A 274,605-nucleotide genomic window follows, 5' to 3' on the forward strand; every position below is an offset into this window, starting at 1 on the left:
GTGATTTTTACTGCAGGATGTAACTCCTGTTCTTTCAATATATATCTGATAAAGAGAAGTGTTTGTGGGAAGCTATTAATGTTAGCATTATGCAAGCACAGTGTTTACACACAGTGACTGCACTATAATTAACAATCACACTGTAAATTAATTAAAAAATACCTAGAAGGTAAAGCAGAGTGTTATGAAACTCACCTACACAACGAACAAGTTCGACCAGTCTATCCTTAAAATGACGCTGTGCAGACTTAGAGAGGTTATACAACCAGCTCTTAGAAATCACCACCAACGTTTTTTAAAAAGTTTCTGAAAATGAAAAAAAGGATTTTCACACGCTGGATGAACAAAACATCTGGTCTAACCTGCATTTTAAACCTGTCGTGCCCTGTGAGAAGAGCAGACACTGTGTCAAAGGGAAAGTAAGTAAAAGGTATTCAGTAGTAATAAAAACATTTCCAGCATGTATGCAAATAAAAGATTTTTCATCAGTCATATAAATTCTTGTGTAAGCCAGAGGCACAGACTGATGCACGGGTATCCTCTAGCACAGTATCTTCAGGTTTAACCCCTGGGTTGTTGCAAAGATCCTTTCTTTCTTACAGAGATAATAAAGATTTTGCAGAGCAGCTTTATTTCTTTATTATTTTCCTCTTTGTTGCTGACAATTATTGTTCAGTATAAGCCTTTTTATAGAGACATGATTCCACAACAAGGCTGGACTTGTTGACCTAATCCAAAGCTTGCTGGTTTGAGTTCTGTTTTTCTATTTGATGCTTGTCTAAGCTAGAATACAGCACTTTTTCCACTCTTAGTCACCAAAGATCCTAATGCACAACCATTCATTCAGTGCTTTTCATACTAATCTACCCCACAGTGCTTTTTTAAATCGCTCACTGTCTTCGCCTGTAACCACCTGTATTCAACCTCCTCAAATGTTTCTATTATTGTAGTTGCCCCCTCTGCCAGTAGATGTGTCCATGCTCATTAGCCAGATAACTGAAAATACATATCCTGACTATGCTCAACTTGGACCCCGATGAATGACTCTCATGCATCAATAGATTAACAAATCTAGGCTACGCCTAAAGTCAGGCAGCAATTCCAGTGATACACAAGTCTGTATTTATAGTGCCAGGCAGTAGCCAGGTGAACATGGTAGCTGCAGGACTTTATCTACTTAAACACCTAAAAAGCAGCAGTTTTGCTGGAGGCAAGGAGATCAGATATGTAAACTTTGAACAACAGATTGAAAAAAATACATTTCCAGTCTGTTGAAGTGAGGCACAGCAGTCTTTGTTTGCTGGATCAAAAAGTATTATTTATTCCTCATACAAGACTGACGATCAGTCTGTGGCAGCTACAACCTGGAACAGCTTACCACTACAGCTATGTTTTGTTAACTCTGTGACCTTTTTAGAAAAGCAGGTGAAAGCTTTTCTGCTTAACCAGGCCTTCTGTTCAGATTGTTTTCTGGTTTATTGTGGGTTTTTGCTATTATTTGTATCCATAATGAATGTCTTTTCTAAATGTGTTTTTTGTAAGGTGCTTTGTGACTGTATGCCTGTAAGAGGTGCTCTATAAAAAAATCGTTATTTACTTGACTGTTGATAAGATAAGAGTGCGGAAAGATCAGAACAGGGAACAGATGGGCGAAACGGAGACACATCAAACGCACCTCACTCCAAGCTGATCCAGAGCAACAATCAGGCAGGAGTCAGAAAAATGAAGCTTGCCTTTCATACAACCCCAATTCCAAAAGATATTGGTTGTTGTGTGAAAGTGTGTGTGAAAAAAAAAACTCAATACAATGATTTGCAAATCTCATAAACTCACATTTTCAAAATAGAACACAGAAAAAATGTTGAATGTTTAAACCAATAAAATTTTAAATTTGATGGCAGCACCAAATGTAACAGTAATCATCTAAGATCTGTTCTGCAAAAAATTCATTTGCCCTTCTGCAAACGCTGAAGATCAAAAGCACAACAGGTTTAGGGGTGTAAGCAGAGGTGAGGTGCCCACGAGAAAAACGCTTGTAGTTGCTTTATGTTCATGCCCTTTTGCAGCTGAGTTTTGAGCTTTTTTAAGAACCGTTTGGAGCTCAGAATCCACAAAAAGGAAATATCTGAGTTGAACACGTGAATACAGAGGGTTTCACTTCTTTGTTGAAGCGCCGGGGTCAGCAAGTTCAGCAGGCTGAGGGATTAGAGAACTAGTGTGTGTGTTCTGCACGTAGCAAACGTATGTGCGTGTGTGTGTGTGTGACCTGTTGAAGTCAGCTCATTGACAAAGAATCACAAAGTCAAACAACAGAGGGAATATTTGTTTATGTGTCCGTGGGTGTTCCTCTACATTTCTTTTTAATAATCAGTTTAAGTACTGAGGAGTGGTACTGTGGTCTTTGAATGCTCAGGTTGCGTTCACAAGAGCCTTAACTCTCCACATAGCAACCCCATGCCTTTATTTGCTTGAACACTGGGGGCTCTGGAAAAAAACAGGTTGAACCAGGCTTTACATTTTCTGTTATGTAATGTGCTACATTACCCATTCAAGTGCTTGCATGTACACATCCTTAGGTATTATGGTATTTGGCAGGTAAAGATCGGTTAGTGAAATTACCCAACTTGGAAGAAATCCCAGCTGGTTTGTACTCTGCGCTCTGGCAGTAGACACATGTGATCATGTGATCTGTTCTGGTGCTTCTGTAGCTCTGAGGGTCTTTGAGGATTTTGAAATGACCGTACAATGAAATAAGATAATACAAGTAACGTTTATGGGAAAAGTCCTTTGTCATAGTAGATGAAATAACAACATCTGCACCAGCATCAGAATTAGTAGCAATAGCAACAGTAAAAATAATATTTTAACTTGTCACAGCAGGAAAAACACAGGTGAGGGTAATAATGGCAGAGCTGGGTTTATTGGTAAACTCATGGAATAAACCAGGTAGATGTGGATATGTAGGGCTTGTAGAAAGGGCATGAAATTTCTGGTGTAGGAGTTTTTATCTTTCAGTTTTTTGGTCCACTTCTAGTCTGAATGCTCCTGGCTTGGTTTTCTTTTCCAGCCCAGGATATTATTGTTTGTACATACACCATGCTTAGACCTTGCATTAGTGCAAATCCATTTCCTCAGCCAATGCTGATTCCAGCTCTCGTACATACTCGCTTTCCAGCCAGTGCTTCAACAAGATGCTCGAAATATCAGTGTCCTTGAGTTTAAACTAATTTATTGTGTTCATAAATACTGTGCATGGGTGGGGCAGACGGGAAATAGGGTTAATATCTATTCACAGTAATAGGGGTGTTTATCTGTCCCTTAGCAACACTGTTGGCTTATTGACCAGATTTGGAGCAACAAGGAAAATGAGAGGAGATAAAAGAGCCGACTGGGCTGAGCTTCAAAAGAAGCAAAACACAAGAGAAATCCAAGCCCTGAACATTCATTTTGTTAATCTGTGTTGATCCATCCCCTCATTAAGACCTGCAGAGTCACCATTACATGTTCAGTCCTGTTGGACATTTGAACTTACCTCAGACTTTGGCTCAGTCCTCTGCAATCTAATGTTTTAAATTAATTGCTCCAATTTTGATTCTTTTGCCTAAGAAAAATATTCATTGACCCTAAAGCTCTTTACCAACATTAAGCAACTGTTACCTGCCAAAGCAAATGCCAGGTTTCTGCTTTGGTTTTGTTTTCGTTTTTATTATTGTAGTTTTCTCCTTCATGTTTCATAGTTTTTGCTCTTTTCAGTGTTTCCGTTTTCGTGTCTTTGATTTAGCAATATTCTGTTTTATTTTATTTTCATTCTCTTTAGATTAATACCTTTTTCCTCCTTTCTGATTGTTTGACCATGCACTCATTGGTTCTACCCGTTCTCAGGTAGTTTCCTGTGTATAGTATACAGTAGTTTTTTCATTTGCTGTCTTCTGTATTGTAACCCTCCTGTTGGCAGTCTTGTTTATGAATTCCAGTTTCAGTTACACTGGCCTTCTGTTTTGTGTTTTTTTTTGTATGTAAATCTGCTTCTGATCTCTGCGTTTTGGTAGCCAATGCATTTTCTTATCATGTAATGGTTCATTTATTATTAACTCTAATAATAATATTTTGCTGTATTTTATAGACATGCAGTAAATCTGTATTCTGTTGGATTCTGTAATTCTGCAATCCTGCTTATTTTTCTCCAGGCGAGAGTTCGTGAGCCACATGAACTCCAAATACCCTCCAATATGATCTCAACGAGCTACACGAGGAAAAGTAGTTAAAGAAACACGTTAGAGCATAAAGAGGTAGAAGTAGATTATGAAAAATTGTTTTTCCATTGCGTTTTTCCACATTTAGTCAGACCAGTGTCCATAACTGCTGCTGCTGCAGGCTGTAAAACACAATGGTGATTTAGACTTCTTGCTCAGACAAAAGTATTCATTTATACAAACACTTTCTTGACATCAATTCTTCTTGCTTCCTGCTACAAAAGACAGTAAAAAGTCCAAAACTAATGACCTCCCCCTGCTTCTACAGAGCCAAGAAGTGGGCCTGAGTAAAGCACGAACTATTGGACTAGTTTGCTCTGTGAGCCTTAGTTTGACAACCCTTCTGGAAATGACACAAGTAAAATATTCTGCTTGAGCAGAAATTTTCCGTACTAAGTACACTTGCTTAGTTTTTATTCTGGAATCCCTGACATTAACTGTTTGTTTTTTTCTTTTTAACCATTGTGTGAACTTTCAAGATGAATCCTGCAAAAATACTGCGCTTCAAAACCACCACATAATCCAGAGGAGCCCAGAGATGCTCACAAACCTCCCTCCCTATTTTCAGTGTTTGGAAAAAACCTGTTGCACCACTGAAAAAGGTGGGAAAGCTTAGTGTTAGCCTGACAGCTCGACCAGAGAAAATAAAAAAGCAGCTATAAAGACAGCTGTAAAAACTATGATAGTTTTTGTTTTTCTAACTCAGTAGCTACCTAAAAACAAATGAACCAGATTGGAGATAATAGTATTTCAGATTAAGTACAGATAAAAACAGATATGAGTGTTGCAACATTGGTCATTGCCCTCAATGCAGAGAGTAAAAGATCATTTAAAAGTAGAAAGGATGAGGAGGATCTCCAGTATATTAGTGGGGTTATAAGGACCACAAAAACACTCAAGTTGTTGCATAAAGACTTCATCAAATGATGGATTTTGTTTAATTTTTGCCCCTTTTAAAAAAAAAATAATTGAAAAAATGCAAACCTCACATCTAAGTTTGCAGTTGTAATCAATAGCTGACACACTGTTGAAACAATCAATCCAAACAAATTCACATGAACACTGAACTGAAGTGTTGGCTTTCACGAAAAAATCTTTAATGAGTAGCAGGCCCTTCAGTGGAAAAATCTAAGAAAATAGCCTTTTAATGATTAACACTATTAGAGTGGGGAAACTAATGCGAGCAAAAGAAACAAGGGTAAAAAAAAAGTGCACTTTAGACTCTGAAATGTTAATGTGTTAATCAGATAAGCACAGAGTACTGTGAGAAAGGTCAAACCCAAGAATGGACGAAAGATAAAAAGGGAAAGGAGGAAAGGAAAGTTTGGAAAATTTGGTTTAAAATCAGCAAGAAAGTATTAATGAGTTAGGACGTGAGCAGTTTAAAATATCCAAGGAAATCGTTTTTTTACTCACAAAGAAAAACAAAGAGACTCAGAATGACCAAAGACAGGACAGAAGAGACTGCAAAGTGATTCAAAGCAACAATAAACTGCTTGTGCTGATGACAACAAGTCTCACAACTTTTCTAGATTACTTAGATTAAACACAGTAAGATTAGTTTTCACCTTCTCATCTCGTCTCCAAAAAGGCAAACACTTTGTTTAAAAAGCTGTTTGATGGAGTATTGGTTATATTAAGAGATGTGAAATCTCATAAATCTCTCTTATCTTCCACATACAGAGGCACCTGGCCAGCGTCATTAGAGACTCTAGGCTGCTTAAATTCACTGAAACAGAGATAGCTGACAAAAATATGCATCTCCATCCACTGAATCACAGTCTACAGACTGTAACCAGGTGAGGATTACACTGGAGCGCTGGTTTTCCTTCATGATGCCCTGCAACTGGAATAGCTACAAAAATATACAGAAATATTACCTGTGATGTCAGATTACTGCGTATGCACTGCATGGGAGGGGTTTTAGTACACAACCATATGAAAATACATTTTTGGATAATTTAGTAAGAACTCCTTTGCATGCATTTATGTACATTAAAGGTATGCAAACTTTAGGCTGCGAGGGAGAGTTGCAGGGGGATGTGTGCAGTAAAAGATGTGCAGTACTGATGTTGCGTCCTGTGACACAGAGGTCACGTGAAAATTATCAGGTTTTTAAGTTATCTTCAGTATCGCAACAATTCGCTAATTGTTAGCTAGCATACCACTGGACGTATAAACCGGAGCTGCTAATAGATAAGCAGGCATGCTTTTCGGGGAAAATACATTTTTAAAAATCAGGTTCATGTTAAACTTCCTGTTAAATATGCAACAGAATTGCAATTCCCAAACTGGAGCTTATCATCAAAATTTATTCACTCATTCTTATAGGAAACTTTTGTAAACGTTAATTCAGCATTGCTGCATATACATGTGCATCAAATGCTCTCTGTGTACAATTACTTTTAAGACAGAGAGCAACTTTAATATACTGAAGTAGGAAACGGGACTCATGGCATGACAGTTTAAGATAATATATTTATTTAAAATGAACAATAGTACTGTCCTTCTACCAACAACATGTACACACAGACCTATGTGTGCATGTCATGGGTAACAGAATCCTTTAGAACTTAATTATAAGTTACAATAGTTTTTTTGTGCCTGAAATAGTTAATCTGTCTAACAGAATTTTTTCAGTTACTTAATTACACATCAGCCATTCTAGTGAAAGTCTGACCAGTTTTCTGAAGTTACAAATATTCAGAGTCTCTTATTTTTCTGGTTTCTTTCTTCCAGTTATAGATCAGTATTTCTGTCATTTATTACCGTTTTTCCACTGAATCAATGATCCCAATTTTGAACCAATCCCAAACATTTCCAATAAAAAATAACCAGTAGTAGTTCCCAAAAAATAAAATAAAAAATCAGGTCCAAAAACTCAGGTTCACTGCCAGTGTTTTGGCACTGCAGCAAACAATAATGGCTAAACTCACATGGAGCCTGTGGAGTCTGGCTAGTGATTTTCATTCCACGTAAGTTACCCCAACTGTCCCTAAAAAACACATTAAAATGTTTGGTTCTCAAACCTGCTGAAATGTAGGCCAGCTCTCATGAGTCACCAAGGCCGAACTGGCTCCACACCTTTAAAAGAAAACAGAAAAAGTTAAACCTATGTGTGTTCTTCATAACTTCTTCTAACACTGAAAACACACATTAAGGCTACTGTAACTTTCTGTAATTAGATCTGTTTTCCTCTAATACTAATCTCACATAACACACCAAACAGGCTAGAGCACACTATTTTGTCACTGAAACCATCTCCCATACAAAGGAGAAAAACAAGTTATTTTTTCTACTTATGAAATAGTGATAGCTTAGCTTGATAATCAGACTCACTTCCACGTTGGGTCACTTCATTCAGCTTGTTTAAAAATCACTGAACAAAATCAGATGACTCACAGGTGTCAGGGCTTGAAAAGGCCCATCCTGTTTTTTGATTAAACGGCAATAATCCTTTCTGTCATCGTTGTATTTTTACTCAGTTGTATATAGTATTTGTATTTGTATTCTATTTTTATCTTATTGTATATTTATTTTATTTTATTCTACTGTATATAGTATTTTATTTTATTCTATTCTGTACAGTTGTGTACTGTATTTATTCTTATTGTATTCTAATTTTTGCCTCATAACTTTTGCACTGTCCACTTCCTGCTGTGACAAAACAAATTTCCCACGTGTGGGACTAATAAAGGTTATCTTATCTTATCTTATCTTATCTTATCTTATCTTATCTTATCTTATCTTATCTTATCTTATCTTATCTTATCTTATTAATCAGACAAGTAACTGATGTTGATTACAACATAAACATGCACAAAGCACCTTCTTAGAAAAAGGGATTCAACCATTTTAAGAAACCTGAAGCATTAAAGCAAATCACGCAACCCTTTCTGCAGACGTCAACCACTGCATTTCAGGAAGTGATTCAGCACAACGCTGAATAATTATTATATAACTCATCTCCACCTGCATAACTGTGGTCAGATCAACTTTTGAATTGGCAAGCTGCAAGTTCTGATATGCTTGATGGGCTGGTGGAGCCAGTTTAGTTGTTCTGCAAACTTTAAGGTGAATGCTTGCTGCCAGGGCTTCTAAACTTTGAAAGATGTTATCTAAAAGGATCCCTGTCCTCTTTTAATGTCACACATTTAAATGTCTCATGCAAATATTTCTAAAGAACCAAGATCGATAGTTCAAACTGTTGCACAAGTTACTGGGAAGTGTAGCTGCTATGTCAACATCAAACATCAGACTTGTTCCCCTCAGCCAAGAGGAAGATGGTCGTTGGAAGATGGACAGTGTTAAGTTTGTGAGAAGGTTTGTTGCCAAGCACGTGGACAAAGAGTGCTGTTTCTGCCCCTACAGCAAAGAACTACATCCACACCAATCAGTCAGCCTCTCTGCACAAAGAAAAAATTAATACATAAGCTAATTTATATAATAGTTTAATCCAATTTTCAACAAACTCCTCTGTCAATAAGAGGGTATGAACCAGACTGAGGCTGGACTGAAGAGAGAGGGAGGGGAAAGGGGTCTTACAGGGTCAGGGGTCAGTTTAGCCTGCAGTCTGAGTAACTCCATTTGATCTACAATTTGATCGCCCATATACCTAAAAACAACTCACCTGGCTGAGCAGTCAGTCTGTGTACTAAAGGCTGCAGTCCTTCTCCAGTGTTCTTTCCATCTCACTCTTTCCCCACTTTCTGAACATGTCCCATGTAATAAAGAAAAAGATGCCCAAAAATATTATATAATTAAAAAAAATATTAATAACATTCCTCACACAGACCAGGCCTCAGACAAGTGAGCTGTCCCAGTTTTACAGCTCAGTCTTTTATTATACAAAGGCCATGTCCAGATGAAACCTGATCAGTTTACAGAAGTAAAAAATAATACATTCTCTTTGTAAAGTATAATATGTTTTTTCACTTTAATTTCATGTTTAATTAAAAATAGCAGAAGGAAACATGATTAGTGATAATACATTTCAACAGATGGTGTGTTTCAGAGAACAAAACTTCTGCAGTGTTTGATTTAACGTTTTTTTCACCAGTCTGAGAAAGACTGCATGAACAAAATTGTTAATAATTAGGTTTATCACAGTAAAATTGCAAAGAATTTGGTCATTTTTACCGCAGCACATAATATCATTAAAATACTTAGAGAATCCAGCGAAATCTCAAAGTGGTGAAAACAAGCACTGAGTGCTATGACCTCCAGTCTCTGCAGCAACGACTAATGTGATTATGTGGTTGAAATCACTGCATAAGTTCAGGAACTCTTTTGAAAATCATTGCTAGTGAACAAATAAATAATAGGAATAAAAATTAACCATGTAAAGAAAAACGCAGATATATACAGAATCCATAAATGTTGTTGTCTGGGTTAAAAAACGTGACTTTTTAAAAGTACCTTTTAATGCAGGATGGGTGAATCTTAATGCACTGCTGGTCCATACGGCAGACATCTTCACAACCTAAAGCTTACCACATTTTATTATCTGTTTTACTCTAAACAAAACCATCATTTACAAGATAAACTTCACAGTGATTAGAGGAAGACTTTAAAAAGAGCATTTAAAATCATAAACCCATCAAGAAAGTGTTTACTGGTTTCATAAATAAACTGAGAAGTTGGGTAATTTTCTCATAGATGTCTCATAGAAGACACTTACAAATGTGGATTGCACAACACTGGACATTATATTTCTTCATTTCCATTTAATACTTGTACAGCTGCTGTTATTGTTCTATATTTCTTCATGCATTCTTATATATTTCTATACTGTGTATTGTGTATTTTGTTGTACAGTTATTTTATTTTCAACTTTAATTTTTATATTTTATTTTATTCCATCCTGGTTAAATTTACCCTTTTTAATTTTCATATTTATTTCCTATTCTATTCATAGTCTTTTTTTTTTTCTTTAGGTCACGAGCAGTTGTCTAAGCATTTCACTGCATATCGTACTATGTATGACTGTATATGTGATAAATAAAATTTGAATTTGAATTTGAGATGTCTGTGTGTTGAGATGTGGTTTTGCATGTAATTTCCAGGAAAAGCCTTGAATAAAAAGCGTTTAATGAAGCAGTCAGTAGAAAATGGTTAATTGCATATATGGAAACTGTTAAAGTGAACCTGAGAATCCTCTGACATCTTACATCATGGCCATCTCGTGTGTGAGAAACCGTCACATCCGTGTAAAAAGTCTTACGTTGCATTTCTCATGTGTTGCTGTTTTCTTTGGTCTGTGTGAAGCTCATTCGGTGTCTGAGCATCACTGTACCTCGCTGTGTCTCCGTCTGTCCCTGGGAAAACGGCAGAGGAGGAATGCTTTGTGTACTTTTAACCCTTCACAGGCCCCTTTGTCTCGCTCTGAGCTGTTCATCCTCTGCCTGTGATCTCTGCTCTTTAAAGCAGATCCGGGTGACGTCAGCTCTCAAATGCCCGCTGACAGACAATAGAAGGCATCCTGGAGAGGATTACGCAGTGACTCACAGAGGATCGCTCGGTTACCAAAAGGCTTCTTTAAACTCACACCGCATTGCTTTTCACGGCACGGCCAGTGAGAGCTGTTTATTTGAAACCTGAATTATTTTTATGAATGGTAACAAAAATAACAGGTGTGTTGTAGATAAACTGAACAATGAAAAATATTCAAATACTCTCATGAGACATGTCAGTGAATGCAAGTCACCGTAAGTAAATGAGCTGGTCTAACGCTTCTCAGTGACTGTGCAAGTATCGTTCCTGGGAGGGTTTCGAATTCTATTTCACTGGAGACCATGCTTTGTAATGAAAATCCCATCAGGGACCAAATATACTGATTATTAACAGTTCAGTTTAATTAAGCAAAATACTTTTTGATTACAGTTGCACAAGCGGGCTATCCTGCAGCCAAGTCAAGCCTGAAGATAACATGATGACACACTGCACAACCCCACCAAAAATCTCATAAACTTGTATTTTCTCCACAATAGAACACAGAAAGCATATCAAATGTGTAAACTGAGAAAAATGTATCATTTTAAGAAAAATATCATTTTGAATTTGAACACATCTCAAACAGTTGGGGTCAAAAAGTAGCACAGCCATTATAGCACTGTGTAACATCCCACCTTCTTTTACCAACAGTCCCTAACCGTCTGGGAACTGAGGAGACTGTTTACTGGACTTCAGGGAGAAGGATGCTGTCCCCTTCTTGTCTGATACATTATTGCTCAAAAGTCCAGCAGTTGTCATATTTTTCATTTCATTGTGTCCCAAATGTTTTCCGTTAATGAAGAGTCTGGTCTGCAGACAGCTCAGTTCAGCTCCTGGATTCTTCTACTACAAAGCCATGTTGTTGTAATAAATGCTTGACGTTGTCTAGCTGAAATATGCAAAGCCTTTCCTGAGAAAGATGTTATCTGACTGGGAGCATTTTTCAGCATTGATGGTGCCAGTTCTATAAGCACTGGTCTACCCCCATACCATGCAGGCTTTTGACCATGAGCCAGACGGTCCCTCTCCTCTTTAGCCCGGAGGATATGGTGTCCAGGTTTCCCTGTTTCAAATTAACCTAATTAGCTGGAAAATTTTCCTCCAGCTGCTTTTATAAACCAACACCTACTTTTTCAGCCCAACTTGTTGGCCCGACGTGTTGCTGCCATTAGATTCATAATGAGCTATTATTATTTTTTCTTTAAATGGCAAAATGTCTTAATTTAGATATTTCATGTGTTTCCATTTTCTACACTCTGTTTTTATTTAATTTTACATTAGAATTGCAGGTGTAGTTGAAAGCCATGTAGCTTACCTGTAACACACAGCCCAGCCTTTTGCACAAAACTGGCTGCATATAAAAAAAGGAAACTTGGCTTTCGCTTTGAGATTTGGCTCAAATAAACTTATGGTGCAGTTGTAGCATTCCTTCCTTATCTGTGCCTCCATGTTTATGCTGCTATGTGGATACACACATCATAATGACCAAGCAAATTCTGTTCTTTGAAATTATAAATCATCTTTGGATCTTTACACTCTGTTAAGACACAGACTGCTCGGTCTCAGCAGAAAATATTTGCCTTCAGTATTTTTGTTTTGTTTTTGAGCATGGGTGCTGCAGAAGGTGTGGCAGTCTGTGTATTGGGCATGTGCACAAGACACGTGTTGCTGTGCCTGCTATATTTACACCTACACATGCAAATGTTTTTGAGAAAGTAAAGACATTGTAAGTTTGACATGTGAGTTAGTGTAGAGAAAAAGCAAATCATTTATACATTTGTTTCATGTTACACACACCAACACATAAAACTAAAGGTATTTTTTTACCATCCATCCATCCATCCATCCATCCATCTTCATCCGCTTTATCCGAGGCCGGGTCGCGGGGGCAACAGCCTAAGCAAAGAGGCCCAGACCTCCCTCTCCCCAGCCACCTCCTCCAGCTTATCCGGGGGAATACCAAGGCGTTCCCAGGCCAGCCGAGAGATATAATCTCTCCAGCGTGTCCTGGGTCTGCCCCGGGGCCTCCTCCCGGTGGGACATGCCTGGAACACCTCACCCAGGAGGCGCCCAGGGGGCATCCTTGTCAGATGCCCGAACCACCTCAGCTGGCTCCTTTCGATGTGGAGCAGCAGCTGCTCTACTCTGAGCCCCTCCCGGATGGCCGAACTTCTCACCCTATCTCTAAGGGAGAGGCCAGCCACCCTTCGGAGGAAGCTCATTTCTGCCGCTTGTATCCGCGATCTCGTTCTTTCGGTCACTACCCACAGCTCGTGGCCATAGGTGAGGGTAGGGACGTAGATCGACCGGTAAATTGAGAGCTTCGCTTTTACACTCAGCTCCCTCTTCACCACGACGGACCGGTGCAGCGTCCGCATTACTGCAGCTGCAGCCCCAATCCGTCTGTCGATCTCCGGCTCCCTTCTCCCATCACTCGCGAACAAGACCCCGAGATACTTGAACTCCTCCACTTGGGGCAGGAACTCATCCCCGACCCGGAGTGGGCACTCCACCCTTTTCCGGCTGAGAACCATGGCCTCAGATTTGGAGGTGCTGATCCTCATTCCCGCTGCTTCACACTCGGCTGCGAACCGTTCCAGTGCGAGCTGGAGGCCCTCACCCGATGAAGCCAACAGAACCACATCATCTGCAAAAATCAGAGATGAGATTCTGAGGCCACCAAAGCGAAAGCCCTCCGCCACTTGGCTGCGCCTAGAAATCCTGTCCATAAAAATTATGAACAGAACCGGAGACAAAGGGCAGCCCTGGCGCGGAGCCCATCACCCACCGGGAACGAGTCCGACTTATTGCCGGCAATGCGAACCAAGCTCTTGCAACGGTTGTATAGGGATCGAATGGCCCGTAGCAATGGGCCAGACACCCCATATTCCCGCAACACCTCCCACAGGACACCCCGAGGGACACGGTCGAATGCCTTCTCCAAGTCCACAAAACACATGTAGACTGGTTGGGCAAACTCCCATGCACCCTCAAGTATCCTGGAGAGGATAAAGAGCTGGTCCAGTGTTCCGCGACCAGGACGAAAATCGCATTGTTCCTCCTGTATCCGAGGTTCGACTAACGGACGAACTCTCCTTTCCAGCACCCTGGCATAGACTTTCCCAGGGAGGCTGAGGAGTGTGATCCCCCCTTTCTTAAAGATGGGGACCACCACCCCGGTCTGCCAGTCCACAGGTACTGCCCCTGATCTCCACGCAACATCGCAGAGGCGTGTCAACCAGGACAGCCCTACAACGTCCAGAGCCTTCAGGAACTCGGGGCGGACCTCATCAACACCAGGGGCTCTGCCACCAAGGAGTTGTTTAACTGCCTCAGTGACCTCGCCCCCGGAAATTGGCGGGTTATTCCCCTCATCCCCAGACTCTGCTTCCTCCTCGGAAGACGTGTCAGTGGGATTAAGGAGGTCCTCGAAGTATTCCTTCCACCGCCTGACAATTTTCTCAGTCGACGTCAGCAGCGCTCCGCCAGCACTATACACAGTGCAGGTAGAGCACCGCTTTCCCCTCCTGAGACGTCTGACGGTTTGCCAGAATCTCTTCGAGGCAGTCCGAAAGTCTTTTTCCATGGCCTCTCCGAACTCCTCCCACACCCGAGTTTTTGCTTCAGCCACTGCCCGAGCCGCATTCCGCTTGGCCTGTCGATACCTGTCGGCTGCCTCCGGAGTCCCACAGGCTAACCAAGCCCGATAGGACTCCTTCTTCAGCCTGGTGGCTCCCTTCACCTCTGGTGTCCACCATTTGGTTCAGGGATTACCACCACGGCAGGCACCAACCAACTTGTGGCCGCAGCTCAATGCAGCAGCTTCGGCAATGGAGACGCTGAACATGGTCCATTCGGACTCAATGTCCCCAGTCTCCCTCGGAATGCTGTTGAAGCTCTGCCGGAGGTGTGCGTTGAAGATCTCGCGGACTGGGGCCTCTGCTAGACGTTCCCAGCACACCCTCACTACGCGTTTAGGTGCACCAGGTCTGTCCAGCGTCCTCCCCCGCCACCTGATCCAACTCACCACCAGGTGGTGATCAGTTGACAGCTCAGCCCCTCTCTTTACCCGAGTGTCCAGAACATATGGTCGCAGGTCTGCTGATACGATTACAAAATCGATCATCGACCTACGGCCTAGAGCGTCCTGGTGCCACGTGCACTTATGGACACTCTTATGTTCGAACAGGGTGTTCGTTATGGCCAAACTGTGATTAGCACAGAAGTCCAATAACAGAGCACCGCTCGGGTTCAGATCAGGGAGGCCGTTCCTCCCAATCACGCCCCTCCAGGTCTCGCTGTCGTTACCCACGTGAGCATTGAAGTCTCCCAGCAGGACAACAGAGTCTCCAGGTGGAGCACCCTTCAGCACCCCCCCCCCCCTCCCCCAGGGACTCTAAGAAGGCTGGGTACTCTGAACTGCCACTCGGCGCATAAGCGCAGATGACAGTCAGGACCCGTTCCCCGACCCTAAGGCGCAGGGAACAAACCCTCTCGTCCACCGGGAAAAACCCCAACGTACCGGCAGCAAGCCGAGGGGATATTAGGATACCCACCCCAGCCCGCCGCCTCTCACCAGGGCAGCTCCAGACTGAGACAGAGTCCAGCCCCTCTCCAGGAGACAGGTTCCAGAGCCCAAGCCATGTGTAGAGGTGAGCCCGACTATATCTAGCCGGTACCTCTCAACCTCATGCACTAACTCAGGCTCCTTCCCCACCAGAGAGGTGACATTCCATGTCCCTATTGCCAGTCTTGGCAGCCGGGGGTCAGTCCGCCAGGGCCTCCGCTCCTGGCCGCCACCCGACACACAATGCACCCGACCCCTATGGCGCCTCCTGCGGGTGGTGGGCCTGCGGGAGGATGGGCCCATGTCTCCTCTTCGGGCTGTGCCCGGCCGGGCCCCATGGACTAAGGCCCGGCCACCAGACGCTCGCCCTCGGGCACCCTCCCCGGGCCTGGCTCCAGGGCGGGGCCCCGGTAACCCTATCCCGGGCAGGGTAAACTGTTCCCTCGGTGTCCTTTTCATAAGGGTCTTATGAATCGCTCTTTGTCTGGTCCCTCACCCAGGGCCAATTTGCCATGGGAGACCCTACCAGGGGGCAAAAGCCCCCAGACAACATAGCCCCTGGGATCCCTGTGACACACAAACCCCTCCACCACGATAAGGTAGCGATTCAAGGAGGGGTATATTTTTTACCAGCAAATATATTATTGTGTGGCATGAAATAGACCAGTGAGATCAAAAAATAAAGCAGTTATTGGAATTACTCAACTTTTTTCTTTTTAACATTTTCCTTTATGTAAAGCTGGCAAATGAAAGGAAAACCTGAACCATTCACTTCTACGGTGATTAGCTCTGTTATGCTGTGGTTCCAAATCTTTTTATCTAAACATGATGTAAAACCACATCTGCATTTGCCATTGTGTAATTTGTGGCTTTTCTAAGTGATCATTTCACAAGAACAGTAGTCTGATGATTCCCTACGAGGAGGTAAAAGCGGAGACGAAGAACATCTTTTTAGCTGGAAACGCACTCTTTGAACAGAAGAGGCAGGCACCTGCAGAAGCTGGTTGGGGGGAGAGAGAGAGACTACAAACAATAAACAGGACAAAAGACAAACTAAAGGAGAGAGAAGACAAAAGTTAATGACACGCAACACATGAAAATAGAGGACTGAAGGAGAAGTGCTTGCTGCATCTTGGGAAGTCCCCCTATAGCCTGAAACTAACTAAGGGAGGATTCAGCATCATATGATCCAGCTCTAACTAGACCAAAGCTTTGTCAAATATCAAAGTTTGAAGTCTGATCTGAGGGCAAGGTTTTTTTATTTGGATAATGTGGTGAAGTCTACTATAACCTTCTGAGGTTTCATGGTTAATGTCCCCAACCTTAAGCCCAGGGGCGTGTCTAGAGGGGTGCATTAGGTGGCACCATCCTCATTTGAAATAGTTCTCTCCCATCCCTCTTCAATGCCATTAGACCAGCGGTCCCCAACCTTTTTTGCGCCACGGACCAGTTTATGCCCGACAATATTTTCACAGACCGGCCTTTAAGGTGTCGCGGATAAATACAACAAAATAAAACTAGTACCGGTACTGAAAAAAGAAGATTTATTCATAACACACGTGAAAAGACCCAGAAAAACCGAGTTGACGATAAAAACGATAAGAAAATAACGCTAAAAACTGATAAAAACCCTGAAAACCATACATTTCACACCTGAGCCTCAACTCTCGCAGCCCGGTACCAAACGACTCACGGACCGGTACCGGGCCAAGGCCCGGGGGTTGGGGACCGCTGCATTAGACCACGCTACTGTTAATCTTACAATGCTCAAAACAATTAAGTGAGAGCATGATGAGGACAATTATAAATTAATACAGAAGGAATGTAAATAGACCCATAATAGACCCATTTCTGTAGTATACTTACATATCTATACTATTGCTAATATATATTGTAATATATCTATATCACTAAAGCACTTCTGGATGGATGCAAACTGCATTTCGTTGCCCTGTACCTGTGCATGTGCAATGACAATAAAGTTGAATTCTATTCTATTCTATTCTATTCTAAATTACTGTACTTTTGTAAAGCACTCAAATAAGTGCTTTACAAAAGTACAGGAAAAGTACAGCAAATGAATTGGATGCTGTGTTGTCTAATGTTTGCACGTTGTAGGTATTTCCCCACTTTGTTGTGATCTGTATTTGAGTCTTACTCAAAAAACTAATGTATTATACATATTACACAGAACACTTTAATAATAAGTAATGCAGTGCATTATTTAATTACTCCCAGTAGAAAGTATTTTGTTAAACCACTTGTTACTTTACTTTCGCTGTAAAATGACCTGAAAACCACCGTCTCATAATTACCAATTAACAATATAAACCTGAGGCTACACACCGACAGAAATCCCTATCCTAACATATGGTCTCTTTCTTTGTATTAACCTTTGAACACAAAGCCGAAAACACAAAGCAAAGATGAAACACAAAGCAAAGCGACTTCAAAACGGTCGTCATGGTGATGAACTGGTAGAAACGGAGGCTGGAGTCTGACTGCTCATGAGTTTGTTCACAGTTGAAGTTCAGGGTCTGGCTGCTGAGTTGGGGTCGGCATTCAGCTTTAACATCACTCTGGGTTCTTGGCTAACCCAGCGTTAGCATGCTGTCCGAGCAAGTGTTTGCAAAGAGCTGAAGTTGTGTTAACAGTATGATATAGTTGTTTCTGTCCTGGATGAAGTTTCCACTTTGCCATTGCACTCTCATCCTTTTGTGCAATAAAATATAAATAAAATGCCCATATCCACTCGGCAGACTGCTCCACTGTTTTCCTTCTCCAGCATATCAGCTGAAATCAGCTGATTGTAACTCAAGTGCAAGTGGAACAAATAGGCAAGCAGACTAACTAAAATGTGTTTTTTCAGTAAATTTGTTCCATTGTAAATTTGTCTTCTCACACAATTTTACTTAAAGGACTTTTACCTGCACTGTGGTGTAAAAATAACAATGAAAAAGGCTCAACTTAGAAGTAATTTTGAAAAGGTTTTTCCTTTAATTATTTATCTCAGGATAATGTTGGTGAAATTCCTGGAATGATTAGTACATCTATGAGTGACATTGAAAGTGTGTGATCATGTATAAGTTGTATAGTTTTAATGTTTTATTTAGGAACAGAATGGTGTGTATGTGTAAGTTTGGTGATGGAGTCTTTATTATGAATGAATGATGAATTTTTATGAATTATTATGTCTATTTTTTTTATGTTTTAGGACAACAGATGGAAATTAGCCCTTGGCTATAATCTGGTATGTTTACATTCATGTAATTTTTTTTACATTTATGTTCATTAACGTACACTGTCCTAAATAAATAAATTAAATTAAATACTGAAGGAAAAACATAAACCAGCTTATTTTATGTTGTTGGTTGCATATAAATGAATACAAAGTTGTTCTAGCTGATCAGCTTTGTCCTGACGACACATTTTTATCCTCATGGGAATGATGTGTTTCAGGATTCCCCTCTCCGTGGAGCATGTGCGCTGAATGAGGAAGAAAATTAAGTTAATCGTGTCCTACGACCTTTACCATCACCTGTACGGGATTTGGTATTAACATGTTATGTCAAGTGAAGTGAAGTGCACAGACCTGCTCTGATTGTTCTGGTGACACTTTTTCTTCTTAGTTTGCCATCTTTGTTTTTATGAAATAGCTGAACTCAAACATTTGGAGCACTTGGTGATCTGTTCTGTTAGGAAGGGTTCACAATAAATGGTTTCATGTCACTAACAGTCCTGTTCGTGTTTAAAATAGAAACCCAAGAAGGCAAAATAACTTATTTGCATGGCTGTGCCTGGCTTCAAACCTATAGCTTGTTGTCTGATTATGAGGTCTGGGTGTTTTGGAGATGCTTCTCTGTCGAAGCTTTCATCTCATATTGACTTTTAAAGACTTTGTTTAACTGATTCTGAAGTCCTGTGTTTTGCCTGCTTGTGTTAAAACCCCGTTGAACATGATGACCATCACAGTCACTCTTCTGAGTAAGACTTTGTGGGGAAAGTAAAAGCCAAACAAGAAAAATCAATATTAAGATTTAAAAATAGGTCGATTTTCTGTCCGCTCTCATCACATTGGTTGTTATGATAACGATTATAAGGAAAAAGTGGATTTTTTTGTGGTGATTAAAAAAACAGATTCTGTCAAAAATTGAAAGTTACACAAGGACAACCCTACTGCAGGTGTGCTACTGTTAATTTGCACGAGGATCTGTTAAAGCTTGCATAACAGTCTGACTAAAAAAACAACAATCTTGCATGACACAAAGTCATCTAACGTGTTTTGGGATGTATAGCTGTTATTCCATACCAATCACTGCAGAACGTGGAAGGGAAATAGCCACACGCACATCTGAATTCGCTTCAATTTTAGCTCTAATGTGTTACAAAACATATAAAATCGTGCTTTGGGTTCTCAAACGTTAATTTCCAACCAATATTATATATGAATGTAGAAGGAAAAGTGGCCCACAAATGTACAATCTCAGAACGATTTTTTTTTTTTTTTTTTTTTTTACAAATGTATATCAAATAAATAGAAATAGAGGAAATGTGACTCCCTAATAATAAAAATATCTCAGAAACATCAGCTAGACATGAGACCTTTCAGGTTATTAAACTGTCATTATGCAGTGCTCTGTTTCAAGGGCACCTGGTGCTCTTAGAGGGGGAAGAAACAGAGGAGTGGCCACTCTGTTTGCATTTCCAGGAAACTCAAACGCCACATGATGAAATCTGTTTTTTCGGAATAAAACAGTCTTAGCAGAAAAGTTAACGCGACGTCGCTTTAACAGCAGGGTAAACAACAAAAATACACAACCACGACTAAACTTTACCAGCTGTGAATGAAGTGTGGTGTAACGTATGGCAGCCATATTGGAGGAACTCCAGTGTGAGTCAGCCATGAAAGCTTATAGTCTTTTTAGACAGAAGTGTGTGAGAGGTGTGTCTCTTACTACTTTTATTTACTCTATATGTGTACATGGATTTGCTTTATCTTTATGTAATTAAAGTTTAGCTGATTCTGATGATTTAAATAAATCTGAATGCTCAGGGATTATATAACTGTTCCAGTGCTTTGTAGTGATGTTCAGCATGTTGGTTTTGCAGTCATCAGCTTCTTCACAAGCATCAGGGAAGTTCAAATTTTAGGTAAAACAGTCGTTAGGTCTTGTGAAACGGGAACACATCAAATGTGGATCCTGCAAACAGCTAAACATGGGAACAAAGGTTTTCTCATCAGTATGCGACATTTAAATGCTAGTTTTTCATGATACCATTGTTTAAAGAATTATAAGGATGCTTCTGACAGGACAGAGATCAAAGTATATTATATTTAACTAACAAAAATGAAAATAAAAACTAATTAACTTACTGAAACAATCATGTACGCTTACGAAACTGAAATAAAAAAATTTCAAGGAAACATCTTTAGCTTTAGTTTAAGAAAATTATATAAGGTTATAGAAGAAGCTACCAATAACTCGGAAAAAGTGAAAACTGGAGTTAAACTGAGATTCTCTAAATAATAAACTTAAACAAGCAGATCCACACTGCAAAACGACTATAAATACTGTAAGATTTTTTTTAAAGTCAAAATTTATAATAATCCAGAAGCAGATCTAAATTTGGCCTTTTTTCTCTCTTTTTTATTTATACAGAGACAATGACTATGTTATGCTGTAATAATAAAATAAGAAATGTGTCTTTTCTTTATTTCTTTTCTGTTTTCTTGTGCATTTATTTCTTAGTTATACAGACACGAGGACTGGCGTTTGTTTTAACAATAACGAAAGAAAATCCAGTCCATCCTGTCGTCGTCTCTCTCCATCTCGCAATATAGACGATTTTTGCTTCGCTTTATGCTGACGACGTAGCAGCGTAAAGATGGCGGCGTTCAGGGGGTAAAGCCGGGGCAGCGTCTAGGAAAGAGGCGTGATTCTTATTGGTCGACGGGGGAGGGGCCATCTGCACTGTTACATTAAACGAGTGAACGTGCTGCACGACGCAGGAGTTTGAGGCTCGCGTTGAACACGTGCGGGGGGGAAAAGAGAAGGCGGCTATAAAAGAAGGGGGCAGAGCCGCGACATGACAGACTGAGAGAAGAGAAGAAGCAGCAGAAACAGAAGACAGACGTGAAACCCTCGTGTCTCCTGAAAGGCTCAAACAGCACGCGGGGGACACAGAGCCTCACCTCCGGCGCGAATCAGTGAGTAGCCCGAGGCCACCATCTTTCTTCTTTATCCATTCATTTAGGTGAGCATCCATTGTGGCGTGAGTCATTGTCCTGAGTTCGTGGAGCGGTTAGATGGTGAGGGCAGGCTCCTGTCAGCCGGAGCTGGGAGCTGTGAGTCACGTAGCTGACCGGCAGGGGAGGGGCGTGGGTGGTCACGACCGGACCGAGCGGGTGCAAGTGCAACGTGGGGAGAGACGTTTCTAGGGTTTTCCTTAAGAATGCAGAGCAGATAACATCTGTAGCGCTCATGCAGACGTGCTGCACAAAAAATGGATTTTTACTGGAAAAAAGTATTTGTTCCCTTTATCTGAGTGTCCGTCATAATCCTGGAAAAGTTTCATCATCCAAAAGTACTCTCAATGCTGAATCATATACATTCACGTGGTACAGCATGCGTGGTTAACTTTAGATAAATACAGAATGATACGTTTATAGATTAATTTTTTAAAAGCACATTTGCTTCCTATACACAGCTATATATAAATACATATATATTAGTACAATTAAAAGTAGAAAATATTTCATTAAGTTTAATATATAAATTATTTTAGGGATACTAAAGATTATCACACCATAGCTAAACAGTATTTTTATAGGAAAAGTATATTTTTATAAGTTTACATTTTGTAACACAATAGCTGGTGAATGATTTGTTTTGGTACTTTGGGTTTTGCACATAGTTTTATAGTTGTTAATGTCAATAACTGCTTCACTGTGCTGAAACAATAGAAACAGCTTTAGAATTCAGTTGCATGTTTATCTTGAGGTGGAGTCGGTGGGTGGTGGTTTTGCTAAAACAGTGATGGCTGAGAGTTCACAGGAAACTGACAGGAAGTTCAGAGGGCTGTCGGGACACCCAGTGCCAAAATCCCTAGAAGGAAACTGAGTAACACAGGGAAAAGAGTTTAGTTTATACAGACAGGTGACAAAATTAAAGAGGGCTTTAATTTATGCTCTGTCATAAAGGTACTGCTACTGTGATGTTCTCATATTGCACCTGGTTAAATTTGACAAACAGGTCAGTGTATGTACAGTAAATTCTGACTGCAGACATTTGAACCCCACTCTTGGATATTTTATGATAATGACACCAAATAGATTGTATCAGGCACACAGCACTGGCTGTCAGCACACAGAAATCCCACCCACCTATTGTTTTAGCCTTTTGTTCATGAGGGGGAGCTAGTCAGAAGACAGCTGGCTGAAAAGGATCAAGAAGTGTGAATACTTATGTGTTTAGTGTTTTAGTTTCCAATACTGCACAGGAACCGATTTGGTTCTCCCTACACTTTGCAGACTGCAGCAGGCGTCTAGGCAGACATAACTGAAATCTCATTAGCCGTCTGGCAGGTGCATATGGCGGATTAGCTGGCCAGATGCTGGAAGCTTTAAGGTAGACGTATGCACAGGTGCCATATTGAGCATTTCTCAAGTATTTTCCACAGGTAGAAACAGATTCATGTAGGGCGTTGCATAAAATCAAGGGGCTCAGATTGAGAGCCTGTATTAAAATAGCAGCAGCAGTTGGATAAGAGTTTAGATAAGCCTTTGCTATATTTGCAGCCTGATGAGTAGAGAATCTGATCCAGTGTCATAGAGATTCAAGCTTCACAGGGGCACAAAAGAGGAGAAACTCACCAACGCTTTGTTTTTCCCCCCTGTTTTTGTAACTGCTTTGCTTGCACCATTCATCAGAAACGTAAAGCAAAGACGACTTTGCCTGACCGTTGTTTAAAATCAGAAATGGTGCCTCAGTTTCACCCCCGAAGGGCCATCAGTTATTTAAAATATGTCTTTAAATAAGTGGGAGGTTTTCTGCTTTTTAAGTTAATGTTTCGATTTGCTGATTTGAGTCTTTTGCATGAGCAAAACATTTGATTATGTAATGGTGAGCAGCTGATTTAGGACAAGTCTTAACAGGAAGTTGCACCCTGTAGTTTCGAAATAATATGAGGGCTTTCATGGCTCCATATTGTTGTGGCTCTGCACACTGCACACACATACCTGCAGTTGACATAAGTCGAGACACAACTGCTGTGTCATTGTTATAGCTGTGTGGTTACTGAGTTAATTATATACGCCACCTGTGGCGGGACAAACTTTCCTTTGCAGTAAATGAGTCTTACTGCAAGTGTAACAAAAAATGCTTTAACATAAGCTTACGCTCTGTGTTGAAAAGCCTGTTTGGCAGGTAGACATAGGGAGATAGAGGTAGTGATAAAACATATCTGGTTTACAGTATTTGAATATTTGTCGGTATCAGCTGACAAAAAAACATAAGTCTTACCGTAAAGGAAATACACAACCTGGAAGTGTAGTTGCTTCATTACTTTTTTAAGTATGCCTCTTCTCAGAGAAGGACTGAAAGTAAAACATCAAAACAGGTTCAACATTTAATTTTATTAAGGATTTCGATGACAGTAAAGGTGAATGGAAACCTCCTTTTGGGGGAAAATATAATAATTAAATCAAGGTGTAAAACCGAGGTCCTGTTTTAGGTTAAAAGCACTTCTTACTTGTAACACCACCACGTCTCCAGCTTCTTAAAGCAGTATTTGTAGTCTAACTTAGGACCTTTATGTCTCACTGGCCAATATTGCTTTGGCCAGTGCTTTGATACCAAACGACCTCTTATTACACCTGGAATGGGAATACCGAAATGAACTTGTATAACATGTAAGTCTGAAACATCCAATATAAAAATGGGTGTTTGGCACAATGACTAATGAAAAAAAAAAAGACTATACTGTCAGGTATCACGGGTCATGAATGATGACTGCTATGACTGGTCAGTTGTGTTTTATCCAGTTGACGCAGTTAGAGTTTATGACTTTTATAACTGTAATATGACCCAGAGATCACTGCAGGTGTGCTGAAGTTAAGCAAACATGCACAGTACCTCATGGCAGACTCATTAGTTTTCTTTTTATATTTAGATTACAATTTAAATGAGTGTTTAATTTGAAAATAAGAGTAACTCTTTACTCTGATAAACTATAGTAATTTGGAAGTACCATACACAGAAGTTGGTACATCTCATTAAGTTTGCTTTTTTTTTTTTTTTTTTTGAGATAACAACTTGGCATAACTGTTATATTTGGTACATTTAATGCTGTAGCTAAAGTCCTCTTTTTTGTAAGCATAAACACTGAAAATAAAGTGTTTAATGACGTCTGTGCTGCACATTAGTCACATTTCCCTGGAAAACACTTTTGGCATTTTGTGCCAAAGAAATTAAGGAAGCGTAATTATCCCCGCAGGTCAATCCCAGGGGGAAACACAGCTACTAGGCTTCATTTATTCATGGACTGTATGTGTGTGCAGCCCGCCTTCACTGGGCTCTCTGCCACCGTTTGGGCTGGATTATGTAACCCTCTATCTTTCTCGCAGCTACTTTTCTTTTTCACGCTGATTCTGGTTCAGTCAATCCTCTTTTTTTTCTTTGCCCCTTTTCAGTGCTTTGCTTATCTTGACCTTGTGTTTTTTGTTTTGAGTCATCCTCTTTTTCCCTCCATGTCCTGCAGTAACTTTCTTTTCCCCTGTGTAAGCATGACTTAGCAGATTATGTAAAGGGGCAGGTCTGTGCAAATGAGTAACGTCATACCTTAGCTGACATCATGAGCTATATTACAGTTGTCTGTCTATCTGTCTAGAGTGTCTGCAAAGGGGTAAATGCATTACACTCTTGCACCACGCTTCATAATTTACTTATTGGGCATTCAGTTAAGTTTTAATGAGTTGGGTTAGAGACAAACAGAGTTTCTATGTGGAAAATGACTTGCTCCCATTTCCGTGATGAATAACTATATTTGCAAAGATTTCCTGGTCATTGCATCACAGGGGTGGGAAAAAGTAACTGCACACTGTTTTGGTACAAATAAAGGCACCGTTACACCAGCGGCACTCCTCTGTGGCTGCTGAAACTGCAGTTCATGCAAGGTGTTTGGTGCTTTTTTGTTGTTGTTTTTTGTTTATTTTAATGGAAAAAGCCTCCATCCTGTCACCAGTGCATTAAAGATTTGAAATATTTCTTAAAGATAGAAAACAGGGACCCTTTGAGTGAGACCTTTATTAGAGCTGCTTGATGAGCAGTGAGCTCCTTCTAATGAGGATGTATTGGAGACCATTTCTTTTACCACCATCTTTTTTTTTTTTCATTCATTCTGCTAATTTTGTTTAATTTTAGACTATATAGGCCTATATTTTGTGACCGGTGGAAAAGGGAGTTAAATTTGTCACTTTTTCTTGTGGAATAATTTTTCTAAACACTGAGATTCCAGCAGACTTGATGTTTATTTTAAACCACACTGAGAGGCATGTACCCAGTAAACACAGGGGCGATACGAAGTAAGACGTTCCTCCCTGAATATCAGTTCCTCGGTCGTTCATTTCTACGCTTCGTCCTCCTTGTCGTGGTCATGATAACAGCTGAAGGACACAAGATTTTCTCATTTAATGGAACTCCAAATATTTTTGTTTTTTACCTCCAAATATTTCCTTTTTTTTGTTTTTTCATGGTCACATTTTTGTGTCAGGCTGATCACAAAACACTCAGTTTGAGCCTTTCTCAGTGTCAGACCTGCAAGGCCAAAATAATCAACATCGTCTCATGCTGATAGTCTTTCCTGGAAGTCCTCAAAATAAATTATATCATTCGTTTGTTTGTATCACCTGAAACGGCCAGTCAGAGCTTTAATGAAACAACTTGTAATCGCCAAACTCACATTTTCCCTTTTTAATCGTGTGAGCTCCAGAGGTTGCCTCACTCGTCATGAATACAATCAGACTAAATGGCGCTTGGCTTGTGGTCCTTTAGTACATAAACTGTGCAAAAAATCCTCAGCAAGGTCTCCTTTCAGAAAAAAAAGAAAAAGATGAAAGTGTGAATTGTTTCTTCATTTCAAACAGATTTTTATTTTAGCATTTGAGGCCTTTGGTTCCTTTAATAAATAAAGTTAGAAACAAAGCAAACACATTGATGCACATTAAAATGAGTGAAAGTGCCTAAAGATTAGCTTTGTGTTTAGAAAATTCCAAGCAAATAAAAGACTCTCCAAGGCCAAATTTGTTGATCTAATCCACAACAGTTAAACTTAACAGGGGAAAAGAGGCGCGCTGCATGTTGTGGGGGTAAAATATGATGTGAGTACAGGTCGTGTGCCCTCAGGCTTTTAAGCATCTTGTGATCGGAGTGAGTTATTACATTTGATTTAATGCCTTTTCACCCTGGGTTAATGTCTAAACTTACAGTGGATGTGTTTTAGTTGTAAAACTGATTCTCGCACTTGACCTACTGCTGTGTGTAACAGATCTAGTTCCTCTACAGCCGACCTTGATGTACTGAGTTGACCTCAATGTCTTGACTTGTTTGTAAACTCAGGAATAGTAAAGTACAGCTTCAAACTTGCAGGTTTGAAAAAAATTAAATCAGAGAGTAAACAAGGAAGAAATTAGCGTCTTCACATGAAGTCTCTCTAGAGACTGTCTTCCTGTGTGGTTTATGGTGTATGTGGCAGCGTCATATCTCTATCTACGCCATCTCGAGCTACGATGTCAAACTGAGGCTCTGCAGGGGAAGTGTGTGCATGTGTGTGCCACAGGTCACATGAAAATGAACTCGACTCACCATTGTTAATGCTGACTGGACTCAACAATCATTAACTGTGTTGAACTACTTTCTCAGTCTTGTATAAAAATGTCTTTTCTCCTCTTTGCAGTTGAAATGGACCTTCATGACAAAGAAATTCTCCCTGGAGACATCTTGCCTGTGGTGATCATTGGTAAGAAAACACACATGAAGAACTGCAGTTTTAATTGTTCGGTTACAAACCTCAAAGGAGCAGTCATTAGCTTTGTTTAGGGGTGTGCTCGATTAAGTTATTACAGCAGTTACTAATGAAGTTCACACCCTAAACATTAGCCAGTAGCTTTGAAATAAACCTGACAAACATTAAATTGGATCGTTGTGATGGAGCTCAGAGGGAACTGCATGAGAAGAAATATACTTCTGAAAGTGAGTTGTGCCAGTTTTGCTTTGTCTGCATTTCTATGGTCTTTTGCATGACTCTGGGATTCCACTTTATAGCCTAATAGTTAGCCAAGGTATTAATTGGTTATAGGCTAAATATGGCTTAGATTTTAAGAGATGAACTCGCCAACAGCGGGAAGCAGATGTTGCAGAAAAGTGAGGCAAACAATGCAATACTTTAAAAGAAACCCACTGTGGTTTTCCTCATTTTCAGTTATAAATGCAAACGCTGGCTTTCTTATGGGTTTTTTTTCTACTGTTGGTTCAGGTGAACACTCCTGCAGCATTACAGCTCACTAATGGAAAAGAAGAGCTTTACTGTCCATGAATCAGTGATGAATCCAGATTAATGATTCACAGAAAAAAAATCAGAGTGAATCCTCGCATCAGCAAAGGCTGTTGTGTTAAAAAAAAAAAGGTTCAGTTGGATTACTTAGAGAGCTGAAAGTGGGATAACCTGACTGTGCAACTGTTGTACGTGGTTTTGCTGAATCACTGGCCTCTTGTATGTGCTGTATCCAAACCCCCTGAATCATGCAGTACACTGACTTTAATGTCCCCCTTTCATTGACAGGTTTTGTTTTTGTTTTTTGCAATGTTTCTGTTGGAAGTTAAATTGAGTTATTCAAATTTTCTTTTTCTTTTTTTTTCTGATCTGTGTTCAGCTGTGCGGTAAAATTGGTAATAACCAAACTGCATTTTTTCTGAATGTATAACCAATCACCACCTTACCTCTCATTTATTTTCAGGTAATGGCCCCTCAGGCATCTGCCTGTCCTACCTGTTATCAGGTTACACCCCTTACCTGTCACCTGAGGCATCACATCCAAATCCCCTGCTGCACAGCAAGCTGGCAGAGCAGCCTCACCTGTCGCTGCTGGAGCAGGTAAACGTCTTTCTTTTCTCGGTGAAGTTGTGAAGTTGCATTAGTGCAGTGTGAACAGAGCCTCACAGATGCTCCCTTTGTAGGACTTGGAGTACCTGTGCGAGGGGCTGGAAGGGCGGTCGTCCAACCCCGTAGCGGTGCTCTTTGATTCATTGTTGCTGCCAGACAGCGACTTCGGATTCGACCACACCTCTCCGCTGGAATGGCGATACGAGCCAGAGCGTGCCATTCCCCACCTGGTGCTGGGGAAGGGACCACCTGGAGGAGCCTGGCATGTAAGTTACAGAATAGGTTTTAAAGGCTAACCCATTCTGTTTTGTGTAAGCAGAAGGATAAACAGTCGTCTGTTTAGTCCTTATCATCATAAAATGTTATTTTATAAGATGGCCTGAATTCGATCGTAAAGTAGATATGTTTAGCAAACACATAAAAAAAATGTTTTGCCAGCTGCTTATTTACACACAGAAGTTGATGTGCACGCGATAGAAGGCAAACAGGATTTGAATAACAAAAGTGTTAACAATGTGTGTGCTGTGTGCAGGCAATGGAGGGCTCCATGCTGACGCTGAGCCTGGCTAACTGGATGGAGCTTCCCGGGCTGAAGCTGAAGGACTGGATGAGAGACAAACGCAGGTCTGCTCATAATAAAACCGCCACTTTGTGTACAGAGCGTGTACGACGTGTTGTTTAAACACTCAACAGGGTTCATGAAGTTTTCAACCGTAATAAAGCTCCTGGCAGAGAGGCTTGTGTACAAAAAGATGTCTCCACAGTGGACAAATACTATCTGATTACCTTTATTAATAACAAATCTTGACCACCCGGGCTTATGTTTACGAGCTGAGAACCTAAAGCTAAATGGGGTTTGAGTTTCAATGATGGAGCTGCTCTTGTAGTTAGCTTATACTTGGATTTAATCCCCACAGCCCTGATTATTAAGACTAGACTCAAGCTGTCATTGCAGTGAGGCTGCTAAGAACAAGAATGACTTTTAGGAGATGTATTGGTCATATAAATGAAAATAAATTGATAATGTAATGAAAATTGATGAAATTAAGACTTGGAGGCCTAAATTAATAAGTTTTTTACCACAAAGAAAATACAGTTACAGTACTCTTCTGAGTAAGCTGAGCAGAGAAATAAAAGAACAAAGCCATTGATCTTCATGCGTCACACTCTTTAATTTGTTTTTCAAATGACTCAGCCCAGCTGGACCCACTTGATTTACATAAAATAGCAATTTGTGACCATAGCAGCAGAACAGTGGTCTTTAATTTCTGTGCGCCACACTCAGACTTGTGTTTCAATATCGCCCCAACAACTCTTTCATTTACAGATTTTTTTTTTTTAATCAAAACTTCGTTAGTAAATATCTTCTTTCTGATCCCTAATACTCGTCTTCATGTCCTGTGTCTGTAAACAAATACGTGTTTAACCTGTATCCAAATGTATTTTCGTGTTTCTTTCACAACAGAAATGTGCGAAATGACCGTGCTACACCAGCAGAGATCGCCTCCTACTACCAGCACTACGTTTCCCAGATGTCCCTGGAGCAGAACTTTGCCTGTGGGACTTTAGCCACCTCTGTGACCAGGCAGCCTATCAGCCAGGAGGGGTCGCCGCCCTGCTGGAGAGTGACAGGACTGCAGCGGAGAGAGGGGGAAGAGCTTGGAGGTACAGTGAATGAAACTCTCTTGATCACTGTTAAGATTTGTTGTGTTATAAAGTGTTAAAGCACATTGCCAGCTGAATATTAGGATTCTAGGACCGCACTAAAGTAGTTTTGCTTGATTCACTGCTCAAAATCATATTAATATGGACTTCATGCAGCCTCTCAGTAAAGCCGATTTTCACCTATTGATTCTTCTCTCCTACTTTTAGATGGTTCCACGCTTTCAGAGGAGGTACCTTTCTCCGTGTTAGCACGCAATGTGGTGTTGGCGACGGGCACGCATGACATCCCGGCCAGACTCGGTGCACAGGGCGAGTCCCTGCCCTTCGTGTGCCACTCATTCTGGGATCTAGAGGCAGCCATCGCTCGCGGTGAGCTCGACCAGTCGTCAGACCCAGTTCTGGTGGTGGGGGCAGGACTTACGGCAGCCGACGCAGTACTTGCCACCCACCATCTCAACACCCCTGTCTACCACGCCTTCAGACGCTCAGTCAACGACCCAGAGCTCATCTTCAACCAGCTGCCTAAACTGCTCTACCCAGAGTACCACAAGGTGAGGAGAGCAGAGCCACTCAATTTCCTGACTGATCGTCATGGCAGCTGAACCGGGTCGTCTAGGATTTTAATCGCCTAACCTCTGTTCTGTACTTTGTCCTCCAGGTTCACCAGATGATGACTCAACAGCATCAACGCAATAATTCACAACAGGACCATACGCAGAATCTTCATCGTTCCAACCCTTCTTCTTCTTCCTCCTCTCTCCCCCGGTACCCGGGTTACCTGAGCTTCCCGCGCCACAGGGTTGTCGAGTTCAGACCTGACCGAAAGTGCGTTCTAGAGTCAGACGCTGGCGAGCGGACGGTGGTTCAGGTCTCTAAGGCTCTGGTTCTGATTGGCGCCCACCCCAATCTTTCCTTTCTAGACAATAACGGGCGCTCGCTTGGCATGAACCCTGAGGAGCCCATCTCATGCCGGAGGAACCCAATTGAGGTGGACCCGTTTACAAACAGGGTGATTGCTGCGAACGGGCCAGGCATGTACGCCATGGGGCCGCTTGTAGGAGAGAACTTTGTCAGATTCTTAAAAGGAGGAGCGCTGGCTATCGCGAGTGACCTCACCAAGAGACAGAAGGAAGAGGCAGAAAAAGGAGAAGGCGAGCTAAGCATAGACAGACTAATGGACAGATGTGTGGACAGACAGACTCGGGCAGATCCAGAGGTTTGCCTTGTGGATGTGTAGCAGATTTTTATTTATTTTTTTAAACTGAAGAAAACCAACCAATCACCACAAATCTGTGATGTCACAGAGGAATCCACACTCAAACGCCATAGGTCAGGTCATTGTCGCCCATTAGTTGCCTATGAAACGGGCAGCAAGTGAGCTCTGACTGCACTCGCACTGGTTTGAAGACTTCTGATTTTCTTAGGTAAAGAAAAGCCTCCAGATGTGAGGCAGTTAGAACAGCTGCACTGTTTCCACCAGAGTCAGATGGCATTTGTAAGTAGGCGAGATGGAGAGATGAGTCAAAGGATGCAGTGGAGGACAGACAAGGGGTCTGTTTGTGTTGTCCCCATCAAATTGTATAGGTAGATATCACTACGTCAACATAAATTTTATTTATAAATAAAAAATTTTTTTACATTTAGTTAAAAAAGAGGAACCAGTCAAATGTTTTCCTATCACCACCTAGTGGTCAAATCATGCAAATGATCTCCAATTGCTCCTTTAAATTAGACCCATTCTATTAATTTCATCTCAATAGTCATTTTTGGATTTATTTGTATATGCTCTTATTACATGAAATGCCCGTTTCAGGACACCTGCCGGCCAGATACTAGGAGCATAATTCCATATTCAGGTTTACACCTTACCTTGATTATTTTGTTTTAGTAATTGTAATTCAGTATAAGCACCAATGTACCCTGCGGCAGAATAACCAGTCATTACCTTTGCATGTCTGCGAGGACACAAACTGACGTGAAGAAGCAGAAAGGCAGACTTGAGCGAGGCAGAGAGTTTATTAAAGACTGACTGGGGACAAACTTGAGTGACGTGGTCCTGACAGCTCGAGTTTCTGGACACTCTGAGAGCCTTATTCACTACAGTAACCACCTGATTAAACTTTAATCAGCCAGCAGCACCATATGTGACCAAACCGACACGTGTCGTCTCATCCTCAGCCTTTTCTACAGTGAGGATAATGAACATGTTTCCATAGCTAATAATTTATTCTGTTATTGCCACTGTCCTATTTAATTTTGTAACACTAACAATATTGTTTGTATATTGAGTTTTGCTGTTTTCTGAACCCGCCAACCTCTCGTTTTTCTATGTAAAGCTGTAACTGTACCCATCTGTGTATCTTTTTACATCCTAAAGTATAAAAATATTTTCTACTTTATACAAAAACAGAACAACTCAGAATATTTTTGTAATTTCTGTCGGTGATGACATTTAATCTGAAGCTTTGACAACATTCGATTTTGGCTTCACTGTGAGTGAGAACTATTTTAAGCCCTATTTGTATTGAAGTAGTACAACAGTGAATGTCATTTACACATTAATCTACCAACATGTGGATTTCTTCAGTGCACTTTAAAATGTTTTCACCACACAAAGTCTGATCTGCTTAATCAGGATGCAACAGCTCACCTGTGCATTTTTGTTAATACATTTTTTTTTTTCTAAAGACTTTTTTTTTTTCTTTTCAGTATTACTTCCACTGCAAATAAGGTTTAATGTAATGAGATTGTAGTTTATGTATATATAGATGGCCGGTAGTTTCCATGTCTTCCTCACATTGACTGTTCAAAAGAAATTTTCCATGCATCAAAAAGCTAACTATATGCAGTAAAGATGTTTTGGTTTTTTTTGTTTTGTTTTTTTTATACTAATATTTGTTGAAGCTGTAAATTTCTTAAATTTATTTAACCCTCCGAGTTAATCTTTGGCAATCACAAGTACCTGAAACACTGTTTTCAGGCCTTGCTATCTGAATGTAAATTTTGGTTTTGCACATTGTGATTAGCTTGGTACCAAGCGAGGCTCCAAACCAACACACATTCTAAAAAGCATACAGGCTCTGTTTCCCAGACAAGGATAAAGTCTGGTCTCAAAGAAAAAACTTTACAGAGGAATTATTCTTGGAATTGTTCCATTTGTTTAGGATCAGGATTAATTAATGTCTGTAAAGTGGTGGGTGGGTTAGACCTCACGGGGTTATCCAGGAAAGAAAGCTTTTGAAATTCAGAATATATTTTACAGGAGTGTTCTTAGCGTGTCAAGATCCACATAACCATTGGCCCTGCACAGGCTGCGTATATTTTCCTATTGGCTGTGCGCTAACCTTACTCCCTCAGACAGATGCATGTCGAGGCTAAACAGCTGTCTGCAAACACTGAGGAGTCCACCTGCAGAAAAGCTAAAATACTAAAGAAAGAATAAAACATTTACCATCGACTTAAAGAGCTCGGATTTTTTTTTTTAGTTTGATGCACTGTACAGACAGTCTGATTTAAACTTGTCACTTAACATGTAAAAAAAAAATGCCACAAATATGCAATTCAACTTCAGATTGAAAGTAGTAAAGAGGAAATCGTGTTTCTTCTTTAGGTGACTATGTTTAGCTGCAAACTGACTGGCACTGATTTTGTTTTCATGGGTTATAAAATAACGCCTGTTATACCATCGCTGTAGTCTTTTGCATTTAGATTGAGCTTCTTATTAGTATATGTACTAACATTTCTTTAAAAAAAAACAAAAAAAAAAACTAGAGTTTCTTTGCTAAGCGCTTAAAATTTAAACAAGAAATGACAAAACCAGAGTTAGTGGTGCAATATTGTAGTTTAAATGGTACAAAGATTTCTGGATCCAGATAACATCTTTTATCAATAAATTAAATTACTATATATATATTTAAGGTCATAAGTTTACAGAGCACAACGTAACATCTATACATCTGTGCGTTTACGACTGCTTCTGAAAAGTTGCGAAGAGATGATAAGTTTGATTTTTTTTTAATGCAAAAACTTAATTTGGTGTTGTGTATTTGGTCAGTTTACTAATGTATTTATTGGCTAAATATTTCTACAGAGTTGGTGTTGTCACCATCAATTAGGTATTTTTGACTTGTATACTGAACTGTGATCTATATGAGCCAGCAGTGCCTTAAGACTCATTATTCATGGCTTAGTATTTTGTTTCATAGCAGAGTAAAAACATCTTTTCTAATGCAGTAAAATCACATGGTTGTCTTTAGATGTTATTTTTAAATCACAAAATTGTGTGATTTATAGATCGATAACTTTCATCTGTGTAAAACTTCAATTTTTTTCCACATTGTATTTGTGCCATGGTTTTTATTAAACAGCAGATTTTATGAAAATGTGTTTGTCCCGCTCTTTGGACCTTCCTTGCTTTTTTGTCTTTTTAAACTTGGAAAAAATACATATCTGCAAATAATTTCGCATCAGATCTTTATGATTATGCATACAAATTATTGTCATTTCACTGCAACAGTAGTTCATTACATCTTACATTTTATCACAGATGGCAAAAGTACAGACTTCCTTTACTTTAGTACAAGTACCTGTGTTTATAAATACTCTAGTAACAGCTGAAATACTGTAGCAGCTGTTTTTCTCAAGTAAAAGTGAAATACAGGCTCTGAAATGTACTCGCAGGAAAGAAAAAAGTACTTCTTTGAAGGACAATTCTGCTAACCATTCTTGTAAAAGATAACTGAACCATGCACTATATTAATATAATATAAAACAATATTAGTACATGAGGACGCAAATGCTACTCCAGTCTAAATTCTAATTCTCATGAAAGCTTGAATCTGTTATGTAGGACACATGCAGTGAAAGAGAGTTTTAAAAAATAACAATTTTCTGTTCCTTACATTGTAGATGGTGAATTCACCTCCACACCTAAACAGGAAAATTAGTACAATCGGGAGTTACAGTGGGATTTAGCAGGTAATGATCGAAACAGTTTAGTTGCTCAGCACACGGAAAACAATCACAACTCACAGTAATTTTCTACTGTGAGCTTCGGTAGATTTTCTTAGTGTACATGCAGCGATCAGCTGACCTGCTGTCTTGACTGACGTCCATCCCCTACACTGTTTACACTATCTTTATGCTAGACAGTATACAGTTGGTATAGAGATGAAATTTAGCTAATTAGTCCAAGCATCGTCAACCTAAATGCAATTTGCTACACTTGATGTAACCTAAATCTAAATGAAACCATGAGCACCACAACCACCTTGCATCAGTCCAACACAGTGCTTTACTGTGAATTCGCCACAGTACTGCAAACTAACCTGTTTATTTTGGACAAAACTACCCAGTATTTGAATAAACTAAGTTTGTATAGCTTTGTTTATTTTGCTGGAGATTTCACAAAATGAAAATACATAATTTATCATAACACATATAAAATCCAATAAGTAATTAAAATTATGACATTACATGTAAAATTTAAATCTACAGTTTATCATGTGTCACTGATAAAATTAAAAAGTTGTCAGAAAAATAAAAACTAAGATAAAGTACAGATACCTAAAAATTCTACTTTTAGAGACATATGATGCCACTTCACACTGACTCAAGTCTCAAGTTAGTTTTTTTTTTAAGTTGAAGATGCTACAAAATTAAAGAGTCTTGAAAGTGCGTTGTTAGCTGTTTGCTCAAACTCTCAATATGATTGCACTGGCAAGCACAGCAACATGAAAAGGCCTGAGGACAACTGCAGAAGATGATCACATAATTTTTTCCATGGTTAAGAAAAACAAACTTCACAATCTATAAATACCTTCATGAATGTAGAGGAGGGTTTACATCAAGGCGCAAACCACTGGTTACACTCAAGAAGAAGAAGGCCGGAAATGTAAAAGAGATTGCGCAGTTGCGGAAAAGCAGTTATAGACTTCTGACAGTCACTGACAACAAGAGCTGTTTCAAAAGCAGCCCATGTTCAAGGCGTTGGTTTGTCTAATTATATTTTGAGCTTGTGAAATGGGGGTCTTTGTATAAAAATCTATGTAATTCCTACACAAAGACTTTTTTTCATTAACTTCATTGAGTTAAATTTGAAAATCTGGACTTCAATCACATACTGATTGAAAAAAAAAATTTCGTGGTGCACAGAGGCAAAAAAAAAAATCATGATACATTATATGAACTCATCTTGGTGGATAGAGGCTAAAATAATCCACGGAAGATGATGCTGTCTCTTTAACTGATATCTTCAATACTATAAACAAATTTAAAGTGATGTAGCACCTCTGACGTATGAGCGCGCTCCACGTGTTTCCTGACTTACGTTACTAAAAAGAGGAAGCAGATCTTTTTCAACTGAGGGGAAACTTCAAACTCTGTAAAAAAAAATTCAATATTATTCACCAGAAGACAAAACCCACAGAAGGAGAAGAGATTTGGGATTACTTCACCTCGTTTACGTGAGTTTTTAGAGCCCTAAAAATGTGGAAGTACCTTCTATAGATTAGTAAGTTTCTAACTTCCTGTTTGTGTGGTTTGTTAACAGCGTCAGTCACAGATAAAATGTCGTCTGGAATCCAAGAAGAGCTGTCCTGCCCCGTTTGTCGAGACATATTCAGAGACCCTGTTGTTCTGTCGTGCAGCCACAGCTTTTGTAGAAACTGCCTGAAAAGATGGTGGAGAAAGAAAGAAATACGCCAGTGTCCTGTTTGTAAGAGTGCATCTAAAAAGAAAAACCCACCCTGTAACCTGGTGTTAAAGAACCTGTGTGAGAACTTCTTGCTGGAGACAAATCAGAGTGCTTCAGCAGAGTCCGAGTCGCTCTGCGGTCTGCACTCGGAGAAACTCAAACTCTTCTGTCTGGACCATCAGGAGCCAGCGTGTCTCATCTGCAGAGACTCAAAAACTCACAGCAACCACAGATTCAGACCCATCGATGAGGCTGCGCAGGATCACAGAAAGGAGCTCCAGATCTCACTGAAACCCTTACAGGACAAACTGAAGGCCTTTGAACGAGTTAAAGGAAACTTTGTTCAAACAGCAGAACACATTAAGGTTCAGGCCTTTCACGCAAAGAGGCAGATCAAGGAGCAGTTTAAGAAGCTTCACCAGTTTCTGCAAGAGGAAGAGGAGGCCAGGATCACTGCTCTGAGAGAGGAAGAGGAGGAGAAGAGTGCGAGTATGAGTGAAATGATTGCAGCTCTGAGCAGAGAGATAGCAAGTCTCTCAGAAACAATCAGAGCCACAGAGGAGGAGCTGAGAGCACGAGACATTGCTTTCCTGCAGAACTACAAGGCTGCAGTGAGCAGAGTCCAGCAGTGCCCCCAGCTGGATGATCCACAGCTGGTGTCAGGAGCTCTGATAGATGTGGCCAAACACCTGGGCAACCTGACCTACAACGTCTGGAACAAGATGAAGAAAATGGTCTCCTACTCCCCTGTGATCCTGGATCCAAACACAGCTGAATCACACCTCTCCATATCTGAAGATCTGACCAGTGTGAGCCTTGGAGAGAGGCAGCAGCTTCCTGACAATCCAGAGAGGTTTGATGGCTATCCGATCGTCCTGGGCTCAGAGTGTTTCGACTCAGGGACTCACAGCTGGGATGTTGAAGTTGGAGACAGTCCAAACTGGCTAGTTGGTGTGGCTGAAGAATCAACTAAAAGAAAGGGACAAACAGACTTTAAGTGTCGATTGTGGGCTGTGTGGTTCAGTAAGGGTAGTTATTTCATACGTTCCCCACTAGATTCGTCCTCCTTTCATCCAAAGAAAAAGCTCCAGAGGATCCGAGTTTGCCTGGACTGGAAAAGCGGGAAGCTGTCATTCTCTGATCCTGACATCAACATTTACACCTTCACACACACTTTCACTCAGAAACTTTTTCCATTTGTTTACACCAAGAACGAACTGCCATTGAAGATATTACCACGAGTGTCTCATGACAGTGCAGACTCTGATAGTGAAGGAGATCACGATCAAGGTGGTGAAACAGTTAATGGCATTCTTGATGACGACGATGATGTTATTCATGATGTTGATGATGATGATGATGATGATGATGACTGACACTATAGCCACATACCAATGTTTTCCCTTCAAGTGTAAAAAAAACCCTAAAACCTATAAAATACTAGGTTGGTTGCAAACTGCAAAAACTGCGCAAAGCAGTTCTTTCCTGCTAATTAAAGCTGATAAACAACAAACTAAAAAGAAATACTAGCTCAACAAAATTGGACCATAAAATCCATAAAACAAATGATATTTTGTTCTGCACTGAAAATGATCTGATAGCTAATTCTATTAAAATGCTAAAAAGGCACTAAGAGCACAGAGTAGTTAGGTCCAGTTCAATTAGTCAAGCACAGAGGGATTGGCTGCAGCTGTCAGTGAAAGTGGCCACAGCGATAAAGAAAGGTAAGTACAACAGAATAAAAAGGAACACAGGATTACACAGCCCTATTTTATGGTGCATACACAAACTTGTATAACACCTTAGTGTCATACAGAGACTGTGATAGAAAGATCACTTAGACACTATAAGTACAAACAAAAGGTTGTATTATGAGGTTGTGACTGTCAAAAACACTGGCTGCAACACATGAAGTAGACTATTTTTTATCAAACTAACAATATTTGCAGCTGTTTGTTATCTTCTAAACGGTAAATATATTTCATTTTGAATTCATTTTTTCTCTGGTTACTCTGTTGCATTTTAACTGAGTATTGAGAAGAGCTTTTGTCTGGTAGAAGGTAAATGATTGAACTGATTTGCAGTAATTCTCATCGACCACTAGGTGGAGACAAACACAAAGTGAACTTAAAGAGGTGAACACGGATAAATCAGTGGACCCTTTGACCCAAAGGAACACTGAACCCCTTTGATGAAGCAGGTTTGACTCGGTGTAAACAATTCAGTGTTGTACATTTGGCCTCAGAGTTTTTGAAGATGTAAATGTTTCAAATGTCAAAAAATGATCTTTTTTAGCTCTTAAGGTAAAACCCCCAAATTCAACATTTAGTTGAAATGTGTAAATAAATCCATACAGACTTTCAAAGTACAAAGTAATCTTGTCTGATAATATTACATTTGGGGCTGCAATAGAAAATAAAACTGCCTTTTATTCAAAAAGCTGAAAGTATGAATCATGTTCACATGATGAGTCCCTAAAAGACTAAATATGCAACAAATCTCTTTTATTAAAAAATGACCTCACAGCTGAATAATTAAAACATTTTTGTTGGTTTTTCTTCTTTTTTCTTGTTTTAATACTCATTTTGTTACTCTGATTGTTACAAGTATTTTGAGCCATCCTACCTGAGAACATTAAGATCAGTGAATTGATTGTATTACACTGAATGTCTGTGTAACAGGGTCATAAATCACATTGTTATAATTACACAAAATGTGTTCTAAACCCCCAGACCGTTCCTTTTATACCTGACTTTTAGGACCTCCAAGCCTGTAGTTATGTTCATTATCAGTTAGAGCCCCTCCTCATCCTTTTCTTCTTCTGGCCGCCCTCCTGCCACGGGGTGAATGGACTCTGGTTTTCCCCCAGGAGCACCCTCCAACCGACTGCCTGTCCTGCCCGCCTACACCAGCCTCGTTCACGTGTGTTTGGGGTGGGGGGTCGGACCACCAGGTGGCTCCACTCACACCCAAGGTTAAGGGAAGTGATGGGGTGGAGGTTTGGCGCTTTTTGTATACGGAGTTCTAGTGAAGCCGTTAATAAAGTTGGAGTGAGACATATTGAGGCCTCTCCTGTAGTCTTTACATACCTCCACAATCTTTAATTTAATAAGACAGCTGTTGTTATTGTTGAGTTTATTTTTTGTCTGTTTCCATGTCTGAACTACTGTACTGCTGAAAAAGCTTTAAAATGGGAATAGTTTAGGAGCACTTTAAAACAGGTCACACCTTTGTCTCCGCCCACCTGACTACGCTCTTTCAGCTATGGGTAAAAAAACAAAACAAAAAAGGAAGCCTGGGCGTTCTTCCTCTGAGAAAAACAAAAGCGTTGTCTGGGTGAGAAATTTATCTCAAGGTTAAAATCAAAACAGAGAAAGGAAAACAAGGCGAAACTAGTATAGTTAAGGTAAGAGTTCATTTGTTCCCTTCTAAGGAGACGAAATATTATGTTTATAACACAAACCAAAAGTGAAAGTAAACCTGGCCGCCTTCCTGTTATACAATTCTGTTCGGTGCATTTTCAGCTTCTCTCTGAGAAAAGATGTCTTTCCAGTCCGAGGAGGATCTTTCCTGTCCCGTCTGCCATAACATCTTTAGGGATCCTGTTTTCCTGTCATGCAGCCACAGCTTCTGCAAGACTTGTTTGAAGAACTGCTGGGCACAGAAGCTGGAACAGCAGTGCCCAGTCTGTAAGAAAATGTCAGAGCAGAGTGACCCACCCTGTAACTTGGTCCTAAAGAACCTCGCTGAGGCCTACTTAAAAAAGAAAAATCAGAGCGCTTCGGCAGGGTCTGAGGTTTTGTGCTGTCTGCACTTTGAGAAACTCAAACTCTTTTGTCTGGACCATCAGGAGCCAGCCTGTGTCATCTGTCGTGATTCGAGAGCACACGTCGACCACAAGTTCTGGCCCATCGATGAGGCCGCGCAGGATCACAAGGAAGAGCTTCAGAAATCCCTAAAACCATTACAGGACAAACTGAAGGTCTTACGAAAAGCGAAGGGAAACTTTGATATAACAGAGCAACACATTAAGACCCAGGCTCAACAAACAGAGAAGCAGATCAAGGAGCAGTTTAAGAAGTTTCACCAGTTTCTAGATGAGGAAGAGAAGACCAGGCTGGCTGTTCTGAATATAGAAGAGCAAGAGAAGAGTCAGCAGATGAAGGAGAAGATTGCTGCTCTGAGCAGAGAGATGGCAGCTCTTTCGGCCACAATCAGAGCTGCAGAGGAGGAGCTGAAAGCTGAAAACGTCGCTTTTCTGCAGGACTACAAGGGTACAATGAACATGGTCCAGCTGTACCCCCAGCTGGATGACCCACAGCTGGTCTCAGAAGCTCTGATAGATGTGGCCAAACACCTGGGCAACCTGGGTTACAACATCTGGAACAAGATGAAGAAGATGGTCTCCTACTCTCCTGTGATTCTGGACCCAAACTCTGCCCAGCCAAATCTCCTCATCTCTGAAGATCTGACCGGTGTGAGCGTCAGTGAGAAACGGCAGCTTCCCGACAATCCAGAGAGGTTTGACTTCTACCCGATTGCTATGGCCTCCGAGGGCTTTTATTCAGGCACTCACAGCTGGGATGTTGAAGTTGGAAACAGCACAGACTGGAAAGTCGGTGTGTTAGCAGAGTCTGTCAAAAGGAAGGGAGAGCCGCAATCTGGATTATGGAGGCTAGGGTTTTATAAAGGTGAATACACCGTGCGCTCCCTGCCAGAGTCTTCCATCGTTCTTTTTTTAAAGGCGGTCAAGAAGGTCAGAGTTCAGCTGGACTGGAACAGGGGGAAGGTGTCATTCTCTGATCCTGACACCAAAACACAAATACACACCTTCACACACACTTTCACTGAGAAGATGTTTCCATACGTAAGTAATCTGAGTAAAATCCCACTGAAGATGTTGCCCGCATCAGTGAAGTAGAGTGGTAGTTTATAGCCATGAAGCCAGAAGTGGTGGAAATAAACACACAAATTGCATGACAACTAGTTAGAGAGCTCACATGATAAAACTATCCTTGTTTAAAATAAATAAATACACTTCACAGTTATGACACATTTATCTCATATTAATACTATTTAACTGTAGAGAAATGATTCAGCTTAGTCTAATGGGGCAGTTTGTTTATATAGATTTGGGGTACAAATCCTTTTCAGAGGACGGTGTTTTATAGCTTTATAACCATATGTAAGGTGGCTTTTAAATCCTGTGATACCAACTGTTACAACCTAAAAAACCTTGGGGCGACTGATTGTAACGAGTCTCAACTGAAATTGAATTTCAGTCCAATATGATGAATCCTTCTTTTGTGTTGTTTATGAGACACTTTGGTAATCATACAAAAGAGAAGTGATAATCTCAGCTTTAATGCTTGAATGTATAAAATGATGTGTTTGTGTAAGTAACAGATTATCTGGCATTTATGTGGATTGCTCCAGTTAAACAGTTTTCATTTTAGGAGGTCAACAGATATGTTATCTACTAAATGTATGAGGTCTGTCTGTTTTTATGTTTGAATTCAGTTATCCAATATGTGGCTACTAAAATACTTTACACTATAGCGAGTCAGCTCTTTATTTCTCTTATGTTGAAATGTTTTCCCAACAATGCATTTCGTTTTCATTTCCTTCTGAATGTTTCTTTCCATTTCAGTTCCTGTTAGTTCCAGGTGTTGTCATTTGAGTGCAGCTTGTATTTGTTTTGGTTTCCTGCACTGTAATATGGATGATTTATCAGGGGAAAACTGATGATGTAATAGGTTTTATAACACAAGTTATCATGTAGACATCCTATTCTCAATAAACATTTGCACCAATACCTGCTCGGTTGGTTTTGTTGACAAACTGGATTAAGTGGGACTAAACCTGAAAAACTTAGCTGGATATTTTATTTAGTTTTCTTCAAGTTAGTTATTCTGTTCCATCCAGTAACATCAAATCACATCTCCGTGACTACAGGACCAGAGGTTTGTGTTATCACTGTTATCTTTAATGTGCTGATTGGTTGGTAATTTAATGTTAATTTTCCCTATGATAAATGGTAAATGGCCTGTATTTGTATAGCGCTTTACTAGTCCCTAAGGACCCCAAAGCGCTTTACACAACCACTCATCCACCCAATCACACACACATTGATGATGGCAAGCTACATTGTAGCCACAGCCACCCTGGGGCGCACTGACAGAGGCGAGGCTGCCGGACACTGGTGCCACCGGGCCCTCTGACCACCACCAGTAGGCAACGGGTGAAGTGTCTCGCCCAAGGACACAACGACCGAGACTGTCCAAGCCGGGGCTCGAACTGACAACCTTCCGATTACAAGGCGACCTCCCAACTCTTGAGCCACGATCGCCCCATGTTCTCGCTAACATGTGAAACATAGTTAAAAATACTGGAATGATTGATGGAGTCATTCTAGTGCCTGTCACCAGGCATGGGAAACTTAAACCTGCTATTCTAAGTCTTTTATAAATCACAGGAGACGGCCATGTCGCCGATCATGCCACGCTCGGTCGGATTGCAATCATTCATCAGCAAAGACACTTCCACGGGTTAACCACTTAGTGAACCATTTCCACAAAAGCTAGGTATGACAGCATGAAACAAGAGATGTTCTCCTTTTTTAGTATCACTTCACTGTTCTCAAACCCAAATCTTAATCTTCAAAATGCACATGAAGGATGGAAAACATTCATGATTTTGTTGTATCCTTGTTTTGGGTGGAAGTGGATATTTGAAGAACTTTGTTCTCAGCAGAGTTATTACAGTTTTGTATTTTCTAATTGGCTTTTATTTGAATTCCATCCAAAAAAAAATTAATTCAGTTTGATTTTTGGTTTGTTTTCTGAGTGGATCTGCTTAGTTATATTATTTGAAAATATTTATAGTTTAATTTTTTTTTTTATGGTTACAGTATTAATTTTGGTCCAAACAAACTCAAAAAACAGTGGGTAAACTGACCCCAGGCCATGAAACAAGGACCACAAACAAAAGTAATGAAAGAGAAAAAAAATTCTGACAAACGTAAACATTTCCACAATGGCATACAGCAGCAAATCCAGTGAATTCAGCAACTAGCCAAAAAAGACAAAACAGCAAAACCCATAAATGTCCATGACAGGAACACTGACAACTGACCTTGTGCTTATTAAACTAGCACAAAACGATGCCTTCAAAGAGGACTTACAAATATTGAGTCATTTGTCAAGGGACAAATTTTGTTGGGGTAAACAATGTACTGTACCAGATGGTAAACTCAGTGAAATATTCAGTCTGTCTGAATGTTTGTTCCTTGATCTCATATATGTCTGCAGATCTACTGATTGCTATAAAACACAGTTTTATAGGTAATTAATGTTATGTCATTTATTTTATTTTTTTAAAAACCCATACACTTACCACCTTGCCTCCATGATTTCAGATGATTTCAGAGGCCTAGAGCCATATTACCTCAAACAGTTTACCTCTGTCCCCCCACCCCACACTTCAACCAGGAAAATTTGTCCCAAAAGATCTGCATGCTGGGAAAACGTGGCACAGAGTTCAGTATGTCAGAGGAAGTCGGGAGGAGATGGACTAATGAATATCTGTCAAACATCACCCATAGACACTTGTTTCCAGAGTACCAGTGTGTGAGTGTGAAGCAGTGTGATGATCTTTCCATAAACTGCACAGGAAACACATTCATTGCTCTAAATCAAATGTTAAACTCTAAAATGCACTGGATGGATGAAGATCATTTTGTAGGAGATTTCTTTAGAGATTTTCTTTATTTGGGATTCGATATTTAAAGAACAAGATGCAAGAAAACATTTGGCAAGCGTGACATGTTTGTATTACAGAGGCTTGAGCACAAGTAGGATAAAATGTACAACAACAGAATTAACAGATTGTAGCTAAATACTTAAAAAAAACCTCATAAAACCTCTTTTGAAAATACCCTCTCTAGACTCTGTTGGATAATTTTAGAACCATTTCCAAACTCAATGTACTGTATCCATAAATTAAACGCTGGATGCCATAGAACTTCCTGCAGCTAAATGGGCAAAAGACAGAATAATCATGACTGGTTCTGATGCGTCCAACACACTCACAGCAACACTTATTAATGGCTACCTATCAATTTCTAAAATAGATTTTATTTGATGTTGCTGTCCAATCTGGGCTCATGCCACTGTATATTTCAAATGTCCTCACATCGTACGAGCAGGTCGTAACCTGAGGTCCTCAGCCGAGGCTCTGCTATCCCACAATCCTGTCTTTGGAACAGTATCTCTTTCAGGCTTTTCCTGTGCCTCCACACCTCCACTGAGCATTTGTTGTCTTTCATAATTATTTAAATTATCTTGTCTCAGTGATCATTTTAAATGTAATTTATTTTTTATATTAGCTTTAATTGGCTGATTTTTCATTCTCTTTATTACTCATTTGTATCTCCTTTTACTTTTGTCTCTTGTAACTTTCTTTAGAAAGATGCCTTATAAAGTTATTATCATTTTTTAAAAATTCAACCATTTCCCATTTTTAATAACATTCATATAGCAATATAATCTTTAATGATTAGTCTCATAACTACATTAGCTAATTGATTTAATTGTGTTACTAATGGGAATAATTTAAGTCTTTCTAAAGTAAAAGTCAGACTATTCCCTTTAGCAGTTAATCACTTCTGGCTTTAGCGGGCTTCATGGCCATTGCGGACTTTGCAGATCTTGCTGCAGTCCATATAACCCAACAATGTGCGACAAATGAGGGCTGTGTTCTTCCAACGGTGCTGCCACTGAAATGGGATACAAAAACATCTCCTCACCAAAAGCCAAAGTGGGATGCATGTCAGGACCTGGGGGAGGACACATTATAAATAAATCAAATTGGTAAAAAGATGAGATGCTTGATGTCAGACTGTGTCACATACCACTCAATGCGGACATGCTGGCAGCACCAGCTGATGTGGCATGGACTCTGTAGGGTGATGCTGGGATGTCATCACCTCCATATTTTATAATGATGGTGTACCAGCCGTCACGGTTGGGGACGTATGATACCCGGTATGTACCGTCCCCGTTGTCATGGATGCTGGCCTGCTTATCTTTACCACCCTGGTCCTGAAGAGGAAGGAATGGAAGTTAAAGTGATATCTGTTTTACCGTATGTATATAAGTGTGTCTGATACAGACCACGACGAGCACGCTCAGTTCACCCTGGCCAGCATCTTTAGCGTCAATGTTAAACTCAGCGGGAAATGTGGCAGAGACACTGCTAGTCAGCCCAGGGCCGCTGGCTCGTACTTTGCTGGCATCGTAAGTGGACAGAATCCAAAACCTGAAGAGACCAAAAGATCAGAGACAATCAGCACAGACTCTGATTCTCAGGGCACAACAGTATGAACCACAGCAGCAACCAGATATGAAAATGCCCAGATATTTTAGCTACAACCATCTGACCAGTTTATGCCAACTGGCAAGAGATATTTCTTTACTGGTGTCCGTTTAAATCCAGAATATTATTTAAAATCCATCTCCTCACATACACGGTCCCAAATAATCAGTGTTCATCTTACCTTAAAGACCTGATAGTACCATATCACCCCATTAGAGTACTTTACTCTCACATCGCAGGCTTACTTGTTGTTCCCAGAATAATATAAGTAGAGTTGGAGGCAGACCCTTCAGCTTTCAGGCACCACCTCTGTGGAGCCAGCTCTCAGATTGGACTGGGTAAACAGAAACCCTCTCTACTTTTAAGATTGGGCATAAAACTTTGTTTTTGGCAAAGCTTATGGTTAGGGTGTGATCAGGTGACCCTGAATCCTCCCTTAGTTACGCTCCAATAGGTCTACGTGTTTCTTCTTCACTCACCTTGTGTTTATACCCCGCTCTACATCTAATCATTAGTTATTATTAATCTCTGGCTCTCTCCCACAGCATGTCTTTTGTCCCGTCTTCCTCCCCTTACCCATACCCAGTCACACCAGATGGCTGCCCCTCCCTGAGCCTGGTTCTGCAGGAAGGTTCTTCCTGTTAAGAGGGTTTTACCTTTGCACTGTCGCCTTCATTTGATCGTTGAATAGACAAATCAGAAGCACAACCTCTAAATTAGTTATTCATTATCACACACAAAAAGATTCTGATGCTGAACTTTTTACTGTCTAATTTTGAAAGGTGCTGAATAAAAAAAAGAAAGTGAATTTTAACCCACCTCAAAATAAAATGTACAAAGAAGAAAAGACAGGACTATGTACTTCATCCAATACTAAAAAAGGCCCAAAACGTAGATCATCAGATGGCCCACATCAGATTAAACCCAGTGAGAATTAAGTCATCAAAGCAGGTAATAATAGTATCCTAACACTATCAGTCATTTGTATTTTTCTCCTAAATCCCAAACCCAGTAGATTTTTTGTTAGTATTCTCAGGAATATTGACCTTACTGGAGTCCACCACACCCTTTAGTGGGAATTCCTGTAGACAGAAAAATTGGATACCTTTCTGGCTTGTCAGGAGACTGGTGCCTCTCACTGGTCAGATCTTCGGAGACGGAGCGTTCTGGATGACCAGCGTTTGGAGTCCCAGGAGCGTAAAAAACCACCCCCTTCATCTTGTTCCAGATGTTGTAAGTCAGGTTTCCCAGGTGCTTAGCCATATCTATAAGAGCTTCTGAGACCAGCGGTGGATCATCCGTTGAGGAATACTGCTCGACACTTTTCAGTGTAGCGCTGTAGTTCTGCAGGAATGAGACATCTTCAGCTCTCAGCACTTCCTCTGCAGCTCCTATTGTTTGTAAAAGAGATGGCATCTCTCTGCTCAAAGCCGCAGTCTTCTCCTTCATCTTCTGACTCTTCTCTTGCTCTTCCTTCTTCAAAGCGGTGAGCCTGACCTTCTCTTCCTCGTGTAGAAACTGGTGAAACTTCTTAAACTGCTCCTTGATTTGTTTCTCTGTGTGTTGATCTTGGAATTTTATGCGTTGCTGTGTTATATCAAAGTTTTCTTGCACTTTTTGTAAGACCTTCAGTTTGTCCTGTAATGGTTCCAGAGATTTCTGAAGCACTTTCTTGTGATCCTGCACAGCCTCATCAATGGGTTTGAACTTGTGGTCGACGTGTGCTCTCGAATCACGACAGATGACACAGGCTGGCTCCTGATGGTCCAGACAAAAGAGTTTGAGTTTCTCAAAGTGCAGACTGCACAAAACCTCAGACTCCACTGAAGCACTCTGATCTCTCTCCTGCAAGTAGGCCTCAGCGTGGTTCTTTAGGACCAAGTTACAGGGTGGGTCACTCTGTTCAGATATATTCTTACAGACTGGGCACTGCTGTTCCAGCTTCTGTGCCCACCAGTCCTTCAGACACATCTTGCAGAAGCTGTGGCTGCATGACAGGAAAATGGGATCCCTAAAGATATCATGGCAGACGGGGCAGGAAAGATCCTCCTCGGACTGGAAAGACATCTTTTCTCAGAGAGAAGCTGAAAACACAGGTTTTCCTTGTCGTCGTCTCTGTGTCGGTCTTCGGTCTTTAAGCTGAAGCTTCTCTCGCACTGCTTGTGCTTTTCTCAGAGGAAGAAGAAATTTCTGGTTTGGATAACCAGCTACAGATTGCAGTTTAACGAGAACAAAGGTGCGTTTTGTTAACCAACAACTGCGAAAAATATTTAGATGGTAGATGTGTCACTTATTTAATGTTTAACAGTGATTGCGAGGTACTGTCAGTTGATCAGAGCTCGTTAATAGTACATCCAATGTGGGAGAAAGTTAGAAAACTAAAACTTGACATTCCTGGCAGTGCGTTTGCTTCAAACTTGTTCATGATGCCTTTAACACAGCTGTTATTTTTTTTCCACAAATATTGCTTTAGCAGTTTGAGACGATCCTTAGGCACAATAGAACTGTGGTTGCCATGTAAGTAACAACAATCACTGCATAAGATGTGTTACACAAATTGTCAAACAATATAAAGGCAGAAACATGCTTCAATTATTTCCTAATAAAGAACCAAGATTTCTGAAATGTGTATAGTTAATTACCTTTGCCATCAAGTGAAGGTGGGTGGGTCTTTTTTTAATATTAAGGCCCCCCCACTATCACATCAAACATTAGCTCCAACAGGCACAGATGGGTTTTTAATAGAAGAGGGAAATAAAAACACCACTCACCAAGCAATTTCCATAATACCCGAAACAATGAGATTTTCTGCTCTTACCTTTAAAGTACAATAATGTGCTTCTTGTAAACTAAGTCTTTACCTTTAAATGGCACTGGATAGATGAAGGTCATTATGCAGGGATTTCTTTAGCTCTGGGTGGAAAGGATATTTTAAAGTACGTACTTAATTTGTGATTGGTCCAAAAATACTAAAATATATTTTTCAGCTATTTTTTGTGACAGCATGTGACATATTGAGGAAAGAGGATCCCGTTTATGAAAAATTAGTGGATTATGGGATATTGACAGAGTACAATCAGAGAATTTATGCTACAATGAGGAATTAATAGGTGCGTCGATAAAATTTAAACTTAAAACCCAATGTAAATAATAGATTTTTCTCTTGCTCCTCTATTCATTTCTAATCCTGCCCACTCTGGTCACTCCAGCACAAATCATGGCACCATAATCCTGCTATACAAAATGAGGCACACCAACATTTGGCACTAAAGACAGTTGTAAAAACTCCTGCCTGCCAAATAAAAGGCAGCTTTCCACTTGCATTGTGTGCCAATCCAATAAAACTGGAAGACAGCTGGAGACATGACATCAATGAAATGAAACACTTAACTCTGACATTCTAACTGTTCTTTATTTTAATTATCAAATGTACATCATATCTCAGGGTTTAGTTTCACATTAAAACACCAATTCCCCAATACAAAATGAGAAGTTTCCCCTTAAACCCCACAAACAAAAGAACCCCACAACTTTCATCTCTTAAGTATCAAAAGTAGCAGTGATAAGGCAACATTAAATTCATGTAGATTTTTAGATTTACACAAAAACTAAAGTTCTGGCCTTTAATTTTCCATCTTAGATCTGTTTTCAATCAAAACTGAGTCAGATCTGCTCGTATGAAAATACAAGAAGAAACAAGCGAGAAGACAGGAGGACATCTAAACTCCAGCACATAATTAAGTAGTCTGTTGAACAGTGCAGGAAACAGTAAGGCATCTTAAACAATCATTGACTCGTTATGGCAACCTTTAGTACACGTGGGACTCTGGCAGCTAGTTTAGGCGCAAGAAACATTAAACATCAGTAGTTGGCGTACAGTTTGACAGTTTAGTTTGTCTTGGAGTAAATTAATGACACGGACAACACAAAAAAAACAACTCAAAGACAAATCCAGTTCTCCTTTTTTGAGATGATCACTTTTCTTTTTTCCATCACAGTGGTTCAGTAATTTTGTTGAGGAAAGGTTCTGCACAGACGTGGTGATAACTGCTCGTTCCCAGCTAAACCAGTAGCATATTCTCTTCATCGTGCATTTAAACTATAGGAAACCTCATGTCAAGGTGAAATTCCAGTTATGCATATATCTTTTTGCACATAGGTATTTAAAAGCTTCGGATCTACTCGTTTCACTTCAAACTTAACATATTCAGTTCAATACCAGCTGATGTGCAGGTGCATTAACTACCTGTGTAAAACCAGCAAACGTTAATTCACGAATCTAGGATAAAAATTCAAGTGCAAAATGAGCCAATTGAAAATTGCAGGGCAGTTTTAAAATCGACAGATTTTAGATCTTTTAACCTTCAGTCAGTTCAATCTAGTAAACTAGAGTACATCTACCATTCCCCTTCAATGATTCACTACCAGAAAAGTGTCTAAGAGTTCAAAGTCTCTACTCAGTGGTGCATTTATTTTCTCTAATGTTTTTTTTTTTTTTAATTCTGACATTGTTCTATATCAAGGAGAAACATTTCAAAATGTAAATGAGTTGCTTCAGAAAATCCTCAAAAATCATCTGATTTGAGCTGAAAACAAAGTTAGCAGAGAAAACGTTGCTCAGCAGCTTGTTCACTGGACAGTTATTTGTAGTGCAGCTAATGTGTCTTAACTCAAATGGGGATGCAAAATGGTGCCGGAGGAGAGACGGAAAGTTTCTTGGCTCATCAGGGGACGGCGACGTGGAAGGGGGAGCCCGGGATGTGGTCCTCACCCCACTTGACCACCAGGATGTAGTTGCCCCGTTCCTTCAGCACGTAGCTGACGTTGTACTGCAGGTTGCCCATGTGTTTGACCAGCACCTCATCACAGGGGACCTGTGGGCCGTGCACACCCACCAAAAGCATGTTCTTACCTGGGAGGAGGTAGAAGAACATGTATGATAGCAAATTAATCTTTAAATATGTGACTTTTCATCTTTGTGAGTTTTAACCTGTGCACTGAAAGGAAATACTTAAGTTATTCTCTTAAAAGATGGCTTCTACACGCAGTTCCTCCGTACCTGCTTTGCTGCAGTCGACAGTGAAGTTGCTCCTCTGGCCCACAAAACCCTTGCTCAGGCCAGCTCCTCGGCTCACCACCTTGCTGGCATCGGAGTCACCCAGCCTGGGCATGGCGCTCTGCGTGAAGCTGCTGGATGCCCGAATTGCCGGATCCAGTGTCAGGGTTGATGTCTCGCTGGCGTTTGTTACATTCACAAGGCGAGGACCTGAAAGGCAGGAAAAAAGTTTAACTTTACCATGTGGTGCAGGCAGATTCAACAGCCATTTCTTGTTATGAACCACTGCCAGAGAGGTTATGTGAAGTCTGCAGTTTTCGATCCAGCAGTTTATATTGCTTTAAAACCAGAATTTGGGCTTGGATGAACTTGAAAAGTGATCCAAATCTGAATCACGGAACATTTGTAACCAGCTTTAACTAAGAGCAGCATTTTACCTGTGACTTTGGCCTTGAAGGGACTCCCAGTGATGTGGTTTGGGCCTCCATATTTAATGCTGATCAGGTAGTTTCCAGGTGCCATGGGAGTGTACTGCACCTTGTAGCCTTCGGGAACCTCCTGACAGTCCATCTTTACTTTTGACGGGCCCTCGATGGTCACAGCCAAGGACCCGGGGCCTGCCTTAGTGTTGTTAATGATGAACTCTGACTGGGTACCTGCAAGATTTAAGAAGTGATGTTTTGTTGAACAACTCCAAGCTGGTAAAACCGAGCAGTGGATAAATCACACTGAACTTTGCTCAACTTTATGCTCTAAACAGGCTCACAGCAGTTATGAAGTGAAAAATTTAAGGCTGCAGCAGGTAAAACAGTTACTCACCTGTTGTTCCTCTCTCCAGTCCTGATCCGTATGCTGAAACCAAACCAGGCTCTCCAGTCTGTCCTGGTTCCCCGACTCGGACCTGGAAAGGACTTCCCGGGATGTGAGAGCCATTGAATTTGACATCAATGGTGTGGACGCCATTCTCCCTGGGGATGAACCGGATAGCGTACTTGTCTAGAAGACAGTACAGAAGGGTCTGTTAGCTGCAGCGATTTCATAGTATGTGCCTTTGTTCTTATTGAAGTTTCCATAAATCCTCTGGAAATCACCTTTACAATTAAAAAAAATAAACAACAACAAAAAACCAACAAAAAACAAACAAAAAACCAACAAAAACAGGCACGCACACACACACCTCTTTCCAGCTCTGTGACGACACACTTCTCCAGAGCTCCAGAGGGACTGTGGACTTTGGCATCCATCTTGCCTTTGGCTCCATTTAGACGCACCGCAAAGGATGCTGGGTGATTCACCTTCAGACCAGACTCCTGTCGGTTTCGCACAAAGTCAGTGTACAGGACGGACATTTGACGAACAGGAAAAACATCTTAAACACACACACACACTCTGGTTTTTGAAGATCAGAGTGCTAAAGACAAATAACTTCAGTGCATATCCTCTGCTCTACTCTTACCTGAGCTCCACTTAGTGCAACTCCAGCAGACAGACTCAGAAGGGTTAGACTGTCAGTAGATTAGTCTTATTGTTTCTAATGTCTCTGTAAAGCACTTTGAATCACCTTGTTGTTGAATTGTGCTATACAAATAAACTTGCCTTGCCTTATTATGAGGAAAAAATGTCATAAAGCTGATCTACTTTTTGGTTTAAAGTGTTTCCATCTCCTTGGTCTTACAGCAGTGATTCATTATTCTCATTAAGAACCGAGATCTTTATCTTCTGTCTGAACTGCAAGAGCCAAAATGAACAAACATAAATAATGCAGACTCAGAGCAGAAGAATGTCTCAAGCGAAAGACAAAAACAAACTACAGTCTCTAAGAAGACACAAGGAAGTCTGTCTGCTGCAGCTGGGACACCCAGGAGCTGATGAAACGGATGATTGTACTGTTAAAAGCCTTTAAATGAAACACAAGAGAAACACCAACAGTTCCACACCAGACAAAGCGAGGGATGACCAGAGCCAGGCAAAACTGCACGGACGACTTCCTGACCACAGGTACCCAAACTCAGCCACTCGAAAGAGCTTTTTACTTTACTTTACATAATAAATCTAGTACAAACCTGTGAAACAGTGGCCACCCTTAAGATAAAATGCACATAAAACTCAATTTATAAAAGAAATTTCTTCATCGTCTACATGATAAAGTCCTTCAACCCAACAAGCATCTGGAAGCTTTGCTGGGATGTCTGCCATTCAAACCCCAATTACCATGTTTATACTGTAGTATCTAAAAGTCCACACCTGACAAACCCACACCTGTATTATAATTACATTAAATACTAAAAACTGAACACTTTCAAACAATTAATAAGAGATAAACTAAAATGAGTAAACCCACTCAAGACACCAAGTGAACCTAAAGCGGACTGAACCCTTTTTTTAGTCAAAGTGGAAACTGTATGCGTTTGCCTGGCTGCGGTCATATCCATGAGAGCAGTTGCATAAAGAACTTTAGTTTAACTTGAGTATCTGTGCAGCTGTTGAGGATCGACTGACTCGGGCTGTTTAAGATGTCGCTTTGAATCCAATTTAAAATCAATGATTAACAGCCCAAACCATTCGAGTCCTTGCTTTGGTAATGAAGTCACATTTTTATGCAACTGCCTCATCAGCACCCTTTAATCAAGCAGGGCAGGCTGGGTGTGGAGGTGTCTCCTCGTGCCTCACCTGAAGACCTGCAACAGAGAGGCGACGGGCGTCGTTCACTGGAGCGACAACAGGAACCAGGTAGGGGCTGTCGGGTATGTGCTGGTCGTTAAACTTCACCGAAACCTCATAATCACCTGGAAAAGGAGGCGGGAAGAAGGAAACTCAGTCTAACACATCAGCAAACAGCCAGCAGGTAAAGCGTGAGCGTGTGTGAATCATCTACCAGGCTCCTGAGCGACATAAGAAATGCCGCAGGATCCGTCCTTGCGGTCATCGAAGGAGATCTCAGCCCTGCTGGGTCCCTCCACGGCAACCGACAGACCACCAGCTCCTGCCTCTCTCGTCCAGATCGTGAATTCAGCTGGTGAAAAGATACAAGAAAACTGAAAATTCACAAGGCACAGATCCTTCTCCATCAGTCCACATTTTAAAAGTACTTGTGTAAAAACCAATGTAGCACTGTGTGAACCTTTTTTTGACAACAGTGTTGCCTGTGGCACAGAGGAACAGGATGAGTTTCTTTAATTTTGACATTTAATGGACAGACTTTTGGATTCGGTGTTCTGTGCGTACCTGGCTCTCCTGCCAGTGCTCCCTCCAGTCCTGGACCTCCGGCCCTCACCTTGCCAGCCCCGCCCTCACCCAGCGGCCCCACAGTGAACTGGAAGGGGCTGCCTGGCACGTGCACGCCCCTGTACTTGACGCTCACGCTGTGCACGCCCATCTCAGTGGGCACGAAGCGCACACAGTAGGAGTCGTTACCCGTGGCCACGAGCTCTGCTGGCTGACTGGCTCCAGAGGGGGAGGTGACCTCAGCAGTGACGTCCTGCATGTCGATCGCTGAGAAGAGAGGAAGGAGACATTTATACATTTACATTTGTTGACTGATTCACCACATGATCATTCATGAGTTCGTCATTTTATTTGTTATTCAGATCAAATTAAAGCTGAAACATACTAGAACCGGTTGCTGTGACCGTAAGGACAGGCATGGCAAATGAGAAAAGGAAAAGGGAGGTTTAAGGAAATTTAACTCAAATTAAACTGTGCTACGACCTCCAAGAGACATAATCAGAAGTAACACAAGGTCCTTCATACAGTGAACAACTGCGAGGTTGCTTGCACAGTGCAAACTTTACCATCCAGTTCACAACTTACTGATCAAATGCAACCGTGCAAGTTACCCAAGAACACCTACCTTGAGGGTCACAAGGGTTGCTTTTATACATCTTTAACCAGTTGTCTTTATCAATATCATAACACAAAAATAAAAACTAAACTAAAGTTCCCCTAATCTTATATTGGTGCTGCTGTAGGTAGGAGCAGCCAAGCACTCCCTTGTTGCGTGTGTGATGCAGAAAAATTACTCTGTATCAAAACAAACTGATAAAAGATGAAGTGGAATCTTTCATGCCCACTTAAAAAAAAAATAAAGCAGTTAAAGCTAGTTTTACAACGCACCCTCCACCCTAGCACTGCGTCCCAAATAGGGGGCATCAACAACCCAAACACCCCTCACTGCTCTGGCTCCCCCTGCCAGCACCAGACCGGAGAGGCCAGAGACTAGCCGGACACAGCCAGGAGACAGGTTCTGATTCCGGGTAGTAGCAGAGGATTGAGTCATGGGAACGCTGGATCTTCCAGACCACCAGAGAGAGCAGTAGGAGCGGTAGGTGGTGTGAGAAAGGAGCTGCCGAGACAGGACGAGGAGGAACCAGCTCACTGGAGGAAAAAGATGAGGAAGAGAGCATACAGAGGAAGGGAAAGGATTGAGGGGTAGGAGAAGGGAACAAGGCAGTAGAGGAGGAAACGAGGAGAAGCTGAGGAGAAGGAGAGACATGATTGACAAGAGAGAAGAAAAAAAGTAAAAGATCGATGAAAGATAAAAGGCAGACAGGAAATAAGATGAGTGAAAAGTTCTCATAGAAAGGGAATGATAGAACAGGGAAATAAGAAAAGTTAAATGTCAAAGAGACTACAGACTACAGAGCAGCAGCGAGGAAAACTGGGAAAAGCTGGAGTTTCAGACAGAGAGCAGCTCTGATCTACTTAGAGAGACGGCCCAAAACAAAAAAAAATCCATTTGGTTCTATTTTTCCTGAAGTTTGTGTTACACACACGCAACATCATGAACATAGTCACCAAACGTCTGTGTACCTGGTATCTTTAGGCTGAGGTCGCACACACTCCCGACACTGGCGACAGACGCCGCCTTCTGTCGTCTGGTGATGCTCTCCCGAATACGACCCTCACCCGTCACCCTCACTGTGAACGGACTTCCTGTTGACGCCACACGTTCGTTAAGTTGCACGCTTCATTAGAACACTGAACAAACTGTTTTTCAGCTACTTTTGCTCCTCTCTACCTGGCACGTGCTCCTCAGCGAAGCGGATTGAGACGATGTAGTTTCCAGGTTCGGTCGGACAGTAAGTGACTCTACAGGTCCCGTCCTCCATGTCCCCTGTTTGGATGTCTACTTTACTGGGACCTTCAATGGACAGAGCCAGACCGCCATAACCTGGAAACAGATCGCCATCATTGGCATTGATGTCATTATTATTAGTGCTTCAAAGGAAGAATTTTGAGTTTATATTAGAAAATAAATGCATTGTTTAGAACAGGCTGACACTGACCAGCCTCCCGCGTGTCGACTATAAAGCTCGAGTTGCTGAAGGTGGTTCCCTGGACGAGGCCGTCACCGTGAGCTTTGACTCGACTGGCGTCGCCAATCTCAGACTGGACGACCATGATGGTGATGGGACTGTTGGCGACATGACGACCATTCTTCAGGATGCTGACCTGGTGCTCGCCCACTTCCCGGGGGATGAAGGAGATACCTGTGAGGAGGAGAAAAGAGTTGAAGGTGAGAGGAGCAATTTCGGTAAATGTTGTACTCATTTGTTTCAAATGTGCCTTTGTGGATCTTACCGATGTGGTTGTTGGCCATCCTCTTCAGCAAGCAGGGCTCGTCACGTCCAGAGGGCGACCTGATGCTGGCGCTGAGCAGGCTGAGGTCCGTCTCATTGATGTCCAGAGAGAAATCTGCAGCCGAGCCCAGTTTGACCTGAGAGCGCCGCTGGTTGTCCTCTGAAAGACGAACAGAAGTAAGAAGGTAAAGTGTTAGATGACAAAATATAGCAAACCCAGTGTAGACTACAGTGGCTAAATTATTGAGACGAGAACTGTAAAAACCCATTTCTTTAATGTTTAAAAAAAAAATCTGATTTCATGTCTACATCAGTAGCAAAATAATCACTTGTTTAAACAAGCTCAACTTTTTTTAAACAAGTGAGCTAACAAGCTACACTGGTAGACAATTTACAGTACTAATATTGTGCATTGGTGCCTGACCGGTAATCCTGGCAGTGAACGGGCTGCCAGCAATGTGCTCGTCATTGTATTTGACCAGGATGTTGTAGTCTCCTGGCAGCGTGGGCAGGTAGCTGACAGTGCAGGTCCCGTCTTTGTTGTCCACACAGCTGATCTCTGCTTTGGACGGACCCTCGATAGCCAGGTCCAGACCTCCTGGAGAGAGAGACGGGCTTGGTCAGCGAGACTGAACTGAGTCAAAACAGACTGTTAAATAATGAAAAATAAAATGTATAACCCGTACCTTCAGAGGCGTCCTCTGTGAAGACTGTGAAGGTAGCCAACTTGTTGGCGACACCATAACTCAGACCAGGACCGTAAGCTGTGACGTTGGGACTGCTGGCGTGATTCACATAGAACTGAAGGGGAGATTCTGCAACACAGAGTGAACCTAATTACAGCAAACTAAGTTTGCAGTAGTAGTAGTAATAATACTGTGAAATTCATGAGCCCTCAGTAAACCCAACCAGCCACTTCAGAACTCAATTCATACACCCCACCAAGATTTATCCTGACAAACCGAGGCCCCTGTGAGGAGCAAGCTCAGTAGTTATCACTATAAGGGTTCTAATCATGGTGCTAATGTCACATGAGTGTATGTGTTTACCTGGGATGTGTGTGCCGTTGTATTTGATGTGCATCTCGTGCAGACCGGCCTCAGTAGGAGAGTACTGCACTGTGACCGTCCCATCCAGGTTGTCTGTGATTAGAGGCTGAGCGGATTTACCTGAAGGCATCAACACCTCACCTGTAAGAGAAGTTTCTTGATTAGCCATTTTTATAATGGAAGAGTCAGACTGTCCATTTATTGGTCAGTGTCTTAAACTCTGATCCCCTTTAACATATTAGTTTGTACAGACTGTCATTTCTAATAACTAAACTGATTATATTAACCCATGAATGTCTCATCCACATTTCAATTTACTGGTTACTCACATCTGTCGATTCACACAAAAAAAATAATATACTGCTGCAGGTGGCAGAGTATGCAGGTTTTGTACCGCAGAGAAACCCAGAAAGCTGAAAATGTGTCCTCAGCCTCTGCTGATCTGAATAAATTGCATTTCTTGTGTTTAATCACTTACCGTGTGCAGTGAAGTTTTAAATAACTTGTGAAAATTTTTCTAGAATTGCTGGTGCTTTTTTTGTTATGATAAAACCTTGTGTCTCTCAACACCTCAAATAAGCACAAATTCACTGAGACCATCCATCCCTTTCTTCCTTACCGGTGATTTCTCCCTTCCTGAGTGCGAAAGGAATCACCATGTCGAAAGGTCTGAAGCCACTGCCGTTAACGCTCGTACCATCTAGCTGGTAGCTTTCAGACTTCACCTGAATACAAGACAGGCACAAAGACAGACTTTAGCATGTCAGTGAGGGGGGAAAAAAATAAAATAAAATGTTCTCAGCAACCTGAAATGCAAGCATGCTGCCTCCAAGCCCCGCCCACACAAGGGCATCCTGAAAAGGAGTTGTGCAATGAAGGAAGGATGAGGAAGGAAGAGGTGGATGACTGTGATGATGGGGTGACTGATGCAGCCACAGTGATGAAGAGTGCACCAAGAAAGAAGAGGAGCAAAGGTTACCACCACAACACCTTTGTGCAATGCATCTCGCACACAGATGGTGGTTTGTGAACGATGGCATGGAGGAAAGAAAGTGTTTGAGTGAATACACTAAGGAGTGCAGTGAGAGAGAAGTTAAGTGTTCAACCAGCAGCCATTCACCCGCAACAGAGAGGGTGTGTGGGAATATAAAGTGTGTTCTATAAATACTGTCCTCCAAACAGTGAAAAAGACGACCTAAACCACACACTGCAGCACAGCCTTAACCAACCCTGGGGCCTGTACTACAAGGCAGGTTCAACATTCCCAGGATTTCTCTCTTATCTGGTTCAAGCCATCCTGACAGAGTGATCAGACTAAGCGGTCACATGAAAATGGACAGGTCTTAAGAATAAAGCCTATTCCAAAGGATGAAAGCTCTCAGCTGTCAACAGATTTATCAGTATCAACTATAATTACAATTGTATATTATCTTGCATCATAAAAGGAACATGGTGATCATTTTTAGTAGAAAAAGTCATGACGTGTGGGTTAACTGAGTGAGTGGATATCCAGTTTCATGTGACCGCTGATCCAATATGAGGCTAAAGGAATCCAGATAATAGAAAGATCCCTGCTTGAATAACTTAGTACAGCGCTCAGGTGAGCTGAAGAACATTGCAATATCTGTGTCTATAAGCTTACTGACAGACCTGCACCTCCAAAGAGCTTCTAAAACATCTGATTTCTTTTGCAGCTCACTCGAATAAAGACTAGAGTCAGTGATTATGCCCAAACTGGTAAGATGTAACCCTCCCCATTACCATTATTATTCAAATCATGAACCAATTAATGTTTCTAACCCCAGTTTAAGGCCAATTGTTCTGCTGCAGAATAAAGTTGGAATCAGATGTCTCCAAAGGACACTAACGATCTGCTGAAGGGCTTAAAAACATGTGTAAGTGTGTGTAATGGGGTACCCATGGCTTGAAGCCAGCCCCAGGGGGAGCGGCCCGTTGCTGTAGAGATGTCTGCCCTTTCATCATGGGTACCTCATCAGTAGCCTGGTGACATGACAGTAAGGATTAACACATCTCACACACATGTGGGAGTCTCTTTACACAAAGTCCATAGTTATGTTTGGAGTGGAAAGCAAACACCTGCGATCACCACCAGCAGTTTCCATTAATGGCTAGAAACATCTTACGTGTTCTGTCCTTAACATTAAGAAATTACATCAAGTTCTCATATTTCCACCCACTTATCAGGCTGGAATAAACTTTTTAGGAATATAAGAGAAGAATAGCATCAATTTCCTATATTCCAGACTGCTCTAAACACCATCTGATATGATGTCAGATATCCCTGATATGGTCTGGGCAGGCTCTGGCTGTAAGCACAAAAGCCAACCCATTTTTTTTAAATCCACTTAAAATGTAGTCTTCACATCTGATCACATCAGAGTTCAAGAAATACCATTTATCTGTCTGTGCAGCCTAAAGACAGCTGCTTTGTTAAGACTGAAATACGCATCAGTTCAAATAAAATTTCTTCCACTGTGACATGACTTTGTGGAGAAAATGATCCCTCCCACACAAACAAGGAAAGACGATGAAAGGCCCAATACAACGAGCAGGAAAATTAAAGAAACAAAACAAACAGTCAAACTAAGATGAGGTTAATCAGTGTACAAGGACATGTTTGATACTCTGGATGACCGCGACATCTGCTTTCAAAGTGTTTGTCTAATATGCGTTCTCTTCTCACCGTGACTTTGAAGGGACTGCGTGGGATGTTTTCCCCTCCAAAGCGGACGTAGATGACGTAGTTGCCAGGAGCTGGCGCAGTGTAGAAGATGTCAAAGGTGCCATCTTCATTCTCCAGCACCTCGGCCTCCACCTCTGTGCCATCGGGCTGAACCACCACACAGCTCACTTTCCCTTTACCAGCACCCTTTGCATTCACCACCAGACTCAGCTCCTCACCAATGGCCACAGTGGGACCCACGCCCGAACCTGGGAGAAGTACACGTTGTGAATTAATCAGACTCCTACAAATAAATGAGATTCCTTCTGTCAGACTCCGATCACATACCGGTCACGGTGCACTTGCTGGCATCACCAGTTGCTGTGGCACGGACTCTGTAAGGTGATGCTGGGATGTCATCGCCACCATATTTTATAACGATGGTGTACCGGCCAGCACGGTCAGGGATGTATGATACCCGGTATGTACCATCACCGTTGTCATGGATCCTGGGCTGCTTAGGTTTGCCATCCTGGTCCTGAAGAGGAAGGAAGTGAATAACAATCTGTGTGGGGTCGACTTTAGTGTGTGTATGCTTATGTGTGTGATACTGACCGTGATGAGCACGCTCAGTTGGCCTTGGCCAGCATCTTTAGCGTCGATATTGAACTCAACGGGGAAGCTGGCGGGGACGCCGCTGGTCAGCCCGGGGCCGCTGGCTCGTACTTTGCTGGCATCGTGAGTGGGCAGAACCCGAAACTTGAAGGGACTGAAAGATCAGAGACAGTAAAGACTGATCAACGGTATGAACCACAACAGCAAGCAGATATCAAAGGGACAAAAATTACCAGCGATAGAGTAATACAGTGTTCACCTCTGGCTGTTAGAGTGAATCGACTCAAAAGGTCTGCTTTGCATGCATTTTTTTCTGGATAATCAGTCACTGTAGTTTCATATAATCTTAAATTTAGCTTAAGTCCATCATTTGAGGTGTCAGCAGTTCAATTAAAACAAACCAGAACAAATCAAATGTATACATTTTCACAAAGTTGCCCAACTCCTTCTGCTGCTGTACTGCTACAGCTGTGTACCTGTGTGGGACGTCCTCCTCAGCATATTTTACAGCCACCGAGTACGGTCCCTCCACAGACGGCGTGTAGGACACTGTGTGAGTCCCGTCTCCATTATCAGTCACTTCTGCAGGCTCTGCAATGCCTTTGGGAGCAGCGACTGCCACAGCCAGGGGCGCCACGCCGGCCTTCCTGCAGTCCACTGTGAAGGATTGCGGGATATTGGCCCTGACTCCTGACGCCACTCCAGGACCAGAAACTTTGACCTTACTAGAGTCCACCACATCCTTAACTGGGACCTTAAATGGACTCCCTAAGTACAGAAAAATAAATTAGGTGTAAACACAACTAGCAAGACTCGTAGCAGAGCGTGCTGTTTGACACTTTAATGTTTGTAGCACATGCAGCAGAGACATCACAGACATGTAGACAGATGTGCAGAGTGAAGCCACCTCTTAATAAATGCTAATAAAATGCACTCCTAGATACTGGATAACTGTCTGACAACATGTCTGTGAATCACTCCACAAATGCAAAGTTACAGAGATAACAGTGCTGCAGTATCTGCTGAATGACTCTGCAGAAACAAAGTCATCGCATAAAAGTTGTCAAACAAAGAAACATGAGAACTTTTCAGACCACAGTCGAAGAAATTTAAAACTGACATCTTTAAAACATTAAGCCAAAACCCTCAACATGTCTTCAAACAACCAATAACAGCATTTTTGTAATGTCAACTAAACATTAACTGCACCTTTTATCATTAGCATCTGTTTATAGGTACAAATGAGAGAAAAGGCAACAAAGTGTTATTAAAGTGACATTAAAGATCTTTAAGAGATGAACGCATGTGAAACAGCTTAGTGAAGCTGTGCTAAATTAGTTTATTCCTGTTTTTCATGTTGATGAGAACCATTCCTCCTCCATTCATGAGCCTTCTCACATTACCAGAATTAAGTCTGATTAAATTCTTCTCTCTTTCTGTTGTCAACAAATCTCAGAAAACTGACCCAAACCATCTGGAGCCAGTTCCTGTTTATCTATGCCACAGAGCTCCACTGTGGTCCAGAAATACTGATCTTTCCACCCTATTTTAACCAACTCACACACAAAAGACTCAAATGTGATTAACTTGCAGTTGAAAATTGTCTCAAACAAATGAAATGCCTTCTCCATTCACTCCTTATCCAACTTTGAGTTGCAAGGGCAGCAGTCTAAGCTAAAGGTCTTAAGATGAAATACACTCAAAGAAAGTTGTTTTATAAACTACAAGGGTTGTTAAACTCAAACTCTTCAGGATGCTGAGGTGTTCCCTAAACTAGCTCAGAGAAATAATCTTTCCAGCGTGTTCTGTGTCCAGCGTGGACATGCCTGAAACACCTCACCTGGTTTACTCTGAACTGTTTCTGAATGCTTGTCTTTCCATTTTTAAAAGGTAGGGTTTTTCCTGCACGCTTTACAGGTTTAACCATCCCCTGTGCTACAGTTTATTATGCTAGTAAGGGAACCAAATTAATAAAAAAAAAAAAAAAGATCATCTCACCAGGGATGTGTTCTCCTCCATAGGTGATGTTGACGTCGTAGTTTCCTGGTGTGAAGGGAATGTACTCCACACTGCAGCTGCCATCTTTGTTGTCTGTGCAAGACATCTTAGACTCTGATGGACCCTCCACAGTGATGCCAAGGCCACCAATACCTGCCCCTCTGAAGGAACACCACATCCAAATTATTTGTACTTTAATTATCTACCAAAATGTTCAAATGTTTGCAGATGATACAGGATGATTTACATGATTTGATTGCCAATTTTGTCATTTGCGCACAACATTTGTGCGCAAATGACAGAATGTTTACCTTTTTTGTTTGTATTGGCTTAAAAAAAAAAGAAAAGAAAAAGAAAAAAAGACTGAAACAAAAAGGCATAATGCCTCGTCACACATGGTGCATTTAAAAATATAACCAAAGAGTCTTAAATTAAATATTCCCTGTAAAAGTGTAGTTTCAGTTTTCTGTCAGTTAACTATAATCTTTACTGACTCATACAGTTATCTACTTTATTGCTCCTTATTTATAAGGATATATGTGCATACTTTATTGCCCAGCAGTACCTGGTGAAGATGTTGAAGTTGTTGGGCTGGTCAGTCAGGCCTTGTTCCAGCCCGGGGCCAGTAGCCACCACCCTGCTCGGGTCACATCCCTCTGACACAGAAACCCTGAATGGGCTATTGGGAACTGGAGTGTCATCATACAGAACCTGGACGCTGTGGACGCCTAAAATAAAGATTGACACAAATGAAACGGACTTCACAACAAAAAGGTTTTATGTTGAGCAGTTCAGTTCTGACTGGATGCGTTACCATTTTCAAAAGGAGTGTACTCGACACAGTAGGTGCCATCGGCCTTGTCTGTAACCACACAGTCTGTCAGAGCTCCGGACGGGTTCTTGACCGCCGCCTTTATGTGGTCGCCACCCCGCCGGGTCAGAGAACGAGCATCCACTGTGAACTCTGTGGTGGCTTCTCTGAAAACAGCTGGAGGGAGGGAAACAGAGGAAGGCGTGTTTTAAGCAGAACTCTGACTGGGCACAAGAGGTTTTTTGATCATCACCAAACTTACTCAGGCTGTCAAGTCATCTCTACCTGTTGACTTATGAAGGAGTTTTATCAAGTTGGAAATTACCCCGATATCACAAAGGGATTTAAAAACTATACTACATAAAATACACACAGTCCCTCAACACAAAATTCTTCAATTCACAAAAAATGAAGAGAAGCATTGAATATTAACACTTCAAAGTTCAGCACAATAGTGGAGTCTCTCAATTAAACCCAGTCTGACATAAGCCATTTTATCTCCTCCCCCTGTAAGGCCACCCTATTTAAAAAACTGTTTTGTGATTGGCTGCCCCTCAATTAAACATAAGCAGGTGGGTGGAGCTTATGTACTCTCAGCCGTGTGCTTGGGATGATCATATTAGGTTCATTAACCACTGTAGCGAATGCTATTAAGTTGTATAATTCACTTTCTATGACTTCTAACTTGTATAATATTCAACTGTGCAGGATAATGCAAAGCAAAAGAAACCAAACAGGAAAAAATAAACAGTACTGCTCAACTTGAACACCACTCATTTAATTATTCTTCCTAAACTGGATTTGTATCAAACTAAATATATACTGTACCTTGTCCCTCCACTCCAGGTCCAAACACTTTGACTTTGGAGGTGTCCACAGCAGGGTCCGCCATCACCTTAGCAGGGAAACCAGGGACCGTCTTTCCTCCATACTTCAGCAGCAGGGTGTACATGCCAGAAGTCAGAGGGATGTAGGTCACCGTGTAGGTCCCGTCTTTGTTATCCACAATCTCAGTCTTCGCTTTTGCACCTGGAATATGAAATTAGAATTTGTGCTACATGGAGAACCACCAAAATTTTTTGCTTTAAAACAGAAAACCTGGAGTTTAAACATACAAAATCTCACCAATGAACATGTCTGTTGACAAAGCCAAACGACAGCTTTCCAGCCATATTTCATGATATTAAATAAGCTCTACACTTACCCCCTGGTGAGGCATGTTAAAGAAGCAAAGGGGACGAAATGGAAACTTTCTTCACTTGAAATAACTGATCATCAAGTATTCTTTTAAGTCTCTAAATCCCAATTTTCATAAACAGTGAATAATGGCTGGCTCTGCCTTTATTTGAATACAGCTTTTTAAATGTGCTTTTGAACATGTATAACTTTTATATGACTGAATTAAATAGTTACCTGAGCCCAGGCCTGAACCAGTAGGGCTGCTTGGGGGTGAATCTAGCGCAGCCTCCAGGCTGAGTTCACCCGGTCCAGCTTGAGAGCAGTCCACATTTACAACACTGGTTTCCCCAACCTGAAGAGACAGTAACATGGATCAGACTTTATGACTTTCAGGACAGGAGAGTATTTTAAAGGATGAGTCAGACTCTAAAGCAGACACAGGACAGGATGAGATGAGATTAAGGAACTTAAAAAGCAGCACAACTTTCGAACAATGAAAAACTGAACTTGTGCCTATTGCATGAATAAATTCTGAGGAACTTGAAAATTTCTTCCTGGCTGCATTTCAGCAGAGTCCACCACATACATATTGGCTGACCGGGTGTCTCAGTTCATGTGGGACACCCTTTTTCATTCCCTAGTTAGTCACACATTTTGACTGGCACTACTTTTCAGAAGTCACCACTTCACACACACACCTTCCCTAAACAGAGGAATGAATCCACTGGCTGTAAGAAAAGCAGGAAAGGCTGCCATCATGGATCAAGTGCAGGTCAATTTGTCACATTTCTCGCTGCTTGTAACACACCCAGTGGAGGAAATTACACCATACAGTCAAAAGCTATGAAGATTTTTTGCGCAATATGACGGAAACTCCCACTAAGACTGGAAAATGCTGCTACAACAAAGACTGGAACATATTACTGGGTGAAGTGGGGAGGAGGAGGTGGTTCTGCATTCCTACTGAAACCCAGAGATCACCACATAAAAGAGCAGCTAACTTTACAAATTTAAGATTAACGAGCCAAAATTCTGAGCTGCAGAGAAATTCAGAAGCAGTGTTGTAGCAGCATATTTGTTGCACTCATCCAGATTTCACTCCCCCTGCAGACTCACCTTGGCTCTCTTCAGGCCCGATCCTGAGGCAACCACCTTGGAGGAGTCAAAGGGCATCTGGATGTCAGCTCTGAATGGCGATCCGGGGATGTGGACATTCTCAAACAGGATGTTAACCAGGTAGTCTCCAGGCTCTGTGGGCAGGTAGGAGACTGAGCAGGTCCCATCGCCATTATCTGAACATTCGATCTTGGCCTCGGTCGGCCCCTCCACCGTCAGCCCCAGACCTCCAGTGCCGGCACCTTTGGTGTCGATTGTGAACTCAGCCAGGTTCCCCACTAAGCCTCCCTTCAGACCAGGACCGAAGGCTTTCACCTAAAACAAGATGTAACGCATTATTAATCATAGAGGTGTCTAACATGTTAAAACAGACCAAGTAAAATTGTCAGCTTACAGAACAAACTGATATTACCTTGCTGGGGTCTGGAGGCAGGTGGGCCTCCACAGGAAAGGGGCTTCCTGGGATGGGGTGTCCATCATAAGACACGTTAACAGCATACACTCCCTCCTTTGTGGGGGTGTAACGGACCAAACTGACATCTGCTTTACCGGGCTGAGGCTCAACTTTACAAGGTACTGCCTGCTGACTGGGACTCAGCTAACACCACATATGCAGAAAGAAAACAGATTTTCCAGAATTTAAAATTTTTGGAAAAAGTATTTTCCTTATCCAACCTTAATAAAAAGACCGACTCTTACTAACAGTTATATTTTTCCCCACACAGGTCAATATGAGGTTTCTCTGACACTCACCAGTTCTACCACCAGGTGACCTTGACCTCCAGCACCCTTTGTGTCCACCATGAACTGCTGTTCCTGGTTAACCTCCACTCCTGAAAGACATTAGTCACTTATAAGTGGCTGCTCCTGAAGTACCTAGAAACTTTCTGTTAACACCAAAACTGGTTTCAGGCCCTCTAAGGTATGGAGGCCTATCTCCCCCCACCACTTCCCCTGACAGACGCCCTCAGACATCAGTGCATTGGTGGTTCTTTGTGTCCGGGGGTGGGCGCCCGGGTACACACCGGCTCACTCCTTGGTGGCTGCTTATGGCCTGGAGCCTGGGGCTCGCTCGGGCCACTTCGGGGGGTGGGGTGCCCTCGGCCTCTCGGCCCGGGGCTCGGTCACTCTGGCACAGCTGGCTGCCGGCGGAGCTCACGGGCACATCACTGCAACTCCCCCTGGCTTCTGCTCCGCGGCTGCTGAGTGAGCCCTCATCTGGGACTCTCCTCAGCTCTTTCTGGGACAGTGGCGCGGCTGCCCCTCTGTTGGTCTTCCTTGGTCTCTTGTGTTCTGGGGGCCTCTGGATGTCTGGAGTCTTGCTCTCCTCCATACCTGCTTCATGCCCTGGAGGACGGGGCTGTGGCCGCCCACACCCTCTAGCAGATCATTACATGAAGGAACCTTTTAAATACAAGCGCGCTCATGCTCACAGGTGTACACACGGGTGCTCACACACACAAACGACACCCTTTTTGGCTCCCAGCTCAAAGCACACTGTGCGCTGTCGATCTTACATGCTGCACAATAATGTTTAATATTTACCGTTATATTCCCATACATCATTGCGATGTTGTTTATTGTATTGCTCTTCTTTTTTCTTCTGCTCATTTTCTTTTTTCATTCTCAACAGGTGATCGATATATGTATTTTTTGTCTGCTTATTTTGTTGGTTTTTGTTTTTTGCCCTTCATCCCCGTCCCTCTTCTCCGCTGTTTTTCTTCCCCTCTTTCTTTCCCCAGTCAAGTCTGTCCCGTATTCAGCAAGTGAAAATAAAATAAACAATAAAAGGTGAATCAAATAGACCATTACGGCAAGGCTGGGATGGTCCATTTGGTAAAGTAAATCCGTTGGGCATCTTTCTTTGCCTTTAGACAATAATTCTGATGGCAAAAGAGCCAAACGGCCAAAAAACAAAAAAACAAAAAAACAAACAGATGACTGATAGAACGGGAGCTCAACATCCAGATCACTCTTGTACAATTTCTGTTGACTGTCACTGTAACTTTAATTACAGTCAAACATTTGTACAATGCTTAACTTTGATTTCATCTCCGATGAAAAGTACTCATCAATTCTCATTAGACCCTGGAAGCAAAAACAAAAGAAAAACAAAACACAAAACCAAACGACTCATGTACCAGAAATGGGAAGGAACCATCCTGAAGTTCCTTGCATGTTATAAAAGAACCAACAGCAAATCTGCAGATATTCTTTTTTTGCAGAAGCATAAGCAGTCATTTGTTATGCTTTACTGCTCATGTCAGAAAAACAAAATCTTGTATTTATTTTTAAGATATAACTTGTGTTCTTTCTTTGCCAGAGAACTTTTCTAAACAGTTGAGGAAGTTAACAGAAGAGGAAGTCAGCTTACTTCCATCCATGTTATCCACAGTGACTTTGCTGAGGTCCAGTGGTGCAGCGACTCCAACTGTGAAGGGGCTCTTGGCAATGGGGTCGCCTCCAAACTTCACCACGATTGTCATCTCCCCCTGCAAAGAAACTGATCATTTACTCTGGAACAAACACTAAAAGCACTATGTTCATTTACCATCATGACTCTGGGCAGTTTGCAAGATCTGTGACACTCTGACATGACGAACTTTAAGTGTTAAGTGCCAAAATATAAAAAGCACTAGAAATAATCTGATGTACCTGTTGTGCAGGTGTGTACTTGACAGTCTGAGAGTAGTCGTAGTTATCGATGATGTCAAAGTCTTTCACGGGAGAGGAGAAGGTAACGTCCAGCGGTGCTTTACCTGCTCCTTTAGTCAACACGGTGAAATGAGTCGGTTTTCCGCTCTCCACACCTGGACAGAATAAGAGAAGGGGTTACTTGTAATAATGCTCTCTGTATACTGTCACAGTCTCGCCTACAAATAGCAGATCATATCAAGGACTAACCTTTGATTTAAAAGACTGGGCTCAATGACAGATTTTTGTTTAAGACCTATTCTAATAAATTTAATGTCCCATTAAATCCACTCTCTCACCAGTGCGAGCCAGTCCAGGACCTTCTGCTTTGACCTTTGATGCATCATGTGAAGGATCGACTTTGACACTGAAGGGGCTCTGAGGAACTTCCTGTGTGAAGTAACCAGAATAAAATCACAGTAAGACCTTTTTTTCTTAAAAGTGGACATTCTATAGCATAGCTTATGGAGCGAAAAGAGAAAAGCCCAAAAGGTAAACACATTTATTGGCACGTCATATTTAACGCAGAAAAATCGATGCATTTCTTCATACAAGCCTTAAATCATGAGGTCAAACAGATTTTAAAAGACACTCGCTCTTTTCTATGTTGTGTTTCACCAACATCAGACTTCTCCTGTAGAAAAAAGTGAGCTATTTCACAAGTGGTATACAAGTAGGAATCAGAGCAGGTTTAGCAACTTAGAAATGATGAAAACATTAAAATAGAAAGATGTCTTTTTGGCACTCATTAATTCATCAAATCTGACTTCAAGCTGACTTAAAACACTAGGGGAAAAATTTGTATTTTATCAATTGATAGAAATTATCTATACTTTGCAGGCAGTTTATGGAGTAAATCATGCTCTGCATTCCACACTCATCTAAATGTGATCACTTCTGACTCCAGACTGTGGACAGCGAGCACTCAGACCAGAGGGCGATCCTTTCAGGAGTGTGTTTGTACCTTGTCAGTGAACAGGACTTTAATGGTGAGCCTTCCAGCAGCAGGAGGGATGTATTTGACTGTGAACGTGTCGTTGGCGTTGGGAATGATATCAAAATCCACGTCAGCCTCTTTGTCGCTGATCATGTTGGCGTCACACTTAATCCCAACGCCGACATCACCTGAACAAACACAGTTGACCATAACCATATCGTGAACATACAGTTATGACTCAGACTCCAAATAATCTCATTTCTTGGCCGATGATCGTTTCAGTGTATACACCGGCTGCCACAAGGTGGCGCTGCCTGCTTCAGTTTCTGCTCCTCAGTCAATCGTCTCTTCTCAGAAACACTTCACACCTCCGGGATGGTGCATTGCCAAAAACTCTAATATAAACAATAAGCCACCTGTGCAACACAATCGGCACTCCCTGCAGCACAAGACCCGAGCTATCAATCACAACAGAGGAATTCAGAGTATGAGAGATAAGAAAAGGACAAGAAACCATGTCAGACAACAGAAACTGCCCACCCCTGAAGGGAAACCACTGATAACCTGAAACCACTCCTGAGAAACCCCTCAGAAACCCTTTTTCTTTCTATACAGAGTGTTAGCAGATGACCTTCACAATTCTCTCTTGTCCCAAAGAAAAAGCTCAAATTACCCCACTGCACATACTGTAATGTTTAAGAATTTAATTCTAGAAGATTAAAACAAATGCAGTTTTTATGTGCGCACACACACACACACACACTTTAATATGAGCATCACCACTGTGGCAAAGTTGTGTGTTTTTGGTGGGGGGGGGGGGGGGGGGATTCATAAAAGAAGCGTTTCCTGTCATGAAAATGACATGGAAGAAGAAAAATAAATAAATCTACATAAGTGTTACTTTCTCCAGTTTGAACATACTGATACTATAATTTGAAAATAAATAAATTCTAGTAGCATTTGCAAATAATTCTTTTAGCCTTTTAGAGCAGTTTACTTTTTTGCCCCCAGGCTGAATTGAATTTCAACAGCTCTTTTGGCACAGAGCAGAGTAAAAAAAAAAAACAAACACATTGTTTGTAACATGTGCATTCACTTTAAAATGAATGTAGCCTTTGAATGATACTACAGTAATATACCCTACACCCCGACCCCCCCTCTCTTTCCTCTGGTATGTCATGGCAATGATCTCAAGGCAGAAACATCCCAACAGGAAATTCATCCATCTGACCCTTCCTGAGTAGTAACACAGGATCATGCTTCATCACCCGCATGCACCGGCCTAAACATGCTCCCCACCACATTAAAAGAATATATGCACACTCAAACCTGAACGTGTGCTTTGTCTCTATTCATTAATGCAGTGACAAATACTAGTCGTCCTCAGACTTGTTTGAAGTGCAAGTTTAGATAAGAGTTCATAAGATGCAGCAGAATGGAAATGAATGTAGGAGTGGGTACCCTCTGATGATGAAATCAGAGGGAAAAAAAAAGGAGACGGCTACTCTCTCGAACGTCACAGAACAGTCAGCGCAACTTGTTCATGGAAGTAGTTTTTCTGCTTCAAATCTTTTCCAGTAGATTCATTTTAGAATATCCAAATCTGAAGTCTGGTGTTGAACCGGCATATTGGTATCAAAACCGGTTGTGATACTTTGTTAGCTTTTAATAAACTGCTGCTTGGACTGACACTGAAACAGAACACACCTTGCTTACTCCTAACACTCAAACCCCAAAGTTTGTGAAACAACTTGACCAAATACAAAGCACAAAATTACAATTCCCTCTCTCTCTCTCCCCCCCCAACTCTGGGTCTAAATTAGAAGCTATTATCTTGGTTAATGGCCACATCAGGCATATCTACTCTGTGACACCACAGAAGTACAAGTGGATCCACCACTGTTTAAGGTTATACATGTTAATGTCCCAGCCAAAGAAAAGCACATCCCCTTTAAGCAAGTTCTTTTGAAGTGTGATAAAACAGTCAGGATTTCCTGTCTAAATGATTCTTAGTGTGTTCGAGTTACCATCTCCAGCTCCTGAACAGTCCACAGTGAAGTGTGTGGGCTCGTTGGCCTTCAGTCCACTCCTCTCCACTCCGGGACCAAACACCTTCACCATGTTGGGGTGGCTGCCTTTACCCACATTTACCTACGGGCACCAACAGGAAGTGACATCACTTATTTCAATCTCCTTAAGGATGTGAGGCAGTCAAATTTTGTAGAAATAAAATAAAATTAAGACGACAATGAATGCTATAATACAGAGAACCACAAGGCTCCAAACTAGATGCACAGCTTTTCATTTTTTAAATTTATTCTTAGCATATTTACTGCAACACATTTCAACATCACGTTTATTAATGCTGGCTTCACACAGCTATAACTTAAGAGGAAAGCAGGTGAGGAGGATTCAATGTTTCCAAAAAGCATCTGAAAGGTGTAGCAATAAACCAGGGTGGTGGCATTAAACAGTGAATTCTCTACAGGCAGATCACATCTACAATGTACACAGTTGTGCAATTTTACTCTAACAGTAAAGAGCATTTCTAATAAAACTAAAAACTGATAATAAAAAGACACTGAATGAAAAGTGAAACACAGTAAATTGCCTAAGTGCAGGTTAACAACTTCACAGGTGCAGAAAACTAACTGCTGGGACTTCAATATGAATTTCTGGCATTTAAAAAGGGGGAAAAGTCCAACTAATAAATGCCATAAATTTACTTCATGATCATCAACTTGATCCCATATGAAACTCTAGTGTCTTGATGTGATATTAAAATTTTACCACCATCATAAAAACTTTTGTTTTTTAAGAAACAAAGTCTTAAATGTCCTTTGTGCCATTTAGATAACATCTCCAGTGCAAGACTGTACAATAATTATTCCACATCACAGCTACAGTTACTGGGTCCGATTCAGGATTCTGACTTTGTTTTGCCTGGTCTTTGGTCACTTCCCCCTTTCCCTGCATTTGCATGTAGCGTTTAGATTTTGTTGTACTTTGTTTTGCTTTAAACAAGAAATCAGTGAACGAGTGAAAGAAAGAAACTGAATGAGCAAAGCCTAAGAAAAAGAAATGAACCAAACACAGAACAACATTTAAATAAAATGTTCATTTATTTTGAAATCAACTTCCACTTGTGGCAATTAAAGTGTTTAAGTGCTTTGTTGTTTTAGTACAGACTGAAATTAAAGTTGGTTTCAGTAAACACGTTAGTTACAGATTTACTGGGAATATTTTAAAACAAAAATGCAAGCACAGAAATCTCAAATGAGGCGCCAACGGAGGGGAAAAAAAACAATTCTGCAAACTTCTAAAAGCTGATTTAAAGGATTTTAAGTCACTACAGATGTTTAAAAAAGGAAATCTACTCATTCTATATAATAAAAGTAGAAATCAGTGCAATGAGTGCAAACAGTTTCTGCAACTTGTGTTTAAGCTGATGAGTGCTCTTTTCAGACTTGTTTTTAAAGCCCAACCCAAGCAGACTGTCAAAGGGTGTAGAGGTTGATTTATTCTGCAACTACTCCAGAGGATTAGTCACAAAAGAAGCCGGGAGATAAACGATACGCGCTCTGACACACAGCAGGCGGCGGTAAACCGTTCGGCTTAGGGAGCGACAGACACCATGTCCACTCACTAGTGGGTAAATTAGACAGCATAAAAAGAGCTGCTAACATGGTGTGGACTTTATGTCGCAGTAAACACTGGAATCAAACTGCTTTAGTCATCCGAGAGAAATTCTAAAAATAACTGCCCAAATAAGTTCCCAGAGGGATTCAGAGATGGACTTTGCACCTTAGATACAATGTATGTATGGAAGCTGCCTAAGTGAGCTCATTTTGACACAAAAGAATCAACTTTCTGCTTCAGTTTCTGGCTTTTAAACAGATTCTTTACTCCCTCGTCTGTAGCTCACCAGCACAGCAGTGGACAGTTTACACTGAGCCAGATTTGAACCATGAACCTCTTTCCCATGCTGGATTCTTTTCCTACACATTTGATTAAAAAGGTGTCACTGCTGTAGGCTCCCAGCAGTGCTGAGAGCTGGGTGCGTCTGTTTGCATTTTATCCACCCAAAGTATCTTCACTGAAATTCGAGAAAGGCGCAGTCAGAACGAGGAAGCCTGCACGCAAGTCGCTGCAGCTCAGAACAAGCCTGCTGAACAATCAGTGACTAAGACATCACAAGGTGTCCATCGGCTGAAGTGATTTATGGACCACCGTGAACACTACAGAAATCAGTCAGGTTGTTGCAAAAGCTTCTGAAAGTCTAGTCTAGCCCTAAACACTTTGAAAGGATAACAGACGTGCAACAAGCTGAATGTCTTTGCCTGCTCTTCATGCTTGCTGGGATCTTCATGAATCTCAGACTCTACGGCAGTTTCTCATGGGACTTGTGTGTAATGTATGTGGAACTAAACTTGTATCAAAGAGAAAGAGCCGATAAACTGCTTCAAAACAAACAGCAGCAACTCAAACAATGATTTCAAAAAGTAAAATAAAAGGTTTACAGACTGGTTAGTAAACATGAATGGAAAAAGAAAACCTTTTCACTCTCAGTTTTGCCCTTATACTCAAAATCATGGGTCAATTGTATCTGTGTTCAGAATGTATGTTTGATGTGGATGACTTTCACACGTCAGCAACTTTACACTGAAAGTGTGTGTTGATCTCATTAAATACACATGGAATGAAAAGGTTTTCCCTGAACATGAACACATTTAACAGGAGGGAAAAACAACAAACATGCTGTTAAAAACTCACTTATCTGAACCTCTCTGGCTTTGCAGAGTATAAATGTGAACTCTAAAGAATGCTGTCATTCTTTAGAGTTCATTATTTTGAGTCTTATAATTTCTGGTAAACTGAGGCTAAATCCAAAATCTTTTAAACCAGCTACACCGGAAGGCTTTGACACGTTTATACCAATGATGGGAGTTGCTTTTGCATGATCTCTCCTACATTTTTAGTTTGTCAAAAATGAAAAGAAAAAACATTTTTCTTTCAATTTTCTGACAGGAAACCACTTTTGTGACTAAGACATTAGTATTTTGCTAATCCAATCCCATTAAGGGTTTTAAAAAAGGATCCACCCCCTTGAAGAAGTCTACTTTTAAATGATAACCAAACATTAGAAATGTAGTTAAATCTTAAGTGCATGTACTTAAAAAGGCTGAATGTAGTCCTGAAAGCGATGTCATCATGAGGCTGCTGCTCACTTCATGCCCAAAATCAAAATCTGAGATGCCAAAAAGCAGCCCTCGTTTCTGTGACATCATTAATACTTACAGTAAAGAGTTTGTTTTTTCTTTAAATCAAAACTGGAGCTTTATCTGTAACCCGAAGAATAAAGTTTGGCTCACAAAACTGATAGTTATTGGTATATAGCACCACAGGGGTCATTACATTGTAGACTATTTAGTGAGCACTGCCTAAAAAGTTTGAGCAAATTCAGTTTAGGATTCTTCTTAAGGGTTATGACCCATGAATCTAGCTGGTTTATATGGTGAGTACTAACATTTTGGAGATGATGACTGCTGATACGTCAAAGCTGGTTTGTAGCTGGGATCAGAAAGGTTCAGGTGAGTGATTTTCAGGTGGGACTCAAACCCAAAAAGTGTTACACAAAAAAAATAAAAATGCATGGACAGTGGTTACAGTGCAGAAGACTGGTTACATCAAGAGTCTACATAACAAGTTTTAAGATTAGGGGTTTTAAGTGATAATGTGAAGGACAAACAGCTGTTACAGTGACAACATTACTATGACGGAGTTCATTAGAACAGTGTAAACTAAAACATTTGAAAAATCAAAAACATTTCAGCTTCTAAATTTTTGATCAGACACGAGATATTGATTCCTTCCTCTAACAACCATCTGTTGATGATTGTGACGCTTTACAGATACACGCTGAGAGAAAGGTTTGCTTCCTTGACGAAGAAAACAAACTCACTAACCCAAACTACAGATATCCTCCCACGTCCAACTGAACACATTTATGAAGGTATATTGAATACCAGATACTTGAATGTAAATGTAATGAGCAATCTACTGAGTTACAGGCTTATCCATGCATCTCAGTTTACCATTTCTTCATGTGAAGTGTTTAATTCTCATAATATTTAAAGTTTTTCTTAAATTTTTTGTTGTACGATGAACCTCTGTGCACCTAAACTAAGAGGTGTACCTCTCCTCGATAGATGTAGTTATGATAATCAGAGGCCTCTTAGTTTTGCAGCTCTCATCTGTACTTTTTACCTTCAGCTCTGACTGAACAACTTCTACTCTCTCTGTCTTAATTAAATGCTCCGACTGAACAACCTTGATGCTTTCTGCCATGGCAAGATGCTCAGATTTGGGCAGGGAATTATCATTTCCTGTAGTAACGGGGTTCTGTGATTGGCTGCTTACCCTGAAGGGGCTTTTGGGGATGCTGACTCCCGCCCAGGACACAGCCACGGTGTGCTTGAGAGAGGAGGTGGGTGTGTAGGAGCAGCTATACAGTCCATCACCTTTGCTCCTCATCTTGACCTCCACAGGAAGCCCCTCTGCGTCCTGACAAACAAACAGGAAGTCAGTTAATCAATAGGACAAAGATGGGTACAAAAAAAAAATATTTGAATGAATTAAATGGTATCGTTTTCTCTTGTTATAATGGGAAATCTGATTAAAGTTTCTTTAATTGAAGGATTTGTTATGAAACCATAGGTAACATGAACATAGTTCAATCACATGACAGACAACAGCACCAGGAACTAAGCAGGCAGACAAACTTGACAACCACATCAAGCAAAAGCACATTTCATCCATTTGTTCATTCATTTCCTGGCAGTCTATTCAGCAGGGCTAAGCAGACTCCCACCACCATCTTCAGGGTGACACTGAAGCAGACCCAAAGCAGCAAGTCTTCCCTGGGTCTGATCTCAGGGTTTCACACTTAAAACACCACCACATTGAATTAACAGCTTCAAAAACTGGGTCACCCCATGGCTAAGCAGTTTGAGTGGCAAATGGTCAAAAATGTCTTAACATTTAACTGCACTCACACACTTTGCATGCAACCTGTGAACTTTGATTTAGTTCATCTACATGTAGCTCATAAACCAACATGAACTTCACCATATGATCAAACTATGAGGAACTGGATGCAAAAACGAATTCCACACGTTTATTCCCACAGTCATGTTTGGAAACTTTCTTACAGTAATTAAAAAATATAACTTAAAGGTGAACAAATATTAAGCTAATCTTTGTTTATAATGGTAGGCATTATTACAACACACACACACACACACACACACACACACACACAAAAGTTTGGGGCAGGATTTCTGCTTCTGACCTGAGCTGTGATGTTCAGAGGTCCTTTCCCAGCATGCTCAGCGTTCACAGTGAACTCGGCAGGCTGATTGACGACACAGCCGCTCTTCTCAAGCCCCGGCCCGTAAGCCTGGACCTGCAAACGCAAAACAAAAGTCATTCCCCAACTTAAGTGTTCATTGTTCAATTAAAAACACCTGAACATGTGCTCGTGTTTGTTCAGAGTCTCATTGACCTTATCTGGGAAGCTAGTGTTGTTATCAGGGATGATCAAGGCCATGAAGGGGCTGTGTTCGATGTCCTCTTCATCACAGGTCACATGGACGGCATACTCGCCAGGTTCTGTTGGCCAGTAACGAACGTCACATGACCCATCATTTTGGTCCTCGCACTCGATTTTGGCCTGTGAAGGTCCCTCGATGGCAAAACCTGAAGACACAGCAGGTTAGATTAAGTTAGTGAGGGTGTAAAGAACTGCAGGTTGGATACATTCAGTGGTAACATTTCAGGCTCAAAATTGCAACCAGTACTGAAGTGGCAACATCCATCTTTTATATGTAGCGTATGATTTTTAACCCCTTCACTTGTTTTCAAAGCCCAATCCCCCTTTGGGAGAAGGTTTATGGATGTAGTGAAGGAAATTATGATTGGTGAAAAGATTTGATGTCTTCTGCTGGTTCAGCAGCAGCTTGATAAATACAGGTGAACCTGAACCAGGTGTGATCACTCACCCAACACTCCCACATCGGTGCCAATGGACTCCACTACAAAGGTGGCAGGTTTACCCACAATGCCTCCTTCCAAACCTGGACCCCAGGCCCTGATCTGCTGAGGCCCCGCCTCCTGACCAACTGTTACTTCAAATGGACTGGAGAGGGGGAAAAAATAAAAATCAGATCACACAGTCTGCTGCTGTTTTGGTAATGTCACAACATATGCATAAAAACAGCATGGTGTGTGTGTGTGTGTGCGTGCGTCTAAATACCGCTACACAGTTTGAAATCACCCAAAAGACTGTCAACAAACAAGCCAACCACAGTGCCCCACAGGACTGAAACCCAACACTGCAGTTACAGTGTGTGTGCACAGAGTCTGCTGTTCATGTCTGTTGCTCTCCAAATAAAACTGCCTGTGCGGATTTACAGTTTTTCCCCTTTAAATGTTCCACTTTCCCAGTTTTGTCTTAGCCTTTTGAAACTTATGCCCACCAATGGCACAAACCATGACTATGCTTACTGGGCCAAAGAGGTCACTACAAAAAAAACAAAAAAAAACAATGTACCTCTACATACTTTTGAGCATCAATCTTAAAGGGCAGGCAGACATCACTTCAGTAGAAAATTCCAAAATTTGGAAGTCTTAAACTGAAATAATGAATAAAAGCACTGCAGTACAGAGGCATTACGTGAAGGCTGAGGTCACCGGACTACCTATGCCTGGGAGTTTTGCCTCTCGGCTCATCCATCTTCTCCACATCTGGACTTACAGACACTGGTGAGATTCAAGATCAGCTATAGTTTATATTCCTTATTTAAAGGAGTTTCTTCCTCTGAGCTTAGTTTAGCGAGCTAATGGTGAGTGCCGGATGAAACAAAACAGAAACCTGTTAAAGGGGTTCTCAACTCCCCTGCCCCAAAGATGTGAAGGCTGAGGGAAATTTCTGACCTGTGACCTGTGAAGAGGTCTAGATTTTAAGACTGAACTACACACAGTTCAGTTTTATCCCTCAGATTCATGTACATCTTCTGATATATGTTCTTTGCTTCTCAGAAACCCTACACCATTACTAATATTCACACAAGGAAAGAGGGAAGAAAAAAGAAAGAAAAGCAATCTGCTTCACAGAAAGGTGACAAAAAGAAAACGAGGTCTTGAACATGAGGTCTCCTGAGGCCCCAGGAGACCCAGTCATTCAGATCAGATGAGGTAATGTGCTGAGGTAATGCCGTGAAACACGCAGCATACAAGCTCACCTCTTTGGGATGTGCTGACCTCCCCAGGTGATGGAGACGATGTATTTCCCAGGACTGCTGGGGTGATACTCGTAGGAGAACACCCCATCCTGACTGGAGAGCTGCTTCACTGGCTCCTCGACGCCCTCTGAAACCACACACAGATAATGTGATATGTCTGCACATCGTGGAACGGGACAAACTTGTGTGCTGTAATATGAGGCTATATAAATAAAACCGAGTGAGTAACAAGCTTTTAAATCACAGTTGAAATAGCAATGTGACATTTTGGAAAACAAACATCCAGAAACATACAATAGAAACTGAGCCGGTGGATACAACATGAAGCCTGGAAGTTATTTGTCTCTAAAGTCACAGACAAAAAAAAAGAGAAAAAAAAAAGAGAAAAAAGTAGATCTATGTGGTGTAATGAGGACTGCAGTACTCTACAAACTGAGGCCTGATTCAAACATTATACTGTTTTCTATCATTCCAATCTTGATTTGACAGTAAATTACAACACGTCATCTCATCTGGTTCTTATGTGTGATTAAGACCAGACTACCAGCACTCAGAGTTCATCCTCCAACAGAGAAAGCATGAAAGTCCTGACCACACCAGGGGGCTTCATGGTGTGAAGTCACTAAACAGAAAATGGACAAAAACTGCAGTGTCTGTATGAAACTGGGCCAATGAGATTCTGAAGGTGGCTCTTTGTTATTAGGTCTGAGCTTATTTCACTTCTCTTAAAAGCTTCTAAGATATTAACCGCACTCACTCGGTCCTTTGACTGTCACTTTCAGTTCTCCACTGCCAGCGTTCCTGGTGTCCACCTTGATATCACCGACCTGTTTGACCCTCAAACCTGACGGCTGGAGACCTCGACCTGTCGCCCTGCACGCTCCCGGCATGCAGGCTGCCAGTGAAGGAGACAGCACAAGTAAACAGGTGATGACTCTTTCATTTAAAGGATTTAAGCTGTGCAATAGATAAATGGGAAAAACAATGTACTCACCGGGGCCCACGTCCACACTGAAGGGGCTCTTGGGGATTCCAACGCCTCCGAAGGTGATTGTGATTGTGTGCGGGCCACCCTGCGTGGGTCGGTAAGTGCAGCGGTACACGCTGTCGCCTTTATCCTCCATCATCACCTCCACAGTGTTCTGCCGGCCCTGAGGATCTTTGATCATGGCTGTCACGTCTCCTGTACCGGCACCTACAGTGACGATTTTTTAATATCAATGTTGATTCTCCATAAAAACACCACCTCTGTATGTAGAAACATTTTAAAGAGTGATTTTTCTTCTTGTGTCCGACTGCTCTTACCTGCAGTGTAGATGTCAAAGTAAGTTGGTTTGTTGGCGATGTTGCCCACAGGTTCGACTCCCGGGCCTTTCACTGTGACTTTGGAAGCATCTCCAAGCGCTTTATCCACATTCACCTCAAAGGGACTTTTGGGAATCTCTTGGCCCGCAAACAACACAGTGACCTAGAACAATTTAAAAGTAAATATCTAGATTCTGCTTTAAAAAAAAAAATATTCATAATAACAATAACAATAACAACAATAACAACAATATCATAAATAACAATATAATAAATAACAATATCATAATAACTATAATAAATAACAATATCATAATAACAATAATAAATAACAATATCATAATAACAATAAATAACAATATCATAATAACAATAAATAACAATATCATAAAAACAATAATAAATAACAATATCATAAAAACAATAATAAATAACAATATCATAAAAACAACTCGTGTAATTTTAAAACTTTTCATTACACAGCAATGAGAAAAAACCTGGCATTAATTAATTTTTCCAATAAATCCAAATTAAAAAACTATTTTTACTGGTACTGCATTTTCCAATTAAATTGAATACAACTGTATAAATATGTATAAATTTTCTTTAAAGGTTAATTTCTTAATAAGAAATACATCGAACCACAAATCTTCACTACAGTAAAAAAAAGTCCATGTATTTCTGGACTTCTTCACTCAGAGTCGTAGAATAGAAAAACTTGACGTGGTGAAAATTAACACTTTCTAGGTAGGTGACAGTGTTTTCTAATTCCAAAGGTTTGACTAATACACTGCTTTTATCTGCTGGTCGTTTTTCTGTTGTTGAAACATAAGCAAATTAGCGTATTACACAAGTTATAATTCCTAATTAAACATCTGCTGAGAGGAACAATAACCTTTAGGTTTTGTTTTTTTAAATAAATACTTGCCCCACGATACACAGAAAGTGGGTTTCTTCTGTCCTGATTCAATTATAATAACGTGTTCACAGTCAAAACAAAGCCTACCTGGTGGGCTCCCATGACCTGAGGAATGTAGGTGACACTGTACGTCTTCTTGCCCTCGTTAAGCTCCGCATTCAGCTGATCGACACAAATGCAAGTGGATGTCATGCAAGTTTAAGGTAGTTAAAAGGGGGACCAATTAAAAGGAAGTAAGAGTATACACACAGGTCCATGAGTTTAGCGTTTGTGAAGTTAAACAGCTATAAACACAATTTCACTATTTTTTTTCCCTTAAACTTTGGCTCTCTGGGTTGCCCAGCACAGTCCAAGAACAAAAATGCATATCCATAAAGCAAAATATGTTTATGCCTGTCATTAGATGCTACTCTATAATGCGGAGGTGGATTTTACCTCCTCTCTTGTGCCGTCTGGATGATCCAGGTAGACTGTGACCTGCCCCTGACCCGCGCTGAATGTGTCCACTGTGAAGACAGCAGGTCGCAGCACTCTGTTCCCTGTGGGCTCGATACCTGCAGAGGACGACGGTCAATTCAGGAACTTTAGAGATCAACAAGCGGCACATTTAATCCCAATCAAAACCTTCTGCACACATATTTGAACCACAAACACACAGGATGGATTTACAGTGACATGAGTGATTAAGGGTTCTTCTATGTGCACCGTTTGATTTACAGAGTCCAGCATCAGATTCCATAATGAGTGGGTGTACATTTACTAATCTGGACGTACTGTGTTTTAATTGAATTTCACATTGTCACAAACGGGTCTCCGTACTTTTCCCTTTCAAATTGTCCTTATTAACATGCTCTCGCTAGTTCATCTCTGACCACAGATTAAAAGCTCAGCTGAAAGCATTCAAATACTGCAATTTTCAAATTCTAGACAAGAATCCTGTGAGGGAGCAGCTGCTGCAGCACACAGACTGCTCCTGACATAATTATTCATTTTATTATTTTATAAATATTTAAATCTTTTGTCCTTTTGTTTTTCTAGCACAAGCCGTCAGTCTGTAGCTGCTGTGGGCGTGTTGGTGTCTGTGTTGCCTTGTTATTAATTTCCTGGTATTTCCTCCTCACTTACAGTCCAAGTTAAAGAACAAATGTTGACCTCACCACCTTGTGTTTGTGTGGATCAGATGTGAGTGCAGCCCATTGTTTAGATTATAGCTGCTTGTTTCCTCGCAGCGTGTCAAGTGCTCAAACACAGTGAGAAAAACAAATTACTGAATCGGTAACCAGATGAACTCGAGTGTTTTCAGAAGTGTTAAAATCTTTATTTTGTGTTGCAAGTTTGTGCGCGTACCCGGTCCGTATGCGCGGGCCTTCTTGGGGTTGAGTTTGGGTTTGAGTGGAGCTCCGGGCTTCAGTTTGGCTTTGGGGAACTGGGACAGGTAGGTCATCACCGACTGTTCGTCCGCACTGGGGTCGATGATTTCCTCTGGAGCGATCACCTGCAATCGCACAAACCGTTTACAGCTGGTCCAAAATAAATAAACCCGACTGTCCCTAGAAGTCAGAACTTGGCTCTCAGTGTGAAGGCAGCTTTCCCTGAGCACTCTGATTTGGTAAACAGGAAAGCAGAGTCTGAGAGTGTGTGTTTATTTCTACCACCACACATCTCACATTAACATCTCCTGTTCTGTTTAGTTCTTGAGGATGTCATTCACATGTGGTTATCTGATGATGACCAACAGGATTTGTTTGTTTTTTCCCTGCTCAGACACAAGACTGCCATTAAAAGCTGAGAAACTCTGCGCCATCTTCATAATTATGGCAATTTAACTGAAATTTGATATTTCCTATCGCAAGATAAACTGATACACATAACTCTGACAGATTGCCATTTCCACGTTAATCTGCAGTCATCTCTACATGATATGGTAGCTTCAGGATACGATCTTTTACCAAGTAATCAGTCAGAATCTGAAACTGCGCAGCAACCACACAGGCAGTCAAACTAGATACAAAGGAAAAAGCTAATAGACGAACATGTGATAGTCGAACGAGATTTTGACAAGGCGATAATCTGTTGTTGGTTTCACATTTCCTTCCAATTACGAACCATTTATGCACCAGAGCAGTAATGAGATCCAATGCTGGCGCTGCATGAGGAGATGTCACTTTTTTTTAGCCAAAATTTATTGAGCTGGCTTCATTTCAGGCATCTCTACAGATGAGTTCAGTTCATTCACACCAAACTGGGAAAGCCATTTCATTTTGCGCCAGGCCTTGTTCATGAGGGCATTGTCATGTGGAAACAGGAAGTTGGGGGGGGGGGGGGGGGGGGCTTTACTGCACCAAGGTTTGATGCATGCTGTTAAAAATATAATGAAGCATTAATATTTCCTTTCATTGGAACCAAGAGTCACTATCCTGGAAAATGGAGCTCATTGTTTGGAGCGTGTGTGTAAACAGGGTGTACACACAGTGTATGCTGAATAAACACACACACACACACACACACACAACCAATGGTGGATGCATAAATTAAACATGGGCAATGTTTCAAGTAATGACATCAGTGTGTAGAAGTAACCTCTGTCAAAACCTCAAGTTTCATGCTGTTTTTTTTCTACTCTTGGATCTGTAAGATGTCATGAGGAAGAGGCAGACACCTGCAGCCAATCAGAAGAAGAGCACCAACATAGGACACGTAAAGATTATTTTGGACAGAATGATTCAAAGCTATTCTAGTAGCTTTAAAACAGATTAAGGAAAACTCAGCAGTTTTAGTGAGGAGTCAAGTTCATGGAAAACAATTCGGACTTGTTTATGGGGAAAATGTCCCAATGTTTAAAGTATGAAGCCTGAACTTTTGGTTCACAGGGGTTACTTTTACACCCCTTGCATCATAATTTGAAACGCTGGTCTAATGGGGTTTGCTCACATTAAATATGCGACTACTTCATCTATCGAAATGCAAACAGACTACTTTGGTCTGATATTCTGGCTCAGTCGCTTCAGACACAGAAGCATTAGTGATGACTTCAGGTGGAAATGTGGATGTGAATGAACTCTGACGCCGTGAGTCTTTGGGTTTTCGTTTACTCTCTAAAGAAGACTTCTGTTTGAGTGTCAGCTGACTGGAGGTGAAACAGGAAACACGTCAAGCATCAACCATTTTCTTTCCTTAAGATTAAAAATGAGGCTGCAGAGAGAAAAGTATTTTGTTATCCTCAAACAAACATCTAAAGCACCAAGTACCCACTTCCAAAAAGATGAAGACACTTTCCTAATCACTTCCTGTGAAGTTTCTTCATTACAGAAATGTTACAGCTGTTAAACTCTAGGCTTGCATTGCCTCAACCTCAGACAAGCTTGTGTTGAAAAATGAAAAAGCTTCCTGTGTTGCAGCAAAAATCAGGAAAATAATAATCTGATCATGTTCTTGACCTCTGACCTCTGGCAGCAGCTCACAGAACAGCAGATTCTGCCTTAATTGGGCTGCGTGACACAAAATGCATGGCGTTGTAAGAACTGCAGCCATTGTGATCTGCTTGTTTACACTAAAAGCCTCTCTTGCATTCCTCACACTTGGATGCTAAAGCAAGCAAAGCGTTTGACTTGAAAAGCCAACTAAAGCTAGAAAACAAAGTAACAGTGAGTGTCTGAGGTGGAGACAAAAATTCTGGCACTAAATGACGTCACCTGAATGCTTTAAAGGTTAATTTAAAGGTCAGAGCAGTGACGGCAAACAATGGAGGGAAAACCAACCTGCGGGATGCCCAGCCAGTCATCAGCCAGCTGCATGGCTTCGGTGGCATTCTCCACTGGTCTGACTGGATCCCAGGTCTCCCAGTCTGGACACAGGCCTGCAAACAACAGAAACAAAACAATTAGTTTACAAAGAGTTGGGCTTGTATTAGCAACACTTACATGTTGTACACAATAAGATAAAACTCATTATTCTTTGTTTAAAAAGTAATCTAAAAGACAGTGTTTATAATTCTGATGTTTTCAGTTTGGCATTTTTAGGAATCTCATACATAAACATGGAGCCTGGCTTTCACTTCGATTTCACACACAGGGTAATTAAAAATACCAGTGTGGTTAAACTCCAAAGGAAACACACCCATGCTGTGAGAAAGCCGCTCTTACAGGCTTGCTGCATGCCAAATAGTTCCAGCTTCACCCAAAAATGCCATCTGACGATACAGTGTAATTAATTTTTGCTAATGAAGTTTGTTACGGTAAACTTCCTGCACAGCCTGGAACAACAAGGCGTACCTGGTGCACAGCTGTCCACCAGTGCTCCCAGTACTTTGCCGTCCCTCCAGTCCTGGCTGAAGTTGGTGATTGGTAGATCGGGGACTTTGTGTTGGATCCAGCCCAGCAGACGCTGCTTGGGTGTCTTTGACTCTGCCTGAATACAAAAGCACATTGCAGTTAGAAAGCTCCTGAAGAAGATAGCTTTCCATTTACAGCCACAAAAACAAGTGATTTTTAAAAACCAAACCACGAGCTGGACGTTACCTCTTCATCCTCGCCTTCCCAGACTGGCATGGAGATGGAGTAGTGTAGGATCAGAGTCCAGACCAGACCCAGGATCAGTTTCAGGTTCCCATCTACAATGGCTTTAGAGTCTGAAAGAAACAGGCAGACCTCAGGTCAGATTCAGATCAGTTATTTGCCCCCCTCCTTTAAGATGTCACCAAGCACCACAATCCCATAAAAAGGTTCATCTCCGTCCGTCACATCCCTCCGTTTGTCCTTTTATTAAATGTTTATTGGCTCATTTTTCCCCCCTTTAGTGAGGTTTCGTGATTGGTACAGTTTGTTAGCAGGATTACAAAGTTATGGATGCAATTACGAGAAGAAGTTACCACAGTGAGGCTTGGATGGACTTAAAATTAACTGGAGAGGAAACAAATCATGATCCAGGAATTTCTGTAAGGATAATTTAACACCGTAAGCCAGGACACATTTAATCCCATCTTCACACAAATATCACATCTGGGTCCAGATCCAGATCCTACTGTCGTTAACCTCCAACTACCAACATTCATATTTACAACGTGTCCCACTTTCCTCTGCTGCCACACAGGACTGGATATTTCACGCTGCAGAATTCATTTCACAGAACTGTGCAACACTGAGCTTAGTTGCAGATCTGAAGTGCAAGCCAGCAACAAACCTGCTCCTGACTTTGTGGCTGTAAACCTTTTTAGCTCACAGTCTGAACAAAGCGCTGCTGGGTAACATTTCACATCAACCAGACCTTACTGTACCAGCTGGTACCACACAGCAACATGAGTTCATCTTCAGCTGCTGCACACAGAGTTCAGACCACAGCAGATAAAATCATTTTATTCAGAGTCTCTCATAACAGCAGCAAGTTGTTAAAGCAAGCGTGTGATATTTAAATGAAGGTTATATTTAAGTAAAAGGAACATGTTGGAGAAGACATGTTTATAATGGTGTATACATTTATAGTTAAAGCAAATGTAACTAGAAAAGATTGCATTTCCTGCGAAAATGCAGTGTGGATGCCTTAACGGCTGAAGATATCTGCTGAAAAAAGCTGAAAAAGTTGAAAAAAAAAAAAAAAAAGATGCCCTGAGCAGGATTCGAACCTGGCCCTCCTGATCAAAGGGTAGCTATTTAGCTCACTGAGCCAAACACTTTCTCACAAAGAAAAGGTGGAGAGATTGACAATTGTGCTAGCAGAATTTGGGCAAAAAAAAAGGGGTGAAAATTCTGCTGAAAAGAGTTCCATCAGCAGAATTTCTGCTGAAAAGAGGTGAATGAGCAGAATTCTGCTGAAAAGAGTTTTTTTCTGAAAACAGCAGAAAAAACTGAAAATTTTGCTGAAAAGAGTTGAATGAGCAGAATTCTGCTGAAAAGAGGTTTTTGCTGAAAAAGAGCTGATAAAGTTTGGATTTGTGCTGAAAAGGGGTTAAAAAAACTGAAAATTTTGCTGAAAAGGGGTGAATAAAATGAAATTTGTGTTGAAAAGAGTTTTAAAAAAGTTTAACTGTTAAGTGAAAGAAATGTTGCCATAAGCTGGATTTGAACCCAGGCCTCCCAGTCTGAGAACGGATGCTTATCTCACTGAGGTAAAGCACAGCTCAGCCCATCATTCAAAATCAGTGACCACATTGATAATGTGTTCCATTCATTTCAATGGTCAAAAGTCATAACACACATCATCAGAAATAGCAGAATTTTTTAAAGTTTAAACATAGCATTTCTGCTAAAACTTAGTATTTATACTAAATAATATTTTTTTCCTGCCAAATCATAGCATTTGTGCTGGAACACAGAAAGTTCCACCAAATCATACAATTTGTACTAAAACATTATTTATGATTTAGCAGAAACATTGGGACTTGGTAGAAATACTATGATTTACATGAAATACTTTGACTTAGCAGAAGTACTACAATCTAGGAAAAAAGTACTAAAGCATAGCAGAAATTCTATCATTGAGCAGAATTACTAGGATTTAGAAGAAATACTAAGATTTGGCACAAACACTGATGTGGCTCAAGAACCTTTATTGTGCAGTTATACTATGATTTGGAAGAAATACTATACTTTGGCACAAATACTATGATTTGGAAGAAATACTATGTTTTAGCACAAATACTATGATTTGGCTCAAATACTATAACTATCCTCGGTCAGAAGGAGAGGCTGACATCCAGGGATTAGATTACCACAGGTGGAGTTTATTGCGGTCAGATGGATGGTACAGGGAGGTATGGCATACAGTAGGAGGATGTGGAGAGGTGATATGGTGTGGTTTCTATGATTAAGAACAGGGTATGCATTACAACATGCATACAGATTAAAGATTAAGAAAACTGGTAACAAATTCCTCCACTACAAATCAGTCTGATGCCACTTTTTACAGGGTTCCCGTTTACTAAGGCACTACCCAAAAGGCGCCACAAGAGGGCACTCCAACACAAGAGATGACCTATTTACACTGATGCACTTAGTAAACAGCCCCTACTTAGCCACTACATAATACAGTGATATTACAGTATACAAATTCACACGAATACTATGATTTGGCAGAAATACTATGACTGAGTAGTAATACTATAACATAACAGATTTCCTAAAAAAAAAACTATGAAATTGCATTAATTCTATGACTTGGCAGAGATACTACGTTTTAGCACAAATACTATAACAACGCAGAAATACTATGACTTAGTAGTAATACTATAACATAACAGTTCAATGTTCTTGCACAAATACCACAATATGGCAGAAATACTATGTTTTAGCAAAAATACTGTGATTTGGTGTAAATACTACGATTTGGCACACATACTATATTCCGCAGATACACTATAACATAACAGATATTCTACGACTTAGTAGTAATACTATAACATAACAGAATTATTAATTGGGCACAAATACCACGATTTGGCAAAAATACTATGATTGGGTACAAATACTATGATTTGGCAATAATACTGCATTTTAACACAACTACTGAGATTTGATTGAAATACTATGATTTAGAAGAAATACTATTACTCCATACAAATATGATGCTTTGGGACAAATACTATGTTTTGGTTCCAATACTATGATGTTCAACAAATACTATGATTTGGCACAAGTACTATGATTTAGTACAAATACTATGATTTGGCAGAAATACTATGCCTTAGTAGTAATACTATGACATAAAAGATATACTATGGTTTTGCAGACATACTATGATTTTGCACAAATACCATGATTTGGCACAAATGCTATGATTTAGCAGAAATACTATGATTGGGTACAAATACTATGATTTGGCAATAATACTGCGTTTTAACAACAACTACTGAGATTTGATTGAAATACTATGATTTAGAAGAAATACTATGACTCCATACAAATACGATGCTTTGGCACAAATACTGTGATTTGGCAGAAATACTATGACTTAGTAGTAATACTATAACATAACAGATTTCCTAAAAAAAACTATGAAATTGCAGTAATTCTATGACTTGGCAGAGATACTACGTTTTAGTACAAATACTATAACAATGCAGAAATACTATGACTTAGTAGTAATACTATAACATAACAGTTCAATGTTCTTGCACAAATACCACAATATGGCAGAAATACTATGTTTTACCACAAATACTGTGATTTGGTATAAATACTGCGATTTGGCACACATACTATGATTTGGCAGAAATACTATGCCTTAGTAGTAATACTATAACATAAGAGATATACTATGGTTTTGCAGACATACTATGTTTTTGCAAAAATACCATGATTTGGCACAAATGCTATGATTTAGCAGAAATACTATGATTGGGTATAAATACTATGATTGGGCAGAAGTACCATGTTTCAGTACAAATACTATGATTTGGCAGGAATACTCTGGTTTAGCAGAAATACTCTGATTTAGCAGAAGTACTATCTTTTGGTAGAAATTCCTGCTAAAAGGTACTATTTCTGCGTTTTAGCAGAAATACTGTAATTTGGCATAAATACTATAATTTGGGATAAATACTATGATTTGGCACATATAATATATTCAGCACATATATTATAAAATAACAGAAATATTTGGCCCCAAAACCATGATTTTGCACAAATACCATGATTTTGCAAAAATACTATGAATTGGCAGAAATACTATGATTTGGCAAAAGTACTTAGATGTAGTAGAAGTACTTTGCTTTAGCAGAAATACTATGATTGAGGAGTAATACCTAAACATAGGAGAAATATTGATACACAGACACACATACACAGACAGTAAAAGGAAGGCTTGGTATATGTAGGTCAGTTAAATTAGCTGCACCTGCTGTAGTCAGCCCTTACACACACAGACACAGAGAGAGGTGTGAGTTTTCTTCGTGTATTTCTGACATTCAGGATTCCCCTCGAACAAATGGCCATAATTTCCTAACCGTAGAGGCTAGAACGGTCATTCAGGCATCGTTTTATTCAGAAGAGATGGGGGAATCTTCAGGTCTTCATAATTCAGAGATAAAACATAAATTCTTAAAGATATATGACTTGTAATACACTGTAACTGAGTAGAGGCGAAGCAAAAACTGCCTTGACTTGCGCTCAAACAACCTTTGGTAACTCTAAATCTATATGGAGCATCAAAATCATTCTTTCACCGTAAGAAACAGCAGGCTTTGGTGAACAGTCATGGAAATTTTCAGGGCTCTGTGGAAATCCATCAAAAAGATATGACGAGAGAAAAAAGTGGTTCATTTCCAGAGATTGAAATCTGATGAAATCTGAGCGAGGGACAAATTTCCTACCCTCAAACAAGTCCAACTCATTTCAGAACGGTAATAGGTGAGAAAGAAATTCTTGAATTGTGAGCGTCAGGAGTGTCTGAACATATACGGGGACAAGCCTCATGTCTTAACTTCGCTTCGTTAAGGAGATATGACAATTTGAAAATGCCTCTCATTAGAGAAATCCAGCGGTGATTTTGAACAAACTCTCCATTGAGTTTATATGGAGAGTTTTCTGACTTTGTGTTACTCTGAGGAGATTTGCAAAATATCTATGAGTCCCACAACAATGATAGTGACATTTTCTGAAAGCCAGCAAAAATACCTACGTTTTGGTGTATAATTTGTGGGGCTTGAGTGGAAATTGAGCGAGTAGCAAGAAGTTGTTTGGACATGAAGAGAAAATTCAAACAGTTTCACTGTCCCCTCTGAGTTAATTGCATAGCAACCATAGCAACGCATGTATTTTCTGAAAAATCACAATTTTGCAACTGAAAACTCAAAGAGGGATACGATTAAAACGGTAGAAGATCTGAAAAAGCTGAATCATACAGGAATAGCCAAATCATTTGAGAACATTTTAAAGTTTGAATGAAGTTTCTAGGTGAAAGTATGAGGCAGTAGTTAAGTTTCAAAGACAAGAAAGTTTTAGCAGAATTGTGGAAGTTTCCCATTCATTTCAATGGGACAAATTAAAGGAAAAAAGTGTAATATTTTAAAAAGTATAATAGTAATAAACACCAAAAGTCATAGCCGGCATTAGCAGAAAGAGCAGAACAGTTTAGAGTTTGAACGGTGAAAATAGCACAAAAATTGTGGAAGTAGATCCACGGCAAAAAGTGTACGGAAACACCCGGAATAATAAAGAATAAAGAGAAACAGGAACTCAATAGTGTGGATGCCTATTAAGGCATCCACACAATTAATATTTTAAAAAGTATTGGACTAAACATCTTTAAAGAGTGTTTCATAGTTTGAGGTCAAACCTTTTGCCCATCATACTTTCCAGCCTCTCAAAGAAAGCCATATTATGGTAAAGCTCAGGCTTAGACTGCTCTAGAAACAGTTTCAGACTTTGTCTTTGAGTACTGGATCTGTGTGATGTCACTGAGAGTCCCCATTCCTAATATGCTCATCTAATCCAGCTCAACTCTGAGAGGTGACATTGGCTTAGATGGAGAGGAGGAACAACAACATTTGGTTTCAGACTGAAGATGAACCGATATTGATAAAGATCATTTTGACTCATACAAAGCCACTAGCAGAGATAATCAGAAAAACTTGTTCTAATGAGTAACTGCTTATAATCCCATTAAAACATCTGATATCAGGCTCTTTTGAAGCAGAGCTGCACGAGGCCGCAGTCTACCTCTGCGAAACGACTTGTTTCATTTTATCCACGCCTTATAAATGGCCTGTGTTGGCGTTTTAATGCGAGCTGTTGACACAGTCGCGACACAGCTTATATCCGCTAAACACGCCACCACAGAGTGTGGGAAATCCTGTGATCCACCCCGTGAAACTTCAGCTCCGCTCCACCGCCAGCAGGACAGCTGTAGTCCCAACATGTTGCGACAGCTCAGGTTTAGGTGGAGCTTTGCAGAGCTGCCGCCTCGCCCAGTGACAACATTTGACTGTGTGCATTGCGACATCCTGCTTTCTACATTTTAAAAAAAAATTATTATCTCCCTTTTGTGTCCTTTAGCCCTCTTTTCCTGTTTCTCATTGTTCAAACTAAATTTGCTTTTCCTCCATCCATCTCACTCTCCCCACCTGCATGAATTATTAACATACAGCTTCTTATCTATGGTTTCTCCCTTTCTTCCCTTCTTTCCCACTCAGACTGTAATGCCACACCTTTAAGTATGTGTGTCACTACGAACTGCAAACACTTTGCCAGTGAACTTTACCCCCAACTCACATATCCACCCAGCTTACTAACGGTTTAATCACACCAGCTGTGACACTTTCTGCATTAAGAATTTGTGAGTAACAAAGTGTTACATCAATGCATGAGAAATGCATGATTCACAGATCAAGACCATCCTTTTCTCTCCCACAGCGAGCTTTTGCACAGCCCCTCAGCTCATGAAAGTTGCCATTTAAGGCAGCTTTTGTCTGATTGGCTGTCTCTGACAATTATAAGGTTTGTACAGAGGTGTGTACATGACCATATAATGACATCCCTACTTTATGATCAGATTCAGAGCAAAGACTAGAAATCAAACTGTCTGGATCAGAGGGACGTTTTAAAATTGTGCATGTTTCCTGTGTTTATATGGAATCGTGACCATGTGTAATGCAACGATCCACTGAGCATAAACATTAAACTTCACGTTAAAATTGTGAGACAACAGATGATAGAGTTCGATTTGTGCAAATGAGACAAAGCTACCAGACGAAAACTGTTTTTCCCTCGAGACTGAGCGTTGAGTGTTTCGAGTTTCTTGTGTACTGTGAGGTAAAAACTACCACTTTTGTCAATGAGTCTGGCGAAGTGGAACAGCTTATCTTTTGTCAGAACCAGTTCAAAGAAAAGCCAATGAGGAACCTTGAATCCATCTCAAGGCCAACAGATAGCAATAGCTGTAGTTCCAAAAACACTTCTTTTCCTAAAGAAGGGCACTGAAAACCAGCTTCTACACCTCTGTAGTAATTTTCCTGCTCAATTTATGGGCTCACTACTTATTTTGGACCATACCGAATAAACAGTTCGTAATAATCTTCATACCTCATTTCAAACTGGAGGACTAGCTGTAGTGCTAAACTCCACGCTCATTTTTAGGATGTAAGTTGGCTGAACCTCTGCTCCAACACTTCACATCAGGCTGGGAACTAAACACAGTGTGTGCGCCGTTGTCGACACAGTTTTGTGGGTAACGAGGCTATCACCATGGTACCCCCATTGTTCATATAAAGGTCGAGAGTAGCAGAAAGACTGGAGGGCTTGGGGGGGGTTTAAAAAGCAGCCAGTTAAAACGATGACGGAAGGAGCAGAGACAATAAACCCGAGGACCGTTTGTGGCATCTCCAGAGTTCAGCTCGTGTGAGTGCCACAGAGAGCAGGTTACAGACGGCTTTAACCGCTCTAATAATCTGCTGCATTGTTCCCTGCCGGTTAAAGTCTGAGCCCTCCTTTCCCTCCCTCGTGACAGACTCCAAGGTAGCGCTGAGGAGAAGACATTACTCCAGCAGCCAGCTACAAGTCTTCAGCTAATATTTCAAAACAGCAAGAGAAACTCATTATAAACCCTGATGTAACGTTCTGGGTTTGGTCCAAAGAACAAAGCCATAAATACTCCAGCAGCAGCAGCTTGCCAACTGAAACGCACACCTGGGCAGGTAAAGCCAAATTTTCTCACCAGTTCTTCATTTCAAGAAATGACTGAAGTTGTTAACTGTGGCAATGATTTGACTCCATCCAGCCCACAAACCAAGAAATACGAGTCATTTTGCAGTGGTTTTCATACAATGGATAAAGAGATTATAGCAGGATCGAAACAGTTCTGCATGACCCGACCTACAAACCTGTATATCAGAGCCCATTTGGCCTTTTTATTATCTGTACCAATCACACTCCAAACCCAATCCTCTGTTTTGCTCGACACTACTTTACCCTACTCGACAACAAATGTTTGTGAACTACATAAAGTCCCGATGCAAACCTCGTCCTCGTCACACCTACATACAGAATCTGCCGTTAAAACAAAACAAAAAAAAAAAAAACTATTAAAAGAGCTGACATTTTTAGGCTTGAAACTGGCCAAGACAGAAAACAAAAGCTGCACTCAAAAGAAACTAAATTTAAATCTACAGCAGCATTATTTTGGACCAAAGTCAAACTTAAGACTTTGTTTTTTTAAATAGATGTGACCGGTAATTCTGTGCATGCGGTTTATGTCCCAGTGACCAGCAAGTTCATTCAGATAGTTCGTCAATATAACGGACCGTATAAACTGGTTTGTTTTTTTTTTTCTTTTCAAGCCAGCTGCTGATATTTGAGACTCTTCTAGAACGACTGCCTTCTCTCCCATGCACAGGTCCCGACTTTGGTGTCACATTATCTACAATCAAGACTGAAACTGCATGACTGCATTAAGTCATGGGAAATATTTTCTCTTCAGTCAAATCCACTTCTGTGATTATCTACAGTTTAAAATACTTTTTTTTTTTTTTTTTAAACCCCTTAAACAATATTTTAAATAGTAAATTGAACCCATCTCCCTTCTTGTACCCGTCCCTTACACCATGTGTAGAGCAGGTGAGTGCACTCAGTATTCACAGCTAACATGCCGTAACCATTAAAGGTTGACACGAGAGGTCTGCCTCAACTCCTTCGCCCCCAGCGATAAGAGACCACTGCAGTCGCCACCTCTTTTATTCTGAGATTCATCCATCCACAGCTCCATTCACAAAGTGGCTCACATTTAATACAGCCCGGATCTGCATCACATAAACAATGTTTTAGCCTCTCGGCAAGATGCTCTTCCTGCCCATACCTGCTGATTTGACCAGCTGCTATGGAGACAAAACAATAACAACACAACAAGGACAGGACTGGAGAAGCAAGTACTGGGATAGTTTGAGTTTGCATAAGGACAGACAAAGAAACGTGGAATTTTTTCCTTTTCATGAAGAGAAATAGAAAGCAAGAGAAGGACTGTGATAGCATAAAGGTGAACTGAACGAAACTAAATGCCTTTCTTATCTGTGAGTCAAACCTGGACTCTTACAGAAAGTTGCATAATGAGCCCTGAGCGCTTAAGCTGAACTAATCAACCTACTTGCTGACCTAGAACTCCAGAAAATCCTCATCTCACACCCAAGTTACAGACAGGATGGAGAAGTAAACAAAACGTTTACACATAAGAGCCACAATCAAACCCTGAGATCTCTCCATAACTGATTCAGGTTTCCTAACAAAGTAATGTGATGACCAAAGCTATCCCACCTCTACCTATAAAGCTCAGTGCCAGGTACAACAGGTAATTAAATGCAGGTATGGAGAAAAAAAACAAAAACCATTACTACCAAGTCAATTTGGTTACATTTTGTCGCCACAAAAGTTCTGATCTATTTAAATGACTCTATACTCATGACCAAGTTGTCTCCCTTCTAGGATTGCAGCAGGTATTTAAGCTTTCATCCTCACATTTCGCATAATAAAATGTCTGACTTCTAGTGAAACACGACTCATGTCTCAATACGAGTAGAAGCTCCATCATGCTGCTTTGGATAGCCTCAGCAACATCAATTCATTTACTGAAGAGGAGCTGTGTCCCAACTTCAATAATGGACAGTCCAGGATTAAAGTCTTTCGATAGACAGGAAGAACTGGGCACTGCGTTCACTGATGGAGTGGAAAACCTAAACGCCGATACAGTTCAAATCCAGAGATTTCACTTTTCTCCCATTAGACTCCGTAATAGATTCAACTGTATTTTACTGCTCTGTGTGGAGGCTTCAGTGGGGCAAAGAATGGTCCCAACAGTTCTTCCAGTGTAACAGATCAGCTTGTCTGGGGCACTGATTCAATTTTCACCAAGCCTTTTAATAGAGTCTCCCCTTTGCCCATCTGCTGTGGTGAATTAAGGAATGTCAAAGATCACAAGCACAGAGCATCTCCACTACGAACAAGTACGACTGATACAGTCCTGGAAATCTGAGACAGACATCTGAGAGGTGGCTGAAAAAAAATGAGGAAATGTCCTACGATTAGACAAAAATCAGACACACCATGTCAAACAAAGACCGTTGCACCATGGCAACCAATCAACAGTCCGATCAAAAAGTTTAACCGTCTAACAGATATTAAAATGTGGATAGCTTGTACATCTTAGTGTTCTTGCATGTTGTACTTAAACTAAACATTAAACCTCCACCCCCAGCATTTTGAGCCAACTTCTTTTAATGACTTCAATTTAGGAAATATTCACACAGCTTCGAAGAGGTAGGGAGACATGATAGTTTCAATAAAACCATCAGTTTTAGGTCTACAAAGGAAGCAGAGCATCTGTTTTCTGACAATTCACTTAAGAAAATCACTACAATACAAACTTAAGGGTCATATCACGTCGGACAGCTGACCGCTCAAAACAAGTCCTTTCATATGAAAAGTCACCATAAACCTACGTTGTGATACCAGGCTCTTCCAGCTTTGTATAACTCAAATGCGCTGCGGTTGTTAAAATAAATAAAATTTGTCATAAGCAGAGGTCACTGCAGTTCACTTTCTTTCTAAGCATCTCGCCCTCAGAGGCACAGCTGCTGCACCGCTTACAGCTGTTCCTTTGCACGATGACTTGCAGACACACATGTTCAGCTTCCTACCCAATAATTTACCGCTCAACAGTAAAGAACAGTCTATGCCTAAAGCAGATCATCACACTGATCTCAGCCAACCACACCCCGCCTAAAACATTCACCTGGATGTCCAACACCGTAAGGACTGAACACTGAAACTGCAAATTCCTGTAAATATAATTTAAACCAAATCTTTTAAACCTGGGGCTCTTACAGGGTGACCTACAGGATGTCTGAGCAGTTTCCTGATGTTTTTGATCATTCAAGACAAGCTAAATTTTCAGTTTGAGTCAATTAAACGCTACTAGCCCACAGTCTCACAACAGTCCTGATTCTTCCTTTGGTGGAAGTCTAAAATCTCTTCAGTTGGTGCCAACATGCACGAAGACGCACGGAAGCAGCAACGATTTTAACGATGTCATGCGGTGAGATAACGGCAGAAAATCAAGAGAAATAGCCTGAAGACCAGTGGATGTGTTCAATTTCCTTTTCACCAACACACTGGCCTCAGAATTATAAACTCCAGCTTCAAACCATTTCAAACTTGTGCTTTGAGATTCACCACAGTAAACAATACGACAAAACTTGTTAACCAATTTTATCATTTCCACTTTTCTTGCTGTGGTTAGAGGCCACATGCCTGCTGTTAAATATTACGTTGGGTTTTACTTTGTGCTTCAGTAAGACAGAGGGGTGCTATTGTGGCAAATGTCTGCCAACACCCAAGAAGAAATTGTTAAGAGTACTTTATTACCCAAATACTCAATCATACATTTGTTAATATAGTGTTTGGGGTTCCTCTATAGACTTGTTGAAATCAGTATTTCCAAAGAGTCGAAAGTCTCCAAATATCTTTCAGCATTAGTTGAATTAAACCTGCCCCAGCCTGTCAGGGAGTGACTGAGGTTATTACAAGGGGCATGAGCTGTGCCAACCAGACACTGCAAGGACCCATGTTGAAAGCGAAGTGAACGAATATGTTTTAACACAGATTTTAAAAGGAACCATTTTTATGGCAGGTTGCAACATCAGCAAAAAGACAAAAAAGTAAATTTAGGTGGAAAAATAAATTTGAAATTTGGTGGCAAAAGTAAAAGTTTGGGTGGAACTGGACAAAGGATACCTGCAGTGGTAAACAGGATGTGGAGCTACCGCGTGTGTGGTTTGACCTCTGCTGCACAGATTCCTGAGTGGTGAGATCATCAACTCCATCGCCCACCCCCCACCCATCCATCTACCAAGCCTGTAAATCACCCTCCACCCTGCTGAGGACCAATGGATGGTGGTAGAGGAACAAAAAGCCACACACACACACAGTATACATCTGAGCTTCAGTTTAAAATAACTATAAACACACACACTCAGCAGGAAGCCTCTGCTGCTGTCAGATCGATTATTAACACATAATTCACACAACACACTGCCAGGAAACATGACGCACGCAAACAAAGACACAAAGATGCATGACATTCCTCTGTGCTGAGAAACGGACGACACGTTCAGCGATAACTACCGTCATTCACAGGGTTTGGTTTGGGGGTGGATGTGGTTGAAATCAGGGTTGCAATAATAATTCCTGAGCAAAAATGTGTGCAAATGTACATAAAATAGTCTTAAAGTCTTCATTTTTGTAGAAACAAAGTCGTTTTAGGGGCTAAAGTTAAACCCAAACAAACTCCAATCACCACATCGTGGTGGTCAGCTGCAGTCACGATCCTGGAGCCACATCAATGACGATCCCACAGATGAACGTTTAAAATCTAAAAGATTTTGATTGTTTTATTGTAATCAAGCGTTGTTTGCAGAATAAAATAAAATAGTTGGAACCACTTTTTCAAAAAAAAAAAAAAAAAATGCATTAAAAATAAGCCTTTTTCTCCGCAGACATATCTACGAAGTAGCAGAGATGAGTAAAACCTTTAGCAGATGTTTATAAAAATTAGTTTTTAGGTCTCCAGTGGGGGTTTAGTGAGCTTTAAAATGACTAGAAATCAGTTTTCAACTTCCACTGCTAGACATCAGGTCGGCGCTCCCAAACTGGGGCACCCATTGATGACATCACCGCATGATGCATTGGTGTAATAAGAGTGGCGCCTAATAGGAGTCACATGAATCATGCACCAGCAGCTCAGAAGGGGTGATCCCAGCAACAAAATCCAGATTACAGGCAGAGAGAAGAAAGCAAGAGGCTTTTAAGGTCTTTGATTTGGGTAATGAGCGGTGAGCAGGATACAGAGTCTGTGTCATTCTGTCTCTCTCTCCGTCTTTAATCTGGTTTTGGTTGGGCACAAACAGCTGCACAGACACAGATCAAAGACTAAGTTTGCTCCCATGTTCTAGAGAGTCGTTCACAGGGATTCCGAGTGAATGAACCAAATGATGAAAACTGGATAGCGTCCAGCGTCTGCAGGCAGTTTACCAAGCAGCAGAAATGCAAGAGCTTGTGCACCACAAACAATAACAGGCCTAAAACTGAGCTTTGTGGGACACCGCAAGCATGATGTGCAACACAGCAAACAACAAGTATGATATGGACAAAGAGCAGAAGAAATCTGAAGGTCAGAGGAGCCACAAGAGAGCTCACTAACCAGCGCAGAGCTGCCCTGTCATTAACACACAAACATCTGGCATGACGTCTGCATGCATAAACAAGACGCACACTGACAAACACACTGCAGCGTTTAGCCCTGCATGACCTCACCCTGCTGGTTCCCAGGCAATGATGTCATCACAACCAGACCTGCCATGTGGTGAGGAAGAAGAGGTTGATCGAGAAGAGAAGAGAAAAAAGGGAAAAGGGGAGAAAACTGGAAAAGAGTTAAAGTGGACATGCAGCCACAAGCTCGCACACAAAGACGAAAGCAGCTGAAGGTTCAAAAGCTCCTTGAAGGGTTTGACAAAACCCTCAGGTGATGGTTGTGGAGGGGGAGGTTCAGACTATGTAACAAGTCCAAATATAAGAACGCACTTTTGTGCAGCTGTGCTTCATTTTCCACTTCGATGGATTACAGCTTGTGTGACAGAACTGGTGATGAACATCAATTAAAATAAAGTCAGTAATAGAAATGAGTCAGTTAAACTACCGAGTACACCAACACAAAGTCCACTGGAGTGCACTGGACAAACCTATGTATTAAATAACTTGAGACCATTTGTCTTAAAATTAAAAAAAAAAAAAAAAAAAAAAAAAATCCACCCCAGCCCAACATTACTCTACAGAAATGATCAACTTATTCACAGTTTCTGAAGTTAAGGCAGCCTAAAAACAGCCAAATCCTTTAAAACTCAGATAGAAAAATAACTAAAACCAGACTTGTTTAGTGACTGGATCATTTATTTATTTATTTTTTTTAATATATAGAAAAACAGGAGGAAGAAGAAGAGGGGCAAAAGATTAAAAGATGAAGAAATGGAGTGAGTAAGACGAGAAGCATTTGGGATATTTGCAGCTGAGCCAGGCTGCAGGAGGTTCACCGCAGTGATTATCAGTGAACAATCCTCAGTAAACCATCACAACCCCCCCCCACACCTCTCAAATTAAACCTACAACTAAATCTAAAACACGCACTGAACTCAGTCTGCCTGCATGTGCATCTGTGTTTTCAGACCCAGCAGTGTATCGTCTTCCTGTCATTCTGATAGTCATCATTAACTAAATATTTGGCACAGTGGCTGCGCTAAACTCTGCGTCATGTCTGCTGCCACTACACCCAGACAAAAGATCACACTTCCTGCATCAAAAACAGCTCAGCACCAATTCACAATGACAGACGACATGACAATAGCTCCCCTTCATAAATGCATGATCAGCTGTGAGACAGTCCAGCGTCTGTGTGAGTGTGGGCCATTTTTCACCTCTGATGATACCGCAACATAATTTAAATCGGTCTCCATTGTTCCTGTTCACAAGTTTCATCGTTAGATATCTGAAAACACCCAAACAGTCAGCTGATAGGATAGTTGGACACGACGATCAAACCTTTATTGGGTTCAGGATACTGTGCCATGTTTTTGTTTTTCCAACATAGCGCCACTTAATCTACTGTAGCCGCATCACTACAATACCCCAAAATGAAAAACAATCTGCACAGTTTCCTGTAAACTGAAATCCCTTTTTCTAATCATGTCTATTCAAACCAAACCAAAAGATTTCCACATGCACATGCAAGAGGTTTCAGTCAGAGAAACACATTGGGCACCTTCTCAAAGAGGTTTTAACCAGAGCTAAAGGGAGTTTGGGGTATTGTTATAAATCTTTCTTTACTATAAGTGAACAAAGTGTTGGTGATCAGCCCCAGAGGCTCACAGGAGTCCCAAAAACCTGGAGTTCGTTTTCTGTCTGGGTACCCAGCCATCGTTCAGATCATCAGAAGCTCCGTCCACCTTTTATGTCACCATTGGAAGATTCCTGAAAGCAGCCAGACCAAGAGGCCAGTAGAGGAACTGCAGCTTATAGTGCTTCCCACAATGGCTTCATTTTATTTTCCTCACAAAGGCACCAGTCTTTGTTGGAATCGGACTCGACAGGTGAGGAAGTGTGTGAACTTACCACCCATAGAGCCACAATAGCCTTATTAGGGGGAAATAAAAAGCAAATATCCTTAAAACGGCTGATTTTAGAGCGATTGTGTTTGTCATTCTGTTCCATGCTGACAAATTTCCTTCAGTGCTAAATAAAATTAAAAGAACCCAATTAGAGGAGCATAAATAAGTAACAAGTCTCAACTGTGACAACTCCAATCAAAAACAGGTGAAACTGTAGTAAAACCTCTAAATGTTTGGTGGATTTCAGCTGACATGTGCTTCTTTAAAGCTTCTCAGTGCAAAAACTTTTTTGTTGCATTTACAGCCGAAACAAACAAAGGTACTTTTCTGTGTGCAGAGAAGGGGCGAGCATGCGTGTAAGTCGATATCCCGGCCGCTCTCGTGTTACCTTTTCTGCAGCCACACTGAGGCCCGGGTCTCTCACACATTAGCGTGGGAGGGAACGAAACTATAAACACCACAAACCCTTTATTTATGTGTATACATTAAACATCTTCAAGGTCTACATCAAATGCTACAACCGCACCGGGGGATCGTCCAATCAGAGCGCGCTGCCTCACATGTTCTCAGGCGCAGAAACTCGCCCTGGGGCCAGTTTTTTTTTCCTCCTCTCTCAAATCCTCAGTTTGAGGAGATTTCAGTCACATCTGAATGAGACATTTGGCACACAGACAGCACATTTTAGCTTTGTGTGTTGTTGTGAGGCTACACTGGATTTTAGAAATGTCAGCACTTTATGTGTGTTGCATTGTTACACTTGTTATTTAACCTACTTTGTGCAAAGACAGGGAGGAAAAAAAAAGACATCCTGTGAGAACACTGACATTTTTAGACAAGAGCCTTAAGTGCAACTCCTATAGTGCAGTTGACCAAGAAGCATCCAGTCAGACCTTTAGATACTTTGAGTTAATACGACATTTTTAACTCAAATTTTCACCACCAGGACAGTATTTTACTAGCACAGTTTTGTTGTCAGGGTGTGTGCTGCTGATATTTTACTGTCGTTATTTTTGTTTAGCCCTACCAACATTTTAACAAGAGGCTTTGCCTTTTCTTGGGTCAGTATCCCAAAGAATGAGTAATTTTAATAACATGATTGCTTCATACAGGCAGCTGTACAAACTCCCGGGACTCTGGTGAACCCATGCCAATAGTAACAAAAATAAATAAAACAATACTAATAAATGAATAGATGGACATTGAGCAGTTTTAAAATTTAAAAAAAAAAAGGGGGGCAGAGAACTACGTACTGGGGGAAATCCTCATTACAGAAATGTTCTTATGACTCACCTGGTTGATTCATTCTGATATAAAGAGCAGTTTTTAACTTCTTCAAATTTCTTTAACAGCTTTAGATAATTCACAATGATTTAAACCTTCTAGACTTAACAAAAACTACCTTTACCTCTTCAGACAAACCAGGATTACACCAGTGAGTAAACCGACCGTCTATACTTAGACATTATTGCTTCTCAGCGAGGAGATGCGTAAGGTGGAGTTGAAGCTGGACCCCTTTGGATCAACAGTTTCAGCTGGCCTAAAGCCGAACGACTTTTCCCAGTAATTTTAGTATCAGACAAATGCTGTAATGCAATAAAATCATGACAGTTTCCCAAAGTTGTGCCACTTTCCCAACACAAGGATTTGAGCAAAATCGTGAAGAGCTCCTCCAGTTAAGTCAGGAATAGAAAAAATAAAGCTCTTACTCTGAGAATCTTTGAGCGTTTCACAGAAAGTTACTTCTTCCAGTTTGCCACTTATACCATAACCTCACAATTTTAGACTAGACCAATAACACTGCAAAGAGTTTACATGGTCCAGAGTTACCCGGTCTCCACAATAACCTCAGTTCACAGGCTCTGAGGAAGAAATGTATAATTAAACCCACCGAATGACGAGGAGAACTTGGGGAATGTGCTGGTGTTTTTCGCACTGGTGGTTTTTATAGTGTGTTAGCGCGAGCTTGCTCTGACAGCGAAAACATGAAAGCAGTTTTGTCTTTCCCTACAAAAAGAGAAAAAAAAAAAAAAAAAAAAGTGCTTTATGTTCCAACACCTTGGGTCATGCTTCCTTAATTTCTCTAATGCCATCCTTCAAGGTTGAAGAACCAAAGAATAAAACACTGCAGATGTTATCCAGATTTATCTAGTTATGCTTCTAGTTTTGGACTTATTGTATGTGACACATGCTGTGATCTGGTTGCAATTACTGATCTGGTTGCAGTTATTCTCAGTGATGACACACAACTCTACAGAGGCTGTAAACAGGGAGCTGAGGATGAGACTGCGGACTTGAAAACAACCTCATCTGGACGGCCCATGTTTCTGCTCCTCTACATGCTGACACAGTTCAGTCAAGCCACAGTAGCAACATCTGCAGCGAAGAGGAGCGAAGGCCGGAGCCATAAATATGACACCGCCATGATGGCTTGTTCTCCTCCTGGAGGATGGAAACCAAGGAAGTGAAACAGATGAAGGAGCAAACAGGTTTCGGTAAGAGTGGAGCGATGAGGTTTCAGTGAGCGCAAACACGGCCAACTTAAACACTCCTCCGTCCAATGACTCAGACACAGGAACCCTCCGAGAATCCTAAAAGCTCCAGTTTCCAAAGGAAATGAAAACAAATCATGAACTCTGCACTTAATTATTATGTTTTAAGTGCTGTGCTCAACTAAAAATCCACTGCTGTTAAATTTAGTGCGAGTGTGAAACTGATTCTCTTAAAAAGAACATTTAATTTTAGAAACTTGGTTCTGGAGACTGACGCTGGTTAGTCAGCCCAAACCAAGTTTCTGTGAGGTCACCTAAGAAGATGTTTGAAAGCAATCCTCATCCAATCAGCAGCTTACACGACTGATGTGGAAACTTAAAACCAGCACAGACCTTTAGTCATTAGGCTGATATAGTCTAATAACTGAAAAGTTGGGTTTAATTTATCATTTGTAACTTTTTAATATTTATTTATTTATTTATTATTAAATGTAATGAACACCAAAGATCGATGGGCAGCTGTGGCTCAAAAGGTAGACCAGCTCATCACTAGATCCTTCAGGCAAGGATGCACTGAACAGATGTTTGGATCACCCATTGAGTGATTGGGTATCCGAGACAACGGGCCTGATGCAAGGTCTTTGTCCCTCAGAGCACATCAAGAACTCAAACTGATATCCACCCACTTACATTTGAATGACAGTAGGATAGCTCGATACTGTATATGAATGCATTTAGAGAAAACTGGCAGGTCTCCATTTCATCCACAACAGATTGAACACATCTAATCCAAAACATTCAATACTGAAAGTGGTCCCCAAGTGTATATGGGGATAACGCTGAAGGAGAGGATCAGCCAAAGACAAAGTGAAAAGCATTACCTGGTTTCTGTCACAGAACTTCTACCATCACATCTCACAAGAGTTCTTTCCTGAACACCCTGAAGAAAGTCTTCTGCTCCCATCAAATACTGTAATAATTTTACACCAGTTTTCTGATTTATACAAGTATCACATGCAGTTCATTAAATGATCAGAAATGACAAGAAGAGGTGCACATTTATTCAGATAAATTTTTTATACTTCTTTAATTGGATGCTACAAAAAGAGTGACTAAATGTTCTGTAAGGTTGTGATTCCCGTGTGCTGCAACGTCACCTGCATTTCCTCACAGAACAATCTCTGACCTTTCTCATGGTACCTGAACACATCATGAGGCATGCTCCTAATGCTCCAAGTTACGTGACACTTCCTGTTTATTAACACCCATACTCATCCGCCACCCTCAGGTTACTTCGGCCAATCAGCAGCTCTGTTTACTGAGGTTGCCATGACAAGTAGGAAGAATGCGTCTCACTGGCCCGACCTTGAGGCCTTTCTGCCAGTGTTATCAATCACTCCTCTGTGTGTGTGCGTTCAGCCCCCACACCTCCATCTTTGCCTCGATACCGACTGTTCTTCACAGTGATGAGACTCAACAACAATGTCACCAATTCAGTTTCAGCCATTTCTGGTTTCTATGAAAGTGTTCATTCTGGAGCCACTGAATAACTAACCTTAAGAAAGTCTGTCAGTGAGCCAAAAATCACAGAGAGAGTCTGTGGCTGAAACCGAACATAAATGAGGATATTACAGTTTGAATTACTGTGAACTAATCAGAGTCAGGATGGTTGGGTACCAATGCTGCTGCACTGTTTTGGTTTGGTTTTTTGCAGTCATGTTTTCCCCATTATTCCAGGAAAACTAAGAAATCTCGGTCAGAGACTTTCTATAAAGTCTCAGTGCCTCATGCCATCTTTCAACATTTAGATGGCAAAGCTAATAAGCAGCAGAAATATCGGCCAGTGGCATCAGTACATGCCATCTTAGTGAACCTGTCAGTAGTAGTTGCTAGTGTTAGCTGATAACTTGACCCTCTTGTACAGGTATGGTCACTTCTGACTTTAAAAATAAATAAAAATTTTACAGCAGCCAAAACTCCAATGCCGACACCACAGTGGTCATGTCCACCCTTTGCATTAAGCATAAGGTGTGGCTGATTCTCAGTTATTCAGGTCATGGTGATCTTACGAGCTTAAAAGGAAAATACTTAAGTCCAGTCACTTAAGTTCTAAAACCAAAAAAGGTGGCGAGTCCCATGTATTTACCCTAAGGTATGAACCCTACAGAAGGTCATTGACCCATTACTGATCATCTGTGTTATCACATCAGACAGCGTGGAAAAAGGTGGGCGTCATTACCACCAGAGGTTTCGGGTTAAACGAGTAGATATCCCACCAAATCACATAAACTATTGAGGTCACCTGACACAAGTTGCGAGTTGGGGTTGAGATGCTTGAGAAGGGATCTCAAGTCTGCATTTGTAGGTGGCTGTGAGTTTGTGTTATTCAGGGGACAGAGACGGCCCGTTTCGCTCGTCTTTCAAACCAACCGTCTCCTCAGTCCAAAGTGTGAATTCTGGCATCCACGAAAGAGTGGCCTTTGTCCTTTAGATGTACAGCTGAGTTTGTCGAGATGATCTTCTCACACAGCTGCGTTTCTCCCATTAATGTACTCGCCAGTTTTGCTGGCATCAAGATTATGATCAGGTCCAGGCCGGCGGAAGATTATAAAAACCGCAAGTAACATGACGTGCATGAACAGTTTCAGAGTTTGTGCTTCAGTTACTCTTCGACTGACAGCCGTTTCTCTTATCTGTGTTTTGAGCTCTGATAAAAAGTTTAGAGTGGTAAACTAACACACAAAAATGAAAACAGAAAACACGTCAGAAACAGAACATCCAGAAATCTGTGTCAAAGCCTGAACTTTAAACCGAGACCTGGCAGACAGAAACCAAACATCTATCAGCTGTCAGAGTTCAACGAGGCGAGCTGGACGTGGACTGTTGTTGATACACATCACCATGGCAACAAATGGCCAAAAGAGAAAGGGTGAACTCAAGAGTGTGAGAGTGCGTGCACGGTGAGGTTTCTGCTCCCAGAGAGGAGCAGCCAGCCAGCAGATTAGCTAATATCTCACCGAGGGAGGCAGCACTAAATGCGCCGAGAGCGGCCCGGCGCTCGTCAGCAGATATGAAGACGATGCGCATCTTCATTATGGATTTATCTGTCAATGATTAGTCATGTTACAGGAGTGTCAAATCCATTTAGTACAAAGTCAAGACTCAGAATCAATAAGTCTCGACTCCCGTTTTTCCAGGAAGTGTCAAGTTTTAAATTCTTTCATTGGAACATTTTTAGAAAAGCAGAAGCCTGACTGGATGTAAACGTAATTGCTGCGCACTCAAAAGAAAAAGTGAACATTTGTCTAAGATACTGAAGGGTACAGACGACACATATACAATATTGTATATTTGGGTCAGAAGGACTCAGTTTCGGTGTAAAAAGCTAGCTATTCCAGGTGGCATTAGATGAGTTTTTTCCCCAACTTTCAAAACATTAGTCAACATTTTCCTGTGACAGTTCCCAGAGTCCTAAGGCATTCCAGTCAGTCGTCCTTCCACGCAGGTAGCAGTAAAAACAGCAGGACAAGAAGAAATCTAATCTTGCAGATCCAACTTTGTGTCAAGGTCCAGAAAGACTAACACTTTCAATACAGGCGATTCTTTTTATACAAGTGTGGCAGCTCTGAATTCACTAAACGTCATACAACAAGTGTGTTGAGGTCTTCTATGAGTTTACTGAACTCTATTGAGTTCCATGTCTGATCAGTCACATTCAGGGGGTCACGCTAGGTGAAGCAAAGGATAAAAGCAGGATTTTTTCATTTTTCCCCTCATTTGTGTCTCCATCCCGCCCATGACCTAACAGTCAACCTCAGTACGCCATGCTCGAGTACAATAATTTCCTAAAATGTAGCTGGATGACAGGAGCCAACAGAGGACACAGCAGTGCATCTTTTGCAGAACAGTTTTAATCTTTGAGGTATACTGTCAATTAGGCGTGGCATCGAGCAGGACAAGAGGAGGAAACAATTAGTTCTTTGTTTTAATAAACCGTTTCAGTCCCTTCACTGTGAGTGTGGGGCATTTTGATTAACAGTAGATCAAAGTATAAAGATTTCACACCATCTCACATCTGTTGTGAGACATGAGAAACAAAGACTCGAAAGAGCACAAAAAAACCCCAAAACAAAAAGCAGGACTGATTGTCTGCTGCCGATTGAACAACCAGGAAAGTTTGACATTCTGAAAATGCAAACAGAAGTGGAAAAATTCTCCCACTGAAAGCTGGGGTTGTTCTTGGAAAAACAGGGCCTGGAGGCACCACAGGTTAACTCTGCATGTAGAAGAGGTCACGCCGCCTGATTAAGGTCACACCTGAAAGCTACAGATCCCGTCAGGCCTGTTCTCACCTGGTTCCTCTCACACTGAGGCAGATGTAGAACAGCACTGCAAACGGGGACAGAAACCAGTTGAAGGCAGGATTATTCAACTAAATTTACCAGCACAGGTGACGTCATATTCCTGACACAATAAATGAAGAAACACTAATCGGGGCAAGCACAGGCTAAGAAGAGCATGCAAGCAATGCTAGCTTGTAGAGTGTTAGTAATGATCAGACAGGGACATAAAACAGACTACAGCTACTTCTCCATTCCAAAACACAATGCATTACAGCTTCCATTATATGATTTTGTGCAATTACACAAAAGCTGCACTAGAAACAGGAAGCAGAGACATTTCAGGCTTCCATAAAAGCAAAACGTTATTTAGAACTTAAATTTTGCTCAAGTGACAGAACTGTCACTCTGAAGGCAAGGCTGTGAATATTTAAAGCTACACCTAGAGAAAGAAGCACCACTATCTTATGTGCTCTGGTGCAAGGTTATCCTGGTAGCAATGTAGCTATTTATCTTTCACAGCATGCAACCATCGAGGTACCCGTCTCGTCTGCATTTTACTTTAAACATAAAATGTTATGCAGAGCGTGTGAATTTATCCAAACAGTTGTTCTTTTGTTCAGATGTGTGTTTAGTTTTCACACTTGAGTCACACCAGTAGCAGGAAAGCCACTCAAGGTAATTATATGCACTGCAAGTCATTTATGCAGCTTTAATGTTGGACATGTATAAAAAAAATTTAAAAAAAAAGATTAAAAAAAAAGTATTTGGCTCAAGGCTAAATACTTACCTCTGCTCGCCTTACAATTTGTCCCAGGTGGTTTGTTTAATTGGTGGCGTTTAGCACTTCTGTTATGCATTCACGCTGGTTTTACACAGATTTCCATCCAGTGTTTCCAAATCCTAAATTTGTTTTTCCATGCAGTTATTCCTCGTTTCAGCCTCAGCAGAAACCTGATAAACTAGATGTACACAAACTGCTAATAACAACGCAACACCTCCATTACACCCATCGTGATTTTTTCCAACTCCATATTGTTAGTCTATAAGCTTTGCATGATTCCCAGTTCACACTAATGCCATTTGTTTCATTCAGGGCCACAACACATCCCCTGGGTTCAACTGCCTGAAACTATTGCCTTTCGGCCATCTTTCTACTGTTTGGATGCCCCTCATGGTCAGACATGGCCCATCTTTATAGCAGTTTGAAGCAGAGAAGAACTACTTGTACAAACAAGCATGTTTTAATGAGCATGCGCTGTCTGCACACACGGGGGACTAATAAAAGCGCTATACAAATACAGGCCATTTACCATTTACTGTGTCACAATGTGTATAAGGCAAAGAACAGCTAAGAAGCCCCAGTGACTCAAACTGTTTTAGCCAACATAGGATTAACAGATGAGCAAGATAATCCAGATGTTGTTCTCCAACTTAAACTGATCACGTCACAGCTACTCCATAAATCCATCAGCTTTCCCAATCATGATGCAGCACACCGGTCTGCACAAGTGGATGGGCCAACGCCTTTTGTACACAACACACCTCTCAACTCACTGGCCAATGTCCAAAAAGAGGTAGGCAAAGAAAGTGTGCATATAAGGTGTCGCAATCTCAGAATGATGATTCCAGCTCCAAACAGACACACAAGGTTCATTCAGGGATAGATTTCTCTCTAAGGCGGTAAAGATTTGCTTCTTAAATCAAACTCCTGTCAGAGGATAAACACGGCCTCTGCAGAGATTCGGGAACCTGCAGAAAAAGCGTTACAACACGGCAACTTCACAAGCTCCAGCTTCATGAACAGTTTTCACCTGAACCATGCTGCAGAAACAAATTAGTCATCTGGACCAGACATTTAGCCGGCTGCATTAAATGTATTCATTCACACATACACAGAAGTTCAACTTTCAAGTCCAGTCAAAGTTTATTTTTAAAGCACATTTTAAACAACCTCAGTTGACCAAATGTCTACCAGTTAAAGAGAATGTACACTATAAAATAACCACTAAACACAATATACACTTAAAAACCAAACAAACCAAATAAATAAGAGACTGTTCTTGCTTGTTTTTGGGACTTGCTGAGCAGCATATACTGGCTTTTATTATCCACATAAGTTTTTAAGAGTGTTGAGGGCCTGGGCAGCTTATATGTGAAAAGGTGAGTTGCTCCTAAGATTAGGAGCTACCACTGAAAAAGCTCTATTGCCTCTGCTTTTAAGCCCGGATCTGGTAGGATTGTAGGGTTTCACTGCGGTTGCACTGCCTAACGAAGCTTAATAGTTATTCCGTAAACTATTAGGAGTTAAATATGAGTGATTTCACTTTGATTGTCCGGCATATCTAAAGGCCACGATGCATAGCTGAATTAAGTGGAAGCTGAGATGCAGAGGATGGGGGCAGAGGCACAAAGACAAAATACGCCAGGAAACCGGTGGGTGTTCCTGTGTTTGCTGCTCTGCTGCCAGCTGAGGAGGAAACCCGCTGCTGTACAAAGTAGTGCTTTTTTTCCCTTCGTCTTTTTTGGTCAGCCAACCCAAATTTAGCATTGTTGGTGTGACATTAGCTCTGTAGGAAATAACTACATCTTCAAGCTGACGCCAGTGTACGAGTTTCCAATCGCCAGAGGTTAAGAAAAAACAAACTACGCCACAATCAAATGACTTTAACGTCTAGACGGCTAAGCTCGTGATCTCTCAGTTCAAAGTCCAGGTAACTTGTGTGACTCCATCCTCCTGCTTACAAACACCTTCTCTGTGACACTGCTTGAAAACTGATAGGCCTGTTCTAAAAATCATACCCTGCTTTATCCTCTTCGAGCACTAATGAGGAGGCAATATTTACTGAATCAACATCACCATGCTGTCAGTGAGACTTGAAACCAGCTATTCAGACAATAAACTAATCAGGAAAGTGTTTACCAAGGTCGTAAATAAGATTCAAGTCACTCCAATTCTGATTTTATGATAAAGGAAATTTCTTTGGCAAATTAAATAAAAGACAGAAAATTTAAGATTGCGGTGAGAATCTAAGCATACAAAACCGAGCAGCTGTGGTGTTATCGATGTGCTTTATTGCTACCACTGTGACATTTGGTGTTTAAACATGACACAGATGCCCTGAACCCCGGCAGTCACTGAAAGCAGTCGACTGAGGAACTATTGATCTGCCTGGAGCTCGAGGAGAGGCAGAAGAGAGCCTGAAAGCACAGCGGCAGCTGTCCCTGAATCAAAACTTAAAATTAAACAAAGTGCATTCAAGCTCTGAAGAGGTCGCACGCACTGAAAATATTCAGTGTGCATTAGAGACAAAAGCCAGGGGCCTTCTTCAGGGGTCCCCACACCACAGCAATACATTAACAGAGCTGAAAAGGATGTGGAGTTACATCACTTTGGCCACATGCCAGTCTGTCTTCTCCACCCTCCCAGTCTGATGAGCAACTCCGTGTGGAGTCACTTCTGGTTGCTGAAGGGTTTCCTAACTATGGGGCTGGGTCGTGATATGAGCTACGAGCTTTGAGATGGCCTCGCCTCTGTGACGGAAACGAGCTTCCAGTATGCAGTAAGTCACATCGCCATTGGAGGAAATTCAGTTTTATTCAGCTCACCACTTATTTTTTGTGGTGGGAAATTAGCTTGTCCCTGAAGCTTGCACTGAATCTGTAGTTTCTCCTTCAACCAAACCCTAACCAGCTGCTCACCGACTGAGTTTTAACCCTTTGAAAGCAGAGTGGGAGCAACCTTTTCAAAAACCCAGTGGTTTCTGGCATATTTCAGCCTGCTCATGTAACAAAATAACTGTCTGCGCATCAGAAGTTAAAAGAGTCATTGCTGCAGTGTAGCTTCCCTTTGAAAAACACAAAAAACTACTGATATATACTGAACTGTGAAAACCCATCATTAAGGCTAAAGGGGAGGTTGCCTTAATGATGGGTGACAAGTCACTTTGTGGTGACTTTTCAGCTTTCCTTTTTGACATTTATAGTTTAGGACCAGTAAACTCTTCCCTAATCTTTCAATAAGACATTTTTAATCTTAACAGATAGGTTTAGTGAAACTTTGTACTCCATTTTTGTTTTATTTAAGAGTTTCCTCCACACAAGACGCAAAACATGCGCTGCACTTTTGTGGCGTGGTCTCAGGTGCAGACCCTTAACGCAAACACGTAAATGGAGTGAAAGTGTGCAGGTGAGAGGGTGATGAGTTTAAGGCTATGTCTACACTAATCCGGATAAATTTGAAAATGGCGTTTGTCTAAAAACGCTCTGCGTAATCTTAGTTTTATTGGTCACGACTGCAACACATGACTAAAATACGTCATCGTTTTCGAAAAGGCTCCAGGTTCGTGGTCCACACTGACGTGAAAACAATGTTTTCAAATGTATCTGCTTTGGAGAGCGTTTTCAAAAAGCTCAGTTTTCCTTGACCAAAAACGCCGTCTCAGTGTGGACGGAAGGCCAAATCTGAGAGAAAAAGATGAATTTTCAAACGAAAGCGTATGAGTGTGGACATGGCCTAACCGAGCTTCCACACGCCTGCCCTCCCTCACCCCTTCCTACTTGGCTCATATGCTCCACCTGTCATGGTGGTGAGGTATCTGACAAGCTGTCGGCACCTGTGAAAACACACCGGAGCCTCTTAGACGTCCAGGTGGGACCTGAGCACATTTTCACACTGATGTCGTGTGGACTTTCTGTAAAATGCGTCACAGTGAACTCAGACTACCGAGTATTGCACTGACATGCAAACATTTGTGAGATGTTACATGTGTTGCGAAACACGACTTTTAAAACGAGCCAGTACTACCTGTGCCACAGATGGCACGCCCTTCAGACTGCAGCTGAACAATAAAAAGTGAAAGCAGCTGGAGCGCTGCGCATAAATGAACAACCAGACGTGCAAGAAGGTGGTTTTGGATCAGCTCCAAATGGCCAGTCTGAGATCTGGACATGCTTCACTTCCACAAAACCAGAGTCAACGTGCCGTTTAAGCGTTCATTTAAAAAGCTAATCTAATGTTAAATCCACCTGGTGATTATGAACTCTCCACAGCTAACAGGCTCCTTTTACCCCATGAAGAAAAATGAAAAACAGGTTTGACCCAGAGATGTGCTGAAAGTACATCATTCCCTTCTCCTTATCTGGCTTCACTTATTCCAACATCGATCAGGTTAATTGGAATAACCGATAAGCCAGCTCAGGGTTTATCAATGTAGTTATGAGCACGTTCACCTGAAAGAGGAAACCATGTGACTGCCCAGTAGGCAGCCGTACCTGCTGATCTCTCTTCCTATTCTGAACATAACGTGCGGTGGAGCAGGTGAAGTCTGCAGCACAAATTTCCCCCCCCCAATATGAATGAACCACATTTTTAAACCTGAAAATTCAGGATTAAACCTGAAGTTCACTCGCTGAGCCCTCAAATCCTGCTTCATCGTGCAGGCCTCTGATGTCCTACTCTGTATCTGCAGGTTTACGAGGGCCATTAAAGCAACATGATCACATGAACTCATGACATCACATCAGGATAAGAGATGGATGTCAGAATGAGAGATCAGCAGTTTGAACCCTTTCTCTGTTACAACAGAGATATTCCTGAACACACAGAGTTCAACAGCTTCTGTTTTGGAACAAATTTTTCGACCAAATTTAGCCATCAGCTAACCCTTTTGTATTCAAAACACTTCCTCAAACCTAAACCCGTAAGGCAGGCCGATGGTTCCCATCACTCAAGATCTTTGATAGAAGAGAGCTGATCTTCCTTCAGCTCTCTCTCTCACCAATAATCAACTACTACTTAAACAAGAGTTTGTTATAATGAACACACTATAGGTTACATAAAGTCACTGTCAGCAGGCACTGAATATTTGCCTTCTTCATAAAAGGAGGTAATCACAGTCTTCTGCTTCATGTCTGAAAGCTGAAACAGGACCAGCTCTGCCCAACTGTGTGCACGTCCCACCCAGTCAGGCAGTCATTTCCTTTCAAGTGTGGAAAAACCAACTGTCCACCACAGCGTTACGTAGCTGAACGCACTCCGACCTCAGCTCACTCGGCGTGGTTAGTTTTTTAGGTGTCTCCCTCCCTCTTCAACCAGAGTTCAGATGGAGACGTCTGATTAGGTATAAAAGCTGCTCTGGTCTCAAATGAACTCGAAAGCAGGCTGTACGCAGCTCAGCTGTGGAAACGCGACACATTCAGGCTTCTGAGAGACGTTCTGTTAGTCTAAAGTTAACCACTCGTTTAATCTCAGCAGCGGCAGGTCATTGAGTTATTTTAGACTCAAACTGCACTTTGATTTTATTACGAAAACTGCTTTCTTACATCTCAGAAATATCACCAAAGCCTGACTCACTATTGTTATTAAAAACAGAGTGCATTCATCTCTAGCTGGATCAAGGTGATCCCCCCCCCCCCCCCTTACAAAAAGATAACCAGCAGCTTGTTCAGGACTCTGTCAAAACATTAAAATAAATGAGGTACAGCTATTAACTCATGCTCTGAATCCATTTCATGTAAGTAGTGGTGCTATTTATAAGAGCTGAACAGGCAGGTGACCTTCAGGTGAAAACGGCAGATAAACATTTCGTCAGTTTGTCAAGGACTCTTATTTTTCTGTGTTTTTGTTATTATTTGTTATTATTATTTAATATTAGTGACTTTTGTCTGTTATGCCCTTTTCAGCCTTTAAAGTATGACACTTATAAAAATAGAAAAGGCTAGAATAGCCCTCTACTGTCATTGTACAAGTACAATGAAATACTGGCACTGACTCGACTTGGTGTCACGTTTTGTGTTTTGTTTAACTGAACGATTCTTGAACAGGATGTCGTGCTGGACTGAACGCAGCTCCAATGAAAAGACCAAAACTCACCGTCTGGGAAACAAGAACCCAGACTACTCGTCACATCACAAAGCACACACACCTGGTCCTGCCAACAGGTAACCACAGGGAGGAGATGAGATCATTTTGCCTCAGAGATGACACTGACTCAGGCTGTGAATCAGCTCGTTGACACAGACCAAGGATGGGCACCAACCTCGGAGGACAGGAGTGAAGCCAGTGCACAAAGTGCAAACGCATTTAGTGAAAATCAAACGGCAGCCGCCGCTTTACTCGGCACTGCTGGGATGGAAATTTGAAAATACCAGTGTTGGTGCAGATGACTAAATTCTTCTTTCATTTTGTTTGGGATTAAAATCTCACATTTTAAATGTTGAGATTTTTTTTTTTTTTTTTTAAACACAGGAGTAAAAAAGAAAAATCTTTGACCAGTTTGACTACAATTCCCATAACAGCTGGGAGAAGGTCCAACTTTCATACATGATGCCTCCAGTTTGTTTTAAATGTAGGTTTTCTGTTATGAATGTGTGAAAGCCAAACTGAGGGAGCTAAAACTCATGGGGAAAAAATATATAAAGAAAATACACCTCTATGAAAGATTGGAGAGATTCTTCTGTTATTTTGTCCACCATTTACACCAGTATGAACAGCAAAACAGCTCAGCACCCTCAAAAAACATGAGCAGAGAGCCAATTAAGCAGCTCTCTACCTGACACCAAACACCTTAAAATGTCTCAGAGAGCAGAAATAACCATCCATATGCACAGAGGATCCAGAGACCATGAGTTTAACTCATTTTCATTCATTTCATAAATGAAAACTCAGGTACAAGAACAAAAAGGTGTCCTGGGAGTAACGAGCTTTTGTTTTTCCAAACTTTCAGGGACAGGTACTCTTGCTTCATCAAGTTTATGCTGATTAATCTAATTATTTAGAGCATTTAGATTTGCAGTGAATCGCCAAGCACTGAGATGAGATGTGCAAAACAAGCTAAAAGGGAAGCAGAGGGAATTCAAAAAAATTAAATAATTTATTTTCTCCTCTATATCTATCTATATCCATTTCCTCCCCACTGACTCATCAATTTCATGAGTGATGATTAACCCTCTAAAACATTACCTTAAGGGAACAAAAATCTACTATTTACAAAAGGGACGTAAACTACAAACAATGGAAATTAAATTCAGGTGTGGTTAGTCACCCAGCAAAGAGCAGCTTGTAAAGAACACGAAGCAGAATGACTGCGAAGCAGATCAAAAAAAAAAAAAACTGGAAAGGGGGGAAAGAGCTCTTGAACATCATTCAGCTCTGACTTTGATTTCTTTGAGTCCGAGGGTGAAATATTTGAGGAGACTTGAGTTCTCCACGAGGTCGGCCTCATTAACACAGGTGTGTCCTCACCTCTGTGGGAGACTGCTCATTAAAAACACACTCTGCACCCACAACACGCCGAACTCAATTCAGAAATCTGTCACTTAACGCTGCTGTTGACAGAAAAACAAAACAAAACCATTCACTTAATCAGAAATTACCCTGAATGCCAAGGCCAAGTTTACACCCACGTTTCTACGACTCTCACACGACCCAGATTTAAACGTTAAAATAAATAAAAAATAACCTAAATTTAAAAAGCAGTCCAAGTATTTTTGATGAGTTTACGCCGAATTAAAGAAGGACATCCGCTAGTTCTAAAGGTTTTATTAAATCGATTCAACATTACTTTAATATCGCAGATAAACGCGCGACATTATTAAAAAGATCATTTATCGACGACGTTTTGCAAGGAGTTCTTGTCGTACACTGCTCTACACGTACAGAAGCCACCGGGAATGTGAATTTATTAAATTACGGATAATTTAAGCAATAACGTTTCTTCTACCTTTCGCTACAGGCTTACTTTGAGTGCATAATGGTGAACTTCATCAGCTTTTAAGAGACTCAAGTTCCCCAATGCCTCACCTTGCTAACCAAACGCTACCAAGCGGGCAATAGCGGCGCCGTGAAACTTACAAATCTGATATTTTACAGAGAATATTTGTGCTATCTGGGTTAAAAATCTCTGCCGAATTGAAGAGTGTCCAAAATTATCAAAAATCTGCATTTGCAGTCAGGTGCGACGTTTGTTCTCGCATAGAAAAGCCAAAGATATAAAATGCCTGAATTTTAAATGGTAGCCCGTGCATTCCAGGACAGAAGACGGGGCGATGAGGCTTTAAACCTGGAATAGTGAGTGAAAACTGGATGAAAACTTTACTCTGAGAAGAAATATTGGATATTCCAGTATCCCTGTCGTGTGCGGACTCTTTTATTATGTTACAAAGTTTTGTCGGAGGCGCACAGCTGAGGAGGAAGCTTCCAGATGAATGAATGGACCCGGTACTCACCTATGGACACAAGCTTTATGTTCTCCTTTTCCAGGAACTCAAGAGCCACCGACACGTTTTCCAGCTTCATCTGCCTGAAGGTGGGCCTCGGGTGGTACTTTCTGTACATCTTCTTGTGACTGAGGACCTCCAGCAGGGCGATGAGCCTCAGGCCGTCGCCCAGGTCCAGCTGCAGATCCACGATCCGCTTGTTGACGCACTTCAGGTGCTCGTTGATCCAGCGGGTAAAGGTGTTCTGCTGGATCTTCTTCCACGGAGCGTCCTCCGCCAGGTCCTTCTCTGTGGCCGGCATCTTTGATAAGTTTCCTCGCTGACTGTGTGTAAGTCTTCTGGCACGGAGATGGGTAAGAAATTACAGAAAGTTAACCGGTAAGCCTGCTGTGTTGCCGCGTTGTTTCCTCGGAGCTGCTGCAGCTCGGTCTGAACTTTCTCCGCACTAATGCCGCTGCGTTCAGGTGCTGCTCGGATTAATCAGCTTCTTCTTCTTCTTCTTCGCGTTTGTCTGAGTTGCTAGTCACCGTCAGCGACGTTTTACCGCCTCCCAACGGCATTGAAGTCCATTAAAGTCTATTTATTTTCCGCACCTTGGACACAGATGCAGACACTACACACAGAGTAGTTATAGATTCGGTTTGAATATAAATACATGTAAAAACATAATTTCATATTTCTTCTAACCTTTGTGTCAATGAGTTTCACCTCACATTCTGTAAATTTAGTTATTTATTTTGCATAAACCTTCATTCATTTGAGTTTCAGGCCCTCACACATCCATTTGGGTGGGTTGAAATTCGAGGCTTTATTTTTTCCAGCATTTTTAAGCCCTCTTACCTTTTTATTACTGTGGTCTGGCAAGGTTACATGTGAGAGGATGGACCTTCATAACACTCAAAGCATTTCCCATTTATTTGTTCATTGTGGAGAAATTGTAGCAAAGAAGATTTCCAGCACATTAAATATTTTTTGGAGTGGAGAGCAGAGGGTTTGGTCCTGCTTACTTCCTTCAGTTTATTTCCAGTGAGTGTAAGTGCCTTACACCTGAACTCTGTCCAGCAGAGGGCGATTCCACTGGTTATTTCCTTTTGTGTATAACACTATGTGGAAACTGCCCTTCATTTTTTTTATAGTAGCTCAGGCGCTACTATTACTGAGTACTACACAATACTTTGTGTATATCATTCTTTATGAGAGTGAAACAGGAGGATGGAGAGTACTCTGATCAGCCAATAAGGATGCAGCGTTCACTGGTTTAATAGTTAGTACCAATCCTCGTTCGTCAAGTCTTCATTTCAAAAGGCTAAGCTATTTATGATGAAAACCCTCGGACAGAGGCTTCATAGCAGGACTTCACTAACAGATAAGTGATGTCACTGCTGCTACGTCCATCTTTTATTTACAGTCTGTGTCCATAAAGCTAAGACTAAGATTTATCTAAGTTTATGACTTTGGGGTAAGTTTATAAAAACACTGATTTCAGTTGGTTTAAGCTCCTTTAGACTCTGAGAATTTCCCAGCTGTTTTTTCCACATTTATTTCTTTTTGACTTATCTCTGCTTTGCAGCACATCTACACGCCCTTGTCTGTGCTCTGTAAATACTGCAGTGATTATCCCATGTGATGCTGATTGATGATCCACTTTATTAGCACCAGATGTGACCACATGTGTCCAGTGACCGTTTGGCCTCCCCCACTTTATAAGAAGCTTATTGTCATGAAACACTCCCTCTGCCCATGTCCCAGTATTTTAAGTTTTACCTGAATCAAATCGTGTCTTACTTTTCTTTTCTTCTGACTCAGAATCAGACAGACAGAAATATGAGTACTTTTTATTCTGTCTGCATGTTGAAACCATCTCATAAAAGGTGACATCATGCTCCGGATAGATGATTGATGCGTGTTTGTTGTGTGACGACATTCAGCTTATATCAAACACACACTCATATGCAAGTCCAGACCTGTGTTGTCTAATTGTGCAACCTTTGCTTCTCTTCATTATTTCATGTCTGCATTACATCACCTACAGCTCACTCTGCCTTAAAGGGACAGTTCACCTCAAACTCACTTGACCTGCAGTGTTTTTTAGATGAAGATTGTTCTGGAAAGATCTCAGGCTTCTCTTGATATGGAGAAACCTGGGAGAGAAGTAAACTGCACTCGGTTTGAGGTGCTCCAAGTAGCAAAACACAAAATCAAGAGACTTCTTAGAAAAGTGTCCATAAACGTTGGTGTGAGCAGGTTCCACCCACGGAGGAAGGCTTACAGCTCAGAACATGATGTTTGGATTTTATCAGATGGATGATTTCTTCTGCAGAGCAAAAATAAAGTGATTTATTTTTCTTATAAGGAGTTGGCGTGCCATAGTTCCAGGGTTTTCAAGTGTTTTGTTTTTTAGTTCTTTTTGTTCCTGTTTTGACTTTACAGTTGTTCTACTGATAGGTTTCAGTTCTTGTCTTGATTTCTGTATTATTCTAGTTTCCCTAGTGTTATCTTTCAGTAATGTCCTGGTTTACTTTGAAGGTTAGTGTCTCCTCCTGTTTTTACTTCCTGCCCCTTTTCCTCCTCTGTGATTGGCTGCTCCTCTCTGATTCTGTCCTCTTGGGTCAGTTGGTCTTCTGTGTACAGTATAAACTGCATCATCTCTTGCTTTTTCAGGTCCTTTTGTTGTACCAATGGTTATTTTCCATGTGTTATCTGCTTGCAGTGCTGGCTTTGGCCCATTGTGCCCTTTTGGACTTCTGTTTCCACCAATAAAGTTTATCATTTCTTTTGCGGCCAGCTGTTGTCTCATGCATCCTGGTCCTCCTATCACACCTCATTATAGGGTTTTAGGATTTTATGGAAACCCAAACAAGAGTGAAAAAAAATTACATCTGATCGCAGAACTTTAATTTTCATTTCAAACATCTTAATACCTAAAAACAAAAACAAAAAAGGGGGGGGGGGGGGGGGGGTCTGAACATGGGAATTATGTGATGTGTTCACTTTCAAGAGGACAAAATATTGTTATTTTAGGTTTTTGCTCTGAGTTTTCATCACCCTGATAAACAACCATACACAGAGGAACATGAACATATAGCACGTGAAAACATATATACATCAACCAATAATTTATTTTTAGGCATCTTTCTTGGTTGTCGTCATAGAAAAGCTGTATATAATAACACACATAAACACACAAAAAGAAAACATGACTATGAGATGTTTATTCTTTTTCTCTGAAGATTCAACCAGAGATACTTGACTGCAATTCTGTAACTTTAATGAAACAAAAGTAAAAATAATAAATTAAGGGTTTGTAGCAGCACACGTTTAGATTTTAGGTGCTGATATTTCAAGATTTTTCTTAAGGATAAAGCAACTTTAACAACTTTGAGATAATTTTGTCTTGAAAACTTTACTCTAACATTAGTTTCCCTTAAAAAAAGCCACTTCATTAATCCTGTATCGATCAAACTACATATTTTATAAACATTTTCTTGTACTTGGGAGTTGTTTGTGCACTACAAAATCATTCAAATTCACAAATCAGTTTAATATAATGCTCCAATCTAGAGATTTTTCAGATATGAAGGCATTCATACTGATCTTTACCTTTCTTCTTGCAGTGTTTTAATCTAGTAAAAATGGATTAAAGAGAATTATGTTTTCTTTAACACAACAGTCTTCAAGAATCTGGAAACATTAATATTTAAAGTGTCTTATTTGCATTTAATTCAGAACCACAAAGTGCACACCATCTCTACACGATGCAGAGTTTTAAATCTTGTGAGCAGTTACAGTAAAAATCCCTTTGTAATGTCCTTCCTGCTGTTGCCATTTCAAAATAACAGCATGCAGAAGCCAGATGGGGAAAAAACAGGATAGTTTCAACCTTCTGAAGTATTTATATTGACCCAAAATGAGTTCATCTCTGAGTGTTTGTGAATAAAGACACAGGAAGCAGGTTTGGTGGGTCAGCTTGCTACAACTTTAATCCAAACATCGCTCTGCATATTCAATACATCCTCATCATATTCTCTACATAGCTCCCTCTCATATCTCTAAACAGTTTTAACAAAATAAGTCTAGTAGCACATCAGTCGATAACATTTTATCTTACAATTCTCTCTCTGTTCTGTAGTGTTTTTTCTCTTTACACATCAGGAGTATTTGTTCATTGTCTTATTTTAGTTCTTTTTAAACACGGAGACGAAACGGAGTACACGAACGATGACGAACGCTGCTCAAGAGTCCAGACTGTGAACCCACACACACACATCCCTGTCTACCAACACACACACACTTTGAAATGATTCAGTGTCTCTCAAAATATTTCATCAGAGGTCTGACGTCTTGTGTGTCATTAAAAAAATGAATAGATTTTGATATTTGGCCCGTTAAACATTTTTTACAAATTTTCTTGTTCCTCCTTTTAAACTTTGCTCTTCGGGTGTTGTATAGTCGGTTAATCTGAATTCTGGGAAATTCTCAGACATTTAAAGAGCTGTGATTAAGCTGAAAGCCCTGGAAAAAGCAACCTCTGACTGTCAAACCAAGTGTGTGTGTGTATATATCAGGGGAGGTGTGTGTGTGTGTGTCTGCACACATACACAAAGTGTGGTGTTAGTTACATCAGAGGCACTTTGACCCCTTTTCTCTGTGCCCCCAACATGGAGAAAGAAAAAAGTAAACCCAACACAAAATAAATCAGATTTTATTTCAATAATTTGGCTTCAAGTTTCAACTCAGACCCCAGAATTTCCCCAAACAGAAACAAATGAAAATAACCCCAGAGAAAACGCCAAGTTAGACATCCAAAATGGCCGACTGAAAGCAGAACAGGGCAGAGCTTCCTGAAATTGCTTCAGCGCGAGAGCTTCCCAGCAGCCTCGGGTTAATCACGATGACATGGTGCACTTCGTCATCATTTGTGCTTCGTTTGTGCTCTTAGAGCCAGGATCACCCCGAGTCTATAAACTCAGACCTGCTCAAGCCCGATGTGATGCATGGTCACATGAACTCACATTTAAGGCAGAACACCTGAAGTCACTGAACGAACGTCTATCTGACCAAAAACAGATCTTAAAGCCCAAAGCATTCGAATTACTCTAACTCTAGTGAAACTGAGATGTTAGCAGGAAACCAGAGAACATTTCTGTTTTTATCATTTTAATTGTAGTAACTGTAGCAATCGGTGGAGCTGAGGGATGTCGCAGCACCGTGGGCCACTTTACTGGTGTGCCCATTCAAGTACTACAACCTTGCCCTAAAATAAACCTCCGCTGTGGTTTAACTACACTTCTAACCTTTAGTTACTGTTTGGAAACAGCTGCTATCAAGGAAGTGCCTTAAATTCTTGTTTCATCTGTTTTGGGCATTTTATCAGGGAAAACTAAAATGAAATGTGTGGTTATTTTGTGTCCTGAAGGAGATTCAAAAAGTATTTATTAGTATAAATCGAAGATGGGTACATCCCCTGGGTGAATTACAGCTGACGTCTGTAAACTGGGATCAAGAAAAAGTGGCTCCTCCTCTAGATCTGCTCTAACACAACGAGCTGGTTTGAAGAATTTAGCAAGTAAATTTAAGCTGAATGTGGAGCTGTGTAAAAGAAAAGCCATCTCTTCTTCAGAAACTCTGTCCTCAGAGGTAAAGGTGAAACAGACAGATTTACCTGTCAGTGACGTTCGAAGCTGCTGGAAAGCGCCGGGTTAGCATTAAGCAGGTTTTTGTGTGTATGTGGAAGCTCCACCTGCTGGAGAACGTTTTGTTACCTGGAAATCAGCAGAGAGACAAAAAAAAATGGGGAAAGGGGGGGGAAAGAAAAAAAAAAGAAAAAAAAAAAGGAGCCCCCCACCAGAGCTGAGAGAGCGGAGAATAAAAACAACAAAACTCCCCGCCGCAGGAAAAACAACAACAACAACAAAAACCCAAAACAAAATAATCCAAGAAGCTTCTGAGTCCTCTGTAGAAACCACAACCTTTATATCCCTCTACAATTATGTACAATTAGACTTTATACAAGTAAAGCAGTGACGCTCTCCTCACGGCGCTCCGTGTGTGTGTTCGCTTGTGTTTTGTGTCCTAGGTGGAGCTGCTCTTGGAGAGGTTGGGGTAGAGGACGGCGGCCGTCACGGCGACCATCACTGCGACGACCGGCATCCAGGGGCTCCAGCCGCTCTGTTGGAGAGAGATGAACGAAAAAACACACACGAGACAAAAACAGACGAAGAAACGCGTGAATAAATAAAGTTAGTTTGAACATTACGAGTAAAAGTGGACAGAGGCAAAGACAAAAGAAGAGAAGCCACTTCAGTCCAAAAGATGATATTTCATTTCTTTTTCTCGTGCAAAAATTCATCTGATTGAGGAAAAAAAAGGTTATTTAACGAGAACAACGTAAATGAATCAGTCAAACTGCATGTAAGTGACAAAAATGTCCACCTGAGGCTGGCTCCAATTAAAATGTAAAAATGTAACTTTTATAGCGTCCGCTGCAAAAACATAGGTTTGACCTCTGATAGTTTGCTGCTTCTGACAACTACACAGGATTTTTCAAATAACTGAGGCTGAGATTTTCAAGGCTGTGGCTGCTTTGACCAACAGCGCAGAAACAGGTGGCTGAACTGGACCTCTCAAATACATTTATGCCGTTTCTTAGCTTTTAACATTATTTTTTGGCCTTTATTTGATTGGACAGGGAAGATTTTTGACACACAAGTGGGAAGAGAGCAGACGGCCTTCAAACCCAGGCTGCTCAAAAGGGTCAGCTAAACTTCTTCCCCTTCAGAATATTTGTAATGTCATGATCTGAATAATATGGCTAATCAAATTCAGTATTTTATCAATGGATTGCCCACAGAACAATGGGTGACATCACGATGGGTGCGTCCATCTTTTATTTGCAGTCTGTGGAATCAAAACTAGTGTAAACATGTACACTCATTTATTCATGTAGTTCCAAGACAACTAAAACCAGTTAAAAATATCTTTTTATAGTAAAGTTTGTTTCAAAATAAGAGGTGAAAAATGAAAGGAACCTTTTGTCTAATCAATCTGAAACAAAAGTCCTATTCACTATAAAACATTGCTAGTTTAAGGGAGAAGCCTTGAGTCTAATTTTGTAGATTTGAATTAAAACAGTGACCTCTGACAGCAGCAGATTTTTTAAAGGAAGCATCACTAGTTTGAGACAGCAGCTCAATGTGAAGACGGGATGCCCGTTGGGACTAAAGCTGCCAGTTCAGCACTGCAAGGTCCTTATAAATGCTGCTCTTTGAACTTGTGGTCAAAGAAAAGCTCTAAGGGGAAAAAAGGCCTTTTCAACTACAATCAGGTTATTAGGTATCTAGAAAAACGAATAATTTTTACAGTAGCCAAATAACCTTCAGGTATTTCAGGATTCATCCTTTATTTTTGGTGAGAAACAACAAAGGTTTTAACTCAAGCAAGTCAACATGCCAAGTACAATTTCCTCATTGATTACGTCCAATAGGGGCTTAACGCAACTTCCCTTTTATGCACCAAATATGTAATTAAGGCCCAAGTGTGTGTTGCTTCAAATTCAAAACAGTTTTTAAATCCCTGCCAAGGACAATCGAGTTTTACTCGAGTTCTCTGCTGGTTTGTGTATGAACGATAAAAGGAAACAAATTTAATCAATATCATCTTTTGGGACTTCAGGACAGGTGGAGAAAACAAGTAAAAAAATAATTTAATAAAAAACATAAATTTAAAAAAAAACAAAAACAAAAAGCAGCAAAATAAATTAGGTTACCTGAGCAGAACAACAGAAAAGTTACAGAACATTTTCCCCTCAAAGCAAACAACAACTGGGCATACTGGTCAGACGTTCCCGAATAAACAAACAAGCAGCAAACACAACACAAACACGATGGACGTGATGATGGATGCTTCAGAAATAAAGAAAGTAAGAATGGCTGCAGAAAAAGAGACAATAAAAAAAACAAACCAGTAACAGATGAAAATAACTGAAGTTAAGCAGCAGCTGGATGCAAGAACACAGAAGAAGAAAAAAGATTAATAAATGAAATTAAAAACAAACCCTGCAAAAAGAAACATGAGAGAACAGCAACATGTAATTAAAGAAAGCTAAAATAAAGCACCGAAAACCTAACGGAGAGGAAGAGGAGAGTGACTGAATGAGGCAGGTGGAAGGAGAGGGTTAGCCTTTAAGATGCGATGGTCAGAGCACGCCTCTTTAAAGGGGAACAGAGTGCAAATAAACAGAAGGGCGACCTTTAGAAGTTTCCACAGATGAATTAAGCTCATCTACATTTCTCACAGACTTTTCTTTGAATTAAAATAAAACTGAAATGTTGTTGAATTCTTCGGGTCGGGGCGAGATAAAGTGACAAATCAAAAGGAGGATCACTGTAATTTATTTAAGATTACTGGGCTGAACATAAACATTAAAACGCTGTGATTAACTTTTTTCCCTTCATTTCTGTCATTTCGCTTCTTCTTAACTTAAAATTTTAACACACTGCTGACTGTGAACGGTCAGGAGTGAGCGGTTCAGCAGTCTGTTTACACAGGAGGCGTTCAGGTGCTGCTTTCAGTGTGGGACAGCCACGTTTTCATATATGATGAAGTAAAGCTGCAGTAAGAAAACGGATGATCTGATATCCTCGTGTCGGTGTTGTTCCCACATCATCATAATAAATATTGTTCCAGGTTCAACATTGCAAGTGACCAGTCACATTGTTGTGACGTCATACTTTTGCAAGCCAAGCCATTCATTCATTTATGGAATTCCAGTGTTGCAAGGACAACATGTATAATGCTTACCGTTTATCAAAGAACCGTATCCTGAAATGCAAAGAATTCAAATTGCTGGATCAGGCGGTGTCTTGCTAGTCAAGTCGATTTTTTTTTAAGGCGGTTTTTCCCAAAGTCACAAAAGTATGATGTCACAACAATGTGATTGGTCACTTGCAATGTTGAACCTGGGACAACATTTATTATGATGATGTGGGAACAACACCGACACGAGGATATCAGATCGTGCTTAAGAAAACAGCCGCAGGTGCATGTGACGGGTGTTTCACACCAGTGCTGTGTACAGCAGCTGGATTGGTAAACACAGAAACTTATTGTTCCTCTAGTCGTGGCTCTAGTTACTGCTCCTCACAGTAATTCATTCATTTTAATAAGTTTGACAACTGAACTTTGCTTAGGTTAAAAACCGATCTGTGTAATATTGTGACGAGCCATACTCCTGCAGCACAGCCAATAATACGTCACTCCTTTTTGTGTGAAAATCAGGTAAGCGCACGCTTCCTGGTGCAGCTGTTAGCACGCAATGGAGTCTAAAGACTAGAGCAGAGATCACCGGTCCCACTGTACTGTATACATTTTCCCACCAAAATGAAAGCTTTCTTTTTGTTTTGTTTTTAAATGCAAAAAATACATAAATAAAATAATAATTTGGGATTCTTTTTTTTTTTCTCCACTGTGTTTTTTGGGATTTTCAATTTAGGTTGCTGACTGACATTACCAGGATGGTCATGGTTTCTTGCCTGATCATTAAACTATCAAAGTAGGCAAAGCTTTGAAGTAGTACAGTGTGCATAGATGTACAGCGGTGACACAAAATTTGCATCCATCATACACATCTAAACACCCTGGAGGCCTACGGTGCCTTCGATTTCAGCCAGGCTGTTTACATTCCTCTCATCTAGTCAGTGGATTTGGAGACGGGTGGATTATCGGCAGATTGATTTATTTATGCATTTTTTCCAGAAAAATAAAGTCACTACAGCCACATACCTTGTTTCAATTCTCTCAGAAATCATTTGTTTTGATCTTACATGACATACCTTTCTGAGATCACTTTGAGCATGTAAATAACAAAATAAAATAAATAAATAAATGGCTGTGTCCAACTTGGTGAGTCCTGATGTTGCAGCAGCTTAATTAAAGATCTCAGTGCCATCACAGACTGTATCTAAAAGATGGATGCCACCTATGTTTTGTTTTTGTTTGTTTTTTTAAAGTCTATTTTTTCTGCAGTTCTTTGCTTTGTTTCAATCCATGCTCGATCATCATTGTAAGAAAATTACAGTAAAGTTGAATCAGCTTATCTGGACGTTGCATTTTCATTGGGAGAACCATTTTGTCACTCATCCAAGTGACTTTCAGTCTCAGCTGATTTTCCCAACCTTAAACTAACCAGTAACAGTAAATTTCCATAATGACTGAATCTAGTATCATTGCTTCAGTAAAAACCTTTAATGACTCCTTATATGTCAGCCGTATCAAAACCGCTAAGAAGCATTTCATTAAAACGCAGCGTTTCTGTGGCTTTCAAACCTCAAAACACACTACACTAAAGATCAGTCAACCACAAGGATGTGTTTCCCCCGCCACAAACACAGTAATATAGTGTACACAGACGGTGGCTGTAGCTTTAAGTCATCTGCTAATCGGAAGGTTGTGGTTTGATCCCTAGCTTTTATAGTCTGCATTCCAAATAACCTTGGGCAACATACTACCTCAAGTTGCTAAGAGTATGAATGTGTGTGAACGTTAAATAGAGAGCACTTACATAGAAAAACATATATAAAAAAAAAGGTGCTTGCATGAATGAGGCAAGTTGTGCGAAGCGCTTTGAGTGCTCAGAGTGGAAAAGTGCTATATACCATCTATAGACTGTCGTGATTTTATACATCGGGAAAACCAAACAACCTCTGGCTAAGCAGATGGGACAACACAGAAGAGCTACTTCATCAGGCCAGGACTCTACAGTCTATTTATACCTACAGTCCAATGGCCACTCTTTCAATGAGGATGTGCACATGCGGGACAGGGAGGAACGCTGAGGTTTGAGTGGTGGGAAAAGAGGACATTTTTTGGTGATCTAAAAAAAGTGATTGCAGCCACTCCAACCACAGCTGGAGTACCATTCAGAATGGCACTCATGGCCATTGATCAATTAACTGAACTCGCAGCTGGTTGTTAGTCAGTGGTGCTAGTTTTGGTCATTATCCAAATGTACTGTTTATAAGGTTGGGTAAAGCTACAGTTAACAGAGAGTGAAGAAATCCTCCGATTTAGTGAAAAAATATTTCTCACTCTGAAAACACAACGTCCAGATGAACAGATTTAAGGAGTCACCTTGTGTCGAACCTACACGCGTCGAGCGAGGGTTGGTGTGATGGAAAAACTGAGGGGCACTGCAAGCTCACATGTCAGTTACAGAGTAGACACGCCCTGTTTTATAACACCCTTTTGACTCCAATTGTACCATCATTTATAAAATAAACATGGTGTTCCATTTAATAATGTGTTTACTGAGGTAGATCAAGTGAGCTGAAGGGTGATTTCTTCTAGACACCCGGGCATCCCTTTACAGCCAAAGGAGTCTCCCCCTGCTGGTCATTAGAAAGAGTACAGGTTTATTGCACTTCCATACTGTATTTAAAGACCTGGAAGCTAGGTGCCTCTTTTATGTCAAGTCTACAATAAGAAGCCTTGTCTACCCGTTTTTTTCCCTGCTACGATAGGTCAAACACCGCTGCTGTGAAGAGCATGAAGCATATGTACAAGGCTCCCTTTAAATGGAGGGTCTGTGGGTGGAGGGAGCCCCAAGAGCGTGTTAATGTTAGCTGCAGCAGAACAGAAGCAGAAGTGAGACTGACTGGCAGACGAACAGGCAGACTGACAGCCATGCAGTTAGTGGTTCTCATATCAGAAGACGAGGGACCAGACGCCGTGATGATGATGATGATGATGGCTAAGATGATCCTTAGTCTTAAATGGAAGTTTAGGAGGTGAAGAGAGCGATCTGGTGATCAGAATTCAGAGTTCAACAGCTGGGTTACCTTTATGTATCATCACCCTGCACTGCAACACATCATCATCCTGAGCTGTTAGCATTCAAATGGTGAAAGATGTAGTTTAGGAATATTTGGATGCTTGCCAGTAATAACCTGCTCCTTACACTTACATTCCCTCCTTATTTAGGTTAATTTGTGACTGAATTTATGAGCATTAAAAAAAAAGTGTGGACATATGGGGAAAAAAAGGGAATGCACTTCTGGTAGCTTGTTTGGAAGGAGAGACTGACCTACAAATTTGCCTCATATCAGGTACAGAAAGTGTTCCAACTTTTTGTTTATGAGGGGCTGCCAAACAAAAAACAATTGAATTAAAGTGGGCGGAGCTAAAACAGCAGGATTCACACTTAGGTTCTGCATTAAGGCCCAGTATAAGAAAATCATGAGTCATGCAATGCTTCTCTATTAGACTTAAAGAATTGTAATAATATATTTATGTGTTGGACACGTTTACAGGAGCTTTCACTTTCAACAGCAATGCCTGTAGTTCTTATTTTCAAAAATAATCAGCTCTCACGGCGGAAACCTGTGTTGAGCTCAGAGGGAGATTTCTTTTCCATTTCAGCACGTCAGTTTTCCAGCTGAAACTCATGACCCTGAATTCATCACAGATCAGAACGACCCTTTCGCCTCTGACACCTTCCAGTGATGACAAACAGATAGACGCATCAGAGACAGACAGACAGACAGGACGGCAGAGAGATAGACTGATGTCATGTCGGTGTGTACCTTTCTACCACAACTGGCCGAAACACCAGTAGAGCAGAGCCAGGACAAGGCCCATGAATATGGCTTGGACAGGCTGCAATATGGATGGCTAAAAGGGAGAGGGGTTGGAGGGGGAGAGTGGATAAGAAGAAATCAGCCAGCAAATCAACCAAAACCAACATGGAGGATGGAGCAGCTACAGCGAGGGGGGAGGGAAGAAAGGGAGAGAGGGGGTTTGGGTTTGTATCCAATCAGCCGTTTTCTACAAAGCAGCACCAACATTTCTACACATTCAGCAGCCACATTCACAATCACCACGGAGGAACAGCCATCCGTCACCAGGCTCTTTTAAAACAGCAACACTTTTCTGCAGCAGGAACAGATCTCCTCCAGCTGCCGTCTGTCAGCTGGTTTCAATCTGATCTTTACAGCACGACGGACACCGGTTCATACAAAGAAGCCTAACAGAAATGCACTGAGTGAAGAGAGGGTAACTCTAGTTTTTTTATAATCAGGTTCTTATTTGCTCCATTGCTATCAGTGCTAATTAATGCAAACAGTGGTTAATGAGATCTGGGAACACAGTGAAATGAGATACAAATACTTTTGTCTAGAAAATCTTTTGTAACCCTGATGGACATTTCCAAAAACACTTTTAGCTCACATCAGTGCCATTCATCTTTCCTTCCAAATAAATCAATCAAATCTGGAGTTTTGTTTTAATCTGCCTAGTTGAATAAAAAATGATTTCTATCTGGAGATATCTCAAATGAAACTTCACTCATCCTGCATTTTAGTCTCCACAAAAGAATTAAACTGGTCTTGGACAAGCCCCCAATTATGTTACAACCCAGTTTATAAGCATCATTAGATCAATAGTTAACCTAATTTAGGATGGCAAGGTCCAGCAAAAAGTAGTGGAAGACCTTCCAAACCAATCGTCACATTCCATTATCCACACTGTATCAGCTACAGACCACTAGCAGTTTAGTCCATGCAACACCCAAAGACGATGCACTGTGAGGATAATGAGAATTGGAGAAGACCATGAAAGAAAAGTGGGACAGGAGAGAATCAGTTCACTTAACATACAGCAATGGTGGATTTATTTATTTATTTTTTTATAATAGATATCAATTGTAGACTTTGTATCAAAAAATACATAAAATAAAAAAACAGAAACAATGAGACTTTCTAGTGTGGCCTTCGTGTTCCCAGATCTCAGATATTGCAACATTATTATTACCAAAAAAACTAAAGAGGCAAAATTACAAGGTTGTAATGAAGAGAAATTGGCCTTTAGATATATCGTGTTTTAAGAGCTGAGGGAGGAGGAAAGGAAGAAAAGAAGGGGGGTGGGGGTACAGAGTAGGCTGCTCCGCCTCACTGATTTTCTGATTAATGTTTCCAAGAGTTTTTATCCATCAGCTTATTTATCAGAACAGGATATAAACCAGGAGAGACGGTGAGGTCACATGTCACCTTGGCTAGAGGAGTCAGTTTAAAAAAACAAAACAAAAAAACACAACTGCTTTGAATGTGTTCACAGAGCTGCATGAATTCAGTTAAAAATCACAATTTAAATGTTATTTTGTTACCTCACCAGTTATTATTTGGCATTATGAGCATTTCTACTTTCAACAAAGATGTTATTGGCCATTAGACAACACTAACGCTGTGTGACATTTCTCACAGGTCAGGATAAAAATGCAGCTTCACCTGCATAAAAAGCAACCTTAAAGCAAAAATAAATTATGGTAAAACTTAAAGCTGAGCAAACATAGATTACAAAAAAACAGTCCAAGCACAAGTCTGTGTTTTTTATCATAAAGGAACAAAGAGTGTTGGTGTGGGCACTCACAGAGCTGGACTTGTCCTGCAGCAGCTTGAGGCTGCTCCTGCACTGCTCCAGCTCCTGGTGGATGTTCAGCTTCTCCTGCTCTGTTCTCTCATAACGCTGACGGAGATCAGATAGCTGGGACTGTGTGTCTTCATACTGCACAGACAGACAGACAGACAGACAGACACACACACACACAGGCCACTGTTATTTCTATGACCACTGTCATTTCTATGTCCATTTGCATAAAGGGTTCACTTCCAGGTAAAGTTAACCTCTTTGGGATATCCCTTTCTCCTTGTGACATCATACAGATCCAAGAATAGAAAAAAACTGCCAGAAAAGAATAACAGGCCCCTTTAAAACTGATGGAGAATCCACCAAGTGCCACATTTACAAAAGCTCACTAGCTGCTGTTACCAATAACTCAGTCGACAAACACTGGACTTTTTATACAACTATCTGACAAACACTATTGACCTGCTGAGTTATTATCATTTTGCTAATGCATTTTGGTAATGCCGAGATTGATGTTTTTCCTTCATTTTTTACAACTTTCAATTACCCAAAGCAAACATATAATCAATAAATCACCAACTTGTCAATTAATGTCACTTGATGTGCTCCACTGAACAGATACTGACTGCAGCTTGCTTGTGTAGCTGTTTGTCTATCTTAAAGTTCTTTTTAGCTGAAACCTTTTTGGGGGGTTTAAATAAAAGAGCTCAAAAATTCATTCAGGCTGCTGCTTGTATGCATTTCCCCCACTGTGGAGATTTTGGTACATTTTATTTTATTTCTCTGAGAACCCCAGTGTGGTTTCCTCTCTTTATTCACATCTGCCTTAGGCATCTGCTCAACCACCTTCACTCATGCTGACTTAAGTCTCTCTGGATTTATCAAAAGACTCATTGATCCATTTCCAACTTTTATTTTTCATCTCTTCCATTTGTTCTGTTGTTTCTCACCTGGCGTTTTCTGTGTTTTATTTTTATTTTTCTTAAATCCCATTCTGTGTGCGTACCTCTTTCTGCAGTGTGTGTGTGTGGGCCTGGGCCTGGTCCAGCTGGCTCTTTAGCCTGCTCGCGTCCTGCAGGTGCTGATTCTCCAGAGAACCCAGTTTGTCCTGCAAAACCTCCTCCCTCTTCTCCAGAGACTCCAGACTGCTGCTGAGGACCAGACTCTTCTCCCTGGTGCTGCAAACACACCAAATCACACCTCGACTCAGTAATCACTCCACTACGTTTCTCAACAATGTTAGAAACTCTCGAAGGATTTGCGATGCTGTGACCTTATTGAAGACTTATGAGACTCATTTCAGGCTCCTTTTTTTTTTTTTTACTGTACTCTGGAGTCATTTATACTTGCCTTGGCGCAGGCCCTCAATTTATCCGGTCTGAAACAAGCTGTTTTAGCTTCTCTCTATTTAGACCAGCTTTTTTCCCCCCATAATTGGCTGTGTCTTATAGACAAATGATTTAAACACCCTTTGCGGGGCTTCTGTGGTCACAATTAAAGCTGTGATTTTATTAGTATCATGTAGATCCAATGGTAGTAAAAAAGTGCACCTCTGTAGGAATACTGAGAGAGATTACTTTGTACTCTGTCCAGACGCCATTATAAAACAAAAAATATATAAATCATTGTGTGTAACTGGGATACCTTACACATGATGTACAACATTTTTAAAAAATAATTTTAGCAAAAAAAGGCACAAACATTGCATTTCCCTTTTTTATTATGAAGAGTGAGACTTAATGTTAACAAATAGTCGTGTCTTCTCAATAGTCATGTGTTCACCATCACTGCTGGTAAACAGATGAGTGCCTGGTTCATACAAATGACCAAACTGTATGCTTTCTCTGTGTCTGGCTTCCTGTCCTGCTTATCTGCACTATGCAGCTTGGTGCACCATCCATCAAAAATAGACTAGGGGTATGTTTTTGGCCAAGTCCTCAGTGTGTCTCGGCACTGACTGACCTCATCCATCTTACAAATGCATTATGATATGGAAAATTATGTGCTGACGGGAATTCTTTTATTGACAGCGAAGATTTTGATCTGATAGAACATTTTACTGGAATTTATACTGGTAAATTCCTTTTGACGTAGCTCTCCAATATAATTTTCTGCTTATAGAGCTACATGCAACATAAACTGGAACATGGAGTTTATACATGTGTTTATAGTTTTGAAAACCTTCTGTCCAACATGTGGATCAAATCCTTCGACTGGTACTGTAAACAGTGATTTCTGTATTTAGCTTGTTTATGTAAATCCTGCAACAAAATGTCACAACATTAAAAAACACTCCGACTTGTTTCCCTAAATGTCATCAGAAAGAGTTCAAATGCAGAAATTGATCCACAAACAGCAAAATCAAACTTTGGAAATGCTGACAACTCTCATTAGTGAGATCTCTTTAAAGTGGTTTTCAGTCTTCTCCTGGGATTTGATAACTTTAAAATACAGGAGAAAAAAAATGCTTGATTACTTCTGAGTGCAACTGTAGTTAAAATATATGTCGAGCTTGCAATTACAAACATAACTACACTAGACCTTAATAAAAAAGTAAGCCAACAAAGTAGTCCCAAATACTGCAGTTCCTCTAACAGCCACTTGAGGCTGGTTCCAAAAGGGATTTCCAACTTTAGAGCAGAAATAAACCTGTTTACAGGCTGGTACAAAACATGGTTCTGACTCTACAGGTCATTTATCTTCCATAACAACTAAATAAATCTAAATAAATTCCTTTTTAAACTTTAAAGTTACAGTGTGTAAGATTTCAAAGCTAGTTGTCCATAGATTTCAGTCAGTTCAAATTGTTTGCTTACTCCTCCCAAATCAACCGGATCATTCCTGCTGAGGTGGCTGTTGTAGGAATAATGTGATTCATTCAGTCAAAAGATCAAAAAACATTTATATTAGATTAGCCCATAATGGATGTTTACTGTTTGTTTACAAGAAAACGTTTTTTGTACATTCGACCTGAACTTTTTTGAATAATATCAACAACAGTAATAAACCAGGAAATACAAAACAGATGGGTGTGTAACTATCTTGCAGTATCCTATTTTTTTATCCTTTGAATTACCTCAAAAGCTCTGACCACCTTTCATCTGTAGTGAGTGTACTCAGACAGCAAAGTGACTCCGAACTGGATCCAGCTTGGAGGTTTTTGCTATCTGGGTAGGCTGTCAGTTCACTGTTTACCTCAGCTGTCAATATGCCGGATAAGAATCGTCCATGTCCAAAGTGCATTCATCTCTTTGTAGAAAGTCAAAAGATGTGTACAGTTTATTGTAAACTAGTAAAAAAAAAAAATTGTAGCTGAAGCACAGATAAAATCCTGCTGAGGACGTGGTTGTGGTGAGAACATGCAGCAGTGTTTTCTCTCAGTGGAGAACAAATCTGGCAGATAGTCTCAGTGAGCTGTCAGTCAGCTGTCATCTCCTCGTCTTTCTCTGCCTGAATCAGCTGGACACCATGTTTCCTTCTGTCAGTCTCGCCCTCAGCCTGCCCTTTAATGCTGAATCCAAACTCTGAACCTGATCTGTCGACTTGGCACTGCTCCCGAGAGCCGTCCTGGGCCAGAATTCATCAACTCGATCACGCCTGTCAAAAGACTTTAACGTCCACCTAACAAAGTTTGATATGTTCCAGGTTTCGAGACTCTCAGCTTGAGATCCAGTTAAGAGAATATAAGTTTCAAAGTGGTGTTTATTTAGTAACGCTATATTCAAAATGGTTTATAGCTGTGTGGATCTTTTTTTGACAAATAATTAAATGTGATCTTGTATAATTCTGACAGCACTGCAGTATAGTAAAATAAATAAAATAAAATAAAACAGTGGATTCAGATAAAAAAATTTAAAGCAATGTGTGTGTACCTGCTCAGCTCAGCCTCCAGGCGGTGCAGTTTTTCTGTGAGTGTTTTCCTCTCAGCTCTCAGGCCATCACAGTCCTGCTGCAAACACGTACACCGCTGGTGCAATGCAGTGCACTCCACTGTGGCAGCGAGACAGAGGATGCACAGTTATGATTAGTAGTGATTCAAAGACATGAACAGACAGCCTCAGACAAACATGCAGGCAGTGCTCACCCTGCAGCTCGCTGGCAGCAGTCTGCTGCTGTTCCTGCTGCGTGAAGGCCTCCTGCAGCCGGGCGATCTCCTCCTCGTATTTGGCGGCTGTGTTCCTCCAGTGCTCTAGCTCGGAGCGCACACTGACCAGGTCTGCCTGCAGGACAGTGATCTCACGCTCCCGCTCCGCCGTGGCCGCCTCCATAGCGTGTCGCAGGACAAGAATCTGAGAGCAAAAACACAATCGGTGGTTCGGTCACTTTCTCATGAGACTACAATTTGGTGCAAACTGACAAACAGGGAGGCTTTTTGCATAACGAAGAATGAGTGACAGAGACTCCAGGGTTCCTGACTCATTTAAACAAACAAACAAATCCTTATAATGTTTTTTATAAACTTAGAAAGGACTATGAGCGAACAATGTCACATTGTTTACTATTTGTCATTTTTAAAACAAGAATGTCTAGTTACAATTTCATTTTTATTAGTTTCAATGTTTGTTATTATTACAATGATTTCAAAAGAAAATATTTTTAAAAATATTTCCACAGGCAAGATGTAAGATGTAGGGGTGCAACGATACTTGTATCGATATTGAACAATACAAATTTTTTATTTCTTTTATCAACTTTTCTTCTGACGATGCTGTCTGTGTTGAGCGCTCAGTGGATCTGCGTTCGACTACTCTGCCTAGGCTGCACTGTCGAGCGCAGATCCACTGAGCGCAGCACAAGCTAGCAAGACAAAAATTAAGCTCGTTGCAACATGGCAAATTGAACCTCCCCCACCCTCATTCAGATCTGGTGTTTGGAACTATTTTGGTCTTCATGTGACGTATGACCCTGATGGTAAGCGAGTCATGGACAAAAGTAAAACAGTATGTTGGATGTGCCACGCAATGCTCAATTACATTGGTGGGAACTAGTGCGTTAGCGCAGTTAGCTTGTTAACGTGTTGACGCCGTCCAGCCCCATGCACGGGGCGATCTGCGGTAACTTGTTAACGGAGATTTGCCGCGTTATGGCGTTAATGTCATTTTAACGAGATTAACACTGACAGCACTAGTGGGAACACAACGAATATGACTGCACATTTATACCGACATCATCCTAGTGCAAATTGGAAGCAGACAAAAACAACAAGCACGCATGCTACAAACTTTACCCGAGTCATTTAGACAGCCGTTAGCACCTTATGGGGACCTGATATGTTTAATATGCTGCTGAGAATATACCCCGGAAGAAGAGTATAGTATAGCTTTTATTTTGGAAAGAGCCATTTCTCTGTAATAAACTCTCTTTTCCAAAGATGAGTGATTCCTCAATCAGATAGATTTTTTTTTAATTATTTTGTTGTTTCAGCATTAAATTTAAAAACTGTACTTTTGAGTTAAAATATATATTTATAATTTCAATAAATGACAAATTAAAAAAAAATTTGTATCGGAGTGTGACACCAAAGTATTGAACTGAACAGTGAATTTTGTGTATCGTTGCACCCCTAGTAAGATGCACTAAAACCTCCTGAGGACTTGTGTGTTAAAAAAATGTAACCAGACTGAGTAAACCCAAAGACATTCCCTGAATATTTTTAATTGCACACAATGTTGTTTCAGTTTGTTGTCTTATTTCAGTTAATTAAAATTTTCCCTTTTATTAGTTTTAGTTCAGTTTTTTTAGTTAGTTTTTTTTAAGCTGTTATTAGCAATTTCAACTTTTAAAGGGTTATTAATGACCCACTCAAACCCTGGAGTCCATGAAGAGTCTGACATGTTACACATTAGCCAAGAGAGGTTTCAAGACAGAATGGAAGAGAAGTAAGGAAGAGTTATGATGAAGAACTGGAAGCAACAGTAGGTGAAGAGGTACCTCCTCCTGGGCAGAGTAAAGCTCCTCTCTGGTGCTACAGATGGTGCTCTCCCTCTGCTCCCTCAGTGCCTCCATGTCAGCCTGAAGCTTCCCAAGCTGAGCTAAAAACACACAAGCACATAGGAAGTGAGATGTGGCAGCTAAATACTTATTGATACAAATCTATAGTACATATTTTTCTCTGTATTCACTCACTCTGCAAGAACTGGATCTGTTTGGTCGACTCCTCAGTCAGCTGAGAGTTACTCCTCCTCTCCTCCTCCAACAGAGCTGCACACCAAGAGTCACACAGTCATTATGTTTATACCACTGTTCTTTTATATTTTCATGCAACGTATAATTGAAGCGATGCAGGGCAAGAACTGTAATCTCACAAACTCAACAATACTGTAGTAAAAATGTATGAGGTAAACTTTAATTCAAACAAAGTTTGCGAGCTATTAATTATAATTAAAATTCTAATTATAAAATATAATCCACAGCATTGTGAGAACACTGTTACCTTGTAGCTCTAGACATTTCTGCTTGCCGGTGTTGGCTAATTCTTGGGCCTCCAGAAGCTCTCTGTGGAGATGGTGGATGACCTGCTCCGTGTCTCCAGGCTCTAGACCGGCCCGATGTAGCTCATCTAACCACAGACACATACAAAATGTTAAGTACATTATTTATTATTATTATTATTATTATTCAATGACAAAGTCAGGGTCTACAAATTATCTGTATTTTTATTCAAAAAACAGGAACTTTCCAGACTTAACTTCTTCACTGTTCAATAAATACATATATGAATAAATGACTGAGCACAGTGTGGATATCAACTTACTGAACATAACTGACTGGACTATTTTATTCAGTCAGTCAGGAGTGTAGTGGGTGGGGGCGGTGGGGGGTGTCCAGCTGACTAGATAGTAGCTAGTAGATATTTTATTGAAAAGACGGATGAAGTTGCTATGACGTCCTGGTTCAGTTATTCAGATTTACATGTGTATATTAGACATAAGTAAATGCAATCCCAGCTTTAAAAAATGCGCTTATTTAAAATATCGCCTGAGACCACAAACTGCAGGAAATAGTTTACTGAGGTCACAGGTCATGGCAATGAGGCCTTTTTCCCCCACTCATATTTAATACACCTAGACTTCTTATTGCACCCAAAGGCACCCCCTGCTGGCCATTAGCAGGGGTGAGAGTTTAAGGCACTTCAGGCTTCGCTTCATCCGCCTTTTATACAGTCTGTAGACACAAACTCTAAAATGGAAAAAACACCAGGCCCTTCAGGGACCAGCACAGCTGAACATCTTCCTAATGGTCAGTTAAATACAATAATCAAACTGGGCGGCCCGGTGTTTTGGGGTTTATGATCACAGATGCACGGCCACAGTTACCTTTGAGCAGAGCTACTCTGTTCTGGGGTTCATTCAGCTCTTGGTCGTTCATGTTTCCATCTGAAACACACAAAAACGCGTAAAACTCCTGTGGCTGCTTTAGGATCTATACTCCAGCAGTTTCAAGGAGAATCAGATACTGACATAATAAACTGCTAGAGAGAACAAGCGATTTTAAAAGATACATAACACAAATCTCTTTCAGGCAACTCATTTATGACCCTCAGGAAAAAATCTAAACATTCTCAGTAATTTGTAAAGCTACTCTATGATTAATTAAAGATTGAAGAGCAGACAGTGTGAGACAGAACAGCTAAACTTTAAACAGATGTCAACGCTATTCGAAATTAGGTGGAAAAGAAAAACCTTTCCAGTAAAACTGAGAAAAAACAAGACAAATTTTGGAATTGCCAAAATTAGACTTAAACCGATGAGCAAGAATGTATGGGTGTTTTCACTGACCTGACGTGTCGTCACTGCTGCGGTCTTTGCTGGGACTCAGAGTGTCGGACATGTCTGACTCTTTGGCATCCATCTGATTCCCTGTGGACGTACACACGAAAACAAACATGCACATCAGCCAGGACTAACTAAAAAACTACAGTGTAATCACTTGACAGTCAACATTTACTCGTGCCATCAAATTCAAAACCAATAAATTACTTTAATCAGCTGGAACACATGCACAGTGTTCAGGTAGATTTATACTTCTACTTAAATCAAATGTAATTTTGGGATCATTAAAACTGAACATTTAAAAAAAATAAAACAATATCATAAAACCTAATTTCTAACTCTGGTGTGTTCTCTACCTTTGAGTCGATCAGGGCTGGTCAGGATGTCATCTCCCGCCGTCTGGTTGTTCTGTAAGTGGGCGTCCATCACTTCAACAGAAACATCAGGGTGAAAATTTCAGTTCAGGTTTTAAAAAACAGCAATCCATTTAGCTTGCTTTTGTTCATGGATGAATCTATATCAGGACTCAAAAAACAAAAGAAATCCAAAAGAAACTGAGTTATTAACTTACCATCAAAGTTGGCCAGTTTGTGGAGTGAATCACTGACGGTCTTCTTTAGCTCTATGACAGCTGCAGACAGAAAAAAAAACAGAAAACCAGAAGGAATCAGTTTAAAAAAGTCAGAAAATAAAATCTGACTGCCACCATTATCAGCTGGATTAGCAGTTGGTTAGTAAAAGTGTTAGTATACAAATTCAGAAAAAGTAATGTTTTATTTCAAACTTCTCAAACTGAACAGCTGAATCAGAGATGAATCATTTTAACACAATTATCAGACGACAGGAAAAAACCTGTAAAACACTGAACCAGCTGACAGCTTGAAGTAATTAATCACTACTGCAGTGACATCTCACTTATGTATCCTTACATTCAGTATGATAAATCCAATGACATTTTTGTACAGCAAAAACTAACTGAATTCAAATGTGGAAATAAAGTTAATAAAAAATAAATACTTAATGCAATCGAGACCCTTGAAAAAGCCAAACTACGCTTACCAGCTGTTATTAGCTGTTCACACAATAAATGTGAAATTAAACTACAAAATTAACACAGCTCACTTCAATCAATTCCAAATGACCTTAAAACTAAAGCTTCATCTAAAGTCCTAATCTCCATCTGTGCATTATAAACCACACCAGAATGTGGCTGACAGCTGACAGTAAATGTAATCAACCGACAAGGTACAGCAGCAATAAAAATTCCACAGTGGGTGATGTTTCCTCAAATGTTTTCACACACTTGCTGTTTCTGGTATGAGTGAAGACATGGTCAATGTGTAAAAAGGTAAAATTTCCAAAGTTATGTGAATTGAAGAAACTAGAAGAGAAGGAAGACGAGGGGGAAAAAAATAGAAGGGAGCAAAAAAAAAAATCTGTTTCACATTAGTGAAAAGTCATAAAAGCAGCATGCAGGAAAAAACACTGCTCCAGGAGAAGAAGAATAAAAGATGCCATAAGGAAATCAAAGCAAACAATATATATGTGTGGGCTTTTTTTAAAAAAAGAGGAAGAAAGAGTTCAATATGCAGGAACATTTGGTCAGTGAAACATCACCAGGCTCCAAATGTAATCTAATTATTCTCACAGAACCATGAAAAATAAAACTGAAATTAAGGCTTAGGTGGGTCCTGGTTCCTCATGATGAACCTCTAGTTTCACAATTTTTCAGCTAAAGCCTGCTCAAATGATCTGACAAATGGTATTAACACTTTAACTTAATCTTCCCAATAACACATATTTGCTCTCTTCATTCACAACAGTCAAAAACAACAGCTGTGCTGTGATTTTAGGAATAATCACAAAGAGAGCTCATTCATGTCTGTACCAGCTGCAGTGAGGTAAATTTCATGTGCTGCTGCTGACAGAAAAACAAGATGTCGCTCTTGCAGAGTAGTATAGACTGTTTTTTTTTTCATCAGAAAAAAACCATCCATCTTCTTCTTTATCCGGGGCCGGGTCGTGGGGGCAGTAGCCTGAGCAGAGAAGCCCAGACTTCCCTCTCCCCAGCCACCTCCTCTAGCCTATCCGGGGGAACACCAAGGCGTTCCCAGGCCAGCCGAGAGATATAATCTCTCCAGCGTGTCCTGGGTCTGCCCCGGGGCCTCCTCCCAGTGGGACATGCCCGGAACACCTCACCCAGAAGGTATTCTTGTTAGATGCCCGAACCACCTCAGCTGGCTCCTTTCAATGTGGAGGAGCAGCGGATCTACTCTGAGCCCCTCCCGGATGGCTGAACTTCTCACCCTATCTCTAAGGGAGAGACCAGCCACCCTTCGGAGGAAGCTCATTTCCGCCGCTTGTATCCGCGCTCTCGTTCTTTCGGTCACTACCCACAGCTCGTGGCCATAGGTGAGGATAGGGACGTAGATCGACCAGTAAATTGAGAGCTTCGCTTTTACACTCTCTTCACCACGATGGACCGGTGCAGCGTCCGCATCACTGTGGCCGCAGTGAAAAGAAGGTAGAATATTCCCTCCAAACAAAACGTATAAATTCTAAACACTCAAATCAGTCTGTGCATAATCACATTGCTCCGCCAATAAAAAAAAGTCACCTGCATGAATATATCGCCTATCATCTGTTATTGGACTGGAAAAATTTTACATATCGCCCAACCTTATCTACAACTTTTCTTTAAGAGATCATCCTTTGGTGTGGCAAGGATAATAGAAAATTGTGCTAGAAATCGATGTTGTTTTGTTTCTTGTGTTGTTTTAAAATCATACTTTATTTTTATTCTTTACTTTGTACTACATGATATTTTGCAGTGAACAAACTAAAAGACCCACAGCAGCAAAGAACATTTGATTGAAACCATGAAAACACAAACATAGCCATTAAACAATTATATCTGCATAAAATAGTTTGGCTGCTTAAGGTTTAAATACTACACTTAATACTACTCAACCTTAAAAAGTTTATGCTGCTTAGCCCATCTTTATGAAAAGAACACTTGCAGTTTTCTCAGAATACTCTTTACCAGCCTGTTTCACACAAAATAAAACTGCTCTGAAGAAACATCCAATTAAAGAAAAACAATCTTCATCCAAAAGATTTAATCACAGTTCACTAGTTAAGTAAAGAAGAATGAGCAAGAACAGAAACAACTTTAAACCAGGAAAATCCAAGGATGCGATGATGTGTTAAGGCATGTGAAGAATGAGTAAGAAAAATGTAGATTTCATTACATCACATCTCGAAATTTAGAATTTTTAAAATCATTACAAAGTGGGATATTATGGTATTATTGGAATTTAGTGGAAGAAATTTTTAGTTATTAAATGTTAGTGTCCAGATCTTATAATTCTGAGGAAAACAAAATAAAAATTGCCTAAGTATAACTTAAATGTTGTGCTTTTCATTTTATGACTTAAGCGCTCTGACAGTTTCATTTGGCTTCTCCTGGCATTGTTTGGCCTCCGTGGGAAGAAAGTAAAGGAAATAATGAGGAAAAAGTGTTTCGGTGTACAGCAGAAATGGATGCTTGTACTCACGCGGACAGTCAATTAATTGTTGGTTTCTAGTCGAGTCTCCTCCGCTGTTGTTAACATGACAGTTGTCTGATAGAAACACAGAGAACTGACATTACTATTAAGACTATCAGAGCAGAGCCCGGTATTTCTTTTCGATTTTATTGATTCTGCTTATCAATGCCAGGGTAAATTGAACCATGGATTTAACGCAGATCGATACAATTTTTTTGAATTTCTGGATTTTGATTTTTTTTTAAAAAATTTGTCCTGATTCTAAACTGGTTTTATTGCAATATTATATTGAACTGCAAGACAAGTGGGTTTACTGCATCCTACGTGCTTGTGCCCGTGTAGCCAATATAAGCACACGGATTAGATAAGCAGAATCACAAAACATTGTCCTTAAGGATCGACAAATCTGGAACAGGATCCAGTGGAGAATTGGCTCTCCAGACCCAACCCGGTTTTAGACCAGACAGGTAGAACCAAAGACAGAAATCATGACGGACAAACAGGTAGAAGCAGGTAGAATGCATGAAAGAACGATTTACAGAGAACTATGAGGACAGATAGATGCACAATAAAAGGATGGAGCTGAAATTAAAGCCAAAATTGGTCTCTTCAGACAGAAAGTTATAACACAAAGGTTCTGGACAGATACCACATCAGACAAGATGTGGACAAGCAAACAGCAGACAGGAAACAAAGCCTCCCAGCAAGTTTTCATTTCAACATCACGCACAAGAAATAACGAGTTAACCAGCCCAACAGTTTTCACAAGTCCGCTCGAACTTTGAAGAAATAATAATAATGATAATAATAATTCCACCTCATTTTTGCATCTAAGTAGAGACTTTACCAAAACAAAGTGAAATCAAAAAGATGATACAGTTTAACTCCCAAAATTCTAACAAATCACAAAAACTGAATTCAAGGCTCGGATCAAACAAGTTATCATTTAAATGTGCAAAATATGAGGCTCATTTTAAGTAAAGTATCACCGTCTGAAATAGGTTATTTCAAGAAAACTGGAGGATAGTCATGCGTAATATGATGTGGCAGGAATGTTTAACTGGCTGTTGTTTAAAAAAAACAAAAAACAAAAACTTGGATAGTGTCTGTGATCTTAACCCACTTCATTAAAAAAAGAAACGGAAAGGGGAAAAAATCCAACACATTTTGGACCACTGTGGGCACCAATTTAGGAGATATTGTGTCATTACACAGTATGCAAACCCATGAACAGAAAAAGCATTGATCGACTGGCCCAGAAGGCAGTGTTCAGTTGAATCCTGAATCCTGCCAGAGGACAGAAACCAAACCAAGCACATGATCTCCTGGTTGGAGTAATTAGAGATGGCAGATTTGAACGGGATTAAGGTCACTCTGCACTCATAAATTACTAGGTAAAACTAGTTCCTCACTAAGAGGGTTTAAAGGAGTGATTAAAAAAATAAAATGCATTTTTAAATTAGAAAGTGTTTGTCTGTATCCTAAAATAAAGATCAATGTTAAAAAAAATAAATGAATAAATAAAAAAATAAAAAAAATAAAAATCTAAAAACCTGGGGAACCCCCCCCCAAATAATATCAAGAGCAAATTATTCCCTAAATGCTTTTCTAATTATTTGTATTACAATAGCATTTTGTTTTGTTAATTCTGTGAAGGAAAACCTTTTTAAAAAACAAGCCTAGATATAAATTAAATAGTTTATTATTATGATAATTAAACTACCATCAGCATCTTCATCTTCCCCAACTGCACCATCATCGGTGTCTGTATCCTCCTCATCATCGTCTTCCTCCTGGCTCTCGCGTATCTGCTGTGTGGAATCTCTGTCCTCGACAAGCTCCTCTACTGGTCCGTGGGGGACAGTGACGACATCTGTCATGTGACCAGATCAGATATAGACGATTTTGTCGAAATGTCACCAGAAATGTTGAGCACAGAGTCTAAATGATGGCGGGTTCCGTCATAAGGTGATTACTGTGGCGAGGTGTGCAGTGAGGCAGTCACCCGCAGCATTCATGTTCAGAGTGTCAGGCATTCAATGACCAGAAGTCAATCAGTGACCAAGGCTACTTTTCCCCCCACAGGAAGAAAAACAAAGCAGTGGACAGTTTGGAAACCAGAGAAACAGCCCAGATTATCCAAAAAGCCCCAGAAAAAAAACTTCCATCACTATCACCAGTGGATATACCGACCATCGAGCTATTTAAAGGACATGAAGCCTTGTACAAATCCTACGGGCTTCACACAGAGCTGAAACTGAAGGTCACATGAAACACTTTGGCTTCAAAAGACTTTAGAATCAGAATCAGAATACTTTATTAATCCCTAAGGAAAAGATGTACCCCTGAACAATCATTAAAAAGAAAACGCTTTAGGCGGTGTGACAACAATACCTCATCAGCCTTTTACGGCTGAGGGGTAAAAACTACTAATTTAACATAAATTAAAGTTCAGATCACCAGAGCCACAGCATCAGCAAACCTTTGGTTGTTTTAGGTAAAATATTTACTCGCCTTAGTTTCACGTCATATTTTTTTACCTGTTCGTCAGAGACCCACTTTCACATTTCAACTCCCAGTTTCAGAATGTACCAAAAATAATAATAATAACCCTATCTCGCTCACTTTTCTCCAAACGACATTTTTCTTCCTCTCACTATCTCACAGCAAAGTTAAACCAAACAGCTCAAGCTGCCATTTAAGGGCGTCATCAAGCTTCCCCTCCATTTCTTAATGGCATCAGAAGAATCACAGCTGAAGAGTTGAGAAACAAACAAAGAAAGTTTTTTGCTCAAGTTGCTCAATCAATTCTGAACTCGCCTCTATTCCCTCTATTCTCGTTGCCTAGTGCAACATCTTACATCAGCTGGAATCATTGTAGAGATATATGTAGTTACACTATAAAACTGAGCTGCTTTATTGGTGAGCGAACCGTAAAAATCTCTGGAAAATGACCACAACGTTTTTTTGCACAAGAACCCACATACTGTATGATGGATGCAGCTAGTGTGCGGTGCCTTAATCCCCTAATTTGTTTTAACATGCAGTGTAAAGCTTTACTATTTGTTTACTTATTCAAATAAGTCATAACTGGAATAATAAGAACAACCTTTACAAAGTTGGAAATATTTGCTATATTTCATACTGTAATAAGCATAAATGATGCTGGTCCTACAGCTCCCATTTCTGGTGACTTATGAGTTAGTCAATAATGCTGCAGGGTGCGCTCATGTGCAGCCACTTTTCATATAATAGGTCTGTATAAGAGGAGAGGGCTGCAACTGAGCCTGACAACCATGCCCAATATATTCTCCACTGATTTTCAAAACTGGATATATTCCTGATAAATTATTTTAACTTCCTGTTAACCCCCCAGTAATATTGCTGTGTAACATCGTATTTCTATAAGTAACATCACCTAAAACTAATTATTATAAACCTTCCTAATATTTGAAAACTTAAATTTAGGTCATTTTATCTCAGTGTTTATGTTTCTGATTATAAACGTGGAAAAAGATGACACTTTCTGAATACTCTCAGGACTTATTTGAACGCTTCAGTTCCTGCACCAAGATATAAACTACCGGAGGAAATGGAAACCCGAAGGCTGGATGTCATGCTACCATAAACAAGACGAAAACAGAAGACACCCAGATTCCCGTGACAGACAGATAGAAGTTCAGTGATAAGAGCAGCAAGCAACAGGAAATTACATGGAAATCATGCAGGAAGCTGTCATGCATCATTAGTGGAAGCTGAGGAAGTGATAGAGATACACAAACAGACGGTGATGCAGATGACGCAAACCCAGGACATGTGGACTCACCCAGACTGTTGTTCTCTTTAATGCTTTTCTCTTGTAGCTGTTCTAACCGCACTGTAAACAACAACAACAACAACAACAACAAAAGCAGAGAGAAGTGTTGACTGACAGGAAGTCCGAGCACAGGTCGAAGACATGATCTGACCTGCACAAGAGGCGCTATGTTATTAAAGTGACTGGCGTAAAGGGATCACTATGCCAGCGGGTTAAATAGGACAGTGTGTTTGCTCTGTGTATAGTTGTAAAGATGCAGATGATGCAGATTGATCACCAGGTGACTGAAAAACCATCATTTAATGTATCCAACCTATCATGAGTTTAACCAGGTCATTCAGTACAAAACTGAAATTGGCTATGATGTTTATAAATATTCTAAGTTACTGGACCACAAAGTACACGAGAGGGCTGGCATTTTTTAAGCTGCGAAAAGGATTATGACTAGAGGATGAGCATGTTATTAAAGCACAGGTAAAAAGGAGACCTTTCATTTGTTATAAATTGTTTTGACCAGCCACCTGTCTCATACTACAGTAATATGACCTCCTCACAATTTAGTCAAAATACACTTTTTGTCATTTTCTCCATTAACTATTGCAAAACAGATCCAACATCCTAATCGGATGCCTAAATACACTCAGATGTCTAATTGCAAGTAGCAGATCAACTCTGAGCTCCTCCTGAATGAGAAGTTGCTGTCCAGTTGCTTTTATTACATTTTGGGATCAAGCTTTGATTTACGCAACCATATGATTGGATTAAGCGTCCAAGTCTGTGTAATGCCACATGAATTGAAGTGTGCGCGCGCGTGTGTTTGTACCCTGCAGGGCAGCGAGCCTCTCATTGGTGAAGTCATTGTCTGCCTGCAGAGCCTCGATGCGAGCCTGGAGAACCTGCTCCTTCTCCTCCATTTCCTCAATCCGTAGTTCCAACTCCCTCTTCTCTGTCGCGCCCCGCTGAGTGAGCTCCTCTTGTCTTCCCTCTGCAGCCTGGAGGAGGAGAAAAGGACGTAGGAGAGGTTAGCCAAAGGAAGGAACAGAAGAGGACAAAGACAAGGGTAAAAAAAAGTGAAATAAGGAGGGAAATGGGGAGAAAGCAAATAGAAAAAAAGATTATATGCTACATAAAACACAGCTCCCATTTTTGATAAATAAGGATTATTCTGAACTATAAATAATGCAAAGCTGCTCTAGCAGAGTCTAAGGATAAAACACAAAATGAGCTTAAAATGAGCACAGATTCCCTCTACTGAATTTGTAGATAATTTTATTCTAAATATATCTCCCAAAAACACATTTAAATAAAACTTGTTCTAAAATAAAGTAATGCTGCAGGAAAATAAATAATTTTTCCTTGACGGTTACCTTAATTTTGTCAGTGAGCTCTTTGATCTCATTAACGGCCGCGTTGTACTTGTTGGCGAGCTCCCTCAGCTCCTCCTGACTCCTTTCAGACATCTCCTTCAGGTGGGTGCACTCGTCCTCGGTGTTACTGAGCGTGCGCTGCACAACAGCAGAGATGGCACCAAATGTTAAGCTTAGAAATTTTAATTAGTTTCATTCTGTGCATACCATATACACATGTGTATTGTACCTCCACCTCTGACAGCTTCCTGACCACCTCAATCTTCTCCTGCAGAACTCTCCTCAGAGACTCCTTTGCCGTTGTCTCGTAGTTGTGTTTGTCCTCCTGAAGAGCCAAGAGTTCCTTACGGATCCCTTCCTCTGTCTGGGACTGAAAGAGAATTTTAAAATGCGATGATCATTTTAACTTTGCTTTGATTCATTGTAGAAGTATGCAGCTATTTTTTTATGTGTATGTATACCTTAGAGTAAGCTTGTAACTGACTGCCCATCACCTCCAGCCTGGAGAGAAGACGGTCCTCATCAATCAAAGCCTGTAGGAGACACACACTTAGTTTACAGCAGTCCTTATCACATTAGATACCATCTATAGATGAAAACAACACAAATTAGTTTAACTAATCGCAGCGTAGTGTACTAAATGACCCTGATTAAATATGAGCAGTTATTAAATAACCAATGAAAGTGCTGTGCCTCATTTTGTTGTGCTCATATTTGTGATTTGTGGGAAACACTATACTTATATGTTACTAAAAAGACTAAATGCTGAGCTGCCAGAAAGCATGATCACAGCTGCACTTGTTCCTCAACTTGTGAAGAATGAAGAATGAAACGTGGTATTTCCTACCTGCCAGCTGCTCTCTGAGGCCTCCTGAGTGGTGGCTAACAGACGCTGCAGAGTGGCTAACTTCTGCTCCAACATCTGCTCTCTGTGTAAGGCCTCCTAGAGAGTGAGAGGGAGGTCGTCGATGAAAAATAACTCAGCACAAACAAAAGCTTACACAGTTATTTATGACAATGTCTGATTTTTATCCACTAATATTAGTGCACCAGTTAACTTCAGTTAGCTGCTTTTTCTTTGCGGTTTATTGTAATCTTTGCTTGGAACCTTCCGAGGGAATGAGGATGCAAATTAGTTCTAAGCCAACTCTGGTACAGTGCATCAACATTTATGATAATATTATACATGGTTCCGTTTTTAGCTACAATCTTAAGTGATTGTAGCTAAAAACGGATAATATAAAAATTAAAAATAAAAACAAAACCAGTAATCAGATTTTTTCACTCTTCCTTTAGAAATAATTTAAACATGTATTCTTCATTTCAGTTCTTTGTGCTTTATAGAAAGTTGGTTTTTAGTAATGACCTCTGATGTATGCTTTTCATTATGTAATCTATTTTTTTATCAGATAGAAATTCACATCAATTTCACATCAGAGAAATACTCCTGTCAAGTCTTCACATTACCAATGTTGTCTTGTTAAAGCAGACCTATTCTGTTCATTTCCCAGCTTCATAACTTTAGTCCTTTGGGGTGTAACAGAGTAAGCCTGCATTCTTCTGATTGGCTCCTGTTGGTAAACACAAGGGTTGACCAGCAGGTGGGTGGAGCCTTCAAGCCTGATAACTATATGAAGGATATCCCTCTGCATGGCATCATATAGATGGTGCAAAAACAGCCATAAACCAGCTGTTTAGAGCAGTCCGAAGCCTGAACTTATGGCTCACCATGATTATTTGTATGTGAGCAAGCACCAGTTTAACTGTGTTTGTACATATTTATATAAATAAGAAAATAAGGAGAAGCACAATCACATTTCAGACTCATTATTGTTAGTGTAGTTCTCAAATATGTCCAGTAGGTGTCAGTGTGTTACCTGTAGATACTGGGAGAGCTGGAACAGTTCCTGAGAATACATACTGGGAGTGTTGGCTGCAACCTAAAAAACGAACACAAACCATGGAAACATGCTGACAGTTGTCTGAGACTCATTCAGCCTTTTGTTTGAATGCAAGGAGTCAATAAACAGCTGAAAAACCAAAGGTTAAAGAGTAAGCTGACCTTAACATACAACAACAAACATACATGAAGACAGAGCACAGGAACAGTGTCCACTTCTGTCTGACTACATCTCTGATCATTAAAACATGACATGAAATATATAATTCTCTGCTTTCATTGACTCACTTTGAGCTTCAGAATTCTCTGAACGACTCTCCGTTAATAACTTTCATTTTAATATCTGTTTGTCAGTCAGTAATGTTTATCTATGCATCTATGCAACTGTTACTGTTGTAGCCACAACTTAATTTTTACCGCTTTCCCTCTGATAATGACAAATTACTTCAGTATCAAAAACGGGTCAGAAAATGAATAATGTAGTGTATTCTTCTTAGTTCTGTTTGTTTTTTTTAAGTTGTATAATTTACAACATATTTATTGTAATTTACTTCTGGTGGCCTACATGCAGTACCTTCACAGCCCCATGCTTTTCCACACTTTAAGCCTGGGTCAGTGCTAAGTTGTGTATCATAGAATGGATGCTAACTATCTGCTACTGACTGCCAGTAGCAAAACATATTTAGCACAAAAAAGTGTTAAAGTTAGTACTGCTTTTCTTTTTGTTGTTGGAGGCTGTTGAATTTAACGAAAGAATCCTTAACGAAACAAATCTAGTCAAATTTCAAATAGGTCTGCGTGATAGCAAGCAAAGTGATGAAAACACTCAATACAGCCTACAAATAACCACACTGACATGTTCAGGTTCTCCAGTCATCTGAAGAAAGATTTCATGTACACCTCATTCATTTCTGTATTTTATGTATATAAGTTTAGATTCGTTATTTATAGTTGGTTTACACAGCTTTGTGTATGTATGTATGTGTAATGTGTGTAATGTGTGTGTGTGTGTGTGTGTGTGTGTGTGTGTGTGTGTGTGTGTGTGTGTGTGTGTGTGTGTGTGTGTGTGTGTGTGTGTGTGTTTTACGTTGCTGTGCTTGAGAGCCACCATCTACCGGAACCAAATTCCCTGTATGTGTCTGCACATATATTTGGCCAATAAACACGATTCTGAAAAGCTCTGTGGAAAATTAAACTTTAAGGAGTGACTGATAACGAGTACTGATAGTGTCCATTAGTGTTACGCTCAGCTGGATTTCTGTTAGCCATTTCCATCTGCTTGCTTCTCACAGACTTTACACTTACACAGTATTTTAATACAGGCAAATAATAAATATGTTCCTGTTGTCAGACAACAGATTAACCATGAAATATCAAAGCCACATGGTCACCTTTGTATGTCCACAGCTATTCCTGCTGGTTGGTTTTTATAATAGATCTGTGAGCTGGTTTTCTTTTATCCTTGTATATATGTGTACAAATCAAATCAGCATGCCCTTTGCTATCGATGTTTTATGTTTGTTACCAGTATGAAAACATAATGAGGAAAACACCTTTTACACTTGTGGCGCTAACCTACATAAGGTTTAATACATTTATACACACACACACACACACACACACACACACACACACACACACACACACACACACATATGACTATGTGTGTTGAGACCTGGGAGATGTGAGGATCCTGCTTTAGAACACTTAACTATGTTTAAGAATGGCTCAAATGTAATCATAGCTCCTCTCAGGCGTGCTCACACACAAGCCTACATTCCTCAGACAGGTTATACTGAGTCTTTGCTGCTCTGAGGAAGAATCAGAGCAGGGCGAGGCAACAGAGGAAGCCTGGTACAACACACTATGGGTAAACAATTAGTCTGGTACTGCACTGTATGACACATAGAGTTACATTACATTACATCTATATAATGTGTTTAAATAAATTTGTTAAAGTACCATGTGTCTACATGATCACATGTGGTGTGGTACAGGAAACTATAGAAAGGTGTTCGTTATGATATGACAAAGATTTACTCGTTCATTCAAATTACATGATAAATTATCCCTTGTGTGAACACAGCACTGGGAGCCAGCTGTTGCATGCGGACTAATTCAACTAATTGCAAAGTAGCTGTAAAACAAACCAGAGCAACTAAAGCTCGTAATTTCTACTGATTTCATTTTTTTATTTCTTTTTCAAATGGTTGATACCTTATTACTGGAACTTCTTGATACCAGTACAGGTTTTTACATTCTCAAAACGGTCCGTGTTGCCTTACTGAGCATAAATCTGTGCACTTTCCTAATATTTTATGACTATTTGCAAAAAACCAAAACAAAATAAAAAAAGACAAAACTTTATTCTAAGGAAATCCCACTATTAAAAAAAAAACAAAAACCACTGATTAAAATCAATATTTTCATATATCTAAAGATTTTACTTTGTGGGAAGCTCAAAGTCTCTTGATAAATTCCAATATTTTTATATGCAGAAATTATCTTGTAGTGTACATACAATACATTGGTACTAGTCAATTTATCAGCTAAACTCTAACAGCAAATTTCCCAATTACAGTACTAAGGAATTTTCCCAATGTTACAACACTGAGGTTAAAGAATCAACCTCAATTCCTTCTGGAACTTTAAAAGAAGTCTATATGACTGAATTTAGCACCTGACTTGTAGAAAAAAAAAGTGTACTTTAAATTGTACAGGGTATTTTGTTTTTGGCTTCATTCATGCTCTTTGATGCCTGTCTGTGTAGGTTTGTGAGACTTCCTGGAACAGCAGCTTTCAGTGTTGCAAATTTTAGCATCTTTTAATTTGGCTTGGAAATTCACCCCACATGGAGAGGCAGATTCCAAGAAGCATGACAGGAATGACCAATATTACTGTAAATTGGGAAAGCCAAATTTTGAGTGTTAGATTTGCAGGATTGCAAATCCCACCAAAGCTGGCCCAAATTTAAACCGTGCAACTGTATAAAAGATAATGTCCCGCTGTGTGGATTATGGACATTATCTGTGAAAAGCAGTTTTTACACACAATTCAAACATTAAAACATTTTTTAACCCATCCCATTTAACCCAAACACAACCGGAGTCAAGGCATGTGTGCAGTCACAGCACAGCTCAGCAACTTAGCTGCTTATTCACCCCTTCATCTCTCCTTACCGTGAAGACACAGGAGAAGACTTTAAAGCACACTAAAATAAATAATGGCAAGTCGAGTCACGCAAGTCTGAAGTGTTCCACATGCTGATGTAGACTTTGGTAAAGCTAGAATTGATTTTCATAGATATGAATTTCCAAATCAATAACTGAAATGTGAAATGCTGCAAATAACGGATCTTTCTAGTGAGGGGTTTGTTACGTTATAATATTATTTTATGCCATGTTATACCCCTAATTAAAGATTGTGAATTATTATGTAGTTTTAGTTTGCATTATTCTCCTGAATTAGAAGAAGCTGATAACTATTGCATTAGTTAAACTGATTTGCATTACATTAGACTGCTGATTTATTGTGGATGAATGATATTGTTTTATGATGTTATAAGAAATACTGTTTGCAGAGAGTCATCGCCTTATTTTTCTGATTAGAAGAGAACAGAGCATGCTGGAGTTTTCTGTCCCATCTCAGCAGGAGCAGATAAAACGGGGAGCCAAGGTCGTAGCTTAGGCGCCGTGTGAGAGAAAAGTGTCCATCTCCCACGCGTGTGTTCATTAAAATCATCGTTTGACTTAACCCGGCCGGACCAGTGTTGTTATTGTGGTTTTTTTCTCTTGTCTCCATCCCCAATTTTTGAACTCGTAACAGGTTACAGATAACTTTTCATCTAGAATTGATTCAATTCCAATTCACAAGGTCCCGCATCGATTCGATCCACGATTTGATTCGAATCGGGGAAATTTTGCCTCAGGCAGTCAGAAATATTACAATTCTGATCACTTATCAGTACATATCTATATTTTTTATATCTATAAAAAGAAAGCTGACACTTGTGAGACTTTATCAAAGGTGTGAGCATCACAGCAGATTCCTTTGTGTCAAAGTAACTGAGGATAAAACACAGAAAAACATGAAGGCGGTTTTCCTGGTCTGGGTTTTTATAGCAGATGACCTTAAACATATTGTGCAGTCAAAAACAAAGTGAAGCAGAGCAAAGTTACAGAGGTTTGATTAGAGACACAGCTAAGCATTTTGAAATTTTGTGTAATTTTAAGTTTAAGTTTACATTTGTTCAGTATTGAACAGCAGAAATGAGGCTTTGTTGTCGGAAGTAAGTTAACAAAAAAAACCCCAAAAAGAACCAGCAGACTGTAGACTGGTGGGTAATAAGTAAGCGAATAATGCAAAAAACAGATTTTTAGATGGGAAACTATTCCTGAGAGAGAGAAAGAGAGAGAGAGCTCTACATGAAGTGTGACTTTATCGTGGTGGAAGCAAAACAGCAAAAGTAAGAGGAAATTCGTGACGATGTTTATGTGAAGCGAAATGTGAAGCGTAGTTTGGATCGTCTTTGGCTGCTGGTTCAGTCAGTATTGTTTGGAGAGAGATAAAATCTGCAGCTTCAGAATCTAGCGCACAAAGGACGTAAACACAAAGTGCCCGCCAACGCTTCAAAATCAGTGAGCTGTTGGCTTTCAGCCCCGACGGCGTGTCGGCGTACGTGCGTCAGGTGAGAAAGACGACAGCTCACTGATTCGGATGCGTTGGGTCTGCGTTTTATGTTTACGTCTTTGTGCAGAATCAGTGTACCTGCTGTCATTTACTGTTTTAGCTGTTTGGTGGTTGTAGAAATTTTGTGAGGTTTAACCTGAGATTCTGGCATTTCAGGCAAAATAAATTTATATTTAAAAATCGATTCAGGAGTTTAATGAATCGATATAGGGCTGCTCGATTATGGCAAAAATGATAATCACGATTATTTTCACTGAAATTGAGATCACGATTATTTGACGATATTTATTTAACCCTTTAAGACCTACTATAGAACCAAGTCCACCAGAGCTTATATTATTTTTATTTATTTTTTTTACATGCTGTAGTGCCATTTGTGGGAGCATTTCAAGTTGCTATACATCAATACAACTGTTATAGCCCATATTTTAATAATATGTATGCATTAAGTGCATAGTAATTACATAAATTGCAAAAAAGTGCAATAAACTACAAAAAAAATTGAAAATCGCTTTTGTTTTGTTTACATATATTTCTACTTGGAGAAGTTTAAGAGGCTTATCCCTCAAAACTTTAAATACAATAAAGTTGCAAAAAATAGTTTCCCACCACAGGAAATTTATTTTGAGTGTCTTCATAGTTTTATTTTGGAGATACAGCAATTTTTATATACTGCAGGAAAAACAAAAAACAATCCTATGATGCAAATTTGCAAAGAAAACAGCATGTGCATCATTTCACTGTGGGAAGTGTTACGAACAGCTGATATGAACGGCAAAGCGTGTTTCTGGAATATTATGTTTTTGTTCCTGCAAGCGCTTTTTATGCAGTTTTTGCAAAGCTATATGTGGAACGAAACCGTGACCGAGGACAAGCTGATGGCATCAGATGTAAGTACAACTCCTCCGGTTTCATATGCAAAACAAATTATTGCGCTAGCTTACACGGTTCAGGTTCTACAGGGATTTAAAAATAGTTACGCAAAACGGAGCGTGCTGCTCTGACCGGCTTTAAAGGGTTAACAATGACTTTAAAAAAATAATATAAAATAGTGTGCAACACCACTGAAGTTTTTTTTTTTTTTTTTTAACTCTTTTCAACCAACGGCAGTCACTCTCCAAATAACTTCTGCTTAGCTTTCCGAGCTTCCCTCGGGTCCTCTTAATCAGCGGTCTCCACCCTTTTTTGCGCCACGGACGGTTTATGCCCGACAATATTTTCACAGACGGCCTTTAAGGTGTCGCGGATAAATGAGGGAGGGGCTAATAATCGGCTCAGTCATTTTTAATGATCGTTGAAAGCCCAGATCGTAATCGTGATTAAAATTCGATTAATTGAGCAGCCCTAAATCGATATCACGTTATCCAAGCCAGAATCGATTTTAATTGATAAATCCCACCCCTAATTATGAATCTAAACAAATAGTTGATCTCCAAAAGCATTGGGACTTCAGTTTAGAGAGGTCACATCCTAGCTCTGAGAACATAACAAATTTCTTTTTAAACTTGAGTGGACAAACATCTAAATGTATGTGAAACCACAGCCTGTACAGTGGCAGAAAAAAGAAATCCTGCTTCTTGATGCACATGAAGGATTTCTGTAATGCTGCAGCACCAACTGGCAGGGATCTCTGCATTCCTTTGTCAGCTGACTAAGTCCACTCTGTGTGTTTAAAGACCACTTATGTGTGTTAGAAATACAAACACACACTCTTAGATGCTTCTCTGAGGTGTAGCCCTACATGTGAGTGAGTGAGAGACACTTTGACATGGGACAGGACAACACTAACAAAAACACGCACACACATACATACTTCTGTTCTTACCTTGTCTATAGGTAGTGGTAATGGAGGCTGGATGACACTGAAAGAGGAAGAGAGGAGAGAAAAAAGTTCGTCACCATAGAAACACCAAAGAGCAAAGACTTGTGGAGTAACCACGGAGACCGAAATAAAAAAAATGTTCCTGGAAAAGTCTTGTGACATCGGTTTTTCAGCTCATTTTAATAAAACATTCATTCTATTACGACCAAGTCACTGGCAACAAGGAGTCCATTTCCCACACCTTTCTGACATTTCACCAGGTATAAATCACTTGATGTAAAAAATATCCACTCAGCAACTGAGCCTTGCAACAATTTTTAGATGGGAAGAGCAGAGGAAAAGACAAAGGAAAAAAAAACCCTAACTTTTCAGACTAAAACTTTGGTTATGTTCATAGGTTATTTATGCAACTGGGGAAAAATAAAAAGTGAGCATTTATATATTACATATTTATGTATGTAATTTAATCAAGCAAAAACCTCCAGGTCTGAAAAATGAAGTCAATTCATGAAGAAAATAACTGCAGTCCCTCTAATGGCCACTTAAGGCAGGCTTTTAAAGTGAGTTAGTTGGCACAGACTCACATGTTAAAATGTCTAACTTTGCAACATAAATAATCATGTTTACAGCCTGCAACAAAACCTTTGTTGACAGGAAAGTCCATAAAAGGGTGAAACTAACAAGAAAAGATAATAACCTGGTTATGACCAAGTGTATGAAAAAAATCCCAGTCAGTTATTAGTAGTGGTGGTAGCTGTAATAGCGGTAGTAGCAGTAGGAATAATTATTGTAGTATTAGTATTTTTTTATTACCATTTTTAATAGTTAACCTGTTTTCACACGTTTCACAGCTCACTGAGCTCAGCTAAATGCTCCATCAGAGACTGCACTCAGGTGGGTTTTATGTGACATACACTAATAACAATACTCAGTATCTCAGTGATACTTTTATAGGAAGATGAGTGGATATCTTTTGTTTGTGTGTTTGCTTTTGGAAAGACATGAAATCACACTGTCTAAATTCCTAAGTACCCTGCTATACTGGAACAAAACTGAAACCTAAGAGTCAAATAAATATTGCCATGTGTTACTTCAAAATGGCAGATAACTGGTTTCCTTTTTTTTTTTTTTTTTTTTTTTTAATAATATTATTAGTTGACTAATTTAATTCACATACTCATTATCAGTTTCACTTGCAGCCTGAAAAACACTCAGACACATATGTGTTTTTAACTTTTAGTGAACTTGCACTGAATCACACTGCAGTGGCTGCTGTGTATGTTGGATCAGTGTGGTGTGGTTGCTGCAATTACATCAAACACAGTCAAGTCAAGCTTAAGCCTGAGAGGATTTCCCTTAAAGTACAGGAAAAGTCAGAGATTGATGCGACTGTTTTCTTGCAGACAACACCTTGAGGCCAGTCTCAAAAATATCCTGTTACATAAAGTCTGACTTTAATAACATCTCAAACTCACATATATGGACCAATAAAACACCAAACAGTGCATTGAAACGTTTCACTCAAATCAAGTGAGATGTGTAAGCACAGGATACAATTACTTTACTACAGTTTGCAAGGTTCCAAAAAAAGATCACTGTCTGATGAAAACAAACAAACAAACAAACAAACCAAACAAACAAAGTCTTCAAGTAGGCCTGGAAATTAAACATTTTCAGTCAGACCCTGTAAATCAACCATGTAGTTGACTATACAGTTTTGTTAAGGTTATACTGCTATCAGTTGTAACATTAGCTACAGGTAAAAATTTAAGCTAAAATTTGTGTACTTTCAATGAGATAAACTTCAATGAATTCAGAAAATCGAATTTTCTTTAAGAAATAAACAGAAATTAGAGTAGGCAAACATAATAACAGGTTTAGAGTGCATCTACTATCCATTTCCTTATTTCCTGTCATGTATAGTTGCAGTGGTAGATGTTCATATCAAACATGGCCAACGTTTCAAATAAAGTCATCTACAGTACTGTGCACCAGTCTTAAGCCAATCATTTCTTTACATTTTGCTAGAAAATGGGAAATGGGCACATTTGAAGTAAATGATCAAGTGCAAAAATAAAGGAAAAACAGATGCCTGCCATTTGTTCTGTTCTGTCAGGATGATCCCACAATGCTTCAATAATGCTGAGGTCCAGTTCTCTGGGGAGGTCAATCCATGACTGATGGTGTTCAGCTGTGCATTTTTCCACTCAGGTGATGCTTTTACTGCATTGGCAGTGTTTGGGATCACTGCCATGCTGAAAAATGAAGCTGTTACCAATCAGAAGCTTTTAAGATGGTATTGCAACAGGCCCATAAGACTGCTGCCACTAATTTTCAGTCCAGTTCTTATGCAATTTGGCATACTTCAACCTTTTCTCCCCTTAAGCCTTTCTATAAAGAAATAAAGGATGGCTCAAGAATTTTGAACACACATGATCCCTGTGAACCAAAAGCTCAGGCTCATGAATATCCTGATACAGTCTCCTCAAGCAACAATCATTGTATTGTGTCTGCTTAGGTAGGTACCCAAAGTCAAATATGTATCTGCACTTTTAATGGTCACTAGGATATAAAAACCATTCACTTGTACTAACCAATTACCATATTAGCCACAATAGCATGTAGACATACCAGCCATACAGTGGAAACTGTCATGACCATCTTCTGTTGCATATGCATAAGCGCAACAAATGATTGGCTCATCTGTTTCCTGTTTTGGCTATTGGTTGGCTTTTTAGAGACAGTGGCCACCATCTTCTATAGCTTTCCATTTAAATTATTCTTTAACAGCATCACTTTTCTTGTAATACCATGGATTTAACTTCGTTATTATAACTGAATTTTTCAGTAAACTGTGGGATTCATATTGTAAAGATATGTAGGACACAGCAGGACATAGCAGTCAGAAGATGAATGCATTCATTTTAAAAAAAAAATCACAAACCAGTGCAATAAATTTGTAGGTCACTTGTTTTAACACTGCACTGCTCCACAGGATCACATTTTTCCATTTCCTTAGGTCAAACCATGCATAATAATATAGTACAGTCACTGTGAGTCGCTTCCACTGCTCTCTGTGTTGCATTAATTAAAAAACACAGTAGTTTTGACAGGAGCTGAATGAAGAATAAATCTAAACCAAAACCACAGTGTGAAACCTTCAGTTGCTGCCCTGCAGAAACAGGGCCTCTGTCATTTTGTGCAGTGTTTACCCAAAGTACTGTAATCTTACAGCACAGCAAGGTCATGCAGGTTTGTTTGAGAGACAGTGTGGAGATTACGTAGAAACAGTCACAGTTCAGGAATGTAAATTCAACTCTGGGCAAAAAAATAACTCAACACTGTTAATGTGTCACTACTCCCTGCAGAAATGTAGAACGCAGCAGCTCCTTTAACAAAAAACTCACGGGTCGCATGAATTCTCATGACAAAAACACATTTTACAAATCAATAATTGGTTGTTTTTCTATAGGAGACAAGAACAAGCTGGACTTCAATACATTTCCTCTTATAAAAAGGATTGCAGCACACACTTCAGCTGAACATACTTATAACTCCAACTCAAATTTGCTTGGTTACTGAGCTGCATGTAAAATTCTGCTCAGAAGAATGAAGATGCAGAAACTATTGTACATCGATTTTATCAGTTAGGGGCAACTCAAAGTAACAACAGGTGCACTGAAGAAGCCACAAAACAACCATGAACAAGGGAATGGTTTAGCCACAGACCACTGCTGTCTTACAACAAAAATAAAAGCCAACAGTTTTATCTTCACTATTTTTAGGCAACTTTCTTCTGGATGGCAGTACCTCACAAACTAATGAGATGACAATACACGACCAGAAATCTGCAGTGAATAAATAGATGGGTTGAGAAAAGCACTTTCATTAACCTCAGTTTGTACATAAGGCCAAAACTGCAGGTCAGAAAAATAATTACAAGCACTTTAAAAGGTTAAGGCAGTGATTTAAAAGGATTTTTGTACATTTAGGACCAGCAGAGCAGGTTCTCTGCAGAGATTAGAGCAGGGGTGCCCAATCCCGGTCCTCGAGAGCTACCGTCCTGCAGCTTTTAGATGCATCCCTACTCCAACACAGCTGATTCAAATGGTTTGATTACCTCTTCAGCATGCCATCGTGTTTGGCAAAGGCCTGATAACAAGCCATTCATTTGATTCAGCTGTGTTGGAGTAGGGATGCATCTAAAAGCTGCAGGACGGTAGCTCTCGAGGACCGGGATTGGGCACCCCTGGATTAGAGCAAACAGCTTCCACAGAGCCACATCGTCAATCACAGTAAACACCCAGTACTTTATGTTGAGTTGGGCGTTTTCATATCAGAGCTCCACTGCCTGCTGATCACATGACACCCAGCAAGAAGAAATGGAAAAACTGCAATCCTCCTAAATATGTCATAACATTAGATATTTTAGTCTTTCATACAGTATTCCATGTTTCCTCTTATCTTGTTAAAATCTCCTAGTCATATTTTTAAACTGGATACCAGCAAATAAGCATTGTAACACTTGTACGCTGGGCACTGGTACTTCCAGAGGACTCTTGTCCTGAAGGGATGATGATGCTTCTTCACTGTGTTGTTCCAACAATTTGTTCCTGCTGCATTCATTCAGTCACAGTGCTGTCACATTTCTGTGCATAACAGCTGGCAGCAGTTCTAGTATTCAGATACCATCTTCACATCAGCACTGCTCATGCTAATGATTGGGGCGACCGTGGCTCACGGGGTTGGGAATCGCATCTGTAACCGGAAGGTCGCCGGTTCGATCCCCAGGCTCTCTGTCCTGGTCGTTGTGTCCTTGGGCAAGACACTTTACCCTACTTGCCTACTGGTGTTGGCCAGAGGGGCCGATGGCGCGATATGGCAGCCTCGCTTCTGTCAGTCTTCCCCCAGGGCAGCAGTGGCTACAACTGTAGCTTTCCTCCACCAGTGTATGAATGTGAGAGTGAATGAATAGTGGTATTGTAAAGCGCTTTGGGTTCCTTGAAAAGCGCTATATAAATCCAATCCATTATTATTATTAGCCTTTTGCCTCTCTCTTTACCCATACATAACAGAAATATGGGTTTTTGTGATAGTTTGTAGGTTTGGATTAATGGCTTGTGTACAGTGAAGACAATGAGGTTTCTTAGATACAACAGAACATTATAATCCATCTTCTTCATTTTGACCATTTGAAACCCTGATCCAGGCACCAAAAATGTTTAAAAAAAACAAAACAAAAAACAAACAAACACGTAAATAAGCCAAGATAACTGTCCTTTAAAGAAACTACACCTTCAGGTCATTAAACTGCACTGCTTGCAGTTTTGGCACTTACATTTTTTGTACGTTTTCTCTTTTGCCAATTCATGACCAAAAAGCCTTTTTTAATGAGAGTTCACATACCAAACTTTACTACAGTTTTTACTTGTTCCCCTGCTTGTTTTACAGAGAAGAATATTTTATGTATCAGGGGATATTTTGGGCATGTTTTGCAAGAAATTTAAATATAAAAAATAAATATGGGAATTCCTGTTATACAAGTCTGTTTATGGCAACATAAATAGACCTTGAATCATTTGCTAATAGGCTGTTTGTTGTCATTCAGCTACATCATGCTAGCAGATTAAGCCTTTAAAGGTGAGCAGACACCTGTTTTCTCAGGTGTGATTTAACATTTTTCTATTCAAGTTCCTACAATAAAGGCAAGTTAAACTCAAGTAAAGTTAAACTGAGGAGTTTGTCATATTTCAGGCCTGCTTACAAAACAAAATGACTACATCAGAAGTTAATAAAGGGTGGTCTCTGGCTGTGCAGCTACCCTTGGAAAAATGGAGAAACTTTTCTAATGGTCGTCAAACCATGTCTTTATTGATATATACTGAGAGGTCAAAACTCATCATTAAGAGTAAATGTCATCTTCATAGGGGAAGGAGTTAACATCATCACAGTTAAGTTTGCAGTTACAATGTGTCTCTCCAACTAATAAAAACACATCTATTTAACTGATTCCATTAATTTGGATAATTGGGGTACATTTACTTCAGCTTGAAGGCATTTTATTTATCAAGTTACCAGAAAGAACAAGAAAAGATTGCTATCCACTCAATGCCAGGAAAAACAATTACTTTAAACTTTTCTTCTTTCATTGGTATTGTTTTTTTCTTTTAATTGTATTTCATGTAATTTACTTTATTTATCCAAGAAAGTTAGGAAATTATTATGTCACAGCAGCTAAAGCAAATAACTCATAACAAAAACAACACAACTGAAAGTCGAATAGCTCATTAAACTAAATATTATCAATAACGTAAAAACAATTATAAAAAAAAGAGCATGACTGAACAGTAAAAATACAGTATTTAGATAAATCTCTTAATCACAATCTGATTAAGCAATTATGCCTTCTCTTAATAAGCAAATAAAAAAAAAAGTACAGTAAACATGCAGGACAAAAATTTATTGTACAAAGATAAGGAAGGATCAGAGGCCGGTTCAGGGGATTCAAGAGGCTCTGCAGCAGTTATTTACAGCAGATTCTGACTGCATCAAGAAAATTACTCATTTCCAGTCATCAAATACTGCCTGCACAGACCAGACCAGCATGGCTCCAAAGCAACACATTTTTAAAAAGATGGAACAATATCTACGCCATCACATGATCTAATTTCACAGCTCTTCAACTGTGGCTCACAAGAACATCAAGTCTGCCTACACGGACACACAAAGTGCAGAGCAGAGCAACAGGAAAACAAAAAGGCTGAGTGTTTTGCATGCAGTCCAGCAAAAGGCTGCCAGTAGTTTCCATCTGCAGCATACTCACATGTTTTTAAAACAGTGCGGGAGAACATTTCACTCTGTCACAAACATAGCTCTACATGGTCATCTATTACTTACTAAAATATGTCTGCAGCACAGACTATTAAAAAAAAAAAAACACACAAAAAAAACCCAAACGTGGTTGAGGGAAATTCTGGATCAAAAGACTGCTTTTACATCAAAGTTTTAACAATTAATTTATTAGTGGGACATTTTTTTTTTTTACAAAGTAAACAAGGAAGCGTAAAAGCCTGATTCATTGATTCCTTCTTTTCTGTTGTTTCTTTATGTTCTCGTCAATATTGTGCTATTTTATTATACTATAAAAACAGTCCTCGCAATTTAAAGCATAGTCTTTTATTGAAAACTCAATCTTTTGTTCACCTTTTTTCTTTTAAAGGGGATTTTGTAGATTTGTTTGTAGATTTATTTGAATTTATTTAAGGTGAAACTAGAGATAGATCCATTGATTAGACATTCGGCAGCAACACAATTGTACGTTTAAAAACAGTTAATAACACCAGTTAATAACATTCTCAAAGTGGGAGTAAATAGCATAGAGAGGTGTGACACAAGAGTCTGAACTGAACATTACGAAATGTTATCTAGATAAAGAAGTCAGCTGCAGGATAACAAAACTGACATTTTATCTTGACCAAAAACTCAAAACCATCCTCTGCTCACTTGGGCCAATCAGTGGGATGGATCCGTCCACGATTATCTCAAGTCTTATCATAGATGTGATGGAACAATTCACATAAAATGTTACAAGACAAAATAGTTGATAGGTGGATTTCTTTGGTTCAGTGATAGATAGGGATGGGTATTGATAAGATTTTCACGATTCCGATTCCATTTTTGATTCTGTTTAACGATTCGATTCTTTATCGATTCTCTTATTGATTCTTTTTTTTTTTTTTTTTTTAAAGGAGAACACTAAGGTCGATTAGCTTAGAACTTTGTTTTATATCTTCTCTTTGAACAAGATAGAAATTTAGGAGTAACATGGCCTTACAAACCCAACAGTGAGATCTTAAGAGATCCAGCCTATGGCTCTTCAATGGGGTGTCACAGGGTCCCCAAGAAAAAAAATTGTAAATGTAAAATAATAAAATAAATATTCTCCTGTAGCAATAACAAAGTATAACATAAATTATTCTGTAGCAATTACAGAATATCCAGTAATGTCCCTGCCTACAATTAAACACATTCACTTACCGAAAATCGGGGCATCTGCTGTGGCAAATGGGTTCAAGCCTTTGACCACAAACTTAGTCACTGCTCGGTGACATTCATCTATCCTGGCCTGAAAGAAGACGCTACCAGACTGCAGCGAGAACTGCCAGCATCTGAGCCAGCCAGACTCTGTCTGTCTCTCTCATCATGGTCACCTAAATGCACAGTAATGGCAGGTTTTGTAATAAGGCAGATTGCGCTAACATAATATGCACTGTTAGTTGATTATTTACCTGCCGCATTAACGGGGGAGGATGTGCAAACGTTACCGCTACTGCTGGTTTGAGATTCACGAGTCCGGAGCGGAATTAAAAACACGACATTCATTTAAGGTCATCGCGTGTTTTGTGAGCAAATGCTTTTGCATATTCGTAGTGTTTCCTCCCTTAAATGAAATGTCTACTTGCAAGTTGCCCTGTTGTCATCCGTTCTCGTAAAGTATAATCAAACTTTTGAGCGTTTGAGCCGCCGTGTTTCCTGCCAGGTAAATGACGCTCCGCAACGTGATGACGTAATTTGGGGCGACTGGAATCGTTAAGGGAATCGTTTGCAAAAATGGCAAACAATTCCTTGGAATTGAAACAGTGGGAACCGGTTCTCAGCAAGAACCGGTTTTCGATACCCATCCCTAGTGATAGAAAAAAAATGTATTGTACACACAGCACATTTCTCTTCCACCTCTAATAGGTTTGATATTGCTCTTCATCTCTGTTGCACTGGCCTTTTGATATGTCTCACTGGTGTAAAGCTTCCAAGACCCATGTATTTCCACTGTCAGTGAAGAAAAAGAAAAAAACCATTGGAGTGGTAATCCCATTTTTTTTTTGTTAACCATAAAAAACGTCAGGAAAGTATTTAAAAATACTAAACCCCTGGCCTCAATACAGTCCCCCTAACCAGCATTTCACCGCAGGAAGTGCAGGCAATAAATTTAAACTCTGGGCCTCCAACGGGCTTAAAAGGATTCCAGATCAGGAGGACAGCATCAGGAGATTAACCTTAGAGATTACACTTTTGATAATGAGCAGGTTGTTTCTGAAGCGATAATGTAAAATGCCAAGAATAAAAAAAGTATAAAGAAGCTCTCTACACAGCTGCCACATCAGCTTTAAGAAACCCAACAGTGACCTGTACAAACAACCAATCAGGTCCCTTTTTAGATTTCCAGCTTTAGTTCATTTTAGTTTTGTTGGCAACATATAGTCCAATTTCATCTCGAGTGGTAAAACAAATAAAAATACTGCACACAAACATTCAGTATCCATTTAACCACAGCCTGAGCGGGCTTTTAAAAAAAATGACCAGAGTTTAATCAACAAGTCTTGCTGCACATGTGTTAAAATTTATAGAGCAAACATTCCTATGCGAGTTAATATGGAACTAAAACTAACAACATCTAGAAAATACTTCAGTTCCAGTACTCTGTAACAATGCTGGCATCCACACACCAGGAACAGCAATGACTTCACTGAATTTTAATATTTTGCAAAGCTAGTTTTAGTTTCCACCAATTACTTTTTACACACACAGACTTTAAATGCCTGGGGTTCCCAGGTATAATATGTATTCGGAAGGGCTCCATCTTCATCACCTTAAACTGCAGCTGGTAACTGTATTAGTTGTCCTTGCTGCCTATCCCAACCACAACCAGCATCAAGTGGAGAACTGGCTCATGTGCGCTGAGGTCATTAACAAAACAACACAAAACAATGCTACCCGCAGACCAAGATGGTGGATCTGAAGTCTGTCTACGAGCTGAGAAATCAAAGATGCATCTAATTAATAACTGTCACAAACAATATAAACTATTATTCATTAATTTATAAAAGAAAGCACAGGTTGGTCGAACGGTCACACAGAGAGCCACTTCCCCTGTCACCACCACATACAGAAATTCAATGAGAAACACTGAACAGATACAATCAGCAGCTGCAGCGACACACTGTTGTTTAGACACAAACTTTAGGTCATGGTACTATTTGACTTTAAAGCTCTGTAAATATCAAAAGCATGAAAACAGTCCGACCAGTGTTGCCCAGAAACCTGCCTGAAATTCTGGACCTCAAAGACCTTACCTGGGAGGTATTCTCCTCGTACGTCAGGTAGTGATTTGTCACAGGCCAAAGTTCACCTTTCAGCTAATACCTCACCCTGACTATTCTGAGAAATGCCTGCCCCCCTCCACAGCTTCTAACTTTTACTTCATTTCTCTTCTGGTTTCAGAGGAAGCAGCTGATTCTTCTCTACTTTTCCACGGAGCGCATGAAGTCTAAGACTAACTTGCTTTCTTCGTCTCTCCGCTCCTCCCCTCTGAACAAACAGCTGAGTTTCTTCCTTTAACTTGTGCAAGGTACTGTAGCTCCACCCCTCCTGGCACTCACTGTTAGGAAACACTCCTCTCTGCTGCAACTATGACTCTTCACTACCTTTATCATCTTGTGGGAGGTCAAAGGTAGCCTGGATAAATCACTTGGCAACTGATTTATCATCTTTAATCCCAACCTATTTTTGAGCTGACATTTTATTGTCCTGCTCACCTGGCTGGAAGAGCAGTGAATCTGAAAATGAAACACCCCCATTAACCACATGACCACAAGTATGCGTGAGTGTTTTACGGAAATACGGACAGCAGTAACAGACTGATAGGGGAAACAAAGAAGTACTATTGTTGTGATCAAAACAATGACACGAGACGCATGCACAGGCCAGACTTTAATAATTCATAGCTCAATGTTTACCTTATAAAATTAACTTTCATTATTTTAAAGAAGTAGTTCAACAGAGCAATGCAGGAACACTAACACACAACTTGCTCGAATTTATTCTTTGGATCTGTATGTGTTTTTCTGTGTCTCACCACATAAACAATATTGTGGGAAAAAATGACTTCACAAAGGCAGAAAACTGCTGATCCTCACTTACAAACATTTCTGGCCACAAGTCATCCAGTGAGGTCACAACAGGTGTTTTAGATTAGATGGAAGACCGAATAATAAGGAAACACTCCCACGTTGTTACCTCCTATTTTAAATGAACTATAATTGAAGCGGCTCCAGGGAGCTGTGCTGTTCAGAGGACTTTATGGAGACTTCTGAGCATCAAACAGCAATAAAACTCAATACATTTTCATTGATCTATAAAAAGTATTTAATATTATAGAGAAAATGTTTAGAGTAAGAGATGACGGCTAAATAGTTATCAGTATGTGGAAATGGATACTGCTGAAAAATACTTATGGGGAAGCACAAAGTCCAGTCCTGTGCCTCATATGTTTTATATTATATAATAATGACATTGTCAGTTATCAAAACTACTTTATTTGTCAACAACACTAATTTACATCACTGTGGGCAAAGTCTAGCACAGATTATGTAAACAAAGTTTTCACATTACTAAAAAATTTTTATTAATGTTTATTTAGTGGTTGTTTGAAATTAGAAATGCAGTATCAATGTGGAGAAAGGGGATATTAAATAAAGATGTAAATCTGAAAATGGTTCAGTTTGGGGAGTATCTTTAAAGGGTTATAAGGAGAGTGGAGTTCATTATATAGATAAAGATGTTCATAAAATAAAATTGAAGCATAGTTATGGTTATGAAACTGTCGTTTTTCGTCTTCTGTGCATTTTCTTTGGTCTTTGGGTTTTTTAAATGAAATTTAGTTCTAAACGTGCTGCTATATAAAAAGTGTAATTTGCCTTCTTTCTATTTGATTAATTTCTTTCTTGTGGACATTTGTCACTATCAAAGTTTTTAAAGACCCAGCTTTGGTTTAATGTAAAATTGCAAACACAGTAACCATCTTTATAAAGCTGTAGGCAGATCTCCAGAAAGATAATTCTAATACCAGGGAGCTGAGACATTCTTCAGCTATTAATAAATCTTCTGACATCCCTCCCCTTCAGCAGCACTCTAGAGACAGAGTCCAACTGTTAGTTAAATAAGAAGAGCTGTTTGATTAAAGGAAATGGTTAAAAAAAAAAAAAAAAAAAAAAAAAAAAAAGTGAAATTTGACCTGTTGGAGGTAAAAAAAAATGTCAAATGTGGTCCTGAGACAGAAGGTAGCATCATTGCTCTGTAAGTCTATGATGCCGTAATTGTTTGTTTTGTTTTTGTTTTCTTTCCTGCCTGTCCCGTTTGGTTCTTTTGCCATCAGAATTATTGTCTAAAGGCAAAGAAAGATGCCCAACGGATTTACTTTGCCAAATGGACAATCCCGGCCTTGCCGTATTGGTCTATTTGATTCACCTTTGCTTTTGTTGTTTATTTTATTTTCACTTGCTACACATGGGACAGACGTGACTGGGGGAAAGAAAAGGGAGAGAGAAAGAGAGGTAGGGAAAGAAAAACAGCGGGGGAGAGGAACTATGATAAAGGGCAAAAAACAAAAACCAACACAACAAACAGACAAAAAATGCTGTAATTGTTCCCGTAATATTCCAATATATTGGGAATATAATATCAGATGCTGAAGGTCAAAGGTCAAACTAGAGACTACAGTCGTTTCCCCACAGAACATGTTGGACGCTTCTTTAGATCTCAGGTAAGCACCATTCACTTTCATGCATTATTGACCATGTGGATAAAATACTACCGTTGGTGTTAATTGATGGACTTCTTAAACCTGTGCTGAACTACAATCCAAACCTGCACATCTGAAAATAAACCAGGACAATTCTGTTACGGCCTTTTTATTTTACTCAGTTTTCGTGTGGGGGCTTGTGTATGTTACTCCCCTCCTGCCGCCTAGCAGAGGGGGTCGTAACAATTCATCACAACTCACCACTAAAATACCACACATCTGCAGTGACAGAGAGACAAGGGAAAAAATTACAGAGACTGAAATGATTTTGTTCCTGTGCAAAGGCATACTAGAAACCAGAAAGTGACTGATGATCACTTGTTCAAAAAGCAAAATTACTCATAATTTCAAATCAGAATCCTGGTAACTAATATCTGATGTCTCACAAATGTCTTAATGGATTATTCCATCCAGGTTATTTTTATATTCCAATTCTTATTGATTTCACTTCCTAGTTGTGCATCAGAATCTTCACTTCGTGAAGCTTTGTTTGTGACAAAAAGCAGTTGTAAATGAAAAGCCGTCTTTCCAGGTTGGGAAAAATGTATCACACAATGTCCAAATTTGGATAAACAGTCAAAGTAAGCTCTAAATGCATCCCAAGACCTCAGCTTTATTCATTAGACAAGTGTGTGGCCTGTCATCTAGAGATTTAAACATTTGATTTCAGTAGTTGTCAGTAGTAATGCTACGTGGTTACTTAAACAAAATATTCATATTATACTAAGTAGAAAACCAGTTAACTACCAGAGGTGACATGTTATGCAGCCACATGGCACAAGGTAGGAGCCCCTCTCTTTCAGTGACAAGAAGTTCAGTGTCAAAGCAAACTGAAATAAAACCACTTGACCACAGCAGTGTTTTCCGGTCCTCTGTGTGGAAGGAAGTGCTAGCACTGCTAACATTAGCTAGACTTGGCAAACTAATCTTAAAGTCCTGCACGTGTGACAACATGAAAGTGCCGCACATTTTAGCAACATGTAAAATACAGTTTGATTCCTGAAGAACGTGATTAACAGTTACAAATAGATCTCAAACACACACATTTTTAGGAACAATAGTCGATCATTAGATTGGGCTTGTTTGAATTATTTGTGAATGTTTTCATACTGTTAACAACTAATTCTTGGTGTCCTTTAGTTTTGCAACCCAGCTTTTTGTTTTCTAGCACAGACAGCATGAACAAACCAGACCCAAGACTCCGGTCAGCGTGGCTGATGGGTTTACCAGACTGGAAGCTGAGCAGCATGGCAGCATATGGCACTGCCCAACACAGCACTGAGCCCCAGTAACACTAATACACACGTCCAGCCAATTACAAACACACAGACACGCAAGTGGGACTCTGAGTACAGTAGGAAGTTCCATGCTGGGTCAGCGGCTGGTCAGCTACAGCCCATTTAACACAAACACACACAAAGAAAGGCAAAGATACATGTAAACACTCAGCATGAGTCAATATAAGAAAAAGGGGGGGGGGGGGGGACGACGACCCTAAAACTCAAATGAACAGTGGATTCAAAAGGTTATTACACAGGCCAGAATTATTAACACACACTCGCAGACCCTTATCCTCAGCTCATTAACTGCCCTCATCGTCAACTAGACTGATAATAATCACATCACTACACAAGCAGAAATTGGGTGTGTGTGTGTGTGTGTGTGTGTGTGTGTGTGTGTGTGTGTGTGTGTGTGTGTGTGTAAGCATTTAACCTTAACCAGACAACCATTAAATCGGCAACAACATCTGGTTAAGTCTGTATCAGTATACTGTTGCTTTAATGAGCAGCAATAAATCCCAATTTTTCAGAAGAATGTGTAGTGTAGAAACTGTAGAAAGCTTTGTTAAAAATATAGTCTGTTATTACAACATAAACAAATCTTCATGGATCAATGTGAGTGGTGCTTACTCGCTTCGTCGGCGTGCCTCCATCCCATCAGGTAGGAAGAGTTTGATTGTTGACACGATGCAGCCATGGGTGACTGCAGACAAAAAGAGAAAAGACACTTCAATATTGTTCATATGAAGAAAACGAAATAAAACAGAGCAGAATGTTTACATATACAAAGTCCTGGATCATCAGCGAATATAGAGACTCTAGAGAATCCATGTCTGACTATGTGTCAAAGTTCATAATTTTTAAGGAAAAGATTTCTGCCTTTCTGGCCCATATTAACAAATCCTATAAGGTATCAAATTTCATATTATTGAAGGTTTTCTGATGTGGGGGTGTACAATTACCCCGCAACTGTTATAATTAGGTATGGTTCAGAGTAATCACCAGTAGCTCACGAGTAAAAGGCAATTTTTTCACCAGTAGCTGCAGAGCTGTTGTATTACCACTACCTTCAGCCCTGTTGAAGATTATTCCACAGATTCTCAAACACATGGGGAGTCAGTGCCTGAGTATTTGAGCGTATGTTGCTTCTTTCTGGGGCTGTGCGATATGACCAAAATCTCATATCCCGATAACGATATAAATCACAAAAATGTTACACTTTCTGAAAATTCTGTGAATCTCGGGCAGCTTGACTTGCGTGAAGTGTTTCCAGCTGGGCGTCGTGTACATGGAGTCGAATGTTTTAACCAATGCATGAAACTATACATTTTTAGACATAAGTTGTAACGGCCGCCATTTTCTTTGTAAGTATTTATTACACGGCGTGCTGCGGGGAAAAGCCTGTTCTAACGTTTGAGTCTAAGGTTTATTTTTTAGCACCTGACGGCTCTTTTTTGCTTCTCATCCGTAAATAATCTGCATACTGTTTCACGTGATTCGGTTTATTTTGAAAAGTCTCAACAGGATCTTGAGCTTTATTCTTAAAGGTTTATGTGGAAAATAAACAAGCAGACACGCGATGGTTTTGCCGCCGCTGTTGCTAACGACAACGTGTAGAATAGAATAGAATAGAATAGAATAATCCTTTAATTGTCCCACAAGGGGAAATTTGGTTGTAACAGCAGCCAGAAAGACACACATACAACAAACAGTACACAGGACACAGAACAGAAACAGACACAATTTTTCTTACATATTTACAAAAACAGGCGCTTTGTCCGTCCGTAGTGTGGTTATATTAAATATAAGAGAAAGAGAGAACTTTAAGAAATTAATATAGCCACTACAGTGACCATCAAAACGGTGAAAAAAATAAAATATTGCCATAAACAGTAACTGCTACCAGGTCAAGCTTGTGTCCTGTGTGTCACAACAAAGAAGTGGTTTGTTTTGAGCTAAATAAAAGCACACGTGCTGTAGTGCCTGGATCAGCATGTGAGCTGACTGTGTGCAGAGGCACACAGATGGACAGAAAAGAGGGAGTCACATGGAGGGACTGGGATTTTTAGATCAGGTCATCCTGAACCATGCCTTAGTTATGCGACAGACTCAGGTGGCTGGGGGACTTCCCATGATGCACTGAGCATTTCTTCTTTACTCCCGTCTTTTCACTAACTGTACGATAACATGCCACTATCATCTCTATTCTTGTCCGTTTTCTCTTTTCCCTCCTCTCACCCCACAACTGGCCACAGAAGATCCTGCCCCTCCCCAAGTCTGGTTCTGTTTGAGGTCTCTTCCTGTTAAAAGAGATTTCTTCCTCCTCGCTCTTGTAGGGGATCATTTGATTGTTGGTGTAATCTTTCTCATAATTGATGGGGTTCTTATAGTACAAAGCAACTTAAGACAACTATTGTTGTGAAGGGGTAGTGTTAATAGAATAAATACATATCCTATTTCCAGTATACAGAGACTAAATTTGTTTAGACACAGCTTTTTGTCGTTTTGCTTATTTTTTTAATGCATAACAACAGTTCCCAGAACACACTTCTCTAAAGCTATCGGGCTTGTCATGCATGCACTGGCGCAAATCCAGGATGTGAAAACAAAAACGTGTTTCTAGACCCTAGTGACTTATTTTCATATTGCTGATAAATTAAAGTAGTTGTGAGTCTCTTCTGGTAAAACAAACTGTATATTTTTTATTATATAATTTAACTTGATATAATCTTCTAAAATCTGTAAAAAGGCATAGATCAGTCTTTTTTTTCATAACCTCTGACAGAAGTTTAATGCCTGTTGGAACTCCAGTATGAAAATGGCTTAAGTAGAGCTGAAAATCTGACCTTAATATGCGCTCTCTGGTGTGTATGTATGCATTAGCTCATATGACCAAAGCTAAATGAGCCCAGAGCCATCCTTGAAGGTTAGTCAAGTGTGATTACTTGACATGTGTGCATTATTAACTATAAGAGTAAGGAAAAATCCTCTGTCCATTATGTATGCTGACTGAGAAGCATAAAATATGTGCTTTGCCCCATAATACATCACTGTATGTCATCATATTCCACATGTGATCTTTGTACCTTTGCGTGTGTTCTCAGTGACGTCGACGCCAAACTGGATGATGTCGCCGGAGAGGACCTCACAGGGCGGACTCTCCTCCGAGCCACGACTCAACCTCTGGCTGTTGATGAATGTCCCATTGCTGCTTTTAGTGTCTTGCAGGTAGAACTGAAACATGCAAAACAACAGGTCACAACCATGTGAAGAAAACTGACACTTATAAACAAACATGAACAGAAAACTCTAAATTGAAGAAGAGTCGAGTTAAAATAGATCCCCAGATTAAAAGAGAGAAATAAATTATGACAGGAAATATGAAGCTACGGCTCATAATGGCAGAAATTATATTTCACAACCTTTTGGTAGTATGATTTTCATATTGTCAAACAAATATTAAGTATTTATCAGTAATCAAAGCCAATTAAATAGTATATTTTTGGAAAAGAAATGTCTGCATAAACTATTTCCTTGTTTTCACCAGTGGTAGGATTTAACATGTTACCAACTACACCCTCTGGAACCTGGACACTGTTTGCTATTCACCAACAAAAACAACCAATATAAAATAAAAATGCACTACAAATGACCAGGCCTCAAACTGATAAAAACATGTACAATACAAAGCTAAATACTTGGTGTATCCAAAAAACAAAAAGAAACCAAAAACACACACAAAATGATCTGACCCCCGTCCAATGAATTTCACCAGAACATAAAACTGAAACTCTTGACATGAACTCCCCTGGAGCAACGTGGGGTTAGACGGCACCAAAAAAAATATTCTGCTTTGTTTACCTAATTATTCATGTCACCCAACCACAACATAGCCTCACAGTTACAGAGCCACCTGTCACCATCGATGGCTGCAGTCTACCTCCTTGTAATACACAGATTTTACAATGTTGTATTACCATATTTTTTGGACTATAAGGCGCACCGGATTATAGGGCACATTAAGCGAAACAAAACAGTCAGATAAGTCAAAATTTACTCAACCCATTCTTCTTGCTTCCTCCACTTCCGTACCATTGATTCATTAATGTTGAATTCTCTCACAGCTGCTCTATTCTATGTTGTTGCAGTATATTAATGACTAACCTCATAATGTGGATGGATTATCTCAGTTGTTCTCCTGACTGAAGTTTGGTCCGTTTACAGCATCCTGCAATGCGATTGCATTTGTCCCTTACCATTGGGAACCTTCGCGTTAATTTTTATCGTCTAGAAAGAAGTTAGCGTTCATCCTGCAGCTTCACTGTGTTTATGTTATGCTAACATAGATGTGTCGCTAGCGATCACGAAGCACGTCATTACATGCCAGCTAGCCCAACTTCAGTAACCCTACAAAATACACTCCTATTTAGTTTTCTGTCTTCATTTATGTTGGAAGTGGTAGCAGTGCTGTACGTTTTAATTTTTTCAGAAATCATGTTTAGGTGGAAACTAGCGAGCGCCGTGTACCACATAAAATTGGTTCGAGGTCAGTAAGAACAACCAAGATTCATAAATAAGGTGCACCGGATTAAAAGGCGCACTGTTGATTTTTGAGAAAATTAAAGGATTATAAGTGCACCTTATAGTCTGAAAAATATGGTACAAGCACAGCAGCTACCCAGAGATGACCCTGGTGAGGCATAGGTACAAGGTTTTATTTTTCAGGGGAGTAAGAGGAACCCGTCTTGGTTTGTAAATTCCCACTGTAAAACCTCACGATGAGCATTATTTGCCATTCAACATCCTTTTGTTTTAAACCAGAGGTGAAGAGTGAGGGACACTGGATTCTTGTATGTCAATCACAAAGTAGAGGGTAATGGGAACCACAGCCAATAGCATGTTGTGTTTAGTAAGTCTCACGGTACTTTGTGAAATAGTCAGAACACAATTTTCATCAGACCAGATGTCATATCAACTAGAGATAGACCGATCCGACATTACGTATCGGTATCGGTCCGATACTGACCTAAATTACTGGATCGGCTATCGGAGAGAAATAAAAAATGTAATTCGATCCATTAAATATCACAAAAGCACTTCACAAAACTTGCGACATGGCAGAACTCAGCTTATAACTTTAGCACGTCGGAGCAGTATGCGTCACGTGGTACAGCGACTGTGGCGTGCGAGACCTCTCGGTGGTCTGGTTGAGCATTTGGAGCCTCGCTACCAAACCGGAATTTCATCTCTGAGAACGTTATCCCAGAGAGAAGTAAAGCAAGTGTGTAAGTTCATCTCTGAATGTTCATAAAGCATTCCCACGTTAAGCTTATGACTGCCTCTCATTCTCTCCCCCTCCCTCTCCTGCCGCTACTTCAAACACGAAACTAATCAATGATCAGCTGATCGGCTTTTCAGTCGCGAGTCCCGTCTCTCTTGTTTGTTTTTGGCCCACTTTGCATTTTTAAGCTTGATAAGCTGTTGTTAGAATTTATTTAATATTACTTTCTACACCAGGATCCTTTTCTACGTAGCTGACGGCTGGTAACTGTGCAGGGGCGGGTCTAGCAAGGTTTTGGCCAGGGGGGCAGGTAGGGCATTAACAGGGAAAGGGGGGGGCACAAAGAAATACTTTTCTTTCTTATTCTCATTTAAAATGTCTAGCTTTTGATAAATAATTATCTGAATCTTACACCCAAAGTTTTAATCTGATGTAAAATGTATAGAAGTCTATTACTAAATATAGTAACTATTAAGTCTAATATATACCCTAGTAAGCTATAGTACTTTTTCCTTTGGGAAGGTACGATCTGTGCAGTCTGCAATTCTGTTGAAGAAAGATGTTGAATCTATTTAATTATTGTAGAAAAATAATTGATTTCTGTGCAGTTTTTTTTTTTACATTTATTTTTTATTTTACACATGCATTAAATTAAAGTAGATTACGTCGATTAAGCATCACAAGGCAGGGGGGGGGGGGTCCCCTATTTATTTATTTATGTCTGTATGTATGTCTGTATGTATTTATTTATTTTTTAACCTATTAGTTAGGTTGTTTAATATTTCCGCTAAGTACTCTTTAAAATACCAGAATAGGGAGGATGGTGTAGGCTTAAGTTTATTAGATTGATCAGTATTGCTGAACTATGAAATATTTTGGGTGCAGTGTATTTTTTGCATACAGATATAACAGAATAGCTTTATTGTTTTGTTTTTTAAAACTTGAGTATGAACTTATACAAAATGCAGCAAAATATTTAAAAAAAACTGTTTTATTGATTAAAAAAATACACTATATCGGATTCATATCGGTATCGGTAGATATCCAAATTTATGATATCAGTATCGGACATAAAAAAGTGGTATCGTGCCATCTCTAATATCAACCGATTTGCATCCATGCACATTGATTACAGATTTTTTTTGCCCCTGAAGGAGGGATGTTCGATATAACGATATATATTGGATGACGATATAAAAACGTATATCGTTTGTTTTGTGGTGTCGTAAAATAAACTCTTTACAGCAATATTTTTTCATCGTTTTGATGGTCACTGTAGTGGCTATATTAATTTCTTAAAGTTCTCTCTTTCTCTTATATTTAATATAACCACACTACGGACGGACAAGCGCCTGTTTTTACGTGTTGTCGTTAGCAACAATGAGTGTAAAACAAGGTAACAAGTCCGCTTGTTTGTTTTCCACGTAAACCTTTCGCAATAAAGCTCAAGATCCTGCTGAGACTTTTTAAAATAAACTGAATCACCGGAAAGAGTATGCAGAGAGTTTACGGATGAGAAGAAAAACTTCAGGGAAATCGAGTTGCCCGAGATTCACAGAATTTACAGAAAATATTACATTTTTGTGATTTATATCGTTGTCAGGACAATAAATGTCTTATATCGGGATATGAGATTTTTGTCATATCGCACAGCCCTATATCCTGAAGGGCAAAAAAGTTTGGAGGCTCATATCTCATGTCTTTCACAAATCAGAGATGTCATCCTCTGCTGACCATTACAAAAATGTCATACTTTAGACCACACGCCTTATAAATCGTGCAGGTTGACACCCACCAGGCCCACAAACAGACAGACATAGCTACTCTGAAATCACCCAGGGACTCCCGCAGTCCTGTTTCAAAGCTTTAAGATGACTGTTTTCATCATCACCATTTTGGCATTTTATAATCAGATGTCACAAGCGAGGGTTTGTGACAAGCAGAGGTCGATGTTTTGAGAAAATTCAGGCTTCTCCCCGTTATCCATCTTTTATATACAGTCTATATACACAGAGAACACCCATGATGGTAAACCATAAACAAGAAGCCAAAATCATGTTCGTTCATATGATTCAGGAAACCCATGCAGAATATCTTGATTGATATCAGACAGGAAACAACCAGTCAAAACAAAACACAAATTAGAGCAAACACAGATATTAACAGCTAAAATTGAAACACAAACGAGCACACACAGATAAAGGTAACACAGACACAGCAAAAATTACACACACACACACACACACACACACACACACACACACACACACACACACACAGATAACGATCTGATCTGGATGCCCGGGGCCTTTTTGCCTGTTGTTCCAGGAGTTTCATTCATCAGCTTTCAGCTCTCCGTCATGACTTGAAACGCTCTGTCCTACCAGAGAGAGAGGAAGGAGGGACTGAAGGAGGAAACAGCAAAAAACAAGCCACGGAGAGAGAGAGAGGCTGAGGCTGACTGGCTCACTTCGCTGTTTATCCCACTGCAGTGTGCAACGAAAAGCTAGCAATTCACACCTCATGATAGCTATACACTAACACACACACACACACACACACACACACACACACACACAGAGTTACCTCCTGTCCCCATGGTAACCTGGAGATGGGGAGGGAGGGACCTAACTATAGAGCTTTTCACCCAGCAACACCGCACACACACACACACTATGCGTCACATATGGCTCTCGCAGACTTACATTCTCACGCACATACACAGAGAAACCATGACATCATCCACCTGTGAGCTGCAGACAGCGAGTTCAGTCTGCTGACTGTGACGCCTGATTTCTCATAGAGCACCTGAGACGTGGACTTGTTTCACAACATATATTACGACATGTCACACAACCAGGAAGTAACAATAAAGCAGAGCACAGAAGCAGCAGACATGGTGAGTAAAACGGTGCCAAAGTCATATACACAGAGCACAGCAGGGATAAAAAGAAAATCGCAGCAAGAGTTTCATGAAGAAAAAAAATATGCCAAAAAAAGTTTTATATCAATATAAAATGCCACAATCCCACATGTGGGAAGTGGCGGGTAAAGTGAGGAACGTAGAACTGCTTTTGGCTCCTCCTTTATTCACAAGGGGTTGCACTTCGATCTGCACTTGCGTAGACTGATTTTTTACACTCTTTGGCCCTCAGAAGATAACACTATCAGTTGTTTGTGTCTTGTTCTCAAACCAGGAACCTTTTGTGTACAAGGCAAATGTGTTAAACACTACACCACAGAGCCACTATACTAATGCCACTATGTTAAAAATCTAAATCTGCAAAATAATTATGTCACTAAATCTTTGAAATAAATCTTAGTAAACCTTTGTCCCCCCTTTACATCCATGTATCTATGGGGGTCATCTGGTCACGAACCAGGATGCTCAGATGTGCACCGTGTTGCTGATCTATTAAAGGTTGTTTTTGTTGTTGTTTTTAAACAATCCTAAAATGAATCATTCACCATTTGTGTGTCAACCAGCTCCAGCTTCACATTATACTGTCACAGCGCCATTTTTACTCCTTCAGTCTTTTTCTTGAAAATAACACAAGAGGTTACTTGGGCTGAATGTTGTAATACTATGTATTCACTTGCACACTCCTAAGTAGTGTCTACTTTGAGTCTTTCTTTGATTAAATTTGGTATTCAAATTTAGGAAGTACTGGGATCAAATTTCTGATATCGTCATGCATCTACCCAGAAGTAATCAAAGCAGTCTGTGAGGCATCAGCCACACTGGCCATCATCCATTTCACTGTCCTGAAAACTTTCCATAATGACTAATAAGTGGCTAACTATTAACAAATGCGTGAGTGAATGAGCCATTAGTTTATTACCAGGTCACTGAGAGGAGAAAACAGACCAGCTGGCTGTTTTAAGGCTGAATTTAAGTTTGTTGATTGGACATTTTATCTGATTTAACATTCTGAAATGAAGACACAACAAAGAAGATTCCAGAGTGACGCACTGTGGATATGAGCTGAGATTTCTTCCATGCATACCAGTATGAGAGAAGGAATTCTTTCCCAGTTTAATCAGTCTGCAAACTCAAATACCACAGAGCAGGATGAGCTACTGTCTTTTCAACTACAGTTCTGCAATCTCTTCTAAAGGGTCAAGAAACTCAAGTAGAAAATGAAAATAATGTTTGTCAAATATAATATTTGTTTAATAACATGCAGGTATATATGTTTGTGTTGTATAGAGTTGTCCACCTGCTTTGTTGGGATTTCTTGGAAAAAATAGCCATGTGTTGCGTTTTGTTGTTTGTTTAAATTTTGACAGTGCTGGTCCACAATCACCAAAAAAAGTAATTTAAAAAAAGTAATAAAAAAGTAATAATGAACATTTAAAAAGATTGATTACTAGAACAGTTTCTTCCCCCCCCCCCCCAAATCTGCACATCATCATCATATGAATGAAGCACTTTTTAAACCAGAAGCTGGACCACCAGCATTCCTGCAATACCTCCACCCACCATCAGAGCACTTCTCAGGAAAACACTGCATCCCTTTATCCTTCTATGTCTGTTCTCTCTCCATGTCCCTTTTCATCCATTAGTAGTGCCAGCTAAACAAACATCATGCTACTCCGTTTGGATTTTACTTTGCTCTTAGCTTCCAAAAACAGTACACACCATCAGCTGGCAGCTAGCCCTGCAGGCACAACAACCACTTAACCAGTCAGCAGGTCAACGCATGACACCAGTTTGTATCAACACTACAGACAGATTTAAAGAAAGTAGCAGTCACCTGATGGATAAACCCTCCCAGAATCACTCGCAGGAGTCACCCTGACTCCTGGAACAACTAAAAATAATTCCACCTTAGAGCAGGACATCCAATATTGGGATTTAATGCAAACAAGATCCAAGGTCTATGAAAATATGTATACTAACAAATAATTAGATGACCTAATCTAGTCAATACCTTAAGAAAAAATAGCAAAGATAAACCCAGACACCAAATAATAGTATTCAAGAGAAATTCCAGTGTAAATTCTTCAGTTTCCAAATCAACTAGAACATGCACATATTTGTTTCATCACTAGCACTGCAGCTCCCATACAAACAGATAAAGCGGATTATTCCTTCATTAGCAAAATATGACAAAGTACTTTTACAAAAAGCAGCACCAAACATCCATCACTGCAGGAGTCTTGGGCCAGTCAAGACACATTTCACTCTCTAGGAGGCTTGATAAACAAGTTCTTGAAATGTCAGTGCCAGTCATAAAACAGAAGCAAGGTGACTCTACCACATGCAAAAAAACTCATACAGGGTTTAAAGTGGGCCTGTTATGCTATGTTATTTCTCAAATGCTCAAATTAAACATGGCCAAAGTATCAAATAATAAAGTCAGGGTATTTACAAGTATTCCCTGTGAGCCATCAGTTACTTTAAATTTATCTAAGCCAGAGACACAATGAGAGCAATCAGTGGACAACTCTACATCAGCAAAGATGGTAGTAAAAGTTCCAGGTGAAAAGTTAAAATTTTAAGCTTTTATTAAAATCAGACTTGACTAGTAATGTTATCAATTGCATACAATTGTTTTATGTTCCAGTAGCAAAAATTTAATTTACATAGCTGGTAGGATGGCTGTCAAACAGAGGTATTATTGCACAGCCAAAGGTGTCAAACATTGTTTTGAAAAATATTGGCGCAAAGATATTTTAAAACATGTAGTAAAATAAAAAACAAAAGTGAATTAGGAGATGAAATCACATATTAGAGAGCTGTGCTATAAGGTTAGATGTTAGCTATCAATCTGATGCTCAACACAGAAAGCACTGATGAGTTACAGTGGGGCAAAAAAGTATTTAGTCAGCCACCGATTGTGCAAGTTCCCCCACTTAAAATGATGACAGAGGTCAGTAATTTGCACCAGAGGTACACTTCAACTGTGAGAGACAGAATGTGAAAAATAAATCCATGAATTCACATGGTAGGATTTGTAAAGAATTTATTCGTAAATTAGGGTGGAAAATAAGTATTTGGTCACCTCAAACAAGGAAAATCTCTGGCTCTCACAGACCTGTAACGTCTTCTGTAAGAAGCTTTTCTGTCCCCCACTCGTTACCTGTATGAATGGCACCTGTTTGAACTCATCATCTGCATAAAAGACACCTGTCCACAGCCTCAAACAGTCAGACTCCAAACTCCGCCATGGCCAAGACCAAAGAGCTTTCGAAGGACACCAGGAAAAGTATTGTAGACCTGCACCAGACTGGGAAGAGTGAATCTACAATAGGCAAGCAGCTTGGTGTGAAAAAATCAACTGTGGGAGCAATCATCAGAAAATGGAAGACATACAAGACCACTGATAATCTCCCTCGATCTGGGGCTCCACGCAAGATCTCATCCCGTGGGGTCAAAATGATCATGAGAACGGTGAGCAAAGATCCCAGAACCACACGGGGGGACCTGGTGAATGACCTGCAGAGAGCTGGGACCAAAGTAACAAAGGTCACCATCAGTAACACACTACAACGGCAGGGAATCAAATCCCGCAGTGCCAGACGTGTTCCGCTGCTGAAGCCAGTGCATGTCCAGGCCCGTCTGAAGTTTGCCAGAGAGCACATGGATGATACAGCAGAGGATTGGGAGAATGTCATGTGGTCAGATGAAACCAAAGTAGAACTTTTTGGTATAAACTCAACTCGTCGTGTTTGGAGGAAGAAGAATACTGAGTTGCATCCCAAGAACACCATACCTACTGTGAAGCATGGGGGTGGAAACATCATGCTATGGGGCTGTTTTTCTGCCAAGGGGACAGGACGACTGATCCGTGTTAAGGACAGAATGAATGGGGCCATGTATCGTGAGATTTTGAGCCAAAACCTCCTTCCATCAGTGAGAACTTTGAAGATGAAACGAGGCTGGGTCTTCCAACATGACAATGATCCAAAACACACCGCCCGGGCAACAAAGGAGTGGCTCCGTAAGAAGCATTTAAAAGTCCTGGAGTGGCCTAGCCAGTCTCCAGACCTCAACCCCATAGAAAATCTGTGGCGGGAGTTGAAAGTCCGTGTTGCTCGGCGACAGCCCCCAAACATCACTGCTCTTGAGAAGATCTGCATGGAGGAATGGGCCAAAATACCAGCTACTGTGTGTGCAAACCTGGTAAAGACCTATAGTAAACGTTTGACCTCTGTTATTGCCAACAAAGGTTATGTTACAAAGTATTGAGTTGTATTTTGTTATTGACCAAATACTTATTTTCCACCCTGATTTATGAATAAATTCTTTACAAATCCTATCATGTGGATTCATGGATTGTTTTTTCACATTCTGTCTCTCACAGTTGAAGTGTACCTCTGGTGCAAATTACTGAACTCTGTCATCATTTTAGGTGGGGGAACTTGCACAGTCGGTGGCTGGCTAAATACTTTTTTGCCCCACTGTACATGTAGCTGACCAGCCAGCAATGCCTCTCTCTCTCTGTCACTTTTCCCCACCCATCTACCCTAATACTGCTAGCCCAAGTTCAGAGGAGGACTGCAGCTTTGAGATGAGTGATAGTGGTGCAGCAGTGCTTGCACTACAAAACCAGGCTCAGATAGAGGCTTGCTGCACCTTCCTTCATATGGAGGGAAAGGGGGCACGACTGTTGTTTACATTCAACAGTTTCCTATAGGCTGACTACTTCTTGTTGGTCCTGGTTTAGGATATTGAGAGATCTGTGCTTTAATTCAGACATCTGTAACAGCATTATTTAGATTATTTAGATTAAAGTGTACGTTTTTAAGGCACATACACAACTGTGCTACCGTGCAAATTAATTATGTTTGAGAAAGGCAAGGAAGTGCATACTCTGCATGTGAGTGTGTAGTCTGGGCTTTAACTGTCTATGAGCACAGAAGCCCCGCCTACAAATGAATGAATGAATGAATGAATGAAGTAACCATCGTTTTATTTATTTGTTTTAAACACACACATCTTTGTTCTCTACAAGTTCCACGTTGACAGTGATACGTTTTTTTGGCACTGATCTGAAGTCATAGTACTCTGACATTCTTGATATAGAGTCAGAGCCAAGATTTACTTAAACGCTTTTTAAACAGCACTATGTATCTGACATTGTAAGCTGTAATCTGAAACACCTGATTATATTTAAATATTTTTAAAAAGTCCTTGTTGAAAAAAAGTGTTTGATAATCTTAAATTATTGATAAGATATGAGTTATAGATTAGCTGGCAGGATACAAGTCTTAAAACTGATGTGATGCAATCAAATGGAGAGAAGATATGTCACCGTGTTTGTGTACTACAGCAGCATCAACGCCACACTGAGGTGTACCTCAGTAATACTAGTTGGCTAGACCCATGGCAGACCAGACAAGCATTCATTGGCGTCATCTGAATAATTGGTTATCAGTCACATTTGTAAGTCTACTTTAAAAAGACTTTAGGTCCAATCCTGAAACAAACCGTGGCTGAACTATGGAGCTCGTTTCACTTAACAACAACAACAACAACGACAACGACAACTTCTCGAGGTTATTGCAGCAAAGTTTTTATTGTAGCCTTTTCCAACAGTCTGATCCAGGATTTTTTTATTTTTTTATTTTTTATAATTATCTCTTTTATTGGGACAGCTGTTGAACATAACAGTAGTTTGCCTTTTTACACTTTCTTTGCTGTCACATTTTAACTTATAATTGAAAAATAAAGAAGACAGAAAAAGAAGAGAAAAGAAAAGAAGAAGAAAGAAAGAAAAAACTAGGTTTAGGAGGCAGCAGGGCAGGTAGGTTTACGTAGTACTCAGGGTTGTAACATCATACACAAAATCACACCTCATATGCTTAACATAGTCTGTCCATTTAGACCATATTCCGTAGAAGGTATCCCTCTGAAGTTTAAGAGAAAATGACACTTTTTCCCCATGGTATAGATCTCTTGTACAGAATGTATCCAGTCTTCTATCGTTGGTGGTTCAGGCTTAAGCCATCTTCTCGTAAGAGGCTTTTTACTTGCGGCCAGAAGGATATACAGGAGTCTTCTGTCATTGGAATTCAGTTTATCCACTGGTGCATTGCACAAAAATATGGTCTCAAAAGTTGAAGGAAAAACAAATGAAAAAACATTTTGTAAATGATCATGGATTAGAGACCAATACTGGCGAATAACTTTACAGCGTTAGCGCCGTTAGCGCCGTCTCCCCCACATCTCCAACATTTATCACCAATTCCTCGATATCTTTGTTGAGCAGGGGTAATGAAAAATCTCATAATGCTTTTCCAGCAAAATTCACGCCAAACGTTAGACCCAGTGGTAGCCCACTGTATCTTGCATGCGTGAGCGCAACACTTCTCTGTAATTGTCAAATTACCCTCCTTTTCCCACTTCGCTTTAATATACAGAGTGCTGTCGTTTTTACACCGCCGGATGCTGTTATATAATTTAGAAATAATTTTACTTTGCACAGGATTTTTTATTAATACATTTATTAGTACTGTATGGAAAAAAAAATACAACAAAAATTGGCCAAGTAGCCAATTTGCTTCATCTGAGAATCAACCAGTGGAAATGCCATCGATGGCCCAAAAAGGCTGGCAGCTGGGCAGTCAATTCGATGCCACACTTCTTCTTTTTTTCTTTTTTTTTAAACTTAAAAAAATGGTTCTGTTGAACCCTGTGAAGTTTTCTCTCTCTTATGTTCAAGATTTCTTAGCTCCAAGCCCAACTCCATCAACTCAGTTTCACTTGTGATGGCAGCGCACCCAAGTATGACTTCGACAGGAATTTAGCAGAGGACTATGAAGACTAAATTCATCTTTCGCCAATAAGAACCCCTGAACACAAACCTAGATCTGCCAATAGCTGTTCTTTGGATCTGCTCAGGACATAACTTGTTCAAACTCTAAAAAACTATTTTAAGTAACTTTCACATGATATTTGCCAACTTCCACATGAGCAAAGTCAGCCATTCAAGTTTTATACACATTTAGTACACAGATGGCAGTAGCATGTTCTGCCATCGCTTCTTTGGCGTTTAATGAGCGATTTGTACCCAAAGTCAAATACTTTTTTCTCCCTCAGCATGGAGCTGACATGTAAACCCAACATTCACAGGTTTATAGAGCATGTTTCAAAGAAAGGCTGCAGATGGAGAGAGAGAGAAAGCAGGAGAGCCAGCTGACTGGAGACTGGACTCCTGCCACCATTTCCATAAGAGGCCGTTTGCTGCTGCTGCTGGCAAACAAAAAGAGTGTTTTATCGGCGTGCTCATTTCTGCAATAGTGTCTGCCTTACCTTCAAAGGTGAATCTTAGTGCACAAATGTTTTGCTATAGACTTCACTGTCTTTAACAGTTAACATTACCTCCTTAATTAAGTTACACATTTTTCCATACTGAATATAAATTTAAGACAATAAAGAAACAAAAAAAAGTGCCAGAGGCTTTCTAGTTTCCTCTCCTTAAAGTGTGAGGATTTGACTTTTTTCTTTTTGGGGCATTTTTTAGACTTTATTGGACTGGGACAGTACAGAGCAGACAGGAAACTAAGAAAAGAGCAAAGAGGAACAACATGTAGGAATCAAGCCCAGGATTCCTGCAGCCTTTTGTGATATGGATCTCCAGCTCAACCAAGTGAGCTATAGTGGCATCCCATTTTTGCTTATTTGTTTTTTGTTTGTTACACTTAGGAAACCTTTCCATTTTTGACCTAATATATTAAGATAGTATTCTTCAAAAAGAAGATCTCCTTCAAGGAAGCTGGTGGGAATCATTTGTAACTAGAGCTGGGCGATAGAACGATAACGATATGTATCGCGATATAACTTTTACTCGATAGAGAAATTAAGCTATCGCGATAGACCTCGCCGCTCTTGTCCTCTTAAAAAAAAAAAAAAAAAAAAAAAAAAAGGTCAGCCAATCCAAATTAAGTAGCGCAGAGCCGAACCAATCACAGCCGCAGCGTCACGTCGTGTGACTTGTTACGTACAGAACAAGTGCCAAGCCGCACGTGTGTTTGTTTGGAAAGCAGCCAGCGGGTAATGGAGCCAGCGCGTAATGGAGGAAATGAGTGTGCCGACTAGAAAAATCAACCGAGCGTGACCGAAGAGAAAACAGATGATGGTTCCAATGCCGGAGAGATTGTCGAACGGAAGAGCCATAGAAGTTCCGTAGTGTGAAGGTATTTCGGCTATTTCAAGTCTGACAAAAAACAGAGTAGCGTGCACTGTAAATTGTGCCGAAAGCAAGTCTGGAAATACAATAAACTGGAGCATGCGTCACACTGTGCGCCACGTTATTGTTTCGGTGAAATGAATTTCTACAATACTGTTACTGTTAATTCTACTCTCTGCAGTGTTTAAATGCTTACATATACACACAGTTACTGTCCGTCCACACATACGACTCTGTTCTGCTTCTATGCCCCAGCTTTGTTTACTTTTTCCCACCGAGGCTTCTAGACTTCTGATTGGCCAACATTTCTGCACGGTTAGGAATCTAGCGCCACCTGCTGCTTTGGCATGTTCATAGCAGCGTTTTCTTTCATTTCTCCCTTTATGTGTGGACGGGATTATTTTTAAAACGAAAACGGAAAATCTCCGTTTTCAAAAATACCCGTGTACGTGTGGACGTAGCCTCAGTCTCTGACTGGAAGCGCTAATTCGTCATTCGGCTTTTGTCAGACTAAAGTAACTGTTAAAACTGTTTGAAAAGCTAAGCTATACAACAAGGAGAGATTGAGAATTTCCTTTTAGTTCTCAGTTTATTTGATATTGACAAAAGTTAGTCAGTTTTGTCTGTTCTTCTGTAAAACAAACTAAGATTTATTTTTAGAATTAATATTTTGTTTCTAAGTGGAATTGACAATTTAGTCTGTTTCGTTTGTTCTAGTTTGAAACTTAAACGCTTTAGCGGCTGCCTTTTGTGTAGTTTGCAATATTTGCCTTTATCTATCTGAAAAAGTCTCATGTTCCTTAAGTACATCTACCCTGTTGAACTTATTATGGGAAATAAATATTTAAATAAAAACAAGCTGCTGATTATTTCACATTTTACTTGTGAGCAACGGCACATTTAAATCTTACAAATATAGTTATTTGGCTTATATCGTGATAGATATCGTTATCGCCTGAAATGAAAAAAACATATCGTGATATGAAAAAATCTCATATCGCCCAGCTCTATTTGTAACCATGCAGACTGTTTTATTTACATACAAGCCCATATAAAGAAGAAGGTATTAACTTTGTTATTACACCTTTGAGGTAGCAGTTGAGATAGTAGCAGAGGCAAATCCAAAAATGACCCCTGACAAGAAAGCTTAATTTCTCCTGTTCAAGAGACCAGGCTGGGAAAATCTCATTCATATTGTTTCTGTTATTTTTCATAGTTTGACATTATGGCATCTGCTGTGATGCTTGCATCTCTGATGAAGTCTCACAAGTGTCAGTTTTGTTTTTATAACTAGATGGTTTACACTGAGTTTGTAACTGCAGACAAATAATCAAATAATTTGGAATACAATATTTTTAATTTACAAGGTTGAGATGGCTCTTTTGACAGTACATATCCAAGATAAATTATCATAATTGTAATATTTCTGACACAGTCAAAATTGAGTTGAATCAAGTACAATCAGGGACCTTGTGAATCAGAACTGAATAAGTCGTAGAAATCAGTGACAATACCCAGCCCTAGTGGTCACTGTAGGACTGCTTGGAAAGAAACACAAGGGTACAGGCTGTATTTAAAAAAGGAGAATTTATTTTTTTCTTAAAAAAGAAAAAAAACAAATTAAAAATACACACAGCCACAGTGGCACTCTTTCTAACTCAACATTTTGATTCATCAAAATCAAAAGAGTCATACAGTAGTGGCAGAGTAGAGTCAACCATACTCTGTTGCTAACAAAATGCCGTTATTAAACTGCATCCATAAACCATACAGGTGCTAAGTAACACACTAATAAAAAATCTAGAATTTAACTCATCAAAACTGGAACATAAACTTCTTGGATCGTCATTATCAAACAACAAGCCATATTGTTTGCCAGACGATGTGATTTAAAATATTTCTGAAGACACAGATATGGTGGACAGGTCCAATTCAATACCTTAAGTTAGCAGAACAGGTAGCTTATGGCTGTCCATGTATTTATACCTCATAATCAGACAGTGACTCCCCTAAATTCAAATCTCAAAAGAATACAAATAGGTGAGTAACTTTCTATGCCAGAAGAAAATCCTGACAATAGTCTTACCTAAAAGTTGCTAACATATAAACCAAACCAGGTTGACTTCTAACAAGCTCATGAGGATTAACTGTTAACAGCATCATCATTCCTATTTGAGGAAGTACTAAAAAGCTGAAGATGGGTTGCATCATCTCTGACCAATCAACTGGTTCACCTGTTAACTTGAGTGAACAAGACGTTTACTCATTCAGCTCTTCCACAATAATCTTCCCACAAAGCTGGTTCCTGTTCAGCTGGAGTTTGTATGTTGATCTTGGTACACTGGGTTCCTGGTATAACCCTCACTGACTTAGCACACAAAAAGACATGAATAGAGTTGGTGTAGAATAGGATAATGTAACACACATACAAATAGTAAATGGGCTTTAACACCCCTACAGTCTAAAAATAAAAAGCTCCCAACAGCTTGCATCGTGTCTAAACAAGTTATGAAGACTGCCTCTAGCCTAACATGTTTAAATACTAATTAAAATGTACTAAAATCTGCAGCAACATGTCAGGATCAGTCAAAATTCAGACAGAGAAGAGATAGAATGACATACAGGACATCAGAATATCTGCTGTTCCCATTGACAGTGGTGATATCAGAGCCCCAACACTTAAAGATACATTTTGGAATTTATCCATCTCAATAGACTATCCCAGCTTTTTACCAGCAGCTGTTTAAAGAGCCAAGGCAAAGGAGATGTTAAAGATGAAACCAAACTTCATCTGCCATGTTTTTCTCCCAGTGAGGGAAAAAAAAATATTCACATTTACTGTAACCTGGTTCAAATTCAGTCATCACTTAAAGCCAATAAAGAAAATCTGATTGGTCATTTAAATATGTCGCTGATTCAGGATGTCAGCTCATACAATTTGTTTAGTTATTTTATTTTACTTTGCTTATGCTATTTGTATATGTACAGCACTTTGTGAACCCTGGTTTTATGTTAAAGTGCTTTATAAATAAAGCTGGTATGGTATGGTATGGTATGGTATGGTATGGTATGGTATGCATTAAGGAACAGGAAAAATACATTTCACCTAAAGGCTACTGGATGTTTTGGGTTATTGAAAAGCTGTTTTTAAAAAGGATGTAAATAAGACATCTGTCCTAGTTTCATAACGGTCAGAAACTGCACTTCTAAAGATCCATTGTGGTATCCTGCTCCAATATCTGGAAGCAGCACTCTATCACTAAACACATGAACGATGCCAAAGCTGAGGCTGCCAGGCTGCTCTTCTTGCCAAAAGAGTCTTATTCCTCCACACACGTGCTCAGATATTAAGTGTACTACAGATCTGAATCCACTCTGTATAGCAACGTTCTTGTGCCTTGTTGGCATTCATGCTGAGGTTATTACCATGCCGTGGATTATTGACACCAGACAACAACTCTGCTCTGCTGTCAGCACTGCTTTCCACCAGCTGCCTGGATGACTGACCAGCTCTTTGGCTGCCTTTAATCATGATCTAACTACCAATGATGCTGTGTTAAAATCCACATTGGCTACCTTCCTCATCATTGACTTTAGTTTTATGAAAATTTTGTTTTATGAAAATGGTAAAAAAGTATTTAACATGATTCATATACAGAGCATTCTCATTCCCAACGCGTGACATACCGACGTAGGGCTGTGTGATATGACCAAAATCTCATATCCTGATATCGTCCGATAACGATATAAATCACAAAAATGTAACATTTTCTGTCAATTCTGTGAATCTCGGGCAACTCGACTTGCGTGACGTTTTTCCAGCTGGGCGTCCTTTACTTGGAGTCGAGTGTTTTAACCGATGCATGAAACTATACATTTTTAGACATAAGTTGTAACAGCTACCATTTTCTTTCAAAAGTTTGAGTCAAAGGTTTATTTATTTAGCACCTGACGGCTCTTTTTTGCTTCTCATCTGTAAACTCTCTGCATACTCTTTCACGTGATTCAGCGAGGTCTATCGCGATAGCTTAATTTCTCTATCGAGTAAAAGTTATATCGCGATACATATCGTTATCGTTCTATCGCCCAGCTCTATGTTCAGTATAAATAAAAATAGAATGATTTACTTTTTTTTTTTAAAACCTACAACAAGCAGATGTTGACAGAAAAAAGAAAAGAAAGAAAACAAGAAGAGTTGGCTTGTGCAGTCATGTCTATGTCCTGCAGGATGCTAAGTCTGGTCTGATCTGGTCTACTGGCACGTGTTAGGGTTCTCAGCATACAAACACACTGGATGAATGAATGACTGGTGGGATAACTAGTGAGTAATACAGCTGTATTAGAGGGATCACCTCACTAAGTCTAAATCGGATTTAATCTGACAAGTATCTGCCTGCGAGTCCATCCGACTGACAAACTGGTCAGTGGCTACAGACACTGACCTGTAAAAAGAGTTAGGAAAATGGACAAATATATTGGCTCTCTTCACTATTATGACCAACTCTTCATGTGGTGGTGTCGGTGGTAATGGGTGAGGTTAGGCTTTTACTTTTACCAATATATCAGCAATTGTCTGGCGGAAAATTTTAAACACACTGCCCAACCCAACTGGGAAAACTGTTCCTATGATTCATGTCAGTGAGGTGGGACGTAAACCTGATATAATCTGACGTAAAGCTTCCTTTATTTATATTATATTATATAAAGTCCACCCTATTTTTTTGACTACCATCTACTTAAAAAGGCTGGGTAGGTTTGAAATATTATGACAGTCATACAGTCCTGCCAATGGGGAAAATGGAAAATAATTTTATTTTTCATTTATTAAAGCTAAAATTACATTCATGGTTTTCAAACTGGCAAAAATTGGTTCAGACAAAACTGTGCAAGAACCAAGTCTGCTTATGTATATATTCACTCCTTTAACATCCATCCATGAAACAAGGAAAACTGTTAATATTCAATTATATATAAATCAGATTTTTAATATTCAGTCACAGCTCTTTACACCGCCCTATAAGCAGCCATTCTGATCCAAGACAAGTCTGCTAAGAACCATTTCTAATTAGGTAGGACATGTGGTTCTCTGGGGCCACTTTGAAGGAAAATTATTTACATTTGTCGTTTCTAGATTAACTTATAACATTATAATAACCCTATTCATTCATTTATAACATTTTGGTGCACTACCCACATTTTTTATGACATGTAAACAAAGATCAGGTGTAAGAGTAGTGAGTAATGACAAACAGCGGGAAATTTAATGGGATATGTGCACAGACAGAGTGTTATCAATTAGTCACATTTATCAGGAATTTTTAAAGCGCTTTGAGGAAAGTAGAAAACATGACTGACTGACATATCCTCTTGCTACAAATCAATCTGTCTGACTGTCTGGAGCTCTTGAAGCCATACCGTTCCTAAACTGAAGTCCCAGGACCTCCAGGGTTAAGAGAGAAGCAGCTGGGTCGAGTCTGACCTTCCCATGATGGCTACTACCTAAATAAACACTTCATTATTTTCTCTCAGAGCCCTTCAGATATTCATCTCACCAGCTGCGTTCATGTCAATTAGCTCATCCTTCCTCTGCAGTAGTTAGCGGCACCAGGAGTCCACGGCATAGCATGCAAGCATAGAGTTAGTCTCTCAGTCTGACTGAGACACTATAACCTGACCAAATGTAAAAGGTCAGTGCTCCCTGTCTGCTTGAAGTCTAGGGTGTCAGACGAATCAACTAAGTAGAAAAACCAGCAAACACTCACAAACATTAGTAAACTGACCACAGTCAGGTAGATGACGTTAAACATTGGCCATAAAAATACTGCATGTGTACTTGAGAGCTTTGGTGATTGTGGCTAGCAGAGCTAAAATCAGCAACCCTCATTTCTTGCAGGCTAGATCCATATACATGTGCAGAATATGGTTAGGCATGTTTATGTCAGTTTATTCTGACATAGTGGGCAATCATTGCCTCTTTTTGTTACATATGAAATATGTCCCTCACACTCACAGATCTCAGACAGAAAGTGATAAAGGCATTGCCGTCCTGACTACTATGGGAGATGTTGAAACATCTTTGAGTCAATAGGCAACTGCTATTATAGATTTAAAAAAAAAAATTTGTTTAACAGGTGCAAATCCACACTAATAATGTTCAGGACTATGTCTGACCTGGTGTGCTCTTTCTGCCAGACTATGAGCTTCTCACAGTCAAGTTTCAGAGATGTTAGAGGTAATTAAACATGGGCTGCAAGTTCAAAGTGTATAAATACACATGAAGTGATTAGAAACCACCTCAGAAAGAACAACTTCTTCTAGCTGCCCCTCTGTTGGTCTTCCTTGGTCTCTTGTGTTCTGGGGGCCTCTGGATGTCTGGAGTTTTGATCTCCTCCACACCTGCTTCATGCCCTGGAGGACGGGGCTGTGGCCCCCCCCACACCCTCTAGCAGATTATTACATGAAGGAACCTTTTAAAAAACAAAAAACAAGCGCGTCCATGCTCACAGGTGTACACACGGGTGATCACACCCACAAACTACACCCTTTTTGGCTCCTACCTCAAAGCACACTGTGTTCTGTTGATCTTATGTGCTGCACAATAATGTTTAACATTTAGTATTTACTGTCATATTCCCATATATCATTGTGATGTTGTTTATTCTATTACTCTTGTTCTCTTCTGCTTGCTTTCTTTTTTCTTTCTCAGCAGGTGATCCAGGTGATTGATATATGCATTTTTTTTTCTCTGCCCGTTCTGTTGGTTTTTGTCTTTTGCCCTTCTCCCCCGTCCCTCTTCTCAGCTGTTTCTCTTTCCCTCTTTCTTTCTCCCCTTCTTTCCCCCAGTCAAGTCTGTCCCGTATTCAGTAAGTGAAAATAAAATAAACAATAAAAGGTGAATCAAATGGACCATTACGGTAAGGCTGGGATGGTCAGTTTGGTAAAGTAAATCCGTTGGGCATCTTTCTTTGCCTTTAGACAACAATTCTGATGGCAAAAGAGCCAAACGGGACAGGCCAAAAAAAAAAAAAAAAGAAAGAGCTTCTTCAAGCAGTTAAGATTACCTTCATTAATGTGAAGAAACAGCCCAAAGACAAGTCTGAGGTGAGGTGGGAAAGAATAGAATATGGAAATGATCGTGGCTCAAGAGTTGGGAGTTCGCCTTGTAATCGGAAGGTTGCCGGTTTGAGCCCCGGCTTGGACAGTCTTGGTTGTTGTATCCTTGGGCAAGACACTTCACCCGTTGCCTTCTGGTGGTGGTCAGAGGGCCCGGTGGCGCCAGTGTCCGGCAGCCTCGCATCTGTCAGTGCGCCCCAGGGTGGCTGTGGCTACAATGTAGCTTGCCATCACCAGTGTGTGAATGTGTGTGTGAATGGGTGGATGACTGGATGTGTGAAGCGCTTTGGGGTCCTTAGGGACTAGTAAAGCGCTGTACAAATACAGGCCATTTACCATATGGAAAAAAGAGAAAAGAAAAGCAATAAAACACAAACAAAGAGAGCAGAATTGACAGAAATGTTATAGCTGAAAGAGAACAAAACAAAAAACCTGAGGTAAGAACAATATAACAACCAGTAGTTAAGGTCACTAGTAGTTCCAGTTTTGAAGTGCATAAATACCCCCATCTCTCTCAGGAGTCACTGCACCTAGTGCTCCGATTACCACTGGGACCACTGTTACCTTCATCCTCCACATCTTCTCGAGCTCTTCTCTGAGCCTTTGGTACTTCTCCAGCTTCTCGTGTTCCATCTTCCTGATGTTGCTGTCATACAGAACCGCTATATCTATCACTATGGCCGTTTGTCTACCACCACTATGTCCGGTTAGTTTGCCACCACCATTTTGTCTGTCTGCATCTGGAAGTCCCACAGGATCTCAGCTCAGTCATTCTCCACCACCCTTGGGGGCATCTCCCGTTTTGACCTCGGAACTTCCAGGTTATACTCGGCACAGATGTTCCTATACACCATAGGTGTCAAACTCTGGCCCACGGGCCAAATTTGGCCCGCAGCCTAATTACATTTGGCCCGCGAAGCCATACCAAATTACTATTAGAGCTGGCCTACTGGTATTATACAGCTAATATATATATATATTGTTTAGTATTAAGCTATGCTTGTTCCAAATTCAGTTTTCCAGCTAAACTTGTTTGAGTCCATAAGAAAAGATTCATTTTTATATCTGGAAGAAGTTTTTTTTTAAATAAATATTAATGTTAGCCCGCGACTTTGTTCCAGTTTTGAATTTTGGCCCACTGTGTATTTGAGTTTGACACCCCTGCTATACACTATGCCGCCCACTTTGTTATGGCGTTCCATGTATGCCTTGCCTGCTAGCATCTTGCACCATGCTGTTATGTGCTGGATTGTCTCAGGGGCATCTTTACACAGCCTGCACCTGGGGTCTTGCCTGGTGTGATAGACCCCAGCCTCTGTGGGTCTTGTGCTCAGAGCTTGTTCCTGTGCTGCCATGATTAGTGTCTGTGTGCTGTCTTTCAGTCCAGCTTTGTCCAGCCACTGGTAGGATTTCTGGATATCAGCCACCTCCTCTATCTGCCGGTGGTACATACTGTGCAGGGGCCTGTCCTTCCATGATGGTTCCTCGCCATCCTTCTCTTTCTTGGGTTTCTGCTGCCTGAGGTATTCACTGAGCACGCTGTCAGTTGGGGCCATCTTCGTGATGTATTCGTGGATGTTCGTCGTCTCATCCTGGACTGTGGTGCTGACACTCACCAGTCCCCGGCCTCCTTCCATCCGCTTAGCGTACAGCCTCAGGGTGCTGGACTTGGGGTGAAACAAGGAGCTTCCTTGTCTTGATGTCAGTGGCTTCTATCTCCTCCTTTGGCCAACTTATTATACCAGCTGGGTACCTGATCACGGGCAGGGTGTAGGTGTTGATAGCCTGTGTACACACGTATATACATGTGTACACACGTATATACATGTGTACACACGTATATACATGTGTACACACGTATATACATGTGTACACACGTATATACATGTGTACACACGTATATACATGTGTACACACGTATATACATGTGTACACACGTATATACACGTATACACACGTATATACACGTATACACACGTATATACACGTATACACACGTATATACACGTATACACACGTATATACATATACATGTATACACACGTATATACACGTATATACACGTATACACACGTATATACATATACATGTATACACACGTATATATGGCTGGGAGATATATATATGTATAGTGAATAACCAAACAGCAATCACTCCTCAAACCCTTTCACATTAGACTGATTTTTACAAGAACTAAAACTGCAGAGTCATGTGACACACAAACATTGTTTCTGCAAGAGGAAACTACGGTTATGAGGTACAGGTTAGGCAAGCCACTTTTAGAGTGAGTGAGTGAGTGAGTGAGTGTGTGTGTGTGTAGCATTATCCTAATACATATTTCTGCTGCCTTAGTCCCATGCAATCTATGCGAGTTAATTGCAAAACAGGTAATAATACTAGAACGCAAGGTAGTGGTCATTCGACTTCATATACTACTGGGAAGCTTAATCTATAGTAATACTGTTTTTTTGGAGATATGAACTTTTATATTTATAATCCAAATATGCGAGAATAATTAGTATCTACAGATATATATTTTTTTATATCAGTGGATGGAAGCAGAAAAAAACATCACTTTCCTTCACATTGAAACTCTCCATGCAGGCAATTTAATGAAGGATTTATTGGTCTTTTGATGTGAAAATACTGACTGTAAGGGAAAAAAACTCTTATTAGCGTGCGTGCATGTATACCTGTTTGCTTCACAAGTAAAACCAGTGTGAAGCACTGTGAAAAGTTAAAAATAAAGAACCTAATGAAAAACTGCGAAACATTACCTGACACGGACATGCTTGTGTGTGGACACATGCCCTTTGCCCCGACACCGCCACAAACAAAACCTCATTCTACAGGAAAAGAATTATCTAGGTCCTACATTTATTACATTAAAATTCAACTGACTGTATTAATCACACATATAGAGAGCAAATACAACCTTTTCATGAGCCATAAGAAAAAAAACTTCCCTGGTAATAATAAAAACTCAAGTGATAAACCAATAATCTCAAATCATTACTCCCCTGTTTCAATACATTCAGCAGCATGTGTGCATGGTAAGATCCTACAGATCAGTGTGAGTCTGCATGTGCGTTTATTCCTGAACAGAGGAAAGGATGACGCTGCCAGTGTCGTTATAAATAGCCTGTGCTGCCTTTACACACACACACACACACACACACAGACATACAGAGGGTATTTCAAAGTCCCTGCATACCACAGTGCTGGGTAATCCCGTGGCTGTCTCAGCCTGTTTAACCTGTTCAGCAGAGAAACTACAGATGCAACAACGCACAGATTTTATATGCCCAATTTACATTCAGACCTGTGCCTTTTAACGAAACAACAGTTTGGCTCCCCTGAAAGGGATTAAGTCTAATCGTAGACTGGAATGTGGGCTGCATTCAATGAATATCTGCTTTGAATTTTGGTTAGCCCTGGACTAAGTTTAGCCCCTGGTCTGAAAAATGAGTCCTACAACTATTTTTATCTCATTCTCTGCATTTAACAGATTCTTGGCTTTACTGTCCACTTTCTAATGACAGAAATTACTTAAATAATTCAGAAGAAAGACACATTATTTATTTAAATAAATAAATAAATACATCCCATTTATAAGAAAACCTGGCAGATACACTAAATTTTCATTTTATCTTTTTGGTTTAGAACCAAGAGCACTCTTAATGGCTAAGAGTGCAACAATTTAGATTTTCAGTCCATGTATTGCCTGATCAAACTTAAAATAAGTGAGAATAAATTATCACTTCCACATGAGTATTATGGTATGAAATGATGGTCCCACACTATGAGATGGGAGAAGTTTGTATTGTGATTTCAACCTCTGTTTCAGTTATTGGCAGTTATACATGTCCAGGTCCAAAGTCTCCTTCAGTTCCCAAAAATCGAACACGGGGACCATTACTGACAGTTAAACAGTCCAAACTCTTTCAGCTCCAATAAAATGATTAGTGTGGCTGTTACAATAAACTTTAACACCAAGTCATCCATGAAAGAGAGAATTCACAAAGTTTAGCCGAGTTAGGAATCCACTGGAAGTTAGTCAGAAGTATTTATTTAAAAAAACAGAACGAAAGAAAAAAAATAAAATGTACAGCTGTTTTATAAGTGCAGATATAAATGAAAACTAACATCTAAATAGCAGCAACATTTGGAGGGCTCCTAAGTTGGGCCAGTTGACATTTAATAATGTACTGCCTGGCTACAGATTTAGTAAATCGTTCTTGGTGAAAATCTTGCTTTTTAGGGTCCCTGATGGGCAGAGATAAATGCCATCATTTGATAGAAAGACAAGTCTGAGTTGATGCATCCATAATGCCAGGTTAGTCATTAATATGTTGCTGCAAAATTTGGATTTGTAACTACAAAAAGGTCCCAACTCAGTAGAGATGCACCGATCAACTCCCCAATCAGGAACTTGGCCAGCGTTTTCTGCCCTGACTGAGAAAAGGCTAGTTCATGTATGCACAACACATGCACACAGCAATGCAGACAAATCATCATATGCACATGCACAACCACACACTATGTCAAAACCATCTAACCTCCTCACTGCAAGTGAAGACACAGTTCGCCAAAGTAAAACACAAGAGTGAAAAAGCTCATAACAACAATCCCACTGAGACAAAGAACCTAACAAAGGAAAAGTGGTTAAAGCTACAACTATCCAGATCTTAGAGCCAGACACAAGCCAGCAGCCTCAGCGTGAGCAAAAGATCAAAGCAATTACGAGACAAATTACGGAGATGAGTGGGAAAAGAGAGAAGGGTCAATGCCCTGTTATCTGGTGAAGTTATAAAAATACTAGGAAATGATGCAAGTACCTGACATTTGGTTTGTTATATAAATCTGTTGAACTTGACATTGTTTGCCTACATAAAATATGACAGGTAAAGGTAGGTGTACAGCACCTCATTTTCATTCAATTATTTGTAACTCTTTCCAGTGACGGCAAACTTTATTTTCAATTTTCCAATGAGAGAAGATCTTGTAATGTACTGCAGTTTGGGGGAAAATTCTTAAATTTAACAATTTATTTTATTATGAAAGTAAAACGTTGCATTGAAGCAGAGTGGGTATATGCTATCAGTTAAAATTGAAGAAAATTCCAACTGGTGCATCTTTAAATCCTGATCCTTTTCAATTATGTAATTTTAGATAGCAGGTTAAGTCAACTACTTTAAATTTAAAAACATATGTGTGAAGATTTTCTCCAAAGTCGTTCAGTCACATCAGTCCACAGAACAAAGAGTTATCAATTAAGTGGTTTTAAAGCCGTATTTAATTTGCTGAAAACTTCCTTTTTTAAAAATTAAAAGCTGGGCAATATCAGCAAAATGCACACATTTGTTAAGTAAGCTACCCTACCTCAACTACACACTCACTAATCCTGCTTAGTGCCCCAATCGCTTAAAAGTTTATTATGAACCAGAAAAAGCCCCGACTAGTCACAGCATCAGCTGTTCTTATGGAGGTTCCTAACAGAAGTGACGAGGAAGCAATAAGAAGAGCTGGTTGAACTCTCTAAACTGTGGGCAGAAATACATTTTCCCAAGGGCTCACGTGAGAAAAAGAAGAGAAAACTGAGCATATCTGAGTTCAGTTTATTGGTGTGGCCCTCCACAAGGGTCAGTTTCTCATGTGGCCACCTTGGAAAAAATCAATTTCCCACCCCTGCTCTAAACACTAAAAACATGTGCTACAGCACTTCCTTTATAACTAAAGAGACAATGCCTCCCCACAATTCATAGTGACACAAACTAATCCATCAGCATAACTGACACAGATAGTGACACAGATTATTGTCACAGATTATACTGTTGTTAACATTGCTTTTTCATTTCATCCCACAACCTGCTCATATATTTCAAACTTTGAACAGCAGCCTGTTAAATCCACAGCAACACTATCATTATTAGTATTAATAATGATAGCTGTATTAAAATCTGCTACCTGGATTCATGAAGGTAAAAATGATTTATAAATATTCAAGTCAGAATTATAAGGCATATTAAATTATCCCAAGTTGATGTAAGGGTTATCATGATTCAGTTTGGAATAAGTTGGATCTCCTGCAACATTTTAAGCTCTTAGGTAATAACCTTATTTACACAGTAAAAGAAAGGTTGTGAGCTAATTGGGCTCATTCATGGAAAATATAAGTAAACAAGATGAGCAGCTAACATTGCAAAATTCCTCTTTATAGGGCTTTTATTCCTGTCTATTTAAAGATGCAAACCAATGAGGTGATATTTCTCACTGGTGGTTCTCTTTATTTGGCCAACCCATAAGAAGACATGGAGTAAATTTAAGTTAGTCCAGACGCTTTTCTTTGCAAGCTCCTTTGACTACGATGACCTGGATGACTGAGAACCTTCACAGACACATGGAGTAAAGTAACTATCTACTGTAGTTTCAGGCCCACATAAAAACCAAAGTAAAGCAATTTAAGTAAAGTAATTTTCAGTGCTGTTGCCGCTTACCTTGCCAGTCTTGTGGTCAAACCACACCAGAGCGTGATTCCTGGACAGCACCTTGCAGTCGAAGGTGGCGTTGTTCTGGGCTGGCCGGCACCGAGCCACCGACCTGCCGATCTTGACGGGCTCATCCAGGTACACATGCCGCTCCTGGAATGGGTGCGAGTTGGGTCGGCAGGCGAATATTGCCAGCGCTGAAGGCATTGATTTTGGCTTGAGAGTATTACTCCAACCAGTGACGAGGGGCAAGTTTTCTTGATCCAGAGTGGCAGGTTTTTCTGGTGGAGTCCCTCCTCCAAAAAAAAATAGGAATAATCTACGATATCTGCGGCCTATCTGTAGGCTGAAATGTTAGTCCTCTAATCTTCTAGGCACTAACTAGTAAACATGGTCCTCTCTTGTGTGTGAGAAATAAAAAACAAACCAACAGGTATAAAAAAAGACAGGACATTCCCCTCACTGACTGCCCACCGAAGCTACATAACGACGCTTATATGTGACAGCAGGCACTATGTACAGACCAAGCTGCCATGTGTCAAGACATACATGAGTGAGTATAGCACTGACAGCCCCTCACGTCCATCAAACTCCTTCTGTGCTGACTAAACTGTCTGTTTAACGTATATCAAGAGCAGTAGGTCCAATTATTGCGCGCTTCTGAGCTGTGTTGTCTTCTCTTGCAGCAAGCTAACAGCAGGCACACACCCCAGCGTTCATCACCCTATACACACATACACACAACACACACGCGTCTGTCATTTACTAAAGTGTCATCTATAAGTGTAGTTGACATGTATGGGTCTTCATAATCTGAGTGACCTTGTTGCCCTGATGCAGGGAACCTTAGCTACCTTCCTATCTCCCTACCTTCACCACTCCCTCCACCAGAGAACACCTAGCGAGCCCGAACGCCAAAACACCCCTGAGTTATAAAACTAAAGCAGCTCAATGCCCACTCTTCGTCTGAATTAGTCAGCGGAGACGTTTCAAAACCATCCACCGGGATGAACAGGGGAGGATTATCTGGTCGTCTTGTGCAACTAAAATGCTAATTGGCTAACTCGCTGGTGGACAGGCGAAGCGCTAACTCTCTTTTGGCGTTGTACTAGAAAGCTAGGTTAAGCTAGGCTAGGCTAATGAGTACTGACAAAGTTATCTTCCAGGTCCACAAATTTTTTCTCCCCATCTTTTTCAACCAGTCCGCTTACCGAATGGATACGGTATACCATCCCTGTCACCTGGAGTAAATAAAAGCAACACGCTAGCGCTTCTTTTTGCTAATATAGAGCTCTGCAGGCGAGCGTTAGCATTGAAGGGAGCTACCTAGCAGCTAGCCGGCTAACTGACAGTCAAAGCAGAAACCGACGCGGAAAAATCCGGGGAGTTTCTTGACTGCGGGTCCTCACGCATCACACACCAGTCCGATTATTTTCTGGGGAAAGCCCCAGTAAGAAACACAAGTTATGCCGCTGTCGTCTGTTGCAGTGTACCTCGTGGTTGCCGCTATAAGTTTTATATTAATGCCGTCGCCTTCCAACAGTTTTGTGGAAGGAATCTAGAAGAAGTTGTCCTCCTCCGCAAGTCCCAGCCGCCATACTGTAACTAGAGAGCAGACAGCGGTGGTGCGTTCACTGAACGATAGACAGCCGGAGGGATGCGTTCACTGACCAGCTGACATGAGCACCACCCACTGCTGAGCTCGTTAAGTCAGACTCGGAAAAAGTAATGAGCTTAAAAGATAAATACATAGATACAAACAGAATTATGAATTATTAAAAATATATAACGTGATTAACACTGACGATAAAAATGTAAGCACTTTTTTAAATGTAAAAAAAAGTAGATACGAGTAACGTGTTACAAAGTTGGTATTAAAGCACAACATATTTCACATACAAACACCTCTTCAAATAATAATGACAAAGAAAATTACTTTATACCAAAATCCTATAATCTGTTTACATCCTCTTTGCAAGAGTTCACATAATAATCTAAACGTATTGCACAAAGATTGCAGGACTAGAAACCACCCAGACAGTGAAAATACCTCAGATTAACGCACAAATACAAATATGGCTAACTCCCTCAGAGCTCAAAGGGACGTGTGAGGAAATTCTACTATAGACCCAAATCTATTTCTACTTAGTTTATATACAGAAGAACACAAATATATAAGCTAACATAAAAGCTAGAAGCACTGTTTTGGTGAAATAAAACCCTCATAAACCAAACGTTAAACACAAGATAAAACAAATGATGTCAAATCTTCCATGAAACGGTATCATGAAAGTCAAAAGGGCTGAATTTGGTTTAGAATATGGATCTATGAGAAAAGATGCTTTTTTGTAAACCACACAATTTCTCTGTTATGTTGTTTTGTTTTTATCCTTTGCTATGGTTTAAAGGTTAAGGTTAAGGTTAAGGTTCTTTATTTGTCACATGCATAGTTATACAAGTATAACACACAGTGAAATGTAGCCTGAGAAAAACATTATATATATATATATATATATATATATATATATATATATATATATATATATATATATATATATATATATATATATATATATATAACACCCAGCACGCCCCTGCGGGCGGTTTATCCTTCAAGCTCGGGTCCTCTACCAGAGGCCTGGGAGCTTGAGGGTCCTGCGCAGTATCTTAGCTGTTCCCAGGACTGCGCTCTTCTGGACAGAGATCTCCGATGTTGTTCCCGGGATCTGCTGGAGCCACTCGCCTATCTTGGGAGTCACTGCACCTAGTGCTCCGATTACCACGGGGACCACTGTTACCTTCACCCTCCACATCCTCTCGAGCTCTTCTCTGAGCCCTTGGTATTTCTCCAGCTTCTCGTGTTCCTTCTTCCTGATATTGCTGTCATTCGGAACCGCTACATCGATCACTACGGCCGTCTTCTTCTGTTTGTCTACCACCACTATGTCCGGTTGGTTAGCCACCACCATTTTGTCCGTCTGTATCTGGAAGTCCCACAGGATCTTAGCTCGGTCATTCTCCACCACCCTTGGGGGCATCTCCCATTTTGACCTCGGGACTTCCAGGTTATACTCCGCACAGATGTTCCTGTACACTATGCCGGCCACTTGGTTATGGCGTTCCATGTATGCCTTGCCTGCTAGCATCTTGCACCCTGCTGTTATGTGCTGGATTGTCTCTGGGGCATCTTTACACAGCCTGCACCTGGGGTCTTGCCTGGTGTGATAGACCCCAGCCTCTATGGATCTTGTGCTCAGAGCTTGTTCTTGTGCTGCCATGATTAGTGCTTCTGTGCTGTCTTTCAGTCCAGCTTTGTCCAGCCACTGGTAGGATTTCTGAATATCAGCCACCTCCTCTATCTGCCGGTGGTACATACCGTGCAGGGGCCTGTCCTTCCATGATGGTTCCTCGTCTCCCTCCTCTTTCTTGGGTTTCTGCTGCCTGAGGTATTCACTGAGCACTCGGTCAGTTGGGGCCATCTTCCCAATGTATTCTTGGATGTTCGTTGTCTCATCCTGGACTGTGGTGCTGACACTCACCAGTCCCCGGCCCCCTTCCTTCCGCTTAGCATACAGCCTCAGGGTGCTGGATTTGGGGTGAAACCCTCCATGCATGGTAAGGAGCTTTCTTGTCTTTATGTCAGTGGCTTCTATCTCCTCCTTTGGCCAGCCTATTACCCCAGCAGGGTACCTGATCACGGGCAGGGCGTACGTGTTGATGGCCCGGATCTTGTTCTTACCATTCAGCTGACTCCTCAGGACTTGCCTGACCCTCTGCAGGTACTTGGTGGTTGCAGCTTTTCTTGCGGCCTCTTCATGGTTCCCATTCGCCTGTGGGATCCCCAGGTACTTGTAACTGTCCTCTATGTCTGCAATGTTGCCTTCTGGTAGTTCAATCCCCTCAGTTCTGACTACCTTCCCTCTCTTTGTTACCATCCGACTACACTTCTCCAGTCCGAACGACATTCCAATGTCATTGCTGTATATATATATATATATATATATATATATATATATATATATATATATATATATATATATATATATATATATATGTATATGTATGTGTATATGTATGTGTGTGTGTGTGTGTGTGTGTGTGTATGTGTGTATATAGTGGTATTTACATTGGGTGAATATGCATTAGCAGCAGCAAGCAGGTGAATTCTGTACATTAATATGAATAGACATCTGACTATTTTACAGGATAGACAATATAAACATATTTAAAATTAAAGGAATTGAAACAGGTTTCCCTGTTTTACTGGAGTGGGTTTTTTTCTTTCAAGAACATGGACTCATTTGTGTTAAATATGAAAACTGGATTATTGTTCAGTCTTTTTTTCAGAACCTTTCTTCTTGTTTTTTGTTTTTTTCATTGTCCATTACACAGGCCTGAATATATTAATTGCTTAAGAAATATGGAAGTCCTAATAAATGGTATAATCTAGAAAGAAAAAACAGAACAGATTTGTATCTACTTTACTTAAAAAAATCACCTGGTTTCTTTTCAAGTACCTTTTTGATTCTCATCACCTGCAGTTTATTAATCAGAGCAGTATATTTGAGTTTGCATCAGACGGACATCATCCCAGCAATGCAGCTTAGGGAAAGGACAGCAGGTTGGGGGTGGTTTTAGAGGAGATCATATTCTGCTTCTGGCCCCAGAAATGTCCCTGTGGTGCTCTGGTGAACAGACAGCTGAGAACAAATCGATGGTGGATGAGACTGTAAAGCAGATAAAAAAAATAAAGCAAAGCTTTGCTGTTTTTTCTTAGATTCAGCCATAATTTATAGGACATGTGACTAAAGTATTCATAATTACTCTCCATAAGTGTTTGGAATTTTCTGCATCAATTTTTTTATTGGCTGTAAGGAAATATAAAAATTATATAATTGTTGCTTCTAGCAGCTGAACTGTGACCAGGCTTCAGTCTACACACTTCACTGAGAAAAGAAGGGCTAAAAGTTTAATTGAACAGTTTGAACACTAACTTTTAAGAATGGGGATGTTGTTGTTTCATCAGCTTTTGGGGAAAAACACTTTTCTTGAAAGAGACAGACAGGTTTGGTGCTGTTCTCATTCATATTAAGTTAGTCAAGAGGTCGCAGGCATTTTTTTTATATTCCTTAAAATGAAGGAACTTTTTTTCTGTATTGAAACTTTTTCTCAGAGTTTATTGAGTTGTTGCCAGTTTCCTAACTAATCTGAAGCCATTGTTGCTAGTCCTTCTTGTTTTCAATCAGCCTCAATAATACAGCAGAGCTGTTACGAAACATGCAGAGACTTTCCAACATGATCAGAAACATATCTGAACCATTAAAAGTGCCACGTGCACATTAAAGCAAATGACCTCCTCAAAACAAGAAACCCAAAAAGCAGCCTGATGTCAGACAGAGTTATCAACTCCTTACACTCTGAAAGTGAGAAATATTCAGTGCATTCCACATTTTTTCCAGTTTCACCTACTTCCAAAGTGTATGGAGAAGAACAAGGGGCTAAAGAGGTTGAAGATGTAAAGCATTGCAGCCTGTGGCTTTTAGTGTCAGGAATAACACTGTATAACACTCCACTTAATGCATCCCTTCTCCAGTGATCAAATAAAACCTACACCCATCCATTCACACAGACTGAATATATAAATATTTGCTTGTTTTTTGTTTGTTTCTTTTTTGTGGTAAAAATGTTTTGTTATCTGTAAGTAATTCCTCTTTTCCTCTAAATGTCCAAGACTGGGTAGGTTTGATAAGATCAGAATATTTAAATTCTTGCATGGCTGTTTAGCTTAGTTTTCCCTCATATTACTAAAAATCAATCTTCACAACAAAATCCCAGCAAGAAAAAAGTATGTTGAGCTATGTAAGCCAGTCAATTTCTTCATCACAAGAAAAGGGCATAAGACCTTGTACTGTTGCTTGAGATCTCAGTAGGTCTAAGAGGGCAGAGGATTGAAACAGGATTCACTTTGGGATCAGACTGATCATTAGGCTGTTCCAAATATACCAGAGTGAAGGACGAGATAAGAACTGAGTGACTGACAGACTCCTGCGATGTAAACATCAGACCTTATAGGACAGTGATATTAAAGTCATTTTAAACTGTGGGCCACAAACATGCAGCCCATTTTGATGTGAAGTGAGCTGGACCAGTGAAACAGTATTTCTTAGTTTTTCTGTATGATAAAGAAAAGCTGCAGTCATAGATCAAATAAATGTGTCACTATGACTGTTTGGGCTTAAACTGTAAGAAATAAATGTGTAAAATTACAGAAAAGGTTCTGGTAGATCATTTCCCAGACTGTGCTGTAAAACAGAAAGGTTCTGTTCTTTACGGAAAGATCATAATTTCTATAGCTGATAGTAAAAAAAAACAGGACCTTTTCTGTTATTTAATTTTGTCTGTTACTTAATTACAGATAGTATGGCAAGTTTATTTATATAGCACAATTCAACAGCAAGGTGATTCAAAGTGCTTTACAGAGACATTAAAAAACAAAAACAAATAAAAAAGCATGATTTAAAATGGAAAAAAAGAAAGGAACAGTAGATAAAATCAGTAGTTAAAATGTAAGTTTTGAAATATAATCTGAAGTATAATTAAGTCCAGATCCCAAATTGGATTTGGATTATAATTAAGTAACAAATACTATACATATACTATAAACTAATAGATTTTGCACAAATACAGCAAATACTTTGGTGCAATACGAATGGCCATGGGAGAAGTTTATCAGCAAGAGGAACAGTTAAATTTATTAAAATACAGCGCAGTCCAAAATGTATGCCTTACTTCACATTTTCCAAAGCCGTCCAGTGGGCCAGATACTGTAGCGGCCCAATTCTGGCTTCTCTGCCTTATATTTGATACCCTTGTTATAGGTTTTCATTTTGAAGTTTTGGAGTTTTCCTGTAAAGTGTTCCTGGTGCAGGTTTTTTTTTGTGGGATAGACCCCATCGTGGTCCCTGCGTTGCCTAGCCCTCCTGCAGAGAGAGCAGAGCACCAGCTGTCACTGTGCTAACAGTCTGACTATTATATGAGATTTAACAGCATCTTACTGTGTTTAGCTTCTTAGCCCAGTTTGACATCACTATGTCCATTTAACAGAGGCTGTTTGTGGGATACAAAGCCTTAGAAGCTGAACTCCATTACATCTTAGTTTAATTACAACACTCTTTAGTGATCTGATAAATGTTGGGGTTTGTGTGCTCCCAGACCTCATTCATTGCATTTCATTATCTATCAATGCAAAGTGTTGTTTTTTTATATTTAATGTATTATCACTAATGTCAGGTTATCAATGTGAATATTTTATATTTGAAATTGTATACAAAAACATAAGAATGTATAACTATTACATTCATTATAACTTACATGTTTGTACCATGTGATATTTGAACATCCCCAAAAAGGCCTCACTTGGACTTTGGATTTTTTTTATTAATTTATTTTCTGTTTAGTTGATAACTTAGCTGTTTAGTATGCACAGGTGTTTCGTTTTGTTTCGTTATGTTTTTTTTTTCTTGGGATAAGATATACTTTATTTATGAAAAAAATACAATAGAAAAAATGGGAGCAAAAATTACAAAAAATCATAATAAAACACGAAAAAAGAATAATTGTGTTAAAAAACTAAACATATGACAATAAAGTATGTTAAAAAGCAATGTACATTTACATTTATTTAGTGACAGATCAAATACTGTTTTCTGTGGCTCAAGATATAAAATGCAAGAACAATTAAAACCAAGTCATTTAGTATGAATTGGTTTAAATTTGCATTACTTTACTGAAATCCAGTACTGCTCATTTTGTGGAAAAATATCTTATTGACTTGATTACTATTCTTACCCATAAGTAGACTAATTTGCATCACAACTTAGGCCACCAAGGTTTGTTTGTGCCCTCTGTTTGCAGTTTGGTTCATCCATCTGCTTGCTCGGTGATAGAGCTATTAAAGGATTTAGATAAAGCTGATTTACTGCCTTCAGAGTCAGGCTGTAATTGAAGACGTGATTCATTCAGTGATGGGAGTTATACTTAGCAATGTGGATGTGTGTGGGGGGGAGGTGGTGGAGTGGGGGAGTTCAGATCACAAAGAATGAACTGTAGCTAGCGCTGCCAGCAGCAGGTGTCACTAAGGAATATATTATCGTATATAGTAATATGAAAATGATCTTAATCATCAACATGTCTATCTACAGGTGGTCTGTAGTGGTACAACTGAATCATTTGACCACCTACTCAATTCATCAATGGGCTTTGATCAGTGGTTGTTGATCAATGGTCATAGAAACTTGCATATTAATGCTCAAGGAACTGGCCTCACAGTCCATTGTTCATTGAATGAGCTAGTTTCAGTCATTGTCCAAATGTACTGTTTAGGTTGGGGAAACCTGCAGTCAGCTGAGACTGAAGAAGTCACTTGGATGAGTGATGAAACATTTCTCCACTGAAAACGCTACGCGCAGATGAACAGAATCAACCTTTTGGGATTTACTTACCTGGATGACTAAGCATGCATCAAGACATTTTTTCAGTGTTTTTATTACTGCTAATTTCTGCAATTATGTCATTCACCAAAAACAATTCCTTTACATTCATAGCAGACAAAAAACACTTCTTCAGAGCCATGGTATAGAGGACCTGCTTTGTATGTTTTGTCTCAGTGTAAGGAGTATAAATATATAACCCCAATTTACCACTTCACTGCCTCCATCTCTTCCTGTTTGCAGTGTCCTTCTCTGTCACACCAACCCCTGCATGTGCCTACTCCCATGAACCTTCTCTGTGCTGTTCCTCTTTTCCTCCTGCCTGGAAGCTCCTTCTTCAAAATCCTTTGCATAGTATATCCAACATCTGCCCTCCGCTCATGCTCAAACCATCTCAGCCTGAGGTGTTCCTTTAATCTCGTCAATTCTAATGTCAAATGGAAAAGAAATAAAGTTTTTCCTTTATTCCTCAGGCATCCTCTCACTCTCCAAGAATGTGTTAACCAGTCTGGTTAAAAAGTCCCCTGTTCTCTCTCCTAGACATCACCATTCCTTTACAGGTATGTCACTGGACCAACTGCCTTTTCACTCTTAATTTTCTTCATCGCTCCCTTCATTTCCTCCTTACCGGTCCTATGCACTTCCTGATTATCTTTCTCTCTATCTGTCCTCCTCTCTCACTTATTTTCTTCAGTCATCTGCCTCTTGCTAAAATTGTTTATTTCAGCCCAATATGTGCAAAACATACAAAGTTAATTTGCACAAAAACAACAATCAAACAAAAGAACTTTTTGGATTTTACCCAAGGTTCCTGCCAATGTACATCTTACAGCTTATTTAGAAAAAAAATACACCAAACAAACAAAGACGTTTAGCTTTTTTTTTATTATTGCATTTTAATATATGGTGCAGATGTTCCCCTTAATCAATTGCATATACTGTCATAGGTCTTTCGTGTATTCGTAGTATTTTAAATTTTGCAGCTGTATCTCTTATCTTAGACCAGGAGTGTTTCTGAGCCAGTTCAAGTACAATCTGAAAACACCCAGCTGAGCCACTACCAAGATCTTAAGAAAGATGAAACCAATCTGGTATCAAAATGAGGAGCATTGAATTTCTGCTACTGAAACACTGTGATAACCACTGACTTCATCGCTTGCACTTTACAGTGTGTTGAACTACACCTGTTGTCAGCCTGTGTCTGGGTTTGGCCACTGGGCCATGTTTGACACCTCTTACTTAGATTATTATCTGTATAAAGCACTTTGTGACTTCTATTTTTGAAAACTGCTACATAAATAAATAATTTTTTAAAATCTCATAAACATCTCTTAATTTCTACATATAGTTTAGGTTTATATTTAGGTTTACTAGCTTTGAATTTTTTGCCTTAACTAGGTTATGCTGTGACTTAGCAGGTCTAATGTTTGACTTTGGATCTCATAATTTTGATTTTAAAAGCTTTGATTTGAAAAGAAAAATCTCTTCTATCCTGTTTTATGTCTTTTTAAAAATTTCTTTTTATGTCTGTGTGCAAACCATTTGGAAAAAATTAGACCAAATATTAAAAACAACTACGTAATTATTTGTTTATTGATTTTATATGGATTATTTAATACGGCATGTAGAAGTCAGCTCAGGGACGTTTGTGCGTGATGACGTTGCACAAAGAACGTAATACGTTGCTGCTGAAATGCTAATTGGAAGCTAAGTGGCTACTTTCTGCACCCTCCTTGTCTCCTGTTGTTACCTGCGGACAAGTTGGCCTGAAATACCATTAAACATATTTAGGAAACGGTTAACATTCTTCAGAGCATCTCTGTGTCCGGTGTCGGGCCGTAGCTATGGCTCTGCAAGGCCCGGAGGAGCTGGGGGAGCCGGTCGAAGAGTCGGAGGATCTGGACGACCAGGACGCTAGCAGCATCTCCCCGGCGGAGGAAATAACGCTACCCCCCGGGCCTGGAGGCGACGAGGAGACGGAGGAGGCTCTTCTGCTGCCCTGGGACCGTTTCTCCGCCTGGCTGCACTGCATTTGTGTGGTCGGCTTCGACCTGGAGCTCGGACAGGCGGTGGAGGTGAGACAAAAGTATCCGCCGGGGACAGCGGGGTCATGTTAAACTCAGTGAGGCTACAAATGTCTAAGTTAGCAGTTTTTTAGGCTTGGGCTAATTCTTGGAGGGGAGTGAACAAATCACTTTCATTAGCTGCTTTCATTTTGCCACTCTTTGATTTAACAATGATTACACGAGCACACACGCGCTTCACAAAACTAGCAGAACATTTTACTGTAGGATCACTTTATGACAATGCCGAGCTTACGGGGAAGCGTGTTTGGTGTCCTTAGCTGAAGTTAGTCCGTCCCAGCAGCCACTGCATCACTCAGGCTATAACTTCAAATGGACGTATTTTGCAGAAAGTTGCATATTTAAAAAAAAAAAACAAAAAAAATAATTCAACTTAAAACGGTACCCAAATGTTTTGAATCCTACTGAAGTCACAAAGGCTAAAAAATTCCCCAACACCTGTTGACCTCACAGGAGTTATAGAAACACACATTAATCAGTTACCTGATAACAATGTTTAAATGAAAAACAACTATGCAGATTCAGACTTCTTCAGGTCTTTCTGTTTCACTTTCTCCAGGGGACTGAGCTACACTAAGACTACAGAGCATTTCATCATTTTGATTTACTAATTGGATATAGTACTTAGTACGGTAAATTCATCAGCAGTACTATCAGCAGTGCAGCACATGGATCAGCATATTTGTTTGTTTGTTTTTTAATGGGTATATCAAAATTTTACTTGATTTGAATTAGTAGTGGGGGGAAATCAATACAGCATAGTATCACGATACTGTAATGATATAGGAATACCAGATACTGATTTTTAAATTAAATATTTAAAATACTCTGGGAGTACTATGAACAAGATGGCTCATTTCATGCTTCACCGTGCTGAGGTAACATTAGCTGAACAAACTTAACATTAAACTGGTTCAACCAAAACCACTGGACACACTTAGCTTGACAAAGCTAAGCAGTTCAGGAGGCATCCTTTCTGCAGACAGTTGCAGTCTGACTTGGACTGACTGAAAATCGCTGTCAGAGAGACTGTCGAAGGTATGTAAATAATTGCTGTCTAATTTATAAATGCAGAATGATTGCCAATGTTTGTGTAAAGTTGGTCAGAAGGTTCCTTTGTGAGTGCGCATGCGCCATTAGCGTGCTGCCTGCTGTAACCCCTAATTTCCCTCGGGATGAACAAAGTATTCTGATTCTGATTCTGATTCTGAAGATGCTGCTGTTGCTCTGAATGAGTCTTTGTCAACGAGCACAACTGGAAGGGACTCAACTCAACTAGCTGCTAGCTGGTTAAGAGCAATTATAATAGTTGAATATTAATTTCTGTCTAGGTAGACATTAACAGATGTGATTTTTGATGGTGTATAACAGTTAATTGTGCATTATCAGAAACAGATTGCATGTAATTGCCAACTTGACCTCATTCAATCACAGACTGATAGCAGGCTTACTCTGACTTACAGCAACATTTGTGAGTGGTTCTAATGACCATTTTGGTGTAGTTGAAGATAACGTTATCTTATTAGATAAAATATAAATATTGACAAAGTTTAACTTAAGGAGATAATTTGCTGTTTTTAAAAAAAAGTGATAATTCGCAATATATGTTGTGAAAATGCAGCACATCACAAAATGTTAAAAATAGCAACAGTATCATATTTTGAGAGAAATATTTTGTTAATATTGTATCGAGGGGTGTCTGGTGATTCCCACCTCTAACTTGACTATAGATAAAGTTCAATTTTAAACTTTTAGATAAATGCAAGATACATTTTTTAACTGGGCAAATATTAACAAATTTTGCCATGAAAAACTGAAAGGACTATAAAAGTTTTGTTTTAAAATGTTTTATTAAACATTTTAAAACAAATCTCAACACAAGTATTAAACCAAAATGTTGTCATTGATACATTTCTAGTTTGAAAAATATAAACACTGTAGATTGTTTTTATACTAAAGGAAATCTAAAATTGTAAAAGTACAGCTATTTTTTTTTAAGTGCTTAAAATGGGAACACTTAGAACTACAAAAATTGTGTGTATTGTGTAAACAATTAACATTATTCAGTAGTTTAAAAAAATTATTTGATTGAATTTGCTCACTTCTGTGTGTGTTTGTGGGTTTTTATTGGGTTGTATTTATTTTTTATTTTTATGTGTGTGTGTGTGTGTGTGTGTGTGTGTGTGTGTGTGTGTGTACACATTTTTACAAATTAAATAGTAAAAAAATAAAATATAATAATAATAATAATAATAATAAAATATATAAAATATACAGAGTTGAATATGTGCAAAACAAGTGGCATTTATATACAGTGTGGAGTGCATAATGTTGAAGTTCCAGTAGTGAAGCTGAGGTGTCTATGACGTGTTCAGCAGTCTGATGGCCTGGTGGAAGAAGCTGTCTCTCAGTCTGCTGGTACGGGACCGGATGCTGCAGAACCTCCTTCCTGATGGAAGCAGTCTGAACAGTTTATGGCTGGGGTGACTGGAGTCCTTGATGATCCTCCCCGCTTTCCTCAGGCACCGCTTCCTGTAGATGTCTTGGAGGGAGGGAAGCTCACCTCCAATTATCCGTTCAGAGCACCGCACTACTCGCTGGAGAGCTTTGCAGTTGTAGGCGGTGCTGTTGCCATACCAGGTGGTGATGCATCCAGTGAGGATGCTCTCAATGGCACAGCGATAGAAGGTCCTGAGGATGCGGGGGCTCATGCCGAATCTTTTCAGTCTCCTGAGAAAGAAGAGGCGCTGCTGCGCCTTCTTCACTGTTTTGTTTGTGTGTACTGACCACGTAAGATCCTCAGCCAGGTGTACGCCAAGGAACCGGAAGCTGCTCACTCTCTCCACAGCAGCGCCGTTGATGGTGATGGAGGTGTGTACTTCTCTGCACCTCCGGAAGTCCACTATCAACTCCTTTGTCTTTGCGACGTTGAGGGTGAGATGGTTGTCTTGACACCAGTGGGTCAGGGCGCTGACCTCCTCCCTGTAAGCCGTCTCATCACCGTTGGTGATAAGACCCACCACTGTAGTGTCGTCCGCAAACTTCACAATGATGTTGGAGCTGTTAGTGGCTGTGCAGTCGTAGGTGTAGAGTGAGTACAGGAGAGGGCTCAGTACACACCCCTGTGGAGCACCAGTGTTCAGTGTGATGGGGGATTATTTTTATGGTGTAAGAAATCTTCATTGTAAAACATAATTTAACTTTTATGTTTTAGTTTTTATCTTTGTCTCTCAGTCACATTAAAATCAGTTTATAACATCCTTGCATTGTATTACAGTTTTCCAGTTCTTTTTACAGTTTAACAACATAAGCACAGCACATAATAGAGGCTGACCAAAGTTTTCAGTTGTGCGTTTGTGAGATTCTTCTTTGGGTAAAGTGTTGTTTGTTTGTTTTTTCTCTTTCAGGTCATTTACCCTCATCATTCCAAACTGTCGGAGAAAGAGGTGAGTTACACTGAATTTATTCTTTATTTTTTTAAAGAAAGGTTTGTTTTTGGAACATTTATCGACATGTTAAAAAGCATCACATGTTGATGGATTGATTCACAAAGGCCCATTCTGAGGCAGGCAAAGCCTAGTATGGGTATGTTAACCTGAGCTGATGTAATAAAAGAGGTAAGGACATAAACTAAATATTTGCTGTTCTTTCAGAAAACAAGCATCTGCTACCTTTCATTCCCTGACTCCAACTCAGGTGAGTTTGTGTTTCAGCCTTTTTCTCTTATCTCGCATCCACCAAACTGGGGCTGGAGCTGGTTCTAATGCAAATCAAGATCCAGTTTTGCCTCGTTGCTTTTTCAGAACCATTCTACAGTTTGACAGGCTTGATGACATAATTAAGTACCGTTACTGTCACATGTTATTGAACCAAAGCATGGCGGATAAAATCTGTGGCCTGAACTAGGTCATCTAAAACGGACAAATACACGCACATCCTCATCAGAAGAGCTCACGCACTGCACGTTTTTTGATTTGCAAACTAGATACTATACAAAATAGGCACTCTTTCTGCACCTCTGTAGTCATGAGAGAGACACGTTACATTATTGTTTTTTTTTGTTTTTGTTTTAACAGCTTTCAGATTTTTCATCAGTGATGGAAAAATTTGCTAACATCTGGTTGGGTGCTGCTTGAAAAGACCTAGTTTATACAAGGTGTTGGCTGTAATGCTAGGTGCAGCTCTTTCCAACTCTGTGTGGGATGTGTATAAAAATGGTTGTAATTCCTAAACAGTCATTCCTGTAGTTAATGCAATACTCCTTCTAAACACTTTGGATTAAAGCTGAGAGTCTACACTTCAGTCACATCTTGATTGTTTGAAATCCACTGCATAGGTCCATAAATATTTGGAGAAGTAACTGTAGGTGGATGGATATCAGCTGAACAGCATTAAGTCATAAAATTTTTTACTTATTCTTTTTTTTTTTTTTTTTTGGTAACTTCAGTATCTTTTTCACTGATACTCGTAGATTTTTTTTAAATTACTAAAATATTAAATGTAAGATAGATTACGGTATAGTGGTTAGCGCACTCACCACACACCCATGTACAAACACCACTGTGGCTTTGTGTGTTTGCCCGCAGGTGTGTGTTTTAGTTTACTGAGTCAGAGGGGGGTGAAGCTAAAGGAGCCTGCTGCCCTCAGTTTGAAGACAGGATTAGGACAGACTGCTTACAGGGCTGCTATATATATCTCTCACTGTAGGTGTTTGTCAGAGAGAAAGGGGGAGAGAGACATTAAACTGAGGAACTGCAGCTCTCTTTCTCTGTGTGTGTGTCGTCCATAATTTAGCCTTACATCCTGAACAGATTTGGCATAATTTGTCATTAATCCACTTTGGGAATTCAGAATAAATGGTGACAGATGAATATTTTTTTTGTGCTCTTTATTTGGAAACTGCTGACTCTTCATGCGTCTCATACCCAATAGAGCTTTATAAAACAAGTTATTGTGCATAAATGAATAGGCCAGTAATCGGATCAGATGTAAGGTTGCTCTACATTTGTGCGACTACCTCCATCCGTTTCCTTCCAGGCCGAGCAAGCAGCAATTTAAGTGGAGATGCTCAGACCTGCCTCTTCTTCATCTGTACTGGGGGAGGGGGGTAAAAAGTCAAGTCATTTGTAAAAACGTATTTAATTCTGATGCTGCCTGTCCTGTGAACTCTACGTGGCATTGGTCAACTTGTTGTTAAAAGGGGACTGATGTGATTTGTGGAAAATAAAGCAAAGAGCTTTAAAGTCTTTCTTTAAGTACACAGAAGTATTCGGACTGTGTTTGAGTGACTAGAAACTCAAAATTAATTCAGAGCTGTGGTCCGGCAGCAGTGGCCTGTTTTCATGCTGTGTGGTCTTGAATGCAACCCGACTGAATGATGTCATGGAGTCTTGGCTGTCCTTTTCTGGTGCTCCCGGTAGTGTGTGCTTATGTATGCGTGACTTATGAAGTGGAATGCTTTTAAGTCTACCAGCCTGAGCTGAAGTGTTTGTCTTTCTTTGAATGTCCTAAAGCTCATTTTCTCTGTCTAAAGATGTGTTGACCTCCTGCTGAGGTTAACTTCTGGTTCATGGCTTATGCAGGACTTCCTGTTTCCTTTTTTCTTTCGTTTTCCTCTTCCTGTTTGCCTAAAAGACCAGAGGATGCAGGCTAGAAGAGCTGACCAGTGCTCATCGATGTCACATTTTTCTGCAGCGTACATTTTTTAATTCTTTATTTTTACAGGTGTGCACAATGCAGATGTGTACAGAAATAGGTTGTGGTGGATTCTGCAGTGTTTTTGTTGTTTCTCAAAGGTGATTTTTTTTTTTAATCTATTTATGATCACACTTATAATCTTAGTTTAAAGTTAGCTGAGGACAGTGCAGTTTTTCTTCTTCAGAACAAATTAAGTTGTATATTTTTTGATTTTCATACACAAGAGACTTGGGTTTAAAGAATAATTTAGTACAAGTTTTTGAATGTTCCTAAAGTTTTGTAGCAGTCCTTTGCTAATGTGTCTTTATGAAGTGATTTTTATTTTTTCCCCAGCTTATGTATATTTTGGTTCTATATGCTAGTCTGATCTTAGAAAATATTGGAATATACATCCATATTTATATATATTCACCATGTTTATCTGCATAGTGTTTGGAAGCTGGGATAAGCTGGGCTTTTAATGAAATCCTCTAAACACTGCAGCCATCTTGGATTAAATCCGGGTGGCTGTCTGAATATTTTATAAACAAACGTTTATTTAAGCTTAATTAAATTAAACCCCATGCATCACCACAAAAACATGATTGGTTTCCTGTGTTTGCTGATTTTCTCCCATATGTTTTTATTCAGGTCTTAAAATGTCTCTTGTTTACTGTGGGTGACAATCGGTCATTGCTCTGCCCTCTTTTTCCAGGTTGCCTTGGTGACACACAGTTCTGCTTCCGGTTCCGGCAGGGTTCCAACAGGAAGACGTCACTTGGCTGCTTCTTGGAAACCACTGACAGAGATGCGCCACCTTGTCTGAAGGTTAGGCACCGCTCATTAACATACACACAGCTCTGTAGGCACATAAACTGCACAGTGTAGAGTTTTGTGTGCTGAGAGTAAAATAAGAATCTGTGAACTGATAATTTGCTGTGTGTGTGTGTGTGTGTGTGTGTGTGTGTGTGTGTGTGTGTGTGTGTGTGTGTGTGTGTGTGTGTGTGTGTGTGTGTGTGTGTGTGTGTGTGTGTGTGTGTGTGTGTGTGTTACAGAGGGAGCAGGGCCATTACTATGGTTATGTGTACTTCCGTCAGGTGCGAGACAAATCTTTGAAGAGAGGATACTTCCAGAAGGTCAGTGTCAAACTGCAGGAGGACTAAATACAGCCGGTGATAGAAAACTTAAGCATGAACAAGGATCTAGCACACAATGCACTGTGTTAAAAAATTTGAGAGAGATTATGCTTCCTGTTACCACAATAGGACTTATAATGGTTTTAAGCGATTTTTTTTCTCTCCATATTTCAGAGATTAAATGGTTTCAGCAACACCTTTTGGTTATGATTTTAGGCTTACAATAGTAGTACTCCCACTTCAGGCAAAGTTACATTGTGATTAACTGTATTAGTGCTCTCCTTGATAGAAAAACTGCATGCATGTTAAATTTGATATATATAATTATCTAAAATGATTTATTTTTACCCGACGCTATTTCAAAAGGCTTTTTTAATGTGGTGCAAATGTAACATTATACTTTATCATGACCGCAGGTATACAGAGGGTTAAAATAAGAAACAAAGGCCCATGTCGAGCATATACTAGTTCAAGCTTTGGGTTTGATTCTCAGTTTTTATTTGCAGTTTTTATTTGCTCTTTGGGGTTTAATCTATTACTAGACAAAATGAGGGATTGTCGGCTCACTATATTCTGACATCTTTCAGACAAAATCAAAATCAAACCACTAAAAAAAATTACATACTGATGAAATGTCTGAAAATACAATTCCCTCTTTTTTTTTTTTTTCTTTTTTCTTTCTTTCTTGCTGTGCCTGTCTCTTTCCAGTCTCTCGTCTTGATCAGTCAGCTGCCCTATGTGACCTTCTTCCACTCGCTGCTGAAGATTATGGCTCCTGAATACTTTGAGAAACAGGAGCCTTGCCTGGAGGCTGGTCAGTTTGATTACCTGTCTGTATGCAATCATTTGTGTAATCCTGTCTTAGCTCCGTGTGGTCCAGAAGAGTTAACTACACAGTCCTTAGTTCACACTTTTACAGTGCTTTCACATCCTAGTTACATCTAGTTTCAGCATTTTTATTTTTATGGCACAACGTATCAGCTTGGCAGCAGGTCCGCTGTACTGAGACTTCTCAGTTTATCAGATGTCATCGTAAGCTTGGTTGGCCTCTTACAAAGTTTAGAGAAACCAGTTTGTTGCACATTTAATCACAAGACATGTATTTTATATCTGTTCTCAGGAATGAGTTTCCTCTCGTCTGTTTAGGTTTTGAGGACTTCAAGAATACAGCAAAATGAGATTTCATTGATATGGTCAGACTTGAAAAAGATGTTTTACTTAGAACTAAGGAACAATTTAAGATGTTGACAGCCAAACCAAACTGTCACTGTCTAATTCAGAGAAATAGTAAAAAAAAAGATAAATATAATTTTAAAATGACTAAAACGGCTTTTGTTTTTTGTTTGTTTTTCTTTACTTTCATTAACCAAAAACCACAAAATAGAAATGTCCTCTTAGAGCAAGTTTTTCCCTCTAAAGTCAGTGTCTCTAGTATTTAATATCTAATATGTGTTGGAAGTACTGCTTTTCAGTAATTTCATCCAGGCTAGTAACAAACAAGGAGAGCCCACGCACAATAGGGTTTAATTAGTCAGTCAAATTACCTAATCAATAATTGGTGCAGTGAGATGTGAGAGTATGGTAAACGGTACTACCTAAGGTGTCTCATTGAAAAAGTATCTAAAGTTGGATATGGCTGCAAAAACAAAATAACCAAGAAAACCAAGAGAGGATTGTGGATAAGTGTGTTTTCACACCTGTGGTGTTTAGTCCATTTAGTTCACAGTAATTGGACTTATGTATAGACCAAAACAGCTGCACTGTGACCCTTTGAAGGAATAAACCCCAGAGTTGTTTGTTTATGGTGTGATGTGACCATCATCCGAACAAAATGCAAGGTGTATGTTACAATTTTGAGATTAAAAAAATATCCCATAACCACGTATGCTTTGTATTCTCCATGTGGGAAGGTACTGCAGATGTGCAAAGGTCTGTAGGGGCTAGCAGCTAGATGTGAAATGAATGTAAATTCTCCATGTTCTCCAGTGGTCCAGAATACAGCACCTTCTTCCTGTATTTACTTTTGTTGCTCCGCTCATTGCTCCTGGCCAGTGAATGGATTCATATGGGCTCAAATTGTGTTCATAAATATTTTGTACTTGTAAATCAGGATTTGTGTGTGTGTGTGTGTGTGTGTGTGTGTGTGTGTGTGTGTGTGTGTGTGTGTGTGTGTGTGTGTGTGTGTGTGTGTGTAAAAAAACAAAAAACAAAAAACAAAACAGATTTGTGTGTGGACTTAGCCAAAAAAATACGTGTGTTTGGCTATTGGAGGGGTTCTTTATGGAGCTTCAGGTCCTTGAAGGGAATAAATGCCTTTTTACATGCCAGCCAGTGTTTTCCTTCATCAACACGAAGGAAAACAGTCTGTGGTGGTCTCAGTTTGGTGATTTTTGTGTCACAGGTTTATGTGCTTAATACAGGGACCTCCAGGGCCTTTCCAACAGCGCTGCGGACAGTATTGGGGGGGCAGTATTGTGGAAATGACAGTCTTCACTAGTGGGGATAGTTACAAAGCTTTCTTCGTTATTAATGAGCATACATGTTTTTATTGAATATTTGAAGAACCAGCAAAAAAACCAGAAACTCTTGAAGAGGACATAAAGTCAGAGATAGAAACGACAATGAGCAGGTGCATCTAGTACAGGTAGAGCTGCTGAAAAAACCCACAGAGCCCAGCAGCCAGTGCAACAAATTCTGGATCCTTGGCTTTTAGTTAGCATTAGCAGCACATGCTGCGTCTGATGTGAAAGTACCTTTATGCTGCACACTGTGACTCACAGCCATGGTCCCAGGCAAGCCCTGACTTTGTGTTAAACTAATCCTAAAGTAATAATGGTATTTCTAACCACTGATATACCACAACTTTATCCTTTCAACAGCTACTGAAAGTTAGGGGACCTAGCTTCTATCGGATATTTACATAGAGATCCTCCAGCTTCAAACTGTATTACCCTTCAAGGACCTGGAGTTCAAAAAAGCGCTCCTCCGACAGCCAAACCCATCTGTTCTCTGTTTGGATAGTTAAATTTGGCCAATGTCGTGTCAATCACAATCAGATGAAAGGAAAACAGAGTCAAAATTCGTACTTGTAACTTGAAACTTGAGTGCAGTTTCACACCTATTTTAAGTCCACACACAAATCTGTTTTACACTCACACAAATTCTTTTTACACATACAAATCCTGATTTACAAGTACAAAATATTTATGACCACAATTTGAGCCCATAGACTCACATGGTTTGTAGTGATGCATTTTGGCTTGCTTGGAGTTCCTTATGTGAAAAAAACACACCAAACCAAAAAATGTGAAAAAAGTTCTAAACTAAGTTTACAAACTCATCAGCTGATTCGGACCAGAGTATATGAACTATAAGTGGAGACAGTGTGGACTAAAAGAGGGGTTGTCCTGTTGGGCACTCCCACCTCTCAGGTGCAGCCATGGAGGGTCGGCCAACCCACTGTTTTACCCATGTCTAATTGGAAACTATTTATAGGGATTGTAGATTCTAGTTGATTATAGATTAATACCGACCAGTATAAGGCAATGATGCCATCTTTAATTTGGTAAGGGATGATCCCCTTATTTTGAAAGTTTGATTGCACATTGACTAAGGAATTGTAAATCACAAGTGGTTTGCCAAGTCAGAAAGCAGTGACTGTAGCTGCTGACCAGTCTCCATGATTGTGAACTTGTCTTGCCACAGAAGATGAAGAATATCAGAGAGGCAGCCAATTATTTCTGTATACTTAAATAAATCCTTTTTCTGTTTTCAGAGAAGATCCTTTTTAATTCAAAATTGTTGTTGTGTTTGATAGCTTGTAATGACATCGATCGCTGGCCAACGCCTCATCCTGGACGAATCCTGACGCTGCCTATCATGGGTGTAGTCCTCAAGGTACACTCACGCACTAAGTTGAAACCAGCAGATGTTTAGTTTTGACATGTCGTGACAGGTAAAGAACAGGTCTAATTAATAACTTTAAAGATGGCTCGATTCAATTTCCCACGATAGGCAAATATTTGTTTAATCAGGCAGTCTTGTTCAGGTAGAACAAGAATGCTTCGCAGTCAGCAGTAACCTGTACTTTAAAGCAGCATTTAGGGGCTTAGTGAGGTAACTTCAATGTTTTCAATGTTATGAAGTTGGTTCACTACTTCTGTGTCCTTCATGTCTTTTATTTTGTTTTAAAGAGTACAAATTGGTACAGTTCTGGGACTGAAGGTTTGGTTTAGTTAAGTTTATCACTTTAATGAGTGTTTTAATACATTTGTATTTAAAAAAAAAAATAAAAATCTGATTTCAAAGTGCTTTAATTCAGCAGTCGTTCACTGTTAATGATCAAAACGTGTTATTAGAGTGGGTCTTTGAATTTTACGTGGTTGCTGGTAGGGAGCATAACAACAGCAGTGGCTACAATGACTCCAGACATGCTCGTAAAACTATGAAACGAGTTTGATTATTGTAAGGATGAATGTTGTAAGTCTAGGGTAGGGTTGTAACTAAAGATTATTTTCTTCAATTACTCGATTAGACGACGACTATTTCAGTAACTCTTATCTCCGCTTCCTGTGGGCAGACCTTCTGTTCTATGCTCCATCACCCTGTTGTCTCGTCCCACAGCAAATTAAAATAAAAACCCAGGAAGCATATGAATTTGAAAATAATCAAATGTATTTCTAACATTTCTCAATATGACAGAGTAAAAATGAAATAAATAATATTATTTAAGTAATACAAATTAAAGTGCTAGTAGTATTTAAACAAAAAAATAACTGCAAACAAGAAACTAAAAATAGTTTCTGTGTAAAAGTTCAAACAAACTTCAAAGCAAAAAGATTTTTTCCAGTCCAAAAAGAGAAGTTTCCAAAGTTTACAGATGATTCAGTTCATGAATTTACGATTGCACTAAACATAATGTGGAGTGAGGTTTGCTCCTATCTTTGAGATGTTCCCAACTGCTGCTAAAGATGCACTCTTTCATGACTTCAGCCATTTAAGAGTTGCATGATCCTCTTTTCAGGACAAACTCTTCCATATGCCTGTGGATAATACTAGTAAGAAGGACCTAAACAGAATTAGAAAAGGCCGTCACTAATTACAAATGTCATTGTCTATCATTGTTTCTCTGATGAAAATCTGTGCTATGTGCTGCAGGTTCGCATCCCAACCTCTTATGATAAACCAGGAACGTCACAGCTGGTCCAATCCGCCCAGGTGATCTTACACTCGTGTGCGCACAAACACTCTGTCTGTTTGTATGATGTCTGATGACACACTGAGCATTATGTGAATATTAAAGCTGAAAGTGTGTTTTTGTGTTTTAGAGTGATAGCATGGTGTCCATTGTGCTCCCAACAATTCATGAAGTGGACCTCTTCAGGTGAGTCCTGCAGGTCAAGGCTGATTTAGACTAAATCTTTATAGAGCCTAAGATGCAACCTATGTTACGTAATAGTCTCATTGCAACATTGAAGCTTGTGATTGGTGTTAAGTTGCTTGTTGTCATGTCCCAGTCTGTCTTTTCGTGCAAGTCTTGGTCGCCGGCATCCATCCATTCTCTTCTGCTTATCAGGGTGCTAGAGTGTATCCCAGCTGTCATTCACACCTATAGAATCATCAGTTAACCTAACCTCAATAATTGCATCTCTTTGCACTGTGGGAGGAACTTCACGCAGAAATTCCACCGTACTCCCAGATGGTGGAGTCGAACTCGGGACCTTCTTTCTGCACCGTGCTGCCAGCATATTTTATGTATTTTACCATTATTGTTGTGTGACAATGTCTAGATTGGATTAGCGTTATTTATATGTTAGGATTGTTTAGGTAATTTTTGGATATTTTTTTTAGTGACTTGCTTTGGTATGATAATGTATGTTGGGATTGTATTTGGTGTATGTTATCTGATGTTTGGGCCCCTATTTTATAAGTCGAGAAAGGCGATCTCCATCCATTTGTTACAAATGTGTGTCATTATATTGCTGAACTTACATCGAGGTAATAATTGTTATGCTCTCACTGATCTGTTTGAAACCTGGTGCGTGGCACTGAACGAGCCAGTCGGCTGCAAACTGCATCGGTGTGAATTTCCAGGGACGTACACGTCAGGTTAAGGTGTAACGTGTACCTACAGGGTAGCCTTAACACAGAAATTTAAGTCCTCTGTCACAGTGTTCTTCTTGCTTCGGACATGTTTTGTCCCCACCTGCTGCTTAATCATGGTACTGTCACTGAATCAAGAACAATATCACTTAATGCTTCAGCTGAGGAGAACTGCTTATCAAAAAAAACAAAAACACTGAGAGAAAGTGAAGACAGGTCTTTCGCAAGGAGGGTTGATTTCAGTGTTTAGTTGGCGTCTCTGAAAACTTGCTTCTACCTTGTGTCTCTGTGGGGGAGGTGCAGACAAAATGAATAGTCATGCCCATTATTAAAAGGTCAGAGTTACTGTTTTGGGTGCTCTGCTGTGTAAATCAGCATATTCTGTATTCAGGTAAAAAAAGAATATTAATCACCCAGCTTGGTGGTTGTGCTCCTGACCAAATCTGCTGAAACATTTTAAGACCTTCAGGTTCTGAGGTAAATTAATAAAATTGAAATCTAGCAGTTCAACAAGGTTCAACCTGAGAATGTAACACAGGCATGTGTCTTTGACGTTGCCAAAATTGACTTGGTTTGAAATTGGTTTGCAAACAGTGGGAAAGAGACTTACTCCACTCATTGTCGTGTCGTCCCCCCCCCCCCCCCCCCCCCCCCCCAGGTGTTTCTATCCAGTCTTCTTCCATCTCCAGATGCTTTGGGAGTTGGTGTTGCTGGGGGAGGCACTTGTTGTCATGGCGCCATCACCAGCCGAGTCATCTGATACTGTGCTAGCTTTGGTCAGGTAAGTTAGCAGCGGTTATTGTGCCAGGATAATATATAGACCAGTACTTAACAACAAACCCAAAGCTAATTTTTATATAATTTTGTGTCTTCATGTTCAGGAAAATTTGATGTATGACACCTAGACATGTCTTCCTGTTATAAATGTGTTATAAAGTGTAATTTATAGTCCAGCAAATGAGTCGGTCTACATATGTTTCTGTTTGTACAGTGATCAGACAGGTGTTTTTCATCCAACGCACACTGTCATATGCGTCGGTAAAATGCTGATTTGTTTAGGCCAAGCGCATTATATTTAAAATGTGAATACTTGAGATGTCTACAAAATAAGTGTGATTTTATTAATAAAAAACCCCCCAACTTAATCCTGTCGCCTTCACGTGTTTTATGTTGAAAAAAGTCACAAAAATGCCAGATGTACCAAAACTTATAAAAATTAAAATTCAAATATTAAGACTGACATTTACTTTCTTCTTCTTTCTTTTTTTTTTTTTTTTTTTTAAATTTGTCAGAAGGTTCAGTAAACACTCTAGTTTAAAAATGTTAGAAAATGTTTTAATGTTTTTTCCCCCTCTGCAGCTGCATTGCTCCTCTGCGTTACTGCAGTGATTTCCGGCCGTACTTCACCATTCATGACAGTGAGTTTAAGGAGTACACCACCAGGACGCAGGCTCCGTAAGTAAAAATAAAATGACGCCATGCTGTTGTGTCATTGGTATTAGTAGCTGGGATAAATTTGTGGACAGTGGAGCGATCAGCTGGTGAAGAGTCTGTTGCCACGAGTAGATTTGTAAAACAAAAAGTATCTATTTCACCTTCAAATAAATCAAAATGAGCAAGGAAAATAAATCAATTTAATCATGCAATAAAGTCCCTAAATTAATTTTAAATATAGCAACAGGAGCTGCTGGAACAGGCTGCCACTCCATACAGCAGCTGGAAAAAAGTGATGATAGGGCGTGGTCATTCAGGATGTTTGAAATTCTAATTTAAAAGGGAGCCAATGAACAGAAGTTACTTTGTTAGAAATTTGTTGAGTGTTGAAAATTGTTTTCTGCTTATTGGTGTTAAAAGTTATTAATCTGTGTTTCCGCAGGCCGTCAGTCATTCTAGGAGTGACCAATCCTTTTTTTGCAAAAACGCTGCAGCACTGGCCGCACATCATCCGCATCGGAGACATGAAACAAGCAGGTAAACGTTACAGCTTCAGCAAACTGAGACATACAGGGTCTCAAGCCTGTTCAAAAAGATGTCTCTGTGCAAAAAGTGTGTTAATGAAGTAGGTAATGATGTATTGAAATGGAGGAGAAATATCAACCTGTCTGATCACTCTTTTCACCACCTGGCACTCACAGGAGAGATGGCCAAGCAGATGAAAGTCAAGAAACTGAAAAACCTCAAAACTCTGGACTCTAAACCCGGTAGATATTTCACATCCCCCTTTTATTCTATTTATTTTTCTGTATTATAAAGATTTTTTACTTTTTTTAATATTACATGAAATCTCTCACTCACACACTCACACACACACACACCGACAAATTGTGCAAGAGGTCCCGCAATAACTAAAAAAACAGTCTGATAAGTGTGTGTGTGTGTGTGTGTGTGTGTGTGTGTTCTGTAGGTGTGTACACTGCATATAAACCGTATCTCAACAAAGATGAAGAAATCATCAAACAGCTTCAGAAGGTGAGATATTTCCCATTTTTAAGCATCCCCTTATTCATTATTGAAAATATGAAATATTTTTATGTATTTTCTTGTTTTGCAGGGTGTTCAACAGAAGAGACCCTCTGCAGCCCAGAATGCAATTCTTCGGCGCTACTTCTTAGAACTGACACAAAGCTTCATCATTCCACTGGTAACAACCAATTACTTTATGTATGTGGTATCCTCCAATCAGATCCAAGAACTCTATAATGAATGCTGGGTTTTTTAGAGTTGAATCTGAGTTTGAAAGATTTCACAGAAGTGGATTTAACTCTGATACATCGGGCTATGAAGCTGTAAATATGTGATTTTAATTTTACAAATGACAATAAGCATTTTAGGCTTCAACTAAAATGATTTGTTCGTGTGGTGCAGGAGCGGTACGTGGCCAGTCTGATGCCTCTCCAAAAGTCCATCAGTCCCTGGAAGAGTCCTCCTCAGCTACGACCGTTCATACAGCAGGACTTCATGAAGACACTGGAGAAAGCTGGACCTCAGCTTACGTCCAGACTGAAAGGAGACTGGATAGGACTCTACAGGTGCAGGCATAAGCCTTTATTAAAAAAATCTATCTGCAGAAGTTAATTTATCACATGGAAATCTGTATTTTTAAGTTCATAAGCCATAGAGGTTTTTACTGGGTTAAGTATGAATGGTTTGATTGTAACACAGACTGAAAGGATGTCAGTAGTGAATCACTGACATGTTGTCGGAATGCAGACTATCCCGAGTGTCATATGAACTCTCTCTTTTTTTTTTTTTTTCTCTTCTTAAATTTAAAGGCATTTCCTCAAGTCTCCCAACTTTGACGGCTGGTTCCGCAACAGGAGGAAAGAGATGACGCAGAAACTGGAAGCCCTGCACCTCGAAGCGCTGTGTGAGGAGGTGAGGAGGAGAAAGGCTTGGAGTGTATAAAGATCGGGCTGAGTCTGTCTGAAACATTATTTTAGTGTTTTATGCTTTTAAGTTAACTTCTGATTGGCTCCTCAAGGTTTGAACAGCAGGTGGGTGGAACTTGAGGGACCATGAAAAGGCAATATCCAAAGCATCATACAAATTCAAGATTAAACTAACTGTGTTTAGAGTGGTCTGAGGCTTTGGCTCTCTGAACATAAAGTTGAGCATAATTAGTATTATTTTCTGTTTTTACATAGATGGGATGTTAGAAAGTAGTTAAGTGATGCCATTGGCTAAAGCTCTGTATATCTTAATGGCCATCAGTCAACATCGACTCAATTCAACAATATCAGTGTTGAATTGAGTCATAAAATGTAATGAGTACCCTTGAATTGAGTCCCAGACACCTTTATCGATCTCCATGTCATTTGTTCTTCTGCAGGATCTCCAGAAGAGAATCCAGAAGCACACAGAGGTGGAGACAGTCGATCTGGTCCTGAAGCTGAAAGACAAACTGGTCTGTAAAGATGATTCATGGTCTATAACTTTAATATTACTGCCTCTACTAAAACCTCCTGTACTTTTACTGCTAAACTACGGCTCTGCTACTAGCACAACAGCTAATAGTCCTGTAGCTTTTCTCTTTTCTTGCAAAGTTAATAGATGTTGAGGTCAAAAGGTTTTGGGCACGGACCAATAAAAATCAAAACCAAAATGTGCCTGCATTATCTGTTCATTCTCAGTCAGCACACACATGACATACACCCCAAACTAGGTTTTTTGTTTTACATTAGATATTCAGTGCAGTGTCAACATGCTGCACATCCACCATAATTACTGCACTGGCTACAGGTCTTCTGGCTGGGGTGTCATTTATTGGGAGGAGTTAAGTGATGCTAACATGGTGCTAAGTAAGCTAAATAAGCATGTGAATATCTGGGAGAAACTTCAGCTACTGTAAAACTGCACTGAATCTGAACCATAGGCAACATGACCGGTTTATCTGTTGGATTAAAGTGTGTGCTAGTGTTTTATAAGGCAGTGAAGTGAGTGCGTAGCATAGAACTTTTTTTTTATGTGTTGCATGGATGGGTCGATGGATGTATCATAAGAAATGAAGAACTGACATCATTCATGATTACAAGCCTTTTTAAAAAAACTAAAATAAATTTAGGAGGAGTGCCAAAGTCTTAAATCTAACCGGGCTTAAGCTGTGGGAACCCAGCTTCTTTCAGGTCTGGGAGCTGTGCAGTTTAAAACTGATTTAAAACATGACATTCAGGTTCACTTGAAGCAGAAATTGATCTTTATTCTCTGTAAAGTTTGAGCTGTGTCTGAAATTCCAAAACACACAGTGCAAATGGTCAGAACAGGATGCAGGCACTGGAAGCTGCCTGAACACACCCAGGAGGATGACAGGTTAAAGGTCATCTTCTTTCTCGGGCAGATGACCTTCAACTCAAGGTCCATCAAATTAAAAAAAATAAAAAAAATAAAAAAAATAAAAAATTTCTCCCTGCCTTGAATTCCTCCTTCTTTTACTTTACTTTTACTGACACAGCATACATGGCTGTGCTTGTTAGTAATCCCTGCTGATGCACCTGGTATCTTGCATCTGCTGCATCTTCAGCCTGTTGGATGAAGCATTTTTGTCTCACTGTGCTCTTTGCTGCAGACTCAGGCGGAGAGGGAGAAGTTACCAGTGCATCCCGGGACCTTGGAGAAGCTGAGAGCCCATATCGAGGGTGTCATCCTGACCTTACCAGAGGACCTGCAGGGCATCCTTCACAAGCCCACCACGCTCTGACCTCTAACCCTGCAGGCTGCAACACTAACCCCCAGTTAAAGCTTGTTTTAAAGTTTTGGGTGGGGGGGCTTGGTGGCTCTCCTCCCAGTCGGTTTCCAAGGTGAGGGTGATGTGGACCCTTTCACTCAGACTGGGTGCCAGTTTAAATCTGCTCTGGTCTAAGATGGAAAGCACATACTTGGGTGCCAGCTCTCAATGAGTCAGACTAAACAGCATGTCAGTGATCATGTGGGTATTTTTTTTTTTTTTTTTTTAAGATGACCAGTCAAACCAGGATCGACCAGGAAGTGTTTAGAAAGTGCTACTTTTTTTTTTTTTTTAATCACTGCTACATTACTACATGAATAAAGCCTGGAGGGCTCGATCCTGATAGCATTTTCTGAACAGTCTGAGGCTGCGTGCGCAAGCAACAAGAAGATGACTTTTACTGACCTTTGACCCTGGACGTTTTTACCTCCTTAACATTTTTTTTTTTGTTTGTTTGTTTGTTTGTTTTTAAACATTGATGGTGGGTCGCTGCAGTCTAACTGAACAAAATCTGGAAATGTAAAAAGTTTCCCGAAGAAGTGCACTTCATCCATAATTGGACCAGTGTGCCCTTCTCACACCTTTATGCAAACAAGCTGAGCCAAGCAGTGCTTTATAATGTGATGTTACTAAAACACGCACAGCACTAACCACCAGCGACCCCTGCAATAACTCTCTGCAGGAGCCAGTCATCTTTTTTTATCCATGTCACATGATCGTTACATGACCTATCAAAATGAAATTCAGAATGGTCTTTATATTTGTTTGTTTTTCTGTTGTTGTTTGCTTTGCTTTGTTCTTTTAACATCTGAAGTTTTGTGTCACTCTTGTGTAAAATCATGTAGAATCTCCTCCGACAGGCCCGTATCCACCAAGAAAGAAAAATAGATCATTTGAAAAATACTTGCAGAAATGCAAATTTATAAGATATCTGTTCGGGGTTTTTATTTTTTATTTTTTATTTTAAATGAAAAGGAAAAAAAGTTTTTCATTTGAATGAATGAGAGGACACCAAAAAATGAGCTAGTTTGATGTCTAGAGATAATAATTGTTTTATGATAATCGGTAATAATGAGAGATTGACTTTCTGCATGTTGTTTGTGAACTTTCTTCTTTTCTCCTGATTAGTTTCTGTGTCACTATCACAATCAGGTAATTCCTGTATCTTATTGACTTCAATTTTAAAGGGTTCACAAATTGTTCTTAGAAGTTATTTGGCCATTTTAACACTTTTACTTGAAGTATATTCTAATTTCGTATATTTTTAAAAAATTTTAAAATGGTGGAATGGACTTTTATTGTGAAAAACTGAAGCTTGAGCCTTCCTTTCTTTCCAGAAAGAAAGGAAGGCTCTGGGTCATAAAAGTGGGGGATCACCGCAGCAGTTGGCGCCACATGTTTGATTTGGCATTTTTAAAGCTGTTTACTCTTTCAATTCAGCGCAATTCTTAAACGTTTGTTTCTCATCGCAGGATCAAACCGTATCCGTTTCCGCTCGAGATCGTTCATAGAAAAATAAACTTTTTAAAAGCCAAAGCAACTCTTTTAAGCAATTATTTTAATGCACTTTCAAGTCCTTGCTATGGACTGAAATAAACTGTCAGTTGTTTTGATTTTAAAAAGGTTTATTTTCTATATTTAGTTTAGTTTTTTCCTGAAAATTATCATCAACTTGTATAAAGATAAATAGAAGCTGTTCTGTTTTATTCACCTGACAAAAAAATTCTTGATTGTAGAGCAGTTTGGATGACACGAAGTCTGAGACTCAGTAAGGGTGGAGTGCCCCATGTGGGTTGGGAATAAGTTGCTACCTGAATTGGAGGGTTTTTGTGTGTTCTTGTTCAGGAGTGAGGGTGGAGTGGAAGCAGAGCTGGGCAAACAGATTTGTGTGGAGTCAGCTGTGGTACTGAGTGTTAAACTGAAGCTGCTTATCTACATTTCTACCCTCACTGTTGTGAGTACTGAGTGATGGCTGCAGATACAAGCTGTGAGCTTCCTCTGAAGTTTGCTATAGGGTGCGAAGCTTGGTCAGAGTAGAGCAGCTCTTCTCTACATAGAAAGGAGGCAGTTGTGGTGGTTCATCGGTGTAAGATGCCTCCAGAGCACCTCCTAGATGAGGCGTCTTTGGCATGTCCTACTGGAAGGAGGTCTCAGTGCAAACTAGGACACGCTGGAGAGATTGTCTCTCAGCTGGCTTGTGAACACTTGTGTCTCCCCAGAAGTGCTGGTGACAGGGAGTTTTAGATTACTCTGCTGAGGCTGCTGGCCCTGTGAGCTGGTTCCAAAAAAGAGGCAGAAAATGGATAGATGGCTGGGGAGGGGGTGGAGCTTTCAAAAATGGCACTGCTGTGCTTTAAAATGTGTTCATTCTAATGACTAACAAACAATGAACTTTCTATGTATAATAGTGGACACGGTTGCCCAGGATAATACACAGATGCTGATTCTTCACATTATATTTAATTTTAGGAGGTTTAAATTATTGTGAGACTTTTTGTTTGTTTGCTTGTTTTGCCTCAGACCTTTCAAAATGAGTTAAAGCTATCGAACACATTGCGAACAAAAAATACTTTGACTAAAGAGATCTCAACTGGCTGCCCTTTATGTAATACCACTTTGTATCACAAGATGGTGCAGTGAGTCAGTGTAACCTTTAGTTAACCTGGCAGATTATTTAGAGCCCATATTTACAAAATGAAAAGCTTTGTGCAGAAATCGATATAAAGCTAAAAATTTATATTAAAAGTCAAGCTGCAACAAGAGCTCCTTCATAGCACACGATGATTAAACATGGAAATGAAGAAAGCCTGCTAAATGTTGAATTTTATGATTGCATCACTATGATCTGTGATATTTCAAAGATTTCTGTACATTTTCTAAAACGTAGAAGCAATAATGGTTTAACAACTTGGCAGTTTGATTTTTCAGAAAACAAATTGATATGCCTCGCTCTAATTTTTCTGAAAGAGATTACATACGTCGGCACATACAGTTGTTTTATGTTTGCGTTGTACATCATCGGAACATTGAATGGACTTGCAAGCTTGTGGATTTGTTTTCCTGCCATCATGTAACAGCTGTTTTATAAATGCTTTGAATTTTGCCTTTTTTATTGAGCAGACAACTGTAAAGACAAAAAAAATGTACTGGTTGGATAAACCTGTGACATCTGGTTGTTGGGCAACCATGCAAAATTTATATTTGTATTAAAAAAAAGTAATATTTTACAACTTTCAATGTTTTAATGGAGGGCTATTCTTATTCCACAGTGTAGCAGCTGAGGAGTTTTTTTTGTACATAAAGCTGTAAAGTAAAATGTTCGCCCACATATGAGGATGTATGAGAATTATTTTGCTATTCAAACAGATGTCTTTGCTAATTATTAACTATAGTGACACCACTGCAGCGATGAATAGCTTTTACGAGAATATTTACACTGCCCTGGAGGCACAGGGACATCTTGAATTTGTAGATTTTTCTCCAAAAGATACAAGTCTCTTACCAACAGAGGTGTGATAAGAGACTGGAACATCATGCCATCAAAAAACCCAAATTATGTACAAATAAAGAGATGAAATCTAAGAGTATTTATATGAAAAAGTAGCAATAATGAAGTTTTAAGTTATTCTGTAAATTTGCAAAAATTATAAGAAAGAAGTTGATTAAAATCAAAATAGTGCAGTGAGACGCTGAACTACAAACAGTTACACCATTATTTACAATATTATCATTTAGCATTATTAACATGATATTTAATTTTTAAACATTGTGTTTATCGTCAGTACTTAAGTGTCGTGTAGGGTGGCCAGATCCCAGTAAACTACGTTAAGATAAAAATGTTTAGTTTTAGGTCACATGTTTGACTTCGATCATGTGACATGTCATTTGAATGCATTTCCCCTGATTTTGAGAAGCATAAATTGAAGCTGATGTTTATTTCTGTGATCTTGTGTCGTGTTTCCTTGTGTTAAAACTGCTGTTCTGTCTGATAAGCAGAAAGGTTTTTAGACACGTTTCCTCTGAAACACGTGCTTACTTTAGTAAACTTTAACAAACTATGTGGAGAGTGTCTCAAAATGTGGAAGAAGGGAGATGAAATTTAAATGACCTGGTCACCCTATTCTTAAGATACTCCTAGATATAATCTGCTTTTTTACAGCAGGTCTAAATCTGCTGCTTCTCTCTGTATGAGGTAAATGCAAGTTCCTGACAGACAGATGGTTAAAATAAAAATCTGTTTATGGCAAATAATTCTGGTTTGATGGAGGATGGATGTCTCAAACACCTGGTTAAGGTTAGACTTAAGCTTATGTTTTAAATACTGTCTTATGCAGCTGTGGGACACATGTAGAAATTAGATTTAAAAGTCTCCTTCAGAGGCATTTTCCCCTCAAATTAATATAAAGTGTAGAGAAAAATGACACTACAAATTCAAAATGTCTCAAAGCCATTGTTTTTAAATATGCATTTTTGCTCCATTGACTTTTTATTTTATGTTTTTTAAATTGAAGCCATAACCACTACGCTCAACCGCTCTAACAGCCTGAAGCACTGCAGCTGTGGTGATGAGACTCGTTATGATGAAAGTCATGCTGACCTACTTTTTTAATATAAGCAAATGATTATTGAACTTGTTTGAGTGGCCTTCCTGCGGTGCATTTTTCACAACATTGTTTTTGCTTCTGAAACAGTATTACAGTGAAACAAAATTCATCCAGCAGCTGTTTTTGAATGTTTGTAAAGGTTGATGCAGATGACCTACGGCTGCTGCTAAAACTCATGCAGCATGTCGCTGTTTGATTAAATGTTTGAAAAGGCTGCTGTTTGGATGAGGTCAGAGGATTTTTCATGCTACATGTCTCGTTCAGTGGGGTCACTGACGTTAACTGGTGTGTTTTGTTTTGTGTCATTAAACTGACTTCTTAAAATGTAAAGGATCTCTTGCTTGTTTTCTGAGGAGCTCCTATCAAAGATTCTCCAGTGCTGTACGAGGGCAAGGATTTCTTTAGAGTCACGTTTTGGTCTTTAATGATCTGTAGGGGCCCAACACAGATGCAGATGAGTAAGATCTGCCTTGTACTAAAGGGTTAATTGTTGCTGAAGAGTTTATTTTAGTCTTTTTTCACTAAACCCATTTAAGTACCTTTGTTAGCTTGTCCTAATCAAACTGCAACAAAAAACCCTGCTTCATATTAAAACTGTCTTCCTGCCATCTCTTGATTACGATCTGGATTACGTGATCAGTAGAAGGCCAAAAAGGACTACCAAAACTGGATCATTTTTTTTAGATTGCACCTTCTGAACAACTGGACCCTGGGTGTAAACCCCCCTGCTGGCTCGGGTCTTTCTCGGAGGACTTTGTACTCTCTAAATACTCTGAATACTTCCACCCAAACGTCAAAGGCATGCATATTAAACTTAATAAGTGCTAGTTTCCCATCACTCACTGGGATGGGTTTCAGCCCCAAATTTGTTTTTCCACTAAAAATGTTAATACAACTAATAATCTCAAACAAAGTAAAACTTTTTTTGAAGTTTGTTAAAATTAATTTCCTTCTTTGTATTTTCTTGTAGACTTAAGCTTCACAATACCAAGTGTCTCAATGGATAAATTTCACAATAAATCAGATTCTGTCTACCACCTCTTTATTTTCTTTAACAAAACACAGATGTAAAAAACAAACAAACCCCACAGTGGATACAAATGAAAAGAATTAGCTTTGAGATGGCATTAATTAAATCTGTGTCTCAAATGGAGTGCTTGTATACAGTATTGAGTACATGCAGTTCAACTCCTTGGACAGTGTACCCAAACCAGCTGCATACTTCTCATCCCTGGTGGTTGCCAATTTCCAGTCAGTATGATGAACACGTGTTTACAGCCTTGTATGAATACCATTTGGTCTTTATGGATAGACGACTCCTTCATAATACCTGTAGCTCGTGGCACGTGGACACTGCAGTGCTAACTCAGTGCGCTGAGTGAGGCCTCACTTCCACTAATTTAAGTCGCTGAGCTGGACTCTTTGCTGTTGGTTACTTTAGAGGAAGTTTAGCTTTTGGAGAATGAACAGAAAGACATGGAGCAAAAGCCTCATACTTTTAATTTCATATGATCAGTGTTAAAGAAGGAAAGAATCACTCTTTTTGCTTTTCTTTTTGTGCTGATGCCCCTGTTACGTCTTATAACACCTGGGTCTTTTGGTCCTCACTCATTCCATCCTTCTCCACGCTGAAAAACTTCAGCTTGTCTTTCTTTGGTCCGTGCTTTCGCCCCACTTTCCTGATTGGCTCTTTGGCCTGCATACCATAGGAGTCCTCCATGACTACTCTTCCTCTGAGAGAGTATCTGATGTAGGACCAGGAGAGGACGGAGCCGCTGTAAGACCTAAAAAACACAGGAGCATTATTAGTTATTGTTATTACACAAGCATAAAAGGAAGTCCAACATAAATGGTGCTCGAGTTTCACTCAAAGACACATCAGCAGACAAGTATAAATCCACACCACGAAGAGCCACTGCAGCATTGGCTGATTTGATAAAGACTTATTACTGTTAAACCATTTGCAGTTTGTTATCTATCACAAATGCACTGTGCCCACCTCTCCAGGGACACAATACACCTGGGAAAGGTACACAACAATCATGCTGGACCAATGAACTGGACTTTGGACACCAAACTTGCTTGGGCAAGGTACAGGTAATCGAGTGTCATTACGCCCTAAGTTTGAATATGTTTATAAATGGATTCCCTGTTAGAGTACTCTCTGAGTTCAGCGTAAGTCGATGTGCATGCACACACACAGACACACACACACACAGGATCTTACCCATAATAACCTCTGTTCATGTAGTAGAAGATTTCTTTATAGCGGAGTGGATAGTCCCACATCTGGATGTCTGTCAGCTGACCATCAAAACCTGGGAAATCAATCACAGGCTCACCTGACCACACATACTGAACACACACACAGGAGACAGACATAATAGAGACAATGAGAGAAATTAAAGATGATTACATAAAAATAAGTAAGGTGCCTGTATTCTTTTAGAGTCTAAGCATTTATATCTGCAATGAAGGATTCATCGTCTCATCATTTTAACAATTTGTTTCTTTGCATTTGTTCTTTCTTTGGTTCTTCTTTTCTATCTGTTGTCATCTTTGATGATTCCCAGTTTGCACTGAGGTGATTTGCAACAGTGTGAAGCTACAGAAATTAAAATGAGCACCTCCAACAGACCCAGTAACAAAACATAACTCAGTACATCTACTCAAGCGGTTTACAGATGTACAGTTTTTCTTACAGAAGGAGGGAAAAACACATAAAACAGAAACACATGAAGCAATAACTTAAACATTCAAAATGTTTAAGAAAGTGGATGGAAACAATCCATAAGTGTAGTCTGCTATATCTGCCTATAAGCCGATTTCAACCCTGTTCTCACCTGAGACGGCAGCACCTTCCTGATGCTCATGTTTGAGCCGCTGAACATCTGTACCACACCCTTCCTGGTGTCCACAGTGAGGCACACACTGGTCCAGAAGTCCAATCCGATGTTTGGCCAGAACTTGATGAGGGGCCGCAGGTACACATAGTTGTAGTAACCGCTAAATGTCAGGCCATATGAGTTAGGGTTTGCCTCCAAACTCAGAGGGGATCTGTTTGGACTGAGGGTGAAAAGCGGGAAGCCGGACTGTAAATTGTCAGCCATGTAACGCAGACACACGGACACACCTACAGGAGGAGAGCAGGATCACAAATTTACCAAAGAAGAGCAAAAACTTAACAGCTTCTATAGTTGAATCTCATCTGAACACATGCATACAAATTTATAACAAATTTGTAATAAATACAACATACACTTGATTTACCACATTTTTGTACCTATGTTGGACTGTACTCACCTCTAGTTGGACTCTCTGTTGTCCAGGGATAGGTCCAGCGACGGTTGGTGGTCCAGGAAGGAGTAGAAAGGGGGGAGTAACGAGTGGAGCCCCAGGGACTGGTGGTGGGAGGTGTGGTGGGGATCCAGGAACGGGTTTTGTGTCTTCTGGTTGGGTAATCAGTGGTAGAAGGCGAGACAGAATCATAATAGGGCGGGTAGAAGGTTACACCTCCATAATTACGAGACAAAGTGAACATCTTCCCTCTTAGATCTAGTGCAGAACTTCCTGGAGACAGAAACACAAACAAGTGGTCAACATGATATGAAAATTTCTTTTTACTCATTAATATAAGTGCTTTTATGAACAGTCCATCATCCAGGATGAAGGTGGACTAGAGCAATAATTAAAGCCAGGAATGTGACTCCAGCCTGTTTGAGACTGGACGGATGTGCGGTTTTAGATGCAACTGTAAGATGGAAAGGTGGCGCAGAGCACCTGGTGTGCATCTGCTAATTAACCTCTCTCACCTGAGGTGCAGGGCAGGAGGGGACAGAGTGTGTGAGCACAACAGGTAGCTGTGCTGCAAAGCAAACAGTCAGTGCTCTGCAGCTGGGCTTTACAGTGGAGCAAAGGTTATCTTCTGTTTTTAGAAGCTGCATAAATAAAGAGGTACGTGTGGAGCTCCAGTCCTCGCTGATGAGAACTCAGTGACACAAAGATATCAGATTTTCACTACTGTGACAAGACGAATTCACTTTAACTGCAGAGATATATCCTTAAACATCCTTAATATCGAGCAGCTTTTTCAGGAAGGGAGCCAACACTTTTTCACATTACTGTATGTCCTGAATGATTGGGCCCCAACATACAGCTCAGAGCATTATTCCACCAGAGCACTTGGCTCTCCGGCTGCAGCCATACTTGTGGTTTGCAGAGTTTGGAAAAGCAGCGTAGGAGTCAGACCCTTCAGCTGCAATCTACACAAAATAAAAGCAACAGCAAATCTGACTGCATATCACATGGGCCTCTTTAAATATTGTTAATAAAGACCATTGTTATAGTCCTTTTGTCTTTACTGCATGCGCATGATTTTAATTAAGAAATATTTTCACTGCTGCAATTTTGGTAATAATATTTGCATTTAACCACATTCTCTTCTGTGTGTGTACCTGTTGTTCTTGGCCATGAATCTGGTTGTTCAGATGGAGTTGGTCCACCAATCACCTCCATAATAACCATCAGAAAGGGAACAAGAAGCAGCTTCATCTTTATGCCTGACACTGAGCGTCCCTGCAGTGAAGCGTGTGAGTGTCCTCGCTGTGTGGATGTGTTTATCTCTTTGCTTCCTCTCTGAGTCTGAGCAGGCTCCACTTCAGCTCTGTAACTTTCAGTTTACTGGTTCAGACGTCAGCAGCTGCTTTAAGTTTCATTTCTGTAAACAGAAACTCTCCCGAGTGTCCCTGTCCCCTCCTTTCCCCTCCTTTCAGTGTTGCAAGATTAGACAGATAGCAGCAAATGTGAAGTCACAGGGAGGTCACATTTTCTGTGTGTCCAGGACAAAGGGAGTTGAAAAAAAATCGGTACAGTTGTAATGAAGTGGAAAACCATATATGGAGTCTAAAACTGTGAACAGCAGGCTGCAAACACGCTTTTTAATGCTGTGAATTTGGACATTTTAATCTAATGGGGTTGACCAGGGACAAAAAACGCAGTTTCTGGCATTTAGGGACATTTCATTTTCACCCCTCCCTGAACCTGGTTATGACAGAGGCTTATTCACCCCCCCCCACACACACACACAAAAGATAAATTATCTTTGGGTTGGGTTTATTGTTTATCTTTGCTCTAGTTAATATTTAATTAGTCATCTGCAGCTGTTCCTATAGTTTAGACACTGCCTACGTCTCTGAGTTTGCATGTATAATATGTAATACTTATTGTAATGTGTTTTTTTGTCCAAACTGTGAAGCATTTTATAACTGTGTGTTTTCAAAACTGCTACACAAATAAACTTCTTCTTCTTCTTCTTCTTCTTATGTTAACTGTCTTTTTCTTGTATATATTTTCTCAGTCTTCCTTTGTCGTGATATTTTTGCAGCTGTGAGTTTCCTCGCTCTGTGCGTCCTGTATTTGCATCCCTTGCGACTTCTGGCATTTGGACTCTGATATTATTCCTGTGTGTTTTGGGCATTTTGGACTTTGTTTGCTTCCTAGACTATCAGCTTTGAAAGCTTCCTTTGAGTTTCGTGCCTCTCCTGCATCCTATATTTGGCTCTGCTAAAGTTAATCAACAATCCACACAGCACAGTGTGACAGAAACTCACTGCTCAAATACTTAAAAAAAACACCAATACAAAGGCAATGGACCTGTTTTTAGAATATTTGAGTAATTGATAATGTGTCAGTAATCCGGTTCAGTTCACTGTGCCGTAATTGTCTACATGGAGGAATCTATCATGAAGAGGAGCGTGTGATGTCTCATTGTGCTGTCCTGAACCGCAAACACACCTCAACCATGGCTGCAAGTTCAACTCAGAGGTCATGACTGCTGTGCGGTATGAATACAGTCCATAACGGCTGATTCCAGTCTATTTAGACTAAAGTAACACTAAAAGATTGAGTAGCTCTGCTCACCACAACAGCTTTTCCACATCATTTAACAAGAGGTAAAACTGACACAAGAACCAATACTATATGGAAATTCTTAAGTTACTTTAGCTTTCATTAAATCTGTATGTGAGCTTTTACTTCCTCTACTCAAACCAGTGTTGAACTTTATCTCATATTAACAGCTTGCTGTGTCTGTAAATTTCATCTTTCACTTCCTTAAACTCGTCGCCCAAACTTTCACACAGAGCTCCAGAAACGTTTCTGAGTGAATATACCAGTTTACTATGAGTACATTAGTCAAGACACATTTATTTAAGAAAGAAGTCTGAGAGTATCAAGAAACATTTTGATGCAGAGTGATAAGTGTTACTGTTCTGTGCTGCTCATGTTGGCCCTTGCCTCAGCTTTTGATACTGTTGGCTATCACATTCTGCTCGGTAGGCTGAGGTGCTGGGTTGATGCATGAGGATCTGCATTTTCACTCCATAGGTTAACTGTCATGGATCGCTGTGTGGCAGGCAGGAGGAGGACCCAAAATGCAAAACTCACAGACACGGGGATGAACTCAAAAAATCACAGCTTTAATGCTGGAACGGCAGAACGTAGGAAATACAAAACTAAACTGGGAAAAGTAAACTAACGCTCGCAGAGAGATACAGGGAAATCCACGCAGCATGAGGGAGAACGCGACACAGAACTGAGGGAGACGCAGACATAAATACACAGAGGGTTAACGAGGGAAGTGGGTGACACAGGTGACACTGATAATCATAACAAGACACGGCAGGAGTGAACAACACACTGGCGGGAGACGGGCAAAGTAAAACAGGAAGTACAGAGGTTCAGACAGGAGGAGAGAGAGCACGGGGAAAACACAGACATAACGGGCTGGGGAAAACATAGAATAAACACAAAGAGAGACGAGGGCTCATGACTACACAGAGGGGCACACAGGGGGTAAGAGTCACGAAGGGAAAACACTTAGGGAACAACACACCAGGGCAACTCAGGAAACATGGCCTAAATAAGGAACAAAATACAAAAATACATGAAAACTAAGAATACTGGGCCAACATGGCCCAGGACCATGACATTAACACCATTTGGGTTTGGCATTCAGGTGTAGGAGATCTGGTAAAACAAAGTGGAGAGAGGCAGATTTCTATTTGCTGCAGTTTTTTTAAAGTTTACAAGCGTTGATGCTAGATCTCTGAATAAACTTAAGGAAATGTTGCCTCATCTTCTTATTTGTGTCACTCAAAAACAAATGTTGAGATGTAAAATCATCGCAAGTAAGCAACATATTTCAAACAGGAGCAGGAAGGTTTGAATGTGTGGAAACGTGAAGTTTTATCCTGCATGTGTGCGCGTATGTTGATGCTGCGACGATAATGATTCTCAGTACAGAATGCTAGAGAGCCTCATTTCATTATATTTCAGTGCGTATATTTACATCTGTGAAATCAGTAATGCAGCAAACAGATCGGTAAACTGATTGTTTCTGACACACACAGTTTTTGTAGGAGGACCACAAGTCCCACCTAACATGAAACATGAAAACAGATCGAGCGGTAACCAAAATAAATTTTTAGTTCCACATTTTTGTTCTTGAGCTTTTGTTTTGTTTCCTCTGATACTGGAGCATTTTGGAAAGAGGATATAAGATTCCAGAGGCTGTTTTCAAACCTTATGGCCACAGAATAAACTAATAAAGTAAAAGGGCAGAACTGTGAAAATGTTTTTATGACACTGGGTAGACTGATGTTATCTGCACGTTATCTAAAGACTCTTCATGTTGTATATATATATTTTCTTTCATTTTTTGTTTTAAGGTCAGAAATGTAAGAAATAATATCTCTTCCTCAGCATCTGTGCAGACGGTTGTCACATCAGCTCGGCCTGTTATCTTAGGCAGTTTTGCAACAGTAACGAAGCTTTTTGGTACAATGACAGCCTTTTCTTGCTCTCTGGACATTTTAACTACACCTTTGTTCGAAAGTGTCTTACAGTGCATTGGTTCACCTGCCTCTGGTAAGGTCTTATTAAAAGCCAGTTAAAAACATCTTTTAAAATCAGCTTTTTATTAATTTCTCTTATTTTGTTTTTTTATGCATTGTTGGCTCCTACGACGTACTTATTAAGCACTCTGTAATTTTATATCTTGAAAGGTGCTTTATAAATAAAGTTTTACTTATTTACTTACTTGGAAAATAAATAACATGGCTATGTTAGAAAGAGAAATCCAACAGTGAGACAGGTCGGCTGAGGTTAGGCTGGAACACAAGACAGTTTGTGGCTAAGTTTATAAGATAAACCTTTATTAGTCCCACAAGTGGGAAATTTGCTTAAAATAAGCACTTTTTAGTAATACATTATAATACACGTGACTAAGAACATAATTAAATGTAATTTCCATGTATGTTATTTACAGTTACAATTAAATACCTACAAATAATTAAAGCTAGGCACACTAGAAATAGTTATACTGTAAGCAAATTATGTACTGCACAAGTACTTAACTTAGTATGCACTCAAGTATGTAATGTGTAAGTCATCTTCGGTAGTAAATAAGTAATTTTAGTAAGTACATGACTTCAGATGTTTTACAGGTAAGGAGAGACTATTCTGGAAGTCATGTGAAGTACTGTGTAAGTGATTTTAAGTTATGCATAAATTCATGTTTTATATGCGAATGAAGAAATTATTACATTGTAAGTAAATTTAGGTATTTCTTGGTAATTTTGGGGGAAAAAAAACAATATTTCACCATCTTACATAAACTGTGTATAGTAGGAGTATACTGAGCTTTTCAATGGTTTAACCTTGCCTAATGTCATGATCCGGAGTTTGTGACTCCGTGTTTATGTTTTAGTAGTTATTATTATTCTGGGTTTTGTTTTCATGTTCCTATGTGTTCCCCAGTCTGCGTGAAGTTTTTGTGTTGTGTCATTGCGTGTATGTGTTTCCTGTTTTATTTTGAAGGTCTGCGTCTTATGTGAGTGTTTTCAGTTTGCCTCCCTAGTTAACCACTCCCAGCTGTGTCCCCCACCTGTGTGTGATCTCCCTGTGCTCTCTGAGTGTTTTTAAGTCTTGTCTTCTTAGTCGTTGCTGGTTCGTCTGTGTTGTTTCCCCTCGGTCTCCCTGCGTCTCTCCGTATGTATTTCCCCGGACCTCCCTGCATCTTCATTTCTGGTTTGTTTTGTTAGTTTTACCCAGTTTAGGTTTCCGGTTTTATGTTCACCCACCATTGCTGTTTGTACCCACTCCTGTAAATAAATACTCACCTGCACCAGAGCTGCCACCTTTTGGGTCCTTTCTACAACTCCACATGTCTGCCACACCGGACGTGACACCTAAATTCCAGATATTTTACTGCTTTCCTGTACACTCATATTTGTACGGTGATTGTGAAATTTTAAAATACATAAACAATTAAGTTGGACTTGGCTCTATCATTATAAGGCCACATAAGCCTGCAAACGTTGATTATATTGATTTTTTCTTGTAAGTTGGTAAGGGACAACAGTGCTAATCACATTTACATAGCAATATAAAAGCACAGTTCAATAACAGAATATCCAACATGCACATCAACATACTGAATATTAAATAGAGATGTAAAAAGGCAGGATTAATCCACTTCAGACTGCAGCCCATGCCCTGAAAAATAAAGGAAAATGTTTGTTTTTCTGTAAAGTTACCATGAAGCTGTTGATAACCGAAAAGTTTATATTTTCCACAATTTACAATATCATTTTCATTTTCTTACACAGTAAAAATGGCATTTTGTTTAATTTACTGATAATTTCTGTTTATTTAAGTCATAAAGTAAATTAGTGAATCAGTGAAGCCAACAGTGTCACTGCTCATGCCGACAGACTTCATCATGGAGATGAAAGCTTTAATTATTCTCCCACCAAAACTGATAATTTTGTTTAGATGTTTTGGAGGAATGATGTGCTCACTTCCTGAAGTGAAGCTTGTTTTGGTGTCAGCAGACTGTGCAGATTGAACACTCAGCACAACCTCAGCAAACAGCTGCTCTGAGTTTTCAGTGCTATCCTTGTGGCCCTGATCATCTGTTTTCAAAGTTTCTGCCAAAGGCTCTGGAAGTATGGTACCCATGTTGTCCAAAACAGTCTCCTCCGACACGTCAATGTTGGCATTCTGGGCGATCATTTGAAAGTGTTTCGACGCAGTTTCAATGATTTCTATAATGGCCTCTGGCAGAAGAGTCTTAGTGGCTATGTCGGGGTTTCCTGATTTAATGGAACGCCACTGTTCGGCTGTCATGTTTTCAAAAAAAGATTTGATGACAGGACAAACACGAGCTGCTGTCAGTTCCTTAATGTTCTCTGTATTTAGGAATTCTTTTTCAATTTATAATATTTGTATATTAGGCTGGGTTAAATGATTATTTGTTAGGTTTTGAGTTGAACGTGTCTTAAATGGACTTTCACGTTGAAAGCGTGAAAAATGTAAGTTCCAAGTTTGCTATTTCAAACACAGTTCCTGTCCTATTTATGGGTTTTGGGGCTGTAAGTTTTTTTTAGCCTGGAGTTCGCCTCATACTTCTTTCAGAAGCCAATTTTGGATGTTCTGTGAGCATACACAAATGCACTTCATGTTTAATTTCTTAGCTATGCGGCTAAATAATTTGTGAATGGTTATTTGAATGTAAGCTTTACGTACCGGATCTTCTAGTGCAAAAGGGTCCGGCTTTGAATGGGAAGATGCAACTGGGATGCTGTTGTCTGTGGTTCTGTTGTTGTCTGTGTGCCAAGTATTGCAAGCATTACGCTCAGACCATGTCTCTCAGCCTGGGTTTATAACCACCATCTCATGAGGGCCAAGAAAACTTTGGTCTTTCTTTTTATGTATGTTCTTCTGAAAAGATCAGGTAGAGTTTCAGATGCCATGCCCTGAGAAGCATATTTGTTGAGCATGTCTGTGAGCACCTGGGTATCATTAACAAGCTGCTCGAGCAATTCACTGCTTTCAACTTTACCCTTTCTCAGAAATTTAGCCCTGGTGTTTTTGGCAATGCGAAGAATTGTTGCTTTTCCAAATTGCTTCACAAAGAATATTTTGATCTTACCCGAGTTGTTTTCTAACGACTGCTTAAAATTTCTCTTGAAATTATGTAGGAGTGATAACTTTGCCACTCTCTGCAGCATTTTCAATCTCTGCCTCAACTGAATGAGTGAGCTGCTTTGCAAGAGCTCACTTTCTTCAGTTGTTTCTGATTGCACCTTGTTATACTGAGGATCCTTAGGTTGATCCAAAATTGGTAAAAACTCTTCAACAGCCTTTTTGATGGCAAATTCCACAGTTTTCAAATTTGCAGTATTTAAGCTATCCTGGGAGCCTATCATGGGTCTTTCATGTCCTTGATCCAGTTGATCTTTTGGACACTTTGACTATCTAAAGTTTTAGTGTCCTCCTCTGAATCAGTGAAGCAACGGGTATCAGTGCTCATGTTGAAAGAATTCATCTTGGAGATGAAAGTTCTAATCATTCTCCCAGCAAAACTGAGCATTTTGTTCTAGTGATGGGAATTCCAGCTCTTTTTAGTGAGCCGAGCCGAACCAGCTCTTTTGGCTCCCAACCGGCTTTTTAGGTTGTTTTCTTGCTTAATTTTAAATCATGCTTTTTATTTGTTTTTGTTTCTAATGTCTCTGTAAAGCCCTTTGAATCACCTTGTTGTTGAATTGTGCTATATAAATAAACTTGCCTTGCCTTCAATTAATTTATTATCACCAACAATATAAAATTATAGAATTACTAATGTAAAAAAATGTGGTTTTATTTGTATATTTTTATATATAAACATATACAGTGGCCCCTAGAGACAAAGCAGAGAGTGAAAGAGAGCCAAGGACAACAATAAGAGACAACATCATCACATTAGAAAGGCATAGTAATCATCCACAATTATTTTCAGTTCCAGATGATAAAGGATTCAGAAAGTTTATTCATGCAGTCAATCCTATGTATGCAATTCCAAGCAAGAAAACACTCTCCCCCAAAATCATCCCTGGCCTATATGACAGAGAATGTGCATATTCTTTTTGTTTTGCACATTTCAATTTATATTTTATTGTATTGTGGTTTGCAGTGTTTTGTGTTGTTTCACTTTAAATTTGTTTAAAAGGAAAAAGTTGAAAATTTAAATAGTTAAAAGTTGAATTGTAAATAGTTGGTTTTTGTATTTTATAATTTATTTATTACATTTTATGTAGTGTGAATAAATAAAAGTATGTTTACGGCGGCCCCTAGAGAAAAAAGCACGTACAAATTCCAAAACACATTGCTAGCATTAACTGAACTTCCAAAACAGAGCTACCTAGATCACTTAAATTACACAATTGAAAGCATATGTGTATGGTTTGTGTATTTATACACAAACACTCATATATATTCAAATAATTAAAAAAAAAAAAGTTCATTTACCTGTTACTGCCACACACCAAATCTGGTCCTTGGTACTTCCTGGCTTGTGTAGCCACTAGGATCCTAGAGCACTTCCGTTGTGTTTTGCAGGTTTCACGTGCTTTGTATCTAGTATACTTTTATTTATTCACTCCACATAAAATCTAATAAATAGATTATAAAATACATAAACCAACTATTTACATTTGAACTTTTAACTATTTACATATACAGTTTTTTGTTTTAAACAAATTTAAAGTGAAACAACACAAAACACTGCAAACCACAACACCGTAATATATAAAGTACGTTTTTTGTCTCTAGGGGCCACAGTAAGTATACTTTTATTTATTCACTCCACATAAAATCTAATAAATAAATTATAAAATACATAAACCAACTATTTACATTTGAACTTTTAACTATTTAAATTTTCACCTTTTTTGTTTTAAACAAATGTAAAGTGAAACAACACAAAACACTGCAAACCACAACACAATAATATATAAAGTACGTGTTTTGGAGTTTGTACATGTTTTGGAGTTTGTATGTGCTTTGTCTCTAGGGGCCACCATAAATATACTTTTATTTATTCACTCCACATAAAATCTAATAACTAAATTATATAATACAAACAGCAACTATTTAAATTTTCAGCTTACATACATAGGATTCACTACATGAATAAACTTTCTTTTTTTTTTTTTCTTTTCTTTTTTTTTTGGCCTGTCCCATTTGGCTCTTTTGCCATCAGAATTGTTGTCTAAAGGCAAAGAAAGATGCCCAACGGATTTACTTTACCAAATTGACCATCCCAGCCTTGCCGTAATGGTCCATTTGATTCACCTTTTATTGTTTATTTTATTTTCACTTACTGAATACGGGACAGACTTGACTGGGGGAAAGAAGGGGAGAAAGAAAGAGGGAAAGAGAAACAGCTGAGAAGAGGGACGGGGGAGAAGGGCAAAAGACAAAAACCAACAGAACGGGCAGAGAAAAAAAAATGCATATATCAATCACCTGGATCACCTGCTGAGAAAGAAAAAAGAAAACAAGCAGAAGAGAACAAGAGTAATAGAATAAACAGCATCACAATGATATATGGGAATATGACAGTAAATACTAAATGTTAAACATTATTGTGCAGCACATAAGATCAACAGAACACAGTGTGCCTTGAGGTAGGAGCCAAAAAGGGTGTAGTTTGTGGGTGTGATCACCCGTGTGTACACCTGTGTGCATGGACGCGCTTGTTTTTTTTTGTTTTTTTTAAAAGGTTCCTTCATGTAATGATCTGCTAGAGAATCTTTAGGGATACGGGCCCAGCACTCGAGGCCTGGAGTTGCCTACCCCTGGTCTATATGATCTGGTCAGAGAGGCTGACTGCATCACCGCTGATGATGAGTACTAGCGGTTCTGAGACAGGAGAATCAAGCTCTTCAGGTTGAGGACCAAGATTCTCCTGTGTCGGGACCACATCAGTAGATGGTTCTGAGACTGGAGAAACAAGCTCCTCAGGTTCAGGAGCATAAAGAACGAGCTGACATTTTTCTCATGAAACCAGCGATCAGCTCAACAGACCCTCAGTTTACCTGCATGCATCCTCCTCCTCATCAGTCAGCTGTTTAACACCTGCTGCTAATTCAAGAAACACGCCTACGTTACCTAGTGATAGTAACTGGGCAGCCGGTGCTCGATATAAAGCAATGTCAGTGCATTTTTCTGCACAAGATAAGTAAATATAGTGTTTTCCCAGAGCTGCTGGAGCTTGTTTCCTTACAGAGCACTTTATAGGCGAAGCAGCTTCATCAGCGGCTGATGTCCAATCACCGGCACACAGCTTTGAAACCTCACCTTAGTTTTAGCTCTCAGTGGTTAAACCAACCCGTTCTCACTCCCAAAGCGTAACATTTTACGCTAGGTGACAAATCGTCACCATATTACGTTTTCGGCTACCCACCACGTTCCTAAATGACGACCTCGGAAAAAGAGGAAATATGAGAACCGTCTGGACTGAACCTACACATGTTCGCTCTTTTTCTTCAAATCGCTTAGAAACACGCTATTTAACATCATTAAAGTCCTGGTTAAGGTCAGGAATAAGGTTATGGTCAGGGCTAGGGATAAGGTTAGGTTTAGGGCTGGAATACAGGGCTGGAACGTCTACTACCGCGGGAGCGTCATTGCACTGGATTCCAGCAATAACCCGCCGCGTACCATAAGAACGCCGAAGGTCTCCTTTCGCGTTCCTCAGGAACGCCGTGGGACGTGACAAAACGTCGACATGTTGTACATAAAAACCAGCTTCTTGTTTAAGTGAAAATAAATGGAAGGTTGTCTTTTTGCGCTAGTAATGTTGTGGAGTTGTATTTTGTCTCGCATCAATTATATCGTCAGTTATATCGTTATCGCAAATTTTCAAATATATATCGCGATAAATATTTTTGGCCATATCGCCCTGCTCTAACGGGTAGGACGTTTTGTCAGAGTAGGGTATGATGGTTTCTCAGAACACCAGCTCGTGTCACCGGTGCATAAGGTACACGGGATTATAAGGCACATTAAGCAAAACAATGCAGTCAGATAAGTCAAACTTTATTCAACTCATTCTTCTTGCTTCCCCCAGCACAGAGTGCTTGCTAGCGCTGTGCTTACGTGATGAAACAATTGAGGAAAAAACGCCGCGTATATATTGTTTATCATGACTCTGGTTTTACGTGGCCTATCAACACAATTTAAAAACTGTCTTTAAGTGGTCATGTGATTGGCTTACCAAGAATACTTTATTCTTCCTCAGTCAAACAGCAGCACTCATGTGATTGTTTTGCCCCCTTAGCTCCAGGTGTTGTGCTAGACAGTGATCGTGATTATCGTCTGCGGGAGCGCGCAGCTGCTTAAAGCTGTAGCGTCCATATTACTTACGTAGTCAGCTACTTCCGTGCAACTGCTTACCGCATTTGTTGAAATGCGGTAAGCATTTGTTTGTTGAAAAATAGTAACGGACCGCGTTTCCTTGTTAGTAACTGTAACGGCGTTGTAACAATAGGAATAGTAATTAGTTAGATTACTCGTTACTGAAAAAAAGTAACACCGTTAGTATCGCCGTTGCTTGTAATGCTGTTATTCCCGTCACTGATAATAACGACAGCCCACTTGCATGTTCTACAAAAAAACTGTGCTTTGGTGGGTATCTGACCGACAAACACCAAACCAGTTCTACATCACTGAAGTTGCACCATTTTTACAAACCAATTCTGGTTCATCTGTTTCACTCAACAATTCACTTTTCCCCCCCTTCTCATTTTCCATTGCCACCATGCTTTTTCAGCCATGTGCGTATGAAAGCAAAGGCACTGCGCATGCGCGTTTGACCCATATTTTATCGCGATATTTTATTTTCTTATCGTTGCGTAACATTGTACCAGTATTACCGTGAATGGTATAATATGGCCCAGCTCTAGTACCAAGTCTTATTATTATATATATTTGTCTTATTAATTTCTTATTTGTTGCAATTCAGGTTCTGTGCACACAAGCAGAGGTTTTTGCTTGGGAAGTAACTGTGACCTCGTTTTCAGAGCCTTGTCCAACATTTAATGGTCTTTGTGACCAAAATATGTGTTGTATGCACTTGACCAACAATGGCTTCTGATACCGTCTAGTTGTAGACCCCTCATTATGCACCTAGCACATACCCTTCCCTTGCGCAGGTCATCTGGGTTGCCAAAAAACCTATATCCAAGTTAGCTCACGTTTCTTTTGGCCGTCAATGTACACAGACATAAAAAAATATTGCCATACATGCCCTACCTGTCAGAAAACTTCTCCAGCCCGCAAGTCTGACAGGGCCCTGCTACAGCCACTTTCTGTCATCTCCACCCCGATTTGTTCCCCGGTTCAGATCACAGACAAACAGTATCCTACAGCTGTTTATGTTTTTTAACCCATTTTGCACAGAGAGGCATTTTTTGAAAAATGTATTGATAGCAATGTTGAATATTATTACACAGGGAAAAAAACAACTACAGTAAAATAATTACACTGTGAGGCCTCTGCCTTTCTAAATGGAGGGACTGTAACTGCATGTAAAACCTGAGGATAGTCAGATTAACAGTAACAGTATTTCGTCTCTATCTGCCATTCGGCAATTCATCTCAGGTAAACAATAACGTGGCGCACAGCGTGACGTGAAAAAAGGCACATACCTTTGACGTTGTGTGACGAACTCTGTATTCCTCGTCCACATATAAAGGCAAAAAAAGGGTTTTAAAAAATCTCTGTTTTCAGTGATTCGAAACGCCTTTTACGTGTGGACGAAACAGCTACGTTTTCAAAAATACCGTGTAGGTGTGGACGTAGCATAAAAGAGTTAGTAGTTTATTTTAATACTACCTGTAATTTATTGCAGATTACTTGTATTTGCTTAATTGTTTACTAACTGTTTGAGGTGTGAAATAAACCGCAATGGAGCAAAATATGGGTGTGTGTGTGTAACCGGTGTGATTCTGCGTTGTGTCTGATAAAAAAGGTAAAAGAAAGAAAGACCTCCAAGTAAATAATTTGCCCACTCCAGCTCCTAGACCAAATACAAACAGTGGGGAAGAGGGTTAGCTCAACCCATCACAGCTCCCAAGCTAGCAAGGAGTATATATTCATTTATGGCGCCTAAAACACATTTATGATACACACATACTACACACTTATAACATCTTACAAAAACAGGCTTAATAATGACAATAACTGAACTAACATCGCAATCATAAACATCAGGGTGGCTAAATATGAATTATGTGTGTTTTAAGGTGTTGGAAGAAATGACACCCACCTCTCCCACAGGGGAATTGTAGAAAAAGGGGAGAGGCAAAAGGGGTACACTGTATTTATAGTATTGCACCAAAGAAGAAGAAGAAAAGAATGAGGAGGGGCTCTAACTGATAATGAACACAACTACAGGCTTGGAGGTCCTGAAAGTCAGGTATAAAAGGAGCAGTTTGGGGGTTTAGAACACATTTTGTGTAATTATAACAATGTGATTTATGACCCTGTTACATGTGGTTGGAGGATGTGTTAGTGCGTGCACGCGGGGGGGGGGGCATTTTTCATGTAAAACAAAGGGGGGCCCAGCAAAAAAAGTTTGGGAACCACTGGTCTAGTAAATGACTTCATTGTGTATGCCAAATTTTTGGTCATGAGTTATTTAAAAATGAATTTGTTCTGTCACACACAAAGAAATTACTTGATCAACAGCTTATAATAATAATAATAATAATGGATTGGATTTATATAGCGCTTTTCAAGGAACCCAAAGCGCTTTACAATTCCATTATTCATTCACTCTCACATTCACACACTGGTGGAGGCAAGCTACAGTTGTAGCCACAGCTGTCCTGGGGCAGACTGACAGAAGCGAGGCTGCCATATTGCGCCATTGGCCCCTCTGGCCAACACCAGTAGGCGGTAGGGTAAAGTGTCTTGCCCAAGGTTTGTTGATATCCTTGAGTTTGAGGATTGGGCAATCCTTCCCTTAAAAAGATTCTGAACAAAGTATTAAAAATTATTTTTAAAAAGTTTGTGGTTTTTTTTTTTAAGTCTAGTTCCTCAGTATTTACATAGTAATTGTAGCTTGTTGCTATGTAGAAAGACTAGTGGGAACAAAACGGGAAGGTGGAACATGCAGGAAGTTGACGCTTGAATGAGAAAACTGAAAGCAAACAAGCTGAAGTGCAGCCTGCTCGGAATCAGGGAGACAGCAGAGAGATAAACACATCGAGTTAACTGCAGGGTTTGTTTTATAGATGAAGATGAAGCTACTTTTTGTTCTCAGTCTGATGGTTTTCATGCCAACGATGGTTGAACCAGCTCCTACTGAAGAGCGACCCACGTGGCCAAGAACAACAGGTAAACGTACAAAAGAATCTTAAAGGCATTTCTAGTAATTGCAAATACATGACAAAAAAGTGTGAAATTACTCAACATATTTTAGGCTACGTTCACACTGCAGGCGAAAGCGCATCAAATCCGATTTTTTTTTACCCTATGCGACCCATATCCGATCATGGTATGACAGTGTGAACGGGACAAATCCGATATTTTCAAATCCGATCTGGGTCACTTTCGTATGTGGTACTGAATCCAATACATATCCGATGTTTTAGTAAGCGACTACTTATTATGCATCTCAGGTCATCCCCCTGCTGCAATGGTGTAACCCGAATTTGAAAGCTAAGTGGAAATCCATAGAATTCAATACAACCCCAAAATTTCAACTACAAGCTTCAATTGCGGATAAAAAATTGGCAGACCGTTTAGAAGATAAAGGACCATGGATAAGCCACACTTTAAAAATATGGAATAAAGTGACTAAAATATGTGATAGTGAACGAATACTAAAAGTATTTAGATGGTGTGCTTATGACACAGATTTTAAACCAAATGAAAGTGATAATAGATTTCAGTCCTGGATAGAGAGTGGACTAACAACATTCCATTCCTTCACACATAAAGGGACACTACAGAGTTTCCAGTCTTTACAAATAAGAAATGGCTTAAGACAAGTAGATTTCTTCAGGTTTCTTCAAATGAGGGATTACTTTAACAAACACTACAATATCCCAAACCCAAATGTGGTTGAGTTAGAAATTTTTAAGATAGTTAAATTAGCATATGATAGTTCTCTGAGAAAGGCAATCTCCAAACTATATGATGTGCTCCTTCAAGCAAGGAAGGATACTACTCAAAATGTTAAGATTAAATGGGAATTGGAATCGGGGATGGGTATAACAAACGAGAACTGGGAGAGGATTTGTAATTTTCATTGGTACTCAACAAGTTCTTTATCTTGGAGAGACCACTGTTGGAAGAACATTATTAGATTTTTCAAAACCCCTCATCAAACTAAATATAAAAATGGGACAGCAGAATGCTGGAGAAGATGTGGATCAGAAGAGGCACATCATTATCATATCTTTTGGGACTGCCCTAACTTAAAAAATTACTGGCTGGGAATTCATACAACTTTGTGTGAGGTTTTTAAGATAAAATTTGACATCAATTTTGTAAATTTGTACTTGGGCTCGGTTGCTGGCTCGGACACAAAACTCTTACAAGCGCTATTAGCGGCCAGCAAAAAATCAATAACCAGAAAGTGGTTAAATCCAACTCCGCCAACACTTGAGGATTGGTTTAATGTGGTTTTCGAAATATTTAAAATGGAAAAATTGACATTCTTTTTTAAAATTCGAAAAGACAAATTCTACAAAATATGGAATAAATGGATTAGCTTTGTGTCCCCATCCACCCTGAATTTAGGTAAGACCAGCCCTGAATTGGTGTATCTCCCATGTATCGTACAATGTCAGGTTGACCATCAACTTCATAATATGTACCTAATGTAGTCTTTGTAAATAAGTTAAACATGCTGCATTATGTAACACACTGTCAAGCAAACGAGTTAATTTTATTTTTTTTTGCTATCAGAATGTAAAACAAAAGGACTAAGAAAAAGATTTTTTTTCTTTTTTTGACTAAATAATGTCAATGCACTTTATTGTAACAAATCCCTTTTTTTTCTTCAATAAAAATATAATAAAAAAAAAAAAAAGCGACTGCTGTTTGAACGGTCATGTCGAGACAGACGCCAATTATCAGCGCCGGAGAAGCACCCGAGAAGACATCGCGAACGCTTCCTGGCCATCCAGTGTAGATGTCAGTGAAACTGTTGGGAAGACAATGCTGGAGAAACGTGAACATTTTATTTGTACTGTATAATCTGCAGATTGTGACAGAAATCTGCAGCTATCCTTTGAAGCACCGCTCCTCTAAAACAGCAACAAGGATAATTATTAGTTTATCTACATTATTATGTAAATAACAAAATAACTTAAAGCAAAAATTGGGAAACGTAAAGTCCGAAGTCTTTATATTAAGGGCCATCAGTCAAACAATACTGTTTACTCTGGGTCTAAACTGAACGCGTTGTGTGTGACGTCTTCTTTTGCGCATGCGGGCCGCTTTAAGCGTTCACACTAGAGCGTGTTTGCTGTCGTATTTTATTTGCAGTGTGAACAAGCAGGCAAAAAAATCGGATTTGATCAAAAAATCAGAATTGAGCATCAAGACCTGCAGTGTGAACGTATCCTTAGATGCTTTGATTACTGCTTTGCGCACTCTTGGCATTCTCTCGATTAGCCTGATGAGGTCGTCACCTGAAATGGTTTTCCAACAGTTTATAAGGAGTTCCCAGAAATGCTGAACACTTGTTGGCCCTTTTGCCTTCACTTTGCGATCCATCTCATCCCAAACCATCTCATTTGGGTTTATGGTAAGGTGACTGTGGAGGCCAGGCCATCTGGCACAGCACTCCATCACTCACCTTCTTGGTCAGATGGCCCTTAGACAGCCTGCAGGTGTGTTTGGGGTAATTATCCTGTTGATAAATAAATGATGGCCTAACTAAAACTGGTGGGATGGCATGTCACTGCAGGATGCTGTGGTAGCCATCCTGCAGCCATCCCATTTAGAAATTTAATTGCATTCTACAGACGCAAAGAGTTATAAAAAGAACAAAGAACTAATTTGATTCCAATGTGAGGATGAAACATTACAGATATTCTTCTGTCACCAGAAAGGAAATAAAGGAGCTGGATTTTAGTGTTTTTAAAGGTGTAAACTTTTGCAGAGGATTGGGGTGTGTGCTGTTTAGTTTTTACTAAACCTGCTTTTGGGAGCAAAACCCTGGAAGTCAACATAAAAACACATATAATGAAGGAAGAAGGAAGGAAGGAAAACGTTATAACGGCTTTTTTGTTGTCTTTTTGTCTGCAGGAAGTTCTGAAATAAATCTAGACGGGAGGATGTTCACTTTGTCTCGTAATTATGGAGGAGTAATCTTCTATCACCCCAGTTATCATTTCCAAACTCCCTACCCAACCAGAAGCTACAAAGTCGGAGCTCCAAACACCACCAAACATCCAAACACCACCACCACCACCACCACCACCAAACATCCAAAGACCACCACCACCAAAGCTACAACCACACAGAGTCCAACCAGAAGTGAGTATGTACATTCAAAGAGGTGGTGTGGACGCAGTCAGCGGTTTATTCTACTGGCATTAGATTTACTGGTTGTACAGAGAAGGATTAAACAGCTACTTTGATCTGAAGCAGGACTGGAAAAGTCCTCTTTTTTGCCCGTTTAACTACACGGTTAATCCCAGAGATATTTGAATATATGAAAAAGAAGTGTCTGTGAAGGTTCTCAGTCATCCAGGTCATTGTAGTCTAAGGAGCTTTGAAAGAAAAGCGTCTGGACTTCTTTAAGGTGCTTGAAGACGTTTCACCTCTCATCCGAGAAGCTTCTTCAGGGTCCTTTTGTCCCTCTTGGGGTGACACTCCCACAGGGCTTAAATCTGGGACTCTCCACCATTTGACCCTAGAACTAAAGAAGCTTCTCAGATGAGAGGGGAAACATCCAGACGCTTTTCTTTCCAAGCTCCTTAGACCATGAAAAAAAAGTTTCAAGAATTCATCTCAGGTTTTCGGCATGATAAAAAATTGCTGCTTGGGGCTTGAATTGCGAGAAATAAATTTGAAAAATTACATGAAATATTTCTGTTAGCTCGGCGAGCTAATTATAACATGAAAAATTTTGTTAATTGACAGAATATTTTTAATGCAAACCCACTGTAATCTTTCCATGTTCTGTGCAATATTTTTGGCTCATGTGCAATTATTTTGGTCCCAGTCTGTTTCAATGTTTCCTACACATACACCATGTATATAGTTCCACTCACATATGTATACATATACACTGTTTTTTATTTTATTTTTATTCTATTTATTTAATTATTTATTTATTTTCCGCCTTCGTTGTATATTGGTTTCTCTTCTTCTTACTTTAGCACCTTTGTGGTTCAGCTACCCAATTTCGCTGTGCAAGAAACTGCACAATGACAATAAAAAGCTCTAAGTCTCTAAGTCTAAGTCTCTAATAATATAGTTAAAATATAATATTTTCATATAATATTTTCATTCATATTTTCATAATAGATGGTGAAAAAACAGGAACTTTCTGTTAATAGTTTTTCTTTTGCTTATTTATGTTGGTGAAGTGTAAATGGCCATAGAGGAGGTCTTTATCAGTAGGAAAAGCTGTAAAACTCATGGAAACACAGTGAAAAGCATGAAATTTACGTCCTCCTCTACACTGTACAGACTGCCAGATTGTAGTCTTTTGCAGGCCAATTCCAGCACCCGGACCTTATGCTTGACACCCCTTGGTTTAGTCTGTTTGAAGCCAGACAACAAAATTGGCAAAAGTGCTGACTCTGTAAGTGTATAATCTTATAGACTGTAATTCCATTAAACTAATAAAATAAAAATAAAAAACACAAACAAACAGTAGTGTAGCATTACCTTATTATCCAGAAGTCCAGCCTGTGCAGCTGAATGACTGTGTGCACTGCAGATCAATGAAATTGATCCGCTGAAATTGGTACAGTTTATATTCACATTGATCCTGAGCAGGTAAAATATCTTGCAAACCAACTAAAGGAAAGAAAACATTCGTCAAAGCCCGATGCAATCATTTTAAGGAAATGTGTTGTCCAACCTGTTTTTGTTACATCTCTTGCAGGTGTGTCAGTGTGTCTGCGTTACATGACTGACGCTGTGCAGCCAACCTTCCCACTCTTCACTCTCAGTCCAGACACATCCTCTCTGAGTCTGCAGCGTAGCTTTGACACGTTCATGCTGTCCTATTATGATTCCTTCAGTGTGGACCTGCAGCCCATTGTGCACTTATGGCCAGACATTAAGCAGGACATCTGGACCAGTGTCTGCCTCACTGTGGACACCAGTAAGAGTGTGGTCCAGATGTTCAGTGGCGGGTATATGAGCCCCAGGAAGGTGATGCCTTATCAGGTGAGAATGTCGACAAAGTTAGAATCAGCATGTTAAAAACTGTGTGGATGCACAGACAGAAAGACAAATTCACTAAACAGAGCAAAGTAGTGTCCAGGTGTGCAGGAAGCATTCTGGTCAGATTAATGAACCACCTCAGGTATTTATTTATTTGAGTATTTTTAATTGAAATGTCTCTCCAATGAGCGGAACCCAGACACCTTTCAGAGGAAGTTCATTTTCCTCACTTGTATCCATGATTTTCTCACAGCTCGTGGTCACAGGGAAAAATAGATCCACTGGTAAACTTAGAGCTTTACCTTAATATTCAGCCATCTCTTAGTCACATTACAGTCTGTCTCTCAAGAAACAAGACCCTGAGATAGCTGGACTCCACCAGCTGGAACAGTAACTCCTTTCCACCCTTTTTGTGCCTGAGACTTCAACAGAAGACATAATAATGACAACATAGAATCTATTTTTGTTTTGTTTTGTTTATATCTAAGTGAAGAAAACACTCAAATGACTCCTTCATTGTAATCCAGATTTCTGAAAGGCTTTAAAAAGTAGACAATATTATTCTCAAAATCACTTAATCATCTTTAATTTTGATCTTCTCTTTTTTCTGTGTGTTCAGTATGTGTGGTCAGGCGAGCCTGTGATTAGTTTCCCAGGTTTTGATGGTCAGCTGACAGACGTCCAGGTGTGGGACTATCCTCTGCGATATAAAGACATCTTCTACTACATGAGCAGAAGTTATTACGGGTAAGATCTCTATGCTGAACTCACACACCGACCGTTTAATCATAACCACAGTATAAATGACAATATTAAAGATATAAATAAAGTAAAAAATTTATTTAAAACAGGCCTTGTCTTAAATTTGCTTTTTAATGTTTAAGCTTTGTTTTAAAAGCTTGTTAAAAGCGTGTGTTTTGTTGTGGTTTTAGGTCTTACAGCGGCTCTGTCATCTCCTGGTCCTACATCAGATACGATAACAGAGGAAGGGCAGTCTTGGAGGACAACTTTGACATGCGAGCAAAAGTTGAGCAAGAGAGTAGACGGAAGGAAAAGAAGATGAGATTCTTCAGTGTGGAGGAAAACAAGCTGCTGCTTTAATGACAGAAGATGAAACTGTCCTGTGAAGCTGAGATGTCTCTTTTCCCAGTGGCTAAAAACTGGAGGGTGGTCCCCTTCTTCCCCTTCTTCTTTTGTATTAATGTATATATCAGAGTTCACTTCATGCAGCTGTACAGTGTAATCCATTATCTTTTATCTTTTGTTTCATCAGCCTTTTTTGTTTTTGTTTGTTTTTTCGATCATAATCACTTGAAATCTGAAATGTCGGTGGAAGTTTTCACAGAGGTGAAGGCTGAGGTTAATTTTCCCTTTGACTTCTAAAGGACAGTCTTTTTGAAGCTACGGGAGTTGCCATATGAAAAATTAAAATTTAATGCACTGGCAAAAGTCCCGACTGTGAATATTTAATCTCTTATTTTACTTGGAAGTTTTACTTTTAAAATATGAAACACCATAAGAAAAAACAACAATGCAGCTCAAATTTATAAAGGAATTCTGCTGTAGTCAGAGAAACCTGTCAGCAAGACTTACTGGGCTTACCCTGTAAAGGAAATGAAGAAATAATTTACTTTATGACTTAAATATCTATCTATCTATGAATTTTTAAAAAATGCTGTTTTCACTGTGTAAGAAAATGAAAATTATATTGTAAATTGTGAAAAAATTATTATCAAAAATGATTTACACATTACTTAAAATTACTTGCAGTACTTAATTTGCTTGCAGTATAACTATTTCTTTGCTTCCAGTAAAGTTGACTGTCACTCCCTTACTCTAGTGTGCCTAGCTTTAATTATTTCTGGAGCTCTGCATGAAAGTTTGGGCGACAAGTTTAAGGAAGTGAAAGATGAAATTTACAGACACAGCAAGCTGTTAATATGAGATAAAGTTCAACACTGGTTTGAGTAGAGGAAGTAAAAGCTCACATACAGATTTAATAAAAGCTAAAGTAACTTAAGAATTTCCATATAGTATTGGTTCTTGTGTCAGCTTTACCTCTTGTTAAATGATGTGGAAAAGCTGTTGTGGTGAGCAGAGCTACTCAATCTTTTAGTGTTACTTTAGTCTAAATAGACTGGAATCAGCCTTTATGGACTGTATTCATACCGCACAGCAGTCATGACCTCTGAGTTGAACTTGCATACAGGTTGAGGTGTGTTTGCTGATAGTCCAGGAACCAAACAAAGTCCAAAATGCCCAAAACACAGGAATAATATCAGAGTCCAAACACCAGAAATCACAAGGGATACAAATACAGGACGCACAGAGCGAGGAAACAAAGAGCTGCAACAACAACACGACCCCAACCCAAAGGACAAACCAGGACTGAGAAAATATATACAAGAGATACAAGAAAACACAATCAACATAAGAAAAAGAAGAAGTTTATTTGTGTAGCAGTTTTTAAAGCACACAGTTACAAAGTGAACAAAGTGATTTTGAATAAAATCACATTACAATAAGTGTACTTGTTATACTTCTTCTTTTATAAACATGTGTCTTGTTTCATTTATTTATTTAGTTTTTAATAAACAGTTTAGTTTTTCGTAACATGAACGCTAACATTTCAGATTCAGAATCACAACATCCTATTTAGTTGTTTGTGCACTTCTGCTTAATACCAGCTGATTGCTGGAGGTAACCTTGTGTGCCTTTGCTTTGTTGGTAGCAGTTGAGTGGAGGCATTGGTTCAACATCAGTGACCGCATAAAGGAGTTGGGCACTTTGATACCCGAGTCATCAGACCTGTAGGTCGTACTGGCGCTTTCATTTTCCACTGCTCACATAAAGTTACACTGTTTGAATTTTAAATGCCAGGGGGCCACGCATTAGGCGTATAAATCATGATCTTGTCCTCTGCCTCTGTTGTCCTTCTTATCTTTACTGACATCGCAACAATGACAGAGAGATGCGCTGGAATAAAGGCACCATTCTCAAGGCTTCTGTAGACTACATCAGGAAACTGCAGAAGGATCAGCAGAGTGCCAAGGATGCTGAGATGAGGCAGAAGGAGTTGGAGCAAGCGAACCACTCCTTATTAATGTTACATGTCCGGGTCAGTTGAGTTTTATTTATGTAGAGCTGTTTCACAGGAATGGTCATCTCAAAGTGCGTTTTGTTATAAGCTAAAGACATTAGTGAGAGGATCCTGACAATCAAATGAGGCTGTATGAGCAAACACTTGGTGACAGGGAGGAAGAAAGAACTTCATTTTGACAGCAAGAGATCTCTAACAGAACTATTTAGGTCGTTGGTTTGTTACGTTGATTTGGTGGGTTTGCAGTGATATCATGATATGACTTGATCATCAAGGGTTTGCCAACTGTGGATTTTACAGCCATTAAAAAGAATATCTACTGTGGACATATATGATCTCTTGATTTTCATCAGCTGAAGGCTTTTCAGGGAGCTTTTAGAACAGCCTTATAATAAGTAATTCCAATCAATAGTGCATCCTAGAAGCTTCAGTATGTCTCTGATTTACTTGGCAGAGGAAAGAGGGCATTCTTAGTTTGCTTGTTAAAGAAAATGTTCCTGGTCAAGAATAATCGATTCTTATAGCTGTCAAGGTAATGCCATCCAGACTCTCTCTCTATATATATTAATATTAGTGGTACTATTATACTGCCATAGTGCCTAATTTTTCTATTAATAAGCAAATCTTAACAAGAAATCATAAAGCAATGTTATTGTATCAGCCTATCAGTGACTAAATGGTGCGTCAACCAACGACTGAATACGTATATATCTCAAATGAAAGAACAAAAACTCAAAGTTTAACACTATTGCTTGATGGGAAAACACAGACTGCTGGAACATGTTAGCATTAGCAGGGATCGTGTTAAAGAATGCAAAGCAAGAGAAAGAAGCTGAGGTATGCCAAGTTACTCATGACCTGGACTGCAAATCAGGTGCAAAAGGTTTGATGGACTGATGACTCCAAATTTAGTCATAATCATCATCATCATATGCAGAGGAGGTCAGGAGAGCGCTACAGCAGTGAGTGTCTATAGCTGTCTATAAAACACGGTGGAGGCAGCAAGTTTGCTAGTCTGGAGCATTCAGATCCACCACAAAGACTGTTCAGTGCTCACAGAAACTGCACAATACCCAAGAGCTGCATCTGAGCCTCTACAGGCCTTAAACAGCATGTTAAATGTTAACATTCAAGACAGTTTAATTAGAAAAAGACAAAACAAGTATGGTTGGTCTGGAAGGGCCGCCAGGAGAAAGCTTCTTGTCTCTAAAGAGAACACAACAACTCGGCTGCAAATTTGCCCTTGAAGAAGACTTCTGGAGCAACATATTTTTAAAAGATGAGACTAAAGTGGAGGTTTGGTCATAATGCACAGCAGTAACTTCAGCAAAAATCAAACACAGCACAAACACCTCAATCCAGCTGTCAAGTACGCTGGTTCAATTGTGGTGATTTGAGCTTGTTCTGCAGACACAAGCAATAAGCACCTTGCAGTCCACGAACTCCTCTGTATGCCAAAGTTTTCTAGAGTCAAATGTGAGGCCGTCTGTCCAACAGCTAAAGCTTCTCCTAAATTAGGCCATGCAACAGGATAATGACCCCGGGTACAGCAGCAAATCTACAGCATGGAAGCCCAGACCTCAACCTGACAGAAATGCTGTGTATAAAGGTAGGCTTGCAAATGTCAATGAATTGAAGCAGCTGAAGTTATTGCTGCTAACTGCTGCTTCTGTAACCGACTCAATCATAGAATTCAGTTCAGTTCAGTTCAGTTCATTTTTATTTCAAACATTTCAAACATGTGCCTTCACAATCATTACAAAATATCATTCCATTATTTGTTTGAAAAGGAGTAGGCTGAAGTATTTACTTATTTGTCCCTACCCCCTCAAGTTTTACCTCTCATTCATTTAATTTTTTTTGTCTTAAATTAAACAAACAACATATGAAACATATGAAGTAAAACAAAACATAACATACATAAATCAAAACAAGAAATTAGCAAGCCCCACCACAGTATAGTTTCTTTCATATGAAAAATACAGAATGTGTATATTTGCAGATACACAAGTTATGGAAAAACAACAAACCAAAACAAAACAAAAAAAACAAAAAAGAACCGCAACACCATTTCCAGCAACATTACCGTCCTGGGTTAACCCCGTTTTCTTCATTCTTATACTTATTTAAAATTAGGTTTTTATATTTTACTTTAAACTGTTTTATGTTTTGACTGTCTTTTATTTCTTCTGTTAGACTGATTGCGATGTTGAACTAAAAGAAATGTCTGTATCCTAAATTGTGGATATCCTATTGTGGTGCTCTAAACTGTAACACTAAATGTGATTCAGAATGTTTTCTTTTGTATATATTATTTTACATCCAGTGGTTAATATATACCAAAGAGTATATATTTTCATTATGGTCAACAAAATTTGGGACTAAAATCTGGATTTAGATACATGAAAGCTTCTTGTTCATTTTGTGCCACGTACTGTCACATACGCTAAGTCTAATTACACAATGATTGCCTGAGCCTATTCTTGTTAAATGATGAAAAACCCAAAGGCACGTTTCAGCAGTGGATCTGTGTGAAATCAGCAACATGCAAAACGAAATCAAAATGTGGGCTATTGAGTCGAAAAACAAAAATCGCAATTCAATCATCTGAGCAGCTTTACTCATGAAATGATAACAGTTAGCTGAATTTACAGTGGCTTGCAAAAGTATTCGCCCCCCTTGAACTTTTCCACATTTTGTCACATTACAGCCACAAACATGAATCAATTTTATTGAAATTCCACGTGAAAGACCAGCACAAAGTGGTGTACACGTGAGAAGTGGAACGAAAATCATACATGATTCCAAATATTTTTTACAAATAAATAACTGCAAAGTGGGGTGTGCGTAATTATTCAGCCCCCTTTGGTCTGAGTGAAGTCAGTTGCCCATAGACATTGCCTGATGAGTGCTAATGACTAAATAAAGTGCACCTGTGTGTACCGTAATCTAATGTCAGTACAAATACAGCAGCTCTGTGACTTGTGTATGGTCACAGAACATCCACAACTGACTCCTGGAAGAAGTATGGAGCGAACTCCAGGATAAAAAAAAAAAAAAAAAAAAACTTACTATAGCTCCACAAAATTTGGGTTCGGGAGAAAATTCAGGGGGAAGTAGAATGGGAGGCAGAGCCTTCAGTTTTCAGGCCCCTCTTCTGTGGAACCAGCTTCCAGTCAGGAGACAGACACTGTCTCTACTTTTAAGATTAGGCTTAAAACTTTCCTTTTTGCTAAAGCATATAGTCAGGGCTGGTTAAGGTGACCCTGAATCCTGTACATTGCTGGAGAGTATTTCCTTTTTGGTCACCTTTCTCACTCAACATGTGTTAATAGACTTCTCTGCTGAATCACACTTGTTATTAATCTCTGGATCTCGTCCACAGCATGTCTTTCATCCTGTCTTCCTTCTCTCTCCCCATCAGAGGGAGCATTCAAAGAGCTGTGCGACGGACGCCTGATGTCGGAGTTTTGTCACTTCCACAAGTTGTAAAATGTTTTGCAGATCCATTGCAGACCCCCTGCACTAGCCTGTCCCGCCGCCTGCTCACCTGCCTGTTCTTTTGGAGATTTACAGTATGTTTACCCCCTTGGCTTGCGGCGCAATTTCCTAACTCTGTTTTGTCCCTCATCCTCAGGTCACTCCAGTGCGCCACCCATCCTCCTGCATGCATCGGCTCTGTTTCATTCCCTCTCGGTCCTCGCATGTTTACCCGATCGCTGTAAATAGCCCCGTCCTTTGTAAGTATCCCCTATAAGATAGATAAGATAACCTTTATTAGTCCCACACGTGGGAAATTTGTTTTGTCACAGCAGGAAGTGGACAGTGCAAAAGTTATGAGGCAAAAATTAGAATACAATAAGAATAAATACAGTACACAACTGTACAGAATAGAATAAAATAAAATACTATATACAGTAGAATAAAATAAAATAAATATACAATAAGATAAAAATAGAATACAAATACTATATACAACTGAGTAAAAATACAACGATGACAGAAAGGATTATTGCACTTAGTATTATTTTTCTGTTTTTTTTTTTTTTTTTAAGATAAGTGTCACTGTAAATAAAACAGCATTTACTGCAACCGCCGAGCCTGTGTGTGTTTCTGCTACTGAGTCCAGCCGTTATAGTCAGTCACCTAACATAAAGTAGGGAAACTGTCACGGTTCTGCTGTGTGGCAGGCAGGTTTAGGACTCAAATGCAGGACTCAGACCACAAGAGTTAAACTGAGAGAGGCAGCTTTTATTGCCGCTGAACATCCAAACACGATGAGAAAGAACATATAACCAAAAACTGGAAACTAGAAACTAAGGCCTGAGGGAAAAAAAGAAACAACAGGAAACTAGGAAGCTACTAAACTTGGAACACACTCTGAAATAACTGGGGACACGAGGAGCACGGAGAAATACACACAGCACAAAGGAGTGGTAGAAGTACGATGACGAGCACTGGAGGACACACACTGTAAATACACAGGAACAAGAGGGAATGAGGAATTGACCTCACGAGACAGGGGAAGCGAAACTAGAAATGCTGACATGAAGCAGACTTTCAAAGCTAAACAGGAAACAGCCAACAGACACAGACCTGACACTGAGCCAAAAGGGACACATGAACCAAACCTAAAAACTAGAAATCACAGAACAAAGAACTAGAGCACTAGAAATACAGAGAAAGAAACCTGGACACTAATTGTGATAACAATGAGGAAAATCAAACATCAAATCAGAACACAAGAAGTCATTTACAGCGAAGAAATCCTTAACAAAATAACACAGGGTCACCGACCCAGGACCGTGACAGAAACACAGAGCAGGCGGACACACAATCATGAGGGACGAGGCAAAACTGAACCAAGACAAACTGAAAAAATAAAAATAAATGTAAAGCATAAAAGATCAGGAAGTAACTGAAGACAGGGAAGTACAGAAATACAGACGTGACTCAGAAATCACAGGAGTGCAGGAAAAACAAACTCAGGGGCATAAATATGATTACAAATTCTCAAAGGAAACTGAGAATAAAATCATGAAGAGAAATAAAATAGAACTTGAGCTGAAGTGACACTCTGTGCTACTTTAAAAAGTATTGTCACTTTTTCTTATTTCCACTGTTTTGATTCCCTCTCTAGTCCCTGTTTGATTCTTAGTTGTGGATTAAGCATGAATGTGTGCTGCACTTAGGTTTTCAACAAATCTGACACCTCCAGAATCAAGCAAGGCCATTTCACAAAACACCGAACTGCTCCTTTAAAGCACAATATAGCACCTTAACAGATATCATTCATTACTCTCTCCCCACCACCTCTGTATTGTTATTTTCCGTAATAAACACACAAAAACAACCACAACACATAAAAAATGAATAATTAGCTTCAGATTTTAATTTTTTGTCCAAATCTGTGTCTCAAATTTTTACTTAATCTTATTTCTGGTGCATTCACAGCCACATGCAGAGACATCTGAAGTGCACCTTGGCTAATCAGTGTAAATTCACACTGGTGATAAAGCTGAGTGTGGAAGGGTGGAAAAGAAGCACTTTTTGACACTTTACCTTCATTTTTTATCAATCAAGGTTGCTGTTTGGATAAGATGTGGCAGTTTTCAGCTACGTGCACAACACAAAGTCATGCACAGCCTGAGGGAGCATGGACGTGTCCAAAGTGAGAGAGTGTAAGATTTGTTTCCCATCTTGCTTCATAAACAAAACCACACACTGAAATCAAATCAAACATTTAATTTCAAAACACAATTAATCACTGTCAAGTCTTTTATGACTGGATTATTTTCTACTAATTACCCTACTCCGTCCCTACGCCGTCATCATTAAAACAACTGTTGTCTTTTTTCCTCCTCCACGCTGAAAAATCTCAGCTTCTCTTCCTTCACGCCACGGTCTTGCTCAGCTTCCCCGATTGGCTGTTTTGCCTGCATGTCATAGGAGTCCTCCATGACTGCCCTTCCTCTGTTAGAATAGCTGATGTAGGACCAGGAGATGACAGAGCCGTTGTAAGACCTAAAAACACAAGGCCGATTATAAATAAAAATAATTTTGTTTAAAAATAGATTATGGATGTTAGATATAGGGACAGCTTTTGGTGGCAGTGTAATGCAAACTCATCAGCACACAATTATAATTGCAAAGGACACATTTGGGCAAAATATGGTGGTCCTAAAGAAACAATTCACTCAAAAAACAGTAAAAGATAAATTGTCTGATTCTTATACAGCACATTTCTACTCTGAGCACTAAAAGTAGCACTTTCTCTACATAAGTGCTTTCTATTCAACATTCATACACATTCACTGGATGTATCAGAGAGTATAGTGGAGTTAGTGTCTTGCCCAAAGATATTTGGCACACAGACTGGAGCAGCCAGGGATCAAACTACCTTCCCTTCGATGACCTCCTCTACCTCCTGAGCTGCAGCCACTGAACCAGGTACCAACCAGGCACCACGCTCACATAGATGACTTCAGGTCTGCACTGTTATTTAACTTGATTCCAAAAGAGGGCGCTCCATGCCCAGATAAACTTTTTCGGTGCTTCGGTTGAACATTTCTACTTTGTGCTACATATTTTAACATGAGATGTCATGCAGAGAGATGACAGAAAGATAACTATTGTTCTCATTAACAAATGAAGCAGAATTCTCACACCCATTGTGTAACATTATGATGAGTTTATTTCTTCATGTATTAGACAATTTTTTTTTAACTATTGGGAATAAAACACACTTAAAATCAGTCTTAATGCAGTGATGATGGTCTGTGCTGCAGTGAGGTTTAAGTTAGCTGTACATGAAAAACTGGAACGCACACACATAAACACACACACACAGAGGATCTTACCCATAGTAGCTTTTAGTGATGTAGTAGAAAACGTCTTTATAGTTCAGAGGATAATCCCACATGTGGACGTCTGTCAGCTGACCATCAAAACCCGGGAAGTCAATGACAGGCTCACCTGCCCACACATACTGAACACACACACACACAAACGCACACACAGTGAAGGTTTTATTGGCTAACAGGGGTGTTTGCTTGTGTGTTTTTTTTAGAAGAAAATGCTAACTGCTGTAGACCTGAAATATGATTGATCTGTATATTTTGTTACCCATATTTCCGTAGTTTGCATTCTGAGTGAAAAAAAATGGCTTTTAAACTTTTAGAAAGGTTACAGCTTCCTCACTGTGTCATCATTTATTAGATGTTATGGATGCAGTAACTTTTCCACTCGGCTCAAGTCTGAAAGATGTTAATAAATAAAAGTGTTTCCTTTTCTATGCTACGTATTTAAACTAAACATGTGGGTGTATGTGGGTGTCTACACACTAATTCTAATAATTCTCACCTGAGTGGGCAGCACCTTCCTGACGCTCATGTACACACCATTGAACAGCTGGACCACACCTTTACTGGTGTCCACAGTGAGGCAGACACTGGTCCAGATGTCCTGTTTAATGTCCGGCCATGAATACACAATGGGTTCCAGGCCCACGCTGTTGTGATCCTGATATGATAGCGTGAATACGTCAGCGCTACCCTGCAGCTTTAGAGTGGATTTCTTTGGACTGACAGTGAAGAGCGGGAAGGTTTGATACATATAGTCAGTCATGTAACGCAGACACACAGACACACCTGTGAAAAGGTGAGTAAAAATGTAGACGTTACTTAACATGATTATTGACTTTACATGCAGTTTAAACAGGTTAAATTGGTTCCTGGAAATGGTCAGGAACAGTGTGTAACAGGCTTTGAGGTATGTTCCCCTTTCTGCAGTTAATAATCTCTATATCTGGGTGCTTAACCCACCACTGTTTCCATTATTTATGTAACAGATTAGCCTTTATGCTCCACCTTACTGATGTCTTCTTTATCTCTTGTCATCGTAGGTTTGCCTTTTAGTGCCATTTGTGTTGCTATGTCTTTTTCTGGACTTCCTTATCAGCTTCAATAAATCTAAATAATAAAGGAACTGACACCTGCACACCTATTTCCATCACCATGGTAACTTGTGCCGCAGACCTAGCTTCTGCTTAAACATTTTATGTTCATGAGATCAACAGGTATGAACTCGTCACCTACTGACCAGTTTCTGGAAAATACGTCACCTTTCCCTCAGACCTATTAAAAAGAGCCTGTAGAGTTTTTGTCTTTTTTGGATGAGTATCATGAAGAAATAGTGACTCTTAGAAGCATCTTTATTGCTTGCCTTTCCCCAGCTGTCCACATACAACTCTTAAATATTTTTATAATTCTTTAAGCTTTAATACAGTGGTATGACCCTAAAATGAGGCACCTATACCTTGTAGAACTTGCTTTTAGTTTGTATTTCAGTCTGTTTAACATCTCTGAGTTTTTCCAACATTATAATTTGAGCATCTTTATGAAATATGGGCCTCTGCAGTCTTCATATGCTGCCAACACCGCCTCTTTCATAGTTAGAATGGTTAACCCTAGATTTACCTTGCGTCCACTTTTGTGTGACCTCTTAGCATGGGGATGTAAAACATAAGGCCTGGGGTCAGATTTGGCCCAGTAAAGAGAGTTAATTGCAAGTAATAAAGGTTTTTAAAAACTATTAAATGACAGGGGTTTTTTTTCACAATCTGCCTTAGAAATTTCAATTTGGGATTTTTTTAAAAACATTTTGTTTGTGTTGTTGTTGTTGTTTTACAATTCGAAGACAGTCTGGGCAATCAGCTACCAAAATGTTTTATGCAATTTTACTCATTTGAGTTTTGTTTTTTTTGTTTGTTTTTTTACAATTTGAGCCCAAAGAGTTCTGTTAAGATTTCTTAAATTTACCACAACAGAATTTTTGTATATTGTAGAAAAACTACAGGTAAGATTACACTTATTTAAAAATTATGGTAAGATACCTCAGAGATAAATGTGTAGAAAAGATTGAATTCAATAAAATCAAATTGAATTGAAGTGGTGCGGCCTTCTTAAGATCAAAGTTGGTTATATGTGCATTGTAATATGAGTTTGTCATCCCTGGCTTAGTAGGACTCCTGATGTTGCAGTAAGGGAAAGCCAGATTTAAAAAGCTATGTCCAAATTGTTTTGTGTGTATGTAGGTTTTTAAAATTTTTTCATGGATTTCTGAACTACCGAACTTCCTAGCTGGAATCCTGGGAACTCCCAGGATTGGGGATGATATTTTCCAGAGAACTGATTTGTCATCAGGGAGGTCATTCTGTTTATGTTGATCTCTTCTTTCCACAGTCTGCTCTGGGGCAGGTTATCTTCACAGCTTTAGCTCGTCGATAAGAAGTTAACTGTTTTTGTAACCCTGAAAACCTGCTTAGTAAAAAAGGCATCTGCTACCTTTTTAATACACACAAAATTATGTCATGGTATTACATCAGGTTTTGATACAGAAATGAACTGTAACAAAGATTGTGTTGCTCTTGGTTTTCTTTTGTTTAAAAACCTTTCTATAAGAGACCAGACCAACGAAGAAACATAAAAGTCAGTGTTTGAATAATGAGTACAAAAAATTGAATGCCCTGCTCACCTGTAGTTGGACTCTGGTTGGGGCTCTGGTTGTAGCTGCGGTGGTCATGGGAGCTCTGTCTTTGTGTCTTCTGGTTTGGTAGGGAGTGGGGAAATGATAACTGGGGGGATAGAAGGTTACTCCTCCATTATTAGAAGACAGAGTGAACATCTTCCCATTTAGATTTAGTCCAGCACGTCCTGAAGAAAGAAACAGAAAGCCTGAACTAATATAAAAATGATCCTTTCACTCTTTGTGTGTCTGTCAGTTTCCTGTTGTGTGTGTGTGTGTGTGTGTGTGTGTGTGTGTGTGTGTGTGTGTGTGTGTGTGTGTGTGTGTGTGTGTGTGTGTGTACACCTGTTGTTGTTAGCCATGCATCTGGTTGTCCAGGTGGGGCTGGTCCAACACCAATGTCCTCCATCGCTGGTAGAATAATCATCAGAATGGCAACAAGAAGCAGTTTCATCTTCTTCATCCCTGACACTGTAGTGAAGCGTCTGAGCATCTGTGCTGTGTGGATGTGTTTTTCTCTCTGCTCCCTCTCTGAATCTGAGCAGGCTTCACTTCAGCTCATTTAGTTATGTTCCTGTTTGAGATGATATCAGCAGCTTTGAGTCCAACACTCTACTATTGTTGCCACTTCTGACAACAAAAAATGGAGTCAAGCAAGCGTTCCTATTTCCTTCTGTCTTCGCTGTACCGTCAGGTGATTGAGTTCAATTTAAAGATTCCTTGACTGCACATTTGCCTTTATGTTTGCTTTTGTGAACAGACACAACATTGTATCTGCCATGGCCATAAAAAGGAATAAATATAGCATTCACATTACAAAATATCAGGTAACAAACAAAACACTTCTTGCCTTCAGAATCTGTTGTGCAGCTTTCACAGTATGTTTTGAACCTTTGTACTGTGAAGAGTCTCCAATCAGTTTTGCTGTATCTGGCTCAAAGCAAAACTCTTTGCTCTCTCATTTGTTCTCCCACATTGAAAAAGTGCTCTATTGGATTGAGATATGGTGACTGTGGACTGACAACAGTTAAAATCTACTTCCAACTATGTTTCCTCCTATTGTGGCTCTGTAGTAAAATCTCTCTATAACTTCTTCTTTTGAAACAAACTGGACACAAAAAACAAAATGCCACAGCTGCTGCACAAGAAGTTTGATAGATAAGAAGACGCACTTCTGCTTATGGTGATTTTTTAATGTACCTGTTTGATGCATCAATTCAGGTATAAATGACTTTATAGCCTAAATGTAAATACAGATACTGGAGTGTGTTAAACTGTTTTAACTGTTTCCTACCCCACACTTTGAGAGAGCAGCACCAGCCATTACTTACAAATGGTCATGCAAAATCAAACTTAATACAAATACCTGAATCCCAAGCATCTATTAGGATAGTCTTAAATATAACACTAAATGTGATTGAGAACATTTTTGCTTTTGGTTGCATAATTCTACATAGTTGTTTTACATAGTTTTACGTGTTGCCCAGAGGAAACCCACACAGGCACGGGGAGAACATGCAAACTTCACACAGAAAGGCCTGGAGACAAGATGCGTTCACAGCGCCTAACAGCTGATGTGATTAAACTTACTTTTAAGCAATGTTCCCTCTAAGCTGCGCGCGTGCCCAATTGCGCACTGCTGGCACGGTCTCTGCGCACACAAAATCTGCGTTGCGCACACACACAAAAAAAAATCTAACCTGAATTGAAATTAAAATAAAAACTTTAACAGTTCTGTTTTGCAGTGTTAGTCAGTAAGTGACTGTCTGCTCCCGTATGGGATTAGAACGATGCCACCTAATCCCATAGTCCAGCCAATGATGCGATTCACATTTGTATATACACAGCTAATCAATGTCGTTGACAGGCTATGACAGCGTCCTTATGTGCCGAGACCGGTGTTTTAGCTAGCAAAGCAGCGTGGCTGATGTGGAGTGAAGCCACGTTAATGACAACGTGTACAACCATTGGATATGTGAGCAGGACAGACGGAACAACTGACGGGGAAAGTGTGGACTTTATACCAGTTTTTAAATTGTGTTGATAGGCCACAGGAGAGAAAAATCCCAAACTCTGCTGCTTCAGGCTGCTGATGCTCCACCCACTGAACGTGAGTTTGACCACAAACACGGCTTAAAGGAAGTTTCGGTGAAGGTAGGAGAGGAATGAGGAGTCCACCTTGCCTCAGATCAACTTTTATTAACTTTTTAAAGTTTTATAAACAGTTAATAAACTCTTTGCTTCATAATTAGCTCCCACAGTTTTTGTAAACACTCACAAGTCCAGTTTATCCTGTGTTCCTGAACATTTCCCAGCATTTTTTTCGTGTACTTGCCATGCATGAAAATACTTACTTCAAGTTATTCCTCCTAAAGGTGGTTCTAAAAACTACTGAATCGTGCAGTGTGATGGTGCAATAGGTCATGTGTTGTTCATCTGAGGTTGTATTTAACTAATTTTAAAACCTGGATCACTTAATTTTTTATTATGTCCTGACAAATAAAAGCATAGAACTAAAAGAGGGTGTGCTTTCTTTTTACCATGCTGTACTGTTGTTATGTATCCTGGCATCCTTTCACCTGTCTCATTCACTTTCTGTCTAAATCTAATTTAATTGTCATAAACCTGCTTTTGTAGATGTTTGTTGAGGATATTTTCATTTTCGCTTTTGGATATACGTGGATAGGCCTGCAGGCCTGTCTGGCCCACAGACTATATTTTGCCCAAGCGTGACAAAATTACATCAGCAAACATGCAACATGTGTTTACTGATGCACATCTTACATAACAGCACTGCCTTTTACGTAGCTGTACGACAGGACAGGACAACAGGAGGGTTCATTAAAGATGATAAATTATTTTGTTAATACTAAGATAAATAATTATATTGATAATAATAACTGAATAATTGTTTTGTTTTTGCTGTGGCCCATATACTGACGTGAAGAATAGTGCAGTTGGCCCTTGAAGTTGCTTTTTTTTTGTTGGAGAGGATTTGTTTGTTGTTGCAATGTTAAAATAAGTTGTTTAAAAAGCAAATAATTAATTGATATGAAGGCAATATGAGCAGAGTACATACATGCTGAGGGATTGGCTGTGTTAGTTCAGTGAGAGAGTTTTTGTAAAGAAAACAATCTTCACTAGCAGTCAAAAACGAATGTGAACGCTTATGTCTGCATTTTTATTTTGTTAAACACAAACAAAATTATAGCAGAAGTGCTGCCAGAAAGAGGGTACCAATTTGTTTATTTGGTAGTTTAATGAATTCCATTTTTTGTCTTGTTATACAATATTTGAAATTAAAAAAAAAAAACAACACTACATTTTTAAAATATTTGTGGGTGTTGTCCTATTTGTTTGTTTGTACTACTTAAACAATAAAGTGGCCCTCCAGATGACGGTGCCAACAGTGGCCCACAGCTCGTTTAAGTTTGAGACTCCTGATCTACATCGTCACTTTACAGACTGGTGGATGAATACACGTTCTGTTCATTTTTTTCTTTGTCAATAAATTCTGACATTTTAGTTACCATATCTTATTGTATCCCTTTATTTGTCACAGTCTTTATCCCAGGCTGCGGAAAAACACATATTATTCTTACAAAGATCAGCTCATTGTTTCCACTGCTTTTCCAACGACTGAACAACCCCGATTCCAAAAAAGTTGGTGAACTGTGTAAAATGTAAATAAAACAGAATTTACGACGATTCATAAACGTGTATTTTACTCACAATAGAACATGGAAAACATGTCAAGTGTTTCAACTGAGTGAATTTAACATTTTAAGAAAAGTATTAGCTCCTTTTGAATTTGAAGGCAGTAATAAGAGGCTGTGCTGTTATGTGAGATTTGCATCAGTAAATAACTGTCCTGATGCAGCACCTTCCCTTAAATCATGTGGATGGGATGTTACGTTGGTCTAAGACCTGCATGTACCTTTCATAGATACTGATGCACCATCTGAGACACTAGATTTTAACCAGTGCTCCTACTATGGTTAGAATTTGGCTGACATCCACCAAGGTCTTCAAGGTCAAGGTTTATTGGTTGAAAATTGACAAAAATCCTTGTAACCAAGTGTGATGTAGATTGTCAACATAATAGAAAATACCATATAAAGGTTTAAAACATGATGTCACATTTGACCTCTGACCTCACATTTACATTTCGCATCTGCCTTTTTTCAAGCAAGTATTGTCAAGAGAAACAGAATGAGCTCCCTAGTTAGTTAGAAATATACAGTCATTTACAAATCAGTACCTATTGTCCATCATCTACTTCTGCATAATGTTTGTGTAATCAGAGTAAACACTTTTCAAGTTACCCTTATGTGATTTTTACTGCACTGCAAAAACAACTTTTTTAGATTTGGGGTTTTACAGTTTTGAGGTTCTTTACATTTAGCAGCAGTTCGAGTCAAACTTTATTAAAACATATCGAGATATTATGCTAATAGTTCATTATTAATGATTCATTAATTGGAGTATACAGAATTTTACATCAATTAATTTTGTGCTTTTCTTTTCTAAA

The 274,605-nt window shown here is 39.8% G+C and overlaps 9 protein-coding genes across 19 annotated transcripts; 5 read left to right on the forward strand and 4 right to left on the reverse strand.

The window, feature by feature from the left end:
* Positions 1-21,270: 21,270 nt before the first annotated feature.
* On the forward strand, positions 21,271-33,598 carry osgn1 (oxidative stress induced growth inhibitor 1). The gene is made up of 8 exons (XM_026167361.1): positions 21,271-21,520; positions 27,265-27,327; positions 28,325-28,461; positions 28,545-28,736; positions 29,003-29,094; positions 29,936-30,135; positions 30,343-30,686; positions 30,794-33,598. The coding sequence occupies exons 2-8, from the start codon at positions 27,270-27,272 to the stop codon at positions 31,370-31,372; spliced, it is 1,602 nt and encodes a 533-aa protein (XP_026023146.1). The 5' UTR covers positions 21,271-21,520; positions 27,265-27,269; the 3' UTR covers positions 31,373-33,598.
* Positions 33,599-36,468: 2,870 nt separating this feature from the next.
* On the forward strand, positions 36,469-39,197 carry LOC113022213 (zinc-binding protein A33-like). The gene is made up of 2 exons (XM_026167362.1): positions 36,469-36,599; positions 36,686-39,197. The coding sequence occupies exon 2, from the start codon at positions 36,703-36,705 to the stop codon at positions 38,203-38,205; it is 1,503 nt and encodes a 500-aa protein (XP_026023147.1). The 5' UTR covers positions 36,469-36,599; positions 36,686-36,702; the 3' UTR covers positions 38,206-39,197.
* Positions 39,198-40,109: 912 nt separating this feature from the next.
* Positions 40,110-42,632, forward strand: LOC113021664 (E3 ubiquitin-protein ligase TRIM39-like). The gene is made up of 2 exons (XM_026166364.1): positions 40,110-40,235; positions 40,354-42,632. Exon 2 carries the CDS (start codon positions 40,371-40,373, stop codon positions 41,748-41,750), a length of 1,380 nt encoding a protein of 459 aa, XP_026022149.1. The 5' UTR covers positions 40,110-40,235; positions 40,354-40,370; the 3' UTR covers positions 41,751-42,632.
* A 1,973-nt stretch (positions 42,633-44,605) lies between these two features.
* LOC113021666 (tripartite motif-containing protein 35-like) lies at positions 44,606-48,756 on the reverse strand. The gene is made up of 4 exons (XM_026166365.1): positions 47,310-48,756; positions 46,003-46,147; positions 45,741-45,930; positions 44,606-45,665 (listed from the first exon to the last, which is right to left on the reverse strand). Exons 1-4 carry the CDS (start codon positions 48,269-48,271, stop codon positions 45,511-45,513), a joined length of 1,452 nt encoding a protein of 483 aa, XP_026022150.1. The 5' UTR covers positions 48,272-48,756; the 3' UTR covers positions 44,606-45,510.
* Positions 48,757-49,597: 841 nt separating this feature from the next.
* Positions 49,598-118,138, reverse strand: flnba (filamin B a). 4 transcript variants are annotated; one of them, XM_026167366.1, is made up of 49 exons: positions 117,633-118,138; positions 85,965-86,074; positions 85,719-85,854; positions 85,206-85,303; positions 82,795-82,942; positions 81,883-82,001; positions 81,535-81,609; positions 80,529-80,691; positions 80,218-80,418; positions 79,981-80,118; positions 79,224-79,350; positions 77,982-78,118; positions 77,486-77,679; positions 77,273-77,386; positions 76,342-76,485; positions 71,949-72,072; positions 69,949-70,109; positions 69,284-69,374; positions 68,946-69,100; positions 68,665-68,782; positions 67,044-67,123; positions 66,703-66,888; positions 66,291-66,605; positions 65,409-65,526; positions 64,824-65,024; positions 63,999-64,172; positions 63,750-63,912; positions 63,185-63,345; positions 61,663-61,954; positions 61,187-61,340; positions 60,920-61,109; positions 60,593-60,840; positions 59,806-59,889; positions 58,508-58,613; positions 57,889-58,029; positions 57,526-57,654; positions 57,264-57,437; positions 56,841-56,999; positions 56,546-56,749; positions 56,278-56,430; positions 56,070-56,192; positions 54,486-54,752; positions 54,136-54,273; positions 53,931-54,046; positions 52,438-52,570; positions 52,080-52,256; positions 51,698-51,916; positions 51,264-51,470; positions 49,598-51,116 (listed from the first exon to the last, which is right to left on the reverse strand). In XM_026167366.1, exons 1-49 carry the CDS (start codon positions 117,922-117,924, stop codon positions 50,929-50,931), a joined length of 7,845 nt encoding a protein of 2,614 aa, XP_026023151.1. In that variant the 5' UTR covers positions 117,925-118,138; the 3' UTR covers positions 49,598-50,928. The 4 variants fall into 4 exon arrangements, with proteins under 4 accessions (XP_026023151.1, XP_026023152.1, XP_026023148.1 ...); XM_026167367.1 differs by lacking the exon at positions 59,806-59,889; XM_026167363.1 differs by having other exon boundaries at positions 79,981-80,418.
* A 3,438-nt stretch (positions 118,139-121,576) lies between these two features.
* On the reverse strand, positions 121,577-202,566 carry slmapa (sarcolemma associated protein a). Of its 8 annotated transcripts, XM_026167372.1 has the most exons (26): positions 200,900-202,566; positions 173,957-174,104; positions 171,501-171,573; positions 156,957-156,993; positions 150,420-150,482; positions 149,390-149,485; positions 149,004-149,075; positions 148,772-148,912; positions 148,543-148,680; positions 147,999-148,167; positions 147,185-147,235; positions 145,082-145,231; positions 143,368-143,433; positions 140,382-140,441; positions 140,167-140,238; positions 139,817-139,897; positions 139,355-139,414; positions 138,472-138,597; positions 138,165-138,239; positions 137,970-138,070; positions 136,123-136,327; positions 135,911-136,028; positions 133,045-133,216; positions 132,042-132,176; positions 130,202-130,289; positions 123,730-123,791 (listed from the first exon to the last, which is right to left on the reverse strand). In XM_026167372.1, the coding sequence occupies exons 1-25, from the start codon at positions 201,095-201,097 to the stop codon at positions 130,206-130,208; spliced, it is 2,691 nt and encodes an 896-aa protein (XP_026023157.1). In that variant the 5' UTR covers positions 201,098-202,566; the 3' UTR covers positions 123,730-123,791; positions 130,202-130,205. The 8 variants fall into 8 exon arrangements, with proteins under 8 accessions (XP_026023156.1, XP_026023159.1, XP_026023158.1 ...); XM_026167371.1 differs by lacking the exon at positions 130,202-130,289 and having other exon boundaries at positions 121,577-123,791; positions 200,900-202,565; XM_026167374.1 differs by lacking the exons at positions 130,202-130,289; positions 145,082-145,231 and having other exon boundaries at positions 121,577-123,791; positions 200,900-202,565.
* Positions 202,567-211,007: 8,441 nt separating this feature from the next.
* dennd6a (DENN/MADD domain containing 6A) lies at positions 211,008-234,532 on the forward strand. Its single transcript, XM_026167390.1, has 19 exons — positions 211,008-211,454; positions 214,871-214,909; positions 215,117-215,159; positions 217,855-217,967; positions 218,195-218,275; positions 218,984-219,089; positions 222,093-222,172; positions 223,433-223,492; positions 223,603-223,658; positions 225,036-225,158; positions 225,737-225,832; positions 226,254-226,348; positions 226,513-226,578; positions 226,782-226,846; positions 226,929-227,018; positions 227,243-227,406; positions 227,650-227,752; positions 228,207-228,281; positions 229,440-234,532. The coding sequence occupies exons 1-19, from the start codon at positions 211,224-211,226 to the stop codon at positions 229,569-229,571; spliced, it is 1,818 nt and encodes a 605-aa protein (XP_026023175.1). The 5' UTR covers positions 211,008-211,223; the 3' UTR covers positions 229,572-234,532.
* Positions 234,533-235,683: 1,151 nt separating this feature from the next.
* LOC113022231 (uncharacterized) lies at positions 235,684-238,924 on the reverse strand. Its single transcript, XM_026167401.1, has 5 exons — positions 238,657-238,924; positions 237,506-237,772; positions 237,046-237,335; positions 236,430-236,557; positions 235,684-235,986 (listed from the first exon to the last, which is right to left on the reverse strand). The coding sequence occupies exons 1-5, from the start codon at positions 238,751-238,753 to the stop codon at positions 235,782-235,784; spliced, it is 987 nt and encodes a 328-aa protein (XP_026023186.1). The 5' UTR covers positions 238,754-238,924; the 3' UTR covers positions 235,684-235,781.
* Positions 238,925-252,225: 13,301 nt separating this feature from the next.
* LOC113022233 (jeltraxin-like) lies at positions 252,226-258,898 on the forward strand. The gene is made up of 5 exons (XM_026167403.1): positions 252,226-252,427; positions 255,353-255,583; positions 257,166-257,452; positions 258,069-258,196; positions 258,382-258,898. Exons 1-5 carry the CDS (start codon positions 252,325-252,327, stop codon positions 258,548-258,550), a joined length of 918 nt encoding a protein of 305 aa, XP_026023188.1. The 5' UTR covers positions 252,226-252,324; the 3' UTR covers positions 258,551-258,898.
* The last annotated feature ends 15,707 nt before the right edge of the window (positions 258,899-274,605 follow it).

The sequence above is a fragment of the Astatotilapia calliptera genome, chromosome 5 (assembly GCF_900246225.1).
Source record: "Astatotilapia calliptera chromosome 5, fAstCal1.2, whole genome shotgun sequence".
Lineage (NCBI taxonomy): Eukaryota > Metazoa > Chordata > Actinopteri > Cichliformes > Cichlidae > Astatotilapia > Astatotilapia calliptera.

Excerpts from the sequence above, each read along its gene's own strand:
- osgn1 (XM_026167361.1), top strand. The coding sequence starts at position 27,270 with ATGGACCTTCATGACAAAGAAATTCTCCCTGGAGACATCTTGCCTGTG. Across the intron at positions 27,328-28,324 it reads CTTGCCTGTGGTGATCATTG|GTAATGGCCCCTCAGGCATC; the intron begins GTAAGAAAACAC and ends ATTTATTTTCAG. Across the intron at positions 30,687-30,793 it reads TCTACCCAGAGTACCACAAG|GTTCACCAGATGATGACTCA; the intron begins GTGAGGAGAGCA and ends TTTGTCCTCCAG.
- LOC113022213 (XM_026167362.1), top strand. The coding sequence starts at position 36,703 with ATGTCGTCTGGAATCCAAGAAGAGCTGTCCTGCCCCGTTTGTCGAGAC.
- LOC113021664 (XM_026166364.1), top strand. The coding sequence starts at position 40,371 with ATGTCTTTCCAGTCCGAGGAGGATCTTTCCTGTCCCGTCTGCCATAAC.
- LOC113021666 (XM_026166365.1), bottom strand. The coding sequence starts at position 48,271 with ATGTCTTTCCAGTCCGAGGAGGATCTTTCCTGCCCCGTCTGCCATGAT. Across the intron at positions 46,148-47,309 it reads TCTCCTGACAAGCCAGAAAG|GTTTTGGATTCTGTCCACTT; the intron begins GTATCCAATTTT and ends TGGTCTCTTCAG. Across the intron at positions 45,666-45,740 it reads CAGCATGTCCGCATTGAGTG|GTCCTGACATGCATCCCACT; the intron begins GTATGTGACACA and ends GTCCTCCCCCAG.
- flnba (XM_026167363.1), bottom strand. The coding sequence starts at position 117,924 with ATGCCGGCCACAGAGAAGGACCTGGCGGAGGACGCTCCGTGGAAGAAG. Across the intron at positions 72,073-76,341 it reads TCCCCAAAAGCCCCTTCAGG|GTAAATGTGGGTAAAGGCAG; the intron begins GTAAGCAGCCAA and ends TGGTGCCCGTAG. Across the intron at positions 61,110-61,186 it reads AACTGAGCGTGCTCATCACG|GACCAGGATGGCAAACCTAA; the intron begins GTCAGTATCACA and ends CTTCCTCTTCAG.
- slmapa (XM_026167371.1), bottom strand. The coding sequence starts at position 201,097 with ATGCCTTCAGCGCTGGCAATATTCGCCTGCCGACCCAACTCGCACCCA. Across the intron at positions 149,486-150,419 it reads AGCTCTCCCAGTATCTACAG|GAGGCCTTACACAGAGAGCA; the intron begins GTAACACACTGA and ends CTCACTCTCTAG. Across the intron at positions 138,598-139,354 it reads CAGAGTAGCTCTGCTCAAAG|ATGAGCTACATCGGGCCGGT; the intron begins GTAACTGTGGCC and ends GTCTGTGGTTAG.
- dennd6a (XM_026167390.1), top strand. The coding sequence starts at position 211,224 with ATGGCTCTGCAAGGCCCGGAGGAGCTGGGGGAGCCGGTCGAAGAGTCG. Across the intron at positions 219,090-222,092 it reads GGAGCCTTGCCTGGAGGCTG|CTTGTAATGACATCGATCGC; the intron begins GTCAGTTTGATT and ends TGTGTTTGATAG. Across the intron at positions 227,407-227,649 it reads GACTGGATAGGACTCTACAG|GCATTTCCTCAAGTCTCCCA; the intron begins GTGCAGGCATAA and ends TTAAATTTAAAG.
- LOC113022231 (XM_026167401.1), bottom strand. The coding sequence starts at position 238,753 with ATGAAGCTGCTTCTTGTTCCCTTTCTGATGGTTATTATGGAGGTGATT. Across the intron at positions 237,773-238,656 it reads TTCATGGCCAAGAACAACAG|GAAGTTCTGCACTAGATCTA; the intron begins GTACACACACAG and ends TTCTGTCTCCAG. Across the intron at positions 235,987-236,429 it reads ATGAACAGAGGTTATTATGG|GTCTTACAGCGGCTCCGTCC; the intron begins GTAAGATCCTGT and ends TGTGTTTTTTAG.
- LOC113022233 (XM_026167403.1), top strand. The coding sequence starts at position 252,325 with ATGAAGATGAAGCTACTTTTTGTTCTCAGTCTGATGGTTTTCATGCCA. Across the intron at positions 252,428-255,352 it reads CACGTGGCCAAGAACAACAG|GAAGTTCTGAAATAAATCTA; the intron begins GTAAACGTACAA and ends TTTTGTCTGCAG. Across the intron at positions 255,584-257,165 it reads CACACAGAGTCCAACCAGAA|GTGTGTCAGTGTGTCTGCGT; the intron begins GTGAGTATGTAC and ends CATCTCTTGCAG.